The following is a 288358-nucleotide window of genomic DNA, read 5'->3' as shown; positions in this document are numbered from 1 at the left end:
AAATTGCAATTTTTATGATAAAATGGCAAATATAATGGTTCTATCGTATTATCAATTTAAAGAATTTGTTTCTTAGAGTGCACTGAAACCTAAAAACTTCTATGATAACCTTTTCGATAAAATTTCACAAAAATCATCAGGATCTCTTTTGTCTTCTGATACCTTTATTATATTTATTTTTTAAATTATATTTTCCATTGAATATGCTATGAACACAGCAACTAATGAAAACGTAGAATTTTATGATTGCCAAAAAATTTTGCTGTAGTGACCTGAGTCTTTTTTATTGCTCCCTTCATATACACTCCACGATAAATGCGAGCGTTGTGGGGGGCCCCAAAAGCTCGAGGCCCTCGGCGATCGCCGACAAGCCGACCTTGCCAGACCGCCCCTGCTTAGACAGATTCTGCACGAGGACCTGACTGAAAACATTTTTCCAATTTCGATTTTCGAATGAGTGAAGAGAGATTGGGAATGAATTAACCAGAAAAATAATTTTGGAAAGAAGTCACAGTCATGGCTTAGTAAAATAGTGATAAAAGCGGTCTTACTTTCATGTAATTGTGAACTAATGAGTTCCCTTCAGTGAAATGGTATCTCAAGGAACTATTCTCATAGTTCCAGGGTCGCAGCTAAACATTAAGGCTAAGGGGGGTTTTAGGTGCAACTAATACTTGGGGATTTGGGGGTATTGCATACCTCGAGGGATATTTGATTAATCCTAACACTATTCCTTAAGTACATAATACTGATCCAATTAAGTCAAATGGATTAAACTTAAAAATTTCTCTGAGATCATGACGCATGAATATGTCGTGAAAGTTTCAAGTAACATGTTAAGAAATGAAGTGAAAACTCTCATAGAAGATAAATCCAAAAATGTAAAATACGTGGGCAAAAGAGGGCAAAGTTTGGGCTACTTCAGTGGAAAAACTTGACGTGATAATAGAAAACTAACTACCGGTTTGAAATAAGATTACCCATTTTAAAACTGCGAGGCCATCAATTGAATACATGGGTCCAGTATTTATTTTCTTAATGCCGGAGAAGTGGAAATCGATTATAGATTTTTCATTAATCAGCGTTTAATGTAAAGAAGACTATTTTTCGCAAAATGTAACACTGGGGAACCGCCCTTTTGCTGTCTTAGGTCTGTGACTTGTTTTTAACTAATTTTTGGTCTATGGATAAGAAAATTACCTCATTTTTTATGTATAACGTGAACTTTTTAAGATACAGGATACCCTCTTTTTGTCTCATATGTGATAAAAATATGCAAATGAAAGAATTTAAAGGGAAATCATACCTTGTACACTGTCCATAAAAGGTACAGATGAGCGTGAATTGGCTAAAAATATCCATGTAGACACCCCGCGCAATACCAAAGTTCCCTTACGAAGCAAAGTTTGGGCTACTTCAGTGGAAAAACTTGACGTGATAATAGAAAACTAACTACCGGTTTGAAATAAGATTACCTATTTCACCCTAAACCAGCTGAAAAATTGAAGTCAACATAGAATAAGTTTAAAATTGATCCCCAGTACAATACTACTACATAATGGTGTTATTCATGCCACTGCTTACAAATGTATTCTCATTGTGTAAATGCTGACATAGAAACCGTATATCTCTAGTACTTCTATTTGTGACCTATGGAAGTTGTTGCAAAGGAACGTAAAAATGAATGTTTTTCGCAAAACAAAGTACACCTTTATAAAGGCATTATTCAAGCCACTGCTGAAAAATGTGTAAAAAATACGCGCATTTTGTAAATTCGGGAATAGAAATTGTAATTTTTCTTGGATAGTACACTATTACTTACACCACTGTGTTCTACATAACGCGACCCAGGTTTCGACTCATAACGGGAATCTTTTCCGGGTTATGATGATAACTCATGGAAATCCGGGTAGCGTTATGTAAAAAAGCAGTCGTATAAATTATAGTGTAATATCCAATAAAACTTATGATCGAATACCACAAAGTTAATAATGAGTTAGTGAATTTTGTCTGATAGAAATTGTATTCCTACAATACTTACTTCTATGGGTGATTCACAAAAGGTGTTGCAAAGGTATGTAAATATGAATGTTTTTCGTAATATGTAATTCATATTTATTGAGGCATAATTCCCCTCACTGCTGAGAAATGCATACAACACCCGCCCATTGTATAAATGCTGAAATAGAAATTGTATGTCACGAAAGGTGTTGCAAAGAAGTTTAAATCTGAGTGTTTTTCGTAATTAAATATATTGTGCGAAATATCCCAAGAGAAAAAAATCATTCATCTTGACCGGGATTCGAACCTGGAATGCGGTTTTAGGCAGTTAAGCTACCGGGGTATCATTTTCCGGTGTAGAAATTTGACGACTATATGCACAATTCTTTTCTGAAATACCTAAGTTATCTATAAAACAGCTTTATAAAGGAATAATTAACGCCACTGCTGAGATATGTATACTACATTCGCAAATTGTATAACTGCTGAAATGTCTCTAATACTTCTATGTTCGACCAATGAAAAGTGTTACAAAGGAATGTGAATACGAGCGGTTTTCGTAGTTTATATTACGCCATTATTCACACCACTGCTTAGGAATTTGTGAAGCATACGCACAATGTATAAATGCTGAAATTGAAATAGTACTACCACAACACACGCGAATTTTATAAATTCAGAAAAATAAATTGTATCCCCGCAATAATTCTACGGGTGACCTGTGAAAGGTGTTGCGAAGGGGATAGCGCAGGCCGTTGAAGTGCAGAAACGTGTACCGCCCTGGGAAGGACACTGTGTTGGCGAGAGGAGACGGATTTAAGGCCGTGGTAACAGGTGCGAGTCACGAAGAGAGTTCAGAGGAGGAGATCCAGCCCAGTGGTCCAGAGAAGGGGGGGGGGATGTTGACGATGCCCTGGCGCTGGATCTCAAGGACCCCTTCCATCCCGACCCCCCCTTCCCACAGAGAACGCCTTTTCCAGTCGCCCTAAAGGAAGATACCGACGGAGCCGGGAGAGTCTGGGGTAAAAGGCATGGAGTGGGTTGTTCGGAATGAGGTAGGGCTCGTAGGTATTCGCTGGGAGTTTTCCTTTGGTGCGTACCTACACGGAGTGTGGCCGGGGAAAAAGCGGGTCCTTCCTTCGTGGTGGGGAGAAGTTGGAGAGATGATGGAGCTGTTGATGTTTTTCAGCTTGAGGGGTGGACAAAAAGGTTTCTTATCCTTTTAAGTAGCTTGAGCGTTAATGTACGTACATCGTCGTCCTTCTAAGCTGTCCAGATTGTAGATGTAATGCATGATCGTCTGTAAATTCGTCCAGATCGAGCTGGAGCATGAGTACGCGTGTTCCTTGCGCTAGATCAGTGGCGCAGCGAGGGGGGTTTTTGGGGGATAAAACCCCCCCCAGAGCTCAGAGAAATTTATAAGTTTAATCCATTTTACTTATTTGGATCAGTATTATTTATAGAATAGGGATAGGATTTATCAAATATCCCTTAGAAAGCCGTAAAACTCGCAATTGTGAACCCATTTTCTTCAATTTTGTTTGTAGGAGGGCACCCGCAACTCCTGCTTACCCTGGTGGGTATGCAATACCCCCACACCCGTAAGTATTAGTTGCTCCTAACACCCCCCTAAGCCTTAATTCCTAGCTGCGCCCCCACGCTAGATAACTTGTTTTATTGTGACCATTCTATTTTTCACTGATTTTTCTGCTGGGTAATATGGCTAGTTCTTTACTTGAAATCATCGTATGTAACATGTTTGGCTAAAATTGTTGATTAAAAAATTTTGGAGAAGGTATCTTTCCTCTGAAGGAATTAAGATGTACTACGCGTTTCAGCGAATCACCTTCGCCATCATCAGGTACAAATATTGTGGACATACACAAAGTTTTTCATTTTTAATTAGGATGTAATCTGAACCATGGAGGGAATTACGTTAAATCATAAGCACATAGAGACCTAATCGAGATAATATTTTTGATTCTAGGGACGTCAGGAGTACCTATCAAAAACTCAGAGGCACTCTTAATAAAAAATAATCTTAGAAATAACGTAGAAGCCCTGCGGTTTCCGCAGCTATAATTTTAACTTTATCCATGCCGGAATCACTTATACTGCAAATGCCATCGCTGACGAATCCTCGGTGGATATAATAAAGTTATAATCGTGGAATTTATATTATTATCACGTTATTTCATCATGTTTTGGTTAGACAGAGTCAGTAATGGAAAATTTGGCTTCAATTAAAATCGGAAATTGAGTTTTAAATGCCTAAGATCGAGGAAATCGAGATTGAGGCTCGATCTTCGTGTTTCGATCAAATCTCGATTTTTAAACTTCAATGTTGACCATTTCGTTTGATCTCAGCAGCATCACTATCGGCCGATGAGGGCGCCATCCGTTCCGAGAGAGAGACGTTCATCAAAGGCCGGTAGAATTGGAAAGCACGCTTTCGATCAGTAAGAAAGCATCGTAGTCAGGTGATTTATCTAAGAAATTTTGTGAAGCCGAATTCTTCCAAGAGGCGATCCCAAAACGTTAAACTAACTCAAATGTGCGTGGGTTCGCATATTTTCACTACTAATAATTCACTCATTTATTCCAAGTAGATTTTATGAGATTTTTTCCTACATCCCAAATTAGTATTCTGCGCGTTTTTGGAATGTATAATAGACATGATTTTTAAACAAACTGTATTTAAAAAAAGAACTCTGGACGTTTTCGATTAATCGATCTTTGGGTACAAATTTCGATTTTTGTTGAAAATTCGAGCTTTTGATTTCGATTAAAAATTGATTGCTCGAAGAATCAATTTTTCCATCTCAAGATAGAGTTTTGCTGAAACATTAATAAAAAAATATATTAATCAGTGAGCATTACCAATTAGGTTTCCTAAGTTAATTTCTCAAATTGCGATTAAAATTGCGGGGTTGGTTTGTATAGGTGAAGGGAGAGCTTACCCCTAGACTAAGCCAAAGAAGTGTGAACATCCAGATTTTACGACAGGATGCAGTTCCTTACTCTGGACCACCTAAAGCTTCGAGGACTATGTTTGATGGAATTCGAAGGCTTTACTTGGAATTCCAACCCGGGGCTTTTCAATCATTAATTTATTTCTATAGACAATGCCCTACCACGCTACAGCTAAGGTTATCTACAGCCAAGGTTATACAGGCTGGAGAAAAATTACGTCACGAAATTTTAAACCCGATGCCAGTAGGAACTAAAATTACTAATGAGGTCGAAAACTTACCGTTCTTAAACTTCGGAAACTTTGGGCCAAGCGCTCCAATCGGCTGCGAGTTTGCTCTGTTGCCAGATGCCTCGGTTAAAAAAACCATTCATCATGCTCTTGTTCATTCTAAAATTTCTTATCGCAGAATCTGTTGGGGCACTGCATACATGAGCACACTTAAGTGTGCACTCGTTTTGCAAAAAAAGTGATTCGATTAATATTGTCTAAAAATTATTATGAGCACTCATTTCCTTTGTCTGTGGCCCTAAAATTGTTGCCACTTAGGCATTTGTATTTATTCAAAGTGCTTAATTTTTTTGCCAGAAGTGGAAATATGCCAAGTGGATATGATAAATATAAATATAATTTAAGGAGTGAGTCATTTGCAGTAATAAAAAGACCTAAGTTAACATTATATAATCACTGTTTTCTTTACATGGGGCCAAAGTCGTTTCATTTACTATCCGCTAGAATTAAAAAAAAAAATTCTTAAATTTAATGTTAAGACTTGCCAAAGACTGGCTTTTCTCGCAAGAAATTATTGCAAATTTATTTAATGTTATTTATTTAAAACACTCATGTATCATTTACTACATTATTATTATTTTTTTATTGGCATACATTTTGTTATTTGTAGAATCTGAGTTTTTCCCGGCGTATGCTCTGCAGGAATATTTCTCGGGTTTCCCACCGGGTGTCGTATCAGGTTGTAGTTCCCAACCGTCCGTCATCGTCATCAGGGGTTAATGTTGAGCCAAGTTTTTTCTCCGGTATTTATACTCATGAGGGCCGTTCAAGTGGGCCCTGATTGGTCCTTTCTGAATTGGGGTGATTTATAGTGATCGATCACTGACTTCCACGTATTACTTAACTGGAAGCCTTTGTCTCTGTTTAGGTTCTTTTGGTGTATGTTGATTTGTATGTTGTCAAAGAAGTGTGGGTTTGGCTTTTGGTGTATGTTGTCAAAGAAGCCATACAAATCAACATACACCAAAAGAACCTAAACAGAGACAAAGGCTTCCAATTTTGTTATTTGATGATGGCTCAATTCTGGTCCTATGACCTTGGAGACCACCTAAAGCTCCTTCTCTTAGTTGTTTTTGTAATCAGATGTAAAAACAAAATGTAGGAGTGAATACCCGCGATCTCCGACTGGCAAAGCATTTGAACTCACGAGTTGTCCTGGGAATCCGGCATTGGAGCAAATTCACAGCCAATCGGAGCACTTGACTCAAATCTTCTGTAGTTTCTGTAGTAAAAATGGTAAGTTTTCGGCCTAAACATCATTGGCAATTTTGGTTCACATTGGCATTAGATATCCAGGTTTAAAATGTCGTGGCATAGTTTTTCTCCTTCGTGCATAATTGGGTAGTTTCCTTCATCAAAGAAAACGAAATGCATTGATTGCGATTCGTTACCCACCATTAGTGTATTCATAATGTACAAATTATTTGGTTTTAGACATCCCAGTTTAGACGAATGTAAATGGTCAGTTTTAATCTCATTTGAAAAAGACCAGATAGGCGCCCATGCGATGCCACTCCACGTGACGTCACAGGGACCCAGATACCCGAGAAGATACGAGTTTTACAGCGTCTGAGATTACCAATGCACGCATGAGGCACAGAGCTCAGGGAAACATCTCTTAATGATCACCCATTAAAAATACTTAAGTTCGGAAAGTGTCCTTCGTTTTATAGGGGAATAATAATCCTTATTTAAGCCAAGCGCTACCTACTAGCAGAGTACTCAGCTACCTGCTAGCAGCCTGCGTCGTATCAGTGCTCACGCCTCGCCCCAAGGTCACCTCACACGCCGGCAGCTGGAACCAGAAATACGTCACACGGACTTTTCCCTTCATTCCTAGTTAGCCGTCGCGTTTTCGCGCGCTTGAAATTTTTCACTTTTCGTTTAATCGCAAAAAATAGATATCGTCATTCGAAAATCTAAGAGCGTGAAATGCGTACCCAAGGAGTTATAATCTTTCGATTTAAGCAATAAAAAATATTAGGAAAACACCCTATTTAGTATAATCGTTACTATTAATCATGCGAATCTCCTTTACTTTTATGCCGAGATGAGAATGATTGCGGAGAAGGCGATAAGGTGGATGGAAAAGGTGAAATTAAATCACGGAACGAAGTTGCGGATTTCATGGTCGGGAGCTGCGGAAACTGCTAGGGCTGCGATGGGGAAGGGGCGGGGGAGTTGAATTGGATCGTTCGGGTTGCTAGTTTCATGGGGGAGGGGGAGATATATAAAGAGCGTGGGAGTGTGGGAAGGGGGGGGGGTCGCTGGGAGGCAAAGAGGGGGAATTGGGCCTGGAACGTGGCGCTTTGAAGAAAAAAGAAATAACGCTCAGAGAAGATGGCCAGTCGCGAGTAGATGGGTGTAATGGTTGAGAGGATGTTAGAGGAGGCATTTGGGAGGTGTTGAGGATGTAAATGAGGAGATCTCGAGATGAGAGGGAGGATTTAAAGAGTTCTTCAGAGAAAAGGAGGAGGGGTTTAAATTCTGTCGTAATAGAAAATGAATGCACGCTTTGTGCAGCAGCGCCCCGGGAATATTTCGGGATGCAAACAGAATTTTACGACCATCCTACTGCCGTTCATTTAAAGTTTTATTTATAGCAATTAAAGTGCATTAAAAGGGTAGATTAGGACAATTAACGACGTGAAAATAATACGTATGTAATGTGTTTGAAGACATTACTGGGAGTGCATTCAAAAGATAAATTAGAACAATCATTGATGTGGAATTAACACGCATATACTATGTTTCTATACTTAAATCTCGTGAATCCATAAATTAAACTTTTTTAATATTTCATTTGAAATAGTTTCCATTCTGGTCCCGATAAGCCGAAATAGGGTGGCTTCCTATTATTTTTTATTGCCTAAATCGAATGATTATTACTCTTGGAGTACGCATTTCACGCTTTTAGATTTTTAAATGACTGTATCTATTTTTTGCTACTAAATGAAAAGTGAAAATTTTCAAGCGCGCGAAAACGCGACGGCTAAGTATGAATGCTGGGAAAAGCCGGTATGACGTCAGTATGGTTCCCACTGCTGCCGCGTATGGCGACCTTGAGGTGAGGATATATGCGCCGCTGCGATTCAGGCTGCTAGCAGGTAACGCTTGGCTTAAATAAGGATTATTAATACCTTATCAAACGAAGGAAACTTTCCGACCATAGCCAGTTTTAATAGGTGATTATTAAGACATGTTTCCCCGAGCTCTGTGCCTCATGCATGCATTTGTAATCTCAGACGATGTAAAATTCCTATCTACTCGTATAGAAACTAGGTCCCTGTGACGTCACGTGGAGTGGAATCGCATGGGCGCCAATCTGGCCTTTTTCAAATAAGGATAAAATTGACCATTGCCATTCGTCTAAACTGGGATTTCTAAAACCAAATAATTTGTATATTATGAATGGTGGGTAACGAATTGTAATCAATGCCTTTCGTTTTCTTTGATGAAGGAAGCTACCCATTGGCTCATCAGCAGCTGCCACATTAATCATTACATTTTGTAAGCATTATATTTTGTATCTCGACAAACAACCAATTTAAAAATTCCGTAAACGTACTTTATAACAAATAAGTTTACCCTTGCATAAAATACTTTTACACCTTATTATGCACAACCAGTAACTAACCATACCTTAATTTTTCTTTTAACTTCACTCAATGGTTTCAAATATTTCAATTTACTCTTAAGGTTGTTAAGCAGTTTAGGAACTATTGCTTACAGCCTGCTACCCTTATGTGTATAACATCGTGGAATCTCATATTTCCTTGAAACTCAAATTTTCTACAGCAATATTATTTCTCTCCTTTTTGTATTTTTTTATTGAAATAATTATCAATAGTTAATATATACTTACTGATACATCGTTAAAACTTTCGCGGGTGCTCGTCATGTTGAATTAAAACTTTTGGGCCATGTCGCCGCGTCAGATTTTGGGTGGCCCCAACGTTTCCCGACCGATGCTGGTCGCTTTCTCAAGGGAATCTGAAGAGGTGGGATTTAAAATTGATATACATATATAGGTATACGTGTCAGGTGGTGGGGGGACGGGAGTGAGAGGTTGGAGGAGTAGGTTGTCGATTATTTTTGCCGATTACCATCTCACCATCATCCAGCGCAAATAAATGGAGTGGTCAACACGTTAATTCACCGCTCCTACAAAATAAGCGACCAGAACAACTTTGCCGAAGAGAGGAAGAAGCTAGAGGCCATTCTACGGGCAAATGGATTCGACGACAGAGTTATCTCTCGAACATTTAATAAAGTTATCAGAAAGAACAACGAGATCAAAATCAACACCGCAGAAGCAGCGAACTCCTCTGTAAATGACCTCAGCGACCAGAAGAAAGCCTTCCTGCCATACATTAAGGGGACGACTGACAGAATACGAAATATCCTACGCAAATTCCAGATAAGGACAATATTTAATGTTTGGAAGGAAATTTCTTAGCTTTTCTACAAAAAACACACACTTTATTGCCGACTAGTTTCGGTTACACTGTACCATTTTCAAGACAAGGTTACACTGTACCATTTTCAAGACAAGGTTACACTGTACCATTTTCACTAGTCTTGAAAATGGTACAGTGTAACCGAAACTAGTCGGCAATAAAGTGTGTGTTTTTTGTAGGAAAGCTAAGAAATTTCCTTCCAAACATTAAGTATGGAATTCTACAAAGTAAAGGCCTCAACAATTCAGTGCATCAAGGACAATATTCTCGCCTCACGTACAGATAAAACATCTATTGAAAACCGTCAAGGATAGAACTCCACTACAATTCGAAGGGGTATACCGAATTCCTTGCCAGACCTGTGGGAAGAACTACATCGGCGAAACAGGCAGATCGGTTAAAACACGTCTAGAGGAGCACGAGAGAGCAATTCGACTGGGGCAGTCAACGAAGTCCGCGGTAGCCGAACACGCAGCGCTGGGCCACACAATCGACCTTAAGGAAGCAAAAATTGTTGCGAGAGTGAAAGGCTTTAAACAGAGACTCGTAAGAGAAGCAATAGAAATATCTAAAGAGGAGAAAAGCAACTTCAACAGAGACACTGGCCTTAAAATCAGCCGTACTTGGCAACCCGTAATCGGCAAAAATAATCGGCAACCTAATCCTCCAACCTCTCACTCCCCTCCCCCCACCACCTGACACGTATACCTATATATATCAATTTTAAATCCCACCTCTTCAGATTCCCTTGAGAAAGCGACCAGCATCGGTCGGGAAACGTTGGGGCCACCCAAAATCTGACGCGGCGACATAGCCCAAAAGTTTTAATTCAACATATACTGATACAGTTTATCAAGTGGTAGAATGCCAATGCCTTTAAAATACGCGTCATGTGAATGTCCACCATTTTCCTCACAGTTACTTTGATTAATCATTTGTAAGATCCTTTACTGAATGGACTTAACTTTTCATATTAGACACCCAAAATGTTCTCACACAGTAAGGACGTATTTAAGAAAGCTCTCAAAAAGACCATGATGCATCAACGTCGTGAATACCCTTTCCCCTGCACCCGAGTAAGTATAATTTATACAAATTGCGCACGAGGTTGAAGCTCGGACATCTGTAGTATTTGATCCATCTCAGTAGTTTTTCACGTAGTTTCTTAATATCGTTTAAATGTTTTCTTTGAAAAAATTATAGCTAAAAATGTTACAACATGAAGTAAAACATGTGGTTCTGATGGAGGGCTAAGATCAATCGGATACGTCGTGAATGAAATAATCTTTGTGTCACAACATTTTAGCTCGGCAGCTAGGAATAGCCGCGATGCTCAAAAAGTTTAATTTAATTCTCACGATCTTTAAACGCTTCCTGACCTTCTCTCATGCATGCGTCATTGAGCACAAATTCAAGTTATTTCTCTTTTTTTATATCATATTCTCAATCAAAACGGATCTTAATACGTGAAAATGAAATGAAACATTTTATTAAACATGACGATTTTCCATAAAAAATCGAATGACAGGAGGACACTTTTAACTCCGCTCTTACATAATTTTCGACACCATCGTGTGTCATTTTATCAGAATGTGCGTTTTAAATTCCATTTGCATATGGAAAATGATAACTGCGGAGAAATGAAGGGTGGAAAGGCCTTCGAAATGTGGTGATAAAGAAGAATGATGAGGGTCCAATGGATCGACCGAGTTAGCAATGAGGAAGTACCAAGAGGAGTAGGTGAGAAGAGAAGCTCCAGGAAAACCTTAATAAGAAGACGGAGGAACCTTATTTCGAGATATTATGGCCGCACAAACCGTGTTCCTATCTTAGAACTCAGGAACGTAGCTTCGCACTCAGGAACTTTACCGGGTATTCAGGAACCTGTCTCAGTAATCAGGACCTGCATGGGTATTCGAATAATCCGGTAAAAGACCGGCCGTCCACATGCCATAAGTGAACCATTGAAGGGCATCGGAGCTTGCACACTTACCAACCACGACCCCGTGCCGGTAAAAAGTTGGTTGATCACGACAACCACTCAAGTAAGCGCTTGCCCGATGAAAATCCAGCTTGGGTGCAAGCAGTGCTCCAGTGACAAAATATCGGCCGGTTTTTTTTATTACGGAGATGGAGTAGTTTTGAGAGTGAAATAATGAGAACTCAGATGGCATCCATGCGATCCCATTGTTATTTCAAGCAACGATGCCGTGTCGTCCTATGTGGACAGCGAAAAATCTTATCGCCTGAAAGCAGTCTTACTGCGGCTGTAAGAACCACGAATTTAATAACCTCCAACCAACAAAGTTAATTCTGACTTCTTAGCTCCAGTAACCTCGGAAATTTCCACTTTTAAGCGAATATTTAGGTTTAATGTTTGATAGTATGCGATTTTTTTACCAATGCCAATGCATGCGGAAAATTAGTTTCTGATATGCGAGATGATCAATCTTTGATGAATGCATGCTGGAAATTTGTTTGCGATCGGTGGCTGCGCTCTCATTACGTGAGAAAATGAGTTAATTACTGCGGAACTAATGTCTAACTGCTGTTTGGAGAGAAGCAGGAAAATACCCTTAATAAAACCCCGCTTCTGATGGACTTCTTCGGTGATTGTGCCGCATTATCACTGAATAAGGGCCTGCCAATCTCTCAGCGATCTTCGCTTCTTCTCATATTTTATAATTTCCACTCACGTTGAATAATTTCCGGGCAAATTTTTCCATCAAGCCATTTTTTCGTATTAGAGATGACTTATTCTTTTTATTCTTGATGAAAATATGCGCAAAAAGATGGCGAGTTTTATGCAAAAAATTTAGGTGATATACGTTATTAAGAGAGAAATGATTATTTACCATCAAAGTGAGTATAGTCGCTATTTTCTCTATAATTTTTGCTGCATCAAAACATATATAATATCATGAAAAATAATATAAATTTGCCTGGAATGTTCGGGATATTCAATAGTTTGATGACTGATTGGTTCCATATTTTGATGATTGGTTGAAAATGACGGGGAAAATTAAGGAATCTAGTTTTGTTTGAATTCCTCATCCTCGTTTGTGTTAACGCTTCAGCTGACTTTTTAAAATTTAGGTCATGCTATTAACCGGAGAGACTACTTTTTCTATGTATTCCATATCTATGCAATGAAATGGACATTGAAAACGATATTTGGCCGTACTACACAAGACTGCTGGCCAGGAACAGGCTCTTGAAGAAGGCACGTGAAGTGTGGAAAGTAAAAAAAAATTGAGAGGCTATAGAGAGACAGGTGGAGAAACGTACTATTTCACTTCGTTCTCGTGAAAAGAGAACGTATTATCTCCTGCGGGAGACGAGATTGGATTGTATTGAAAAGGTTTTCGAAGTCAATGGGCGAGTAGTGGAATATATTATCCCCGCACTATTCGTATATATGGTGTTTGCATCGATATACCAGCACCCCCCACACATAATTTCGACATCTTGACGAATAAATATACATATCAAATATCGGCCGTTATGTAATATACCGTGTGAAAAGTGGCATTCCTATTGATAGTACATCTTAGCATCCATATATTAATAGGTTTAGGGTGTAGGGTTTGGGATATTGATCAAGCAAATTGAAGTAATGTATGAAAAATGAAGGTATTGGAATACCTCATGTCGTTAAATAAGGATATATTCGAAATCTAAGCTTTTATCTGCAGTAAAAATTTTAGAATGAACTCTACCTAATCTGATTTTTACTATGCCAATCATTTTTTCTCATTAATTGTATATGACTTTAGTTTTTAAACATAATTTATTATATTTATAAAAGTTTTAACTTAATCATTTTGCTATGTGTCATTAAAGATAAGAAATTATGTCATCAACTTCATAAAATACAAATTTTATCACTGTGATGCGATGGGGAATAGGCAAAGTTCTTAACTGTAATTATTATATTTTAAGTATTATTTTTATTTTTACGGTGGTTAATGACGTAAAAAAAATAAGTGTAACTACGTGTGTAGTGCAGGTAGTGCTAGTTACTTTGAGGATTTTTTCAGCAAATTTTTGAAAAACATATAATATACATATATAAAAATGCTCTTTAGGATAATAGTTGTGCTTTTTAAAGATCCATCATTCGCAAATCCATGCAGCTTCCTTAAATTTCCAAATGCTATCGCTATCGATATGCGTCAAAACCAAGGGTGGTTAAATGCAGAAAATGGTGGATTCTTTTTAAAACATGCGTGTTGAAGAAACAGAATTCGAAACAGCGAGCATTTAAGAATGGAGAACGTTTCAAATATGCGTGCATACGGTGCGACATACATCGGTATATTTTTATTCGCAACGCATTCTCCGTCTCAGGGAAAACGGGAGATACATTTGAAGCAAAGAGTATAAATAAATTTTGTAAAGAAGGCCAAAGATTGGTTGTTATCCCATGATAATATAAATGTTCTTTTTCGATGTGTTTGTGAATACATACATATATTTATATATTATTATTTTATATATAATTTTTATATTTTTGTGAAAGGAGAAAAAAGAAATTCATTTTGTTCCGTCCATATATAATACTTCCTTCCTGTTTATTGTAAGTTATTGTCACATATGTTTCATAAGGATAATGTTTCAAAAAATTATATGTACTTTCTTTTGTTTTCTGGCCTGCCTTGAATTTAATTTTTAAGATAGTAGTTTCCAAGATGGTTTTTTTACTTTAACCAATGAAGCTATCTAAAGCTCCATTAATTTTGTGTTGCTAAAAGAGTGTACTTTCAAGGTTTGAGTAATAAATTCATTCAATTCAATTCAACCATCCAGTGTTCGATGTTGAAGGCGGTAACCGAGACTAGGCGAGCATTGAGGACACTCCGTGGAGAAGAAGCTAAAATTTGATTTCGCTGTTGGATGCCGAGGAAGATGGGAACACTTGCACATTTAGGGCATCTGCGTCTAGGAGGAAAACGCAATAGGGGCGAAGCATCGGGATCTTCGAAAAAGGAGATGCGGAAAAATCTGGAACGAACTAGTCGCACCTTTTTTTAAAGACCCATTTCACATTTCGCTGGGTCCACTTAATTTCGAGCACAGCCGACGGAAAAATTCACCTGAACACGTGGGAACATGATTTAAATTACTCGGTGCAGTACAGTATTCATTACTTCTCATCGCCGCGCCGCTACAAGGAATGGCCACTATTCCTATTTTCATCTCTGTGCAATATCCTTACCAATTCCGTACATTCTTAGGTGATTCATCCGCAAAATTTAACTCTAAAGAGTTACTTTAGAGTTTTCTAGGGGATCGGGTTGGTGTGGTGGCTAGAGTGCTGGCTTCCCATCCAATCGAACCGGGTTCAAATCCCGATCACGGCAGAGATTTTTCAGAGGTTATCCGATCCCTGCTTGAGTACCTCGTGGAGGGCACTCAAGCAAGCACAATTGTAGCACTTCGTCTGTCGGAAGGGACGCTAAGCCGTGGTCCCCTAGGTGCCTTTCGTTAAGAGTTGGCTGATGCCAACTCCGGATTTCTCTCCACCCTTCCCTCATGGCGCAAACGACCTTAGCCGTCGCGAGGGTGGCGTAATATCAGACAATTTTTCTTTCCAAAACATTTTTTATTTTTTTTCAATTACAATTTCTTTCCTCGTCTCCTTACTTCAAGATCTTGTTCTTAAACCATTATTACCCAATGTTGCTTCTAAGCAGCAACAAAAATGTAAAATTTTCATCGCAATTTAGGAAATATCTAAATTAAGCATTATTTTGGGTCTAAATTTTAATGAAGACATATTTATCTATCAGGATAAAAATGATTGAGCGAAAAATTTTCATGTTTTTAAAATGAAAAATCTTGAAATTTGATTTCTCTCGGAAACAGCTGTGGGTTAAACAGGATTGTTGGCTTCCCTCCCGACAATTCCCCTCTCATTCCACCATAAACTCTATGCAACATTCCTTCCCTCTTCATTTCACATAAACATCAAATTTAACATAAAACTAAAATCAATATCAGTATTAATTAAGGCATAAAAATAAATATCAAACGTTACACCAGCCATTTCAAAATACCCAGTCTTTTTATGAATATATATTTAAGTTACTATGTAGCAACTTTATCAAAAATAGTTGCCAAAAAAATTACTTTGTAATGAACTACAAATTGAAAACAATGTCAAGAATGATCGAGATATATATCTGGTACCCTAACTCGTAAAATTTTTAAGCTGCCAAGAGCTAAATTTTATTCTTGAGACGTAAGTTTTTCTTTCGTCTTGCATACTATATCCAAGTTATATCAACTAGAAGGTTGATTTCAATGAGTTAGGGTATTGTTCACCCCGATTTTTTTCTCCCTAACAATATAGGATTTTCTAGACGTTATTTTGTTTGAGTTTTTATTAGTAAACGACTGGTGTTCTAACAGCCCCTGCCTCACACCTATTGTGTAAGATTGCCGGCTAGTACGTAGATGCAGATGAAATTAAGTTACAGGCGAGTGAAAATCACAAACTCATGGCATAGGTGCCTATTTCTTGCTTCTTATCCTCATCCATTGAGTAAAGATGTTGAATAAAATTGAGCGTCACCAGTCAGATACTGTTTGAAATTGATTCCCCTGGGTTTCTCCTTTCTAGATGGATCCTGTCAGAGTATAATGATCGGGAAAGAATCAAGAAAAGCGAAGAGGAAAAGGAAAGCGCAGATAACCTTCGATTCGGCGATGTTTTGTAAGGTATAATGATGAGGGACTGCTGAACGATCGGGAAAGAGAAATATGAGATATTTCCAACGAAAGACGTAAAATAGATATTTGGGTGAGAATGTTATCCTTAAAAAGAAATGCTTAGGGCTCAAGTGATATGATGTGACTGTGTAGTCAAAAAAGTACGGGATGCCTTTCAAAATGAACAAAATTAATAATGGCTTTAATGTTTAGAACAGTAGTTTCTTCTAATAACTCTGCTGGCTAGTGTAACCTCAGAAAAGTTCTTCAAACCTGTGATACATCAAGAACCATATTTTTGTGGAGAATAAGGGTATTCATTTTAAGAATAATGGAGAAAGACGTAGTCATTACAAGGAGAAAGAAATCAGGTGAGTACAGTGATGAGGGTAATGTGCACAACTTATAGACTTCATGGAAATTGTGACGTAAAATATTATTAAAGATGAGTGATTTTTTCCTAGATGTAGGTCTTTGGCAAAGTCAAGTTTTTATCGTTTAAACTTTCTAAATGCTGTCGCAAATGTAATAATCTGATGGCGAACAGTTGGTATGTGGTGGAGATTGAAAATGAACATCTACGCTACACATATTGCACTAAAAATGCTTTGGAAGCATCAGCTATTTATGAATGATCGATATCTGTCTAGTTTGAAAATTAAAATCTCGACTTGTCTTAACCTAGTTTATTATTTTCAGTATCAATTAAAGCAAGAAAGACAGTCATTCAGTCGGGCTTTATGTAACCATCACCGATATAGCTATCAAATGTTGAGCAAATTTTGCATTTAATCAGTCACGCGTGTAGCCATTTTTTATTATCTACTTATTAATCGACCTGATATGCATATCAAAGTTATTTACTCATATTTATTTGCAGTCACAATTTTAATTGGCCGTTTGGTTAACCTAGCATGTATAACCAGTATGTTCTTATGCTTCTGAAAAACAGGATAAAATTCAATGTTTTAATTCGCCTAATAATTTATGTTGCCATATTATTTAATTAAAATTGTGTTTTTTGCGAATTTGCGATGTTTAATTTATTAATAGCCACAACTCGCGTTCCAGAGGCTTAGTTTGGATTTTAGTTATTTTAACTCAGAGAAACTCCCCTTTACGCGATGATAAATGTCAGTATACCTACATAAAAAATGCACACATTTTTCATACGCATAGATTATCTGATTAGTTAACATATTATCAAATTTTTGAGTCTTGAAGATTTGGCGGCGGAGCGGTCACCGGCGCGGGGCAGTTTCACACTGTTGGGTGCTGGAACGAAGGATAGGGATATTTTGATGAAACTGGTATGTATTTAATAATAATAATGAGATGTCTTTATTCGGGCGAGGTTGAGAATAAGAAGTCTCCTCTTCCACCTAACTCCTCGATAGCGTCAATGCAAAAATATTTAATAACGGTAGATAAACGTTTACAATACAAAAAGGTATATATATACAATATACACAGTATATAAATATATACAATATTTGTGAAATGTTAAATAAGATAAACAAGTATAAGTGAAATTTTTCTCTAAAAAAGATTTCTGTTTGTGGGGAAAAACATGAGGATAAGGATGTAATATCCTTCAGCGAAAAAACTCACTGCAGGAAAACGCCCGCACAAGAAGGGGGGCGAAAACCTACTGAGTGAAAGCTAATGTCATGTTACATGTAAAATATAACATAGTTACGTGTTACATGTAAAAAAGGGAATCATTTGATACCAGCTGGGGAAAGTGAATTGGGGCAAGGGGCGGAATTAAGCCCAAGCTACATAGGCGTCCACCACGAGTTGGCCTGGGCTGCATAAATTTAGGAATATTTGTAAATTTATAAAGTTATTTCAATTTTTAAGACCCGACCTTGTCAGTACAAATGACCGAAACCCCGCATCGCTTCCTTTCCGCTACTTTATTGCTTAAGCATTGCAACAGCATCATAACACATAATGTTCACGTTGTTAAGGTATATATTATAAGCATTTTGACTCAAAATAAAAAAATTGAAATAATTTATTAAAATATGTACTTACTTAGTTTCCCTGTAGTCAATTTATTGGAATTTTAATTATTAATTTTCTTTTCACTTTACCGACTGACTTTTCAAATGTATCAAAAAATCAGGATTTAAAGCTACTAAAATGAAAGGCAATCTCTGAATGATTTTTAGGATGTTATATGTGTCCTTAACCTAGAATGAGTAAGATGACGTATTTTTCATGCTAAGCTCTGAAGAGGGATGGGTACATCAAATACCCGATTATAATTAATTAATTTAATTTCACAGATAGATTAATAATTACAAAAACTCAGTATTGAGTGTTTTGAAAGTGAGTCTAATGTTATGCAGAAGATTTTTTCTGTAGTTTTTAGATCTATTTTATATCAAAAAAAGTTTATTTTTCGATTACCTTCCCATGAGCCCTCGTAGACCTTTTGGACCTGGTGGACTTTGTTCTGAGAAATTCCATACCCTCCCGTATCCAGAGTCTAGTGTAAAATTTATACAATGAAAATTTCTATCAGCTGTATGTTTCCGAAAATGTATAATTGCTTTTTGGGGTGACTGGTGGTCCCCAGCCCCTTGGGCCGTCGTTGACCTGGAAGGTCTTATCCTGCCTTATGGGTTGAGTCGAAGGATATAAAGATATCCTAAAGCCGGCCCTGGGCTGGGAAAAGAATGGGAGGAACGGAAGTGGTGCTAGTTGTACCCATGCGGAACCCCGAACCCCCAGGGTGGAATAACCCTAACCCTAAACTCTCCCATCTCAGTTTCCCTTTTCCAACTCTTGCCTAGGTGGTTGGAGCTCGGTTACGGAGGAGTCACTGGGGAAAAGAGATTTGCAATTAAGGTGGGAAGATGAAGCATCTGGAAGTCGCCACGTGCACGAACTAACTTCTATAGCCCGTTCACTCAACGGCTGCAACATGCAGCACGTGCATAAGCTCTTTGCGTTGCGTGATCGCGTATATCTGAACATGTGACTGCTGAAGGCCGTGAATGACAAATTACAGTATTAAGCGGTGCAATGTCACTCCAAAGAAATGAAGAAGTAATGATTTTGAGATATTTTGTACGAGAAGAAGGTGTAAAAGACGGAAACTGTATTGCTAGCATTAATTTTAACACGATAACAGTAAAGCTAACACGTAGGTACTGATATGATTTCATAACTTTACCCAATAGGGTAGTTTCCTCTTTTTTTAATTGCCTAATTCAAAATATTTTTAATCCTTGAGTACGAATTAGATTTTTAAATGGCAATATCAATATGCAAAAGCATTTTTCGCGATTTAAGGAAAAGCGAAGATTTTCAAGCGCGCGAAAACGCGACGGCTATGTATGAATGCTGGGAAAAGCCCGTGTGACGTCTGGCTTCTGCTGTGTGAGGCCACCTGGGTGCGAGGCTATGAGCGCTGCTACGATGCAGGCTACTTGCTGCCGAGCATGGCGGTAGCGTAGAGTACCCTGCTAGCAGGTAGCGTTTGGCTTAAATAAGGATTACGAGCGTGACGCGCCCGCTCCCAGCGGGCTTCCCCCGCTCTTTTCAATGCAGGTCCACAGAGGGATAGGCGCGTGTCTAATTTTAAAATGTAGAAAAAAAGGCAGGGTTTTATGTACAAATTTAATTGGAATGTTCATGTACAAATTGAGGTCAGAGGACCTCTTTAAACACAACATTGGAAGTAATTGCACTATCCTCTGTTCATACTTGTTTAGCGTTTTCCTTAATATTTACAAAAATATTTTGAAAAGATCTTACCCTAGAGAATGCTACATAAAGTTGGCCATGAAAGAATACAGGGTCAGGCAGGAATAAGCCAGCTCTTAGCTAAGTCTGACCCCGAGCCTTGTTAATAGTCATCGCATAGGAAACCCTAATGGGAAATTGTCTGCGAGTCAAATTAAAAGGCATGGTGGGATCCGACGGCGTTAACTGTGTTCTTGGGATGAGGACAATCTTGCCGGAATCGATTTTTTTTAATCGATAATTTTATTTTTATTTTTAAAAACCAATTTTAGGAAACAATAGCAATAATCAGGAAGTAAGATATGCCATCGCATGTTCTCTGATAAATTCTGTGCATTTTGGTACCTCATTTGTTGAGTTTGGTTGTGTATAAGTTGAGAAAAAGGTATCTATGCAGTAGAAATAATATAGAGCATTAATACCCTATCAAACGAAGGAAAATTTCCGACCAAATTCTATTTTAAAAGGTGATTATTAAGAACTGTTTCCCTGAGCTCTGTGCCTCATGCATGATTTGGTAATCTCAGACGATGTAAAACTCCTATCTACTCGTATAGCATCTACTATGTAGTAGGTCCCTGTGACATCACGTGGAGCGGCATCGCATGGCCTCCAATCTGGTCTTTTTCAAATTAGGTCAAAATTGACATTGACATTGACATTAACATTCGTTTAAACTGGGATTTTTAAAACCAAATAATTTGTATATTATGAATGGTGGGCAACGAATCGCAATCAATGCCTTTCGTTTTCTTTGTTGAAGGAAACAACCCTATTGAGTTTTTATTCATTAGCTTGTAACTTCTGAGGGATCTATTTGAGTTTAGTGTAGTATTTGTGCATTTATTTGGAGGCAGTTATTGTTTCAATTTGTGTATAGCTATCTCTGATGGTATCTCTTTGTTTTCTGCTTCGTTTTCTTTCAGGAGTCTTAGATCTACTGAGTTTGTATGACTCGCTGAAAGGGGAGATGGAAAAGAGGCGGAGGAAAGCAGAGGAAAGGCAAGGGTTCTTTTTATGTGAAGTGGATGACTAATTGCAAAATAAGAATGCGACGTCAAAGGGAGCGATGGTGTTTCTTCATCTCTGGGTAACCTTCTTTGCTCATGGGAGGGGAACCAGAGAGAAAAGGAGGCTTTCGAGTCTTTTAATGTGGTGAAGAAAGGGGAGCTAGTCTCCTGGAGAGTAAAGATCCTAAGCGGCAAAGTTTCGCTTTGTGGTCGTTTGGTGTCTGTGGGTGGAAGACTTTGGCCTGAGAAATGGAACAGGTGCAAATATTCAACCTGTACTGACGCGAGAGATCTCTTTCACAACGCCGAGAATATAGTTTCTTTTTGAACTAGCGACTTACAGAATGGCTGGAGTTATCGTATACGAGGTAATTGATGAGCTTATATTTTTAATTTTTGTTCTAGTTTTTGTCAAAAAGAATTTCAGAATTGGAGGTTTCTCGCAAATTCGTAAAATAATACCATGGTTACGGGTAACCTGAAATACAAACTATGGCCTGAGTATTAAAAGTATGACTTGCAACCGGCACACTCAACCTATACTTTTTTCCCATATTACTCTATAATTTTTCTTTGGACATTGGATGAAATTGGAAATTTGGTTTGTGAGTTTCAAATATGGATAGGATATAATAATGCAATATTGTCTGTATCAATTATTTAATAACGATATTATTTAGCTAAAAAGCCAAATTATGATTCATGAAATAAGGTAAATAATCAAATTAATTTATTCAGAAGTTCACGCCCCCTTCTTTTATTGGAGCCGATCGTAGCGTTATTTTTGGCTAACATATGTGGTTTTAATTTTTATTATCATTAAAATTATTTTAATCGCGGCATTCACATGCTAATAAATACAAAATTAGTCCTTAGATGAGGCTCTATTTGCCATGATTCTCAAGGTATACCGGTCGCAATATCTGTTTTGCCAAAACGACATATGTGCCTAGATGTCATCTTCAATTTTTAATAACTTATACAGTTGGCGTAAGAAAATATATGAAAATGTGGATTTCAAATTCAGCTTCCAGAAAATAACGCGATGCACTTACATTTCGTTACGTTGAGGTTTTATGAAGTGGATGGCTAATCAGTGCTGCAGTTGGAAAAAAAATTTAGGCGGTACTCACCAAAAATTCCAACAGCTGAACATGTATTATATACCCGGCCGCGATTGAAATGTCAATTCCTACTCTCATATTAGTTCCGAGTTATGCCATGAAAAAACTCTGAACAAGTCAATAATCTTTCCCGATTTTTCTTTCTGATATCCATTGGACAATTTACAGTAGGGTTCTTTTTAACAGATTTAAGAAGGTATTTTAACCGGTGCGCTTATAACGAGTTTGGATTTTAGGGGTACGCCGTACCGGCCCAACTACAGCACTGTGGCTAATTCCAAAATAAGAATACGACCTCAAAAGGAAAGATAGTGATACTTAATCTCAGGTAATCTTCTGTGGTCGGTGGATGGAAAGTAAAGATAGAGGAGGCTTTCGAGTCTTTTAATGTGATAAAGAAAGGGGAGCTGGTAGTACTAGTAGAATTTTTGGATCTTCTCCTTATGCAAGGCTGAGATAAATTAATAATCAGTCGGCAAATAAATTATCCGAACAATCAGGCGACCACTACTTCGTCTGTTTTTTTCTTTCACTGCAGCATACAATACCTTACTATTGGCTTCAAGGGAGTTGCAAATTCATTTTGTCCGACTTCTTCGCCTTATATTTTTACGTTGAAACGAAAAAACTTCATATTTAATCTCGACCAGTTTCATGGCTATCGAGTGTTGTATTTATGTGTAATATTCAAAGTTTATTCGATTCAATATGAATCTATTTCATGAAGTTAAGCTCAAACTATCCATTTTTATATTTCAACGCTTTTCCGATCCCGTCCCAGTTTATTTTCCGATCAAGGCTTTATCTTTCACGGCGCCGCATTTATTACGGTAGAGCATAGTTTGATACTTTAGCAAAAAATGATGTATACTTCATGTCTCGGACCAATCTCCTTATCCAAACCAAGAAACCAATTTCCTCCTAGAAAACTCTTTGTTTGCCATTGTGAAGATATTTCAGTACGTCGCTCCTATAATCGTCCTTTGTAATCCAATGAAATATTTTGTTGGTATATCAACTTGTTTCTTCCGAATAAGCCGTATAGCTACACTGATTGTGAGTGGTAATGGGTCTGAATCATATGTTTTTAAATGTATAGGAGCGATCGTGTTAGAAAGGATTAATATCCTGGGCAAGCATATTTTTAGATGAAGAAAAGTAAAAATAATGCATACAATGTAATTTTCTGTTTACTTTTATGATGCTTGCATGTAATTCACAAACACAAGGTGCCCAAATAATTGAATTTCCATTTCGGACTCGTCTCTTTTGCTCTGTGGGCTTATTTTGACCGGCCTCAAAAGTAAACTAATAAGTGTATTTATTTATTGCAGGCGTTGACAACATATTTGTGACAGTTCAATGGCTATAAGGAGAGCGAGTTTTCTTCAAGTGCCTCATATGCTTGTCATAATGGAACGGATTTTTTCCTCATTAGGATGTGCTTGAAGTTTTGATAATTTTTTGAGATTTGTTTGGTCAACTGTATTTCCACTCAGGCGCTTGGAACTCGTCAATAATTGTAGTATTCATCCTTTGCAGATATCCATGTGGCTACCGTGGGCGGAACTGGGTTAATAACTCACCTATAGACATATATATGTGGATCAGAAAATATTTAGCAGGAATATTCGCAGAAGATACCAGGAGGGAAGTGAAGATGGAGGAGAAGTTTGAAGAGGGAAGGAAGCGCATTTAAAGAATACCCTAGGGAAGTCATGGATGGGTGAACCGGATAACAAGGGCATTTGGCGTGACGGCTGTGATGTTTATGTGCCTCTCATGGGAAGCCCGAGGTCAGGGCCGGCTAAGAAACGGTCCAGCGGTCGAGGCCACTAAATAAGAAAACGACCCGACCTTCTCCTTCTCTTTTTTATTTTTACGTCATTTCTAACCCATTCCAATTTATTTTTTCTCAGTTAGGGTTCTTCTTTCTCCTCGCCACACCGAATACATCGCGCATTTGTAGTGTGCCATCCGAAGTTTCATAGTGTAACATATATCGAAGATATGCCGTAAACCACAAGCCCTTTTCCACATTAGGGTGTGCTTGAAGTTTTGAATATCTTGTATGATGTGTTTGGACGACATTGTTTCCACCCAGACGCTTGGAATTCGTCAAAAATTGTAGTAATAATCCTTTGCGAGAGTTATAATATTTGTTATTGAAATATTTACTTTACTGACCTTAAATTGGATTTACTTAACGAGAATTTTCGGTCGATCTGTTGGTCCTTATGAATGGAATAGGTGAATTAATTTTAACGTTTTTCTATGAAAAATAAATTGTCAAAGTAAACAAACGGCCGCGATCTTCTCGTATTTTTTATGTTCACGTTATTTCGATTTATTTATACCGGAAGAATTCGTCCTTCACCGTGTCGCACTGATTACATCACGCGAGTGGTGTGACACTCATATAAAAAGAAATGTACCACATGACGCGGAATCAGGAATGATATAATCAGGATAACGAGGAACACTGATACAAAGATCTACCTAAATGAAGTCCTGAGGAGCTGGTGTAGTATATTTGGTCGATTTGTTTCCCGCTTAAGCACTTTAAATCCGACAAAAATGGAACAATTCACCACTTTCGAGAATAGCAATAGCTGTTATGGAAGAAATGAAAAGGAAGCCTCATTCATGGTAAATTATATGATAGCGGTTTTTGTTCGAGTTTGTGGATCTGCTCCTTATGCGAGGATGAGATAAATTAATAATAACAATTATGAAATGGCAAAAAATTATCTAAACAAACAAGCGAGCAGCACGTCTGTTTTCGTCTTCACAGTAGTATGAAACTTCACAATAGTTCACTATTGGGTTTAAGGGTGCTACAAATTCATCTTGAGACATGATGGCCTGATGAAGACAATCGTCGAAGGACAGGTGGAAGGCAAGAATGGAAAAGGAAGACCTCGAACAAAATATATGGAACAAGTACAGAGAGATGTGAAAGAGAAGAAATACGTAGGAGTGAAAAGATTAGCTGATAGGAGAACTGAGTGGAGAGCTGCGTCAAACCAATCCTAGGATTGTTGACCAGTGATGATGATGATGATGACAAATTCATTTTGCGCGACTCCCTTTTTCCCTCTTTCATTTTTTCGGTTTTCCGATCCTATTCCGATTTATTTTTCCAAGTAAGGGTTTTTACTTCATGGCGCCTCTCTGATTTTATCGCTCGAGTGCTGTGGCATCCGCAGTTTCATGGAGAAAAAGCAGATATGTATTTCATTGGATCACTTCAGAAACAAGCACTACTAATCCTCATAAGAATGTGATTGAAGTTTTGAGGGTCGCTTATGATGTATGTATATTTGATACTTTTCGTTTGCTAAAGTGCTCCCTATAAAAAAATTAAAAATTTAATTAAATACCGTTGCCATAGTTCCCATTTATTTACTCCAAGAGAGGATACTTTTTCCTCCAACATATATTTGATAACAATTAACTACGCCCAATATCTGAAGATGCATAGTTTATTTCTATGCATCCGTGTTTTCAGGGCATCTGTTTTAATTGAAATTCGTATGTGAGAAAATTTTGTATCAGTATCGTAAGCATAACCATTAAAATAGTAAAGAATTATAGCTGCGAAGTTAGCCATTAAATGTGTTCAGAAATTTTCCAATCCAAGATAGGTTATTACGTGATAATTCGTGATATACCTTTGTATCAGTGTGTCATTTTTCCTCTTCCGAATCGAGAGATCAAGATAATCCAAATTGAATCAAAGGGAAATTTCGTCATCACTCTGGGGTTGAAGTCCTGGAAATGTGAGATGCATGAAGATTGTGAAAAGGATAGCAAATTATAATGATATTGATACAACATGGCGAGTCATCAAGAAAGTCGACGTGATTTTTAATGAAAATGGAAGGGGTTTGGAATATATCTCCACGAATAAAACACGATCTCGGGAAACTTTGTGGTATTCATTTAAGATTTAACACTTTCCCGGCGAACAACATGTATAAAATCTTCTCGGGATACCGCGCGGGTAAGCTTAATTGTAATAATTTGTGGTATTCTGTCGTAAACTTTATTACGTTAGGAAACTTATGTGGTTTACTAAAAGTTTCCTCATGTAATAAAGTTTATATATATGCCCACCATTCTTGAATGCACGAGGACGTAGTGGTTGATATAAACTGCAAGGCTTTTTAAAACATGGGTATCATAGGAGGTCATTCTAGAGCTAGAACGTGGACAGAGAATATTAAAAGAGGTAAATGTAGATATTAATGCGTTGCCAAGGACTTAAGGTGTGGCATTTCTTAAATTCAGGTCCGATGAAAGAATAGCATTTTAACGGGATTGAATCGTTGCCTACAGCAACTCAACAAAGAACGCCTATGGGAACAAAGCAATAAATGATTAAGTTACAAATAAATAAATTGAAGTGGAGATCTAAATTTCAGCTCTGGATACTTTTTGTATATATAATAAAAGGTATTCCAAGGCTAAGGCAGCTTTACATTGAGCATTTTGCGATTCTCTGTCCGCCATCTTCAAACTGAAATTCGCTCTTCAATCCTCAGGAAGTCCTATTCCCTTCCATTCTTTCTATAAATCCAATTCTCTTATTTTCTTTTCGTCATTATCTTGTATCTTTCCCTCTAACATGGATTGATTATCTCCTCAGTGTTTAGAACTAAATTCAACGAAACCCTTTGCCTCCTACGTGTCTCATCTAAAAGTTTCCTTTACTCACCCACCATGTGTACCACTTCGTCGTTACTCTTTCTCACTGTCCACTTCACCTTCTACATTCTCCTCCGCGTCCACTATTACCTTCACTCTTTTCTTGTCCTCCTTACACACCATAGAGCGCTATAAATTCTCCCCCAATTTTTTTTGTTAAAACCCTAAAAATAAATATGCATCGAAGTTTTTTAAATTTGATCCCAAGTTAAAATATATATTGAAATTAGCCATTGAAAAAAATTATTTCTTGAGCTATCGTCTCGAATAATGTGTTATTTAAGTTACTGAAACGGAGGAAAAACACAGCAAATTGTATTCCAATATATTTTTATACTTTAAAAATGAAATGTTATTGTATTAAAAGCTGTAACTATTGTAATGATATGGGAAAAATTATTTCTTACGCCATCGTTTCGCAAAATTTATTTCAGAAACGAGGAAAAAACAACATATTGTAATCCAACGTATCATTTAAGAATGGAATTTAATGTAATGTTATGCTGACACTATTGTTATGAGATGGGAACGTCAAAAAAATTGTGAAGGGTAAATTGAGGGAGAACAATGCCGAAAATGACCGTGCCTCGGTGAAGATGGAGGGGAACTTATCCTTCTATCCGCGGGGATAATTGTGAAGAGCTGTCTGTGTGAAGAGAGAAAGAAAGAGATATGCGGAACGAAAGCGGTTGGGAGGAGCCGGGTCGCTGGGAGATATCGAAAGGGCGATAATCTGGTAAGTTCTCTTATTTCGAGAACATAGGGGGAGCTGTGTAGGGGCAGGCAAATCTGTAGGGAGGGTTTGAGCGGTGGCGTGGGGTGGGTTTCTTCAATCCGGGGCAAACGCCAAGCAAGCACCCCAGCGACAAATATCATTTTTGTTCAAAGATACACTAATCTAAAAGCCGTTCTCACGGGACACACAATTGCAGTAAGTGTGTACGGTTGCGTAGTCAAAATTGCGTCGTGTAATACGATTTATTGCTGGAACGCACGCGAGATGGCAGAATAGCCCCTGCTATAATTCTAAGCTCGTATTCTCGCAATTACGCGCGAAAATGAGAAATTATTGTAGTTCCCCGCGTAAAGCAGCCTTTATACGAGAAAAGTGTAAGGCTTGATTTTTGTCTCAAAATTGACAAATTTTTAAATTGATTTCTTTATCATGATCTCAATAATATAATAATTATTAATGCCTTGGATTAAAGGTCTGGGAATGAAATTCAAAAATGTTTGCCAAGGTTTCGATGTATTTGTTAATGTAGAATTTTAGGTTTTCCCGGAGTATAGTTTGATGGAAAATTTCTCGGGTTTCCCACCGGTTGTGGTATTGGGTTAATTCTCCCAACGTTTCAACGGCTGAGTCTCAGATTCAGTGAGCCTGCCATCGTCTTCGGAGGTATACTCTCTAAGGTACTTATTTATTTATTATGTCCAAGAAGGGGAGGCGTTGGTTACTAGTGCTTCTGTAGGGTCTCGTGTTTTGGGTCGGTACGTGTATTTCTTATATCATCTTCAGGACAATGAATGATGATTACAACAAATTGAGGCATGACCTATTTTTGCAATGTTTTTACAATAATAAAACGATAAATATGAAAAGAATTCAATTTTACAGAAATGAAAAAGAAGAGACAATAATTTGGACATACCTTATTTGCACTTTGTTAACCGATTGAAACTAGGCTAGTAAAACATCGTATAAACAAAGTATAGCTACCATCTATTTTGATTTATTAAATAAAATAAAATTTGACTGCGATTGTCAATTTCTGATCTTTTATTGAATTTATTTTTGTTTTTAGAGATTAATTAAAAATCTAAGCAGTCTTTAAAGTTTAGCTGTGAATACGTTTCTATTATCATGTTTTACTTACGTATCTGAAAATTCGTATTGTACTTCCAGTAAGTTTTTATTAATCTAATAGCATAATTGCATTGAAATGATAGTAGCTTTATCCATATGTTTAAAATAACAACTAAGTAGAATCCCTGAGAAACCACAAAGTAGAAGAATTATTCATGTTTATTAATGCAAAATTTGTGATCGTTTCTAATTTATTTCATCTTCCTGCTCAAAAAGAAGCAGATAATAGCTTAACCCATCTTCCTCCCACCTCTACCTCCGGTCTCTCTTGACATGATTATTTTTTTTAATGGACACCCCGTGAAAGGTAACTCTAACCACAAATAATTTAGTTACGTAAATAATTGTCTTTCGCTCAAGTCCCTCTGATTTTTTGCACGACGTCATTCGGCTAGATATTATTCTTATTAACATATTTTTGGACGTAACACATTTTTTCATATATTCATCCGTAAAACAAAAATAATTATATAATAAATCAATATAAATCGATAAATGAACAAAGGAAGGGATTTTGAACTCATAAAGGGTAAGGAAAACTGTAAAATTGTGAAGTACTGTTTGAGATGTAGCCTGACCGAGACTTGAACCCAAAACTTCCCGAAGTTTGTTTTTCTAGGACATATATTTGCCCTCTGATGTTCTGCTTCTTACCATCTTCCACTTCACCGTTGTTTTTCTATTTTTGTTATGCGTTCCTATCCCTTTTATTAATCTTCCAGCTATATGAGAATATACTTACATTTTGTACTGGCAGATAAAATAATTTAAAAAAGATCGCAAACCATGCATTTGAATACTACATTGTTGATGCTTAAAGGAATTCGATTTGGTTGTTATTGTAAAAATATTGCAACCCATTAGCATTTCAGGGCAAAATGTTTTTAGATTAATGAAAGCTTTCTGGAAGTACAGTGGTGTTTTCAGTTACTTATTCAATATCGTACGAATAAAAAGGTTGGATTTTTAAGCATGCCAAAATTTTAACTTTAAACTCGTATTTGTGAGCTTATGGCATTGTGCGAATGAACGAATGATGGCCATATTTGCTTATTTCGCGTTAGCTTTGCGTACCTTAAACGTATACCCTATCCCCTTCAACCGGTGTAATTGTGTGTTCTTTTGTCTACCTTTTTGTGTCCTCATCCTACTCTGCAATTGGCGAGTGTTGAGCTGTTCTAGTGCCATAACTATTTAACTTCTAGGACTCACTCATCTAAATGTAGTTTTGTTGGACAAATCCCCGCCGAAACCGTAGTTGAGCTGTGTTCTGGTAGTGCAGCTGGTAGAGCATTGAACGGGAAATCCAAAGGTTTTAAGTAGAGTGCCACTCACGCCATAACTAATCTCTCCTGATTTTTGGCATGCACGATCTTTCATTTTACCGCCGTGTTTCCCATTTTTGTGTAACCTATCCTTTTCGTTCATCTTCCTTTATTTTATTAACTTAAAAATATATTGTAACGCTCCTTGAAATAAGAGTTTCCGAAATAGAAATGCCGCCTGGGTAGATGTACTAAACACTCAACGTAATTATTTCGAACGGTTTTTATTCCGAATGGTTGATTCCAATTAGTTATAAGTGTGAAAATTTTCTGTTTAAAAATTTTCACTCCGACGACTCACTACGAGACTTCATATCGTCTTTGGAATAATGATTTTCAAACGCAACAAATTCCGTTCGCGTTCGGAACTAATCGTTCGGAATGAAAACCGATGGGAATAATTCTGAAGAGTATCGAGCACATCCTCCATGGGCTGGCGGTCTCTTTGTTCGTCAGGCAAGAGTGTGAGGCTGGGATGCGTTGGAGGAGACCATTTCGAAAAAAGGAACGTCTCATTCCACAGACAGTCTCGCTGAGATTGACAGCGACTGCCGATATATCTGTCAAGAGACCTCTATTATCCCTTCCCTTTTGATACCTTTTTCCGACATACCGATGGGTCCTTTAGCCGAGCTTGTCTCATATTCAAATCCCTCGAATCGACGATCTAACGAAAATGGACGTTTCTACCCGGAAAAAAACGAGTGGTTTCACGACCATAGGTAATGGGCTCAGTGAAAATGTAACTTTTCTAATTGATTTATTTTGAGAATTACCCAGGAATGTTTTTGTACTTATGTTCATTTTTAGAATGCATTACTACTGGAATAAATCGTAGATAATGCATACTTGCATTTATCATGACCGCTGTTTGTTTGTCTACGCTAACTTGGCTAAACAGAAATTTTGGCCACCTTCAAGCAAAGGCTTCTTCCTCCTTTATCGGAGACTGAGCGATAATTAGATTCCGTATATTTAAAAATAATCTTCTAGTAAATAAATTTCCATAAATTCCTTTTCATGTTCATCATAATTAGCTTTCAAGGTTGATTATCCAAGTCTACTAGGTTTCAAATAAACAGGCTGTCACACTTTAACAGGCAGCTGGCATGGTCCTTGGCGTCAAAATAAATGGTTGCTGGCATTGAATGGCAAACAACTGTCTGAACTGACTGAAAAGGACATTAATACCCATGTTTGACTGAATTTTAGTGTCTACCTTATCTTTGAAACATAATACTTTAGAGCGCAAATATTGTCGATGCACCTTATGCCGTGAGGTGTTCATGATTTAGATATACGATGTAATCGCTGACGCTTTCATTGGTTCCGTAACCATTCTAATGGAGGTTTCTTGCGCCTTTTCCCTCCATTATTCCTCTTTTGCGTCTTATGGCATTTTATAACTCAAGACTTCTACTAAATATTTCGACCTTCAGTGCTAGTGGCGGAGGCTTCAATGACATTTTCGATCGAGAAGCCAAACTATTTTTTTCTTGGATCAGAATGAATTCTCGGGATTTAGGAAATCCTTAGCGATCGGTGATGACACCTCTAGTCCTTTCACTATCCAGTAGATATCCTAACCTATGAAGAGTGGAATTATTAGGAGAGGAAACCTTTCAGAGCATTGAAAAAATGATTGTACCATTTTAATGGTTTATTTTTGCTATCCTGATAAACAATGCACATTAGCTAACTTATTTACCCAATTTAATACGAATTTGGACGAAACCCTCCCCAGTGTGAAGCAGATTGATATAAAAAATATCCCTGTGGCAATGACGTAAAACACTCGTATCATCATCACCTCTGGCCAAGAATCCCATGATTGGTTAGACGCAGCTTTCCACTCAATGCTCCTGTAAGCTTATCTTTTCACACCTACGTATTTCTTCTCTTTCACATCCTTCTTTACCTGTTCCATATACTATTTGTTTGTGGTCTTTCTTTTCCGTTCTTGCCATCCACTTGTCCCTCGACGATTGCCATCATCAGACCATCGTTTACGTACACTTAAACCTACTCCATTTATATGAATAAATTTTGATAGAAGCGTCTAATCATTTGTGACGTAGCTATCGAAAAAATAAGCTTTTCTAATACGTCTCAAGGTTCCTCACTAAGTCGTTTTCAAGGGCTTATTGCATATCTTAAAAGATTTTTTTCTATATATTCCTAAAATTTATTCCAAGCTTTTTTTCGAAGCCACAAAAACCAACACAAATCCGAGACACATTTTGTGCTAGAGTGCGCGAGTATCTCCATTTTTTACCATAATATATTTTTCGTATTTTTTATGTTCCGTGGTTCTAATTCGAACTCAATCGTTATGCTGTAATTCGCCTCTTATTCAAACGTTATGGCTCTCAAAATGTATTCAATTCGCAAATCTGTTGTCCCTCTACTTCACATGCGGGGAAGCATTAATGAAGGTAATGGAAAAAGAGCTGATACAAATGAGGCCCACCTAATATTTGCTTACTTTTTTTACATTTTTTCTTTTACAATTACGCTTCAAAAATTTATTTCCTTGTCATTTTCAAGAATTAACTACAAATATAGAGAGTGACCATTGAGTGTCAGTTGATTTTTTTATTTTTCTGTGCCACTATAATTTCTCATCATCAAATTTAAAAGAAGAGCCCGTTTTAATGCCTGTTCTTAAATTAGTAATATTCTCTCATTTTATACCCTTATTTGTTAAAATAAATGGCACCATCCCCGCAAGTGCAAATTAATTTATTTTCAATTTGAAATATTTAACTAAAATCCGCTTAATAGCAACTGCTACCGTCTAAATTGACTTTAACTAATGACGTGAAGAAAATTTGATCAATGCCAAAATCATGAAGAAATTAATTACCTTCCCCGGTCGCTGTATATACGAAGCAGTCACTAAAATCTCAAAACTCGTGTAATTATTCGCATTTATTGCATGAATTTGCAGTTGGGACTTATTTGGTAGATTTTGACTATAAGTGAGTGTTTCAAGCACAATAAAAACCCTCTTGAGGATGTATAGCAGGTGAACGCGTCAATTTACTGTTCGTATGGGAACTGAAGCGCCTTATTAAGCGTGATGCATACGAGAGCGTGCCGAGGAGCCTCATTAGGTAGGTCAGCGATAGCGTTTCAATACTCCTTATAAAGTGCATCTCAAAGCCTTCTGAGGAGCGCCGCAACGCCTACGAAGCTAAGAAGTTGCTCCTTTTCCTTCGCGCTCACGTGCTTTAGACCTAAGGTTCTTTCAACGAACAAGAACTCAATTTAACGTGTTAGTAATGCATTAAGTCCGATTCAAAGCAACTTAACGTGACCTAACTTGATTCATCATGAACCATACTAATCAATAAGATATTCGGCTGCATTTTCCGGGTATCACCGCGTCGTCGTTATGATGGTGACAACAGTTTCTCCTGAATTCCAGCAGGCGTCTCCAGGTCGAAGTGCTTGATGCCATGTTTTGAACGCCATAATATTTTAATGACATATTCCTTCAATTTCAGTACAAGCCGTGCATAAATCATGGAATTTATTTGAGAGAGCTTTAAATTGTTTTTATATCTATCGGTTGACGAAACTACCATATTCACAACTGGTTAATCTTCTTCTTCTTCCTTCCAGGATTAGGCTACTAAGCCTGTTCTGGCTCCACATTATCATTTTTTCCTTGTTCTTCCTATACTTCTCTTGCCAAATGGTTGATATTCCATTGCTTGTTTTGGAATTCTTTCATTTGGCATTCGAAGTAAATGTTCATTCCATCTATGTTTGTAGTCTTGTAGTTTGTCAGTGACTGCTTGGACACCCAGTTCATCTCTTATTCGAGTGTTTCTTATTTTATCCAATCTTGTGCAGCCTTTTACTGATCTTAAAAATTTCATTTCCGATGATTCTATCTGCCTTAATTCATTCAACTGGTTTATTTTAACATAAATTGGCTATTTTCTTAATTAATGATTTTCCTACGGCAATTTCGCCTTTTAAATTTATGTTGACCCAACATACGCTCTTTTTGAGTTTTTGGCCTCATTTCTACTCCAACGTAAACTAAGCCAATTTGTCGTGAGCAAGGTATAAATACGCCTCACGAATGCTGCAATACGCGTTTAAACGCCTTGTTATCGGTCCTAAAGACTCCAGAGTGGAATTGCGTGATCGATGAGGAACTTTGAGGCGGGAGAAAGATCTCTTGGTGGGCGCTATCTTTTGTTCTTCGCGTAACTTTTTTTCAATGTGAGGAAAAAAACACTATGGAGAACAAAGTGAGGAAATAAATGGCATATTATACCTATGTGTATTCTCCTAAGTTACTCGTGAAAGTAAATGAAAAAACCGTGACGTAAATGGAGTGGTGGGTGGAAGGCGCGAAGTGAGGTGGAAATTTCAGATTATGAGTTTTTTGTTTGAGAAGCTACGAAGTGAATTCATCAAAGGTGGAAATAATTCCATTGGGAAGCAAAAAAGTTTTCTTTTAATAAAATTTTGTTTCCTGGGGGCTTTGGAACTGGGTTTAAAACGCAGTATTTCTTGTTTTGTTCCCATGGCTTTAACAGAGCTGTTATTAACTGTTGAAAAATTGTATTTTAAATGCAGCTTACGTGTAAAAAGCTATTTTCATGTTGGTGGCTGCATATTACCGGCGTAAAATTGCGTCAGTATTTGAATCTGATATCTGTTTTGTCCGCTGGCAAAATAGCTTCTTTAGGTCAAAGTGCCTATTCAAAAAACAATTAATTTCAACATTGAAGTTACCAAAATAATTCTCAGGTACCTAATTTTTATTGTGAGCTCTTACTTGATGGAATATATTTCAAGTAGTTATCTTGATTTATTCGTATGATACAAATAAATATTTAATGCCCTTAGGTCATTCATAAAAATACAGCATACATTTATTTGACTTAAGAGCGTTCCCGGACTGAATGTCTCATTAAAATGGGAATAGGTATCAAAATTTTGGAGTTTTATTTGAGCCACTTTGTTAGAGAAGAAAAATTGAGGGAATGAAAGTCTAGGTTTTGCTATTGATAGATAATGCAATAAAATGCGCCGATATATGTATTACTATGCCTCTTTAGAGATTTTAATTTGCCTGTTGTTCTCATTCATCCAAAATTGATGTCATGACTATCAGCATAGTCATCCATCTAAACAATCAGTTTAAATATTAAATAAATAAATCTATCCCTTTCACGAGACTATAAGTTTCGAAAATTTTCATATTTCGCCGATGAAACCCGTACGTCAATCACAATATAATATATTTGTATTTGCTACACCAGGCCTTACAAATTATGCCACAAATATAATACTGTCATATTTTTATGCTTTCTTGAAATAGATAAATAATTTAAATGTTAATTTTTGTGGCTCCTCAGATTTTCCACGCAGTGGATGAAGATTTTAGATACCTTGAGTTACACTGCGCCCGGCTTTGCTGTTGCCTTCGTCCTAAAGACGCCTGAAGCACCACAGGCGAAATTACGGTCAACAACAAAGCTGGACGTGGAGTAACCCGAGAAATAGAAAATCGTTTATTTATTTTTTACATTTATTCTAACGGTGAATGGAGAATTTTTCTAACTTAGGCAGAAAAAAAACTTTAATGATAGCGATCCAAGAAGAACTCCACGGCCAATTTGAGATTAATTTTTTTATTGAGAAAAAGTTTTAATATTCTTTTTGGAGCTGTATATTGCTAAGGAAATAGGATATGAAGTAACGTTACAAAAATCAGAGCCTGCAGTTGTTGTCTTTTATTATGTGTGTATGATACTTTAGTTTACCTCAAATGAAAATTATGCTAACATTTATTTCTTTATTTTTTTAGAGCAAATGTCTTTTGTCCCATCATATTTTCGCTACTATCTGGCATAATTTATTAAGAACCAGTTACTTAGACTGGAGAGATGAGAAGCCCAAACTTTCTGAAATGTTACTGATTTTCCATATTCTCACCCTGGCGAAATCATTTCGCCAATGTCTTCCCTTTTACTTCCTTCCCTATTCAGGCACCTTTCTCATTCATCGACTTCCATTCAAACTAATTGAAATTCTCATCGAATGGGGCACTCGAAATTCATGCTAAAATGTCTAGGCTCCCTTTCCTCGAAAGATCCGGAGAACTTCTTCTCGAAAATTAAAATCTCTCCGATCGTCCTGATAGCCCTTCGACCGGTGAACGCTCCGATGAACTCTTTAATTTTAACTGGGGAGATCTTTGGCACGAGACGCCAAAAACCAGCTACCTTGGGTCTATGCAAGAGTTCTAGTTAAGGATGGGGACTCAAAAGATTCTGAGCAGAGTAAAGGTAATGGAATTGGTCCTTAAGGTCTCGCGAAGACCGGGTGAAGGGTATATATTTTTCCTCCATCGCTTGATTTTTCTTTCTTCTGACAGCTGAGGTGATTAATTGGGGCTCACTGGGGGGTGAGACGGGTTCTGAAATAAGACACTGAATCTGCTGCGTGAAAGAGGAGATGGAGGGAGACGCCCTGAAACGAATGAGATAAACGATTATGTAATGTGCTCCTGAACATATGTACTTGATATCGCAGGCGAATGATAACTCTTCTGGGCCGGGATAGCTTCGTATATGTCCCGATGTTAAAGATGATACACCCTTCAACCGGATGCTTTAATAAGGGCTATTCATGAGAAGACCATTGAGAGGTAGATATTGATGCTATGTATCCGGTTATTTATTAGGAAAACCACATTATTTACCAGGATATGAAAGCAAAAGCCATAAATGTTAGGGATTTTTTTACTTGCTCGATAATTTTTATCTCCGATAAACTAACCTCTTGAATATGAGATGATGAAGGAAGCAGATAGTATTATAAGGAATTTCAGAGGGAATGATGCCTTTCATTATTTTTTTCTCCAAAAGGATATATAAAGATACTTATAAGGACAATCTTTTGCTTACCATATATCTTGTTAGATTATAAAACCCTTTTATATCTGAGATTTGCAAATAACTGAAGGCTCAGGCTACCCTTAGGTTACTTAGTTTCTCGGGGATTACCCGAGATTTCTATCCCCTAAAGGTGACATGTCCCAATAGCCTGTGCTCTTTAAAGCTAGCAATGTGTTTTGTTTGATCTTAACCAAGTTTTTTTTACCAAATTTAAGGGTACCTTGGATTGCTTTATCTATCAAGCAATTATTATGGATTTTTTCACCTGTACAAAATACCTTAACAAGATAAAAATCAATGGCACTAGCAAAAGTAATTTGACCTGGTAAAATTTTGTGTTTTTTTGTTCTATAAAGAGTGTACGGGGGATGGTACGAGAAGTAATGAAGCCATGATTTCTAAAACAGCAAATGCCCTCTATGTTAAATTTAAAAAAAAACCTTTTCCTGTACATTCGCTAATCGAGGGCTTCAAATTTTCCAATAAATAAATGCATAACTTTATGCAGTCCTTTTTTTTTTTTAAATTAGCCGACACAACAGCACTAGTTTGCGGAATGTATTAAAAAAACATTTTTTTCTTCTAATTCGTGATACCATGGCTTCTTTATTTCCGCTTACTTAAGTTTTTACCCATGATGAGGGTATCAAAATACCGGCCAGAGAATTTTTTTTTACATTTTTTGCATTATTTAAAGGTACAAACTATTATAATGTTGGATTTTAATGCAATGAAAAATTCTGCTGTATGAGATAAATTCCATTCAAGGCTTTCCAACGATATAAGAATACCTTAACCGATTGAGAAAATTCCATTTATTTTGATGTCGGTGTCTAAGGTAAGGTGTAAGGGCTTGGAAAATTCCCCCGTGTACCCTGCAACAATAAGCTCGATTCGCACTCCGCCTATGAATATTCAAAACCTCTCTGTCTTAAAAGAATTACATCTTTACATTTGCGGAAGCAGTTCCACTCTGATGCCAGCAATTTTCTTAATGCATACGGAAAATATACCTGCGGTGAAACTGAAGGAATTGATGACGCCATTAAGCTACAGAGACATGTTTGTGTGTAATTTAATTTTCGCAGATCTATTACTTATTCCGTTCATGGACTCAAAAAGATGTTCTCTTCCTCTCGGATCAATTGCTCAAGTCGCGTCGCCCAGGGAGACGTGTGGCTATTACTCAGCGCAGATGAAGGCTGCGGTCTCCGGTGAGGAACCCGCAGTGAAAACGAGGAAAGCAGAATACCTCGTGGGAATTGCCTCAAATGGTGAGTCGAAAGATAATTAAGATCTTGGTTTGTAATCCCCAGCTTCTATATGCCATTGAAAAATGGTTCTTTCCTTTCCACCAATGGCAATATTTCTGAAATAATTGACATTTTTCCTGCGGAGACATTTCATGAAATACCGCTTCAATCATGGCCGTAGCTAGCGAAGGGTTTCTAAGAGTTTACTTCGCTTTACTATTCTAAAATCCCATCCCAAAAATGGATATTCCGTGTCCATCGCATTTGCGGATGTCTCCGGGTATATCGCAGTGGAAAAAATGTTATGCATATCTAACTTAAATGAGAGGATAAAATCTTTTTTAAGGGCGTCGCGTGATTTCGTTGTGGGTCCACATCGATACATTTTTATTCGAATTCTTAGTCATGAAATAATTTTTCACAGCCATGAAATCAGAGAAAATGCATAAATTGAGACGGTCGATAATTAAATTCGATAAATCGGCCAAATTTTCAATTCGATTTACCTTCAGATTATTGGGTGCTCTCTTCATTCATTCCTTGCATCAACGGAGACGTTGGCTTGGTGTAACGAGGGTAGAGCTCACCTTAGCCCTAGCCATAGGTATGTGTAAATTTCTCTCATTCAGGATGGAGACGTTTGTTCCTCTCGCTTGGTCCAACCATTGACGAAAGGATGTTCATGTCACTCAGTCGATTTTTTGTGCTTCTTTCAATTTGTGCAAAGGATTAAGTTCAAACTGTAAGTGCATTGCAGACATATTTGAATTGCTAACCTAATGACACCCATTACCTGTCCAAGACACCTATTACCTCAGGCAATTTACTATTAATGTCTTTGGTGTGCATAATCTTTCAACGAAGAAATGTAAAACTTTTATCTATCATGGAGGAGATGGCGATAAGGGGCTTACCAGGTGTGTTCAATGTTGGACTGGTACATAAAAAACAAAATTGACCAATATAAAGCAACAAAATTTAAAAAAACACTTTTTCTACATCAGAATACAGAAAAATAACTTTTTCATCCGAGAAGCACCACGCGGAGCAGTGCAACAAGAACATCGCCGGCTTGGCAATGGATTATTTCAGACTAAGGAACGCAGAAGAGTCGTTCCGGGCTCCCACCTAAAAAGCATATTCAACGTCACTTGCAACTAACATAAAAAATGGTATACCTCAATTAAACAAAGGTAAACATACCAGAATAAAAATTGAACTTAAGGAATCTGATATTGTCATGGCGAATGACAACAGCGTCCAAAGTGTATGAAAACTGAAGTGATGTAGTCAAGCAGTTTTTTCTTTCATTCAAATAAAGTTTTACAAAAGAATTTGTTTTTATTCTGATTTTTCTCCATGAAATGTTCTAAAAAATTCCTCAATTCCTTGTTCATGGTAGAAAAGAAACATGTCCTTAGTGCAAAAAGTCACCAGCCAACTCTCTTAAAATATTTTACTTATTCCATTAGTATATACAAGTTATAAATGCCTTGTGATATGAACAAAAATATTAAAGAATTTAAGTATGAGGTATATGTGGGTTTACTTGGTTTTTTGTCCTTCCAAATTAGCCAAAGTTAGTTCGCCAAATTGGACATTATGCCATTCTGTAGTTAGCAGTTTATTTATATAAAAAATATATTTTGATTTTTCATTTTTTCGTTGTACTCGTTATCCATCGTTTACTGACCAATTTCAATATATCTTTCTTGATAAAATGCTTGAGAAAGCTTCAAAGAATCCAAAGAGACACATGGAAAAATAATATATTGGGACAATCCTGATTATCAGTTTGATTCTTCCCTTAATAATATCAGACTTTAGCGATAGTTTTATGGTTAACCATAAATATATAAGTATTCAGGTTTCAAAGTACTTGTATTTAAAGAGAATATTGGTTAAACCATAATATATGGTTTTTGTGCCGTATAATTTCAATATTTGGTCAAAATATTTCGAAAATAATCGGAGCGATAAAAATTTATGTTGTAAAAATATTCCAAAAAAATATATCTAAAACTATAAAAACTGGACATGTCATTGAAAAAAATTTTAACTATCACGTCAATATTTTGAAGGTTGTTTTTAAGTTTTCAGGTCTGAAACTTTTTGAAAGTCTCAGACCTGAAAACTTAAGTAACTATTTTTTTTATTTTTCAAAACGGCTACGGGCACTTTCCTCCCATTTAACCTACTAGACCATTTTTTTGCATTTCAGTATTTTACTTTGATGAAATGAGGTCAAAATCTTTTAGGTAACCGCTGGAGTGATTATCAATTATTATTATATGCAGTGATCTATCAATATTTCTACACATTCTATATCCGTTCTTCTGGGAAAAATAGTTCTCTTACTGAGTGCTCATGTATATCTCTTTGTAGCCTGGTTGCGTTACGCTCGATAGATGCCATGCACTGATCAATTTGTATGGAACATGATAGGATCAATGAATAAGAAAGCCACTACGAATTTGAATGCCTCGTATCCCAGCATCTCTGTATTAGAGCCTACCTGTTGCTCCCTTTAGACCCCTTCGGTCTTGCGCTTGTCGTGATTCACTTTTTTCCACGTTTTTTTTGCAGCCTTCAGGCGTAGTCTTTCTGTATGTCGCCCCACCCTTGTTGACGCCATTGTTCCCTTCCCTTAACCTCCTCATTGATTCATCAACCTCAGTTTCAAGTACGATGATTGGTAAGCAGTGCGTAAGAATGGAATGAATATTGAATTACACGTAATGGCATTAAGAGCAACTTATAATAAAACGTCAGAGTAAATGTGGTTCATTTGAAGCCTTCCTAATGATAATATAGGTATGGTATGGTATTTGAAGGAGGCGACCGACAGCTTAGGTCATTTGCGCCATGAAGGAAGGGTGGAGAAAAATCCAGCGTCGGCGTAAGCCTGCTCTTAACGACAGGCGCCAAGGGGACCACGGCTTAGCGCCCCATCCGACGAACGGAGTGTTGTCCTTGAAATGTCCTCCGTACAACATTCAAGCAGGGATCGGGGTGTCTCTGAAAATTCTCTATCACCGCCGGGATTTGAACCCAAGCCCACGGAGTGGGAAGCCAACACTCTAGACATCAAACCAACCCGATCCCTAATGAGGATATAATAAATCGGTATGCAGTATTCACCAGTGGCGCAGCGAGGGGGATTAACCGCCCCCCCCCAGGACTTAGAGATATTTTTAAGTTTAATCCATTTTACTTCATTGGATTAATATTACTTATAGAATAGTGTAATGATTAATAAAATATCCCTCAGGAAGCCGTAAAACTCACAATTTTGAACCACTTATCTTAAAGTTTTTTTCTGGGGGAGGGCCCCTGCACCTCCCGCTTACTCAGGTGGGTACCCCCCCCCCCCCCCACATCCTCAGTATTAGTTGCGCCTTAAACCCATAGCCTTGATTCCTAGCTGCGCTTCTGCTCTTCACCACTATGATACATTTTTGGAAATTGATTAAAATGCGCCCTAATTGTAAGTGGCAACAAATATCAAACTTTTCTCGAAAGAACTGTGGGCTCCGCTGTGTGGCCTTCGTGGAACACGGCTCTTCCAACTTTACTCTGAACACGGCGCATGACGTCACGGGGGGACAACTTTCCCGCCAATCCCAACCTCCTCCCCCGCACTCTCAATGCCGCTAACGAAGCGTTGTGTTCCCTTTCGCCAGCTATAATGAAACTTTAACAAAAAGAAACCCAAAAGCGTTGAGCCTCGAGATAGCAGAGGGTACAGGGGCCACGCCGGCTATATTCCTCTACCAAGGACTAAATCAAGGTACATGGATGTGTTTCATCCTCCGCCCTGATTTACCATTCTATTATAACGTCTTTATAAACTCGCTTTATTATTTGTCACCTTGCCCGACTCAATTCTTGCAACTCAACTTCAACCCACTTTTCGATTACCTAGCTATCAAGCAAAAATGTTCAGGACATCTCAGAACTAGATGACAATGCATTATTTTAGCACTTTAATTATGATTTTAACAGTATCTCGAATGTTATCCAGAATCTAAAAAAAATATGGGGATTAATAGTTGAAAAAATGGCCACCAAAATCCGATAGCAGCGCTGCGATCGTTTAAAGGAAATAAATGATAGAGAGCCATAGCAACAAATTTGTTTAAATCAAACTTCATTAGAAAAAAAGGTTTTTTAAAAATGTATTCTCTGAATACTATTCTATTGTCTTCTTTTTAGTTCGCGATAAATTTTTTTAATAAAAATTTATTTCTATTTTGTATCGTTATTACTTTTTTGACTCTTTTTTTTGTCATTTCTGTCCTAAATTGCGTTTACCGGACAAAATCCGGGTGTGTGCTGACAATGAGATGACTGTTCTTAAATAGGTTAATGGAAAAACGAAAGTTTTAATTTGCTCTTGGACAGCCATTTCACTATTTGATCAAATTCCATTAAAACGGCCTGCAAAATTATTTCGCATTATTTAATTTAGCCATTTTCATAAATTAATTCCATATACGGAGTAATAATTTGTTGAAATTATAGTACAGGTAGTTATTTAATAAAAAAATGACCTAGAAAATGCCGATATTTGCGTTCGATAGAGCCATGCCAATTCGATAGTGCAGCACTCAGCCGACATTTGATAAAATAACACCGAGTTAGGGAACATACCTCATGAAATGTCTGAATGGTTGATTTTCAAAAGCTGTGGGAAACTTGAATTCAGTGAATGGTTTCACGCGTTGATTGATAAATGAACTGATACAAGTCCGAAAAAAAATCATATCAATTATGACATCTTATTTCTGTTACTGCACTCAAAAATATTCTCGGGGCGAAAAATATTTGTATTTTTAGTTGTAAGGTATCTTTCTTAGTGGAATAAAAAGCTGCGTGAGTATTAAAAAATGCGTGACTAAGAAATTTGTTTTTCTCGACTTTATAAAATGGTCAATGTGTCGTAATAAAGGCACAGCACCAACTTTTCAAAGAATGTACCTACTTACTGGAATAATGTCCACTGCCAACATAGTATTAAGTTTCACTTTCTCTTGACCGTTCATATTTTTTCTCTTTTCAAGGTGCATCAATTGTTAAAATTTTACGTAATCATATTGAAATTTTTTGAGTACATAGAGTAGACCATTGTAACCTTTTACTTGTATCACAAACTTTTAAAATTTCACCCATAAGAAGATACCAAGATGAACTTTTCAATTCTAATACATAAGAACAAGTTTTTAAACTCCCGGGATACGTCTACGTATTTCTGGTAAATTAGATGTTAACAAACAACATTAGAGATATCTGTGAATCGTGCTTCTGTGTGATGCTATCATCTGTCAGGACGCTCTGAACGAATTACAATGACGACATTTCACTTAGCCAAGCGGTGAATATTGTCAAGTATTGTGTACAAAACGCCAGGACCGAGGAAGATAAAGGGTTATACACCCAGCTAATTCAAATATTTTTTCGTAAATTTTGAACAAGTTATGCGTCATTTAATATTACGGTCGATTTTTAATGAATAACTTAAACTTCGTTTTCCACAGAATTTTTTATTGAAAACACAACCATAGTTTCGACGGTTTCATCTTCTGGTGCAACAGGAAAAAAAGCATTCAAAAAAACCTACAAAATTCTGTGGAAAAACAAAGTAAAAGTTATCCATACAAAATGTTCAGCATATTCCTAAGTTTTCGCGGGAAACCACCAACTTTATTACGGTCGTGCTGGAGGGATGCTGTTGTAATGTGGAGCGCCCTCTTAAACGATGATAAGGGGATATTGCGATGGCTTGCAGCGATACTTCCGCAGAGGTCACAATGAGTCACGACGGAAAATACCTGAGTTTTCAAAAAATGCATGCTCTTATCAGTGGCGGCTCGTGAGTCAAATTCTGGGAGGGGCACACTCCACCGGGAGGGTCAAAATTTTTGAATATTTTGTATATTTTAGTGAGTTTTTAAGGCAATCTAGAGACCATTATGACTCAGTAATACAAAAAACAATCACTAACACTAAAACACTAACAATCACTAACTCGATTAGCTCAACTACAACCAGGCCTATTTAAATTAAAACAATTTACACATAATAAGTCAACTGGTCACCAAAAGAAGGTATTCTGCAGCACTGCCACACAGCGATGTCAACTCACTGGATACGTCGCTCTGCGCATGCTTGGGCGGCGTCCCAAGACTTCCATAAGGCACAAGCTTAAACGCGTCATAGCACCAGCAGCCCCCACCACTACCACTCTTCATATACGTGCATGGGGATGGATTCGGACGTTCTGGCCGGCGCCCCGCGGCTACAATACGAACTTCTCGCGCTATTTTTGCGTGTTTTTCGTACATTTTCGATGCATGCGATTGAAAAAACACTGGTTAATTAGATGTATAATTATAATTGAATGGGTATTTTTTACCTTTTTCAAATCTTTGGGAGGGGCGGCGTCCGAGAGTCCTTATGGGCAAGCCGCCACTAGCTCTTATTCGTGCGGTCGAGAGAAATAAATGGCTGATTAAACTTGTGAGATTATGAAAACCAGAACAAGAAGCAGCAGTGCTGGTAGGGGAGACGAATTTCGCGGAGCGAATCGATCAAAGACCTAGGCTGGTGAGACGTTTTGAAGTGATAGTGAGAGACGTGGAGAGCTGCAGGTTTGATAAGGGGACTTTGTGAGAAAAATTGTGATTCCTCTCTCCTCGTTTGAGTGGCGGAAAGGGAGGCGCGTCGAATATGAATCAGGGAAGAGAGATATGAGAGGGAAAATATCCAATGGAAAGGTGAGCCGAGGGCTTTAACGTACCGCCACCAGAGAATTCTGCGATTCCACCGACTTGATAAACGAATGGGATTCTCCTGCTGGAGTGGTTAAGGCTTTGAAAGGGATGGTAGAGGGAGATAGGGAGAAATGAAGTCAGCGTTAGGGTGGAGGTCAAGGGACTGTTGATCGGCAAGAGTATGGAAGGAAGGAATGAATGGCTTTATTATCTCTTCCTTCTCATCGGCAGATTGCTTTCATAAGTAGTTGGCAATTTTTGCCCTTTCAAATTTTTCAAATGTGTCTGTGCAAACTTGATGTCATTTCATCAAATGTCAGTGAACAATCCTGAGGTCCGTACTATCAATGTGAGTATGTATGTATGCAAAAAAGGATGCCTGTTTGTATGTCCGCTATGCGTTTCCATATGGCTCCACGGATTGCAACTTTAGCTTGTAAATAGGTGCACATCATGCTCCCAAACCCCGTAGTGCGAATTGCTCGCGTTCAACGCGTCATTTGCGTCGTTTTCTCATTACTGTTTGTTACTTCGCGTCATACAACTTCTGCGGTTGGACATCCTGCCGGGTAGGCACACCTCTTCGCACTAAAAGAGTCATGAAAATCCAATTTGATTATGATATCCAAGTTCCAAGTTTTCCACTTCTCTGGGTACTTTTTCATCCCGAGCAACGCCGAATGGCCTGCTAGTGAAGTATAATTTGTTGGTAGGCGTAACATTTTTATGGCCGGGTGGTTTGAATATGGGAAATCTTCTGGATGCTTGATATTCATCACCCCCTACAAAAAACCCTAGAGGTGACTCGCAGGGTATTATGTAGATATGATGTTAATTTTTGTTATCTCTAGTGCCATATTTCTGAGTTAATTTTTTTATTTTTTGTCAGTTTTAGGTTAAACAATTATCATGTTTCCGATGAAAGCCGAAATTAAGAATCATGAAATTATCGTGTTTTCATGAGCAGACAATAAACCTCCTAAGGACTAAGAATTAATGCTAGGTATATAAATTTCTCTGAGTAGCCACAATACTACAGTAGTCACAATTTGAAAAAAATTAAATTGCGACTTATTCCTGTATTGGAAGCGCTCATCGTTGCTCTTTATCAAGTGCCTCTTTTTACTTGATCTTTCTTTCCAGGGTTATGTCAAAAACAGATTCAAATATTTTTTAAGCTTGCATGTCACTTTATTCGACAGCGTATCACCGGAAAAGAAACTTTTTTCGGTTCTTTGCTGCCTCATGCTTCCTCTACATTGTGCACGAGGCTTTTCCATCAATAGTAAACGCAAAACTAATTCCAAACTTGTTCTTGATTCATGGCAAATAGAGTCAATAATTAAGCGGTATGTGATAATTCCTCTCTCGGATATTAGATACTGAAATTTTTTAACGCATTCCTGTGAATACGGATGGTTGGAGAGACGAAGTAGATGTCATTTCCATAGCAATTTCAAAATACGGTCTCTGCAATGTACTTTCATCTTCTGATGGTACAAAAAATAGGATATGCGAGATATATTTTTTGAAAATAGCATTTTAACCTAATTTGTTATGCAGGTTCTTTTAGACATTTTGGTCTAAGCATGAAAAAAATATTAATTAAGGACAGAAAATTCATGTCTCTTCGGAAAAACTGATAATATGTTCATGACAACTATGAAAACTTGATTTGGCCATTGAAATACGTTTTTCTCATTTTATACCATAAGCATTGAATTATTCACATTTCCCATGTTCTATTACTGCGTTTTTATTTTGCGTGATGAATGTCGTCTATAATGAACCACGCAGTCGTATACCTACTTATTTAATCCATTATATGCTATTTTTTTCATGATATATTCGTGACTGTCAATACGAAATACTTAGCAATCAACCCTAAATCTTACGATAGCTACGTCTGAATTTTGAAATGGGAGACTCTCTGCCATTGCCCTTGGTACCCGAACGTATCGCACAAGGGTCCTTTAATGACTGCCCGCTAATATTGGCCTCATATCTCTTAATGGTGAAAACGGCCTTGGCATTAGGACTGCTCCCACAGCGGCGCTGCCTCCAAATTGCGCCCGCGCGAAGGACGCCACATCATCTAATTTCCCAGATGTCATTATAAGAAGATACTTCTAACTTCTTAGCTACTGACCGACATAATGCCTTCCCGCTATATGGGCGATGATTCAGCTGCAGAATGAGCAATTCGATTTTATCTGAAATATTCGTTAGCTTACCACTCTTTCAAACGAAAACATTGAGAGGAATCATCATTCGCGCTCGGTCGGTCATTTTCCATTTGAAAACTCATTACTTGATTAAAAAATTTGCTATGACCTTGAAATCTTCACAGGGCATTAGAAATCTTAGCCAGAATCAATGGTGAACTTAGGGAAGGGGGGTACAGGGGTTATGACCCAAGCAGCAATCAATATCATAACAACATCCAGACAACATTCTGGGCGCTAACATATGACATCCGTGCAATATTCATATAAATCTAATTAACGTTGTATGGATATCAATCAAATATCCTAAGTATCCGACAAGCACCGTTGAAGCGACGTCCAACAGTAGATATGGTGGCCATTATTACAACGTCCCTTGGAAATATTCTCCATCTTCAAACAATTTTTACATCATGCAATGGGTGTGTTTATTATGGTTTTTGGTCATCCCCAGACATGCAAACAAACATTTGTACTATTCAATTCTTTACAGAACAAATACTACCAATGAATACCGCTTGGAATAACAATTTTTTTATATTACAGAACTCGGATATTTATGCAACGTTATTTTTAAAACTCGTTGATATGTAACATTGTCAAAATATCCATCGTGTAGCAACAGCGTACGTATTTAGGATATATCAACCTTCTTTAGACATCCGATGTATATCCAGACGTCTGATGCTTGGGGACCCTCCTACTCCCAAATTTTATCCAAAATTTTAAATTTTTATTAGTTTAATACATTTTGTATCTTTGTGAAGGAGAAAATTGAATGTATAAGGAAATTCATGGTTAAAAGTCCCAAAAGTGAGAGAAGTATCAGTTATATTTATGGTATATGCTAGAAACGTAAAAAAAACTACAGTAAAAAGCCCCTCTCTCTAGGGGGGTATGCCATACGCCCCGGACCAAGATGATGAATTAATTTTTACCCCCCTTAAATTTGATGCGCAATCTGCCCCCGGCCAGAATCCCCAGGAGAATTAAATAATACTGGAATTGATTAGAAGGATTTATTTATTCGGATTCTATGCAGGTTATATCTGTTGTCATGCATTATAACTTTTTGAATAGATAAAACAAATAGACAAGTAAAAAGGTAAACTTTGGCCATTGTCAAATTTTAACCTTTTTGTCGAATGATCTGAAATTTTCAAGATGGTACACGAGTTTGAAACGAGCGATTAGTCTAAGGAAAAAGGATAGTACACTGCCCGTTGAGAGGGAATGATGCTATGGATCACTGTATTCACCCAGAAAAAGCTGTCTGAGGTATTTTCGAACCTCTAATGAGATGCATATATTATTTTCATAAAGAGTCTTCTTAAAATTGAGTGATTTCGATTTCTCTGTGGAAAACCCTCGCCGTTCCAATTATTGGATAATATTTTCCGTCTTACAAGAATGATGTATTTGCCTATTTCTGAATAGAGTTTAATGAATAATATTCTTTATGACAACTTCGAAGTAGCATAATAAAGGTAATAATAGGTGAAATTTGGCATCCCTACCACAAATTGCTACTTAGAAAGCGGTTTTAGACTTCAGTATGGATTGATGATTAAAATAAAGGTCTGTGCTCATTATAAACAAGGGTACATATTTAATTTATAACCAGCTCATTCAAGAGAAAGCAGAAAAGTTATATTGCGTAATTACGGAGATAAACTTTGTAAAGAACCAGAAAAAATAACTTTATAATCATTCTCAGTATTTTTGATTCTACGAGGAAATCTGTCTGAGACTTCTCTGCGTTATCGACATATATTTTTCCTTCAAAATTTTAGGAATTCGGCGACGACTTTTTATTTGGCAAAAGCTTGATATGCTTGTGAGAAACGGACATTCCATTCAAGGCTTCGAATTATATGAGAAAGAGAACTATTGGATTCCCAAAAAAATGACTTGAAGGAGTGAGAATGCGATCTGGCTCTTGAGATGAGAGATCTTAGGACGATGGATGCAAAGCAAGGGTACGAAGAGGATACGAAAGTTAGCAGGAATTGTTTTGGAGAAGGAAGAACTATCTTTGGAATGTCGATGGAATAGACTGTTAGATGCAATGATATTCTGATAGCTGAAGAGAATCCAAAAATATGTAATTCAAAGTATGTGAAGATCAAACAATGAGCGGGCAAATTATAGGTTGCTGCAAAAGTCAACATAAATGTATTTGGCGAGATATATGAGCCTGGAAAAATGCTCTTAGGGAGGTTGGGAAAAAATGGTTTCTCGGAAATGGACCCATATTCAAAGTAATTTACCGTTAGAGTCTGTCATGAATGTATGAGATATAACTCACATTTGTTCGTATACTAATATCCTAAGATTGGTATACTGCAGCACCTCATTTTATTTATACATGCATTTATTTAATTGCAAATTCTCAGAGGCTGCATCAAGTTCTCGGAGACTCAGATTCTGTGCGTTAGGCTTATATTGCTTGAACAAATGAGAATAGGTATCTTTAATCGTCGCGTCACCGAGAACATCATCTAAGAGCCACACTACATTTCCAGGGGCCCTATGCTCGAACTTCAGTTCGTATACGGGAGGGGAGTTTCATACAAATGACGTAGTGATATTCCGTGCGGCGGCTGAATTTGGTATGCTCCGACAGAAGCGATAGGTCCGACAGAAGCGATAAATTGAAAGAGATATTTTGCGAACGTATACGTATGGGAATTCGTTTTTCCCCCGAACAATAAAGGACCTTAATAAATGCTAATCGTAATTTTGTTTCAGCATTTGCTTTTTCAATTTAAACATCTGGTTTCCTAACACTCCCTGCCCCTCGCCTTTTTACTTGGCTTGCGGGGTAGTATGTATATATGTACAATTCGATGAAAAAGAATGAAAGAAAAACTTTATCCAAAACTGTATAAAATGCCCTAAAACGTAAAATAATGAGCTTTTAATCTTTGGATATTAATATTGCGTGCCAATCCTTATTCTTTTATCAAACTCTTCTATACTCAGTTCTTATAAACCTAACCCGCTCCCACGCTTTATTTTCCGAGAGATGAAAGCTCATATTTTATCATTTAGTGTTATATTGTTTTTAGAAAAAGCGTAATTATTCTGCCCTTTTTTGGTTTTATTTATATTTTCTACTTCTTAGTGGTGAATCATGTAATCGATTAAACCAGGGATATTGGATAAATTTCTGCCAAAAAATTTATAAATCACATCATGCATTGAGAAAATATAAAACTATTTTGCATGAGGTAATGTACTTAATTAATATGATCAAAATGAAAAATATTCAAATCTCTGGTTATGGAATATCCGGTCGAGAGCTTTAGCCAGTTAAGGTATCGAGGCGTCATTCTCCTCTGTGGAAACTTGAGGAATAGTTCGGGCTTTCCCCTCCGGCTGTAGCGCAGTGCGCACGATTTGGATTGCATGTCGCATCATGTGCTCAGCAGTCCATACCACCTTGTCCGGTATACTCCACAAATTTCCACAGAGGAGAATGATGTCTAGGTACCTTAGTTGGCTAAAGTATTCGAACGTAAATCGGGGGATTCGGGTTCGGATCCTGGTCAAAGCGAATGATTTTTTCTCTGTGGATTTTTCGCACAAACGAAGTAAGTTAAGAAAAAGCTTGTGAAAAGCATCACTCTCATTCCCAACCTAGCTTCTTGAATTTCCTGATGCTCTTCTTCCTTGTTCCTCATTTATCTGCTCTAAGGGCTTATCTCTCGGCCCTTCATCCCTTTCCATTTTATCTCGAAGATATATCTCATGTTAATGCTGTGCCGTACGACATAGCCCTTCCACCGGGTCCTTTTCCGGCTCATATTGCTCCATAGTTCCCTCTCCTCGCCTGTTATTCATTGCGTCCCATCATTTATCAACCTATCTGGCGATGTATAAAAAAGTGAACTGACACCCGGAAGTTGGACGCTGACTCTTATATCCAATTGTAAATAGAGTGGTTTCCTTTAATTATTTTATTGCCTGAATCGAAAGATTATTGGCTCCGTGGAAGCGTGAAATACGTACTCTACGTATTTCACGCTTCCACGTACTCAGAGAGTACGTATTTCACGCTTTCAGATTTTTAAATGACGATATGTATTTTTAGCGATTAATTAGAAAGTGAAAATTTTCAAGCGCGAAAACGCGACGGCTAAGTATGAATGCTGGGAAAACCCCGTGTGAAGTCATTCTGGTTCCCGCTGTCGGCGTGTCAGGTGACCTTGGGGCGAGGCTTTGAGCGCTGATACGATGCAGGCTGCTAGCAGGTAGCAGAGTACCCTGCTGGCAGGTAGCGCTTGGCTTAAATAAGGATTATTAATACCTTCTCAAACGAAGGAAACTTTCCGACCAAAAGCAGTTTTAATAGGTGATTATTAAGACATGTTTCCCTGAGCTCTGTTCCTCGTGCATGCATTGGTAATCTCAGACGATGTAAAATTCCTATCTACTCGTATAGAAACTAGGTCCCTGTGACGTCACGTGGAGTGGAATCGCATGGGCGCCAATCTGGCTTTTTTCAAATGCGGTTAAAATTAACCATTGCCATTCGCCTGAACTGGGGGGATTTCTAAAACCAAATAATTTGTTTATTATGAATGGTGGGCAAAGAATCGCAATCAATGCCTTTCGTTTTCTTTGATGAGGGAAACTACCCTATTGCAGAATCGATAAGTGTGTACGGATGCGTAGCCAAAATTGCATCGTGTAATGCGATTAATTGCTGGAACGCATGTGAGAATGCATAGATGCGAGATGGCAGAATTGCCCCTGCTATAATTCTAAGCTCGTATTCTCGCAATTACACGCGATATTGAGAAAATATAGCAGTTATAACCGGCGCAATTACGTTCCCCGCGTAAAGCGGCCTTTATGCGAGGAAAGATGTTTAAGAGATGTTTCCCTGAGCTCTGTGCCTCATGCATGCATTGGTAATCTCAGACGATTCAAAACTCCTGACTACTCGTATAGCATGTAGGTCCCTGTGGCGTCACGTGGAGTGGCATCGCATGGGCGCCAATCTGACCTTTTTCAAATGAGGTTGAAATTAACATTCGTCTAAACTGGGATTTCTAAAACCAAATAATTTGTATACTATGAATACACTAATGGTGGTTAACGAATCGCAATCAATGCCTTTCGTTTTCTCTGATTAGGGAATCTACCCTATCCTCTCGGATTGCATCGCTGATTTGCATAGTACAGACTTAGAATGCAATTTTAAGTGCGTTTAGCATAAAATCTCATTATAGCATAACTTCTTCAGACCCATGAGTATCGGAGCTGTTTTACATATGTTTCAGGCTCTTTTCATAATCAGGATGGATGGAAAAAATATCAGAGTGAAATTTGAAAGAAATATTTGCTAACAAATATTTTACAGTATATACGTACGTAGTGATTTTACGACAGCATTTTTATGCACCAATATAATACAAAGAAATTACCCTCATCAAGAATACTTTATTATCATTAATTATTTTCTATTGTACATTATTTATTAGTTTTAAACAACTGAATACATAGCTTAATGGAAACACTTGGCGGCGTACACTCATCTTGCTTGTCGTTGTGTCATCCATCATGTTTTACGAATGCAAAACAAAACACTTGTGGCATGTTGTGGCAGAATCATGTACTGCAAGGTACAGTTGGATTCAAAAGTATTGCAACGAATGAAGCGGCGCCACTGTAGCCGCAGTTTGGGAATTGAGTTTCGGTATTTTCTATTCTGCCGGTGATAGGGAATTTCGAACAAAATTTTCACCTCCTGCAATAATTTTATTGCAATATCATTTAAGGGTAATGCGTCCGGAATATCTGCAATGCTTAATACCACATAAAAAAATACCATAAAATGCTTTCCCCGAGTTTCAAGAATCAGTATTAAAGTTAAATGTAGAGAATACTTGGAAAGCTTTTCTTTCGCTCGTAACTTCGGGAATAAATAGCTACATCCCTAGTAAAATAGTAAAAGAAGGCAGCGAACCGAGATGGTACGACGCGGAAGTGAGAAAATCATTGAGGCGACAGAGAGCGTGTCATGCTAAAATGAAAAAAGTCAGCACGGATTTATCCGCTAATGAACGCGAGCTAATAATTAAAAAATATAGGATGACTAAAGCCGCCACGAAGGAAGCGTTCAGGAATGCGTTCACGAATTTTAAAAGAAAACCACTAGTAGAGCAGTTACAGGATAACCCAAAAGCATTTTGGTCATATGTTAGGGAAGTTCAAGGTAAACGATCTACCGTATGTTCGCTGAGAAACGACAATGGAGATGTGTTGACAAGCAGTTACGATAAAGCCAATTTATTAAATTCCTACTTTAAGAGCGTGTTCACGGAGCCTTCCGAAAACTCACCCGAGACCGATGACAATCCCTGTCTACATAAGATGCCAGCTATTGACATTAGGACGCTCGGAATAGAAAATATATTGAAATCGCTTAGTCCAAATAAATCACCTGGTCCAGACGAAATCCCTTCTCGCGTATATAAAGAACTAGCCTCAGAACTTGCCCCCTACTTGCAGTTAATATTCAGTAAATCCATCAAGCAACACGAAGTACCTAATTACTGGAAAATCGCTAATGTAACGCCTATATTTAAAAGTGGAGACAAGGAACAGCCATCTAATTCCAGGCCGATATCTTTAACGTCCATCTCTTGCAAAGTCCTTGAACACATCGTAGTCAGCTCGGTAATGAAACACCTAGACGCGCAAAACTTATTAATGGGAAATCAACATGGATTCAGGAAAAGCAGATCGTGCGAAACTCAGTTAGCGCTTTTCGTCCACGATATTTTAGTCTCCGGGGAAGACAACATTCCAGTAGACGCGATTTTTCTTGATTTCAAAAAGGCATTTGATAAAGTACCCCACAGAAAGTTAATAATAAAACTGAAATCTTATGGTCTAGACGAAGATGTCATTTCCTGGATTAGAGAATTTTTGAGCGACCGCGTCCAAAGAGTAGTATTAGACGGTGCAGTCTCCAATGAGGTTAGAGTCACTTCTGGCGTTCCTCAGGGTAGTGTCATAGGCCCACTCCTATTCCTTCTTTATATAAACGACATTGGCGAAGTAGTACACAGTAAGTTACGATTATTTGCAGACGACGCTGTAGTTTACAGAGAAATTCGTTCCAGCAAAGATATAGATGAACTAACGAATGACCTTGCTGCTATCCAAGCTTGGTGCGATGCTTGGCAGTTAGAATTAAATTTGGAAAAATGCGTCGTAATGAATTTCTGGAAGAAGAATAACTCCCTACAGCGTAACTATGTCATTCGGGGCACGCAGTTAAAGGCAGTTGAATCTGTGAAATATCTAGGGGTTAGACTCAATAATGATCTATCGTGGAATAAACATATTCGAGAAATAACCGGTCAAGCTAATCGTAAAATGGGTTTTGTTAAAAGAATATTAGGAAAGTGCGACGACAAAGTGAGAGAAATTAGCTACTTTTCCCTCGTTAGACCACATTTGGAATACGCTGCCAGTGTTTGGGACCCTCATGAAAAAGGCTTAATAACAGAGTTAGAACGCGTGCAAAGAAGAGCTGCCAGGTATGTGAAAGGTCGTTACGATAGTCTTGTTAGTGTAACTGACCTCTTAGATAAACTCGGATGGGAATCTCTGTCGGACCGTAGATTGAAAAATAGACTGAACCTTTTAGATAAATTCAAGAGCAATGTCTTTTCTGACGAGGTTAACCATATCTAGCGGACGCCAACGTACTACGGAAGATCAGATCATATAAATAAAATAAGAGAGATAGATTGCAGAACAGACAGATTCCGAATGTCATTTTTTCCACGATCAATAAGAGATTATAACGGCAGCAATAGAACGCGTAAATAGATTGCATGACTTGTAGTGTAGCCTACTAACCTATGTAAAACTTACTGCATGTTTCTGAATTTCTATTCTATATTCTATTTCTAACAGCATATAGTAGTATAGTTTGTTATTATACGGGACGTTTCTTGGACGGTGTGGTGTGCATGTGGGAGTCCAAATGCATGCTGCATGCTGGTGATTGATCACCCCCTGCCAAACACCCTAGAGGTGGCTCGCAGGGTAATTTGTAGATGTAGATGTAGATGTAGATTTGTATAGCTCGTGCTAGATAATAAATCCACCTCCAGAACGTCAATTTACTTCCTCTCGTAAATTGGCCGATCCGACAAAGTATAAATGCTGAAGTTTTTCGATGAGAGATAGCGAGCATAACATAAATATAAAATATCCGCCGCAATATCCCAGCGAATAATGCCACTGCGTGTTAAAATTCAGTCTGATTCAGTTACACTAGAGAACTGGTTCGTTTCCTTGCATTACTCAGGAAAACTCGTAATGAAACACCATTGAATTCAATTAGTCAGTTGGCCTAGTGGTAAAGCAGCGGATTTTCTGGAAGGTAGCGTGACGAATTCGGTGGTTTGAATCTCTAGGTATATTCTTTCAGAGACATATTATAGCAGTAATATATTTCTCTTATCCACTTTAACGCATATTAGCAGCCACTAATGTCGTTGTAAAATTTTTAATGGCGAAAGTTCATTTTTTTTCTCCTCGGATATCGTTATTCGTTTTTATCGAAATCACAATGCAAGTATAATATGGAAAATATTTCAGTCAGGTATTCTGCTCCATCGAGTCCTTTTTCGTATTACCCGAATGTTCTATCGTTTTCAGTGAGATGTAGCCTGTCACGAGGTCCACTTCACTGATGGGGACGCGTCGGTGAAAACTTGGAAGGTAGCACATGAAGCAACCTGCAGCCTTTGCCTTCACGGCACCAAGAGCCGACGAGGATGGACGCAAACGCGACTGAGTTACCGTGACTGGAGTCAAACTCCAGGAGGAAAAGGCCTATCGAAAATAAAATCAGCGGATGGAATGCGCTAAGGTAATTCACGTCCCCGCCGACGTTGGGCAGTCAGAGTGTTTTCTTTCGGGCTCCACGACGAGGTTACTTTGGAATTTCTCCTTCTGGAATTGGACTTCCCGCGACTTTATCCGGATTAAGGGTCCCATATCCGAAGTTTCGTCTGTCGGCGTCAAAATGATGTCCCGCTGTACTTTGAAAATTTATGCGTGGGTTGTGTGCATACTTACGTAATGAATAATACGCCATTTCAAATAAAATTGCATTTTAAATTATTATTTGTTTTTGTTTTCCGATAAAGTCAAAAATCTATACACGTAATTGCAATATATAACTCCATAATCCGTCAAATTAGCCGTCAACTTCATGAGCTTTGTAACTCAACTTAGGGAAAACTACAAAGTTACAGCATTTTTCTTCCACAATGAGTCGCAAAAAGTAATGGAGATGTATAAAATGGCTTTGGCGTATTTTCAGAAAGCATATTTTGTTGATAATTAACGAAAATATTCAAACATTGTCTACTTTTAAAGTTTATCTCTTAATATAAACTTATAGAAGCACCTAAAAGTTACTCGTAATTTTTCTATGATCCATTATCGAAAAATATTTTTTTTATTTGTGAAGGTTACTTGTATGTAGAATGAACGATGTATAGCAGCGGAAAAGCACAAAGTGTATTGATTTCACCTCGTAGACTCTTCACAAAGTTAATTACCCGACGTTCATCTTCTCTTCCAATCAAGGAGGCTAAGGGAGGAAGTGAATGAGGGAATGAAGATTTTAGACTCGTCTGATAGACGATCGCTGAGAAGCCGCCGGGGGCACCTTTGTTGCAATAAACCTCGAAGAAGCGACGGTATTAAAGGAAACCGACGAAGTGTCCTGACTGCGAGAGCAAACAGCGAAATGAGTTCGAAGCTGCAGATGGTCTCATTTGATCAAGGCCGTAGCGAGAACAAATTCGGGAACTGGGGGAGTATACTAGGTGAATCGAAAACTTTAAGCTTTTGTTTCAAAATCCCTATTGTGTAGGAAAGTTGCGATTGGTGAATACCTTTAAAAATTCGAGAATATCCAAATTGGATGTCTTACGATCACGCAACGCGTTCGAAATTAGGAAAGTTTTTACGGCTTTTTCAAAATTTTCCCAGTTTTCGCTGACGTATTTTTTATCATTCTGTAGTTTACTTTGAACTTTGTACATTATTCTTATAAATAAGAAAAATAATACTTCAACCTTTAAATAATATCTCTGGTAGGCAGTGGGAGGTGTTGCGTTTTTGTATTTATCACTATGAAATTAGTCAGCTATTTTAAATTTTAAGTCACTAATTTTTTGTTCGAGTTACTTTCATAAGAACTTGTGGAAAACTTTTGACAGTATTTTTTTAAATATTGCAGATAGTAGAATAACTTTATAGATATTTACTCAGCAACACGCTCCATCCGGCTAACCGTGCAACACCAATTGCCGCTATTACCAACTAAGCTAATAGCTTCTTTGCTCCTTTATATTGCGTCATTAATTCAAGTTTTTAACTTATGCGACTTGGCTCTTTGGCGTGGAGAGCCACAAACGAAAATTTTCAACGTGGAACTTTAAAAAGGCGGAGGTTTTTGGTTGAAAATGTCTATAAATGCTCATAATTATTGTATTAAGTTAAAATATTCACATTTTATCTTAGTATCATGAGTTAGTTAATGTTTGAATCAAGTTAAGATAATTTTCGGGAGTACAATTATGAAAATATTTTGAACCTGTTACTTAATTACAGCACTTCATCGAACATTTCGTCTGTAAGCGTACTTTACCTATGGTCTCACCTTCACGCACCTGATTACTGATGTTTTTTTATTTAATTATTTATTTATTCATTCCCATGCCGCCGAAAATAGCTCATAACGCCCTTTTGCATTGGGGTTTTCAACAAGATAACATTTTCACGTGCATGAACAACCATGCCTTGGGTAGGGGCAACCTACCCAGGCGGGACTCGATCCCGCGACACCTTGTTTGGCATGCGAGGACTTTACCCCACCGCAATTTCTAAATCGACGGTGTAATCACATATGTACACCTACATATACATAATACTCCGCAAGCCGCCGAAAAAGGCGTGTGGCAGGTGGTTTTAGGACACCAGCCGTTCTTACGTAAAAAGGATGTGCTCTAAAGAAGTTACGACTAGCTTTCATTAAGGTCCATTATGGTTCGGGGGAAAAACGAATTCCCAGATTTATCCGTTCGGCAAAACTTCTCTCTTAATTTATCGCTTCTGTCGGACCTGGAAATATAGTGCGGCACTAACATTATGTGCTCTGTGTTGCTCTAAAAGATATCCATTCTCAATTGTTGAAGCAATCTAAACCTAGTGCACAGGATGATGTTGGTGATATGATGTTGTTAAAAGCAGCTATCCTACATTGGCACTACACCTCATGAACCGAGTTAATTTTGCTTAAACCCTTTGCTGGATGAAATAGGCACGTGATACAAAGTTTTGTTTCCTTGATTATTACTAATTGATTATGCCATCTATATTGATTTTTAATTTGTTGGGTGTCAATAAACCCATCCTTCTTTAACCTCTACAAGTCTCGGAACACGTGTTATGATATTTCTACCTCTTTATAAAACAGCATAAAAATAGCTTCTCTCAGCGTAAACTGGGTGGTATTGGAATATAATGATTAATATCTGCCCTCAATGACTTTATCTATGCACAGTGTTGACAGATCACGCTGACGGTAAGGCTCCTATCTATGTAGCAATCTTCCTTTAAGTCATCCCCGAAAAAAGTGTCTTTATATCGACAGGAAATTCATTTTGCTGTGAGCAAATTTAGTTTTTCCATCGGACTTATTTTCTCTGCGAACGGATTCCGGCGATTTGCAGCGTAAAAACGAATCCAGAAGTTTTTAATGAAACTGGGCACTCTTTTAGAACATAGCCGATACGAAAACTGTTTAGACCGTAATACACCAGGCACAAACATTTTTGAGAGAAATGCCTTGTTGCTGGCGACTTGTTTCTAAACAAGTGAAAGCCGTAAAAATTTAAAGGTTAAGTAGCCGCTCATCTTGGGATAGACGTCACGTGGGAGGAGTACAGATGGCGCGAAATTGCGATATCATCGACCGTTAAATCACAAGCAGTGAGAACGTGTGTAAACGTATGTGAAAAGAATATCCAAGCCTTCCGGCAGTAACGACTATTTTTGTATCAAAGCTATTTTTAACGCTCACCCTGATCTCATTATAGAGTCAATCTACTCCATTCAAACTCAATGATCTCCTTCTTTGTGGCGCGTACGTTGTCAATTACCGTTTATATTGTGGCTCGAGGTTTATTAGGAAAGGCAAAACATAATTAACTAGATCGTATTTATTTGTATATTAGATAAAGTTTTGGTCCAAACATCACAATGAAAGTTGCACAAGTTTCATTAGAAGCGGTGATTATGAGAAGTCTGCTCTGAATCATGTACGACAGACGTTTACATCTGCTTGATTTCATGCGAGCATAGGTAATAGCGTTGTAGGTATTATCACCTTCAAAATTTGATCTCACAGCCAACGCGACCGCAATCTACGATGCATTAATTAACCTATCATTTTGGAATTTCTCTGGCGTGTAAATAGGAAGCAGTTTCCTTTATTTAAATCATAAAACATGGTACCATCGTCATTTTATATTTGAATTCTAGGAAAATGTTGGAATAGTTCTATTCTAAACGCCATGAAATATTCAAGATGATCACGGTAAGTTACATACAAGTAATTCTTTTGCAAAAAGACAAAATGCGATCGTTCGAGAGGAAGTGATGCGTCCCTTTTCGTTCTCACCATATGTGTTTGCAAATTCAATGATTCACTTGAAGTGGATGTGGCGCAAGGACAGAGTTCTTGCGAAGGCGTCCACAGTGAGAAGTAGATTCTGTCATTGTTTCAAGGTCTCCACCCCGTTTTTTGATTAGGTAGTGCTTTAAGATGCCACTTTTCCGCGAACAAAAACGGAATAATAGTAATACCTGCGATACTTTACCTCTAGGATAGCTTGAAAGGACTAGGTTAAATAGGCCCTGCATGTATAGCTAATAACCTATTCAATTTGTAAATAATGCGTTAAATTATTGGAATATTTTAACTCATGCATGAATTACTTACTACGCTTACGTTTCGTTTTATTTCTTCTGCTAAGTATTAGTGTCATTTGCATCGCAGTATGTTCGTGTCATCAGCACTCTCCTAGCTTCTGATCTGACCGTGTGTCGCTGTCCTGTGTGCTTGGCCTATGTCCGGCAAGCGAGCGCGTTTCTGATTAAGGCTCTGATGAGTGTTGCATGCCTGGTGTGCGATCACCCCCTGCCACAAACCCTGGTGGTGGCTTGCACGGGGCCTCGTAGATGTAGATGACCGGCGACGATGGTGGAAGTGTCGTAACCAGGCATCAATCTCGTCGGAATAGCTTCAAGTGGCCATGAGCCGACGAGAACGAGCTTTTACGCAACAGCGTAAAAGTTCGTCCTAGGGACCCTAGCATGAATAGGTGCACCTCGAGTTTGCAATCGCAACAATGCGATGGGAGAATTATATCTCAGCTTATGTCACAGCCTTTGAGAAACCGACGCGACAGGCATAATTTTTTTCAAAGGCCTAATGATGTGAAAGCTTATGACTGTGCGATTTTCAATGCATAAACTGAAACAAATCCATTGTTTCAGAAGGCAAAATTTGGGAATTGTGAATTAAATGGAGCCCATTGTGAGAGAATCTATCGGAGGAAATAGAATAGAAATAGAATGATAGAATAGAAAATGATAGATAATAATCGAAGCAATTCTTGAATTTTTATTATAATATCGGTATGCCAAGGTTATTGTCAATTTATTTAAAAAGTACCAGATGATTAGCCTAGTCGAAAATCTTTGAAAAAGAAACCTTTTAGGTATTTGTTGTACATTTTAGAAGGGGGCCTAAAACTATAACATCCGGTAGCATATTTAATGCATGATTTAACGAATAGTTAACATTAATAGCCTTGAGAATGGGTAACGAGACGAAACCCGAAATATTGGCTGCCTTAATTTTTCTTCCCCGCGCGTATATCCGAAAATAATTTATCCAGCGTTTTTAATCATGAGGAGGAAGGATTAGGGTGATTTTTTCTATGAATAGGATATGTCAGATGATGAGTAGACCGGAAGACAAGTAGAAGTAAAACTCTTTATGCCCCAGAGTCAACATTGGCTGCGGTAGTATTAAGACTCCAAAATCACATTTTCCCGACCTCGCCCATAGTTCCTGATACTGGTGATATAGAACTTTGCCGAAGCAGCCCGATTCGTGATTTTCCGTTCCATTTTTCCTCTTGTTTTAGTTCCTCTGACAAAAAAATTATTTTTTCCGAAACTCGATATCTAAATAAAAAAAACTTAGGCAGGCTCTCCACCCTTCCGTGTCAGAAGTTCTAAATGAAGCGATGGTAACTACCCGATATCGAGCACGTGCGAGTGCGACATTAAAAAAAAAAACAAAATAGGGAAGGGAGGCGAACATTTACCGGTGACATCTGCGTACCCTTCCATCCTGAACCTTTTTCCAAAAACCAAATAAAAAAATTTGAGCACGTTCGGGAAATTCGTGTCATCCAACGTTATCGCTGAGCTCAGAAAAATTTAGCTCTCGAAATCCTACCAGTCGAACTGAAGTAAAAAGGCTGCGATCTAGTATTGATCACGAATTTGCGTAAATGAGAGGGTAGTTCATTTATATTTTTATAGATATTTGCTAACGGCTTCCGGGTGCAGCTGCGTGTTGCGCTTTGTCGTGCAAGCTTTCGCGACCGTTACAGGGCGCATAATCAGGCGATGAATGAAAATACGGAAAGGTTTTCAATTAATATACTCGTCCACCTTAATTGAAAACCTTTCCGTATTTTTATTCATCGCCTGATGATGCGCCCTGTAACGGTCGCGAAAGCTTGCACGACAAAGCGCAACACGCAGCTGCACCCGGAAGCCGTTAGTGACGATGCCTCTTGCTGCGAAAACTTATGTTCAATTTTATAGATAGTTCCCTAAAAAAACGGCTTTCTGAGTTAAACTTTCTAAGAGACTCTCTAGATCCTGCAGCAAGGGCTGGATACATTACGCAAAACCAAGGTTCTTAGACTGTAAGGTTGCCTCATTCGTAACTGCGCATGCGCCAGCAGAAGTCCCGTTACGTCTCTGTAGACCCTGCATCCCCGCTGATCCTAGCCATTTCATTGTTTGCACGCTAGAAATTGAGAGAGAATAAGTTCCTGAGACCTTGCGCCGCCTTGTGTTTAACGCGAATCTGAACACATTTCCTGCAATTTCACTGGATATCGTCTTGTAATCCACTACTCTTAAATTGAAAAATCTGTTTATTTTATACATCGAATCATTGACCGTGTCTCGCCCCCCACACATGTGAAAAAAGTGGTGAAAGTGAATCAGCCAGACAAACTAAGTGGATATGCTAAAGATTTCGTACTCAAGAACTTAGATGCCCCTATTGCATTGGAAAATCAGGAATTCTTCCATTTTAAGGCAAATTGAACTTAATAATTTGCGCACTCATTCATGCAAGTTTAAATTATACTGCGGAAGTAGCAAGGGGAACAGTGTTTTGAGAGTTACAGGAAGGAAATGTGGACACGGAATTAACTCGCACACCTTCCCATTTCATCTGTTCATCAGGATAATAGAAGCGTCTGAATACACAAATTTATCTTTTTTTAAATCTTAACATCATTATTTTCATTAATCGGCATTCAATTAAAAATTTGGCTAATACTGTTCGATAGAGGGTAACTTCAAGAACTCGCTGCGGTAAGCAGTTACGCCCGCGGAAAGGCTAGAATTTGAATTGGCGCTGGAAGTTGGGTCTACAATGACGTCAAGCCAATGGGAGCCCGAGTCGCGAATGAGGCAACCTTTACTCTAAGAACCTTGACGCAAAACATAACCACGTTTGAATTCATATAAGAATCTATCTAGCCGAAAATGTATGTAAAAATTTACAGCTTTACCGTTCCTCCTTTACGAATGTATGATCTAGATATTTAATCTATTCCAATTTAGTTCCCTAATTCGCACAATTTTCCTTTCATTTTTATTGTCCAGAAATATACATGAACATATAATAGATAATCTATCATAAAAACAGGTTTTAAAGAATTTTAATTGAATTTATATGCAATTGAGAGTTGAATTTATGTGCATTACATGCATTTCAGCTGTTACCATTCCTTCTTTTCATATATAGGGATGTATTGTGCCGTCATCAATGCAACTTATTTTTCAATTTATAGCTTATTAATCATTTCTTCCATTCCAGATTTTACGGGAAAGCAGTGAATAATTCCATTAAGCAACCGATTGAACGAAAATAGAGGCTTAAAAACAATCCCCCTACAACAAACAGGAAAAAATGTAAATATTTCTACACTGTTACCCAATGGTGGGAGCGAGTGCTCATCTGGCTATACAGTGATGTGTAAGTGTCCAGTTTCCAATGAAATATTAGTGTGTTGAATGTGAAGTGTCAGTGAATATGTGTATTTTGGGGAATAGCCAATGGACAGCTGAGCTCTGCCGCGGATGGGCATGTCATCAAATGAAAGTTAAGGAGCATTCTCCTCTTGCTCTCAATGTGAAGTTCAAACATTTTGATAGAAAATTATTTGAAACAAAATTAGATATTGCTCCACTTTTTCTGACGAGGATGTGAATTCTTTTACACGAGACGGCGCCTTTTTGAATATATGAAATTTTTTGTGATATTTGGCAGTGATGTTTGATTTTGTGCTATCCTGGGTTAGAATTGAACAAAATGCAATTATAAATATAATTTAAATGATATAAAATGCAATATTTGTCCTCTTACTTCTTTGTGAAAATGTAGTATAGTTTTAATAGGTTCTACTGTCGAATTACGGTGGGATGTTTACTTAACATAGAAACAGTAAGAGGTCAGCACCCTCACTCCTCTCTTCTTCCATACAAGCTGACATTTCATGGTCATTTTTAAGGGTAATAGATAAAAATTTCATATCGCCAGTATAATTTTTACACCTCTTCTTTGAGTTTATACTAAAATGATATCACTTATGTATCACTTAGATGATTAAAACTTGATAGCACGACAAATAATGAAAAGGTGATGTCAAAACAATAAACTCTGTGCATAAAATTTTGATTTTTCCACTAGCGATGAAAAAAAATCACACAAATGAAATATTTTTTTGCAAATCATTCGTAAATGGCCAAATTTTCCCCAGTTAATATTTTTCATGGCAGCGCATTAATGTGCAGTTTGACATAAGTTGATGAGAAAATGATTTCTTCTTTTTGGTATCTATAAAGCATGGAAGTTTTATCTAAAATAGGTATCAAAAATGAGTAAATCTATGTATGCATTCTAAAAATTATCTAATATCTATACGTTGAGTAAAATATCAGCATCTTTTGAAACTCGTTGAATACCAAAGTTTATTCAAACCTTTTAAAAGCTGGCGTCTTATTAATTCCTACCACGTGCCCATTGAGGCGGTTCGCGAGGTAATAGCGTGTAGATGTAGAATTAGTTATCACTTTTGGCACACCATTTGCTCACCGCCCAAGAGGGATTAGTTTGTTTATAATTTCTTGGAGATATGAGCGAAGGAGATTGGCGAGTTTTTTTTTTTTTTTTTTCATTTTTACCGCACAATCCCTTCGTCTTGCTACTCTCCAGAATTAGACTGGCCCTTGGGAAATTTTGCCGCTATCCGAAACTCAAACAGCGGACAAAAGGGTTCGAGCGGTATTGAAGCGCAGAGACTTTTTAATTAGATGGGCCCTCTCCGCGACCAAATAAGCTCCTCAATCCCGCGATAATGAAATGCAGTCAAAATGTTTGCCTCCGGAAAATGCGCGCCCCGCGTTTGGGTTCTTTCATTGAGCGTGACTGGCGGCGGGAGGGTCTGGCGAGCGAGTCTATCCGCGAGTGGCATTTACGTCAGCGGCAGTGACGTAAAAAAGAAACGCAACCATCAAAAATGAGTTTTTTTGTTTTGCGCGATGGCCATTAACAAGGGTACTGCATAGATTAGGCCCATTTCCATCCCCTTGTAGGTTGATTTCTGTTGCCACTTCAGTCGCATTGTTATCGGTTTTCAAATATGTCCGCGGCGCGTTCATGAGTGCAATGCGATCCACTTTTTCCAATATTTTGAAGCATAAGGTTTTTTTTTATTGCGAGGAATATCATTGAAAATCTATCACTCATTTTATAGATCGCCATGAATATAAATTTTCTGTTTACACCCCTAAATGTACCTTGTAACTCGGATTTTTGTCCATCAGCGACGCATGTGGCGACTTTCGTAAACACAGTTAATTGCTCGGTGAGTGACAACACATTTATAGAGGTCGAGTTGAGGATCCTCTTTAGTAACATTCGCAGTCAAAACCCCCGATGGATTCACTCATTTGAGTTGGCAGCACTCCTGATCAGTTCATCATTTTTCGTGACGTACCACTCGAGTAAAGAAACGCTTTCATTAGAAAATTTCAGAACATAATAAGTAGATATTATTAAAATAAGACATTGCAATATTTCCACTGAATTTTATTATTATACAACACGTTTCGTCGTTACAAACAACATTATGTTGTGTTGTATATGTTGCAACGACGAAACGCGTTGTGTAATAATAAAACTCAGTGGAAGTATTGCAATTTCTTATTTAAATAGCATTAAGAACTTCGAGCATATCGTGCCCAACATCATATATATGAAGTAGACTTTATTCAACATTTGGCTGTATCTCAAAGTCGATAAGTTTACCTCAGTATTTTCTCTGATGTAGCATCCTAAAATTTACTAATTTATTGAAACTTTTGAGGATAATTTTAATGCATAAATAAATTTCTTTTTCGTTTTATATTTTTTGGTTTTGGTTTCGTTTATTCATTTTCGTTTCTACGTTTTCATTTTTTCGTTTCCGTTTTGTAATTTATTTCCATAGTTTATAAATAATTTCGTTTTTAGGTGTTTTCCGCGTATTTTAATCGCATTCCGCTGATGTTTCTCCTCGCGTGCTGGAGAGAGCCGTTACATTCCAGGGAAAGGAAAAACATCAAAGGAAGTGATATAAAAATACGCGGAATATGCCTAAAATCTAACTTTATTCATAAGTTTAATATTTGAAATACATGTATTTGTTAACTAAGGATGCTGTATGAACCTTGAAAATGACAAATTACGACGTCATAAATTTTAAGAAAGTTATTCGTCACGAAGAAATACAATTTACTACCATAAAAGTTTCTCGGGTTTTCCACTGGTTGATGTTCTCCATGTCTCCCGACGTTTCGAGCAGCGACTTGCTTTTCATCCTCAGGGGATCCTCTGATCATTCATGCGTCATTTTTAAAGTGAGGTAGCACTCCACCTCGACCGGTCGCATTTTTTATAACTCCTGATGCATTTACTTCTTTAAAAATTAAACTATTATCTCAAAAGTTTCAGGTTATATGAAGTGCACTTTTTTCAACGATAAACTTTACATTTAATATAAAAAAAATTCCTCTCTACAGGTACCTATTTGAAATTTCCGTATTCGAGTTTCGGGGAATTCTTAACTTGGGTCCATCATAAACTCGGAATGTTGAAACTGATGGCGCAAACATAAATCGGGAAAATTTCAGTGAATCTATTCATAAAATTAGTTTGTACAAGATACGTGGCCGATCGAGAACCGATTACATATACACGTAATAGTGCGATTATTTTACATCAGCTCTTTGCCATATACCCATGTGAAATGTAGGAGCTGAAAATTACAACTGCGAAAGAGAAAAAAGATTTCTAACTATCCAAGCAGGAATAACTCCCTCCCTTGCGACTAGCAACCCTGAATCTGAAAAAGGAACTAAAATCTGCGATGAACACCTGGTATATAGATTTTGCAATCAATTTCAGGTTATCTGAAGTAGACTTTTTTCAATGACGATTATATCTCAATATCGAAAACTTTTCCTCTGCACAGGTATATGGGAACCCGGGGCGGAACGGGGTAAGCGATTTTTAAGTTCAAAAAATCGGAAATAGCTATAATTATTCCAGATTGGTGTTGCTTAACTTATAAGCAACACCAATCTGGACTAGATATAGTTATTTCCGCTTGCACAGCACCTTTTTTTGCACTTAAAAAATCCCTTACCCCATTCCGCCGGGTTCCCCTACATACCCATTGAAAACGTTCATGTTTGAGTCACAGATAATTCTTGACAAGGGTCCATCATATAGACCTCAAAATGTTCAAAGCGATGGCGCTAGCAGGAAAACGTCAGGAAATCAATTCATGAAACTCGCTTGTATAAGATGCATAGCCGATAGAGCAGCAATAATACGTCTCCGTATTCGTATGAACATTTCACATAACTTCCCTGCCATATGCCCATGTGAAATTTAAGAGTTGAAAATCAATGCTGCGGGGGAGTTAAATTATTTCTAACTCGCCAATCAGGGATACCTGCCCGCCTTGCGACTGACAAACCTGGATCTGGGAAAGGAACTAAAATCTGCGATAAACACCCGGAATATATAGGTTTTGCAGTCAATTTCCGAGATGGGATTTGTTTTCATTCATGCCAGGAGATGAAGAGAAGTTGGAGCGAGAGAAGGTGGGATTAAATTGAAGAAGGCTGCGTAAGGTGGTGAATGGAGAAAAGAGCATTATGGAGGCGTGGGGAGGCGGTTAAGATAAGCAGCGGTTGAGGCAGTACCTACGTGGTTACCAGGCCGAGAATGCTATTAGCGGAGGGAAGCCTAATCCGGGACACTTGCCTTCCTTCCATCTTCGGTCGCCATTCCTCTCCTGGGAAGATTGAGGGCAGAGCCGCCGTAAGGAGAAATAAAAATATAAAACACCTCCCTATGGTGAGAGGGAAATAATGAAAATAACAGCCCCCGCTAGAGAGTTTTAGGCCAGTGGCGGATAAATATATATGCCTTATTTCAGCGCCGATAATGGGATTTACTAGGCCAACGTGTATGTGCACCTGGTAAAGATTTTTTTTCGTCAATTTCTCCTCGTGATAACATTCCCACAATGCATGTAGCCTGAAATTTATTTGGCGTGGTAGAAGGAGCTAAGTCTAATGGAAGAGTAGGAACCATCTCCTTTAGGTGCCAAAAGTAAACAATACCCATTGGTGCATGGACTCTATTATTGAAAGATCTAAGTAGAATTAGGTTATAATATACAAACAGTTGTTGTAATTTTTTACACTATTTTATTCACTGAACCAGTTTCAAAGCTTACACGACATTATCAAGAGCTGTCTCTATCGAAATAAAATGAAGTGGAAAAATACTGCAGCTGTTTGTATCTTATCAAAATTTATTTCCACGAAGTAAACTCGCCAACAATCAGTCTGATACGCAAAATTACATAAATATACATTTAAAAACGAGTTTTCTTTTGCAAATGATCATACTTTAACATTGAGCTTAGTTGATAGCACGCAATATTCTTAGGAAAGCTGAAACTTATGGGGGGTGAACTATGCTTACGATGTTACAGTATTATGACTTCGGTAGTGGAAGTGAAAAGAGAAATTTTAAAAGTTGCCGAATCACTTATTTGGGACAAAGAACAACCGCAGTATGATTTCTCCAATTAATTCCTTAATTAAAAATGTGACTACCTAATCCCAATGACTGCCTAACTGACGCCACTAAGAAACTCGCCATTTTCCACCGGATACCCTGTTGGGTGCATCGTAGCGTGAATTACTACATGTTTTGTACGACTGTGCCAACGATAGTAATGGAAACAGGGTACCATCGAATCGTGTCAAGTTCCTCTTTTTATCTATAGAATTTTGTTCCCAGTATTTTCCTCTGATTACGTTTGGAAATTAACTTCCGATCTACGTACTTTGTAAAACGTCTTCTCGAGTTAAGCTACAGTGCTAGAAGACAGCTGTAGTGTGGGCAGGGCTGGGCATTATTTCAAATACAAAATGCGTATTTGAAATGCATCTGTAATTTGTGTTTGGTATTTCAAAAACAAGACCTTAATTTATCTTGTATTTTGCATTTCAAATATCGATTTTTGGTATTTTCTCATTCTAAAATAAAAAAATACAATTCTTAAATACTTTTGAGGTGGCTCTGTTAACAATTATGTAACATTATACTTCAGAGATTACTTCGTTTTGTTAGTATCGTTTACTTCTTGTTTGCAACATTACATAACGTGCCAACGCAGGTTATTTTTTTTCGAAGTAGCTCTGATGACACTTTTAAGTTTTATAAATTTATATTATACTTCAGAGATTACTTTGTTCTCGTTTGAATCGTTTTCTTCGTGTTTGCAACGATCCATAGCGTACCAAGGCAAATTATATTTTGTAAGATATCTTAGCTACCATACAAATTTATTTTATATTTCAAAAGGTGTATAAAATATAATTTAGCTGTTTTTTTCAAATACCCAAGTCAAAGGTAGTTTGCACTTTGCATTTCAAAAACATTTAGAGCGATATTTTGTATTTCATATACTCCTCGGCCTGAATGTTGCCCAGCCCTGAGTGTGGTTAGAAATACGACGTGTTGAGCAACGGTGGTAGAAGACAATTGTAGCGTGGGAAGATTGCGGAAAACAGGATGAAGAATTAAGAGGCATTGACGGCAATATGAAAACGTGGATCTCTGTTCTCGCCACTTACGTGAAGTAGGAGGTGGACAATTTTTCTGTTAAGGAAATCATCTCCATCCATCCATCTCTTATAGCCTTTCCTTGCGTCTTCTGGGAAGTAGGAAGACCTATCCGCGGATCATCTTGAATTGTCGCGAGGGGGGAGAAAGGCGAGAGACTGTTTGGCGGAGTTGGTGGGAATCCAGTGACTTAATTTCCCAAAGGTCAAGGGTGACAAGGTTAATGTATTCATGTGCGCCTGAATCTTCGCAATATTCTTCCCTCTAACCTATCAAGCACGTCTTTTATTCCTTTCCCAAAAGAGGCGGTATGGAAAACTTTGCCTGGAATTTCGTGCAGTTGCTCTTGAGAAATGGGTTTTAATGATCAATATAATTTCTTATCATTATTTGAGTCAACTTTTGATGATTATATCGATATCGATGATTGTAGCTTTTTGAGCTTAGCTATTAAACTTGGTATCCGTATTTTAATTTCCTATATTTCAGTACACCTTTGTGCATTGCGGGTGACTCCCGTAAAAGTTATCACCGTGGCTAGTCCCGGTATACTTTAAACTTGTTCCTCCCCATAGCCATGCTCAACCATCAGCTGTCGATAACAAGGTAGTAAGATAATTTTCGATATTGAGATAGGAACAAAACCTAGTATACATTGGTCAAGATTTTCGGCTTCGATTTATAATAACAAATTGGGCTAGTTAGGTATAAGTATAAGTTTTTTTCTGAATTTTTGCAGCGATTAAGTCTTTGATTGGTTAAGGCAGATTGTTCCATGCTTGTGAGCAAAATTCACTAACTCAGGTTTTTCGCGCAATCAGTACATTGCGGGTGACTCCGTAAAGATATCACCGTGGCTAGTACATGTATACTTAAATTAACGCATGTTTAACTACATATCATTTATTTTATTACCCAAAATTCTGTTCTAAGCAAATCTTAATCTGTGCAAAAATCTTGCTGAAATTTTATTCATGAAGGTATTTGCACCATTTTTTATGAGAAAAATAACCCTTTTTTTTTAATTTGCCCAATTATCAATTATTTCCATGTGCCGCTGAGAGCTTCAATGGTCTCGCGTGGTCTAAACGTTGATACGGTTTTGTTCGTGAGCCTTTACTTGGCCAATTTTACGAATCTTTAAAAACTCCTAGCTAGCATACGGGCGAAAAATTCTTTGATATCCGGGGAAGGGCGAAGGGACATTCGGCTGTCAGCTGGGGGAAAAGGCTGTGAGATAGGTTGGGATTGACGGGAGATAAGGAAGTGGAGGCTTTGCAGGAAATCAGCAATCTAAGGAGCGGCGCTTCTAAGCCTACGTCTCCTGCGTCTCATCGCTTGCAGTTCCCAACGAACTTCCCAAGACGATATATCTCTTGCTTGACCGAACCTTCCCCTCCATCTCCGCAAGTCTCGGAGGCTATGGGCGCGGTTTTGGACCTTTAAATACGTTGGCACAATGATTTTTTTTATAGGGCTGGGTTTATCGGCTTCCTATAGGCGCGATACTTATGGCTTATCTTGTTAAATACTTCGTTCCAATACGTACAGGAATATGTATTTATGTAGTCGTTATTGTAACCAGTAGTGGATCCAGGATAGGGACAAAGTATGGGGCTAAGTATGGGGTAAACTCCTAGAAGTATTGCGGGTCCGAACAAAAATTACCATTCCATGTAGTGTAAATTGGACGTCCAAGGGGGAAGCTCCAGCCCCCCCCCCCCCCCCATAGATCCGCGAGTGATTGTGACTATAATAGAAAGCTTTAGATCTTAACTCCATTATCAAAAATATTGTATACCTTTTACTTATGAACGAGTACGAACCATTTATTATTGGAATAACATCCCTTTTTCATTTGCCTAATTTTCTGGGTGCCGCTTCAATGCCCTCGCATTGTCAGTACTTTCAACTGATAAAATTGAAAGTAAATTGACTTGGCTAATGAAATATTTCGTTGTTTTTTCACTAGGAAAATAAAAGCATGCTAAAGTGAATATTTAATACAGAGTTATAAATATCCCATTGAGCAGTGGTCAGTAACCATCAAATCCAAACCAAGTGGAAGATATAATATCTTTCTCATATTTTATATATGTCCGATTATCTCTGTAATTTTAAATAATACTCATGATTTTTTTCTTTGGCTAGAATGATAGTTACTTCATTTTTCTGATGTATAAGGTTCCATTTTGTCTGATGATGATGATATAATTAGGAGTTTAAAATATTTAGATAGAATAAAATTCAAAATAGAAAATATTAAAATCTTTAATTTGACTCTTGGATTACCAACTATTAATATGGAAAAATTCTTAACTAAAAATTAATTTCGTTTGACCATTGGTATAGAGTTTCTTAGGCGGAGGGTTTCTGGATCTCAAGCTCGATGAATGTTGAAAAGGATTAGAATTAGGTTCAGGGAGGGAGGTGGTTTGGTTGCTGGAATTCTCTTTCGGAAATTATGCCGAGACCGCCCTTGGGTAGAAGATCCGGAGGATAATTTAAGCAGATTACGCCTTAATCGCAATTCTGCTGGCTGAAAAGTGGAAAAAAAGAAGATAAGAAAAAATTATGCAACCCCTGCAATCTCATTTCCAGTCTATGATTGAATGGAGGATTTCTCCCTGCCTTTACCTTTTCCTTCCTATTCCTCAAGACTAAAAATCCTTCCTCGCATTTTTCACTTGTTGGTCTTCTTCAAAACCTTATTAATTATGAGTGATTCTAGCCTAACGCGTGTACACAATTATTGTGTCCCTATTCCTTTCTGTACGAGTGGATAAAACGGAGATGTTCACTGAGCATCCGAAATATACCGAATCTGACCTCTTTTGCATGCAAGAAGTTCATTGGCAGGGTCTTTAGTAATCCAGAAAACTGGAAAGACCGAAAAATCTCGGGAATTTTAATTTTAACAGGAATTATCTGGGTAATACCAAATTGAATGTGGAATTTTTTTGAGTCAACTATGAGTAAAACACCAATAAAAGAAGGAAGGAATGTCCTACTTTATTGACTAGTTACCGAGTCATATTTCCCTTGTGTATAATTGCAATTCCTATTTCTAAATCACCTATAGTAGCAAGGGTTTTCCAGTCAAAGTATAGTGTGTTCGTATTGTTAATTGTAAAAATCATTATTAGATTATCAGATATTTCAGCAGGGAAATCCTATATTATTGGCCATGAAGCAATATATAATAGTTAGAATTGTACGTTTTGAAATGTTAATGAATATTGCTTTACTTGGTTTCTCGCAACAACCTACTTAAGCTTGCCGATAAGTTTGCTGATGGGCCCCCTTCAAACTCTGGCCTCCCTTGATCAACTGAAGGGGAACGGCCAATGGAGATTGAAGTAAGGAAGGCTGGAGGATTATGCGGAGCGAGGGGAGGTTGTGACGTCACTACTGAGAGAGGTTGGGAGGAGGGGTGAGATAAGGAGGGAGGGAGGGGGGGTAGGCGGGTGATAAATAAACCAATGACGGGCATAACCCCTTAACTCTCCCTTGTGTCGCGTGCCGAAATTGAAAATAAAAAATAATCATAGGACGAGGCGGAAAAAAATGATGTGGTGGCTAGGGGAGAAGGAGCCATAACTCATTCCTGAAAGGCTCTTTAAAAAAAAAGGAAAAGGGCGAAGGAAAAGAATTTCGCTGAAGCGCCAAGTGCCCTGGGAAAAATATCGGTGAAATTTTCTTCGTAATTATGGCTGAACGGCAATTATTGCCCTCCTCGTTGTGTAAATTGTTTTTTTTTCACCTTCACGACGGCTAGTTCCAGAAAACGCTTTTGCCTCGCGCCGCGTAAATCAATTGTTTAGATGCATGGAATCCGGGAATTATGTGCCTACTAAATGTGTTTGAATTACGTGGCTTCTTTATATCAAAATTTCAAGTTATACGAACAAAAACTACGGGAATGCCAAGCGCTCAAAGCTGGCCAACTTGATTTTACGCGCAAAAAACGGGTACTTTGTTCAGAAAAAATGAAGTACAGGAAATACTATTGAGCCGAAGATTTTTTAACGCAAATCATACGACGTAAACAAAAATTCTCTTTCGTATACTTTTTGTTGCATTGAAATTGATTGTTTCGTTTAGACGCTATAGCTCCTCAAACTCGGGTATCTTGCTTTTTTTACAGACAGTAGGTGGTTGCGCTGAACACAGATGAAATTGATAAAAATATTTTCATCGCTCCATACTTGTTAATTGATTATATTTTCCTCCAAATATAATACTTTTTTTCAATTCACTTGGCACAGAAGATTCGGGGAAAAAACAATGCATTTGGGCAAGAAAAAATATCAAATTGTATTTGAGTGATATTTAGATTAGAGGGTGCCTATGACGTGATATTTTGAAGAGGCGACCGGCAGCTTAGGTTATTTTTGCAATGAGAGAGTGAGGCAGCTGTGACGTCACAGTCACAAATGCTTATACCTGTTATTAATATCTGAAGAAATAAGTGGAAGTCATTATTTGAAGAAATTACTCAAAGAACCAGATGAATATCCAGGAACTCTACTACATTTATCCAATTTACTAGTCGACATAGGTTTTTAAATGAGCAATACACTTATCAAGGTTGAATATTGGAATATTCGAAAGTACCCCCATGAAGTACCCCCAATTGTAGAGTTATTTATATTAAGTGGCATTATAAAAAAATAAAAGTGCTCCGTCTACGGTGCCTTTAGTTAGCAGCGGAATAGATTTTGAGGAGGTAAATGGAATGAAAATGTCTGGGACTCAACTTGATAACTTAATGAGAAAACGAATCATGGGGTCAAGACAGGAAAAGAACATTGGTTACAGCTTTCACTCGAATCTGTGCAACCCAGCTATTTCATTCAAGTGCATCTGTTTTAATGTAAGGAGTTTTCATTATTTAATTCTTTGTCTTTAAAATTTGATTACACTGACAGTTACCCAGTGAATTGACCCGAAGGTTTGTTTAGATAAGTAAGGGTAACGCTCAATCCAGAATAAACCACAGGCCTGTTCCCTCTACAAATTGAACTTTCGTAATCATTTCGCAATATCTCCTATTCCCTTCGTCCTTTTTGTAAATCTATCAACACCCCTATCTCTTGCACTCCGATTCCCTTGTGAGTGTGATAGACAAAAGGTAGATGACTTGATTAGGCCATAAATGGTCCTAAAATATTGAGGTCCCATCGATTTCACTTATTTAAAAAAATTGTCGTCATGTATCCGACAGCCGTTATTAAGTAACTATTTAAATGCTTTTTTCTATCTAAATAGAGAAAGGGGTATCTAAGTTGGTAGTTTCCATTGATACTTTGTGGAGTAAGCTTAAAATTTTGAAAGAATAAGTTAAACTTCGTTTTTCCACTGAATATGTTTTGAGTGGAAACACAAATTTGAAATTATTCTTTTAAAAAAATAGCATCTAAGAGCTGCGAGTTGCCTTCTGCACATATAACCGCTCACTTACTTAGTGATGTTTCACCATACTTGTGAGGATTGTAGCACGGACCTCTGTGCCAATGCTATAAGGTACAGAAGCCGAATTGAAGGACAAACAGGAGCGAAGCAGCTTTCGAGGGGATGACTGGGAGGGTGGGATGGGAAATGGCCGTGAGTAGATTCTGGAGTGGAATGGGAGGTAATCTCGCCCGTGACGCGCCCTACTTTCCTCCTCCTTTGATTTGATTCCACTTGCTCCGCCGTAATTTCCAACACAGCCACAGCAACCCTCATTTGCCACCCCTATTTCCACAACACACCCCCTGTTAACCGTTCACCCCCCTCCCCCTTGCCGCCACAACCCATCCCTACCCTCTGTTGAGTCCTTTTTTTCGTAATACTCTCTTTAAAACCAGCCCCACTCCGTATAGGATTGCTCCCTCTCCGCTGTTGCAGGGGGTTTAATTAAAAAAGAATTGAATTCTGTTGTGCCGGAACGGAATGCACAGCCACTACCGCTGCTGTTTCTTCTCCTCATCCTCCCTTTTGCGCACGCTGTAGCTCGTACCGGCTCGCGCAATACAAGGAGAGAGTTTACATCTTTCGTATTGATCTAGGATGATCGGGAGATGATATCGATCAATGAGAATCAGCATGAAGGGGGATTACTCCACAGCGAAAGCTAAAGCCTCAGCAACCGCTCTTGGCCCACTGCTCCAGAAAAGATCTAGCGATTTGATCGATGGATTTTTCTTCCTCAAAGGAAAATCCTCTAAAATCGCTGGCACATTAATGGCTTTGCCTGGTTTCGCTAATTAGTAGGGCCCTCTTCGCTTCTATAGCGTTAGGGTGTTTTTTCCCTCGTCCCGTTCCTTCCGCACCTATCCTCTCCCAGAGGAGTCGAAGGGCTCCTATCGCGGTGGCGCCTCTTTTCCTTTTTCCCTCCTCTCCAGCCCCTCCCCGGGTGATCGGGCGTATAAACCACTGGCTTTTTTCCCGGCCCCGGTGTGTTGTATCCTCGAAGGATTCGCCCAGAACCCTCATGATCTCTGCTCCAGAAAAGGTCAAAACTGTCCCTAAAAACCAAAATTATTTTACATAACGCCATATTAAAACCGCTAGTTAGCTACGCCTCTCCAGTTTGACTGATGGCATCTAAAACCAATCTAGTGAAACTATTCCCGTCCGAAAAGTTGCGGCAGCGCCTTGGTTCATCAGAAATAAGGATATCAGTAAGGTGAGGTGGGGTAAATGCGACTGCGGGGTAAGTGCGACCTCCCTTGAGGAAGATCGTAGTTCTGTTCTCAAAGCAGGTGGCGGTAGTGCAACTTATTCCATACATTGTAATGGAACCAGAGCCAACAACTTTGTAATAATTATCCCTTAAGTTCTCGTTCCACGTGTTTAGGAAATATACTCATCCGTTCATCTCGTAGTCTAATGTAAGTTGGTTGTGATGAGAGGCTGCACCGCAGTTCCCTCAGAATCAACGCATCGGAGGTGTTAGGTAGGACCTATATCTTGTTTTCTCTTCTTCATGCATTGGTTTTCCTGTGCCGCGTAATGTGGAAATAATGATCTCTGCATTTCTTCAGGGTTTCCTTCTGCGTCAGTTTGTTTGTAGACAACAGTTTCGCTGGCTATCCTGCCAGCGTATTCAGGTCGAAGATGTCGGCTGTCGGTTTCTGCCTCGCTTATATCCCGTAGGCTGGATGGGAGCTGCACTGTGATAGGCAGTCTGACTGGGCGCTTCTCTCTGATTGGCTCTCTCTTTGATTACTCTTTTCCACGCGCTGTGAAGGAAGTATCCATCTTCTCTATTGAAAGTCAATGGTGATTTTTTGAATTTCTATTGCTTCCCTGATTTGTCTTGGGAAGTATCGGCGCTCCTTAACTAAAAGTTTCTTTTCCTCAAATTTGATGTCGTGGCCAGGTTCCGACCATGCATGTTCGGCGATGGCAGAGAGCTGAAATTGTTTGTTCTTGGTCGCCCTTTGATGTTCTTTGATCCTCACATGCATGGAGCGGCAAGTTTCCCCTATGTAGGATTTCCCGCAGGAGCAAGGCACCTTGTATACCCCCTCGTACAGTTCTTGAGGAATGATGTCCTTGGGCCCGGGGAAGAAGTCTCTTATCTTGGTCACACAGTTATATCTGGTGACCACGTCATGCTTTTTTAATACTCTGGCGATCCTTTCTGACGTTCTAGCAATGAAAGGGATGGTAACGTACAGCTTCCTTGACGATTCTGCCTCTCCATCGTCATCACTCTGGTTTTCTATGGTGGCCTTGCGTCGCTTTTCCTCTTCCTTTGTGGTCCTTTCAAGGACCAATTCTCTCCGATATCCATTTTTCTGAAGTGCCGTAGTGAGGTGCTTTATCTCCTTAACGGCTCGGCCTGGCGTAGTCCACAAACCACACATTCTGGCGAGGCGAGGGGGGATTACTTCTGCTGTTACCTCTTGGCAACGAATATTACCAATGAGGATCTTAAATCCTGCCTCGAAATGTTTTGGATCATGACGATTCACAATTAATTCTCTTCCACCGATTACTACGTGATAATTTCTCAGTTTATTCGTCAATTCTTTCATCAGCAAACCCCTGACTTCGATTACTGAAGGCTTCTATCATTTTTTTATCATATTTTTAATGATCCATTCTTTTGACAAAAGATGTTTCCATAGAGTGAAATAGAGATTACAAGTGCATTGTTTTCAATGCTCATGATCATGATGCAATTCTCTAAAATTGGCTCGCTGTTCATTTTACAAATACGCGGTCTCACGAGGAAAATGCAAAATTCCCTAATTTTTATATTAAGATTTAAATATAGGTTGAGTGACGTGATGAAACGAGAAATCACGTTATAAAACTGACTTTAAATCCGTAATGTAACATAAGCTGCATAATTATTCACGGTGTGATGTTTCCGGCTTAGTTCAGAGCTTTCTAGTCTAGGGTGGGAATAGCGTTGATATGACGAAAACCTTGTTTTTTGGAGTAGGATATCACAAGAATTCGTTTTTAGGCAAAACCACGAATATTTCACTAGAGGATCTTCAAGTCGGCCTCTAAATGTGTTGTAAACGACTGCGCATTTAAATGTGTTCACAAAAGTCACCACTAGTGTCGCAGACGGACTAAATGATCCTAGTTTCACGGGGAAATAAGGTATGACTAGGGGTATTAACCGAAATCTACGCACATGATGATTTTATCAATCAAATTAATTATTTTCCAAAGATATTTCTCGCAATGTCAAACATTATATTGCAAAATGCTGAAAAAAGTGGATCGCATTGCACTCATCACCGCGCCGCGGACATTTTTTTAAAATCCGATTGAAATTCGACCAAAGTGGCAACAGTAATCAGCCCTAAAGGTGATGGATTTGAGCCTCATCTACGCAGTATCCTTGCACTTGATAATGAAATAGGTGAAATGATAGGCGATGAAATAGGTGATCATGAACATATATCTGAAATGAACGGTTTGAAAGTCCACTTTCTGGGTTTATGACATGATAATTTCGAAAATAAACTTTGTTTTATTTCAATCAGTATTGATTTAGAAAAAAACTCAACCGGTTATCACGAGGTGAAAGATAATGATATGATCTGGAAAGGTCGGAACTGGCGGAGTTTTTAATTAATACTTTTTGGAATATAACTAAGTTTATTTTTTAATCAAGCATGTCACCATTCCTCGAAGTAAACTTGCGAACCATTGATTTGAGGGAAATTCATATTAGGGTAGCTACTCATATACACGAATGGATTTCCCTAGTATTTCCAGAGTGTGTTTTCATTTTTCCCCGAGTTTATTTCCATTTTTACATTGGCCATTTTGCGGCTAATTATTATGAATTCGGTAGGGAACGATCAATGATTTGCACAATTTTTTAAATTTCATTTAAATTTATTTATAATTTTATATTTCCTAACGACAAGTTTCACTACTTAACACCGTTTTCTACTTACAAATTATGTAAATTTTTAAAGTTCTTTCCGATTGGATCTAAAATGACCGCAACATTTGAAGAAACCTTATGCAATTGCAATTTTAAGACATGAAGTTAATATTCTCTGTGAATATCTATTCACTCTTTGATAGCAAGGCTTATTTGTAGCAGTTAAGTGACTTCAGAATGGAAGAATTTTTCACTGTAATCTGGCTTTAATTAATATGGCGAGTATACTTATGGCCTCTAGGATAATCGGGAGATGACATCGAATAGTGAGAATCATTAGGAAGAGATTCTTGTTACGGTAGCCACCCATCCACAGGATTGGAATTCCCTCGTTTTTTCATAGTGCATTTTCATTTCTCACCGCGTGCATTTTCATTTTTTACCTGAATACGGTAGTTTCCTTCATCAAAACGAAAGGCATTGATTGCGATTCGTTACCCACCATTAGTGTATTCATAATATACAATTTTTTTGGTTTTAAAAATACCGGTTTAGACGAATGGCAACGGTCAATTTTATCCTCATTCGAAAAAGGCCAGATTGGCGCCCATGCGATGCCACTCCACGTGACGTCACAGGAACCTAGTTTCTATACGAGTACATAGGAGATTTACATCGTCTGAGATTACCAATGCATGCATGAGGCACAGAGCTCAGGGTCGATCACTAAATAATCACCTATTAAAACTGCCTATGGTAGGAGAGTTTCCTTCGTTTGATAAGGTATTAATAATCCTTATTTAAGCCAAGCGCTACCAGCTAGCAGGGTACTCAGCTACCCGCTGACATCCTGCGTCGTATAAGCGCTCAGAGCCTTGCCCCAAGGTCACCTCACTTGCCAGAACGACCACACACGGGAGTTTTCCCGACATTCATACTTACCCGTCGCGTTTTCGCGCGCTTGAAAATTTTCACTTTTCATTTAATCACGAAAAATAATTATCGTCATTTAAAAAACTAAAAGCGTGAAAAACGTACTTCAACTAAGATTGTAAGATTTACGACCGCTACTGGTCCGTCAGAGGAAGTACAGGGAACAGAATTGAAAGATTTTGAGAGATTACGACCATTCTTTTGTTGATCCCCAAGTAGATGTTGCTCTCTCTACATCCCGCGATCGACTCTTAACCAACAACCAACGTCGTGTCTTCCTCCCACCGGCGCCGGCTTGCAGTTCCCACCGTTCTTCTCACCGGATGCAGGGAGGGGTGGGAGGCATTATGTATCTGCTTGCTCTACAGCTAACCATGGTTGGAATGCAAGTCAGCGTGACACTAACACCATTCCCCCCTCCAAAAGAAAAATTGAACACAGTGAAATTTTTCTAACTGTCAGCCGACCACTTGCATTCCCACACAACATAGAGATTTATACCACTTAACATTGACAAGAGAAAAAAAAGATGCATTCATCTTTAGAATTAAACAACAACAAAAATGGACTTATAGTTGACATTTAAAAAAATAAGACATTGGTCACCACCGATAGGAGAACAGGATAAAATGTTGAAACAACAGGACAACAATACCACACCACAATGAACCAAACACCCAATATAATGCTATTAAGCACATCACAATCCCACACTACATGATTATGGTAACCCCTTCAAAGTCAGCACAAGTCATTTAGGAAGAGATTTAAACAATATGCGTGCTTCGTAGTAAACCCAACAACTCCCCTTGAATCAACATAAACACTGTACTTTTCATAAAATCAGCTGTGCAATGATGATACCATTACCGACTCAAAATTCCGTAACATACTAAATCACTGTTCGTTTCATGAAAGGACATAATGCAATCACCAATTTTAAAGATGTTTCTCAACTAGTACTCCATTATCCAAATGGAAAACACTCTGTCCCGTCGCACTTACATAGATGCTACATACGTAGACTTACATACACTCATCGCCCCTCGGGCAAACACTCGGCCAACACCATAATGGCCTCATCACTCACTTTTTAACATGACCGTGGCCTCAAATTATATGGGCAAACGGATAGCGTCGTACTTTCACAATTACTCTCGCTGCTTTGCTCATCATATGCACCGGGACACACTTCGGGGGAATTTGCACTGAGGGATAGGAGGGCTTCAGGGGGCATGGTGGTCAAAGGAGTCTCCGCTGCCGTCTGCGTTATCTTCGCGCGGTCCGCGCTATCTTCAAAAGGGGGTGGGGACATGGTGGGAGGCAAGGTCGTAACGGGCAAGGTCGCCGCCGACGTGTCAACAATCTCCACGGGGTTTTCCTTATCTTTATCAGCAACTCGCCGCCTACTTCGCAACGGGTACGGCGAACGCTGAGGTAACGGCTGCTCTGCTCGGAGTGGGCGTGGTCGGTCGGCTTTCCATTCGTCTCCGCGCTCGTCCTCCGAATGATCGGCCGCCGACCGCCGACCAAGATGCCTCGCTCTCCAAATCGGAAACGGCATCAATTTTCGAAGAAGAGACCGGGGGGAAAACTGTCGCTATTTCTTTCTTCCTCGTTGTTGCATTTGGAGTGGAAGAAGGGGAGATGGAAACGATTTCCGGAGACGTTGATGCTTCCTCAACTCCTTTCCCACTCGCCATCAGTAATCTCGGACGCCCACGCCTTTTCTCGCCCCTGATTGCGTCTGCGAATTCATGTTCCTTATTTCTCACACCCCTATGTGCTTTAACGCGGTCTTTATGCACCACGATAGTCCTAAAACGTAGCTGCAAACGTAGATTAGAGTCATTGAGCACCTCGAGGATTTTATAAGGCCCCGAAAACGGTTTGTGGAACTTGCGGATTCTGCCATGGCTTTATACAGGGGTCGTTTAGGTAAACGTATTGACCCGACTGGTAGTTCACATCCCTGCTCCTCTTGTTGTATTGCCTTGCCTGCGATGCAAGGGCCCTCTTACTGTTCCCCAAACATTCTTTCCAAATCTGCTTGAGTTGATCACTTAGTTCGTCCACATATGAATCTCTCGTACCAGTCTCTACGGTCTCTAAGCAATGGAAGGGCGTCTTCATTTCGCGACCGAAAATCACCTTGAACGGAGTCACTCGCGTGCTACTATTATAGGATGAATTATATCCGGCCACCGAAAACGCTTACCACACATGCCAGCTATTGTCTCTTCCATTAACATAGTGGCTTAGCATTTGCGAGATGGTTCGATGCACTCTCTCACACCTTCCGTTACAGCTGGGGTGAAAGGGTGATGTACGTAATTTAGATACCCCTAGAAATTTACACAAATTCTGGAATAAAGCCGACTCAAAGTTGGGGCCCTGATCCGGCAGGAACACCGAATTTCAAAATCCACCGCCAAAGTACGTCGGCCACTACTTCCGCTGTCTGTGATGGAATGGTCTCCGCATTTGAATATTTAATAATATCCAACATTTACCTACAAGCTGTTACCTTGACGTAAATGGCTGATGCAATCAGTCAGTTGTATTTTTCATAGCTCCAACGGAGAAAGTCTACTTAAATGTTGACTCATGCAACATTTTTCCACGTATTCGTGCAACATCTTTGGGTATTCTTAAAATTTCCGGGTTATTGGAGGTATTATGCCTGGTGCAAGCAAAACGGCGGTTCCTAGATTTATTTCTGGGGGTAGGGTGCACAAGCGTCTGACAGGCAAACTGTCTCCTCATATTTGGAATTAAGAGCAACATACAACAATTATACGGAAAATCCACAGTGAAAAAAAACCATTCGCCCTGACCGGGACCGGGAACGATTTTTTTTTCTCTGTGGATTTTTCGCACAATTTGTGCATTGGGGGTGACTCCCGTAAAGTTATCACCGTGGCTAGTCCCGGTATACTTAAATACAACAATTATTGTATGAAATATTCTTTTTATTTTAATGTAAAAGTCATAAATATGAAGAAATTAATAAGTTAAATATATATAATAATAACGGTTTTCTTTTATGTTTCCTTTGGACAGCTTATATCTTTTTATTATTAACTCGTGATCAGTAGCAGATAAATCAGTACGGATTACTTTCATCTTTGCAATCTCTTAGTCACCTTAATAATCATACCTGACTTCCGCGTCATACCATACCATCTCGGCTCGCTACCTTCCTTTTTTATTCTACTTTTGAGGTATAACTTTTGATACCTGAATTAACGCGCGATAGAAAAGGTTTTCAGGTACCCTCTACATGTAACACTATTACTGATTTCAGAAAGCAAAACGAAGGTAATGATAGCAGGACCGTGTTAAAAATAATGTCTATTTTTAAGCGTCTGGGGGTGGGGCACGTGCCCCCCTGAATCCGTCCATGTGAAAGTGTATATTGGAGGAGAGGTGGGGTAATAGAGGGCAATAGGGATAGTATCGGGGAATGGATTTGACATTCAATGTCATTCAACAGTCATTTTGCTTTCTTCCTCCGCTCGGTGATTACCCACTGTTCAAGTGCACCTTAGCGTCACCCCTTTCGAATTGAAGGATCTTCGATTTGATACGCTATTGTTATTCTTCTAGCTGATGTTTGGTTTAATGAGATGCTATGCCGTTTTACACGGGGCACGGAATTTCGCAGGTTAGAGCTGCATTAATTTCTTAAATGGCGTGGAATTGCTCGAATGCATGAACGAAATTAGAAAACGGGGGCTATTTTGCCGTCTCGCATCCACGCGTTCTCGCATGCGTTCTAGCAATTCACCGCTTTACACGACGCAATTTTGATTGCGCCTTCGCACGTACGTCAGATTGCACAATTCCGTGTACCGTGTAAAACGGCCTTAATAGTTGTTATGGAAGAAACTTTTGTGTTGTTGCGCTATCGACGGAATAATGCCTCGCGGCATTATTCCGTCGATCGAAACTACGTAATTGTACGAGTTAGCAAGAAAGTGCACATACAGGACAGCGGTGGCGCAGCGAGGGGGGGTTTTGGGGGATAAACTCCCTCCCCCCCCCAGAGCTCAGAGAAATTTTTAAGCTAAATCTTACTCCCAGGTAAGGTAACCTCCCAGCAGTAGGTCTGAACAAAATTACCATTTTATCTAGCGTAAATTGGATACCTAATCAGAGGCGGATTAAGGGCTTAAAAAATTAGGGATTAAAAAAAATAAAATGTGAATGTGCTTAAAAATAGACAAAATGCTTAAAAAATAAATAGGTTTGAAAAAAATTACCATTTTATCTAGAGTAAACTGAATGCCCAAGGGAGGAGCTATAGCCCCCCCACCCTCCAACTCCCCTCTTGATCCACCACTGTACACAGGTACTAAATACCCGCATATTTAATTTAAAATCATTACCTTCCATAAAACCCTGACAAAAATAAACTCCACCATGGTGGGTACAGGAAGGGTACAGGAAGGGTGGCATCCTTCATGGTGGGTAGTTACCCTTGCACAACCCACGCCCTACCCACCATTAAGGGTAAGGGAAGGAGAGAAAAATCCTTCGTGTACCCTTCCTTGGAACTCCTTCCCTTACCATCCGTGTACCCTTCCTCAACCCACCATTAAGGGTAAGGGAAGGAGAGAAAAATCCTTCGTGTACCCTTCCTTGGAACTCCTTCCCTTACCATCCGTGTACCCTTCCTCTACCCACCATTAAGGGTAAGGGAAGGAGAGAAAAATCCTTCGTGTACCCTTCCTTGGAACTCCTTCCCTTACCATCCGTGTACCCTTCCTCTACCCACCATTAAGGGTAAGGGAAGGAGAGAAAAATCCTTCGTGTACCCTTCCTTGGAACTCCTTCCCTTATCATCCGTGTACCCTTCCTCTACCCACCATTAAGGGTAAGGGAAGGAGAGAAAAATCCTTCGTGTACCCTTCCTTGGAACTCCTTCCCTTACCATCCGTGTACCCTTCCTCTACCCACCATTAAGGGTAAGGGAAGGAGAGAAAAATCCTTCGTGTACCCTTCCTTGGAACTCCTTCCCTTACCATACGTGTACCCTTCCTCTACCCACCATTAAGGGTAAGGGAAGGAAAGAAAAATCCTTCGTGTACCCTTCCTTGGAACTCCTTCCCTTATCATCCGTGTACCCTTCCTCTACCCACCATTAAGGGTAAGGGAAGGAGAGAAAAATCCTTCGTGTACCCTTCCTTGGAACTCCTTCCCTTACCATCCGTGTACCCTTCCTCTACCCACCATTAAGGGTAAGGGAAGGAGAGAAAAATCCTTCGTTAACCCTTCCTTGGAACTCCTTCCCTTACCATCCGTGTACCCTTCCTCTACCCACCATTAAGGGTAAGGGAAGGAGAGAATAATCCTTCGTTTACCCTTCCTTGGGACTTAGCATTTATAACTGAAGAAAACATATCCTGAAAGAGTCTCCTTAGCTACTTTCACCTGCTATAGAGTATTGAGTTCCGTACAAGAACGTAAGCAGCAGTGGCGGCTCGTGAGTCAAATGCTAGGGGGGGCGCACTCCACCGGGGGGTCATAATTTTTAAAATTTCGTGTATTTTATTAAGTTTTTACGGCAATCTAGGAATTAAATTCTGTGATGCCATACGTTCCGTTTTTTTCAACAAAGATACCTAGTTTTCCTAATAAAGCTTGATTAATAAATACTAAATGCAGTAGACTCTCGGTCATACGGATCGGCTTAGTCCGGACTCTCGATGATACTGATCAATGATCTTGAAGAATAAAAATATATTTGCTGCGATATTTTGCAAATACAAACGAAAATACGTAACTTTAGGTTTTAGCGTCTACATTCTTCGTGCGGATATGCCCGCAATACACCTCTATTGTTCGTTTTGCAAACATAATGCGTTATTTGTCAAATCTATACAATATTTGCAATGATTTAGGTAGCAATGACACTTGTAACATCTGAGGGAGGAGAGTGCCACTGACTTCCACCAGGCAACAAACACTACTAGAATGCGCGCGCTTTGCTATTGCAGATGTAAACTTTGATGGCGGTGTTCGCGTTGCTTCTTGAATACAGTATGATTTAAAATCAACAATTAAACATTTCTCACACATTTTTAACAAAATATGAAATACTCACAGGCCTTTAGTTATATTGCAAAAGTCCATCCGTCTTTCATTTTGTCCAGCAAAGTGATCAATTACCCGTTCGTTGAAATCAGCGCTGGACAACAATTTCTTTCTGATTGAACACATGGCAAGGGCACTAGTCTATAAATAAACAAGGGACGACACAAAATAGGCCGACGAAAAATACGACCAAAAAGAACAAGGTGCCTGGACACAGAATTGGGGACAATTTTTCCCTATCTTTCCCTAAAACATAAACGAGCACTGTTGATTAATTCAAAATTGTCTTCTTGAATGTACACACAGCACTAAGAAACTTCTTAATCGGCAATTACGCACAATTAACTCCTCGAAAATGATGTCTGAACTCATTTCACTCCGTTCTTTCCGAGAGTCTTGCCGTTACTATAAGGACGACTCAAGGGAGATAGAAGTCGTGGTCCACTAATGCTGATTCAGCTGAGGGACGAATTTAAGGTCAGCAAAGGCATTCAAGCAAACGAAGGACGTCACGAACCATCTCCTTGGGTCTAAGATTCATATGTGGTAAACACACGAGACGCCAACGGGTCGCATTTGGAATAACCGTGTCTTCGAAATCATTGCCATGATATAATAGAAAATAAGTTCTAGATCGTAAAAGAAGACGACTCGACTGAGCCACAGATGGGAGCTGTAAGGATTTCCGCACTGATATGAACTCTTCGAGGCCACTTAAATCAGACCCAAGTGGGCATTTTCCGTCAGACAGCTACCGCTCTGCCACTGAGGAATTAGGTGAACATTAACTAATACAACAAGGACGGCTAGAAAAATGATGAACCTACACACAAAAGGTGCATTGTACGCGGCACTTCATGACATTAATTGAATGACTCTATTTAAAGTCGCGCTTAACGATTTAAATCATATTTAATCCTTCACCCTATCACGCACGCAACTATTTCTTAAATTATAAATCAGTGGGGAATGTTAACTGATTTTTCCTAATACTGCAGGTCTTTTGATAAATTTATCTGAAAAATAGGTACCGCATTTCTAATCATCGGGAAGATATGAATACATTGTTAAGGCCTAAATATTATAATATTAGTTTCCCCAAGGTTCTTGAAATTCGTAATCATAACAGAACTGTGTCAAATACTCGAGAATAGTTTTCCTTCGTCAATACGGCCTTTAACTGGTTGGATTCTATGTGTTCCGGAATTCAAACACCAAAAAACGCAAGCATAATGGGATAATTTATTTACTGTAGCAATACCTACCAGTAATTAAAAATTTAAATCGTATAACTACACCCAGTACAGTGACCATTCTGATTCCGTAGGTCCCTTTTCTGTGGCAGCACCAAGTAGACGCCAGATTATACGCCCGCCGGCTTGCGCAGCGATGTCAACTCACTCGTCGCTCTGCGCATTTTCGGACGACGTCCCAAGACATCCATAAGACGCAACGTTAGACGCGTCATAGCACCAGCGGCCCCCACCACTACCACTCTCCATATGACTGTATGGGGATGGATTGGGACGTTCTGGCAAGGGGACGACATACCCATAAGGATAATGCGTATAGGTTTTGATACATCAGTGCCATCTATGCCAGTGGTCCAATGCTGCCGCGAAGTTTGAATGCACATCTCGGCGCGTGTTTCAATTTTTTTTACGCGTCACGATAGAGCGTGCTATTCAGGCCTAATAATGATACTGCAATTGCGAGAAACTTAAAAGCAGTGAATGTAGGAAAATCTTCCTGAAGAACTTCCCTAGGTTACTAAAGCAGTAACCATAATACAAGATTAATGTACAAAGTCAACTGGCGATCTGGTGGTTGGTAAGAATAATGATCTCGGAAACTTACTTCAGTGGACATTAGTATTTATTGATACAATAACTGGCAAAAGAAATACAACAATAACAATTTCAATATGACATACTAGAGATGAAATCTGACGAAGTTAACCATTCTACATGCACATGAGATGCACAAGCAACAAATATCAATGACAACATGAGATGAGCAGCCTTTGCGTAATAGGAGAAAGATTCCATTACTTAAGTAAACACTCCACAGACAAAGAGGGTGACCCAATTTTCCTTGAGGTAGATGTATCTTGCAATAGCTCTGGTACAGGGAGAATAATGCTAATCCTGAAACCATAGACCATAACAATACTTCACTAGAAATAAGCATGCAAGTTTGGATATCATTTCATGGAAGATAATTATTTAATTATGAAAGGAGGACATTATTTCGTAGGAAGTTGTTCATGATGAGTACCCATTAAGATATACAACATATCTTGGCAGAGGAGTCTTAAAATGAAAGGTTCTTATAAGTTAATATCCATCACTTGTACGAAAGAAAGTATTCCAAAAGTAGAAAACGAGAAAAGTGAAGAATATTTTATACCAATGTAGTAGAAATTAAGTTCTTACTTCAAAATGAAAGAGATTAAAGTTTTAAGAAATGTAAACATCGTAGAACACTTAATGAATAATGCTCAATTAATGACAATTAAACAGTTGAAAGGACAGAGTTGAAAAAGCAAATTACATACATAACCAACAAAATGATTAGCATTAAACAAACGAAAGCATAGCACTAGCGATAAATGAATAGTTTGAACACTAGAAAAACTGCAAGTACAATGAAAAACATATTGAAATATAAGGAATACAAGACACCATAAAATTTTGAAAACATGAGAAAAGGTTAGCTAATCACAGGTTGAAATCAAAATGGAATAATGAAGGAAACAGAATTACTCACATTTTCATCACCAAATACATTTCATACCCACGCAATTTAGCAATAACCAAAATCATTGAAACTCGTATCCTTCATCGAGCACATTCCAAAATCGTAAGGGACACTGTAAGCAATAAAAAAAAGTCTGCAGTTAACACTAATGACTATCAATAAGCCTCAATATCACGTTTGTTTACATCGAGATTCAATATGGCAGCCCCCAGTTCATTACTGCTCAGAAAAACAGGCTACACCAGCGCCTCTATGTTGGGTAGGCCGTTGGACCACTGGGGCTCCGGAAAAATCGAATCGAAAGAGGTTTTCTATACGATATATCGCAGTTCTGTCGCCCCCTTGGTTCTGGCCAGCGCCCCACGGCTACAAATACGAACTTCTCGCGCTATTTCTTTTCGTGTTTTTCCAACACTTTCGATGTATGGGACTGAAAAAACGCTTTGATTAATCAGATGTATAATTATAAATTAATGGATATTTATTTTTTTTACTATTTCAAATATTTGGGAGGGGCGGCGTCCGAGAGTCCTTATGGGTAAACCGCCACTGGTAAGCAGTCTTTGAAAGCAAAGATAGACGGGCTACACAACTAATCTTTAAAATTTCCTTGAGGAAAACAATAATATACATATATACCCTGTATCCAGGGGTGGGGTCCGGAGGGTTTGGACCCTCCGCCCCCCCGAAGTATAAAAACACAATCATTTTCCTTCATAATAGAAATCAAAATATTGAAAAATAATGAATTTAAAAATATTTCTTTGACTATTGAAGGTTTTTCGATTATGAAAAGTGTTTGAATAAGTTGAATTCCAATACTTATTATCCTGTTTTTCAAAACTTTTCCCACCTGGTTTTGGACCCCCCCCAAACGAAATTCCTGACTACGCCACTGTACACAATAGTTTCTGTAATTGTGTGAAAAAAGCTCATTTAGAAGTTCTTCCATTCACGTTTTAGGATGTAACCTATTTGTGTGGCTGGCAATGAGACATCGCTAGAGTGATGTTCAGTATTAGAATGCCGATCTTATTTTCTGAAACGAAATAGGTGTGGTAGAAAAAAGTCACAGCTTTCTTCCACATAGGCCCGGGTGCGATTCTCATCTTAAGATTTTGTCGTATAAGTTCCGTTGAGAAAGTATTCCAAGCAAGTACCTCGATAGCCAAGGTTGTTAAATCTCAAATTCGTGATCATGTAAAATGTAGGTCCTGGGTTCAAGACCACGTGAAGGCTAATTTTTTTTATGCCCTATAACTTTAGAAATCACTGTTGCAACTCATCCCCATTCGTTTAATTTAGTTTATTAGTGATTTTTTTAAATTTTTATGTTAATTTATGGATTTTTAGTTTTTATTTTATCCTACCCTTCCTGTACCCTTCATTGAGGCTGGCCAAACCCTTCCCGTACCCTCCAGGAAGGAGAGGGCGTACCCACCAATGTTCTAAAATACCCTTGGTGTACCCTTGCTGAAGGGTACAGGAAGGGTACACCTATCCTTCCTGTACCCTTGCTGAAGGGTACAGAAAGGGTACACTTATCCTTCCTGTACCCTTCATCGAGGCTGGCCAAACCCTTCCCGTGCCCTCCAGGAAGGAGAGGGCGTACCCACCAATGTTCTAAAATACCCTTCGTGTACCCTTGCTGAAGGGTACAGGAAGGGTACACCTATCCTTCCTGTACCCTCAATGGAGGGTAAACCTCTCCTTAATGGAGGAGTTTATTTTTATCAGGGAATCTCTCCTCACGCCATTGATTTCATTCGTAATAAAGAATAAAGACATAAATAGATGTCTTTCTTTGGGCGAGGCTGAGACAAAAGTCCCCTCTTCTACCCAAGAAGAATGGAGAATGAATGAACAAGAATCCAAAACCTGAGGGACAGACATGAGAATATGGAATGAGATTTGTCTCAAAGCAGGCAAAGTGAGAGAAGTGTGAAGGAGGAACACATGTGAGGACATGGGAAATAACCTCGTGCAAGGTAAAGTGGAAGTGACTGTCAGAGATATCATAAGGGACAAGGATGGAAATGTATTTATTGAAAAATTATAATATGCTGGGGTTAGCTAACCTGATGACTAGTACAGGGTGTAATGCACAAATGCGTGGAATTTGACAGAGGGAAATCATTTGCCTTGACCAGGATTCGAACCCAGATCTCTCGATTTCCTGTCGAGAGCTTCAGCCAGTTAAGCTACCGAGAAAAAAAAATCTGAAAATGTACAGGAGGAAAGAATACGTGGAAGAGTTATGCTAAGGAAGAAAACTCAGCTAAAAATAATTGAAGAGGAAAGTAAGGGAGAATAAGATGACATAGGAGTCAGCATTATGAGACCAGAATTTAACTTTAGATCTGGTATAGATGATATTCCAGCAGAGCTAAATTGATAATGTTGGAAAGAAGACTTTAGCTTGGCTCTACAAAACCATATGCGAAATGTACTCAACAGGAGATATATCGAGTGAATTGGGGAAGGACATCATTCCTATTAACAATAAGAAGAGAGCTGAGAAGTGTGAATATTTTAAGACCATAAGCTTGATGAAACACACATTGAAGATACTATCAGCTATAGTAGAATAGAACTAAGAGCTGAAGAATTCCTGGATTAAAATCATTTTGGATTGAGGAAAAGTAGGGGCACAGATAAGCAATTTGGCTCTTAGTATTTCTTGTTACCACCCCAGCAGCAGATGATATCCATTGGATATCTAAATAAGGTTGATATGTATATCCAAAACATTTTTTTACTACGCAATGGATGTTTTGGCGACATTACATACATTGATATCATGTATGTAACATCCACTGCAGGCTGTAAAAATTGCATTACATTGACATGCAAGTTGTAATATCGGTGACATTAAAATGTAGTTATTCCAAATGGTATCCATAGGTATCATTTGTTCTGTATAGAATTAAAGAGCACAAATGTTTAGTTTGTAAGTCTGGGGATTATCAAAAACTATCATAAGCACACCCATTTTCTACTCACTAGTTGTGAGGATATGGAAAGATATTGTAATATGAACCTCCATGTCCATTGTTCGACATCCCTGCAATGTTGGTTGATGGGTCCTTTGGATATTTGAAAGAGATCCATATGCAGAGAATGTAACCACACAACACTTGAATACACTGTGTGCTTTATCGCATACTAAAATTGGGCCAGCCCCAAAAAATCGATCATGTTAGACTGTGTCACGAAAAGCTATCGCCGAAGTTGAAACGACCAAGTACAAAGCCGTCAGAATGCCATGGGAGGGGATGTGTAAATCATGGTAACATAAGGATAAGTTTGGACAGAGAGAGCAAATATTTTATCAAAATAATTTCAAAATGTCTTAACGATATATGCTATATTTTTTTTCGTAAGATTTTGCTGCTTGGGCATGCCCACTATTGGACATAGCTGCAAAGCTGTTTGACCCATTCTTGACAGATATCCAAAGCACAGCATTAATTGGATTAACATGGACATTACACAGATGTTTTAAGTTAATGCCAACAATGTTGCCTGGATGTTGTTGGGATATATTGATTGCTGCTTAGGAATTAAGCTCTACCTTCACCTGTCCAAACCTAACTTTCAACGAAGAAGCAATTGAACCATTGGGTGGGCAATATTTCATGCTACCAGTTGGGGGTTTGGAGTACCCCCTCCATTGTTTTTGATATTTTAAATTTCATCTCAAGGGAATAAGAGGGAGTATTTGTCTCCCTTGTCTCCCTGAATTTGCCATTCGCTTCACCATTGTGTTTTCTTTAACCCATTTATGGCGAAGGTTTGGAAAATGTTAATTTTAACCTGATTGTTACATATTGTAGATAAAAATAGGTATGAAAACAGCACGGAATTCAAGAAAATCCATTGGCTTCACATCGTTTATTTTATGCAATTGCCAAGCATTTTGTAAAGCCAGCTCAAAGCAGAATAACGGAAGGAGTATCATTTCTTTCCACGGATTGATGCTTGTAACTTGTCAATATTTTCATCAGCTCGGTCCACTCCTCCCATATACTGATTATAGACCTTGATTTAATTTGGCTGATTAACTTTTATCTTTTTTCTGCTTTTGAGAATGACGACTGATGACTGTTGCAAAGGTTTGACACCGGCACAACAAGAAGAAACAGTCACAACATTGTTACCCTTCCATCTACAAATAATATTGTCCTTTCCATCAATTCAGTAATCAAATGTGACCCTATCTTTTTTCTTTAGTGTAGCAACAGATAGTAAAGGCAGTTTGTCTATGTGATCTTTTCTCACTGTGCCTGTTGCTTGGCGTCCCATTGAATGAAGTTTATCAAGGAGTGCAATGCTTTTGAAAAAGTAGTTGAACACAAAATGGTATTTATCAGGATGCTGCATTGTGAGTGCCTCAGTAAATTGAAAAACAACTGAAGCACCTACACCATGTTATTGCTATTGAGTGTTCACGTTTTCTCATTGATAAGGCTGAAACCAACAAATGTGGCCTAGAGGCGTTGAACCACACCAGAATATACACCCAAACCAAATAGGCTTACCCCGAATGAACTGTTTGCACCCGTGACGACCAAAATAGGGAATCATGGCCTAATCAAAGCTGAAGTATATTTCATTTGGTACAAATTTCATACATCTGTCATTCAGTTGCTCAATGAGAGGTCGCAGCTTGGAAAACTTGTCCATGAGGTTCAAGCTAGAATTGTCAGCAACATGCAAATTTGAAAATATTGTTTCAAATCGATCACGTCTCATTGCACCGCTAACTAGAGAATTATGCGAATTTGGTCTTTACTCCCAAAACATATGCCGTCTCGGAACAGAGATTCCACCACACCAGAATTTATACCCACTCAGGAAAATTATTCCCAAAAATGACACTCACCGACAGTCAGTTCAAGGTTTACGCCCTTGCAGCATATAAATTGGAATATTTGACAATCATATCAATCACTTCAATACCCAGAAAGAGTTCTAAATATTCCTAAGGGGGTTTTCGTTTTCGTGATGTTTTCTTCTGAAACTCTACCTCCTACTGGCTGCGCAGTCAGATCGGCTTAAGAAATTTCTTCTATTTGCGCACCATAGGTGCAGCGAGAGCGAGATGGGGGATTGTGGGGGATAAAACTCCCCCAGAACTTAGAAAATTTTTTAAATTTAATCCATTTTACTTAATTGGATAAATATTATTTGTACAATAGTGCAAGGATTAATAAAATATCCCTCAAAAGCCGTAAAACTCACAATTTTGAACCATTTATCATAAAAATTTTCTCGGGGAGGGTACCCAAACCTCCCCTATTCCATACCCCCGAAAATTATTTGCACCAAACCCCCCCCCCTAACCTTTAATCCTAACTACATGCCTGTTGCGCACAACTTTGGTTACCTTTTTCTTTGAGCAAGAAGAGGCTGAGGCGAATCAGAAGCTGATACACCGTAATTTTCAGTAGTATCACCATCCGGTATCAGCTAAAGGTCAGCATGGCCAAAGTTCTCATCATAAGAACCATGAATGAGATGAACATAGGCGCGCAGCAATGAACCGGGAAGATTATTAATTGTTCCAAATCTAATTGCTTATTTCATTCAAAATTAAAGTGAATATTTCAGAACGCCTGAATGCAAGCATAATAGTAGTGGATTTGCCTAGTGTTCCAAAGACCTTTTTCCCTTCCACCTGTCCTTCTAAGATTGTTTTCATCATTTATTTATTTATTTCCAATTTCCCCATAAACAGCACATTGTGGACTTTATAATGGGTTTTCAACATTAACAAAGCACGACACAAACATCCATGCCCTAGTTTGGGATCACCTACCCAGGCGGGATTCGAACCCACGACCTACAGATTGGCAGGCGAGGACTTTACCCCACCGCCACGGAAGCCATCATGCCTCAAAATCTTGCGAACTAAGTTGTCCAGTCATCTGCTTAAGGCTTTTCTCCCACCCCTCTTAGCACTTCCTTATTGCTTACTTGGTTGATCCATTTTAGTTTCATCATTCATTGGTATCATCATATTTCGAATGCTTCTACTCTTGACTTCTCTGCTGCTGTGAACGTCCAAGCGATGGTTCCATAAAGAATCATCTGATGAATTGTTTCTTTACTTCTAAGATGAAAGAAGATTCTTCTTCTTCTAGAAAGCCCTCTTTGCCACCACTTTTCTGCAGACTATTTCTTTTATGCTTTTTCCATTGTTGAAAATTGGACTTCTCAGGTAAGAAAACTCTTTCACCTCTTCAAGGATATGCTTCCCTAGGTTAATGTTTGTCCTAGTCTCCTCTCTTTTGCTTCACATTAATATATTACTCATCTTTTTGTTGATTTCCAGATGATATCTTGCCATTTATCTTTCCTTAATTGTCAAAGTCTTCTTCAAATCCTTCTCTATCTCTACTATGACTGCCATGTCGTCAGCAAATCACAGCATATTAATTTTTTCTCAGTTTAATTGACTCCTGAAGTTTTCTACTTGATTTCATTGATGGCTTTCTCTATGTAAACATAAAAAATTAAGGGGGAAAGTGTCACCCTTTTCTTATTCTTGCCTCTGCACCGTTGGGTCCACATTTGGTCACAGTTACTAGGTTTTTATCAGGGGTGCCGACTTACAAAAAATATTGGGGGCGGCCCAAACCGGGGATCCTGTCCTGGGAAACTTTATAAGAGGTGAGTTTTAAGTTTTTTCAGCATTTTATATTGAGTCATATGATCAACATTAGAACCCTGATAACTCGAATCTTGTTATCTGGACACTGGGGAAAATTGACAAGCCTGACACATTTTTCCTCACACCCATAACAAATTTTTGAGGGGGCTCGGGCCCCCTTAGGCCCCATGGAGTCGGCGCTACTGGTTTTTATACAAACTATGAACAATTTTACGATTATTGTATAGTACTCCAATTTTTTTCATAATTCTAAGCATTGAATTCCATTCCACCTTATTAAATGCCTTCTCTAAATCGACAAATGCTATGAAAGTCAGTTTGTTTTTCTCCGTTCTCTTCTATATGAGCAGCCTAAGTGCCAAAATTGCCTCTCTTGTGTCCTTGCTTTTCCTAAATCTGCATTGGTCCTCATACAGGAATTCTTCTGCTCTTCGTTCTATTCTCCTGTAAATGATTCTTGTCATAATCTTTGATGCATGTGTCGTCAGGCTTATGGTCCTAAAGTCTTCGCACTTCTCTGCTCACTTCTTTTGGGTTTGGGAATGATGATGTTCTTCTCCAAGTCACTAGGCAAATCTTCTGTTAGGTACATATCGCAGGTAGTTTTATACAGTTGAGTTAAGACCTTTTCCCCTGCATTTTTTATTAGCTTTACTGGAATGTCATCTATTCCTGGGTCCTTATTCTTTCGCAGGTCTCTTATTGCAACATCAACTTCTGATCTTAAGATGTTCACTCCCAGGTCATCCTTTTCAACTTCACTTTCCTCTTCGATAATTCTTGAGCTAATTTTGCTTCCATTGTACAACTCCTCCAGGTATTCCTTCCATCTCTTGGCTTTGTCATTGTTTTTAATCAAAATATTTCTACACTTGTCCCTTATGCTATTATATCTTGCACTCTATTCCTTGATGGTTCCTCAAAATTCCTGGCTGCTTCCACTTTCCCCTGTCCATGGTTATTTTGCATGTCCTCGCACATGTTCATCATCCCTGCTTCTATAGCTTTCTAGCTTTCTTTGCTTTCTGACAAATCTCGTTCCTTATTTCCTTGTAGCAAGCCTGTCCTCCCGCAGTATTCACATTTTTATACCTTCTCTGTTCTTCAGTGAGTGACTTCGTATGTGAAATATGGCTTTATCTCAACAAATTTTCTTCTCCCTAGAACTTCTCTAGCTGTCTCCTATAAGTCCATTTTTAATAGTTGTCCAGAAATCCTCCACTGATTTCTCAGTCTGATCTAATCCTATCTTGCTCTCCACCATTTCTTGAAAGGCCTGTTGATTTTCTGGCTGCTTTTGTTTCTCTGATTGCCATACATTATTCACTGATTTCTTTAATTTCTTGAATTTCAAATGACATTTTGTCATCACTAGATTATGATCATTGTCAATATCTGCCACCAGCTAGCTTTTGAGCTTTTGTAATACTTTATCTGGTTCCTAAACCTCTGCTTTACTAAAATATAGTCTATTTGAAATCTTTTTTTGTCTCTTGGCATTCTCAATACGTATCTTCTTTGTGTATGATTCTTAAATAATGTGTTGAAAACCACAAATTTGTTTTCTGAGCAAAATTCCAAAAGCCTTCCTCCTCTTTCCTTTCGATTTCCTAATCCATATTTTCTGGTAATTCTTCCATTCTCACCTTTGCTGTAGACAGCATTTCAATCACCTAAAACAACATGGTTTTCTTCCCCTCTCACATGCTCGATTACTTTTGTGAAATTTTTATCGGTACTTATCCTCAACGTCTTCATCATTTTAGTCCATCCTAGGCATCAGGGGCGGATCCAGGATTTCTCTCTGGGAGGGGCACAAGCAAGACCGTATCCAGGATTTTGTTCAGGGGGGGGCACAAGGATACCTCGTCATACAAAACGAACAAAATAATAATGGGACCGTATTAAAAATCTAGCATATTTTCAAGGGTCTGGGGGGGGCACGTGCCCCCCTGGATCCGCCTATGCTAGGCATGTAATACACCTAGCATCAGTATTAGCCTGATCATAATTAAAGGTGCTAAAGGGACTGAAGCTTAATGTCCCATGTGATGGATGAAGGTTTGTCCTTAAATTGCCCATCACAAAGCCCTCAAGCAGGGATTTATGCATTCTCTGAAAAATCTCTGCCACCACCAGGATTTGAATCTAGATCCATGGGTTGGGAAACCAACATTCTAGTCATCACACCAACGCAAACCCCATATATAAGGAAGTCTTTAGAAACATTGGGGGAAGGTAAGACTTCTGAAAACACTAAGAGGAAAATGAGGCACCAAAATTGTCCATATCATGAAGCATGAAGGCCTAATGAATACAATTTTTGAAGTACAAAGGGATACGAAGTACGGCAAATGAATGCCCGTAATGAGTCAAACAGCTCAAGCTAGGAAGAATATAAAAGGGAAGAAATACCAAAACATGAAAAGTTCAGCTGATAAAATAGTGGGGTGAGATGAACTAACACTGAGCTGAGCAATATCTAGAAACCAGTGCTGAGAGTCATAAAGCAGAAGTGACACAAAACCAATCTCAGAGATTGGTACCTGTAGTGCTAATAAAAATCGTTTCTGTCATCATCAAATGAGTACACTAGTGGTGATAATATAAATGCCCTACATGCTTCTAAGATGACGTACATTGGCCATTAAGACTATGAGGCATCAAAATATTAGTAATCATGGACTAGGTAGGTACCATACCAAGAATAGATCTAAAGACGATCTTAGTGAAATCATGATGTGGGAGACTACAAGATCTTGCCTGAATCAAAGATTTGTTTTACTTCAAAAGTTTTAGGTGGGGAAGATGAGTCATCTGTTTATAGGATGTACAGTTCTGCCCAAGAAACAACCAATATCCCAACAAAATCCAGGAAACATTGTCGGCATTAACATGTGACATTCGTGCACTATCCATGTTAATCCAATTAATGTTGTATGGATCTCTTTCAAATATCCAAAGGACCCACCGAGCAATGTTGCAGCAATGTCCAACAGTGGACATGGTGGTCATTATTATAACTAGGGATGGACGGATCCAGGATTTTTTTCGCATCCGGATTCAGATCGGATCCTTGATTATCAGAGCCGGATCTTTCGGATTGGATATTTACGAATCCAAATGCATTTTCAAATTCCTGACACTGAGATTCCCCCGATGATTGTTCAATATCTTGGGAAGAGTCACACTATGTGCCAGTCGTATTTTGCCTTTTTTATTTTCCACGGCTGAAATTCTCCTACGTAACCTCTGCGAGAGCTTTCAAACAAAACAGTTCATGAGTAGGACAAGAATCGCATGCGACGGCACATTCCAAGATAGAATCGCAACTCTTTCCAGCCTTATGGGGCTTTGCATTCACTGAAGCTATTATTTAAAATCTGGGATCCAGATCCGATGTCTTCCGTGACTTTGGATCTCGGATCCAGATATCCGCGGATATTTGGATCTGAAGTATCCGATCCAACCATCCCTCATTACAACATCTCTCAGATATCTTCGCTACATCTTATGAGTAGATAATGGGTGAACTTATTATGGTTTTTGGTAATACCCAGATATACAAACAAAACATTTGTGCTCTTCGATTCTGTACAGAGCAAATGCTATCTATGGATACTTTTTGGAAAATAATTGTTTTAATATCACAGAATTTACAGCTTGGATATCTGTGTACCATAATTTTTACAACTCATCGTGGATGTTATCAAAAGTATCTATATAACGTTGTCAAAATATCAATTGCATGATAAAAATGTGTTTTGGATATATTGACCTTATTTAGATATCCAATGGTCTATATCCTATCTACTGCTTGGGGAGTCATCTGTTTGTAGCATGAAAAGTTCTGGCATCAGGTTTAATGTGGGTTGACTCGTCGAGCGTGTGGTGGTAAGATAAGATCTCTTACATGGGAGGGGGTGGGCACGCCTAAATCAAGTCCTATCTCATTATATCCTGGAGCAAATGCATCATCATACTTTCACCTAGATGCAGGCCAGGTCATTTTCATCATTGAAATAATTAATGAAGCAAATAGACTTTATCTGTCATAATAAAGGTGCAGAAAAAAGAAAACCTAGATAAATACTTACCTACGTGCATATTGCCATCATAGCAATGAATTGTAGCTATGTACCTACTTCAAAGAAAAATGTTAGAAAATTCAAAACTGTCAAACAGTTTGTTCTTATATTTTCACGTTTTGATGCACAAGGATGGACCATTTTCATGTGCACTCCGGCATTGAATGAACTCTAAATGCTGAATATTTCATTCTTCTTTGGATTTAAGGCAACAATGGTTGGCACCCACATAAAAACTGGTACACCTCATTCAGTGCGTGGATGATGTTCTCAGCTAGAAGAACAGAATGGAGAGCATTTAAATTCTTTCCATGCAGATTACCTAAAATCGGTTTATGCTCTCAAACAGTTATCAGAGACCATGCTATGAGTGCAGATACAGACCAAAAAAAGACTCAGCACAGCGTAGGTTAAGATGCCCATCAGTGGCAGATCCAGCATAGCAACAAGGGGGGGAGATGAGGAAAATTTAGGTTGAGGGACTGGGGGGTAACCTCCCAGCAGTAGTGGGGGTCCAAACAATATTACCATTTTATCTACTGTACTTTGGATATCCCAGGGGAAGCTATGTACAGCCCCCTGTAGCCCCTCTCTGGATCCCCCACTGATGTCAATGCATGCTACTATGATGCTACTCTTAAGAGTTAAATGGAAGATGTGGCTTACTAGTCCTAATTTCGTCCAATAAACTCAAATTATGTATTATTGTTTCTATCAGCAGTGAGCTCGTTGGTAAACCACCAAGGTCATGCAGCGGAAATGAGTAACCAGGGTGGGCTCACGGCATCTCACTCCTGATGGCTTGGTCATTAAGTTTGAGACGAAGCAAGAATTAGGAAAGGAGTGAGACTGTGCTGTCTTCTGTTATTTTCAATGCTTACATCGAGAAAGCAATAAATGAAATCAACGAAAAGGCCCTAGTGGTTAATATCCATGGAGAAAAAATTAGCTTCCTCAAATTTGCTGATGGCATAGATGAAATATCAATGACAGAGACAGACTTGAATAAGATTCTGGTTAGTGTGGATTGGGTATAATATCTGCTGAAAATAGGCACAAATAAAACTAAGATATTAGTATGCTGCAGAAGAGAAGTCAAGGCTCTCATAAAAATAGGAAAAAATAAACCAGGAGAGGTGAATTAATTCTGTTATTTAGATATCAGAATAACTGGCAATGGAAGGAGCAAGAAAAAATTATCAGCAGGATAGCCCAGGTGAAGAGAGCATTCCACCAAAAGAAAAATCTAATTACAGTGGTAAATTTAATTGTAGAAGTAAGGAAACAATTTATCACATTTTAAATTTGATGCATGCTTCTCTACAGAAGAGAAGAATGGACAATGACAGCATCAGAGAAATCAAGGGCAGAAGCCTTCGAAATGTTGTGATAAAGAAGTATGAAGAGGATCAAATGGATCAATCCAGTTCCTATAAGTAATATAGAAGTCCTAAGAAGAGAGGCCTCATGCAAGCCTTGAATAGAAGATGAAACAACCTTTTAGGCCACATTTTGAGACATGATGGCCTGATGATGACAGTCATCGAGGGACAGGTAGATGCCAAGAACGGAAAAGGAAGACCTTGAGAAAAATATATGGAACAGATAAAAAAGAATGCGAAAAAGAAGAAATATGTAGATGTGAAAAGATTAGCTGAGAGGAGAATAGAGTGGAGAGCTGCGTCAAACCAATCTCAGGATTATTGAACAGAGGTGAAGATGATGATGGAAAAAAAAGCAATTGACATTGTAAAATTAACGTTAAAACAAGTTCAAGGGATTCAAGTAGAATGAAAAACTAGCATACAAGGGTGTACCCAGGATCAAAACTAGAGGGGGGCAAGCCGCATTCGTTAAAGTTGTAACACAGATAATGTTAAGGAAACTAAAATTTCAAGAAAATTACAACAGTGCTTTACTAGCTTTCCAGATTCTTTGCTCGAAAAAAAAATTCATTTTAGTTAAATTTTTTATACTAATATCACTTTTCTTGGCTCTAGAGAAAATATGTTCAAAACTTTCCTTTTGAATTAAATTTAGAAGTGCTCCTATCCACTTTAATAGGTAGCTGCCCCCTGCTGGGTATGGCCATGCTTGTCCACATAATTCATTATGAAGTAACAATTTTATTTTTCTTCTTCCTTTAGCCACTTTCTTTCCTTTCACTGCTTTCTCATAGCAACGTTAACAATATTTTCTCACTTCCAAGGCTATCTCTTCTTTTTTCCAGGCAGGATCTACGTAAATTTTCCTCTACCATTGTACCTACCTCATCTTCTTTGATTCATCTTTAGTTGATATCAAATGATGAATTACATCTTTGCGGAACTCAACTAAAAATGCCCATTTTTTTCCTTTGCATTCTCTGTATAGAATATATAGGCATTTCCTATGGGTGCAGATCAACTCTACAGCCAACTTTTTGTGACACTGTATGGTTCTTTTAGCAGCAAAGAATAAGCTGCCATCTGATCCAGCTGGTCCTCTTATGACTTAGCCTTTTTGCAGTTGAATACACACTACTTTCGGTTTTGCAACCTAACTGCTATTTCTTTAACCTCAATAGTTTCATGAGAATGCATTGGGGAAAGCAATACATCACTATGCTTTTCCTTCCAGCGCAGTCTAGTGTGCCCTCTACCAATCTCTTCAGATACAATTTATATCATTTTCATGTGACATTTTTTGGGTAATGTCTCTAGTTTTTTCTCAAGTTTCCTATCAAATGAGTTTTTTGATCTAGCAATTTTTTGGTTAGATCAACATTAGTGCATTAGTTATTGGTGTATATGTATTTGTTTTTCCCTCAATCAAAATTGCCTCATTTGATTTCAGATGAGTGATTCGTCAATACACACTGCTCCAGTAGGATTATATGAACACTGGAAACACTCCACTAGTGTATTTTTAAAAGCATGGACTTTATGCATCCAGTCACCATCTGAGCATTCTTTGGTGTTTAAGGAGTGGACCATTCTCAATGAACATTCAAACCAATTCCGGGACTTGATACTGAGAGCAAAGTCGTTTCTGAATTAAGTGTTCCTTAACCAGTAATCTTTTATAAGTGGCATCTTCACCAGGCCTATATATATGCAATGACACTGAATAAATGCTTCATTTCAGTAACGAATGTTGATTCCCATTGATTAGCTGCAATGATTCTGAGACATTTGGCTCATACATTACTGGCTGTGTTGTGTAAAGGTTTATTTCATCAGCTATCATTTTGAAAATGGCAATGTCAACACTAGCTGCATTAAAATTGCCAGGCTTTCCCTCTGATAGCTTTAGCTGAATACACCACTAATTGTAAGTGAAAAGGATCGAAGAGTTTACTCAAACATATCCACTAAATTCTTCAAATTTTGGTTGCCACCCTTATGGAATATACCACCCGCATACCTGACTGGTATAGGGACACTTTATTCAGAAACGACTTTGCTTTCAGCATCATGTATTGGAATTGGTTTGAATGTTCATTGAGAATGGTCCACTCTACTAACAACGAAGAATGTTCAGATGGTGACTGGCTGCATAAAGTTGATGCTTTTATAAATACACTATATAGTGGAGTGTTTCCAGTGTCCATATGATCCCACTGGAATGGTGTGTATTGATGAATGACTCATCCCTTTTCAAGGATGACTTATAATGTGACAGGTAATGAAATAAAAGTTCTGTGACTATGGAAAAAAGCCGTCCAAGTTGTATTTTGTCCTTGGGTACACTGATGGAATGACATTTTATGCCGAGAAACATCTTGTGGTGAAAAAGACTGCACTGACAGATATGGTCATGAAATCAAATGAGACAATATTGAATGAAGGGAAAACGAATATGTCTATTGATATCACTTAACTATCTTAATCGTCAAAATACCTTTGTTAAACATGGATTTGTAAGTCACTATGATGATAAAGTTTGCATTTTAAACACTGCATTTATTTTTTCCACACATGCCATATATTTTAGACATACCTATGCAAGTCTCTATTAATGAGAAATATATATTCTGCTATCACTATAAATCAGGTCACTGTGGATAAATAAGGTTAAGTGAAAATCTTCTTCGGGAGATGAATAAATTAAATCAAGCAAATGGTATTTACTTGTGTATTAAAACAGTACTTCCATTACAATCACTACATTATATACACTGTACTATCACTCATTAGCACCACAGTAATAACATATCTGCAACCATGCATTCACAGCATACACAAAATATCAAAAGTGTAAATAAATAATACTTTAAAAATCTTCCAATTGAAGATAAAAAACAATGTGTTTACATTCACAACTTTAGGGACATAGATTTTGTACAAAATATTATCCTGATATTTTGAGATTCCAGATATTGTGAGATTCCAGGGTGAAAATTACTAATTAAGCACATTTTCTCAAGGACGATTCGAGTCATGTCGAATGCAAAGGGAAGTAGCAAACTGGATTGCGTTTGTACTGCATGACTCATGGGGGCTAAAAGGGAGAGTCATCATTTGTGGAAATCGTCTGGAGTCGTCGTGGAATTTCTCTGGTTCACTTTATGGTACGATCCTGGTGCCCATACCCTAGAGGCATGTTTTTTTCTACCTACTGAAAAACCTTTGGCAGGAGAAGCTTTAAAATTTCATTTCCCTAGCCCCATTTATTTTGAAAAATATCTCCTCTGATTTATCTGCTTTTACTATAAAATTAATCCCAAATTTTCAGGGAAGCCTGGGTATGGCTTAAGTCAAATAAGTTCAACTGATTTAGGCGTGATATAGTGGAAGTTCGACATGTTGAAATTAAAGGCAGTTGCAAAGTTGCAAAGGCAGTTCTGCAATAATTTAAGGCGTAAGATGCGTATCGGCTCACAGCGCCATCATATGGTACAAGACCCTTGATCCATCATCCGGTACAAGATCTTGTATCAGACGATATCTCTGTGGGCCAAAATGCGTCGTACACATTAAATTGTTGTGGAAAAGAGCAACTACCTTTAATTTTAATGTGGCTTAAGCCTCCAGTTCACGTGGCCAAGTACTGCTTCCCCTGAAATGGCAGGAATTTTGTATGATATTAGACCCAAAGCGAAGAGATCGTACTCCCCAAAGTCTTTAGCCTCCCCTGGTTTTTCAAATATGTAGGAAACTAAATAAGGTTTGAGTATTATCATCACTATGTCAACCTAACTAATTATGTTGTTGCGCTGTTACTTTCTTTGAATTATTCATGCAGTTTCAAAGAGGAAAGAATGTAATGAATGTAACTGCTAAAATGAGGAAAATGATGTCCCAGATGGACCTAAATGTGTGGTGAAAATATGACGCTATGTTTGAATGCGTGAAAAATATACCTGTACAATTATAATTCATTCTCCACAAGAGAAATCTAATAAACCTGTCATCAGTTTAAAATCAATGGGCCCCAGGATTTAGAATTCCCTGGCTCATAATTTTTCTACTCTGCAATTGATAAAATTACACCGTCTGTTCCTGCAAGTTCCCAACAAACATCTCCAGAATGTATAAACAGCACTGCCTATGATGCTATACATGAGTCATGGCCAAAATGAGTGCGCCAAAATATATTTTTTCCGCTTCAATGCCTTCAATTTTCTTCTTAGAATATATTATTTTTCGATGCTATAAGATTTAGCCCCTGAATTGGAGAGTTGTCAGCCTTGAATGTGCTAAAACGTAACCAGTGGCACTTTAATGGTTTGCAATGAGCCTATTTTTTATACAAATGAAATTTAAAATCGGACAAAATCTATATTTATGAAAAATTGGTTTCCTTGATGAAAATCGCAACATACAACTGTTGTGATTTCTTACACATATACAGACACCCCAATAAATAAATGCAGCCATTATATTGACATGACACATTTAGATGTTTTTAGCGAGCTCTTTATGACATTAGAGAGCTTGGGGTTATGACACATGGAACATGAAAAATTGCCATCAGCAATAGAGATCAGATGCCACAAAGAAATGCAAGGACACTTCACAAGGCATACTGATTAAACAAGCAGTCGTCATGGCTGCAGATTCATTTTGATGCAAGTCAGCCTGGTCGAGTTGACGTACATTCAAGCCTATAGTGCAGACTTATCTCCAAAGTGCAACTTAGCATCACACAACGGACTGTGGCCAGTCTTACAAACAATAACAAAATACAGTCATAACATTTTTTGAAGGAATATCCATTCATTTTTTTTAAACAGTCACAACATTTTTGCATTGCATATCTTGTATTTTAACTACTCTTTCGATTTCATGGAATCAATAATTATTTTGGGTTTTTTTTCTGAGTGACTGAGAAAAATATCAGCTTCTCTTCCAACACGAACTTGATGCATGACCACATGTATTTACATAAAAACACATTTATTTAAAACACTTTAAAAACACATTACCCAGTTTATATCCTTGTTCGAGGAGCTCTTTTCCTGGTACTCGCTTGCAGTCTTATCCATTCCTTTCTCCTAACTGGGTTTTTGTGTAAACCTAACCTTCTTCTCCTCTGAAATGTTTGGTGAAGTGTGCCTTCTACATCAAACACACCCATCGACACACAGTAACTTAAAAAGCTGATGGTGATGTGAAATTTGTAAAATCAGGTTTGATTCCCTCTTTGGTATCTTTCTCTCACTGGTAAGATCTTTGGCGGAACATGGAGGAAATCTCTTCCATGGTCTTATTCTTAGTTTCAGGAACCTTCTTATAAATAAACAGGACGAACAAAAGGAGAAAGATTGTAAAGATGATAAAGACGTATCCTCCCATGACTTCCTGAAAAACAGACAAAATTACATAATTAGACATTCCGCCGATTAAATAATAGGCTATGTTAAGAAGCATAATATCTACATGTGTGGATATTTCAAGATCATACCGTCAGTCGTTGACAAGTTTTTCATATATATTTACAAATTATTTGATAAATAGCGATTTTAAAAGCAGTCTTATCATAATTGGCCAATTTCAAATTAAGATCAACAGATTCAGGCTTCAATTGGTGGAAGTTAGACATATTCAAATAAATAAAAGATCGTATAGCACTTTTCCACAAATTTTTTTACTGCGTCCAACGCGTTTCGGCTCACTGAGCCATCATCTAGTACAAGACCTCTCTTTCTTTGGACAAGTAATTTCGGCTCAGTGAGCCGAAACGCGTTGTACGCAGTAAAACAATTTGTGGAAAAGTGCTACGATCTTTTATTTATTTAAATAATTTAAAATTAAATTTTCTTAATATTTCTAAAAATGAACAGATTATTGGGAAGATTAGTCTGATGTTTTTGTCCCACCAAATTCCACCCTTTCCAATAAAAAACAGCAGTGCATATATATATATATTTGAATGCAATGCAATTTAAATGCAGGCAAGACAGAATAGGCTATGGATGTTTTGAATTTTAACGTCATGGGTACAATTTCAAAAAAATAAAAGATGCTCGGAATATGTAGCTACTTTGTTTTGAAAACTGTATCCTTTAGCGAACTCTTGTGAGTAATAAAATCGGAAAACTTGTAAAATTATATAGTTGTAGCTGTAAATCGATTTTGAATGCAAATTACAAATCGACACTCATAAAATTTGAACTCAAGCCAAAAAAATAACTTTTCTGCATAATTTTATCCCTGACTACAGCAAGGAATGAAAATTGTCTCTTTCATTAATTACGAGTAGGTTATTTGGATTTCCCCCATGGAGTTATGCATACCATACTCGCTGGTTGTTTCGTTTCGACCAGGAGAAACGAAAATACGAGGCCTAAGTTTAGTTTCGTTCCCGCGCGAAATTAAAATCACTAAGGAGTTTTGTTTCGACCCGTGACGAAACTTTACTCCCAGGAGCGAAACTAAATTAATCGAAACTCCGCTGCTCATAGTTAAGTTTCGATCCCAGAAGTGGAGTGGAGAAGGATGATAGGGAATAGTTTCGACCCATTTAATGACAGAGTATAGAGGTTAAAACATCGAGCTTAAAAATCAAATGGCCAGTTTGTGTTCACCGTTCTCCTCATAGTGGTAAAATATGAGTGCCCCGTGCATCTAACGGCGGTAGGCCGAACCTCTACTTCATTCAACCATACTTCCTACTCGGTGTGAGCGTCGAAACTAAACTGTTCGAAGGTGAAGAGCGTGGTCCCTTCGGTGCGAAATATTATCTACGTTTCGTTTCGTCCCAGAGTTTTAGTTTAGTTTCGACCCGAAGTATTTTTGACTCCGATTTCGTTTTGACCCTGAGTTTAGCTCCCCGGGTTAAAATCGGTTTCGTTTCTACATTTTGCTCCTGGGAACGAAACTATTGAAATTTGACTGCTTTTGACTTTCGCTTAGTTTCTTTTGCCATCCCTGCTTAACGGTGAGATGAGATTGCGTGCTTTACCTTTCAACCGGTTTGTTTCGATTCGAACACTGAAGATTTATTTTTGCATCGATTTTTGGCCATGCCGACGCTGAAATTTTACTATTATTCCTCAAATTTTGTTTACTAGTCCAAATTATAGTCTCCGTTCCAAATAAGTATCTCTTCCTGGGTTGAAAGGGAACTCTTTTTTCACAGTGAACTATTTACACTTTCTCATAATTGTCAGCATACACGTTGGCCAGTAATTCACTGATACGCTACAATGGACGTTATAGAGTAAGATATTCTTAAAGACAAGTTACTTAAAAAAATTTACCCAGTTCGAACCCATTGGAACAACGAGCGCCATTTGAACCAAAAACCTTCGACTGGAAGTCTCGCTTCTTAACGCTTGCGCCACTGAAACATCGATGTTTGAATTGGTTCGAGAGTAAAATTCAACCTTTTCCTTTTACCTGACTCGTGCTTTGAAATCGCTTTCGATTCGACAACACCACCTCTTTCAGAACGTTTATAATAAACCGCACTGCGCTCTGATTGGCTAGTTTCAATCGCGATTTGCTCGGAAATGGTGCAATTGGGCAAAATTGTTTTTTGGCAATTTGTTGTTACGAATAACTTTCTATATAACCTTCACGGTAGCGTATCAGTGAATTTCCGAATACCCTGTATGTAGTTAACACTTCCCTGTACCTCAAATTTGAAAATCTAACCTTGCTATTTCTTCAGATGCATGAAGATGTTTAGAAGTATAAAATCTACAAATTTGGTTATTTCAAGTTCATACCGTAAGTCTATTGACAAGTTTTTCGTATATATTTACGTATTATTTCATAACTAGAAATTTTAAAGGCAGTCATGTCAAAATCGGCCAATTTCAAAATGAAATTTGCTAAATATTTCTAAAAATTAAGTTTTAGGAAAAATAATGGCAAAAAACAAAAATGGCTTTAAAAATATGGCTTGCAATTTTAAAAGACATTCGACGAGAATCTCCTTTCTTTTAAACTTAAGTTTGCTGAAAATATGATAAAATTTATAGATTTCAGGGAAAATAAGCAGCAGAAATGAAAATATCCCATAAAAAAATGAGTGGGTTATAATTTAAAAAGCAATCAGACTAGAATACGTTCTCCCCTTTTTCTCCGTCTATATCTCAGTGAGCTTTAAGCTATCATTTAAATGATTTTATTTTTCACATGAAAATTTCCTGAACCACGTCAATGAAATAAATATTTACTTGGTAGGCATATTCCCAAAAACCGTTTTGATGACCTAGGTATCGCTAGAATCACCAAAAGTGATTATTTTATTACCTGCAAAGGTAAGAAAGCCAGTCCAACGATGAAGTTAGCAGTCCAGTTTATGGCAACAGCAAAGCTAGTGGCAGCAGGCCTTGCAGATTGGTTGAAAAGTTCGGATACCATGAACCACGGTATTGATCCAGGACCAGTAGCGAACAGAACGACAAAAGAAATGACTAGGAGGATGCAAATATATGAAAGCCAGATGCCAGCTCCTTCCTGAAAAGAAAAAATGGGTGGATTGAAAAACCTAATCTGAGTGTCATCTCCAATCCTAACCCAGTGCGACTGAAATTTACCCAGCTTAGTACTCAGTAGTAATATTTAGTTTATCGTACATTGAAAAAGCAATACTAAATTTAAGTACAAATTTTCAAGTCCATATTCAACCACCAGGAATTATAGCCAGCGGCACATATGGCAGACCATCTAGACAGGCTAGACCATCCATCAAAAATGCAAATATAAAGCAAAAATAACATATTGATAAAGTTTTGTTGATAACTTCTTCGAAAACAATAAATAAAAGTAATCGTAACACATTTACTTGTTTTAAATTGCACAATTCTATAATACATAGAGTTATAGATTCAAACTCAGAGAGTAAAATATAACTACCAAAGTGTTAGAGGTTGAAAACTCAGTACTCTGAAATTGACGACTGTTCGAGGTAGTTGAAGAGAATAGGCGTAAGTAAAAAAATACTTTGTAAACTCACCACATAAGCGAGGGAAATGGCCAAGAAAAAGGTGACGACAGTCATCCCACTGAAGCCGACCAGCAAGAGAGTCTTACGTCCAGCACGCTCAACAAGAACCAGAGAGACAACGGTCATGACAACGTTCATGCTGCCCATTCCAAGCGTGGCATATTGGGCATGCTCTTCAGACAGTTGGGCCATCTTGAAAATCTTGGTTGAGAAGAACATGACCTGGAAATGGAGGAAAATCCTTGTTATTGCAAACCTCTGGAAAGCCAAAAATACAAGTGAGATTCATTTAATAATCCATAGGAACCATTCCATTGAACAAATTGAAAAGGAATAGAAAGCCAAGATTACTAAGGTCCTGTTTTCTTCGTTTATTTTATTATTTTATTAAATTTTTAATGACTGATTAATGCATATTTATTTTCTGATAGGAATATTTAAATGTTGGTAAGTGGAGCCAATTTTATATTAAAAAATTACAAGCATATTTTCCATAAACTGGTAAGTTCTTGTGGAAAATTGCTTGCTAGTTTTAACTTACAACTTACTATTATTCCACCAGATCAAGCCTAAAATCTACTCTAAAGGAATGTGGAGAGGATTTGATTTTAGCATGAAATATAGCGTGTGCATGGTCTGAGATTAGGAGGTTTCTCGGATAGTTCTATTTCACTTTGAATGAGGGAAAATCCAAAAGTTCTCCTTTCAAATAAAATTTTACACATTTTAAGATCATTCAACTCAAGGTTTGCAGCAAAATCAACTTTTTTAAAAATTGATTTTAGGTTGCTTATTCATCTTACTTTAGTTAAGTAGATTTTAGGTTGCTGATTCATCTTACTTTGGTGCTTCAATTCATGAACCTTAATTCCTAATGCCAAAACATGAACAATCAATAATAAAAAATGTTAGGTAGCTGTTTAATGCCGCCATGCACTGAATTTATAGAGTGAGCCTAAAGTCTTGCCCTGATCATAAAAAAATATTACAGAATAACCGATTGATGTAATAATTTAAATGGAAATATCTAATACAGAGTCTTCATCACATGAGTTGCTGACTTCGACGAACTGAAGGCTAGGATACAAGGTGTTGTGACAGAACACATGTTGGAAAATACCTGGCGGGAACTGGAATACAGATTCGAAATTCTCCGAGCTGTTAAGGAGGCACATGTTGAAGTTTGCCAACATATGTGGTCTTAAAAAAACTAGCGACACTGACCTATGTATCAGCAAAAAATTTAAATTTTTATGTGAAACAGTTATAAATTTTTACAATGGGAGCAAGAATTTATGTTCACCCTGTATTTCTGTGCACTCATCGGTGTGCCATAAATACTTACAGCATTGATACCAGACAACTGCTGGGCAATCATGAGCATACTGGAGATGATCAGAGGAATGCGAAGGGCTGGATTAAGGAACATTTCGCGAAGTGTCACTTTAGGGACCAGTCGGGCAGCCTCCACTTCACTCTTCATCTCGTCGATTTCATCGTGGACTTCAATGCTACCACGAAGCCAGGTCAGAGCTGAAAGGAGATATCGTGGTATTATTACAGTGAATTTCCAACAATTCTACATCTACAAACTACCCCGCGAGCCGCATAAAAAGGCGTGCGGCGGGGGGGTGTTAGGACACCAGCCGTTTACATATAAATGGCAAATGCTCAAACAAAATTGCGAATAGCAGTGGCGCCGGCTCCATGGGGCCTGAGGGGGCCCGAGCCCCCCCCCCAAAATTGGTTATGGGCGTGACGAAAAAATGTGCCAGGATTGTCGATTTTCCCCGGAGTATCCCGATATCAGGATTCGAGTTATCAGGGTTCTAATGCTGATCATATGACTCTTCTAAAATGCTTAAAAAACTAAAAACTCACTACTTCCTGGGGCAAGATCCCCGGTTTGGGCCCCCCAATATTTTTTGTAAGTCGGCACCCCTGGCGAATAGCACATATTAAAGTCGTTTATGGTTCGGGGAAAAAACGAATAGGGTGGTTTCCTATTATTTTTTTATTGCCTAAATCGAAAGATTATTACTCCTGCAGTACGTGATTCACGCATTTAGATTTTTAAATGACGATATCTATTTTTTGCGATTAAATGAAAAGTGAAAATTTTCAAGCGCGCGAAAACGCGACGGGTAAGTACGAATGCCGGGAAATCTCTCCGTGTGACGTATTTCTCGTTCCCGCTGCCGCCCTGTGAGGTGACATTGAGGCGAGTTGAGCGCTGATACGACGCAGGCTGCTAGCGGGTAGCTGCTGGCTGGCTGGCTGCTGGCTGACCCTGCTGGCTGGTAGCGCTTGGCTTAAATAAGGATTATTAATACCTTATCAAACGAAGAAAACTTTCCGACCTTAGCCAGTTTTAATAAGTGATTATTAAGACATGTATCCCTTAGCTCTGTGCCTCATGCATGCATTGGTAATCTCAGACGATGTATAACTCCTATCTACTCGTATAGAAACTAGGTCCCTGTGACGTCACGTGGAGTGGCATCGCATGGGCGCCAATCTGGCCGTTTTCAAATGAGGATAAAAATGGACCATTGCCGTTCGTCTAAACCGGTATTTCTAAAACGAAATAATTTGTACGTTATGAATACACTAATGGTGGGTAACGAATCGCAATCAATGCCTTTCGTTTTCTTTGATGAAGGAAACTACCCTATTCCCATATCTATCCATTTGGCTTAGGGGCACGGTTCATTTTTAGGGTTAATACTTAAGATCGAATCACCTGAGAATTTCAGGGAGTAGCCTTGAATCCCATAACTCGCTACGGCAAAGGAATAGTCAGCTTTTCTCAGGCTCTTGAATTCTGTAACCAGTTTCCTACGCTGATTTATAAGTTTTTAATTGCTAAGTAATACAATTCAAATAATAAAAGATTTTAACCATGATAAAGTCATGTACTAATTTGAAAAAAAGTCTGAACAGAGGAAATATTAATAGGATTTTCAAAATATTCTTATCAACTAATTTTTCGTTCATTTTTAATAGCAAGTATTACTACCCCATATCGATGGCTAAGTTCTTAAATCATGTATCTCAAAATTTGGCCGGTCTGAGCATGCTGCATGCTGGTGATTGATCACCCCCTGCCAAACACCCTAGAGGTGGCTCGCAGGGTATTATGTAGATGTAGATGAATACTGCTGATACTGTTGATAAAAAATAAAATTCAAGCAAAAAAAACAACTCTTAGTTTGCAAATGTATGCTTCTTTTTCAGTTTTATGTATTTTTTTAAATTTCATTTAAAATTATACACCTATAATTAAAAAAATAAATCGTTTTTTTGTTCTCATAAAAAGTTGTCATTTTTGAGTTACGTGTTGTTAGAACTTAGCCATTGATATGTTCAATTACATCTGCTCAAAAATTAATTAAGTTTACGCAGGTAATCAAAAACTAATTATCTTCTTTCATCAAACGATTCATGAGAGTAAATGGTTACAGTGATTTGAGGATCTCACCTCTTTGCGCTTCCAGCTCCTTTCCTTGATTGCTCATGATGTACTTGGGAGACTCAGGGCAAAGTGGCAAGGTGGCCAGCTGGAAGATGGCTGGAACTGCCGTGATCGCCAACAAAGCAGGCCAAGCTGTCTCCGTGCCAAGGACTGACTCGAGACCCAACACTTGAGATATCAGGATGGATATTGTGATAACCAACTGGTACACGGTGCCCACCTGTAAAAGGAAAAATAAAACGAATGTAATCAGATGTGTTGTTAGCCATTGTATTTTATACAATTGGCTGACGGAAGAAGAGGGGCAGTGGAAGGATACGATGATAATTGAGGTTAACTGAAGACTAGTATAAGAATAGTATCCATCCATACCAACGATAGACGAAGCAAGAAATAAATAGTCAGTAGAATAGCGCAGGCGAACAGGGCTTTCTACAGAAAGAAGAATATTCTTACACCTGATGAAACAAGCATAGCTGTAAGTGAGGAAACGATTCATCAGGTGCTACATATGAAGCATATTTCTGAATGGTAGCGATGCTTGGGCGTTGACAGCAGACGAAAAGTCAAGAGTGGAAGCATTCGAATTGTGGCACTACCGAAGAATGATGAAGATACAATGGATCCACCGTGTTGGTAATGAGGAAGTACTAAGAAGAGTGGGAAAAAAGAGAAGTCTTCTAAAAACATTAGGGAGGAGACGGGACAACTTAGTTGGCCACATTGTAAGACATGACGGCTTGATGATAACAATCGTAGAACGACAGGTGGAAGAAAAGAAGGGCCAGGGATATCCCCGAATGAGTGTACATAGGACAGGTTGTAAAGGATGTAAAAGAAAAGAAATATGTCCCTACGAAAAGACTAGCGTATAGGAGAAAGCAATGGAGATCTGCGTCAAACCATTCTTAGGATTTTTGGCTAATGAAGATGATGTTAGTAGAAGAAAGGGAACTGTGGAGCACGATGCACCACTGAAGGATCCAGTGGATATGCCATCTCATCATACACAGTCATTGGAAGGGAGATATAACAAAAAGGAAAATTGATGGAGAAGTCCCCCGATGGCAACCAAGGGAAAAGTACTTGAAGCAGATCCAGAAGGACACGAGGAAAAACATATCACGGAACCTAAGGGATTATCCAGAGAAGGAGAAATGGATGGTTAAAGAACATACACTAATCTTAAGATTTCTAAGCTATGAATGATAAAATGAGTGGAAGAACATAATGTATGTTTAGGTAATGTGTAGAGAGTTCTGAAACCGGAGCATTCCAATTTGCAAGATCATATAAAATAAATATAAAATAATAGAACTTCAGAATTGTAACTGATTTGCTGTAATAGATTAGAGAAAAATAATTCTCTAAAACAACGTCCCAGACGACACAGAATCCTCCGTATCTAATTCGTATGCAGATAGTATCCATTGACTATCCGCTCTTTCGCTTTTGTCAATGGATACTATCTGCATACGAATTAGATACGGAGGATTCTGTGCCGTCTGGGGTGAAATCAAAAATTATTCTATAATATTGTTGCATGACAAAATTAATAATCTTAAGCAAATTCAATGGAAAATTTTCCAGTGTAAAATGAGCCCAGAATGAGAAAAAGCTTATGGTTTAGTTCAGAGTGAGGCCTACCCACGCCTATCCAAATCAGCTTTCGGGTTGTATTATTGGATTATGAGTTACATGCCCTAATGGATTAAGAGTAGGTTCTTTTTCTAATTAATTTATGACATAATGGGACGCTTACCGCTCCTCTAAGGTGGACGGGCGATATCTCAGCTAGGTACATGGGAGCCAGTCCAGCATTCAGCCCCGAGTTGATACCGATGAGGAACCGACCGGCGATGATCATCTCGTACGAGGCAGCAGCTTTAGCGGCGCCCATGAGGATGGCTGCGGCGGCCACCAGCACGTTGTTGAGCAGAAGTCCTCCCTTGCGACCAAATCGCTCGGCCACGAAGCCCGTGATGCAGCCGCCCAACATGCCGCCGACGCAGAAGATGGCGACCGCGACGGCCCAGATCATGGTCACGTGCGACTGGTCCACCACCTCTCCAGTGCGATTGTGGGCAACCGTCCGAATCCATTCTTCTATCAGCTGTGGACAGAATGGGGGAAAAACAAGCGGAGATTAAGTTTAGTGAACAACTAGCAGGTTACCCGGCGTGAGTCGGGAAGGATAGTACCGGGAGATGTGGGAAACTTGGAATGTGGCATTCGTGGTCGCATGGCAGGATTTTAAGAAAAAGAAATAAAGCATGTATGATGATGTTATACAGCAAACAATGGAAATATTATTTCCGTATACGGCGCATGGGATCAGCTTATACTCCGCTCCACAACATTGACCGTTGTGTGTGTCCTTACGTACGTAGACCAAAATGCGTCATGTGAACGCATACCCCAGCGAAAAGGTTTGCACCAAGGGTATTAATAATTAAATGTAGAATCCTAAAAAATGAGCTGTGTTTTCACTTAGAGCGTATCAAAGGTGTGCTGACTCGGCAGGATGTCCAACCACAGAAGTTGCATGACTTGACGTAACAAACTCTTATGAAAAAAAACTACCCAAATGACTCACCGAACACCAACAGAAGTAGCACTATGGGCTTTGGAAGCATAAGATGCACCTAAGTACTAACTTTGGTTGCAAACCGTGGAGCCATATGGAAATGCTTAGCGGACATACAAATAGACATCCTATTTTATATACAGAATAAATATCTTTTTTTTAGCTGCATCGCTAAAGTACGGAGGATGGTCCAAGAAGCAAAGCATATGCCTACTTCATTTTCGCGAAAATACCAAAACAGCCCCCTCAGAGTGATTGACTGACGGCTAAAGAATAGTATTTTTGCGCTGTTTTATATGCAATTTACGTTTTACATGCACTTTTATCAACCTTTTCAACGTATAAAATGGAAACTGCTTCAGAAGTGAACAGGGCCAGAATTACAAGTGCGATTTTTATAATTTTGGAGATAAGTACAGATAGTGATTGGTGGGGTACACAATGTTGTTGTGATTTAATGTAATGATTTCCTGGAGAACAAAATCAGTGAATATTCCTTGGGTTTTGTACCGAATAAGGTCCTCCATATCTCCCTCCATCGTTTCGACAAGCAACTCCCTCATCGTCTTCAGGGATTCAAGAATACAATGCCGTTTCGTCCACGCCTCGGGGTATACGTACAGATGGTCGTGGTTGAGAGCGGTTTAACCTCTCAGAGTCTCCTGATTGACTGCTAGTCCCTTCGAATTTTATTGCTAATGTTGCATATGTTGATTTGGTTGTGCTGTCGAATCTGAATGGATTCTATTGGAATCGACACAGGAGCTTCCTTTCTTCCCAGTGAATGTTGTCGTGGCAAAGGGATACAAGTGGATCACTGAATCTACGTATACATCTATACTTATCAGTGATTCACTTGTAACCCTTTCCACAACAATATTGTGTCCCCCATCAACCAATATATGCACCTATGCCCGAATTTTAAAAATTGCACTTGTATCCCTTTGCCCCTGGGTCTTTGGTCCTCTTTTGATGTTCTAAAGCAAAGTTAGGGCGCATGCTTGAAATAAATTAGAGTGTAATTATATTTTTTCTTTGATAGCACATTTTGAATTATAGAGAAGGAATTCCTTGAAATTAAAAAAGGCATAATAACAAGGTGCTAATGCATTAGTTTTAGAATTAAATAACACCATACCGACTTTATATTAATTTGTTTAGCCAAAATTACTAAAAATTATAATTATACTCAACGAAACAGTAAGTATTGGGTGTCTCAAATTTTTGCCAAATATAAAACCAAATACCAAAAGTTATTGAGCAAAAATACCAATTCCTTTGAACATCATTACATAGAACGTAAATTGTGGGTTATTTTAAGTAACTCGATGAAATAATTTCAATTTTAGCCTTCGGTACAGATTGAAAATCATTTATTAAGAGTACAAATCACTCTCTCTACGCCAGGCGTATTTTACTTTTAGTGGCATTTTTCATTCTTGAAATTTATTTATCATCTTAAAATGTCCAAATTCAATGGCTTCATCAGCATCTTCCTGTATTCCAATAATTTAAAAAATCACATCTGAAAATTATGGGGCCAAATTTTTTTATTTTTTATTAAGGAAAATATTGAAAAGGGTCTGCGATAAACAACCCTAAAACTGTAGATAACAAAAATACCGATGGAGAGGGAGTGATACGTCCTCTTAAAGTACTATTTGCAAAGTTTAAACTCTTTAATGCAATATTGTTCTGATGACTTACCTTTTGAGGAGCATTCACCACACCGGTGTTATAACCGTGTTGGAAGGATGACCCAAGGGCTGCTGCAGTAATGGCGAAGGCTAACCTTCCATTGAAACCCTGAAAGAACAAAATAGAAACATCAATAAGTCACATTACAATTCAGGGGAATATTACCAAATTTTACCATCTAAATCAAATATTTTTCCATAGATATTCACCAGATATTGAAATTTTTAATGTCTCTCGAAGATATCCTTATTAAAGCCTTTCCTGAGATCATATAATTAACTAAACCTTTTTAAAACTTCTTGATGCTACAGCTCTTTCCTAGTTATGTAATTGGCCCACATAATCTTAAATTAAAATAAATGTTGAATTTTTCTTGACTACTTGTTTAATGATTCGGATTGAATCATTGAGTATTGACAAATGAAATATCCCTTCTTACCTTTAGGCTGATAGTTGGCTCTTTAATTTTAGAATCAGTCTCGGCTTAAAAATGTCAAAGGCATGGAAGCTTGGATGCGGCATTTCGAAACCGAAGCCCTGGTGATGCTTAAATTGCACATTGAAACGTTGGTTTAAAGTTCAAACGTTTCTTGTGACTTTCTGGGGCCACTCTGGGCCACTGGGGCCAGTGAATGAGTAGGCTTGGAAGAATTCATTTCGATGACAAACGTTCTCTTAATTGCGCTACGGATCTAATGTGGTAGAAAACAAGCAAATAACACGCTGGCCCGCAAACATAGAGCTCGGGGCGATGAATTTTTCCGCAAACCTGCCCTTCCTAACTCCACGTGCCGTTGAAAGAATTTTAATTTTGCCTCGGGGGATGGAAAACAAGTTTCTGGGCCTGAGATGAGTTCTGGAGCGTCCTGAGAGGGAGGGGATATAATTTAGGTAGGGTGGGGGGATAGGGAGGTTAAAAAGTGGTCCCATATTGGGTGAAATTGCGGAGAGAGATTAAGGGAATAGGTTGGACGGGTGGAATTGGAATGTTGTGCCGGTTGAAGGTGGAGGTGAGACGCCAGAAAAATTCTTCACTCCTACAAAGTGGAGGAAGGGCGGGGAAAACCATTGGTACATATTATATTATCAATACTCCTAAAATAAATACTACACGTATCGCTAAGTTATCGAATGTTGTTTTATAGATTTAAATTTGTTAGAAAGATATCACTGTTACCTTTTAATTCATACTGGAGAAAATTTCTCAATTCCATAACAAAATAGCGCATTTATTTTACATCCTAGATTTAAAAATCTGAGATCAATCTAATTAGTCACTATCTAGAGCAATAGCGCATCTTTATTAATAAAATAATGAAGTATGAGTAATGAGTTATGGTTGGAATGTTCTCACGCCTACTTTTAAATTTTTGAAAGATTGAAGTTTCTATATTTGTTCATTATTCATCCGTAATCAGGCAATTTTTATGCACATATCTAATTGATTGAGTAATAATTTATTTTAATTTAAAAGCTATTTTATTTTTCAATATGAAAACTTTATCAGTCAGGCGACTAATCAGTTAGCAGACTTACGAGTGTTAATGAATTCATTACAACAAAAATTTAATTCACGTATTTTGTCACTTGTATAACAGCGGCAACAGACAACGAGCACATATTTTCCCTCCAGCTGTGTGACTGGGCTTTTAAGAGCTCCAAAGCTTTTCTCCCATGTCAATCTTCATCTAAGGTCACTACACTCTCAACTAAATCTCAGAGCATCAATTGTCGCGGGCGAGAAGAGTCCTTCTATTTCAACTCTAAAATAACAATAGAATTTCTACTAACACCCTCAATGCGATCTCAGCTGGGTTATACTCGTCTCAGTCAAAATATTAGGGTATCGATGTATAAAAGTCGTGCATTGAGTCACACCGCACTCCATGCATGAGTGTAAAGAATAGGTTGTAGGAATATTTTCACCATTGTTAGATATAAGACATTCATAAATTACCATTCTCATTATAATTTGATGGGGGTATCACAAAATAGTCAATAAAATTCATCAGTTGTTAATCAAGTTTCAACGATGTCATACGGTTATGTCAATTAGTCAGCAATGGTGATTAGGCATTAAAACATTTCCAATGAAATGGCAATCGAAAACTCGCAGTAAATCAACTGCCGGTTGGGAATCCATATTCGAATTAATCATCGACAAGAGTACTCGTGTACTGACATCCAGAACTACCATTACACCATCATTTCACCTATTGACCATCGATTATAATCGAATCGACAATCAACAGAAGTAATCGAAGTTTGCCATTGACATACAGAACCACCATTGGATCATCGTAGAGGAATACTGTAGAAGGTGATTTCGATGGAATAAAACCAAGATACGATTGGTAAATTAGACTCACTTTTGACCCATGAGTTCTCCCGGCGTATCGATCCTTACATATACGTCACAAGCCCACGCGGTGGAGGTCATAGAGAGAGATATTACTCTTATTGCGTCCAACCCCTCGATGGGATAATGGCTCGCAGGAGGGCCATGCAATTGGGTCTCATCGGTAATGTGTGGATGGTATGGTGCGGTCGTCCGCTCCCGAGGACACGGCGGTCGTCCGCTCCCGAGGACACGGCTTGTGTCCTGTCACGGCGAGGGCCATGGGAAAGTGTGGGAGTGAGTGGCCTTGAGTGGATGCTGCAAAGGGCTGATTCGGGCTGGGCGGGCATACCAGCTTTAATGCGCGACAGATAGGGGGGGGAAGTTAATACATATATCCGCCCATCGACAAGCTGGTATGGTATGGTAGGGGGAGTAGACGACCGACAGACAGGGCTGGGCAAAATGCAGGCCGAGGAGTATTTGAAATACAAAAACCGCTTCAAATATATAATTGAAATACAAAGTACCGCTCTAAATGTAATTGAAATGCAATATAAAAAGTACCTTTGACTTGGATATTTGAAAAAGAAACTATAAAATAGTATTTTAAATACCTTTTAAAATACAAAATAAAAATGTATGGAAACTAAGGAATTAAAAAATATATAACCTACCTCGGCACGTTAAGGATAGTTGCAAACGTGAAGAAAACGATTCTTACGAAAGCGAAGTAATCTCCTAAGCATTATGTTCTTAAAAAGTATTATCAGAGCTACTTCAAAAGTTTTTCAAAAATGTATTTTTATTATAGAATGGGAAAATACTAAAAATCTGCATTTAAATACAAAATGCATTCAGGTCGTACATTTGAAATACCAAATACAAATTACAAATGTATTTCAAAAATTTATTTTAAAAGACTTTCATTTGAAATACTGCCCAACCCTGCCAACAGCTAAGGTCATTTGCGTCATTAAGCAGGGCAGAGAAGAAAAGATGGCGCGCCGGGTTTTTCTCAATTCTTCATAAGACATTTTATTTAAACAAAAAAAATAGGGTACTTAAGAGAGGGTTTTTTTCTCTCACTTTTCAAAGTCTAAAAAACTTCATTTCTCAAAGAAATCTTTTGTAAATTTATGATTGTTCAATATTTTGTTTTCTTTTAAGATTAAAAGAAATTGCGTTTTCATATTTCGGAAGGGGGGGAGGGGTTCCGTACCCCCCGGACTTCTTCCCTCGCTACGACACTGCTTGAAGATGATTTAGTGACATGAAACCTATATCGTAATAATTTTTATGATCGCGGAAAAATGCAAGTATTTTTTTCAATATGAAAAATTGCCTCTCCATCACTCTTGAATATCGGATTTTATTCATCTAGAAGTTTCCTGTCATTTCCCACCAAATGTAGCACGTCGTTTGTCGCTCCTTTTCCTCTCCGTCCACGCAAAAGGCAATAAGAGCCTGAAGATCCATGGACACATTGACTGATATGCTAGTTCCAAGCAGTTCAGTCAAAAACAAGCTGATTCCAAGCAAATTGATCTTATTTTGGATACACAAACACTAACAAAATTCACTAACTCTTGATTTACCTTGTGGTATTCCATTATAAGTTTTCCTGGAAAATTATAAGTTATTATTATAAGTTATCCAGGAAAACTTAACAAAAAACCTTACGCTAATGAGTGAGAGCTTTGGAAGATTGGAAAATCCGCACCAAAAACTCATTATTGTGGCTCTTTGCTTTCAAAATTTGCCTTAAATGGGCATTAAATGTTCATTCGTAATGCGTTGGTTACTTTACGACATGAGTTTCACTCTCTCACCACAATCTACTTGTTCTGTCTCCTCCTTCCACCATTTAAATTCCATATAATCGTATATTCATCGTGCAACAGGATTCCAACGCCTCCACCCCAATCATCGTATATTCACGGTCAACCGGTCCACGGGTTGAGATTACAAGAGGTAGGGGAGGGGTGGAAGAAGGCGAAGGAGGGTAGGAGAAGACTTAAATCAGAAGGAAAGGCGGTAAAAAATTCGCGACACGCGATTCCAAGGCTATAAGGAGACCTCTCCAGAGATATGTATTAGACGCCTGTTCGAGTATCCGGGACCACTTATTTAAAGAAAAATAAGGAAGTGGAAGACATGCAGGCTTGCAGCATAGGTAACCAGAAATGTGGCTTGATCAAGAGCGTCATAAATGTGTAGGAAAATCAATCACGACAAATACTTCTTGAATCGTATATCCATGGCATCCGTAGGCGGATTCCATCACCATGTCATCGATAATAGAGGAACAAGCTTTGTACGGTTCACTAATATATGTTTTTTAAATCACGACTAAGGTTTCATAAAATAGTTACATCTTCAGATGACCTAAAATTTTAATATCGCTATCAATAAATTCGTTTTGTTTTGTGTACCTATGTCATTCTTCGCGAATAAAGATAAATATAGGGGTAGTGACGTGTCATCTTAAATTCCTCTCGGTTAATTCTTATCTTTTTTGGGTAGTGTAGAGGAATGATTTTTATTCTTATTTTATTTGTAGCGAGCATGAATATCTAAAAGCTTACTTTTGACCGGAGATATTTCAAGGCCAGCGACTAAACTGAGCAAGTGACATTTTTCTAGAGAGAAGCTTCTTAAAGGTTGGGGAAAACTTTTTCCCTGACCTTCAAGCCCCAACAGACTCATTATTTTTCGACACACGGAATCAAGGCCATTGATTTAAAATAACGTGTACATAAATTTCCAGATTAAAAGAAGAAAAATTTAGAAAAGAATAATTTAAGACAAATTCACACACACCTTCATATCTGGTTTCATTAAATCTGGTACAACCATACTGATAGATACATTAATAAAAATTATATTTTTCACATCTTCATTGCAGTTTATTGTGTGGACATTTTATTTGGACACAATTAAGCGGGAAATTTATTTTTGTAATTTATTTCCTTCGAATGGAAAAGTCAATTTATTCCTCTTACATAATATTATTCATAATGTAACAGCGATCGATCATTGGAATCCATTTCCTCAACTTGCACTCATGCCCATGCGTAAATAAAATTGAAATGTTCGGAATAGGAGAAGAACACTTTACCCCGGCGACGAGTAAACTGGCTTTTCCTAGGATTCTTCAACCAAGGGTTTTCTTTACTTCACTCGCGACCAGTTGCGTTGGTGGGGAACAGTAAACGTCTCCCGTTTCTACTCGAGAAAGTGAAGCGGAAAATTTCCTTGAAGGCCGTGAGGTATTCTCGACCTGACTTTGCCAACTTCCACTCCATTCCCCTGCCACATCTCAGAGAAAACCGGGCGACAGTTCAAATGTTCCGCCCTCAGTGACGGCAGATGACCACTCCCTATATGCCTTACAGGATTTATATGATGTCGGTCACTTCGGAATCTATATTTATCGTTCCACACGAAGGGTGTGGTCTTCAAAAGCCGCTGCCGGGATCACCCTGTCGGCGGGATGAGGTACTAAAATAGACGTTATCTCTCATAACATTTCATTTCCCGAGGAGCCATGAACCCGGTCGAACCCCAAAGAGATGTCGAACTTATTCCTAACCTGTAACGGAGAAAAAAGGGGCTCCGTCAAGCCTCCCAAGGTCAGGAAACTACCTTGGCGAACGAGATATGGCCGCTGGTGTTTGGTCCGTACCTCCATCTCACCTGTCACGTATAAGGGATAGGAAACCGTTGCCAAGGGCCTCGCCCGCCTGCGAAGGCCGAAGCAAAGCGGTTCGGAAAGCGTTAGCATGGGTCGAAATGGGCGGAAAGTATTTTTTTCCGTGTGGTCGAGCCATCGTCCCTGGGCAGAGCAGACCAGGTCAGCGATCTTCGGTCCGGCTATAAATGCTTAAGATGTTCAACTTCTCTTCCTTTTACAGTCAGTCTCGCCAATCGACCGAGTCGTAACTTTCACTCCAGTCGCTTTTGAGTTTCCGACTCTAAAATTAGGTACCAAACGGAATTGATGTCTTTTTTGAGCTCGTAAATCCATAGCAGCATGCCATAGGTCTCCATCTAATCGCGAAGGGTGTTGCTAAAAGCGAAGAAAATTTGAGATGCTAAGACCGTTGAGTATGCTTATTTTATAAAAAGCATTTACATTATGCCTATTCTTAATGAAAATTTTTAAATTCTAAGGGCTCGAATATGTTAACTGGGTACATATTATTCTACGACAATGAGCTTCTTGGAAAGAGTACACTTTCATCAAAGCAGAGGGTGAATTTACTCGGTTGATGTAGATGGATTTCAACGATATTTTGGTACGAAATGTGAATAAACGATGAAAAAACTTAAGTATAGATGTGAATATAACTAACCTATTAACCTAATTAGTTCCCTTTTCTTCCGTCTCACAGAATTTAACTAGATTTTTTAACCTATAAAAGAATATAATATTAAGCATGTAAAAAGTGCCTACTAATTTTTCTTGTTCCAAAGTTCGAGCCTATATATTTATACTGAAAAATCAGTTAAACATAGGAAAGCTACAGGTTCTTAATTAGAAAACATCGAGGAAACTAGTTACATGCCATAAAAAATTCTAGTTCAGCTTTGAAAATTTCCTTTGTCTCAGATTTTCATTACAAAGGGAAGCTGGAATCTTATCAACGGTGTTCTAAAAGCGTTGAATAAATTACGTTCGCTGCAGCGTAGGGGCATACGTCATGATTTAGGAGAGTAAACAGTTAATTACTAATTTTTCATCGCATTCACAAGGATTGATTTCGCAAAAGAGCATGGCGAGTCCACACCTCCCATCGGCCAGAAACACGAAGTCCACTCCCAAAGGAGGATGATGGTCGGGCTTTTTCAAATGTCATGTCTTTAAGAAGCGTTAGTGTTTCGTAAATAAATAATTAGCGTGAGAATACCATGATTAAAATGACAGGTGTAAAATGAGATTTGTCGCTAAGCCTGGGATATATTCATGCATAAAGATTTTGGGAAGCAAACCGGTGATACCAAAATTTCACCGCTTTCTCTTTTTCTCATATTATATTTTTCCTATATTTATCATTTTTTCAGTATAGAGTAGTTGAAAAAATATTGAAGTGTTTTCGGCGACAAAATGTTACAAGAAAATGAGAAAATATCAAGATCTTCAGACTGAAAGTCGACATATAGAAATTTGCGAAGCAGAGACCTTCCTATTGCCAAAAAAGGATATATTCTCTAGAAATGCGATCAATAAGCTAATGGTAACAAAACTGCAAAACTAAGTATCTGCATGGACTCATACATCGGACTCAAGAAAGCATATTCCGATGACGCTAAAGAAATTGTTTACAATTGAATTTGATTAAACACAACTTCGCTGAAATACTTAATACCTCTTGGAAGAATGATTTATTTATTTTCAACAAGGTCATCAATCTAATCCGACAAGCTGTATCTAAACGTCTTTGAATTTCGAAATTGGAAATACTAGAGGCACGTGTATGCTGGCGTAACAAAAACCATTCATTACGACACAGCTACAAGAACCAGTTGGAAAATTTGTTTCCGAGAAAGCACAGATAAATAATATGAACCAGCGCAAATATCTAATCGATATCAGTCATGAATCCCATCAATTTTCAATTAATTTATGCACTAATTCCACAACTGTAATAATGTAATAAACGGCAATGCAAAATTAAACGGATATGTTCACTTTATCTGAACCATCTCTCCCATATAAGTTCGCAAAATGGAATATTTAAAAAAAACTAGCCCATTTTCTCGGAAATTACAAAGAAGATAATTTCTTCCGCGAAGGCTTTGCTTTAAGTTTTCTAAATTTTAAAAGGGAGCATAAAAATTAACATCAATTTTAGTTCGCTCATGGCCATGAATTGGGTTACTGAGTAAAAATTGGGAGGAAATTGGCTTTGAAGTTTATAGTATGGCCTCCTAAATCGCCACTGTATTCATTAAGAATCCCGCAAAATGCCATATCATAGGACGTTATTACTTTCAATAATATGCCTACGGTATTTTTACAAGTAAACACCTTAGAAAGTATGCTGTAGAAGCTACAGCTAAGTTAACGAGGAAGTCGGCAGATTGTGCGAAACTTGATAGTGAAAAATTGATATTTTGATATTTTGATAGTAAATTTTGAAATTATATAATTTTAATCATAATAAATTGGTAGTACCAGAGTTTTCTAAAATTAGGACAGACACTTGTCTCGAAGACGTCAACTAATTTAGAAGCAATGCTATTTGTAATGACCATGTGACATAGTAGCATTTTTCAAATATATCCTTTTGCTTCTTTGAATAAATTATTACATGGGCACCTAACTAAAGAACGCCTTTCAATGAATTGCGGAAGAAAAAGCAATGAAAACAGACGAGAAATTAAAACTCAGCGTTTGTATTAGCATCCACCACCTTGGAGTGCTAATTACTAAAACGGCTGGCACTACCTTCACTTACACGGAGGTTGCTAACGCTTCTCCTCGCTGTTAATGCGTCCCAACTAATTGACCAACTAGTCTTGAGAGTTGAACACGCTCGATCGGAAATATCTCAAGGTGATTTGCTTAACCTTTTGCGCTTGAGTGCTGGCAACCTCTCGGCCTAAAAAATCATTTCTCTTATTAAAGAATGTTTCTATGCCGATTGAATCACTGAGTAGTTGATAAGATTTTCCATCAAGAATTTTTATTCTTAACGATTCCAATGTCGATTTCTAAATCCACTAATATGTAATGTTAACATAATATGCGGAGCGGAAAATTGAATTTCATCAAACAGTAGATAATTATCGAAAGAAAGTAATTAAGAAACCTCCATGGAGGAACCCTAGGAAACATATAATCTTTCGCGCGTGACAATAATGAAGAAGCAGAAAGGAAAGTTTGATAGATAAGTCAAAATCCGAAATGGGTTTAAGAAGTCTATAAAAACATGTTAGAAACGATAAATGGGTAGCTTTCATATTAATGAAAGCCTAAATTAGAAATCTTCGATACGTTTCGTAACATTAAGGAAAAAAATCCGATGTTTTCCGACAAAACAACAGAGAAACTATAAAAAAAGCTGTTTACTTTAGCATACTAACTCTCTCAAAAAAAATATTATGATGCCATGGACGCTAAGCTGGGAAACTATTCCGAACAGGTGCGTGTTTCTCCGAGTAGTCACGGTCCGCGGTGCCACCATTACGTGCCGCTATTTTTCGTTGCATCATCAGCTTCCTCAATCGAGATAGCGAGTAGTCGCTTCGAGGCGCGACCAATGGCAAGCCACGCCGAGGGTCGAGCCCTCGTCGAAGTCGACACACCCCTGGTCTTGCACCCTTCTCCTCCACTCGCCCGTTTCGCCTGCGACGATGGGGTTGCGAAATCCACTTACCCAAACACCCACCCTCAACATTCCCCATGCGAAGGAATTTCACTCTCAACAGCATTGGCAGACCTCTGTCACGGGAAATTCCTCTAAACCAAGCCGTATACGCTCGTCACGTGCTAGGTCGACATCAAACATGCCTATCACATGAATTATGCCAAACATGCAATCCTAAAAACTCTGGAAAAATATCGTAGTAGATTTAGAGAAATCTTTTGGTTCCGATGCTTAAAAAATGTTATTTACCATACTGAAATATATTAAAGCTAATAAATTATTCAAAGTACCCTTTCACCGTTTATAATGATATTTTACCAGATACCTAGAGATCTTTCATGACTGCGTAACATTAATAATTACATTGCGCAAGAAAATATACAGCTAAATTTTTTCTATATCAAAATATCTGTATCAAAAAGATTTATTAGTATCCAGAGGCACAAACTACGAAATATCGATGCATGGGAGTATCTGTTAAAATCAATATATTAGATCACGAGCTGTAACGTTATTTCATTATATTTATGAATAAGAACCGGGATTCTTTCCAACCTCACTTTAAAAGGAACTCTATAGGAAATCCTTAGGTCTTTGGAGAGGGATAATATCACAAAAGGACGCCCACCGTGCTACTTAATGCATTATGGATGTAATTCCGAGATACTAAAGCTTGTTCTGTTAATCACCGGTGAGTGGTGAGCATCGGTCATTGATATCGAGAATCTGAGTCACATCAATCTACGTCTTTGAGGAGTTGGTAACCAGTGTTTCCAAGCGCCACTCTTGCCACTACTAAAAATTTGTCCAACGGCCATTCGATTTCCGACCATTTTTTAGCGATGAATTAGCATGCGTTGCCACGCAAGAGATCCTACCTCACGTGCGTGGTTAGACTCTGGGTGGAATAGTGCTGAGCACACACATTGGCCTGGTAAGAAAACGCCACGTAAGCCCATGTCCCGGTGCTCGTACAAACTCGCCGCAACCCAGACATACCCTCTTTGCCCACCCACCGTGCGTCTTGTGTTCATGACCGCCTCTCTACTTGACCGTCTCACGTCTTACCCACCACTCGCCAAGAATACCGAACTCGAATTTCTCTCGCCTGGAATTTCGACTTCCTCCTGGAGAGGTCCACGTTGGCGATTACAAGAACGAGGACCAAAAGGATAGGTGAAATAATCAGAAGCTTTGCTTGTCCAGTTGCACATTCGAGCTTGCAAAATTTCTTTACTTGCGAAATGATCAAACTTCTTTCTCAACCGAAGACCTCCACGATCAGCATTTCTATTTCCATCAACCGAAATGACGTAGGGACAATGTTTGCGATCTCGAGTTCAAGTACCTCGGACCACCTTTGCTTCGGAGTTTTCGACGAACTCCCGCTTTCGACATCCAAATTAAGAAATCTAATATTTAATGTCGCATAAAAAAGTTGCATCACCGCGGATGAGTTTCTCAGTAATAACGTCAGCGAAATTAAAATCCCATTATCTAGCATCTTGATACGGTAGAGGCGAATTATTTGATAAAAATAGATTCTCGGCACAAAGTTATCAGCTAATGTTGATCTTTTTATAGGCCAAGATTTTTCAAAGATTTTAAGTTTTTTTTAAATTCCCTTACCGGTAAAACTATTTCCGGCAATGGCTTTTACACAGATTTATGTCCAAAAATGATCTTGTTTTCAATAAAATTATCTTACCTTTAAGTTAAAAAATATACACTTACGATTCGTTTAAATTTTAGGCATCTTTCATTTCACGAGTATTTCATTCTTATTTCCTCTAAAAAAAAATGGGCATAGACATAAATAATTACTTACTTAAACTTCAAGAAATCTCACTGTTTATTTAAGACTTGAAAAAAAACCACCACCTGTTCTGTACAATAAGTATCATCCAAAATTACGTTGATATAGACCGCTTATCCAAAAGACTAGGTCTGAATTTTCAATTAAATTGAACGACATTTAACAACTTTATTTTATTTTATGGAACACTAGTTCTAAACTTCGTACCATCGTGCTTACATTCATTTTTATGCTCTGATTTTCAACCGACCATAAGTTAATGAAATAGGGTATGACCTGGTTTCAATATTGCCCTAATAAAACTGCATTATTATGTCGCCCATACCGCAGAGATCAATCTCATAGTCGTGAAAGCCACCTGTTCTGACATAGTTCTTCACAGTCGGAATCTCTAGCACACCTCAGCCGAACGTGGAAGGAGACGAGCTACGCGCGCGCGCAAAAATAGTCTGGGGAAAGCGGGGGAAATGCCGACCAACGCGGATTGCCCTCGTGGCAGTGCCTCGACCAATGGGAGGCCGGCACGGAGGAGGTGTGCTCGGAGGCTTGCCTCCACCACCTGTGAAACGCAGAAGGTAGGAAATTTACCCAAACGACGTCGCCTCACCGGGGTCGACTGCAATCGTTTGCATGCCTTATCGCGAAACGCAGCCACGCCTTCACAAAAGCTCTCCATATGGGCACAGCACGTGCCTTTTAATGTAACGAGTGGGAGGAAAAGGAACGCAAAGAAGGAAGTGACCTTAGTTCTTGAGATCCGCTGTGCTAAAAATTTGCATGCGAAAACTTTGCTCCTTTAATCACTGAAAACATAAGTATTCTTTTAATTGTATGGGTGGAAGGAAGGGTGCAGAGAAACCCGGCGTCGGCATTAGTCTGCTCCAAACGAAAGGCGCCCAGGGGACAACGGCTTTACGTCCCATCCGACGGACGGAGTGCTGCGCTTGGATTGTTCTCCACACAACATTCAAGTAGGGATCGGGCAGTCTCTGAAAATTCTCTGCCACCGCCGGGATTTGAACCCGAGCCCACGGTGTGGGAAGCCAACACTCTAGCCACCACACCAACCCGATCCCCTGTATACTTTCAAACTTGATGTAATGTTACATAATTTCTTCAAATGCAGATGGTATTCTTTTGGAAATAGATCGACACAGCAAGCCTAAAAAAGAAAAGTGAACTTACTAGTGAATTATATTGCATGGAAGGTCAACGTAGACACATGGATTTTACATTTTATTATTATAATATAAGTTACGCCACTTCTCTACTCCCGGACAAGTACGCTATTGCGCGAAACCAGATGCAACTTCAACTTAAAATAAATTAAACAAATTGTAAAATGTGCCAGATGAATGTACCTGAGATCACTCACTCCGATCAGATTCAAGCCAAAGAATGGTTTCGATACATGAGGATAGAGCTCACCCCGGAATAAAATTGCAGGTCGTTGAAAAAATTCATTTTTCCACCTGCGATTAAAGGTCCCAATAAAATGGCGACCGCTTTTACGGCATAGATCCGTTGTGTGAAGGGGAAAGAGATGCGATTTCAAAGTAAATAATTACACTTAAACAATTTTCAATTACCTTAGATATGAGAAATCACGTTAATAGTAGGAAGTCCTGAAATTCATTATCCTAACGAAATATGAAATGCGTCATTAAAAATCATCGCAACTTAAAACCTAATCACTTAAAGGTTACTTATATAAATCAAGTAGTGCATGGATACCTATATGTGTTCAGATTTTACATGTTCTTAGCTGTAGTATGAATGTAAGCCGTTGGTCTAACTACATCTTAAAGATATAAATGATAGCTATCAGGTGAGAGATAAATCCAGGTCTTGGCTGCGGCACATAGGATTACATGCACTGCGGTGAAATTCCTAATTTCTTTGGCGAAAGATGATAGAATTTCACCTATGAAGAAACAAAATTTCCAACTTTCTGATGTAATTTTTATGCAAATCATCTCTGATTACCTTTATTAACGTTTAAATTCATACATAATACTAACATTAAAAAAATCCCATTAAAGCTCGAGGAAATCTCCTGTTGGGAGTTTGTCATGCACTGAAGCAATTTTTAACAACAAAAAGGTATATGCGATGAAATTCATAGTTTCTCACCACGAAAATTAAATTTCTTTAAATCAAGTTTTCTCACGAGTGTATCAATAGGTTTGCTGCACGATTATAATGTGTTGTCAGTTAACGAGAGAAATCCTATCCCTGAAAAAGGCTTTTTAGGGAGGACTTTTCCATGGCATTGAAAAAATTTTCTTCTTTTCGCATAAAACTGATCTGATAAATATCGTTATGCCCATTATTTTCCTAAAATTAGCAAACAAATTCATTTTTGTTATTTTTGTAAAATTGGAGAAAATTTCTTCCTTTCCATTTGGTTATGTAACCACTGTATTTTTCATCATTCCCTTCCAGATTGCATCGAGCGAGTTCAAAAACACGAGGTCTATAAGACATATATAACTTTCCAACCGTCAATAAAGCATCAAGCCGTCCTTGGGACACGCAAGTTAGAGGAACTTAGGTTAAGGCAGCCCGCAGGATGGCGCCTAGACGGCGCCCAATGTAATTTGATCTGCCAATGCAGACGATGACAACAGTCACGGCACCTTAAGTCTTGATATAATACAGACACATTTTTAATGCAAAAATGCACAGCATATTTTTACTTAAAACTTGTATACGTGAGTGCGTACAAACCGCACTGTCACCCAGTGGCGTAGCCAGATATTTTGCTCGGGGGAGGGGTATAGGGGGGGGGGGATTTTTCAAAGACAAGATACTGAGCATAGGTTTTTTAAACTAATTTTAACAATTTTCGTAATCGAAAAAAACTTCATTTTTCAAAGAAATATTATGTAAGTTCATGATTTATCATTATTTGTTTTTTTTTGTAATGCAAAGCAAGTGTGCTTTTATATTTCTGGGGGGGGGGGGTAGTCCGGACCCCCCGGACACCCTTCCCCTCGCTACGCCACTGCTGTTACCGCAGAGAGGGTCTCCCGATTCAAGCGAAAGTTGTACCATTGAAAATAAATTTTGAGAACATTAAATATTTTGATGACTTTATAAAATACACACAATATACAGGTAAGGAAGAGAGTTGTTGCATTTGGAGGGTTTGAGCAATCATATTTGTGGAGAATGGCAAAAGCAGTGGGTATTTTTTGAACTTTCCTCATTGGTTTAACGATTACTAACGCTCGCGATGATATTTTTACAACGAAAATAGAAAAATGATCTCACAGAACGAAAGTTTTACGAATGATACGGCACGGATTACCCTGTTACTTAATGACAATTTAATCCTTCATAAACTTCAAGACAACCTATGCATTAGGATGGAGATATTTTAAATACAACATTGAAGTTATTCGAACACATTAAATTGACAACTTTTTTTCTGTTCACTCACAGTATTGTGGTTAGGCATACCGTCGCGTATTCACCAAACTGGCTCATGTTGTCTACCTCTATATTTACGCATTAGAGGTCTATATCGAGCGGTTGATTTTTGAGGCTTCCTGCCCGCAGGAACGACGATGCCAGCTAATAATGTAATTGGATGCCTCGCTGTGACGCAATATTCTCCTTGGCAAGTATCTCTCTTTAAAATTTGGCTGCACAAGTCTTACTGGGTAAAACACTGGGTAACGTGGGTATTGCTGTGTGGATGCACGAAAAAAGGACCAAAAATAACAATGAATGTTATTGTAATAATAATTTGGAAAGTGTGATCAATATGAATTTTGAGGTAAAACGAGAAGCAAATTCCCAAAAAAATGAACTGAAACAGTAATAATTATCATTTGTTGGCTTCTCCTTCTTGACTGGATTATGAGGAGAAAAGCTTTCAGAAAACTTCGCCACAATAGGCGAGTCAGCTGATATATTGGGGGAATTTAAGTTCGCATAACAATAAATATGGCTTCCGTGGAGAGAGAACATAAAACATATTAAGAAGAAAAAGGATATCCAGGAATTTTGGGGAAAATCTCTTAAAATCACTGAAAATATACGTATTCTTTCAAAATTGATTGAATGTTAAATAAATCCCTCAGATACGGATAGAATCCTTTTGGAACTACACCGTCATAGCAAGCCTAAAAAAGAAAAGTGAACTCGCTCGAGGATTGCATGATAAGTCTACGTGTACACTTGAGTGATACGAATTAATGTCAGGTATATCACATCCAGACAAATCGTAATTTGATCCCAAGGAAAGACATCATCGGCTCGCTTCAATATAATAAGAATCCTTCGCTTTGAGGAGTGATTATTAGATCCAGACATATCAGGAGCTTTAGAATTTCAAAGAGACGGCGCCACAACCGCGTGGTTTGGTGCGCCGGGGTGGCATAAGACTGAATCTGTGAGATGCATGACAGTTAAAATCTCTTCACTTTCTCTCAACCCTTTCATTGCAAAAAAATAAATGACCAATCCAAATTCAGAATCCATTCTTAGCAACGAAAATACAAGTTACTACGATAAACCGGCCTCTGTGCGGTGGGATTAAGTCCTCGCCTGCCAAAAAAAGGGGTCGCGGGTCCGATTCTAGTCCAAATTTCTCCTATCCAGGGCATCGTTGTTCGCGTACGTTTGATTTTTACAATTGTTGAATACCCCGATACAAACTGGCCAATGTGGACTGTTTTCGGTGGTTCGGGAATAAGATTTTTAAAAATCAAGAAAATGCATTTAATGAGATGAGAGATACTTGAAAATTAACTTCGCGAGGTATTTACCATAAACAGATTATTTCACCTATAGTGCGCCTACTATCCAATTGACTATTTCTAAGGCAGTGACTATTGCTATCCAATAGTTACTGCCTTAGAAAAACTCCTGGAGTGAGTATAATTCTTACTATGGCGCGCAGACGGCGCCACAATTGTGTGGTCTGGTGCGCCTTGGAGCCGTGAGACTGAATCTGTACCCAACGACGCGAGAAAACTTCATGCTGCGCTCCGCGATTTCCACGGTAGGAATATTCCTTTTGAAAAAAGTGTCCTCACGAGAAATCCTAGTGTTTTCTTTCTCCTTTGCCCTCCAAGAGCTCGTATTACCAAGGAAAATGTGTAGGAGACTTCAATTTATTGTTGGCGAGGACTTGGGAGCTCAGCAGGCACTCGCATCACCCAAGGATACACGCAGACCTCAAGGAAAAAGAGCAAAGATATTGTGGTCTCGCTATATCCACAAGATCAGCTTCGTCTCCTTTGCTCACTCCGCCAAATTGCTCTAATTGTGGTCCTTAGGGGTTTGGCGTGGGGGTGCACTCAATGGAGTTGCAATTGACGAACGCGTAGGAAGTCTTCCGCTTTAGCAGATGGCCCATGTTACGACTCAAATTATTGAATCAAGTTTGTCCTCTTCATGAGCCTCAAAAATGCGCGATATACTTAGTAGACGATACGGTTGCGTCAAATATAATTGTTACCTACACGGATTTAAACAGGTGAGTATCATCTGTTAGTGAGTGAGTGAGTAGTGGCTCAGTCCCTCAATGCCATATCAATAATGATTTGTTAAGAATAAAAATTCACTGAACAGGTTACGTAGGATTTGAAAGAGAAGAAATACGAAGGTGTGAAAATATTAGCTGATAGGAGAATTGAGTGGAGAGCTGCGCCAAACCAATCTTACGATTCTGGACCAGTGATTAGGAAAACAAAATTACCAGGCAAAGTCCAATAAAGATGGTTATCACAGCCGATGACTAAGTTTTCGAGGCATAGTGATATTCATATAAAACACCTACCAATTCAAACCAATCTTCGGATTAAATCAGTGAGTGAGTGAGTAAGTCAGTTTTAGGTAGGTAGGTACAAACGTCTTCATATTTATTCTCATTGCGTACAGATTCATATTTCTCCTCCCGTTCACAGTTTGCCTGACCAAACGCACCCACAAAATCTTTCGATGAGTCCTTACTCCCTCTGAAACTAGCTCTCGATCTCCCAGCTGTTTGGTCATTCATCTCTCGTCCCTTGTCTCAATGTTCTCAGCTGGCCAACGCACTTGCATGCGTGCTCCCTAGCCGAAGAAACGATTACCATTTTTTCATGACCCATCAATTGCTTGCCCCATCACTTGCGTTTTCTGACCACCATATATATCATTCAAGGGTTCTCTTGTTACAAATATCCATCTGCCATTAAAGCCAACAGACATGTTTCCAGGCACCATCATCATGAAATATCATTTTATTCGAATGTAAGCAGCCGTTTAATACGTAGGTTTTAATCAAACTAATCTCTCGATTGGGATTATTGAGTATACGCTTGTTAAACATATCGAAATATTATATCTTCATAAGGTACTCATCATACAAATGTAGATATTCGTTGATTCAAGGGAATAATTCTAGAAATTATGCATGTTTTATTCGTTCTACGATCTGATATGATTAAACAGGTTACGAGTATCATAACTGCAAGATTCTGCACGCAATAGATAGGTTGGAGACCATCTAATTTCATGAATGGAAATTATTAAATCAATTGATATATCTCGTGTAAGACATTTATTTATTAAACAAGTACATACGCTTTGTACCGCTATCGCCGCCACCATCGTGCTTACGTCATATACTTTCCCCTCTATTTAGAAACTTAGGTATGTCGTCGGCTTGAAATTTTCAGAATATGGATCCTGCCCAGCATTTAACTGTATCTCAATTAAAAACGTATAAGAATTCATGGAAAATACTGAGGTAAAATTTTCACGTTAGAGATAAAGTTGACTCTTAGTGGAAGAATCTACTGTATAGGCCACGATAATTCTAGATGAAAGGGTAAACTTCAACCAAGTAATAGCTCAAGAAAAATACCAATCGATCAGAAGTGATGCATTCTCTTAAGGATCTGCATACTTACGTTGCCGAGCCTAGCAAATAAACGTCGCTCTTGGCTGGCTTTGTTTGAAGGGGATATGCTTTTTTCCCATGGAAACGTCATGGAGAAGAAAAAAAGCTATGCAATTGGGAAACTCATCTACGAGTATCTCACTTGCGCAAAGATCTAAGAGTCACATTCGAAGTTGGAAGGGGTTAAAATTTCGCAAACGGTCGGGGTCTTTTAGCACGAGAAGAAGGAGCTTGCGGGGAAGAGGCAATTGGCAGGTCGCGGGAATGTGTGTCGGAGGAAGAGAATGGGAGATGGCGCTAACGAAGTGGAGCAGCTACAAGGACAGAGGGCGGGGTTCAATGCCGTGGAACTGTTCGTCCCGGAAGCGGAAAAATAACGAAAGAAATACACAGGAAGGGACTTCGACGACATAAACAGCAAATATATATTTCAACTCTTGAGAAATATTGTCAATTCAACGAGACTTAGTAGCAGGATGAACTAATTTTGTTCTTATTCCCCATTGGATTCCTGTATTGATGCAACTAAGCTAATACAGTTCACAGTGACGTATCAATTTTGAATTTTTAAATAATTTAGAAGCGTCAGGTTTTTGAGAAATCGTGGCGGCTTAGCTCGTTAACTGACAGATTAGTAGATGCATTTTTTCATTGCACTGGGACATTGTACCTTAAGTGCAACAAGGAACATAAAACCACATCATAATTTTATTAAATTATAAGATTCGGAGTGGCTAGAGCAAATTGTTGGTCCCAACAACAAAACTTTTCCATGAGAAGTTTTCCTCAGACCACTAGAGTTACACAGATGTTAAACGAATTAGGATAGATGCCATTATAGTCTCGGAGTCTGCGCGCTAGGCTTAGATTGTTTGAGCAATTGAGAATAGATATCTATCAGATCGACAAGGAGAACATCATATTAGAACCCCGCTGTAATGTCCAGGTATAACGGAAACGATAAATTAAGAGATATGTTTTGCCGAAAATATAGTTAAGGGATTTTTTTCCCAAACAATAAAGGGCTTGAATACATTATAGGCGTAATTTCGTTTGAGTATTTCCTTTTTATTTTTTGACGGCATATTTCCTAACACCCCTCGCCATTCGCCAATTGATGTGGCTTTTGGGGTACTATGTATATGTATATGCAGCGTTACAAGCCGTCCTGTACGTGCGCCATCCAAAGCAATTACCTGAATACCATGTAATGAATGAGCACCTCAGGTGGAAATATAAATAATGTGAGTTCCGGGCTGATGCTGGGACCATCTGTCTCACCGGTGTGGTAAATGAAGGAACGTATCAGTTTAAGTACATGATCGAAGGGAAGAGTACAGGAAAGCAATGGTTTTGATAAACCGAACCATGTATGGTAAAGACAGTGCGGTTTTCCATTCTCTTTCGAGTGGTGGTGGAAAATTTTCGTAAGCTGTCAGACGCGAGCGGCAATGATATCCGCATTCATAAATTATCATTACCATAGAAATGAAAACGGGGATTTCGCGGCCACATCTTAATTATTACATTATCCTTTTCTCGTAAGCAGAATTCATTAGTGATATCTAACCTGAGCCCAAAAACTGCCTGCTTTAGCGATAAGTAGCATACCCAGAAAAGGGTATCTATCTTTTTCCTTGAAGAAATTAATAAAAATAAGTAAATCCATGCCTATTGTTAAGGAAACTTACCCCGGATTAAATAATACTTCAGAATAAAATCCGAGGACTTAATTTTCTTCTTAACGACTTCCAGAAGATGATATAGTAACATCGACACCTAGGTCGTATTAAATTTTATCATCGTGCATAATTGCAAATATTTAGTTCAATAATACTTATGAGTTATTATCAGTGTCAATAACAAGAAGATACATGTTGAGTCGATAAAATTAAACATTACAAAGTAGACAAGTTACATCCACATCCCTAAAAAATGGAATACCACTGCCTTACACCTCACATTTTTTTCCAACACATTGGTATCACATAACCAAATGCTAAACGAGTTTGCGAAAAAAATAATTCGCATCTCCGTTGAATAAATCCTTTCAAAATGCTCAACAACGATCGCAGAGCCGACTATGTCCCTAATGGCGCACGCCCACTGTGTTCATTCACAATGGATGGGATATTTGATTGCAGTTAGAACCTGTGTGTTGGGCGTGGAATAGAGTCGTAGAATAAGTCGTCCCACGAACAAAGGAGAGCAGATTCTTTCGAAGCTTGTGGAAACGGAAGGATTACGCCACAGTGGGCGTCGGTATGAGGAAGGTAATTGGATTGCTTCTTCCTTTCGCTAGGAAAAAAAATATGAAGGCTAGTCTCTGGTGTGCCTCACTCGTTCCAACTTACGTAAGTTAAGTATAAATGGTGCGATCATGGCAAAATTACTTGCCATTCAGGAATGGCGCGCAAAACATGAAGTCTGTTGGGAAATTCCCTCAAGTTCACCGATTCGCCATGAATGAGAGAATGGTCTCTGAATTATGAAGTAAATAGTTGTTTCCTAGGGATGGCGCATTAAAAATTACGTGAATTCGATTAATTTACTAGCGTCACCATAGAATTTACCATCATTACAGAGGAAGTAAAGAGTTTAAAAACAGGGAATTAGGATTGGACGTTGGCAGAATGGATACATACAAGAATAGTTCAGTATATTTCTATTTATGGCAAATTCTATTCAAGATATTTTTATCACAGAGGAATCATTTGCTTAAGTATACCGGGACACGGAGATATCTTTATGGAGTCAACCGCAATGCACAAACTGTGCGAAAAATCCACAGAGAACAAATCATCAAATAATCTAAATTGACCGATGACATCTACGCCTATCCATTGAAATAAAGATGAAATTTGAACTGTTGCACTCAAAAGTGATAAAACAATGTCCACGTTTCTCCATAAAGTGACTTTTTTCCACTATTTTCCTTTCGGGTATAAATTATGAGTTCTTTTTCCGCTTTCATCATTTTTATCAGTGACCTTTTCAAAAAAATACTTGGGTACATATCCCAATGCGTGGGTATGCCCAAGTTAGTAGTGGAAAATTCCATTTCCACATTTTTTTATCATGTGTAAACAATTTCAATAAGGGATAAGGATATGTTTTGGATCTGAGGGAAAAGATAATCTTCTCAGAAATGAATCAATATCAAAGCGATACATAAAATTATTACGAAATTCAGTTTCTTCGCAAGACTTAATCCCAAAACCTTGGAGCAAAGTTCGAATAAAATTTTTCCCTGAAAACATATTTGACAGGTTAGAAATACCATGATGAGTCGTTAAAAAATCATTGCTAGTTTAATGACAACATGACATATGTCTAATAAGAATTTCCAAAAAATTTTGACCAGTTTGGACGACAAAGTGACAATACGGAAAAGATCTTCATACAAGACTAAATAAATTGATTTGGCGAATTTTTATGCATGGAAATTTTCAAAAAGATGTCGGCCCAAAATTGAAAAATCAATAATAGAATAACGAATGTTACCGCAAAAACATTATAAGCAAACAGAGACGGTACATATTTAGACGAAATTTACAAGGCATAAATATAACATCGAGTTTTGAAAAATACCATTTAGATTCGAGCCGAATATTTTTATTTGCCGAAATAATTGGTTTCTTTGGAAAGTAGGAAGCTTTGGAAGAATAATTTTTACCCGAGATATTGAGTCATCCTTATCAAAAGTTAAATCATTTTTGGCAAAATTTGCTAGTAAAACTGTTACCAACCTCTGTTGATTGGAGGAAAAAAACAACAAATTTAAATTTTTAATTCATGCTTAGCAGTTAAGCACAATTGACTGCGATAAAATAATTCGTAAATTGAAAGAAAAATGTCCATATGCAACCTTATGAGGTGAGAATAATTAAATTGATGAAACTTATCTAGGAACAGAATAGTAACTTATACTACCACTGATACATTGCTGAAGCAGACTATAAATGCACCGCGCATAAGCTTAATAATCATTCCCGTTCAGCTTGGTCCTCATATGCTGAACGCACTGTTAATTAAGAGCGGTTTTATCGAAACCCGTATTACCTTAACTGAATCAGTATCCGCGGCGGAACAGTATGCCGTTCACGTTTATCAAACAAAAAACTCACTTATTATCAAAAAATAATTGGTTACAACAAAGCTGCGAGATCTAACTCCATTATACTTCCTCATGGCACCGCAGGTTAATATCTGTGCCTCGACTTTTTGGCCCCCTCTTCCTCATGGTGAGAAAAAATGTGCAAAATTACAGGTAATTCCGCGGTTTTAAAACTACAAAATTACCATCAATAAAAGATCTTAGACAGTAAGAAGTCTACAATTAATTCTTTAAAAAAAATTAACGATAAAGTATGTCCTTTGCACAAAAGTACTTAACCAAGAGCCATGAATTTTTATAACTCAGATTCAACATCATGTCCTAAAACCGAATGACCGTGAGGGTCGTTACGCAGAGCATGAATAAAAACGCGATGAAACTTTAAAAGCCCGTTTCCGTATTCTCTGCTATTAAGTCTCACATTATTGTTCCGGACACGGAAAATATTTGAAATAATTCCCTAGCAATTGGTTACAAGGAAACGAGCTACTAAGTACATGTTTACAAATTGATATTCAATCAAATTAATATTTATCGTATTGAGTAATATCGAGATAAAGAAACGGATAAATTGTCCATTAATCGGGAGGTAATAAAGTGAAATGCAAGTATACAGATGAAAATCAACTCTTACTAGAAATAAATTCGACAAAGTAGACTCCTATTGAATTGTTGACATATTCAATCCACAAATCTACACGCCCCCATCTCTATCACAGAAATGTTATATCAGCACAACTGGCCAACCTCGGGGTATAAGCAGTGGATTCGGGGGTCCCAGGGCGGGCCCCGCAAGGGTTACGCTCTCGAGGTCTGGGAACCAAGTCCGAGACTTATACGCTCAGCCTCTCGAGAGGGGGAGGAGAGAGGAAGGAAAAAGGCATAAATGCGATGAGAGCCCGACGACGACTCCAGGGGAAGGACGGGGGAGGAAGGGAGAGGACGAGGAATCCTGCACCGTCACAAGGCGGGCAGGTCCTGAGAGGCTGAGCGTATAAGTCTCGGACTTGGTTCCCAGACCTCGAGAGCGTAACCCTTGCGGGGCCCGCCCTCGCCCCCGCCCGCGAAACCATGCATACGCAATTAATATTCTACCAATTCTAGTAGATTTTCCTACGAGGAAGAAAAATCTATCGATCGAATCGGTAGATCGGGGTATAAGCAGTTGAACTATCAAGATAACATGCAGAATGTAATGACGTCCGATCCCCTCTCACCTGTCTATATTCGCCACCGGCTTAAAAACAGCGCCGAAACATTTTTAGATGCACTTGGCGAAGAACACGTCCGATTTGATCAGAGGCCAAGTATTTTCATGGATAAACAGAGGCACATGATCGAACTTCACTCCTTCGATGACATTTACGGAACCAATCACCAAAACTCCAGACGCAAAAAATATCATCCGCCAAAAATTTCGTGGCCACAGAATACGGTACTCACCACTCTTTTGATGTACGGCATCTTTCAAGCCGAAAAGTCCTTCGGGAGGTAACACGAATGCCGGGGAAGATGAGAGCTGACACTCGCCGGAAACTTAGATGCTCGCAGCGGGCGAAGCCGAACCGACGTATCACTCGTAGACTGCGAACGACTTTGCACTCGATCAAAAATTTTCCAGAAATTTTTATTTAAAACACTCCTTTCCAACGCTTCGGTTGTGATGTAATGACTAGAAAATATTGTTTTCGGCTCCGCAATGACTTTAGAAGGGTTAATGCAGATGATTATAGCGCACTATCGCTAAATAAAACACGCCGCGAGACAATTTCACGTCGATGAAATCGTTGTGCGGGCGGACCGAAAACTTTGGAACCGGCGTGAATCTAACGCCAGGAGCGCGGGAAATGAAACCACGAGAGGTCTGCGGACTGGGTTTAATAAACGTGGAGCTCTGGAGGGGAAGAAAAAAAAAGACAGGATTTACGGAGAGGGGTATAAAAAAATGAGAGTGCCCTCAAGCCACTACTACTTGGGCTTGGGAACTACTGGAGGAAAGCAGAAAGCCAGTCGGCTCGAACGTGGTGTGCGCGTAATGAGACTTTGGTGTGGGTACCTCACCCTCCTTCCTGGATAGGAGGCCCGTTGAGGGGGTGTGTGTGGTATCGGCACGCCATTGGTGGATGCTAATCCGTGGGAAACGGGGGGGAAGGAGGGGAAGACGGGGAGGGTGAGGAGGAGGAAGGAGAGAAAGAAACCTCAGTTCAGTGTTGCCGCAGTCCAGTCCACGAGAGACCAGAGTGGAATGACTTCACGTCAAAAACGTTTGTCCGTTTATTCAAAGAACGTGCCCTATCGACCGATCTGTTTTAAAAATGTACGAAAAACTCAATATTTGAAAGTTATTGCTAAAAACTCATGCTTTTATCTTGAGACTTTTCTCGGTAAGTATATAGGTATGGATGGAGCTAGTACTTAGTGAGGGGAGGCATGTTGAAAACAGTGTTAGAAGCAGTAACGGGTACAGAAAAATTCAAGGGGGGCGCAAAAGATATTTAGAGGTACATTTTCCTTGGTCGTAATGAAAAATAATTATGAATTTACATGCAAAATTTAAGATAATTTTCTTTAAACTGATTATACGCATGTTTAAGACAATGCTATCTTATGGTATTAAAAAGTCACAATTGTTTTTCTGCCATGTTCGGCGATGCGGGCAGCCACGCAAGGCGGCGCCCTCTGCCCCCACATGTATCCGCCACTGGTTAGAACGTTGGGTAAACGAGGGAGAGGAAGGAAGAGGATAGGATTTTTAAATAGAATGAAAGATAGTAGGCCTTAATATGAATTGAAGAGGGAAATCCATAAAGGGAGAGGACACTGCCAAAAAATTTCTTTAGTACTCAATGGAAGCCTACTTTAATCGGAACAAATATTTAATTAAATCAAATTGAGTACAATCAAGTCAAAAGTTAGCGGTATCTAAATCATGAAAATTTTACGCTGGTATTTTCTAACTAAGAAAAAAGTTTTAATTTCAGACACAGGAAAATGGTGACAAGGGTTTACCTACTCTACGTACCCGGAAATTTTCACTTCGATTGCGTGATAATTTATTACGAGTTATATGCTGCGAAAAAATAACTCAAAGCAACCGATCGGGAGAGAGAGTGATATCTCCACTTCATTAATGCGGAAAATAGGGTTTCTGTGATGGCTATAGGGTTGGCTTCCCATTTCGTGGGTCCGGCTTCAAATCCCAGTGGTGGCTGAGTGTTTTTTAAGTCGCATAAGCCCTACTTGAGTGCTTTGTGAAGGGAACTTTAAGTTCAACACTTTTACATCGGATGGGACGTTGAGCCATGATCGACATTTACACACTGCACTGCAAGCCGCCTCGATAGGCGTGTGGCAGAAGGTGTTAGGACACCAGCCTTTTTCAAAAAAGGACAGTAAGCTTCTTATTGTAATTATTGAAACCCTTTATTGTGCGGGGGAAAAACGAATTATAACACCTATCCCTTCGGGAAAATGCCATTTTAAGTTTCCACCGACTCTAATCAGGCTAATGAGAGATCAAAATGACCAAGGGTATGATGTTCTTGTCGCCTTTCGTTATGTGCAGGCTAATGCCGACGCTGGGTTTCTATCCATCCAATCTTCCCTGCCCTTTCTTAAGGCGTTACCAACCTCAGCCTCCTTAATGGTAATCGTAGTGACAATGTGGAATTCCAACATGACAAAAGAACAACTCGGCTATAGTACACAACATTTAATTTTACCGGTCACAACGTCAACAAGAGCAAAATGGGCTGTTAGTTAGGTCCTCTGGGTATTTATGGAGACAGTAATTATTTTTCCAGCTAAATTGAAATTTTCACAAACCGTACCAAATCGAAATAGCTATCAGCAGTGGATACAGGGGTGGTGGTGGAGGAAATTACCCCCTCCTTCAAAACCAAGATAAACAATCGAGTTTTGAGGCAGACAATTATTCACTTTCATCGAAAAAGGGAAACCTATAATTTAAGCGCCAATTAACTCTTAAGGCAAGAGCCCTCAATTTAGAAATAAATACAAAATTCACAAAAAAATAAACCTGGAGTAACTAAAAAGCTTCGATAAGCATCTAAATTAAACCGATAAGTTCGAGATAAAAAGAATTTTTTAAAACTCAGTATTATTTAGTTACCTCAGCGGAGTCATAGCTATCTACAAATGTCATTTACGATGCCATTTTGGCAATAAACCACCGCCATGGTAATCCACGTGCGTAATGCGGCATTGAATGCTTTAGCATCATCTCGTGGGGTGGCATTGCAAAACTATAGTCTCTATCAGCGTTCGTTACACTGGCGGTCCGCTTCACAAAGGACTCTCCAATCCAAGGACTGTCCAATCTGGTGAGGGAGAGGCTGGACTGGTTCTTACTCGGGGAGATCTGGTTGCTGGAGCAGCTGTGTTGAATGGAGCGAGGGGATGGGGGGTACATGGCGTGAAGCGGAAGTTACGTAGCCTAGGTGGTCCGGCCGGAGTCTTCTTTGGTCTGGCCGTCTCCCAAGTCGGAGCCCGTGAATGTTTTTTCACGAAATTGCTGTTCGAAGACTCAACGACTGAAGAGCCCACTGTGCGCTGAGCAGTCGAAAAGGATGGCCAAGGATGCTGGCCATCTGTTCACGTTGGTGGGGACTCCAGCAGGTTACGTATAAAAGGCTAATGCTCAAACAAAATTAAGGCTAGCATTAATTATATTCCTTTATGGTTCGCGGAAAAAAACGGATTCCCATATCTATCCGTTCGGCAAAGCATCCCTCTTAATTTATCTCTTCTGTCGGATCTGGAAATATAGCGGGGCTCAAATATGATGTTCTTCGTGTCGCTCTTATAGATATCTATTCTCAATTGTTCAAGCAATCTAAGCCTAGCGCGAGCCTCCGAGTCACTAGCGGCTCCCAGCCTAATTCCCTTAACGTCTGGGTGACGCTGTGTGTACGCCCGTAGCAGTTTCTGACGAATCACGCGGCTTTCCTTTGTATGTCTCAAGGCGAGAATCTTTAATATGCACGTGGAATGGAATCTCTTACATTTTTATGGTCAATATCGATATGATAAAAAAATGAATAGACGCGTATTTTCCGCTCTTCGATGTGTTGCGGCTTCTCGAACTATATGCGGCGAAATATCGATGGCCCAAACTCTTTCTCCATGCACTCCATACGAGCGGGCCACCGCATCTGAGCTACTACTCGTCCATCGAGGTTTGTTGTTCTTTACACTCTTATGAGCGATCTTCCCTCACTAATCGGTTCATCATGTTGTACTACCTCGTAAGCCGTCTCAATATGCGTGTTGCTGGGATTTTAGGGCACCGATCGTTAACAGTAAAAAGAAATACGTGTACGAAGTTCCGCATAACATTTATACGAATAATAAATGCTAGGGTTTAATACTGTAAAAATATTTTATTTTACTCTGAGAGTGTTCGGTCTATAAATCGGATCCTTCACGCTAATATTATTGAGGACGAGAAGCTCCCATATCTGCAGGCCGAATCACCATTAGCACTCAACTACTATGACACAGAGAAATTGTTTTAAACATTAGTGATTTCCCGTCTACATTTTCATACTACCCCGCAAGCCGCATCAACAGGCGTGTGGCGGGGGGTGTTAAGATATCAGTCGTTCACAAAAAAAAAGGAAAAATGTACTAAGTCCCGCCTAGCATGCATTATTAGTCCTTTATTGTTCGGAGGAAAAACGAGTTCCTATACCTATTCGATCGGTAAAATATTATTTTTATTCATTATTTATTTTATTCCTTTTAATTGCTATTTTTGCTGGACCTGGAAATGTATAATTAAAATAAAACGAATTGACATTGATTGCGATTCGTTATCCACCATTAGTGTACTCATAATATACAAATTATTTGGTTTTAGAAATCCCAGTTTAGACGGATGTTAATGTTCAATTTTAACCTCATTTGAAAAAGGCCAGATTGGCGCCCATGCGATTCCACTCCACGCGATGTCACATGAACCTAGATGCTATACGAGTAGCCAGTTTTACATCGTCTGAGATTACCAATGCATGGCACAGAGTTCAAAGAAAAATCCCTTGACAAACACTTATTAAAATTGCATATGGTCGGAAAGTTTCCTTCGTTTGATAGGGTATTAATAATCCTTATTTAAACCAAGAGTACTCTGCTACCTGCTAGCAGCCTTCATCGCAGTGGCGCTCATAGCCTCGCACCAAGGTGGCCTCACACAGCGGCAGCCGGAACCAGAATGACGTCACACGGGCTTTTCCCAGCGTTCATACTTTTCCGTCGCGTTTTCTCACTTGAAATTTTTCACTTCTCATTTGAACGCGCAAAATAGATATCGTCATTTAAAAATCTAGAAGTGTGAAATATGTACTCTAGGCGTAATAATCTTTCGATTTAGGCAGTAAAAAAATAGGAAACCACCCTATTATTAAGCTCTATTGAGATGTTCTCCGAGTCTCTTTGAAAGATATCTATTCCCAAATGCTCAAACAATAGCCTAACACGAGACCTCCGAGACTCTAAAGCCCCCATCCTAATTCGCTTAAAACCTACGTACGCTTTCTGTGCGACCTTATCAGTTTTTGACTGTAAGAAGTAAGAAATTCTTTGAAAATATCTATTTGAAATAAATAAAAATTTAGCATCATAATTCTTCAATTCTGCTATTTATCGTTCAATAAAGACTTAGTGCAACCTATGGATTGGTTATCTTTTAAATTTTTATAACAGATCGGTCAAGACTACTTTAACCTTTATTTTTTTTACTCGTGCATCAATCCTACACAGCTTTTGATATTATGCCATCTAAGATGCATAATTTAGTTTTGTTCCCAGGATGAACGTATAACATCTTTTTGTTGTCAAAAATTGATTCTTACAATTTACTGACCCTTCTCCGTGTTGTCTTGTTTGTGTTGTCTTCTCCGTGTTTTCAAACAACAGGTGATATTTTTAAGTGCAGATAAATAGCATTCAATATTCAAGATAAAAGGATGATGTAAACGGCATGATGCAACTTCTTCATTTTAATGTATAATTTGCGTCGCCAACACTTTCTCGTGTCTGTTTATATCTATCAGATATCCCACGAATGAAAGCTTGTTAAAATTGAAGTCTCATTAATTTACATCGATTGTGTTCACCCATTTCATAAGAGGTCAGTGGCTAGCTTGATTACTCAGCAACACAATAGATTTCTTTGAACGGCGATGCAATATTTCACACTCAGGATGAATTCTTTCTTTTCGTTAAATGAGTTGTACTGACTTTAGCTGGTAAATTTGAGATTTTGTGAAATAATCATATGCAATATAACAAACGAATCTACATCATATTAGCGATAAAATAAGTGACATCATGGCAAAATTAGCCATGCCGGAACACACTTTACTTAACTTCTTTTAGAAGGGAAATATTACTCTGTGTGTTTTTTTATTATACGTTATAATTTACATTTTATTAAAAATGTTTTGTTTTGGTTACGAACCTATACATCAGAAATTTTGAGACAGCAAAATTTTAAAAAGTGTTATTGACTATTATGTCTTTTGTTAACCAGTGTCGGAACGGAGTTTCGGCGCGTTCCAGCACCATGACACCACCGGAATATACTGAAATAAAAGGTGAACTGTTAAAGAAACATTTTGTGTTGCATGTTTATTTGTCTCAGACTTTCGATATTTGCCTATTTTTGTTTTATTTAAAGCCTTTTTAACGCTTCGTGGGTTTAGAAATTTGTCACCTTCCTTACTTCATTCTTTCTTCTCTTACTTCGAAGTTGTATCCTGAGAATTTCTCATGTATTGATTACATACTGAAACCATGTACCGTGAAATATCATTAATTTAACCATAATTTCATATTTGGCCAATTTTCTTAATTGAATATGGAAAAAATCAATAAATGGCAAAGGGCAGAGAAGAAAATGTGCTTCATAGACGGGATGAAGGTAAATTTGATCGCCTTTTACTGCAACGAAACAAGTCATGTCAAAGTATATTAACCGGTAATTTACAATTCTTTTTTAAATTTACCTTAACCAGTCTACTTGCAACTGTGGGTAAAATAATCAGAAATGAAGATGGTAACACATAACAAAGACCACGCATGAGAAGTATCCCACGCTGCAGAATAACATTTAACAAAAAGCTAGCCAAGATTGAAGTAAAAAATTGACTTCATGGTACGAGATTGTTATCTTCCAAAAACAGTAATGATTAATGTCACACTCCCGAGTGGCTACAAAGTATTTTATTTAATAAAAATGAAATTTTGACTTCAGCTTGATCCTGTCTTTCTATAAGGTATGTATACAGACCTTTATTTTGTCTCCTACTTCTATTCAAATAAGCCATAGAAATATTTTTTTAATCTCACACCTAAAAATCACTCAATGTGTAGTCTTAAACAATCTTAGAGTTGTCTTAGTTGGAAGCACAAGATGCACTCGAAGGTACAAAAAACTGCCAGTTTAATGTATGTATTTCTTTTATTTTGTTACAATGTCACTGTTAAGGTTAACGATTAACGCGGTTGGCAAAGTTAACGTTTTTTACTAAAATATTTTTTAATCTAGAATAAACATTTGCATGTCATTATTGAAGCTAAATAATTTCTGTTGACACACTAATAACATTGGGACGTCAATTAAAATCTCAAAAAATAAATATCAAAGAAAATTTAACCCTCGAAAATAGCTGAATTACCGGCGATTTTCATGTAAGCCACTCAACTAAAAATATACCTACCTAATCGATATTATAGAGCAGGGGTCTTCAACCTTTTTTAATGCAAGGGCCAAAAATCGATTTCACGTCGTCTGGAGGGCCACAATGCTCTACGTCACTTTACCACCACATCAATAAAGCAAAAAAAATCAGATAATTTCAAAGTGCAATAATCTTTATGGGTTAAAAAGTTCAATCAATCAATGCGATTTTTGACGTTGTTTATTTTTGACGAGTGTGTCGATATTGATATCATTTTTTTAGTTGCAACCCGCAAGAAATTAGCCAGCGGTCCGGAGGCCGCGGGTTGAAAACCCTTTATCCAGAGAACTCAAAGTTTTACCCTTGAAAAACTCAGGGTAGTCCTTTGGCTGCGGTCACAGTCAATGCTTATATAGCATTTAAAACTTCTTTCTGCCACCCAGACGACCTGTCATGAATTTTCAACTCCTCGCCGTTAAGATAATGGATCTCCCGTAGCAGCAGACTGCTTCGACTAGCTAATTTCGGTCCCCCAGCTCAGGCGACGCTTTGCGGTTGTCCTAGGTCAGCGGGGGGTTCAATGACCCGATCACCTCTTAAATTACCCCTCCCCTTTGCTCCAGTGCTTTAGGATTGCGTCGAGTATGCAATGGAGTGGGGTGGTTGCTGCGTTGGGTAACGACATGTGGAGTCTGGTATGGTGAAGACACGACAGTGCTATCGCTGTCCTCCCCAATCCCCAAAAAGAAAGCAAAATACGCCGATTAAAAAGATAGCTTTACGGCTGATTCAATTTTTTTCCGCTCCATCCTCGCCAAAATCGTCGTCAAGTCTGGCAGGCTACGTGCTAGTCCTACTGGCTTGAGCAATTAAGAACAGACAGCTTTCACAGCAACAAGGTCATTCTTTTATTTTAAATCTACCTTAACCAGTCTACCTGCAATTATAGGTAAAATAATTAGAAATTAGGATGCTGAAATAAAAAATACTGCGATTGAGAAGTATCCCAATTTGAGGAATAACGTTTAACCAAACCAATAGTTATAAAAAAAATTACTTCGTGGCAGTTTTAGAAGATTATTATTTTTTTAAATGATTAATTTCACACCAACGAGCGGCTATTATAACGAATTTATTTTATATTCATTAAAAACGAACTTTTGACTCCCGAGTTTTTGTGAGACGCCTGGAGCGCGCTATGTTTCCTGGTACGACAGGGAAGATAAAGGCATATATTTTTCCGTTGGGATAGTTATTGGAATTGGTTATCCCACCGAGCAATAAATGAAGCAAGGAGGAACTCAGGCAGTCAAATATTTCACAACGAGCACTGAAATGGTCTTTTTATTTTCTCTTACGGGGTTAATTTACGCAGTCTTTGGTGCGATCCCTAATTCCTTTTTGAACTAAATAGTTTTGGCGCCAAATTATGTGTGGTTGCATAAGCTGTTAGGATGCCTGCCGGCGGAGCGGAAGCTTGGCAACACTGTTATCCATAAGGCCCTTACTGTCAACTAAATGTGGAACGCCCTAAAGTACGCGTGTCGATCGAAAAAATTTCTAATCGTTCAAAAACGTATTAAAGGGCCATATCTATTCTTTGATCCCTATATATGATTTTGATTTTTGATTTACGTGTATAATATTAATAAAAATAAATTACTTTACTTGCTCTGACACAAGTCTGTCCCTAAGAGCAGAAGAAGTGTACACAACTTATAAATGCATTGGTCACAGTTTCCGACTTAATGCATCTATATTACGTCATAAGGAATAAAAAATATATGAATTATAAGCCTTAGCATTGGCAAACCGATTCTGTTACAGAACCCATCAAATCACATAAAGTCATACAACAGTACAGAGTACTAGTACCAAGATGAACAAAATAGAATACAATTTTTAAAAGTAGTAGTATATACGATAGATAATTAACAAAAGAATATCAATTTGTAAAAGTTTCTATTACTATAGTATATGGTATTTATAAATAAGTATAGGTTACTAAAACAATGGCCAAGGTAGGAATATTGTTTTGATTTTACGACCTTTAGCTGAAAAAAACTTTAAAAAGCGAACTCTAGTTTTTTAACGCTTAATGAAGGCATTAACCATAAAAGGGCTTTAAGTGTACCATGAATTATCTAGAATATCCGCAGACCTTGATTATAAAAATAACTTAATTAATTAATCAATCAGGACTATTGGAATCCTCCGTTCATGGAAAACCTGAATTCCTTTTGCAATCCTTTCCATATTATAGAATTTATTCTATCGTGTTTTATTGATTGTTGATCCATAAAAGTTTTGGTTTTGGAATTTAAGAAATTATTTAAAAAATGGCATTCATGAGTGATATGTACTGCTCTCAAAACTTCCACTATAAACTACTACTACTACTTCCAAAGTGTACCTCGATGCCAAAAAAACCTTCTTTTATTATGATTACTGCTAATTTTACTAATGGACAGTTATTTTCGAATTTACGGAATTTGATGCTATTCATAAGTACCCAAATAGTTCAGATCACCGCAATTATGGACGAAACACCAGATTGCGTTCTTGAGTATGGGCCTTTGTCGGTAATCGACGACGACATAATCTGTATCATTTCAAGAATCAGAGGTTCTTGATTTGCTGTGGATCTCCTTGGGATTATTAAATATTTTGTAGAGCCATGAAGGAATTAAAGTACGAATTACCGGATTGGACTTGGATTACCGCAAATAAGAATAAATTCAATCATCTTTTCGAAAATCCGTGCATGAAGACCTTTTGTTTGGTTCGAACATTCCAGACACAATTGATAGCCACCTGCGCTCAGCCGGATAGCAAAAGGAAAATAACCATCCTGATAAATTCTTGCCAGGTAATGGTTTTTCGACGGTGGACTGAACTTGAAGGGTTTACGGGAGGTCATGGCCGTGTAGATAAGCAAGAAAAGCAGACCAGACGTAAGGGATAATACTTTAGAGGTTGAGAGGGTAATGGACAACGCAAAAGAGTATGATGATTCAGGAAATAGTTCAACGACCACAGCCTGCACAACTAGAAAGTTCTCGAGGTAGGACTCCGTGATTGTCTCAAGTTTCATCATTCCATGTTTGAATTGGTGACGCTGAATATCTGAGAATTTATAAAGAAGGGATAATACCCAATTCATGAGCGCAGGTAAATATCCTAGACTCAATAATGTCTTAGTCATAAAAACTGTATCGATAATTATAACCTACATCAGAGAGATACTGATAAATATGCAATTAGTACATTCATAACCTCTATATATTATTTTTAGAAAGGTTGTGTAGTTTACAGAATGGAGCAGATTACAATGGTTTGAGAGAATTTCAATAATTCATTTAGATTAGAATTATGTCTCGAAGAATATAAATGACTCATTAAATTTGAATTTAGTTAAACCAATGGACGTAATAGAATTTTCATATTATGTTTTCTAATAACAGAAGTCGGGATTTTTATATCAACGGACAACTGGCGATTCTGCTGGACAGAAAAAGACTACTTATATTGAGTCTAGACCGAGAAAATCATAATGAGTCTTATTCACCCGCATTGATTAATAAGGAGGCCAAATATGCCAACTTAAATGCCCAAGTCATCATCAGTAATTAAATAATCGTGCAAATAATGAGAGACAGAAATATTTGTCGGCAAAACATCATTATACTCAAAATAGAGATTTGAGTTGTCCTTGCCACTTCAAGAGTATAGGTCCCACGATCATCATGCTATATAGCTCTTCGTGACCGTGATTACCATAAAATTAAAAGTATGGCCTTCGAAATGTAAACATCCTTGGTCTTTTTTCCACTGCGGAAGAGAGCCAATGCTAATTCATTTTCCAGAAGGGAGTTGGAGTGAGTACAGAAAAGTTGAGTGTGAGCATATGACTGAGTGATTGAAATGGCTAAGTAGGACAAAAGACGGAATCTATATGTAAATGGCATATGTTTGAATCATCCATCAATAAGAACGCGCAGATTGATGTGATTCACTCAGAGACTGCCTAAGGAATTAAAAAATCCTAATGGCAAGACAATAAAAGTTGTTTAAAAAAGCATAAACAGATTGCAGATACCGTAAATTAATACATTTTCTCGTCATTTATCGTTTATCTATGTAAAAATTCTGATTTATCTCAGACAAAAAATTAGCAACTCTGAAGAGCAATTGAATCGAATAACCTGTTTCATGCGGGAAGAAAAGTTCATCGGAATAATTCCATATTTTTGATGACATATGTTAATTAGTGGAAAACATTAAGTTCCGTTTTTAAAAAACATTTGCAGTAAATGATCTCGCTATTTTCATAAATCTAAGTAAAAATGCTAATTTATCTCAGACAAAAAATTTGCAAAACACAGAGGAGAAACTGAGACGAACAACCGGTTTCTGTTGAAAAGTACGATATTCAAGAATAATCAAAACTTCATCGGAATAAAGTCATATGTTTAGTAGCATATGTTAACCAGTGGAAAACATAAAGTTCAGTTTTCAGCGGCGCATAAATGGGAAACTGATGACATTTAATGTTAATGTCGCTTCTTATGTTAGACTGGTTTTTCCTCCAATTGAATAATAAAGAACTCCTTGGCTACAAAATGTGAATATCGAAGCAAATACAACATTAAATGAAGGTAAAAAGGTGCTAAAAAATTAATTTTGATCACAGCTGTCAACAATTTATCTAGCTGCACCTTTGAAAAACTGACGGTGTAAAGAAGCGGTAATTTAATAACTTAGAAAGATACATTTGATGTGTGAAGCGAGCAATGGGTAGAACCTTGCCAGCATTTCCTTTTTCTCAACAGCTGCAACCTAAGTAGACATACCTTTCATCTTTCGTCATAGATATGACCTTCCTATGGATCTAGCATTGAAATCTAAGAAAGCGAAGGATAATGTTTGTGCCGGCATGGAGCAAGAATTCTCATTTCTCACTTTAAGAAATTAATCCATGGGTTCATTACAGATGAGGGAATTTACTTCCACATGTATTTGGTATAGATGAAATGTGGGACAATAAAAGGAGTTAAGCGCAGAGTGCTTATCTACACAGAGAGTGAGGGGGAAAATGTGGCGTCTTCATGTATATTTATGTATGTACTTGCTGCTTTCGCTGGTAACAATGGGTCAATTTGCTTCAAGAGGATTGATTGGTGATCATCGGCAATAGTGAAATATCTGAGAGTTACGATGCCTTTAAAGCTATTGTCGATAAATATGCATGAAATACTTATGTAAGATCCCATAAGAAGTTTAGATTAAGGAAGCGAGTGGCGGGAACGTCCTTGGTCGGATAAAAGTAAATGAGTGCGCTCTTTTCCAAATCATCAGGTAGAGGCAACACAAATTCATTGCAATGCAATGCAGGAAATATGTAGGGCAAAATATGATGCGATTTCACACAATGCGTGGCTATATTTGTAATGACGTTAAGACCATCCTCAATCAACTGTAGCCACCTCGGTGTCAGGTAGAATTCGTTAGCAGATTTTTTTGTCGTGCCTATATGCTACTAACAATAGTTCTTATACCACTCAATATGCGCATATAAAGCTTTAAACCTAAGACGGCTAAACATAAGGTTCCATCTAATACCCATATTTTTAAGACATGACCGGCTGCTGTCTCAAAGAAAATAAATTATATTTTAAAGGTAGTGAATTCAGTCAGTGGCGTAGCGAGGGGGGGGGGGGTACAGGGGGTGCCCCCCGAAAGATAACAACACAGTCACTTCGCTTCATAAAAGAAAAAATATTGAAAAATAATGAATTTACGACATATATATTTGACAAATGAAGTTGTTTCGATTATGGAAAGTGTTAAAATTAGTTTAAAACCCTCAGTGTCCCTGTTGTAAATCTGTTTTAATTTATGCTCACATTATAAAAGACTAATTTTTATTTCATCCTGAAAATCAACTTCTGTGAATTGCACTTAAGCAGCAAATAAATCAACAAATAGAAATTATTATTTGACTTTTTTGGAAGCATCGGTCCAAATACATTGAATTTTTTACTTCATATTTAAACACTAAAACCGCTTTAATTTTTGCTACAATCTAAATTCATTTATGTACGTATTTTTTCAAGGATCAGATTATTTTTTTTTCGAGAAAAGATACATTAGAGTTATAAATAATACCCAGAATAACACATTATTACAAAATTCCATAACGTTAGTTAGAAAACTAAGGTCCCTGACTTTGCCTCGTAAAATACATTCTTCACTTCATCTTCTATGACTAGAGATAGGTGTTCGAAGCTCCTTAAATGTGGGCATGACTAGAAATAAGATACGAAAGAGAAATAAATCAAATTGCGTGATATTTTTCGACAATGGATTTCCGAGGATGATGAATCATGTCCAAACCGATACAACTCCTGACCATGGTCCATCAACTGCAGATAATCTAGGCTTAAAGAGAATTGCCAGCTTATATTTCAATTCTTAATATCTTTCTACATCATACGCATACCATGAGCATGATTTCATAAGTCATGCATATGACAATACTGTCTTATTATTGAATAGCCGTTGCTTATTGGTAATTTTAGATGGTGCAAGGGTGAACAATTTAGACGAAAATATATTAAACACTTTTTAATATACCAGTATCACAGAATGAAATGACGTCGTTGTCGTATACTTTAATTTATTTTTATTTACATGCCTCTATGCAAAAATAGATGTAATTAAAAAGGCATAATTACGATATGCCTTTCTAATGCTTTCGACGATTATATTAAATCCCTAGAAATCAAATTACCTCTCATTTCTACAGAAGGTAGTCCAAAAGTCATTTTCACCAAACATGAAATTTAGTTCTCTGAATTAAAGAATTAATTAATTTCCGTTTCCAAAATTATTATGGCCCTAAGGCTTCTTTGCAACATCATTGGTCCTGGAGGGTAGTGCCTCTGTCTTTGTACTTAATATTGACTTTTATATCTAGAATAACCCATTTTTAGAGATCAAAAAAGCTTATCCCTTAATTATTAATTGCCATGAACGTCTGTGCCATTATCCCATGGATTAGGAACCACTTAATAATGATCTGCACCAATGGAACTGTGCTCGGTGTTTATCTCCGAGTTAGGAACCACATTCACTCAAAATGGTATCTGCTTCCATAAAACTTCCTCCAAAATCGTGTTATCTTATTTACATTGGGTGTGTTTTTTAAATCATTATTCCGGCTCTGATAGTGGAAAAACTTCTGTCCTTATCTGGGAGGTTTTATCAACGAGCAAGCACTATTTATTTTCTCATTCATTTTCCCCAGCGAGATTAAAGAAGAAAGAGAGAGTATTTTGTCGCTATCTCATCTAATAACATACACATTCTGATGATAAAAATTAAGCAAGCTTTAACAGGTTGGTCCAAGAAGAAAAATAAACATTATTTTCAAGATAATTTCGATATTTACTCTTCTAATTATGTATTCCATTGACTGGCGCACAAAAAAAGGATAGGAAGAATTATTTTTTGGGAATCGTTTCTAAAAAAATCACATTCGCATTTTTATGTTGGTTCTTTTGACGTTACTCGGTGAGATGCGCTGGAAAAATGTTTGCATGTGTAAGAATCTATTCCTCGTTTTTACAAAATGACTGATAATATATTATTTATACTTTAAGCATGATGAAAAGTGGTCACCGGACTACTTCTTGGGCTACAAGTAAATGAATGCTGTGCAATAACCATAAGCAAGGAACTGATTTTTGTTCTATTGAGCGATTTGGAATACCTCCCTGCTGCAGTGGCTGTACCGGAGATAATATATAACTTTTTAGGGAAATAGAGGAAACGGATACGATATGGTGATTGATAGTGAAAATAGTAAATACGCGGAGATATACTTCCAAGGCGGCAAAAAATAAGAGGGATCCGCCAATGTAAGACGTACAAGATTCTATACCTGATTTCAGTCCATACACGTTTTTAAAAGTATCTATATAAAAAAAACAATAGATTTTTTTATATGATACCTAACGTACGTACAGAGAAACTTGGAGAGACCCTGGGTCACAGTCAAAAGGCCCGCTCCTAAAATCCACGGCGACCAAAGTCCCGAGACAAAACGCCCGGTACAAAATCCCCGCGGTGACAAATCGCCCGATACAAATTCTCCCGCGGCGAAAAAACGCCCGAGACTAAATCCCCGCGGCGATTCTGTTGCAGATTTTGTGGCGATTTTATCGAGGGGATTTTGTCGCTGGGCCTTGTGTCTTCAGAAGGTTTTGTCACCGGGACGTATGTCTTCAAGGGTTTTTGTCACCGGGCCTATGTCCTCAGGGGGTTTTGTCGTCGGGTCTTATGTCGGCGGGGATATTGTCGCCGGGGATTCTGCGCCGGGCCTTATGTCGGTAACCCATATACCCTCCGAATATCCTGTAAAACACTGGAGTTAAATAACAAAAAAATGGACACCTTGGAAGAGGAGGACGAATTTTTTTCCCGTTCGCCGTCAGGGTTAAATCGCGAACCACAGCTTTTCCCACCGCAGCGGTTGTTCTCAACATCACCTTTACCTCAACATCCTTTTCCTCATGCGCTCTTCCGCTAGGATTTCCTCAGCTTCTTACGCAGTGCGAATGTGGTTCTTTTCCTGTGCAAATTTCCCAAAACTGTTCTCCGAGGTGGTTTCAGTTAAGCTTTCTTTTCAGCTGAAAGAGCCGCCATAGTTGATTAATACAGAAAAGGTCAAATAATACAAAGAAGAAAAATTTTAAGCAAAAGCTTGGCTTCAAACGTCGTACAATGTTTACTTCTGTATCCAACTCAAGTATCCAACAGTGCAGAGCATATTACACAAGGATAGATAATAGATTTGAAAATAATGAAACATATTGTGGAATTCCGTTATAGAATTTCAAAATTTGTGGAAGAGAACGATATTTTTTAAATTTAGCAATTACAGAAATTTAGCAATTCAATCGCCAGGAATAAGAAAAACGCATGGAAAAAATATCTTAGTCATACTGTCATTTCATGTTGCCAGATAATGAAGAAAGTACATTTTTCCTTTATTTCCTATAAAAGTGCGTGAGATCTCCCTAGGTGACTGACAAAGTTTTCATTTTCAAACATTGTGCCGGGTAGAGATAAAATCCAATTGCAAGTCATGGTAGAGAGTAGTATAATTATTGTGCATTTCTCTTCAAGTACATCAAGATACTAATATGTCATTTCTTTTCGGAAGGGAGTGCATTTAATAACTCAATTGATACATGGACGATTGAATTTAATCGACGAAGAAATACTTTCTCGTCTATGATTACCAATAAAAAATATTCTAACTACCTATTACAACTATTATAAAAATTATTATAATTACCGTTAAAAATATCTATTTTTACTGAAAGGCTTATAAATTTAGGTAATTTTTGTCTTGTTTGCCTCTTCGCCACTGACTAGTACCGTCATTTCTATACATTCGTTTTTTTATCATTGTGTCTGTGGCAATACCATCAGTCAATGAAAAACTAATTTGGTCCTTGAGTCAAGGTTTACAAAAAAATCGATGCTTAATGATACTGACGAATTTGGAAATCTTGAAAGAAGTATTTGTGACCAACCTAGTCTAAAAGGGACGATTTCCATAATTTTTCTTCTTACCTTTAGAAAAAACGGTGACTTATTTTATTTTGACCTTGAATTTTATTTTTAAAAGGCAAAAAACGCCATAGTAGTATAGTTGTATTAGTTTCAGTTATACTAAGAATTTAAGGGTAGAAGACGAAAGTTAGATTTAATATTGCATAGAATAATATTATTAATAAATCATAAGCAAAGGTATTACGATTTAACGTCCCACTTTATGAGCAAATTAAATCACTATTGCCGTATAATCTCTGAAATTACGGTTAATAGAGTTCGGATGAAAAAAACGGAACATAGAAAAAGCCTACCGGCAAATTTCTCAGATATTAGCATTGATTTTTCGATATTGTTTAAGTATACTATAATTTTAGATAGGATATTGATTCCAGTATTGCTTCCCACGTTAGTAGCGTAAAGAAAACTATTTTATTAAGGTATTTCATCGAATAACGCTTGTTTGTAAGGTAAAATGTTGGATAAGTTATTTTATATTCAAGCAGAAATAATTTATAATTTTTTCCATCATTTAAATTTATTTTATGATCAAATTGAAATGTAAAATGAACTCGAGTGGTGTAATATACAAAATTTTACAAATAAACAAGCGGTGCGGCTAGCTTTGCCGTTCATTTTTTGCCTCGATATGAAATATCTGTTTGTATTGACACTTACTGAATCAATATGATTTCCGAGTCGACAGTACCAGGGGGTTTTCTCGGATTTGACTCGATTTTATCTGCATGTCCCCATAGGTCACGTGTCCCGTCTCTTAACCGTCTGAAAGCCGACCTCCTGTTTGCGCAAACATTCTGGTATCGCATGCATCCTAAACCTTTTTCTTTCTCTTTCTCAAATATCTCGGCGACCATTTCCATATCACAGTCTTCGTCCAAGAAAGGGCCAATAGTCAAGATAAAGCCATCTCGGTTGAGGTCACGACCTGACTTGGATGTGGAGACATGGTTGGTGTGCGAGATGAAAGTATTCTGTCGGCTGCGCAACAGCGGCATACAAATCGGCTGATGAGCCCGTGGTCGAATGAACAGCTCGCGTGGGAAACCATATAAATATAAACTATATCGTCAGTCACGTTCCTAGGGAAAACCAATTTGAAAAAAATCATCCGATTTGAAAAAAAGGTCGTCTGACCATAAGAGTTCTTAGGATTTTCGAACTTGGCAGAGTCAACTCACGTTTCTGCAGCGATGCTGATTAAACTAGAGTGTACATTCTCTGATTACAGTTCCCTGTCAATTTATTTTCCTTGTTAAGAAATTAAATGATACTATTGAGTTTACATGATCATATTTTAGCCATTCTAATTGGTGATGTTGTAAAGGTTGACCTCAACAATCTTGATAGCATAGTAAGTTGTGATAAAAAATGAAAGTCTAATACAAATTTTAGCATATTTTTAGAAGATTTTCCAGAATTTTTCCTTTTCCTCATTGGGAAAAAGAGTAATTTATTTTATTGCAATCCTACATTTTATGTTTTTAATGCAAAGCATGCTAAGAATTTTCTGTAGTGAAGGTCTGAACTGAATGAGAGAAAATCAACGGAATAAATATGCATATGGTAGATACGTCAAAGGAATTTATATTTGAAAAGACGAATTTTCGCACAGATTACCCAGTGTTCAAGTCAGATGTTTTCACCATCCTGAATGGCTACCCGTCAGATGTAGAATGCCGATGTCATAAGACGACACAAGTTGGTACAGATGATGGAGATGCGACACAGGTTACAAATGCGGTTTTTACACGTAGGCATAACTGTCTTTTTAAAGGAAAACACCGCGCGCTCATGATAAGATTAGGCTAGGGCGTGGCTATGAAAGGATAGGCAATAAGAGATAAGCTCACCATAGAAGAAAGGCATTCTAGAAAGTCATCATGATAATCCGCGACTAAAGCCTCAGAACAATAAAACTGCTTTGGCAATAAATGATTATTTACAGACCTCTTTTTGAATTTAATAATTTCGGTGGTCGTCACAAGCCACCAAAAAAAGATTCTTGGATAATCAACAGCATAATTATTACTCCTACAATTACATATAGGGTAGATTTAATATTCAATGCAGGGTATACATCTTGGTAATTAATCAGAGTACCTTTGTGATATGCCAGCAAATCCTAAGAAATTCCGGGGGGGAAAATGCAAAATTTACTCCAATAAATGCTGTTAAATGAAAAAACTACAAATCCGTGCGATTTAGCGATGATCTAAAGGCAGAAACAAAAGATTAGAGAATAGCTTTTTAAACAATCATTTTCGGTCCGAAACGCAATTGCAGAGCGCACCATTCATAATGAGAGAGATATCATCTTAAGGCTAATTCTAATTCTATCCAAGTTCCTCCAACGTGTCATTTCTATACCGCGTGATGTATAATGCACTCATTCTCTCTTTGAAGGTGGAGGAAAAATGAATGCAAACGACAACTCAGCGGTATAATTTGGATTTCAGGTCAACAAACTCATCGCGGTCATAGGGATTTTGGGAAGAGATCCAAGTTGCACGAATAGTATGAATTACCACTGTGAAATTCAGCGAAATTATAAACAAAGGTAGAGTATAGGTAAAGTAAATTATAAAGGTGTGTCTACTACAGTTGCATGTGTTATTACTTCAAGATATTCCCAAATACCTCGAATGAATCTGTAAGATTTTGACTTATAATATTTATAAATCTCTAATTTACACCAAAGATGCAATTCAAGATCAAAACATTTGAATTACATAGTGAAGACGACAGTGCACACCGCCGTGACGGAGAATCGAACCCTGAGGTCTCCACAATGGGAGTTGACGATATCCAAATTACTGCCAACTTCGTGAGGGCCGCTATTTTTAAACTATGTAAAGCATGTTAAACTACCGAAAGAAAAATAATTGATTACACTCAAAATAAGGTTCATTCAATGGAACCACTACCGATTCCGAGATGCGTTCGGTATTCCGAATGCCATAAAAAATATATAGCAATGAAAAAGGCGTAGCAAGGTACGCCGCGCCTTCTCCCCTTGTTAGCCGAGACTCGAATATGGATCTGACAATCACATTAGAAGGAAATGGCTTGTTGGTGTAATTGTTAATAAAGTAATCGGACAAACCGGATTCGAAGCCTTACAAGGCCAAATGATCTTTTATGATGAATAAATACACCATGCGTAAATAAACTATTATGGTTGAAACCATGAAAAACCAAGGAATCTACATCACGTAACTTTAGAGCGTTCTCCAACCTCGGAGCTGATATTTTTACAGGAAGGAAGTAGGCCGGAAGTTCTTTCGCGCAAAAGAGATAATGTTGGGAGGAAGTTGATACCGCCTACTTTATCCTGGTCTGGGGTCAGGGCTCCTCGTTCCACAGCATAAAGCGAACTGAGTTCATTCAAAATGGTAAACTTATGCTATCAGGAAATTGGATCGGCAATGGAGAAATATGAGTTTTCCCGCCTTTAAGATGACGTATCATTCACATTCTACCGAAGCTTTCTCGAGGCGTATAATTTGTGCTATCGTCTAGAAATTTTCAGGGCGTACAGAATTGACTCTTGCTCATATTTTTTTAATCGATTTCTTCGATCTCTCAATTTGTGAAAATTTTATCTATTTTGCTATTTTTTTACATTTGAGATTCACGCAAATGTTGACTAAAATATGTTTCATGGACCAGCATATTATTAACGATTTATTACGTCTTTGGATGCAAATATTAGAAATGAAAATCAACCCATTAGTAGAAACCAAAAGCGGATACTTCGATCATAACATAAATCGTAATTTTCATTGTTTCCACAATTTTATAATTAACTGCTCCGAATATGATTTTTACACTTTTCACAATGATTCTGCAGTGTGTTTTTAAATATTTTAACTTTATATGAACGACGCTTTTTACACATCATTGTTTTATGAAAGAAAAGTAATTGAATATCTATGTTTATTTAAAATGTATTAGTAATTATTTTATTTATGTTGACTGCTGAACTATTACTGTATTTATATTATTTCGTGTAACAACTGTATGTTTTGTAAAAGCACCTCCACACAAGACTATGACTTTGGCGAACGAGGAGGTCCATTAATGGCGGCGTGCATTTACATTTTTTTAAACTGTCGAAATAAAGTACACTCCAACTTGTTATTCACGAAAATTAGGTGCCCGGTGTTACTGATCCCTTGGATATAATATCAATTTTTCTCTCATTGAAAGCCTGAAGATGTGATGAATGTGAAAAAAACTGCGGACTTGTACCAGCGCAATTTAAGAATTACTGTTTCCAAATAAATAGTTACAGAGATTCTAGTAAATTAGTCAGCTTATCATATGCATAATTCACTGTAGTAACACGCAAATCAGCGTTAAATGAAAGGTACTGGACACGCAGCTTTAACATTACCAGCCGTCAAACGTACTGAGATTGCAATGGGTCACTCGCATATAGACGGCGTTTTTGAGCTTTGCGTGACTGGTGGCTTGGCGTTTGGCCAAATCATCATATAGCATCCTTTTTTGTACAAGCTGGAGAACCCTGTAATTTGCCGCTCCGTGCGGTGGAACATGAAATTCACTGTCGGTGATGGTCAAGGCGTGACTAATAAAACAAGCACCCTTTGATGCGTGCTGCCAAGAGGGATTGAGTCAGACTGTGAACCTTACTGTGCACTCGCACATATTTATTTCATGAATGTCGCCAACAAGGCAAACGTATAAAATGCATTAAATTAAATCTGAGAGAAAATAACCTTTAATTTGTCTTTACAAAATCTGAAAAGTGCAAGAAAACGCTAAATTTTGGTACATTTGCACGTAAAAATAGGCTTTTAAAATTGAAGTGAAGTTCATCATAAGAAAGAAAGCATCATAAATCCCATTAACTTAGAGCTGAGACGATATTTGTAAAGTATATTCGCCCACCGTTGGTATTTTGAATGGGAAAGCACTATTGTCGGTCAAATCATTGGGCTTTATTTAAGTACATAAAAGAGTGAAGGAGAGTCAGAGCCACCACCTGATAAGATAAGAGATTAGGGATACGAAAAATAAACTATGTTTATCAAGGAAAGTTTTCAGCGATTAAGTGCGAAAAACATATCTAGATCTTCAGAAAGACTACAATATTTTTTAAAATGTAACAAAGAAAAGGAAAAATAAGCAGTTAAAGGTGCCAGAAGAATTGATTTAAACAGCCCACCGTTGGTATTTTGAATGGGAAAGTACTATTGTCGGTCAAATCATTGGGCTTTATTTAAGTACATAAAAGAGTGAAGGAGAGTCAGAGCCACCACCTGATAAGATAAGAGATTAGGGATACGAAAAATAAACTATGTTTATCAAGGAAAGTTTTCAGCGATTAAGTGTGAAAAACATATCTAGATCTTCAGAAAGACTACAATATTTTAAAAATGTAACAAAGAAAAGGAAAAATTAGCAGTTAAAGGTGCCAGAAGAATTGATTTACTAAGCAGCTTTTATTTTTCAAAATTCGTCAAAAAAACGTGTTGACGGTATCGACAGCGCTTTTAAATTCCCTACAAGTCTTAAAATGCCGAAGCTTTTGGTAATATTTTTTGCGGTAATGCAACATTTTATGCCTAGAAATGTGAATTTCATTCAGAAGAATTCAGAACCCGTTCATCTATTGTGTGCACTCACATATTCGTGCATGAAGAAATTCTTGAATACATAGTTTTTTAATATATGACCGGATAAAAATTTGCTGAGGCTACAATAAATTGCTAATGATATAGATAAAACGTATGGACAAATTTTGTTTGCCATTATGCTGATATCATTGTATCATAAACTTAAAAAGATCGAGTAATTTCCAGGATTCCCTCCTCTAAGTCGACTGCGCTGTCTTAACACGCCCCGTCGTTCTCCAAATTTTATCAACAGGAATGCCGACAAAAAGCTAGGAGGTATATGGAGGCAAGTTGAGCGATTAAGAGGGGATAAAAATTACGACTGATAAATAAGATGTCTAGCTGTGCGTGACCATAGCATTGACCGCGTTCTTCCCCAGACGGTATTCGGATGATTTGGACAGCAGCAGTTCCATCTGGCCACGTCCAACCAAGACATCCGCCAGCAACGTGAACATGCAAGGAGAGGCAATAACAAATGACTGTCCCGTTTGAATCGCCTCCTCTTTATTAAACGGAATTAACGTCTGACATAGTTGCTTTCCCGCCTGAAAATGACCGAAGCCTCCTAGGAATGAGTCGGGGGGAGGGGTGATGCAATGATAGGGGGCAAGAAAGAATCGGGCTTCGAGAAGAAAACACCACACTGCCGACATTTTTAACTCTCTATCAAACGCAAGCTCTTAATTGAGTATTTATGAAAACAGTTCAACTGCCGACGCCTATTTCATTGACCCTTTCTAGCCTTAATGAATTCGTCTCTACTTCTAGGCTGCATGTGAGTTATGTTGTGCCGAGAAAAACAGGAAGCATAGGTATCCTTTCGACAGTTCTGAAAGTATATTTATGGTCTTTATCCATTATAAAATGGCATGAATAAAACCTGATTCTTATTCTATCCAATCATAGAAATATACCCTCTTTTTTGTATTTTCATGCCTCGGTATTTTGTTTTTCCCGTAATTTGAGAACTACTGGAAAATAAATTATTCCCGTAACTTATTGTTATTTTCAAAAAAGAAACTAGATATATAGGACATTGTTTCTTGAGATAGAATCAAACAAAAAATAGATAATTTTCCTCAATAATACTTGAGTAGTTATCAATTTTGAGTTTGATTTTCAAATAGTTAGTTGAATGAAATTTTGTGAGGAACAAGTGATAATTAAAAAAAAGCACTCAATTCACTAGCCATTTACCCCGTTTTTCCTTCAATAAATAGAAAAAGCCCCAATCATCTTCGATAGCATAAATTTTTAAGTAGGTAATGTAAACGAAATATATGGATTTATTGCATATTCTGTTTGGGCAGCGGCTGTCGAAATCACCCTAATACGAAAGTATTAAGAAGAAATTGATTTTCAACATCGATATAACAATTGCAGAGCACATGTAAATTTAAAAATACAGCTAATAGCACTTCCTTGATGATATGATCGCTCCACAAACCTAAGTCCAAGATTGTGAACTTTGCATCAGGTGCGTTAAATAGCCTTTGAGTGACGCAGTTTCAATATGTGGGATAATAAAGCGTAATTCACTAGATATTATATAATCAAGCATTTTAAAATTCACTCCAGAAGAAAACATGAACATTTTTAATCATGACGCGCTAAAATACACTTTGCTCAGCAGCACTTGAAGAATTAACCCAAGATTAAATAAAAGATGATGATGAAAGCTCAATCGGGAGAAGAAAACTGCGGGAGGTGATTAATTAAATTTGAAAGTTAAAACTCAGGTTGGCAGTATATTTGGTTATGAGGGAAATCAGATATTTCTTCACGATGTGTTTAAATGTGACTGATTGAAGTGGTTGTGGAGCCTTACAATAATAATATTCTAACAATATCATTTACTTCTGACTAATTTACGTCACAATTTTTTTAAATGTTTTGATAAAAGAATTCACAGAAATCATGAGGATTACGAAATTACACATTCATCAAAACATAACTTTTACTTTAGGACAGATCTCAACGTTCGCTTTATTTCACATAATTATATCACATCAAATGTAGCTTGCCACCAAGTTATACCTGATATATCAATTAATACCTATGTAATGATATTTTAATTATTATTTAACTCTGACAGAGAAACGAGTTTTTCATTTTAGCGAGCTATTCAATCTTATTATGATGCTTTAAAAAATGTGATAAATTTGCTTTTTATTTATCCTAAAATTGAAGAAATACATTTCTAAATTAAATATGATATAATTAATTAATTAGTCAAATATATTATTTTTACTAATGTTAGTACATGTCCTTTTTCCACTATTTATAAACCAATGCATGGAAGAATATTATATAATGATGATAACTTAAACTCATGTCCAAATTCTAGGTTACCAAAAACTCCTTATTTTTGTATATTATGCCTTTGTTTTGTCATTAATATGGAGTAATAAACATTTTATTGTGTGAAGAGTACAGGTTCTCAACAAGGTAACTCTTTACTGTTCTATTTAGATGAGAAATTTTCTCGTGATAGGGCAAGTTGAAATTATTATGGCCCTTTTGCAGTTTTTTGCATGCATTTGGATGAAGGTTGAATTGTGAAACTATTTTGTATTTGTTTTGGGATGATACAGGTAGCAAAGACCCCTCAATTTTATAGATATCATTTCATACCATTAATGTATCATTTACATTATTAATGTTATTATTATAATATTATTATTCTGTTCACCATAAGAGAAAAATGGGCCCTGGAAATTATTGCATTCGAGAAAACATACATATTTGAAAGTCCTTGAATTCAAGCGCGACGCATTTCCTCGTACCACACCAATGATTTCTCACCTTTTCACGAGATAAAGGTCACTCAACGCGGATCAATCGATACATATTTTCGAAAGCCTAGACCGACCAAGGTCTCGTCATATTCCGACGGGAACGGGAAAAAATATCTATTTCCTCAAGAATACCGCCACGAATCGGTTGAAAGCGGGTCGGTCGCGGTTCCGGCGCCTTGTCAGCGGCCTTGACTCAGTTGTGTGCCAACACAGCTGCCCGAAGAATCCTTCACAGCGAGAACGCTTGTCGTCATAAAAAAAATTAAGAGAATCTTCGCATCAATTGTTCATGTATTGGAGGCGAAGGGGTAATTCACCCTCGGAGCCTGGGGCGGAAAAATCGCACATTGTGAGTCACTGGTGAAAGGAACGAGTCCAATTCCAAAAGACTTGCCTTATCCATTCCCTGTAATCACAGCAGGCCGACCGCAAATTTTAGACGCCACACCAGCGGTGATGCCAGAGCCATAAGCACCATATGATAGATGCTAAGTTATAGCTTATTTTAGAATTAGACGAGGGGTATCAAAACTACGGCCCAAGAGATCCAATCATTCGGCTCTGGGGACATTTTTTTCCATACATCTTTAGAAAGACCTCTCTAATGTCACTCCTAAGGACTTCCTCAACGCTTACTTGTTCGATCAAATTGATTTTCATCTTTGTTCTGTAGCTCCACATTTCGAATGCTTCCACCCTTAGTTTCTCCGCAGCTGTAATTGTCCATGCCTTACTACCAAATATCAATTCATAAATTATTTTCCTTACTTCTCCGTAAATGTTTCCCGCTGTAAATAGATCTTTCTTTTGACGGAATTCTGTCTTCACCTGGGCTATTCCACTGATTACTTCTTTCCCACTTCTTCCATCGCTAGTTATTGTTCATTCCACACGACAGAATTTATTTTTCTCTTCCAATTTCTGTGCCTCGATTGTACTTTTTGTCTTGACTTCTTCTCTTATTATGTGTACTAATATCTTAGTTTTCCTTGAGCTATTTTTTTATATCTACCAATTATCTAATTAATATATACTAGCATTCTCTTCAAGTTCTCCTCTGTTTCTGTGATGGCGGGCTATGCTAACGGAAATGAATTTTTTATTCGAAGCACTGTTGAGGAAAAGCAAATATTCGGCGCCAACTTCCGCAGCTACAAAAAGCTCTTCAAGCTAACGCTCAGGGGAGGGAAGATTTTTTTCTCAATTACTGAATCCATGTAAGTAAATTTTGAATTCTTGTCCCACTTTTAATTTAAATTAATACCTGTTCCACAGCCAGGTTAGTGTCTCTAGTTTTGTGGTGAGGCCGTTTTCGGTCCACTTTTCCTCGTTTTTTTCCGCAACTTAAGGCAATGTCGAGCTACGGCGCCGAGACCATGTGCGTGCTGCGAAAAATTCTGTGTGGAAAGCGCCGAACCCCATCCGTGTAACATTTAGTACGACTGAGATAGACCCTAAAGTGTGACTGCGCAAAATGCAGACTGACTGACACGCTACAAACTTAACGTATATAGAAGATATACCGGAAGCTCAAACTACGTGAAAGGTTGACGAATATTATACGCATATAGCCCTCAAATTTGGCGATCAAGGTTGGAAGGAGAGAAAGAGAGAAAGAGGAATTCCGCGCCAAAGCGCCCCCTCTGCAGCGGGTGGAGACTGAAGGTTGCCCGTGGGTGGGTCGTGAGATGACGTGTGGACCACGTCATCTCACGACGTGTAGAGCCCACATCTCATGTGACGTGTAGAGCTGATGCATGCCTACCTCCCCATACCTACCTCCCCATCCTCCCACTCCCCCCTTGGTTTTACGTAAAAAACTTTTACGACCAGGGGAAGAACCATCCCCTCCCCTCCCCTTCCGCCCTCCTAACCCCCCCCCCCAAGTCTACAGTCACCCCCCCACTCGCTCTGGCTATATGTAAGGTATTTAAGGATGTTGAACCACTGTACTTGTCGCTTGAGAATGACGCGGAGCGTCGAACCCATGGTCGTGTAATTATATATATATTCTGTGGAAAAACAAAGTTTAAATTTTTATTCATCATGAGTAAGTTCCACTCAGTAACGCCTCAAACCATCAAGTCTATTGTCAATCTTCGGTGGTTGGGGTGTAATTAAAAAATAAACTTTCTTATATTCACCACCGAGCCACTTATTCCACCGAGCGTTTGTTAAATTAAAAAAAAATATATTTTCATAGCTATCTTAATGGTATTCATTTAATTTTATGTTTATCTATTCTCATAGCTCCCCAACCACCCACTCACCACCTTATAGTCCCTCTTCTTCCGCATCCCCCCCCCCCGTAAATATTGTGAGATCCTGCACTAGTGTATGTATATACCGCCCAGTCTGTCTATCAATTTGTTCTCTTACCTCTTGATAATGGCCTGAAAAGGTCTAAACCGGTAGAGTTTTTAATAAATGCTGTGAAGAATGTAACAAAGCATTATTTTTAATCTAACATCTAATTGCAATTCAGTGCATTACGTCACTTTATTTACGTGGCATGGCTTAATTCCACGCATTCTGCATGAATGGTCCCTTAGCTGAGATTTTGTTTTCTCATTAACGAGCGCTCTACGGTTGAGAGTTTCCCGTAAACATGTATTATTTTAAAAATATTATGGGGCATACTGACTCGCTACGGGGCTATTCATCGGATGGCTTCGGGTTCAATTCCCGGATGAAGTCCTCGGACACCCAGAAACAAAAATCCTTGAAAAGCGAGGTGAGCAAGGGAATAGAACATGCCCCCCTTCTCCGTAATGTATGGAATCACAATCTGATGTATAGTCTAAGATGATCCCTACCCTTACATATTCAAACTAATTTGAATAACCGAGTGATAGTATGTAATTGCGCTTCATTAATAGTTATTGCAAAAATATCGTCGGGTTCTGAACTCAGAATTCTTCTGTAATCAAAAAAACTTCTTCGATATCTCTTATATGCTATTTTTTGTCAGGGGAAGAATTGTTGTAGATCATCTAATATGGATAAATATCATTACTCTTATAAAATTAAATTTTTTGAGAATTCTTTAAAGAGGTATTAGCCATGTTAGCAACATCGATTATGATTTGTGAATAAACATCTTCTTTTATGCTTTAAAATTTGTATGCTTTCCATAGGTATTAAAAAAATGTTTTTATAAGTACAGATTCCAAGGAGCGGCTCCGATCATTTAACGTGCACCTGTAATTTGTAATATTTGCTTTTGCCCCGTTCACACTATCACCATTCTCAACCAGCGTAAGATAAGAGGAGCGACGGCCTCAGTATCTCCCGGCGAAGACCTGGAACGTCACGGCAGACACCCAGCCATACTCTACGTATGCACCGCATTAAAAATCACATTTTTGTCAACGAATATTGCGGTACATATCCGTTACTGCTCTTATACCACTACTTGTGCATTCTATAAGCATTATAAAGAATTGGTCACTTTTAATCCTTATTAATGATTACAATTGAAAATATTTTAAGTTGAAGGCATTGGATATTGAGATCGTAGATCGATTTTGGTTGGGAAACGTTCAAACGAAAACCAAAGTGAACTAATAATGTTAATTATCGGTTGGTCTCTCCGCTATAGAGCGAAATATTTTCAGCCATTCTCTTATAAAAATAAAGCCACGAGGATCAATAATAGGTAGGAAAATCGGGAGCCTAGCGTGATTCACAGGATCATTCTTCATATAGATGTTCATTTCTGAAGGCTTTGGCCGTGTTCCAATTCATAGGGTGCACTCTACGCTCTTGCGCTCTAAACGGCTCTTTCGCTCTTTCCTGCTCTGATTGCCACCTGAGTGCCACCACTGTCAAGTGGCAGATTTCGAAACTGAAAAAAGTTGAGTAACAAATTTGGAGGGTAAGAAAATAGTGCAATGTTGTTGTTGTTATGAAAAGAGTGTTGCAATAATTTATTGCCTTATAAATATATGTACCTATATATATGCTTATATGTACTTATAAATGCAATTGCAGAAGTTATAACGAATAAAATACGGCATAGGCGACAGATTTATCAATTGTAGACTACTAATTTCGTACATTCAGACAAATTTATCCGTTAGTTAATACATTGAATACGTAAGTTAGCATTGAAATTATTCAAAGCAAGCCTGACGAGCTGCTTCAAACTCGTAACTTGATGTCGACGTCACCTGGCATTCTATTCTTCGTGTTTTTGAATCTTACTTGAGTACATAGATATTTACATACATTCAGATAGAGTACATATATTAGTATATTTCGGTTCTGTTGTCTCGTCTGACATTGCACGTTTCGTTGCGGCTGAAAAAATTCTTCTTAGCTATTGCACTTAAATCTACAACAAACACATTTTAACCAGAAAATGGGCGTTGGACTGGCAAAATTATCTGTGAAATGAATTTGATATAAAAGGTTCTACAGTTCCGGGTTGGATCAAAAATTCATGCATAATTCCTGACTTTCCTGGTCGCTGGACACCCTTACATTCACATCTATTCAATATTCATTCGGATTCGATATTCACTCGATTCCTTATAAACGATTTAAAGAACCGAATCATTGCTCCGAATCAAATACATTCCGATTCCACGAAAATTCCACCTCAACGGCGGTAGACGAAGGGCTGAAGAGCGAGTGAGGGTGAATCCTTGCATTATCTCGTGCTCTTCGACTATGCGCTCTTCAGAGCAGAACGTTGAGCGGATGGAATCGCACTACGTGACGTCACTTCCGAAATGTGACGATCGAAAAGTGCGGGAAAGAGCGCAAGAGTGCATTTACGGTGGATTGGAACACGCGTCTGCGTAGATTCCGCGAAGAGTATGCTTATTAAATTTTCAATTCTATTCCTGGGATAAGATCGTAGTGTCTATCACCTTGGTCAGAACCAGGGTGCGTTCTCACATACCATGGCATAGAGCTTCTGGAGAGGGCGTTAGCTGAAAAAAGTGAAGTCAGCAGAAACCTGTTTACCCGATGCTCTTTTGTTCGTCCGCCATATTCCTTAACCTCGCTCGCTCGTTTTCCCATAAAGATACGTGTTAATAAAATCACCTCATTTTCAGTAATCCGAGGCTGCTGAAGCATTCTGAAGGCATGCTGATATTCTAGAACTCATCTTAATACTGGTATATTTTTATCTCCGTTAAAAAGTGAGTATTTAACCTTGAAAACGACATGTTTATTCAACCTTCGCAGATGGTTTGCTGCGCGGCTTACGGGTGCAGTAATTGCCCCGATAAAAAGAAACCTGGACTCATATTCCAACGGTAACATGCAAAATAGCCAATTATTAGTGATATCTATATCATTTGCTTGAAGTGCATGGTCAACCTTGTTAATTGTCTGTGTATGTGCCATGTGCAGCAGGTGGAAGCTCTATGTACCATGGTTAGACATTGGCGACATCTGATGAATGGTAAAGTAAGTCTAAGTGAAAAATGAAATGAGAAGAGCAAATAACCTGTTGGAAGGAAACAGAGTATGTGCAGGAAAAGGTTTCTGTGTTAATTTCAATGATTTTAAACGTATACGCATATTATGAGCTGCTTAGGAATGAAATAATTGCATTCCAGCGTCGTCGAGCATTGTTCCTTGCTACGTAAAGTTAATTTGGTTAACTCAGATGTGTTCGTCCAATTTATCGTCTCATCGATAGCGTGGTTTGCATTTTTTCTACTGTTCTATTGATTCCGAATTAAAGTGACTATCAGTAATAATTTGGTTGGTGTCAACATCATATACTACCACTTGCCCTTGATTCGGATGTGTTGACACATCATTGATGCAGGTGATGAAAAGAGGACCTTAAGCCTCTATTGAGGCACACCTGTGGTGATTTAGGATTGAGATACACTTGTCGCTGCATTGCAGTCCTAGTAATTATTTTCTGATTTTGACAAAGGACATGATGCAATCTGATGATATACCATAAATTACAACTATTTTACTTCAATTCAATGGTGGAGGAATAACTAGCAGAAATGTGACTTGAATACTGTGGAAATTAAACTTATGAAATAAAAGAGAGAGCATAGTAATTTTTTGTGCTATTTAATATCACCTGACGTTTCTAACTTTATTTTATGTATTTAAAATCTAACTAGCAGTTAGCCTGATATTTTAATTGATACATGGGAGGAATTTTTTTTTTTTTTTTTTAGGATGAACATAAGTGATCTGTTTTAAACTGGGACAAAGAACTCCTACAAAAACATTAAAATAATTGAGACCATCGAATTTTTATTTAGGTAGTTTCACACATTTTACATTATTCTAGCAAAATATTTATAGAGATTATTCAATATGTCCGTAGCAATGCAATGCGAGCTAATGGCTAATTCACTACGGAATATAGTACCTACCTATATAACATAACTTAACATCATGTTTAAAATTTATTAATATAAAAAAAATACGGAATGAATCTATAGCACTTTCCTTCGAATTAATTCTGACTAATATAGTTCAATAAGGACGGCCTTCTCCTTTTCGAATGCTTTACTGTCTGTTTTCTTTGCTCCTATCCCACCTTGTTGCTGCTTCGCCTCCTTCTTTTTCCAACCTGCTTTTAACCAACTTGCATAGATATGAGGGATATTTACTTGAAGAAAGGTATGGTGAATGTCTGTTTCGAAACTGAATTAATAGCAACGGAATATCCTTGCTCCGCCTAAAATATAGACGAAATAAAGTCACTGGGTCGTCGTAGTCATCCCGATGGAAATCCATTGGGTTTCGAGCGTCACGAACATAATGAGCTACGCTCGTGCTTGAGAAATTCCACCCATGAATAACAATTGGATCGCCCAATTGACGCCATTTGAATCCATCACTGAGACTCAGGCGACATGTTTGGAGAGAGATGCTGTTTACCGAAAATGAACTTAGTCAGCCCAAGATAAAAAAAATGTTGTGGATGAAAATGCAATCACGCATAGAAAACTTAATATGAAAATTAGCTAAATAACACATTGCTATATTTCCACTGAATATAATTTCAAGCGACGTGTTTCATTGTTACAAAAACAACGAGATACGTCGTGGGAAAATAAATCAAGTGGAAATATTGCTATTTTTTATTTTACTAATTTTAATAACTTCCACCACATCATACCACATATCATTCAAGATATTTAATATAAATTACTGAAAAACAATTCCGGTCCAGCAATATTAATTAACTATATTAACTATAAATATAAAAAAATCGTATTGTCCTTGTTGGAGGGCTCTTATAAAAAGTGTATCAAACACAGAAAAAAAACAAAACACCCATATAAAAACGCTAACGAAATGTTTTGCTTGGAGCAAGGTAATTGCATTGCAAGAGAAAACCGATATATGTATCTACTGTCAGGCACGCAACCAGGAATTAGGTTTTAGAGCAACTAATACTAGGTGTATGGAATACGGGAGGTGCCCTCCTCCAGAAATTTTTTATGATAAATGGTTCAAAATGGTGAGTTTTTCTGCTTTCTGAGGGATATTTTATTGATCCTTACATTACTCTATGAGTAATATTTATCCAATTAAGTAAAATGGATTGAATTTTAAAATTTCTCTGAGTTCTGGGGGGGGGGGGGTTTATCTCCGAAAACCCCCCTTGCTGCACCACTGCGTACTGTCAGCATTTGCACGGGACAATGTTCAAAATTTCTACAACACTGTTTTCAATCACTATGTGGAAAGGGGGTGTAAGATATATTAACTGTGACCTATATATATAACCTATATTGACTGTGGTTGAATGTTGCTGTAACAACTAAACGCGTCGAATGAAAATAAATTGAGTGGAAATATTTCAATGTCTTATACGGGCTCTCAGTGGCGGCGCGTGCGTATACGCATGTTAGCAAGTGCACACCCAAAGATGAATAAATTATAAAAGAAAACTATTCCTTTGCAACGAGAAGGATAAAAGTACTGTCTGCATTTGCAAGAAACATGAGCCTCCGAACGCTACAGCTATCTCCTTTTCGAATTCACCGCTCTACAAGTGTGCGATCCCGTGGCATCATGCCGGGCACATTTTCGGTCTGTGCGATCGCTTGAGGGTGCTCTGGCGGGACGAGGTAAGCGGGGGGTATGTGCTGTTCAAAGGGGCGATGGGAGCAGACTCAAAAGGATGCGAGTGCGCACGCGCATATTTTTGGTGACTGACTAGCAGGTAGTGTAGTGGTGTAGCCGCCACCTACAGTACCTGCGCCCAGGATCCTATTCCGTCTACAGAGCCATCTGTATGGCCGTTTTCTACACTACTTCCTCATAGGGTGCAAGGAAAAGAGAATGAATTTCAACTAGCGTCACTTGTAAAGGTGTGTTGAGAATAATTATTTTCATGCATGCTAATATTATTTCTGTTCATGTAATTTTAAGGGTAGAATGTACCAGTGATATGTTTTGCTTGCTTTGTATTCTATTACGACGAAATATGATGCTCATGGATTAGGATTAACATAATATAATTAAATCATCCTATATATCTGCTCTAATGCACACCCTAGATAAATTACCACCAGCCGCCACTGAGGGCTCTTATAAAATTGTAACGAATTAAGAAAAAAGAGCTTAACCGCCCATATAAAAAGGCAAACAGATATTTTGCCTCGAATAAGGTGATGGAAGTGCATTGATTAGAAAACATATACATGTATATATTATCAGCACTCAAAAGCAGAACGAGGCCAAATCCATGGTTCAACTGTTTTCAATCATTATGTGGTTGTATGGTATCCGATATAGCCGTGGGGAAAAGGCTAGCTAAATTATAATGGTGAACTGAATGAAAAGTTGGAGCTCGCGAAAAATCCTGGACGAAATTCCAGAGCCCTAATTTATATCATCTTATATTCAATAATATTAAGATTTAATTAATTTGACTGTCAGTTTTTTTTTAGAGGTGGAAACGTCTTTTGTATTTCCATTGAAGTTCGAAGTTTTTTGATAACTCTTCCTTGAAAATGCAATTTTAAACTCAAACTTGAAGTGAAAATTCATACGAAGAAACAGCATAATAAAATACATATAACATAAAAAACAAATATAATAGTTGTGTTCACATTCTTGCGTCAAAAATCTAAACCCCGCAAGTTTAAAAGTGATCGCCACTACAGACAGACCTTCGGAAATTCCCTGTGACGAAACCGGAACTGTCGCCAAAGAAAGAAAACGGTGAAGATGCACCGAAATATGTTACTTGCAATTATAACTATTATTTCAGTTTAAGCTGCAGACACACCTAGCCATTAGGATCGTTTTTAAACCTTAAAATTTCAAAGAGTATTCATTTATGGGTTTAGCAATGAGATGAAGACATTACGAAATATTACTTATTGCATTCCACACTATGAAATTGCATTTCCGACCCAGGTTTAGATAGCAAAGTAATCAATCACTTTCAAGGAATTCGATCTCGAAAATGAGTTCTATATAGTAAAAACCTAGGTTGGTTTTAAAATAAAGTTAATATAACAATAAAATGTAAACATTTTAAGTATGTAATGTAGTGTTAATTTTTCCGGCATGTTTGTGACCAACATTCACAAACTTCACTCATTTAGTGATTTAGCCTTAAGGTTGAGTTGGTTTGGTGAGGTAGATCTCATTCTGGGCTAATCCAAAGGCATGTAAATATCACGAATTTAGGGTAATGTTAATTTTTCACCATGCCTGCGACCACAATTACCCAAACTTCACCCATTTTAGTGATTTAACCCTAAAGTTGGGTTGGATCGGTGACGGTTGAGCTTACCCCGACCTAAGTCAAAGACGTGTGAATGTGACACATTCAGGGAAGGAGGAACACCTCCTTTCCCTTGGCCACTTAGCACTTCGCAGATTTTATGTTAGGGTGATCGAAAGCTTCATTCGGGATTCGAACCCGGACCCTTCGATCAGCTGCCGAGTGCGCCACGCTAGGCTCCCACACGCCCCGTTAAAACTTAGCCATCATCTTATTAGAAGGATGAACTTTGAACTTGCCAAAGCAGCAATGCGCACGACATGCGGAGAGCACGCGATCCTGCTAATGATGATTAGGAAATGAGCCCTCATGCACGGAGCCATGTTTAAATGCTGAATTTGATAAACGCTATAACCGAAGAGAAAATTCCTCTCTGAATAAGTATTACGGTTCATAGAGTGCTTCACATTACGATTTAAATGCTCCTCCTCACTCGCTCACGTGATCACCATCCCGATAAGTTACGGCAGCTGGACCTTGATCGTCAGATGTTTCCTCCGGTCTGTGTTATAGGGGGAGTGTGATAGCGGTCATTTGGTCGAGGCTCTGGCGATTGACCACTAAGTGTCCCTTGATGATTGTCTTTTATTGGAGACATCCGGACGGCTACTAAGAGATCTGAGAGAAATTTCGTGGCTTGAAGCTCTCGACATTTTTAATGACTTTTATTCATCTGCAAAGAATTATAAAAACATTTCTCTGCTAGAGGCAGGGGCAGATTTTTGGGGAGGTCATAGAGGTCACGACTCCCCAAATTTTATCAGTTTTTATTCAAATTTTTATTAGCTTAATATTTTTTGTATCCTTGTAAAGGGAGTGTATATGCAAATGCATGGGTACAAGTCCCAAACGTGACAGAAGTTTGATTTACATTTATCGTAGAGCGTTGCACTCCCAAATGTAAATCGCCCTTCTCTCTTGGGGTATATTCCATATTCCCCGGAACCAGGTCATTACTTTTAATTATAATTAACTTTATTTACGTTTTCGATCTAAATATTTATGTTTGACTTTTTGGAAATTTTCTGCGAAGGATTAATTCTGGTGGAAAATAGAGTAGTTATTTATTCATTATTATAATCCATGCTTCGATTATAACTCATATATTTTAAGCAAATGGCAATCACTAAACCGAATATGCTTGTTATTGAAGCTATTTCTTGAAATCTTTGAGGAAAACCATGACCTCCCCACCCCCAAAATTGATGGAATCCGCTCTTTGATAGAGGAGTCTGGTAGGTTCTTGCATGGGCTCTCGGCTAGTAGAACAAGCGTCCGGTTACAAATACGAGATGCTTGCTTCTATCCATGCTTTAATTTAACTCATATATTTTAACCATATGGCAATAACTAAAACGAATATGCTTGTCTATGAAATTAGTCGGTGAAATCGTATGTGGAGAAACGGACTGTTTCTTCTGATTAGGCCATAGCGTGTAATAATGTTAGGTGATAGTGGTAGGTATATAAAGGAGGAAAATTTAAAAGAGAGTTTTTCCACTTAAGAGACCAATTCATTGAAATATCAGAAAAAGTTTATGTCTTTTAGACACGCAAACAAACAAACCGGATCGAACGCCAGGTGTAGTTGGATAAGCGACACCGATGGCATTGCAAACATGATTTTCTGAATGAGGAGGTCTTCAGCACTTATCTAGTACCTCCTTTGGCTCTACAATCTCTTCCTGTGTTCAATAAACACGAGTTGGAGAGTAGACAGCTGTGTTAACGCAGATTTCAAGGTACACTGTAGACTGTTGGTGATGTTACCAAGCAACCACACCATCTGCTGAATACGTGATAAGTCGTACCACGAAATTGTATTTTTTCCAAAGAAATATACAAACTATACTAACTAAAAGCATTACCTTAAGAAAATCAGGATATAAATAAAAGATATGCCGTGTTACGAGAAATACTATTATTAAATGTTAAAACGCGAGACACATATTCCTACTATAATACGAGAAAGTCTCCATAAAAATATAAAACACGAACTCCGAACGCTTTTTTGTTATATTCGAAATGTTTGTCAACTTTTAAATACAATTATACCTATTATGTTACAATAATCAATATTTTTTGGGAATTTTTCTTCCCAAAATAGCGTTTGAGGTACTTAAATAAAAATTATAAAATGGTTGAATTTTAGGCTTACAACTGAGACATGAGTCAAGATTGTGATAAACCACATGACCCAGGGAGAAACAAATCAACTGCATTTCGGAAAAATACGAGAAACATTCTAGCTAGCAATGAGAAGTATAGTATTTACATTCCGGTAGTTAAGGCCACCGGATATTGGGAATAGGAACAAATCTTCAAGAACAGTGCCCAAGTGAAGAATTAACCGAGTTTCCTCCTTTTACTTGGGTCAAAAGAAGTCTCCTGACGCAAAAGGAGTCAGGATATGCAATCGTTGAAAGACTAGAAACCGTGTAATGCATTCCCAATACAATTCCCACATTTGAGATCTTAAATTTTATTGTGCGAATCTATCTTCTTTTATCGCCGTCTTATCATTGTTCTTAAGTCATAAAATACACATTCAATAAAGTTTTCAGTGTGAAAACCCAAACCCTCTTCGAAGGTAGACCTGCCAGTAGGCTTTTGATATAGTATTTAATGTAAATTATTGGGTCCTAGATAAAAATTAATGTCCTGTCTTATATTTCAATGCCTATTTATGCAAACTTTAAGGATACTACGGTTAAATGGGGCAGCCGGTTAATTTGAGCGTTAAGTGCCCCGTTTAAATGTGTACCGATCAACGGGAATTATGCTCCTCTCCTCTTCTTCCCGTGGGAAATCAACGGGCCCTATGACTTGACGGCGAGCATTTCGCTCATGTGCTAACGGCGTGGGCCAACAGAACATCCCATCTCGTCTGAACGTGTCTCCCTTGAAACCGCGCTCCCGCAAGCTATTTCATTGGACCACGCCTCGCCGCCGCAGAGGGGTTCATGACCAGCCCACGTGACCCGCAGATATGAGTGAATATGACCTCCACAACTATTTATTTACTTTTTTCTTTCTCTGCAATCTTTCCATTTCGCTAGACGGTCACCCTGTTTAGTCTACATGGGTGCGGTGACATGGAGGCGAGACTTGGACTGATAAGCGTCGAAAGGAATTCCATTGGCCAAATTTCGTGAATAAGAAGTTTTAGGCATTATATTATCTAATCTAAAATGATATAGATAGATACAAGAGCAAATGACTGCATTAGAACATCCAACACACATTATATACCTTAATTTGGGCCAATTGGATCGGAATATAAAAGAAAGTTCTTATTTTAGCCTCTGATCAAAAAAGACTTGTGTGTCTCCGCATAAATTCATGAAATGGCTCAATTTTTAATTCGGTAAGCAATATTTTTTTTATTAGAAATAAGTAACACAATTATATTTTAAAATGTGACGCCAAGCAGCAAAAATATCAATACTCCACGACCAACGACCTTGAATAGTGGTCACATTCATAATTTAATCTCCAAGAGCCGAGGTAAAGAAATATTTAAATTTCACCTGGGGAGCTTCAATTGGCCGAGAAAATATATTTGCGGAGAAATTCAAGAGACGAATATTTTGTAAACTTACGCTAAGCAACCAGCCAGTGAATGGAATTCGTTGAAGTGTGGAACATTTTACTCACCTGAAAAGAGATGAAAATATATGTTAATTCATATTCCAAATTAAAAGTACTTAAAACAATTCAAACAATGCATAATGAACAAAACTACACAGAAACAAGCATTAACTCCTTTACATGAAAACAATTAACTATCATGCTTTAGGCATAGAATAAATGAGATAGAACAAAGGATTGTACATATTGTTTTTAAAAAAGCATAATTTTTAGCCATGAACTTAATGTCTGGAAATCAAGAAAAAAACTTTTTTACAAAGCCAGTGAAGCATAGTCTTTAAAAAATTAAAAGTGAAAGTATTCACGTGCATGCATGAGAGCATTACAGGATGTTCATAAGGGGTGGATGTCCATCACGCCATTACTAATGATTTCTTTTATTGAGAAAGGACGCTGATTTTTAAAGACCAGTAGATTTCAAGTGCAACTCCTTACTCCTTATGCCTGATATTTCTGATACCTTATTCATCTTTTCACTTTTATTTTACGCCCCTCCAAGCTGCAATTCCGTGACACTCCAAAAAAAATCTGAAATAATTTAATCTGCGCTACTAAATCCATTCCCTAGTCAAACTTCAGTCAATATGGAACGTAATAAGAAGGAGTACACAAATCCGAAAAACATTTTCATTTGATTAACTCGGATGTATTAGCCTGTCCACACAAGGGTATGAGTCGTGCATCGATAAGTAAAAATGTTAAGTTTTTTCACCCGTTGGCGAACCAAATAATATAATCTGTAACCTTTGCCGACGCCATATCCTGGGATTGCGTCAGATTTTATGGTATTTTGAAGGAGGCGACCTAATGCTGAGGTAGTTTGTTCCACGAGGGAAGGGTAGGTTAGGAACGGAGGAGAGAAACCTGGCGCCGGCATTAGCCTGCTCTTAACGAAAGACACAAAGGGGATCACGGTCTACGTCCCATCCGACGAACGGAGTGATGCGCTTGAAATTTCCTCCACACAACATTCAAGCAGGGATCGTGCAGTCTCGGAAAATTCTCTGCCACCGCTGGGATTTGAACACGAGCCTATGGGATGGGAGGCCAGCACTCAAGCCAACCACGGCAACCCGATCCCGCATCGGAATTTTCCCATAAAAATGTCATAGTTGCTCTGAAGAAAATGTTTGCATAAGTTCAGTTATTTTTAACCATAAATCACTTTGCGTGACCGACACATAAGAATTGCACTATTACGACGTGGATGTTTGTTTTTTCCTTTGAAAGTGCGAGAACAGAAAGCCGCCAAACTCCTGCGTCACTTGAGGTCGCCTCTCTTTCCGTTTCCTTGGCGGTGTTAACTACATCCCCGCTTCGGAACACTATTTTCGTGCTCGAAGCGCGCGCAGCTTTGTTTACGGACGTAAGGAATCTTTTCTTCTTTTAAGATCTCGGAAAAACAGGCAGGATAGTTGAAACAGCAGAGAAGCAAATATGTTACGACCCAATCCAATAGGTTTTTTCGGCCGATTCAGGCGGTTACATAGTGGACGTTCGACAAATTAAAATAAAAGGTATTTGCACTTTTCCACAATTATTTAATGGGTACAACGCGTTGCGGCTCACTGAGCCATTATCTGGTACAACAATCAGGTCTTAGATTATGCAAAGAGTTTTCTAAGTTTTCAGTATATCTAAAAACAGGCACAATTTTCACTACACGTCGCTTATATTCCTTGGATCCTGTGGTGGAGGACACCGTAACAACTAAACTATGAAAATATATAAAGAAATTTTCATCTGACTGAAAAAGGAGAATTTTTTAAAATATTACATGAATACTATTTATAAATCAATTTGAGTTTATTATTACGAAATCATATTATTGTCCTTCAAATAATGAAAGTTAGGCTGAAATTAGTTTCTGTGTCCTTTTTTATTATGTGGCATTTAGAACTCATTCAAAAATGAATCCACCTAATTTAAGCATCAACCGTAATATATCTTCTGAGCCTATGAAAAGTTGATCAATTTCCGGTTGATCACTAAATATTGCTTTACCACAGAACTAGCGTGGTTTTTGCCAAATAAAGAATATCTATTTTCACACCAGCGCTACAGTCAGGTGGGTGTAAAGTGTAATATATCTACCACTGCCAAAGTTTTTTCCAACCGAATATTGGTATTTTTACACAGTTCTATAAAATTTAACCAGCTAAACTTTTTTCTACGTATTTTTCAAAAATCGTAATCGAAGCCCTTAAAGGTTGCTCAAACTTGAGTAAAAGCTTTCATAAAGGGTAAGAAAACATTAACTCTAAAGAAACTCTTATTAACCTCTTTGAACCCCAACAGGATTTGTTGCTGCGCCACTGAATCACACCATCGTCAAACCCTTTGTATGCATGTTTTATAGGTCAGCATTCATGGCGTGATTTTTTTTCTACGCCGCTAAATTACCCCCATCTGGACACTTCCTCAGCGCGCCAAACCCCATTAAGGTAGCACAGAGAGACGGGATTCAAGCCCCTCCAAGTTCAGGGGTGCTCGGACTAGCTGCCTACGTGACGACACAGGCGTGTGCATCCAGGCAGACGGAGGAGGACGAATCCAGTCGGCCAATGCACCCCTTCACCCCCGTCTAACCGCGTCGGAAACCCCGCTGACATTACGCTGGCGAAAGCTCAGCGGTATCCCCTTCCTACTTTTCCTCACTCCCTCGATTCATTCACAGAGGGATCTCTCAGTCTTTAAGGATGTGGGAAGCGTGCCTAGTCGAATAGACCGAGAACTTTCCCTAACGTTTTGAATTCCCCTCATTTTTTCGCACGTTAATCATAGGAGCCGAGAGTCAAAAGATACACATTTTAATCCACTTTCCTGTGTAAATTACCGTCGGCTTATAAGTGCAAATATTTACGAAATCACCCGCAAGGGAATAAAACGTGAAAAATATGTTAGAAAAAAATGTAGAAAAAATAGACAAAGATACCATGGAAACCGCAAATCAAAGCGTCCACACAACTCACGTTTGCTATTACAAAAAACACATTAGCCATCACGGATATGTTATCAGCGTTCAATCAATTGATAGAAATATGTTATTCTGCAACGTTTTTATTAAGACAATTATTTGAGAACGAAGAAATTTATTTAATCATATACTAGTAAGGATACTTTTTAAAAATATATGGCAACTAATCTCTGATTGAAAGTAATCCTCTAGTGACGTATATTTTTGCATATTACCAGCGACGCACTTGACGCTTATATCTTTTCTTTTGGGAGGTCGTCTAGTTATCCTATTGCCTAATAGAGATTTTAAAAATTCAATGTGTCATCTGTTAGGCTCACTGCAACTGTAGCCATTGATAGTTCTTGTGAGATAGAAGAAGCATACCGATAACAATATTTAAAAATCCTGACACTTCCCATCAGATGATGAAGTAAAATTTCGGTGATTTCTTGCATATAACATTCTTTTACTCGTGATAAGTCGATCAAAACTTCCATTGAAGTTTTTCTTGAAGCTTCTTCGAAAGAAGTTGATCAACTCCAGTCGAAGAAACATCACCGCTGTGGAAGAAACAACCATTTTTATTGTATTTAATTGCTAAAAGACTCAATGCCACAGAAATTTTCACGTCCATGTTGATAAAATATGGTTCGTAGCAGCCCTACTAGTTCCGCTGACTGACTCGGTTACGCCCACCATTCCCCCAATCCCGTTCTCCGAATTACTACAGACTTTCTCCCCTCCCACTAAACGCAGCGCGACCCATTTGCCCACAGACGCAGCTACATGACTTTTCGCACGTGTGCATGGAGGGCGAGGGTGTGTGCAGCAGGGGTGTGCCAGCTACCTCATCATCGAACGGTCGGGGCTCTGAGTCATCGCGTCGCGTACTTTTACGACTCGGAAATCGTACTCCATTCCCCCACGAATCCATACCGTAATAATTGGGTTTCTTTACGTCATCCACAGTGGCGGATCTGGGACAGGTGCAAGGGGGGGATTAACAGAAGGGGCCTAGGTAGTAGCGTAACCAGGATTTATATCCAGGTCTGCTCATAATATCATGAATCTCCCGAAATATCCTGATCGGCGGCGGTGGGGTTCTCGTCTGCCAAACAGGAGGTCGCGGGTTCGAGTCCCGCCTAGGTAAGTACCCCTATCCAGGGCATGGATGTTTGTGTACGTTAAAATGTTAATAACCCCGATGTGAAAGGCCGTATGGAGCTGTTTTCGGTGGTATGGAAATAAATAAATAATATATACTCGAGATTTAATCATAATCATTCTCCTTGCACTTTCATTCTTATAAGACTTCTTGATTCTTGGAAGTCAATGTAACGCCGCAAAAATACGCCAGGAAGACGCCGACGCCGAATTGTTACTGTCGGCGCATACGCGCACAGTGGTCACTACATAGCCAAACATGCGAGGCACCAATATCGATATATGTCTTTTATGGTCGGTTTTATAATCTCTGCTTGACATGAACCGTAAAGTATATCATCCATAACTTTAAAATGGGATTACTGGAGAGTTTAGGTAAAGGAAATTAGCTCACAATATCAGTCACTTAAAGGTATGGTCACTTACTATGGTTTCAGTTATGTTCAATGTAATATCATATAAGATTATTTTTACATGTTTTATTTCCAAAGGAAAAGGTAAAAAATAGTAAAAATAAACCGCCTTTTATCCTGCAAAAATATTTCCCCTAAATTCTACCGATTCAGGCGTGATGTAATGACAGTTCGACATACATATTAGAATAAAATCTGCCTGCACTTTCCCACATGTTAGAAAGTGTTGTTAGCAGGGAATGGCTTATATAAACTTTTCTCGGGATTCCGCGGGGGTAAGATTTTGTAAGAGCGCCGCGCCGACGTTTCGGGTACCGACTCGTTGCCTATTCTCACGGCAATGGGTAACAGTCGGTACCCGAAAGGTCGGCGCTCTTACCAAATCTTTCCCGCGTGGAATCCCGATAAAAGTTTATATATTCCGTTCGCCGGGAAAGTGTAAAATCTTACATAGTGAATAGCTTATTTCCGCTTTTAATTATGATTTATTTTTCAATGTGCGCATGAGTCCACTGTAACCAATGAAGTGTTGATCGCATTGCCGTACCTTATATTTTATATACGTGCCCTGACACCATTCTGATGTTATTATAAACTAAACTATCGGAGATTTATCTGCAACTTCAATGTCATATCCCAAGTCACCCATTAAGCTTATTTATTTGTTCACCTTCATCGCGAATTGCTCTCCAGTGACGTCATGTGCAGAACGGGTCTCATTTGGGTAACGAGAACGACCTAACTTGTTAATAGTATTACTATGGTGTCCTGTAAATGCAATGCGATATCACATTCGATTATTTTTACACGTTTTTTTTCAAAAAGAAGGGGTAAAAAAAATGTAAAAATAAATCGCATAGTATCCCACAAAAATATTTCACCTAACGCGTAACGGTCTTGAGTTCTGGCATCATATTTACAGAATTAAAGAGATATTCCACCTAAATTCTATCGATTCAGGCGTGATGTAATGGCAGTTCCACATTTTAGAATAAAATCTAGTTGCACTTTTCCACAGTTATTTTAATGCATTAAAATAATTAATGAAAAGTGCAACTACCTTTTATTTCAATTCATTCTGTTGTTTAAACTGGCGTTAAATCGATCCCGTCACAACGGAATATAAGAAATGTAATATCATATCGAGTTGTCAAGACAGTGTGTATAAAACAAACAAGATTAATAGCATCAAAGTAATGGATCCTCGTTAATTCGTGGGTTCTCCTAAATTCTTACGCAAACACTCAATGGGAACGATAACGATAGAGATAATGCAGTGATTTAATGGGAAATGGATGTAATCGAACTCCAGCCAACGATAATAATCAAAGATTGGCAATATTTGTTCCCATGAGAAATCGTTTTATATTAGATTTCTCATTAAATTAATGTAAAATAGAATTTTTATCACATGAATGTGCCTGTTTTACTGGGAAAGGCTCAGAAAAAAACGGAAAATTTTTGGAATTATACTCGCCAAGCGCAAATAACAAAAACTGTTATTCAGTTAAACATTTTTGTTTTGCTCGCGCTACCTAAGACGCCAAAATGTATGGAATAGAGAAGTAAGAATCAAAGGGAATCGGTGCCTAGGTCTATGTCTTTCATGCTTTAATAACGAAAACACAGAAAAACCTGGCATACAGGTAAATTTCATGGAGCAAAGAAATAATTCTCTCTAAGTCGAAATTAGGTGCGGTATTAGCCGTAGGGAGGAAATACAAAAATTTATTCTTTTTACTCCACAATCTTACGGTAACACAACCGGTTTCTTTATGATGCCATAATTTTCAAGCGCCAAGGACGAAGTGTCATGGCAACTTCAAAATAAGGAATACGGTTGAACACGGTTTTGCCGCATTGAATATATTGTACGATGAGGAGATTCTTAAGCCAAACTTTTTTTTTATAATCTCTTTAAGTTCCTCTCCGTTCGTCGGAACCACGCCGTCCGACAAGAACGTTGTACTAGTTTAAGAAGTACCTAATGTTTCACTGCAATCTGATCCCCGTGGAATAGTACCACTAATTTTAGTGCCTACTGCCATAATTTTAGCTAACTTACCCTTCAGGGAATTCCTGTAAATAGCCCATTTAATATTCATGTTCGCACACTGCACATGTATAAAAATCAAATAATGAGTTTTCGAAATAGTTCCAATGAAGAATGTATAAGTATGAATAACAGTTTTTCAGTATTTATCGAGTCTCACATGGAGTGAACAGACGCAAAATATTACCTTCAGAGACGACGAAGAGGGAAAAAAAGTGAGTGAACGATATTTTTGAACGCTTATGAAGTAGTTGAAAAGGTAACATATGCTTCCTGGACTATAGCAATTTAACGCTTCTATATTTAATCATAGTTTCTATAGCGCAGTGTATTTTTTATTTGTTTTATGATATTCTTATATAAATAAAATACTACATTGTAGGCTTTGCACATTTATTTAGAAATATTAATGGTGTGGTACCCTTCAATGGACATTCATGCTAGCCTCGATGGCACGCACATTTAACCACAGCATTATATCCATCCTGTTTCCATCAACAAGTCGGAAGCTAGAGTACGTAAGATGCGCCTAGTGGTTTCCGCCACCCCTCAGGTTATATTCGTTGAGTAAACAACTTCTCAGATATGCTTACGTTGGAAGCAAAGGGATCACCGTCATCTTTTCCAACAAGATGCTCGAGGAAGATGACGGAATTTCTTCAGCCGGAAAATGTTTGGAAAACTCGAGATACTCGGTGGAGCCATTGAGATTTCAAGCTAGGCAAAAGGGATTGCTTAAAGGGTATCTAAAAATAGCTCTATGAAGTTAAATCACACACAAATTCCCGAGTGCTTTTTCTACCATCCGGAATAAGTGGATAGCAATTGATTTATAGTCAATACAGAAGCAAAGCTGTAGAGAGACAATTACAAAGCTAACAAAAACAATACCATTCGACCGTAGTTGTTTCCCTCGTATTTTACAAAAATTGACAACACTTCTTTTAGTCAGTAAGATTTGCGATTGTTACTTATAACATTTACAGAAAATGTGTCTCTAAAAATTGGAAAAAAAATTCTTTCAAAGCAATGACTTTTCATCAAGAAATGGTTTCCTTAATGTGGTAACTTCACTCGATCATCCTCAATACGGGCAATTTTTTGTTATGTATCTAATCTGGAGTACTACTATACATTTCTAATGGTATTAAAATACATTTCAAAAGCTACATGTTTTTTTTTCGTTTAGTGTAAACTATTCAGAATCTGAATACAAATGAAATGGTGTCAGTTATTCTCCACTATTATTTTTCGTTATTTAGTTCTTCCCATCCACACTTGAGGGCACATAAATTATATGTTGATAGTAGGTGGTGTAACTATCAAATCTCTCCCGAAATCGAGAGATGCGGGGTCGAATCCTTATAAAGCTAAATGATTTTTTCGTGGAGAATTTTATCAACGGTGTAAGCAACTGAATGAAACTTAATATTTCATTTGATTTAATGCACTTGATACTTAAATAAAACTCCATATTAAGAGTAGGACTTGGAATTTAAAGCATTCGTCCAACGCATTAATTCAAAATACCAACGTATCCAACTCCTATTCAATGACGCTGAGCATAGGTTTGTACGACCATGAGTCACTTTTAGGAATGATGTTCCAAACGAACAATTTTCGAGTACGTGCTCCGTATATTGAAGGAGGTGGGTGACCTTAGAGGCACTCATCTGAAGGAATGTTCGTATCTGCTTTTCCTCCTTGAATCGCTGGCACCGAAGTGCTCTTCCGCGAAAATTTTAAGCAACCATTTCCCTTCCATCTGGGGAGGGTGTAATTTGGGGACGAGGTTTGGCATTCCGATCATGATGTGGATGCTCAAGGACCTTATAGCCATTAAAATTTTAAAATGAAAACCAGAAAAAAAATAACTTGAATCAATTTTCATTCCTATGAACTTACTCAGTAATTCAAACCGAAGTTAGGTTAGATTATTTGAGGCTAGAGCTCACCCTAAGCAAGTCTTCAGGTGTATGAATCTCACGTTTTCAGGGTAGGATGCACTTCCTTACCCTCAGCTACATCGTACTTCGAGATTCCAAGGCTATCTGGCAGTTTTACCCCCGAATTTGAACCCAGAACCTTTCGATGAACGCTACACACGCTAGGCCATCATCCTTCCCGAACTTGCCATATGATAACCTAGAGATTATAGGAGAATATCTTCATTATAATTCAAAGAGAATATAACAACGAAAACCCATAGAAAATACTCTCAATAGCTGTTCAAAAACTTATTGGTTACCATGAAAAAGTTAATAAAACTAATATTTAATTCCTGAAGAAATTTCTTGAGAAACGTGCACAGGGATATACCGTAAGGCGAAATGGAATAAGTGAATAGAAAATTTATAAATGGAATAAAGTGAACTGAATAACTGAATGATAAAATACATTGGCCTTCACATCACCATTATTAGGAGCAACAGGATGGCACTTGTTTTTACCGCTCTAAGAGTAATCACTTCTTTCGAATAGAATGATCGCCTAAAACCACAAGCAGAATCAATTTAGCCTCTACACCAAAATATATCGGATACAATTAAATGCTCAGGTGAATGTTTGTACTAAGACCTCAACAGCAAGTCTCTCTTACTATGATTTGAGATCGCACTAAATAACGTATGAAACGCAGTAAAAATTCATCCTACATATAATTTGAACCCCAAAATACGATGCATCAGAATACAGAAACTCTTTTCAAGGCTTCCTTCCACTTTCACATCAACCCTTTATGCCTAGCATCTGTTACCCATTGTCCTAGAGCTTATATTACGTTCCATCTATGACTCCTACATTCGTATGAAATGACGGAGGCGAGCATGATCGAGCATTTTGCTATTTTTAGCCGTAGGTGGAAGAGAATCACTTCCGCGCATTATGCATCGGCTCCCTCTGACACTGCCTTATGCAAGGGAGTCAGCATATTTTAGGTCAACAACGGTGGTTCATTTGGCAACAGCGCAGGCCAAATATGCCGCGAAAAGCTTTTACCTCAGGAGGTGTCTGGCGACGAACAAAGGAGCAACCAATGGAACTCGACGCATTTCCTCGAAACAGCCTTTGACCCATGCTCGGGGAAAGCTTTCTGTCTCAAAAACCCCTCGGGACCTCCGAGTGAACATATGGGCTCTAGCATATGCGCTCAAGGTGGCCGCATAATTGCTTAAAGCCGAAGCCACCATTAAAACCAGGTTTAATTAATTCTTTCCGATATTTTTTTTCATTATCCTGGTCTTCCAATCCAAATTTCAGTATACATAAGCTCTATGCTTACAGTTGATGGTGTAACTAGTTTCGAATCTGACCCAAAATTGAGAGTAACGGGGTCGTAACCCGGCTAAACTAAACGAGAAATCCATCCACGGTGTAAATTACTGAATAAAACTTATTTTTTAATTCAATACATTTAATTTTTAGACGCAACTTAATATTGAGAGTAAGAATTGAAATTTGGAGGATTTTTTGGATTGGGTTTCCAAATTCCTTCGCATTCATTAAAAATACCTCTTCACCCACGTCTAGTTCAATGACGCTGACCATAAGTTTGTAAGACCATGAGTGACTTTTAGGGATGATGTTCCGATCGAATAATTTGCGAGCATAGCTTCATATTATAATGAACAGTAGAAAGTGAGTAAATAAAATACTCGCGAATATATTTTACAAAAATCCTTAAACTTCTTCGTGAACATTTAATTTGAAGGAAATACAATTTTCAATGGAAAGAAACGACAAGAAGATTCATACTATTGTCGTACGTCAGCCTATCAAACGCATCAAGTGATCTCAGTTTTTGCCATTTGGTCATATGCGCGGAAACCAAATATCGCAACTAATTAATTATTTGTTCCAAGCAAACGACGCCCAAAACCCAGTCACTCACCATCTGCTAGCGCTCGTATAATCAAGGTGACATAGAGCATATTCGCTCCGACGCGAAGGCGGCAATGAAATTTTATTGTTTTCAATGCGCTAACTGTTGGCTATATTCTTTCTATTGTTTAGCGAGTTAAGATATGAGATAATTACATAAATATAAATACTAAACACATACTAAATATATCCCATTGGATTCTTGGGCAGATATTACAAGTTTTACAAGTAAGCTTCATCTACATCTACATAATACCCTGCGAGCCACCTCTAGGGGGTTTGGCAGTGGGTGACAAATCACCAACATGCAGCATGCAAGAGGACCGCCACATGCACACCGCAGGGTCATAGAAATATTACACATACTAGCAAAATATACATGCTTATTCATAACTAAAACTTAAAGCTTTAATAGTAATTATCCTTCCAATCAAGGATTTTGGAGAGATCACGATTAAACTATATTAAACTTTCCTCATATCCGAGGAACGTCCTTAAGAATGCGAAGTAGAACCTGAGATTCCATTTATCAGTGGTCTCCTATACAGGAATAAATCAAAGAGTGAAGACCTCACCGGACGTCTACATCGCAGTTCATCTGATCACTTACTACGCTAACTTTTCTTTTTCCATTACTAGCTAGAAGTATTATTAACATGATAGCATCTTCGTTTCCATAGCATTCCCCTACTTTCAGGTCTAAGCAGTGGTTTCATGGTGCCGGAATTCGCCGGAACTGGTTAACAAGCTACATAATAGTGAAATAACACTTGTCATTTTTTTCCCTAAAAATTTCAATATGTGCATTCCAAAAAAAATATTATGCAATAATTTAAATCAAAATTTGTAATAAAATATATAGAGAGTAATATTTCACTTCTAAAAAAAGTTGAGGAAAGTGCGTTCCGGCACTGCTAATTTTGCCATGGCGTCACTGGGTCTAACCGCATCTCACTGTACTGTCTCTCACTTGGCCTGTACCCGGCGAGCGAGCACGTGTCTGATTTTGGCTGGGATAGCGCTGCATGCCTGGTGTGAAATCACCCCGTGCCACACACACCGGCGCGCCGTGCAAGCCACACACCGCCGCGGCGGTGGCTTGCACGGTACCTCATTGATATAGATGTAGATATGTGTAGACATAGACATTGGAAAATTGACTATTCTTCCATCACTCAGGGCTCCATGATTTTCGCCATCTCACTCCCGGAGTTGGTTGCATCAGCCGCTGAAGACGCCGCCAGTCTTTCGTCCGAAGGGATCGGAAAGGTATGAGGGAGGTCAAAGAAATGCAAGGGGGGCGGGAGTGGACGCAGACGAGAGAAATCTCCCATCCCACACCTCTGTCCTTGGTGGCGAGGTGAGGGGACACAGACAAATAAAAGCCGCCGTTGGGACAGGTGGACGTAAAAGCCCAAGTAAGGGGCTGCGGAACTCCAGTTTACATCAAAATTATGGGTCGAGCAACCACTAATAGAGGAACCTCGGAGTCTGTCTACTATTTACGGGAATATTCACATTTATTTAGTTTTATAAGAAAAGCCTGTTCGTTGGATAAATTCTCTGCGGAAAGAAGAGGGGAATTGGGGTTTATATGTTGGCCTCCCACCCCGTGAGCCCGGTTCAAATCCTGGCGTTGGTGAAGATTTAGCATTGACTAACCGACTTCTGTTTTAGCGATTTGTGGAGTGTGTTACACCTGCAGAGCTCCGTCCGTCGGATGGGACGTTGTGCCGGGATCCCCTAGGAGCCTTATGTTAAGATAGGCTGATGGCGACGCGGTGTTTCTTTCCTCCCTTCCCTCCCTACCACAGCCTATGACGCAAATGACCTAAGCTGTCGGTCGTCTCCTCCAAATATGTAAAGACCGAAGAATAGATTGCAGAGTTTATTCTCCACAGATATTGATAGTAAAAGAATATGGATAAGGGGTATGACAGACTCATGCCTACTCATGGAAAAAAGAATGAATGCAAAGTTTGCTTTTATCTAATACAACTAACGCGTCATTGAGTATTGGTGCGTCCGATATTTGATAAATGACCGATCCCAGGTTGATAATCCGTGAACTCTAAAAGTATACGCATTTATAGGTTCACCAGAGATTGAAAAAGCATTTAACTCTTTTTTTCCAAAATTTCATTTGTTTAATGTCACAGAAAATACTTCAAAATGAAGTCTTAACTCAATTACAATTTAGCTGTTTAATTATCAATTAAAATTAATGCTGAAGAATTTTGGGAGAAAACTAATAGCATTTCGGTCTCGTGTAAGTTGTTAAGATATTCATTCACATGCCAAACCTCATCGTAGATCAATCAGTTAAGAATAGTTTAAAAAACCATTTCTTAGGAGACAGTGAGATTGTACATACCAGCTCCGTATTCCAATGCAGAAATGGGTATTCGTAATGGCTCGTTCATAGACAAAAACCGAAGCGGTCGTTGATTTTAATCATTGAGGTAAAACTTTTTCCAAAACAGCCAATGCCAGGATTACCGATTTCACTAAATGACCTATATAAATATAATTATCCTAGAATGACCTTTGACAATGTAAAGACGAAACACCACTTCTACGAGAGGGTAATTCATTAATTAATTTTATCATAAAGAGCGTCAGAGGTTAGTACCTAATTAAAGTATTAAAATAAAAATTGAAGCCTACTAAGTCCACCTATCCCAATAAATAATAGCCTCAACTACAAAATTGATTCGTCAATATATATCTATAATCTAAAACTTTAGTCTACTCTTTCACTCAATTTTTTTTATCCTGTTACGCTCAATAAGGTTCAAAGATATTCTTGTCCTCTCTAACAGCTGTTTCGCCATTCAGTGCTAATTTTATTTCGCCCTCACTCTGATGAGGTGAAAGATAAGTTACAAAAAAGCTTTGGCGTCTTCTCTACTTTTATAACCATGACGTGGTCGCCTTGTAAAGGTAAAATAGCCTTGTTTTTCTCAACGCTTTGTTTCGAAGGGATGGTTGCAGAAAAGGGAGAATATGACTATTAAACAATCATGTACCCTGAAATGGAAAATACGTCCGGCAATAAGTGAGATTATTATAGTTTACTTTTATTGATATTTTTAATATGGCTCTCATAACAAAGTAAAGATAATTATGTAAGAAGTTGACCAAAAATATTTCGCTAACTATTGAACTTCACGCAGTATAACACCATGCATTTGCATATGAGTTGAGAAAAAGACAAGTGACAATCAAAACGGAAACGTGATTCTCCTATTCAGATACGGGAGTGATCTTTAGGTAGTGATAGACTGTAGCACTTCATAATTGTGACAAGTCTAGGTTCAAGTCATTAAAGTCAGGATTAAATCGCAGTTTCCACAGGGTAAATAACATACATACATACATCCATGCTCTGAATGCGATTCTTTTATTTGGGACTTGTGTGAAAAGAGTCTCGCAAAGTAAGAATTTGCTATGAAATATCTTAGGAATTTTAACGTATAGATTATACTTGAAATGTCTGCATTAAGTAACAAAATTCATTCCCGTAATATGATATGCACTTCGTATTAAAGTAATTACACTAGATCAAACCGTAATATTGAAGTATAACAAAAAAATCTTTTTTAATCTGGTCGCGTCATTCTGCCTTTTTCCCCCTGGATTTATTCAATTGATTGTGGGACTATAATGTTCTTATTTTTTGAAAATGATCGACATCTGGCCACTCTATAGTTGTCAATCACATTTTTAATGATTTTAATGTAACCTAAAACTTGAGAGTCTTACTAAAAAGATAAATAAATTCAAATTTAGATACCATTAGTAGTATTAAAAATGTATCACCCACCATATTTTAAGATACAAAAGCTGTAGTATAAAATAGATAACAATAACGAGAATGTTTTTCATGTTCGTAAGTCTTAATCAACAAGAAGTATATGTAATTGAATTTGATACAAGGTGCGGATCCGGAAAAAGCCAAGAATGCAATCGTGAACATTGAAAAATCAATTCAAGAATCGCGTAAAACTCAATTAAGAATATGATGACTTTAATTCTGATCCGAAACGTTTCGTAGCCGTTGGCAACAGCAGCTCATTTCCTCGCTATGACCGATAAAGCTGATTTATGCCGTTCCAAACTCCGTCTTGATATTTCATCGTTGCCATAAATCATGAGGACCGATATTTTTTAGGATACTAAACTCCAGGGAACGCCATCTAGCTCTTTGAAGGTCAAACTGAGTATTCCAAAACCAAATACAAAACAACTCAACCTTCTAGTGAGCTATCTCGGAAGCGAATAAAATTTTGACTGGAAAATCATACATTCTGTAGTACAATCGTAATAAGTCACCCAACGAGCGAAAAGAGGAAAAACTCTGATGAAAATGTTTTATATAAATCTTTAAAAAAAATGAAAATACAATAGAATTTTTTTCTATTTTCAAATATTGATTTTGTTTACCTTAAAAGAATAATATCCCAAAGTTTCCATAGGATGAAGTCATACGAAATTTTTTTTTAATCTTGACTTTTTTTTGACAGCTATGGTCCATTAAACTTGATTACGAGGTTTAGAAGATCAGAGGTCATTAACTGTCTGGAATAAAATCAGTAAGGATAAATCCTGATTTGAAACAGAATGTCTTCAATCGATGGAAACACTATACACTTCTTCCATTTTTCCTTTTAAAGACTTCAGGTTCAATTCCATAACGGCATGTGCATGATATATTCTGGATATCATTGATGCGTCATGATTTAACGCTTGTTGAACAAAAGTTTCAATTATTAAGGAAACCCGATACCTTTTTCTAAAATATGTTCTAAACCCCAAACTAGTGAACCAAGAAATACGATAATTAAAGCTACTCGTACGTTAACGGTCTCAGATATTGGAGTAATTCCTTTTAATCTCATTCAATAAACATTACAACCGTTTTTACGTTCTAAAGAAAAGTTATAAGGTATGGGAGTGAACCAAATTGTTTGACAGCATAGGTTTCAGCGGATTCAGGATTTTTTTCTGGGGGGGGGGGGGTACGAATCACCGTGCTAAAATCTCGTCTATTCATTAATCATCCTGGGGGGGCACGTGCCCCCGTGCACCTCCCCTAAATCCACAAATGTACCTCTAATTTAACGAAAGTTGAGTGACTGCGAAGTTGAGTGAGAGTAATTTAACGAAAGCATTTAGAGTGGATTGGATAAATAACATGTTTAAAATGCCGCAATGTGCGCTGTCGACCATATGCCCTTCCTTGAAAAAATCGTCCCGAAATACGTTTTTGCTTTATTTAAAACATACTTTCCCAGCTCATCTGAGACCGCTGCGTCACTCCATGCACTTCGATTCCGCGCGTCCACGAAGGCTCCCCACGTCACCTTGCCTCAACCTGTTCCCCAGCCCACCTCGCGAGACGCCTCTAGTCTCGTCTCCTCTCAAGTGAACACTCTTTGTTCAGTATGCACTGTCTCCTTGGCATGTGTCCCCTCCATCATCCTTAAGGCATGGGCGTGAATATTTCCTCAAGCGCCGTGTCCCGAACCGTGACTACACTTGACGACGCCCGCGGTCACGGAACGATCTTAGACCGCCCCACTCGGCAACATGTGCATGTCGAGCGAACTATAAGGCTGGCAACTATGTTCTCACCGTTTTTTAAAGTAATTTTTAGAAGTTAATTTTTCGAGAATTAATCAATATTTTTTTCTCCTATGTTGCTTACAAATTTCTCTCCAACGTTCAACAAGGTTTCTAATACCTCGTTGGTAGAAATCGCCTGTTGTAGACTAGCTCTTCATCGAACTGAACTGGAAAGCCAGAACAAGGTGCGTCTTTGAGGTCAAAATTTCCTTTTTTTGAACCTGCCATACTAATCACGATCAATTCCTGTAGCTACTGCACCCACTCCTTACACATTGCAAATGTTGCGAGATGCTTCTGCGACTGTAGAACCTTATTGAATGAAAATTAAACTTTGTTTTTCCACATAAATCTTTATTCGATCGCTACCGCGGTTTCGACGCACTGCGTCATCCTCCAAGAGGTTGCAGTGCGTCGAAATCCATCCATCATAGGAGGATGACGCAATGCGTCGAAACCGCGGTAGTGATCGAATAAAGATTTATGTGGAAAAACTAAGTTTAATTTTCATTCAATATAAACAAATTCCTCAAAGTAACGCTTAAAACCATCAACTTCATTGTAGAACCTTAATTAGAAGCAAAAAGATGGAGGTGCCGAACATGCTCATTTTTTTCTGAGCTTGGCATTCCATTTTAATGATGTGACAAGTAGCAGATATCCATGTTTAAAATAAAGTATTATCCGACAGAACAATATATTCTCCTTCCAATGACAAAATTATTTGCTGCCAAAAACATTCAATGACATTGGATATATTACTATTAAAAAAATCGGTGGGAACTTACTTGTCTACCTAATATTATCGCAATGGGCTTCGGCCACTCGCGTATTCACACCTATACCTCAGCAGCACAGCTTACGAAGTTATCTTTGTTTCACTCTTGCGTTTTTAATAAATCTGGTGAAAATTACAACATTTTCATGAGCTATGAAAGTGATTTTTTGTTTCGTATACGTCAATGAAAGCCTGGTTACACGATAAATCAACTCTTATGAGTTAATTTATATATGTATGAACGCGTAAATGAATGCAAAAATGCATCGTGTAACCACCCTAGATGTGCGAATGAATGTACAGAAAATAGAACCTGCTATAATTTTGTTCATACAACCGTACGTTTTTCGTGCCGGTCAAAATAGTTCATGTATCACGACATTAACACGTACAGTTACCGTGTAATCCGGCTGTGTGCGCCAACAGTAAAAATTCGATGTCGGCGGCGGCCGGACGTAGTTATACGGCGTACGGCGGCGTCCTAACCGATTATCTCAACTTCGCCAATCGGGTCTGTAACGATTAAAAGTTGAGTTCTAGCAATTATGAAGTTCACTAGTAATATATTGAGTATGTATTACATAGTATATTCCGGTAGATTCAAGATCGCATTTTCAGAAGACTCGGCGTCCCCTTACGGCATGGACCAATTTTCGGTGACGTTAACGCAAACTTTTAATCCGAACAATTATGGAATTTCTTAATGGAAACGAAAATTAGCTAAGGACAACCAGCAAGGTTATACATAAATGCAACTATGATCGACTCTTTGCTGTTAGCATGATATGCGAGTTCGTAGTTGTGATGGGAATGCAAGTAATGTAACCGTGGCTATTAATTTCATCGCTAATGATTACTCCCATTGGTGCAAGTACTCTATTTCTGTCTATCACACCCATTCTCTTGAAATTTATCTCGATCGTTGTATGGTTATTGTATAATTTTGCATTGTTAAAAATCACTAAAAATTATTTATGTTGAAAATTACAGTTGTTTTGTTGAGAAATGAAGAAAGAGATTACTGCATGTTGTTGGATATCTTTATAAACATGTTTGTTTACATATGTTTTGATGAAATTTCATGTATGAATTAACGTTTTATAGTAGTATAAATATGAATGGCTGATAACGTATAAATTAACATAAGAATTTCTTAGATTTGCTTTCCACATCATATCGAGTATTTTTATGATTTCTTTTTTTTTCATGCATTACTTTTTCAGTCTGAGTGTTTATGTATTTACTAATATAGGCTCCAAAGGATAAGCTCCTAGAGCCAATAGAATTTATTTATTTATTTATTTATTTATTCTCTTGGAAATCTTTAAATGAGAAAAATCTTTGGATGAGCCTCTCCAAAACTACGCTTCATTGTGACCTAGATATCATCTTTGCCCCCTAGCCTAGAAAATATCCTTCCTACAAGTGTTCACCTCGAAACAAGGGTTGACACTCAGTAATTAGAACCGAGGTCGCAATGAAACTCCAAGCCATTGAGGCCAGGGATCTCGTGTAATCACATTTAGAGCGCAGTGCCCTGCGTTCATACCAGCACAAGTGACAGCTGAACGATAAATAGGGAAATGTTGCTAGCTACTTTTAGGAGTCACATCGACTGCAGAAAATGTTAGTTTCAGCATTTCGCATCAGCATAAGCATCAGTTTGTTTCAGCATAAGTGAGATTAAAAACTATCTTTGATATAAAATAAGTGGGTAATAACTGATATGCTCGAAATCAAAAATGTTTCATGCGATATTTAACAATCAGAAGGCTCTTCATAGCTTGTACTCTTATCACTTATTCAGCGTACAAGGTAGGATATATCCAGGCAACGCCAAAATAACTGAAATTACCGACTCTAATTCCCTAAGTACCCTGAATGAAAACAAAATTGAGGGTTATAAACCTTTAACAGACCAAAGAGATGTGAAATTCCATTTTTTCTAAAACCACAATATAAAACCCAAGTTAATCCCTATTACCATTGATCCATATGCTGGTTATACTCATATAATGCTTTCTTATGGTTATCAATATGGGCCCAGGCGAAGTTGACGACGCAGGAAATCAATTTAATTTTAAAACTGCTACAAAGTATGTACAGAAAATATTAAAAATTAATTCCAACCTCTGTTATAAACATATCCTCTACAATTTGACATCTTTCTCATTTTCTCTGGCGAAGTTGACGACGCAGGAAATCAATTTAATTATAAAACTGCTACAAAGTATGTACAGAAAATATTAAAAATAATTCCAACCTCTGTTATAAACATATCCTCTGCAATTTGACATCTTTCTCATTTTCTCTGGCGAAGTTGACGACGCAGGAAATCACTTTAATTATAAAACTGCTACAAAGTATGTACAGAAAATATTAAAAATTAATTCCAACATCTGTTATAAACATATCCTCTGCAATTTGACATCTTTCTCATTTTCTCTGGTGAGATTAACACTGTAGATTCTCCAATTAAAAAATTTTGCGTTGCATAAAGGACACAGGAGGAGCCGAAATATATATACATACATACTTCCCTGCAATCCGACTCAATAGGCGTGACCTGGGAGGCGCTAGAAGACCATCCATTAAGCTGTACGAGAATATAAATTAATTTAGGCGCACAATGTGAAAAATTTAACAGTGTGGAGGTCTAAATAGCATTTAATGAATTCCAAGATCGATCGGAAATAAAACGAATTACATTGGGAAACAGGTTGGTGTGGTGGCTTAAGTGTTGGCTTTCCAGCTAGTGGACTGGGGTTCAAATCCCAGCAGCAACAGAGAATTTTCAAAAACTGCCCGATCCCTGCTTGAGATTTGTCCGGAGGATTAAAGCTCTACACCGCTTCCGTCGGATGGGACGTTAAGCCGTTATCCCTTGCAAGGGCGTACCCAGGATCAAAAATAGACGGTGGCAAGCAACGTTCATTAAAGGTGTAACATTTTACACGGATAGGGTACAATTGAAAGCAAAATTTTACAAAAATTACTACAGAATCAGTTTTTATAATCAATTGCTTGAAAAAAAATTTTTTTGTTTTAGTTACATATCCAACCAGGATTAAAAATACTGGGGGGACAAGCTATGATCGTTAAAGTTGTATCATTTTAGCATGCTAACATCATTTTTCGTGGTTTAGAGAAAATTTGTCCAAAACTTTCGTTTCTATACAGTCCTGATTTTCCTTAAGGCTCCCGGATACCTAGTCCAAAAACTACGCTGCAGACGTCTGGGCAGATTCGTCTGACGCCTCTGTTATTCTATGCACATAACATTTGAATGCATATTTACGAAGAAGAAAGATCGATATTTGAAAAGATCATCGTAATTTTTCATTTCTCGTTTTTCACGCTGCAATATTGACCACGGAAAAACACGAAATTCGGTAAAATTGGCTGCCTGCTACGGCGTGTATAATGACCGAACCCAAAATTTTTTACAGTCTTTATAAACTTTAATACTTTATCTTCATATTAATCCATACCATTTTAATGTAGTCCTCATAGAAGCGGTACTAAATCAATCTATGCGAACCTTTGCACGCTATTTTTGCGCTCTCCACGGCGCGCCGTGGGCTGAAATCGAAAAAAGCTGGACAAAAGTCCAAAATGACGTTTTTTGAGATAGAGACTTCAAACTTGGCGTAAATACTTATAAATGATTACCAACTATAGATGTATGTGCCATTTTACATCAATACGATCCGTTACTGAGATACAGTGGCCCAAACATGACCAACTTTTTAAAAACACGCGCGGTCTCGTTTTTCTTCAGAAACCTTTGAATTTAAGCAGGTGGTGTTGCGTTGGCATGATTTTTATGGAATAAAAAACGCAATATTCCTTTGACTTCATGCTTTGCCCATACTTTCCATGAATTTTGAAGATTTTGGTTCCCGTTTGACTGGTTTTACAACACAAAATGGCGGACCCGTTTTTCACGTGAAATTTGACATAAAGTAGACATTATCTTTCGTTTACGAAATATATAACTCAGGAAACTCACATCACGGTGTAAAGGAGAGATTTCTTAAGAATTCTAAGCAGAAATCTTGGAAAAAAGTCTGCGACGAAGGAAATGAGAGCGATTTTTCGATCGCGAGTCAAGGCTGAGGTCCACGCCGCGGGACCCTGACGCTCGGTAACCGAGGACGATGTTTCAAGTTTTTTGATACCTTATTCTAGAAATCGTCATTTTAAGCACAACCTAGTCATTAATGACCTAAAACACTATACTCATGACATTAGCAAGGATTATGGATCGACCGAATTGACCATTTAACGCGTTACTCGAGTGGAAATGCTTGGGATTAGATATTTGTCGGAACCATACCACGAATAAGAAATATGCTTCGGGTATTGAAGTAGGGTTAAAAGATTGACTTGGAGAGTGAGAAAAACAAACTGTTTTCGCGAATTGCAACTACCGTTAACATTTTCCATTTCCACCCTCGCCGAGGTGGGTCGCGTGGAAAAGGGCGTTTTATGACGACGTACAGCCTTTGAAGGTATTTAACAGATTCTTCTTCAAGGGTTTTTCCCTTTTCTCTACAATAATACGTTTCAACTTGCAGTATTATTTTGAAATCGGTGAAGAAGTGCCGTTCTAGTTCTCCTAGTTTCGTGTCGTTCAGTAGTGTGATTGTCAAGTTCGTTTTGACGGCGCATTGATTTACCAGCTTGAATTTCGTAAGGTGAGTTTTTTTATTCTTTTCATTTCAAAGATGCGTTTGTTTCAGTACAATTTCAATGAAATCTTTTAATTAATTATGAATTTTGACTATTTTTGCCTCTCAGTAACCATGGCAATTATGATACGTGTTCTCTAACATATATTTATAATTTTCGATTCACCTCGCAGGGTTTCGAGTGCTTTTTGACGTACAAATGTATTCAAACCATTATGAAACTCGTTTTGAGTTTCATAATGAATTATTAGAAACGAAGGGAATTGCATCAAGATAAAAAATACACTTGTTGGATTTTTTGTAGCTGAGATTAAATGTTGAGAGCTACGAGGCTGCTCTAGATGGTCTCCGTGAATTACTTAAGTTGAGATTCTGGTCTAATTACGAAAAAATGTGGAGACAATATTACTGGAGCAATAAAACATTTTAGTGCTACATATTCGGATCAACAACTATGGAGATGAATGATTTGAGGGCAATATAGAATCGACTTGTAGGTGTGACCAAATATGGTTTTGGATTATCAACCTCACATTGCTACATCCGATTTTTTGAATGTGTGCTACACGTATCGTACTGAATAGAATTTAAAAAAATGTAGGTAAGGAAGAATACAACAAAGCTGGAATCGAGTTCAATGGTGAAAATGCCTACTAATTACGGCTAACATTCTTTACAGGCCCGAGGATACCTGAAAACACTCCTTATAGAGAGAAAATTTAGATTTCAGAATGCTTTTAGAGGAAGGATGGGGTTTATTGTTGATGTTCCAAGGCCTGTATCAGGGAACTTGAATGATGGTAATACCGCAAGACGTCTCTTCGATTCCCCAGACTTGGCCGCTGATTTGACGGGCAATTGAGTAAATGTAGACTGCAATAGCGTTTGTAACCCATGCACTGTAAAGCAAGTGTAACATTCACGCATGTTTGCAAATGAAATGGTTAAATACTTCATCTAAATTATATGTTTTCACAGGAAAGTGTAATGTACCATCAGAAGAAAATTAATTTTTCATAAGTACAGGCATCAATGTTGACCTAATCAAACATTTTTCCATCATTCTGAGAGCAATATCAAGTGGAATAACTCTAAATTATACAGCTTTCTCGGACTACTGCCAGAGAACTGCGGAGTTATTCACTAAGATGTATCCCTGGTGTTAAATAACAACCACGGTACATAAGGAGCTTCAGCATAGAAGCGATTTTGAAAAAGAGTTGATTCTTCCAATGGGAAAATTTTCTGAAGAAGCATTACGAGCCCAGAATAAGGACACGCGTAAATTCCGCCTGAGATTCAACAGAAAGCAATCCAGATAGGGCACGAATGAAGACCTATTTGAACGACTGTTATTAAGGTCTGATACATTTCTTTTCACCATCCTGGTATCAAGTCCGTGGAGACCGAAGGAAATACCAAAAGATTAAAAAGAACTGCTGATTTTTTATGATAGTGTAGAAGAGGGATCAGACGCTAGTGACGGAATAAGTTCATCGGAGGATTGATGGTAGAAACTCTATAAATGAAAACAAATACAATTCAGTAACTTTAAGGAAGAACATTTATGTGTGACATACATCTTTTCTATTTATATCGCAATTAATGATTCCGGATTGATTTTATTTGTAAGTTTAGGGTAATACATGGATTTCCATTTATGGTATATTGTATTTTTATTTAAAAATCCCTTTACGGATAGAGCCAAACATTATCAAACATTTTTCCAATAAATATGTATGATTTGATTCTGAATTTTCATTTATTGGACATGCTCCCACGTATATTGTCTTTAAGATGGACGACCGAAAGTGAAATTTTACCTACCCAGGTTACCTCTTCATCTTATATTTTATAATAACATAATAATAATGAGTTTAAATTTAACGGTATTTCCATTTTCACTAAAACATTCCCCTATTGCATACATCTTGGTCAGATTAAAAAATTAAAAACCCTTGAGCGATCTGTTAAATACCTTCAAAGGCTGTGCGTCGTCATAAAACGCCCTTTTCCACGCGACCCACCTCGGCGAGGGTGGAAACGGAAAATGTTAACGGTAGTTACAATTCGCGAAAACAGCTTGTTTTTCTCTCTCTCCAAGTCAATCTTTTAACCCTACTTCAATACCCGAAGCATATTTCTTATTCGTGGTATGGTTCCGACAAATATCTAATCCCAAGCATTTCCACTCGAGTAACGCGTTAAATGGTCAATTCGGTCGATCCATAATCCTTGCTAATGTCATGAGTATAGTGTTTTAGGTCATTAATGACTAGGTTGTGCTTAAAATGACGATTTCTAGAATAAGGTATCAAAAAACTTGAAACATCGTCCTCGGTTACCGAGCGTCAGGGTCCCGCGGCGTGGACCTCAGCCTTGACTCGCGATCGAAAAATCGCTCTCATTTCCTTCGTCGCAGACTTTTTTCCAAGATTTCTGCTTAGAATTCTTAAGAAATCTCTCCTTTACACCGTGATGTGAGTTTCCTGAGTTATATATTTCGTAAACGAAAGATAATGTCTACTTTATGTCAAATTTCACGTGAAAAACGGGTCCGCCATTTTGTGTTGTAAAACCAGTCAAACGGGAACCAAAATCTTCAAAATTCATGGAAAGTATGGGCAAAGCATGAAGTCAAAGGAATATTGCGTTTTTTATTCCATAAAAATCATGCCAACGCAACACCACCTGCTTAAATTCAAAGGTTTCTGAAGAAAAACGAGACCGCGCGTGTTTTTAAAAAGTTGGTCATGTTTGGGCCACTGTATCTCAGTAACGGATCGTATTGATGTAAAATGGCACATACATCTATAGTTGGTAATCATTTATAAGTATTTACGCCAAGTTTGAAGTCTCTATCTCAAAAAACGTCATTTTGGACTTTTGTCCAGCTTTTTTCGATTTCAGCCCACTGTGCGGCGCCACAGTGGTCTGAAATCGGAAAAAGCTGGACAAAAGTCCAAAATTGCGTTTTTTGAGGTAGAGACTTGAAACTTGGCGTATATACTCATACACAGTTGGTGATCACGGTATAATAAGTTATTTCTCCTATATCTAATCCGTTACTGAGATACAGGGGATCAAACATGACCAAATTTCCAAAAACACGCCCGATCTCGTTTTTCTCCGAAAAACTTCGGAGTTAAACTGCTGGTAGAGTTTTTGAAGGATTTTAATGCAGTAAAAAACGTTATATTCCAAAAATATGGTAGTTTATCTACATTTTCCAATATTTTTTAACTTTTTGGTTAGTATTGATGCAGTATAATGTCGCAAAATGGCGGACCCTTTTTTCTGGCCAAATTTGACATAAAGTAGACAATATCTTTAGTTTAAGAAAAAACATATCTCCAATTTTTCCTCAGAGTATTTAATAGACATCATTTAAGAGAATGGAGCAAAAATCTTTGAAAAAAGTTTGCCCCTTCATTAATGAACGCAATTTTTCGATCGCGCTGCACGTCCCGGCTCCGCGACACGGGGGCCTAGAGACTCGGGGACACCGTTGGATATTTCACTTTGTTTGGAACTTAATTATTTAAAATCGTAATTTTAAGCACACTATACAGTCTCTATTGACCCAAAATACTTAACTGAAGACATTAATAGAATATTGGATCGATATACTTGGTTACTGAACGCCGTAACTCTGGTAAACATGCTTTGGTTTCGAAACCTAACTGAATCATTACACTTTTTCTTTCACTACGGAAGCACATTAGGAACACCCTTTGGGTAGGATTTAAGTTTTCTCGCGAAGCTTGCCATGCACAGTTACCAGGAAAGGCTGCAGCCCGGATTCTTTCACTAATTCTTTCCCTTTTCACCCACGCCGAGGAGGAGCGTGCGAAAAGGGACATTTTATGACACCGCGCGGCCGGTAAGGGAATTTCCGAAGGGGTTTTTCCAAAGGGTTTTTTCCGCTCTCTTTCCTTTTTAACCATGCAATATTACCACGAGGAAGTTTTAGTAATGATGGGATAATGAAATGGTTAAATAGATTTTTTTACCTTATTTTTTAATAAAATGGCGTATTAAATATAAAGATGGAAATTATGAAATAGCATTTTTATTCTTCCATTGCATGTTTAACTATTGAACATCCCATCCAATGTAAATTATCTAGAGAATATACCTCAATTAATACTAAATCAAAAGACAGACCAATAAAAATATTTTTCAAATTTGATGAAGAAAAAGCAGGATATACACTCCTGAAGGGAATAATTTGAAATCATAATAAACATGTGTACAATGAAATAAGCAAAACATGCTAACTATAAATCTTACGAATGAAATAAAATTAATTTTAAACACCTAGGAATAAGAAAATGTACAATTTTGATGTTGCCTAATACCACCCTGGGTGTTAGTAATTATGATTATTGTTTGAAACTTCAATCAATTCAATACTTCAGTCCTCCGAAAAATCTTGGTCATCACCACTATCTGACTCTTCTCCTTCACTTTCATCTAAATCTAGTAGTTCCCTCAATTCTTTAGGCATTTTCCTTGATATTTTCTGTTTTACTGTTAGGGTTGATGAAATAAATGGATCCGACGTAATCAACAGTCTTTGAATGAGATCCTGATTAGTGGCCACTCTTGAGTGCTTTCTAGTGAACCTTTGACGAAATTTTCGGGAGTCCTTATTTCTAGCTTCCAATGCCTCTTCGGATAGTTGCTCTAGTGGGAGAATTGCCTCCTTCGCAATTTCTCCTCCATGCATCAGCACTTTATGGACCGTGGTTGGCATATAATACCATGGGTACAGGTCCACGTACAGTTCCGCTGTTCTCCGGCAGTAATCCGAGAATACTGCATGATTGAGACTTATTCCACTAGATATTGCCCTCAGAATTATTGAAAAATTTTTTATAAGGTCAATATTAACTCCTGTAATGAAAATATAAATAAATTCGCATTAACCACAATAGAATATTCGAAAAACATAAGAAATTGATATTTTTATCACAGTTCGTGCGTATAAACAAACGTAACTTCTCCTATGCGTGGCTATTACTCTGAAGTGATGTTCACTTAATACAATTACCTGTTATATCAGCGGCCAGCTCTGGAGAATCGAAAAAACGTCTTGCCGTATTGCCATCGTTGGTGTTTCCTGAGCCAGGCCTTGGCACATCCACAATTAGCCCCATCCTTTCTCTAAACGCCTTCTGAATACTATTTTTTTGTTTTTTAGCTGTGTTTTAAGTTTTCCGCGGGCCTGGAAAAATATTTTTATTATTTATTTTAACACCCAAAGGGTGTTCCTAATGTGCTTCCGTAGTGAAAGAAAAAGTGTAGTGATTCAGTTAGGTTTCGAAACCAAAGCATGTTTACCAGAGTTACGGCGTTCAGTAACCAAGTATATCGATCCAATATTCTATTAATGTCTTCAGTTAAGTATTTTGGGTCAATAGAGACTGTATAGTGTGCTTAAAATTACGATTTTAAATAATTAAGTTCCAAACAAAGTGAAATATCCAACGGTGTCCCCGAGTCTCTAGGCCCCCGTGTCGCGGAGCCGGGACGTGCAGCGCGATCGAAAAATCGCGTTCATTAATGAAGGGGCAAACTTTTTTCAAAGATTTTTGCTCCATTCTCTTAAATGATGTCTATTAAATACTCTGAGGAAAAATTGGAGATATGTTTTTTCTTAAACTAAAGATATTGTCTACTTTATGTCAAATTTGGCCAGAAAAAAGGGTCCGCCATTTTGCGACATTATACTGCATCAATACTAACCAAAAAGTTAAAAAATAATGGAAAATGTAGATAAACTACCATATTTTTGGAATATAACGTTTTTTACTGCATTAAAATCCTTCAAAAACTCTACCAGCAGTTTAACTCCGAAGTTTTTCGGAGAAAAACGAGATCGGGCGTGTTTTTGGAAATTTGGTCATGTTTGATCCCCTGTATCTCAGTAACGGATTAGATATAAAAGAAATAACTTATTATACCGTGATCACCAACTGTGTATGAGTATATACGCCAAGTTTCAAGTCTCTACCTCAAAAAACGCAATTTTGGACTTTTGTCCAGCTTTTTCCGATTTCAGACCACTGTGGCGGCGGCGACATTCTCCCGTTCACATCGCCCTCAGCCACTGAGCGAGTCTCATCGTGGCAGTGGAAGGGGACAACGCTTGCATGGAGTCTCCTGCCTTCAGTTCGCCGGCAGCCGCCGAGCTGCCGGGTATGGCGGGAGAGAATGTTGTGTCATTTGTGTCATTGCTCTTTGCCGCGTGAGGGTCGCTCTTGTATGTGTGATGCGTGCTTCGGAGCCGAATTTTAATCTTGTCCAACAACACGTTCAAGGACATGAATTGTTTCACGGTAGGAGCGCAGAACGCCACGTACTATTTAACAGTACATGACCTTATTGCCAAAATACTGTCTTACCATGATGATTTTTCCCTGAATCATTTGTTCCGATGTAATTACAAAAAAACATATCAATACAGCCAAGATGCATTTACCACATTGCATGCGAGGAGATATACTTCGTACATTTGCTATCGGTAATGCCGGTTTATTCTCAGCGAGGAGGATTGCTACAAATGACCCTGGTCAGTTTATATCCGCTTCAGTACTGCATTTTACCCTGATACATCAGTTCATTTCGAGATTAAAAGTTTCCTCTCATCGGTGCAACCTTCCTTGCCATAATTTTATACGAAAAATAAGATCAATTATTACATTAATTCTGCTAAAAATGAAAGATTAGCTTTATATTTATGAGTCTCGAATGTTTATTTTTAAGAAATTCATTAGTTTAAATGCCTAAAATTATGTAACAAATATAATTCTTGATAGCTCGAGTCACGTCATAGATTACGCATCGTGTACCAGCGTGCAGATTTACATCCGTGTGTTCTATCACCGAAATTTTCAATTTTTTGTAATTGAAGTTTTTTATAACGTGCAAGTCAAGAACTCATGGACAACTTGTACTATGCATGATGCATGGAAACATGTGTGCTTAATTCATAAAAAACTTGCTAATTCTAAATTGGTAATTGTAATAAAAAATGCTAATTCTGCGGTGCATGCATTTGTCAATTGCCAGGAAAATATTTAAGACATCGGTCTCTTACAACCCACGCTTGCGCTCTACGGTCCCTAAAATAGAATTTTTCTTGGCTTCTTTTTTGTCTATTTGATCAATTGAGACGGAAACTTAGATGAGTAAGTTATAATGCAAAAGATATGGCAGCATTTTCGAGTTCGTAATTCCTACATACAGGGTAATGGTCTAATTTTTCTGTGGAATGAGTGTCGTTTTTTGGAAACTTAAAAATAGATAAAATATTTTAGGACTAGTTTTGTGTCTCTCATAGGACCTGGAAATACGATGCGATTCTATGATGGCGTAAGGAAAAACATTATGGTATCACTGATATGGAGAAGTGGAATCCCAGCATCCCTTCACTTTAATCTCTCTGCATCCTCCCCTCTCCGAGCAGAACCCAAGACTTTCCATGCCGTGCTTTCTCTCCTTCTCTTTCCTTCTCACTCTCTCTTGAGCACGAGGTCATTATCTCCCCATCCCTCCACAGCTCGAGACGACTATTCCTGGAGCCCCTTCCCCCCACAACCGGCTTGAGACGGGAGTACGGTATGGGGTGCCATGTGTGAAAGCCACGTTGCCAATATTAACCGAGGGATCTTAAGGTCGGGAGAGAAAAAAGTGCCTATGAATTAGTCAGTGCACTCATTTAAGGGGTGCGGAAATGTCTGACTTTTTTTAAGGCACCGCAGCGGAACTAGATGCCTTTTGTTCTAATTCTGAGTGCGACTGAACATCGGAGAATTTTCTGGGAACCCCCGATCCCTGTTTGAATGCTTCTTGGAGGGAACTTTGAAGTACAACATGTCATCCGTCGGATGGGACGTTCATCTGTGGTCTCCTTGTTGCCCTTAAGGAAGAGTAAGCTAATGCCGACTCCGGGTTTCTCGTCACCCTTCCTATCCTTACCTATAGCGCAAACGACTTGAACTGTGGTTTGTTTTCCGCAAATATATACTTAATTGCATAAGCCTATTAGTCGACTGACCTCAAAAGTTGTTGAAATAAGGGTTTGGGAGCCAATTTTTATTGCTGCATATATTGGTGGTGAAGTAGGACTCACGTTGCAGGCCATGGAGTATTATATAATGCCAAAACTTTAATTACAAGTATAACAAATTTTAACGCATTAGATCCCTAGGGATCGATTTCAAATAGAATTTTTAGTTGACCCGTAGGTTAAATGTTTGAATACATTATATTAGTGTGGTTTAGAGAGCTGTATAGATAAGTTCTAGATAAATATTTCCATTGTTTATTCCTCTCACGAACAGTTTCTCGGGTGGTTATTGAAGACACTAAAGAAATAATACGATGTATGATATCCTTTGATTTAATTATGTTTTTTTTCGTTGAAGTTAGTTTAGTAAGGTTTAGTTGAATTAGTTTCTATTTGCTCTGAAACCTTTACTCCGGCGAAATTACCATAGTTTAGAAAATAGTAACTACCTTTTTCCAAAATAAACTTGAGTAAATTTTTTTCCGAAATCTTTTGAAAATTTCTAGTACCTACCATTGTTTCCAAGGATTCGTAATAAAATTGTCATTTGACGCCTGCCATCCTATATTTCTCAATTTTTTAACCAAGTAAGGCTTTCGCCTATTTCTACAGAAACTCAAATTTTATCATAAGTTTCAGTGAAAAGTTACTGGATTTTCATATTCCCAACAGTATTTCCAATTTCCCTCAAGGCTTTTGTTCACTATGTGAAAAGGGATGTGGTGCGTTTTGATAGCTTAAATATTCCTCCTCAAAATTTAGGTAGAGCGCCAACCTATATCTCCATAAATAGTTCTCAAAAATTAAAATAATATTTCCACGACTCCACCCGTGTCTCATAGAATCGAACTGGTTTTCCGAAAAATCTACGAATATCATCAACTACCAGTTCCTCGATGAAAATATGACGCAATCTCAATGAATACATCGTATGGCTGTCTTTCGAAAGTCCGGTAGTCGATTACTAGAAAAAAATAAAAGAGGCACAATTCAGTTTTCACTCTTAGGTTTAATAATAGGTGCGAGACAATGGCTTGGAGAGGCTCTTGGCATGCGGAGGGCTTCGGATGCCTTAGGAAGGGATGCTTGAGGGTCGAGACCTCGAGAAGCGGCAACGCCGGACACACCCACGGGGATGGAAGCCCGCGATTGGCTGGCGGAGGAGACGAGCCTACGCGCACGCGAAGAACGGAACGCGAACGCGGGGATGGGGTGGGGAGAAATGAATGTGTTGGTGTGGGGAGTTGGAAGGGCGGCAGAGGACAGGCGGACGGCTGTTGCAGCCACAGGAAGTCTTGCGTATAGAGGTTACACTCTATATACATACGCCACTCTTCCATTGTCATCTTCACCCCTCGTGCCCTCACATCATAAAAACGACACGGGGCGTTGATAAACGTCACCATGGCGCCAAGAATAAATATACGCGAAAAAAAGAAGATGCGAAACTTCTCGCGCGCAATTTCGACTAAAAGAATGATGTAAGAAATCGCGTCTCCTCAGACACGAATATGGGAGCAGTTGCTTGGCAAAATGCTAATTTTACTAATTTCCACCAAAAATTGAAATACAAATTTGTACGAACGATTGTACTGTTGTAACCAGGTTCTGAATCCCTTATTGTTCTTAGCAGATAAGTCACTCCAGCAGCCCCCATTTTGCCTTTGCATTTACTTGCTGAACTACGAACATATTCATGCATGACCAGGAATATAGGACTTATCAGAGCAAGATACGCAAATATGATAACAAACATGAAAGAATGTGAAATAAGAGTATAGTTTGATTTTTGCTAAAAAAAAATAGAGCAATTATTTCTGACGCTTTAATGAGGACGAGTTAAATTGAAGCTTTTCGGTACTCTATTACTGTGAATCAGTGGCGTAAATATGGGGGGGGGGATGAGGGGATAGATCCCCCCCAAAGCCTCCGAGAAATAAAAAAGTTATTTAAAACTATATTCTAGTTCTGAACTTTAATAACTGCATCTTCTTAGAGTTAAATTTTTAGGGTCAAAATAATGAAAAATGTATATCCAGGCATGTCATTTTTTTTTTAATTTCTCCGAAATAGTAGCCTGGTGAGGGGGGGGGGGTCGCCACCGTAGGCCATCCCATCAGCATATTCCTAGTTATGCCACTGCTGTGAACGAAAAAATCGATTTACTTCTCTCCTTTTGTTCTTTCGTTATGACGCATTTACAGAGTGAATTCTGTATAGCATTATTATAATTTAATCGTAGTGGGTATTATTTCATTGAATAAATATTTAGACCACTTTCGCTCCACTCAAACTTCATTCTTGCTGTTCGAAATGGCATCGTAGATAGCAGATGGTAGACGGATCACATTTTTTTCCGAAGTTCTGCGCTTCACTGCTCTGTTCCGCCTTCTTTGACTGTGTCAGTTGCTGAGTTCATTAGTTTCAAAGTCCTATGCGCTCGAAGACGTCCTCAGGTCAAGAATTTAAGGAAGGGTTTTTTCTCGGCGTACAAAAACATGGCTGAAATGTTATTACGTTTTTATTGTTCAAAATGCCTATTTTAATAATTATTATATTAAACTATTATAAATAATGCCTATTTTCACAGCGATGGAAATAAACATATCTAAAAAAATAGTTTATTTCTTCCGGAAAATATAAATCCATTTTACGATTCCTGGAAAATAATAGAAAAACACAAAGCAACCCCTGTATCAGAAACTTAGATGTTGTTTGCAAATAAAACTAAGGCTTTCAAATATATTTCGATTATTTTGGTTCTTTTGTCACCAGCTTTATGATTAGCGACTAACTCTATGATTTATTTATATCCTCAAGAAGGTCTGTACCACCCTCAAAACTATACTTTTTCCTTCCAGATACCAAATTATACGCCGGAGATAAAACACATAATTTGACCTCTTATCTCATTCACTGAACCCCTGCCATATATGATAAGAAGTTTATGGAGTTGGTTCATCTTTAGACCACGGGTAATGAAAATCGCTTGAAAGAGCACTTTACGGAGAGGATCCCGTTGATTTTCAAATTCTGAAGTATTATAATTTCCTATCAGCCCTGATAAAAAAAAATAATTTTATAAATATTAACATGTATCCTATATTCACTGACCGACATTAAGTAGATATCTACAAGAGTAAATTACTGATATATGAACCAACGTACCTGTACTCCATTCATTACGGCACTTTCGTCTCTTCACGGTGGTAAAACTTAATCAATAGAGGGACAACTTATGTGATCATTAGCTTGCAAACATGCCCTTAGACGCAGGAAATAATTTAAACTCAGGGGAAAGGATTCTTTGAACTAAAATGAAACTATGGACCAGAGTCCATTATCTTAAGAGCATCCGCAGTTTTCCATAAATTTACTAACCTCTAGTGACACAAATGAGTAATATCTAATTGTTCGGTAAATTTGGTGCAATTCATGCCTTAGTTGGACTCTCACCAAATGCGAGCCAAATATTGGCTAATGTGTTACCGCGAATGTTTTACGTGAAACTTCCAAGGCCAAAACTTCACAAGAGTAGGCTTTTTTACTATAAGTAAGAATGTGCTTTGCCCTGTAATATTAATCTCATTAGTGGAATTTCTCATCACTAATTGGCAGAAAAATAGCAGGACTTTAATTGAATGAAAGTAGATAAGAAAAGGGAAAGATGGGAGTAAGCTTCTTACAACTGCAACTCCGAGTGACAGCTAGCTATCGCCATAAAAACGGAATGGACTTATGGCTCGGCCAAATTTCTTTTTGGAGTTTTGTTAGCGAGTGCCATCACGTCTTCTAAGCTGTTGCGTCAGGCTCAAGCTTTGACGAAGACCGGAGTAGGATTACCAACCAATGCGCACTCAAATTGAAACTACCTCTGTATTTTTTTGTGATAAAAAATGGAAGCTGAATTCCTTGCGTCGAAAATCAGAGTCACTCATAAGTATGACGGGGGTTGTTGACTTCTCCCTAATACGTGGGTACCATGTCGTTATCAAGTAATAACAGCTATTTAGGTTATTAAATAAGTTTTTCGACGACTGAACCCTAGTCAATGCAGCATAATTTAATGCACTGAGTACCTGGAATAATGAGTTCCAACCATTTTTTAAAATGGTACTGTTATTAATCTATCCAAAAGTCATCAATACAAGAGGTAAGAAAATTTAATGGCTTTTACGAAACATTACGCTCTCACTTTTTAAAAATCATGTACATGGGTTCATAAAAATATTGTTATGGGCAAAGAAAGATTTTGTTACTCGCATGTATGCAATCCCATTTGAATTAAAGAAAATGAATCCAAGATGAAGTAAAATATCCGTTAAGGTTGTTAACAGCCGTATAAATAAGAATTTTTCCTGATCCCGAATAAAATAATCATTGTAAGGTAATACGGGTAGTATTTTTAATGATTGCGTTGTTCTTAAGGTGATGTCTGAATACCTCCATGGAGAGACCAAATAAAAAGCAGCATTTTAATATTTCCTGCAATCGTGGCAATGAATAACAATTAGATTTTTTGCTCAGTGTTTTTGGGTGTATTAAACTAGTCCGCGATGACAATTCAATAAATTATAGCCAACGTTTTTAATTGAAAAAAAGTCATTTTATTAGAACAACACCGATGCATCCTCACAAGGCGTTGCTCCATGCTCATTTAAACAACATTTCTGCATCAATTAAAAGGCTAAAAAGCATAATAAAAATTTTAACGTTTTTAGTGCATACAGTAATCAGGGAAAATAAAATTAAAAGCTATTATTATTATTAGGTTGAACTAAGTAGGTTTTGAACGGAGACTATCTACCTGCTGGAGAAATACTACCTAGAGTGAAAATTTATGCCCAGCTGATGATAGCTGAATAGGATACTTCTCATATTTCGTTCAATCTAACATATCGCCAGATTTCGGCTGAATTCAACAATAAAAAACATCTAAAAGCCATCCCTGGCAATCGTTCAACATATTTTTAGCTATATTCTCAATACGTCACGATGTCATTATTTCATAAGCCAATCAGAGGCGGATACAGATGGAGGGCTTAAGGGCCGCGCAACCCCTTGCGAGCCCACCCGTATTGCCAAACACTGCAGAACCACAATATTAACTTCTTTATATCATAAGATGGCATTGTTAAGTATGTGTGTGCAATAAATTTAATTAAAATTTTCTTAAACTCTGCATGTGACTTGATTATTTTTTATCAGGATAAAAGTAAAGGTAACTCAAGATATCTTCTGCGCTCCACCTCGAGTTTTTTCTGTATCCGTTACTGGCTGCAATTGACAAATTTTAATGCGATTATTATAACTCATTTGTTAATTATTTGAGAGTACGGGAAAGTGGGTAGAATAGCTTAGAAAGAAATTATTAATCTATTTTTTTCCACGCCACGTGCGAGTGAGCGTGACCCGGGTGAACGAATGGCACTGTTTGGGAATCAAAGCAAATATTCTGAGGTGACCGTTCCCGCTATCCTTCCTGGCGGTGCGGGAAAACAAGTCACTCCACCGCTGTCCCCCTAAAGCACTCATTTTGTATTAGTCTTGACTCAACCCACACTTGCGGATCCGTCCTTGCTGTCAATCATTTCCATCTCCTCTCAAAACTCGATGGTAATGCCTGTTTGCCTTTCGATGCGTCAATAGTGTTTATCCAACAAAGTGACTGATGGTGCAAATTTGGGAAAGGCTTCGCGGAAAAAGATTGCTTGATATTACGGTATTATGGAGGAGAATTGGTGATGATAATGAAGTTCTATCACTTCGAAGCGATGATCGCCTCGAAGTAATAGAACTCCATTGCTATCTTGCTAGTAGTTGCTATCTTTTGGTCGGTAGTTCACCGCAGCCTTGGCGATTCATACCTATTATATTTATATTCATTACCGTTATTTTCATTGTACTCGAAATTTGAACCGTCAGTAGCACCATCTAAATTAAAATAACAATTTGGATTGCAGTTACGTCGTATATATTTCCTTATAACCTAGTACGATGGCATGCCCCTTCTAATTAATTTTCCTAACTTAATAATATCTTAACGTAAAACTACTAAATGCTCACAATAAATTCCAAGTGTATTTTATTTACTTAAACCCCAGTCATAGAAAATTTTGTAGATTACCTTAACTTGTCCTTGAAAAAATGAGTTTGAACTACCCACAAAGTTTTCTTATGGAAATGAAGCGGCGATAACTTCTTTCAAATGACTGACTGCCATCATTGCCCTATATCCGGCGGCCTTGAGAGGTCTATGAAAGTTTACAACTTCAGAGCGACCTTGATGCATGATTGAATTCGAAAAACAGCGTTCAGATTCCCACTTCCAAGGGACAAAGATCATTTTCTGAATAAAAAAAGCACAGGTTTCTTTTTCACACATGATTTTTTTTAAACCTAACAATGAAATGCGTTTTGATGAAATTAAAAATCAACTTTGTTTATCTTATCCCGACCGATGTAGATATAAGCTGGAAGCTGTTGTAAATTATGATTATAGATCAGAGAATGATATCCACATAGATACATGATAGTTTTCAAGTTCACAGCCATCATAAACTATTTATTATCATTTCCATAGTAGCAACGAGCCCAGAGCTCCTAGTAGCCGATCCACCAACTATGCTTGGGGATATGCATGTTACTACAAAAGCAGGTAGCAGTTTCCGAGTTCCTTAATTGAACGAAGCTTCACTGATGAGGTAGATTTTTGCCATAAAAAGCTTAGAACGATGAAATAAAGGAATTCACCAAGACTGGGGAGTCTTTCCTCTCGATTAAATAGAGTATGCAAAAGGCCTATTAATTATCGATTGATTTGTTTTAAAATACATTTCTATTTCACTTAGCAATTTTCGCAAATATGTTCACTGATTCAATTCTATAATTTTCCATCATCAATAAAATGATCTTTCCTGAAAATTTCATTTAGGATATGAGTTATCGAGTCACTTAAAAAAAAATTAACTTTAGATTCGGTGATATATAAATTTTCCTCGAGAAATTGAAGGGTTAAAGCGAGGTTCTGAGTAGTGACCAAAACAATTTCTCGTGTAGCTCATACGCTCCATACATGAGCAAAGCTCATGAATGAATGCCTGGCGAGTCTAAATAATGCAAGAAAAGTATCCGTCCGTTGCTTATTGAGTAACCATCTTCCCGAGGGATAGGGCCTGTTATGCATCGAGAACCTCACTTAAATATATACAACAGTAATATACTCGTGATCTTCTATAAGAACTGTCCCCGAACCCTAGCATGGGGCATAGCGACAAAAAGAAGATGATATGTGATCAAATTAGGGTTCTATGATCGTTTAAAGCTCTTTTGGTCCAACCGATTACCCTATGATCTCCACAATGGACCCAACCGAGTGACAGTGGCTGTAGCTATCTCAGCTTCTGCAATCAATATGTTAAAGTCTCCTTGCTATTGAATATAAGTTCACATTCACACCCACCGAAGAATAAGATGATGATATATGTATAGCGACCTCAGAGTTAAAGAATTGTAGATGCGTTTCGGTGGTTAAGGCTGAGAGCCGCTTTGGACGACCGATGCCAGCTGTTTTTACTCCATACCGCAGTACACATATTGCTCAGTTACGGAAAAACTAGAGGATATATGAGCTTGCGGTATTATTTCATGTATTTAGGAGGCATGCATTCATTGAATTAAAGGAAATGCCTCTGTAGATTGTCTCAGATGAACGAGAAAACGCAAATAGTCTTAGGGTAACTATAACATGCCTTCAAATAGCTTATCGTCATTCAACAACAAGAAATCACTAACTCTTTTACAATGCCAAATTTAAGAATTAACGAGGGCTATTCAATGTCAACTCGTCCAGGCGATGGCGCTGAAGGTAATGTTAACTGAATTTGTCACACCTCTTCTATTCAATAGTTAATGAAAGCCTTAAGCCGTTTTGTTATACATTCAATCTTTCCGGAGTTATTTTCAAATTGATAACAGCCATTTTTAAATGGCATAGAAAGGAAAAATAAAAAAATTTCATGTCATATCCTCATGAAGACAAAGCATAAAACTGGCGAAAATGTTCATGGCTTTGAATTAAGATAGCATATTGTCGATTTTTTAGATTTTTACAAATTTTTAAATTTTGTGAAAATTTAATATTTTCAGGTCGACTTTCATTATTTCCATCGTTTTTACGCATTGAAATTGACACATGTATATCATTTCTTGAGTTGTAATAGTCATATTAAGTACACGGAAACAGACTTATGAAAGAAGTCCTCTCGGGATTTCCACCGGTTGATTTGATCGGTGGAAATCCCGAGAGGACTTCACTCAATTAATACGCCGGGAAAGAATCTCATCATATTTTAGACTTATGAAAGGTTTCTACTGGAAAGTAGTTCTGTCTAGGCAGTTTATTTCGATATGTATTCAGAAATGTGTGAAGTTTTATGGTTCCTATTCTGAAATAGTAATTCGGTCGTAATGTTGATTTAGCTAGATGAGGGTAGAGTTCACCTCAGACTAAGATAGTGATACTAACAGGGTAGAGAGGCCACACTGTTTCCCAGGGTCACCTCGAATTTCGAGGTTGGGGATGTTCGAAAGCTAAAACCGGGGTTTGAATCCGGAAACCTTTCATCAGCAGCCCTACGCTTTTACCGGTTACACTCATACCACCAGGCCACCACAATCCTCTCTTAATTTTCAATTTATGGTAGTAATTTTTATCCAACATGACACTTAATAAAAAGGTATCTATGATGTATTAGTATTTATCTATTCACTGTAAACACTCATGCCCTCACCCACAAGTTCAGGAAAATATTTCATCAGTCATTACGGCAATTTTTTTGTTTGGAAGTAGTTGAAGCTCGTACTGACTTTTTCGCATTAATCAAAGCGAGTCTCGTATCAACGTTTGAGTCTGAGCAGCGTCAGAAAAAACATACTTTTGTCCTTAACCTTTGTATTTCCACTATCAATGAGAGCAAACCGATGCAATATTGGTCACTCCTTCTGCAACCCGAGGAAGGAAGAGGTGGAGGTGTAATATCGCTCCCTGGGGTGGTTCATTTCGTCGCAAAATGACTCACCAACCATTATTAATTTCCCTGAGGCATCCTTATCTTCTCAGCATATCACTTATGACGCTACCAAAAGCGAATTGCCGTCGAATAGTCATTTCAAACACGTGCCAACCGGCACGTAAGTTTGACCGTCATGATGTCACAGCCCTGATGGCAATTTTTTAGGCAATTTTTGTGTGATCTATTCGACTTTCCGATATATTTTAATAAATTTTATGTAAGCATAAATGTTATGCTTGAAAAAAATAATGTCTTTCATTAATTATGCCAACTCAGTACAATGGTTACAGGTACAGATCTATGTGAAGAAAGGCCGCATTTTAGATAGGCAGTGCATACATTTCGACAAATGATTTTAATACGTAAATAGAATAAAAATAATAGGTATAATATTAGGTTCCATTCATCTGAATAATTCCTTGATACATGTAATAGATTATTAAAACAGATAATATATTGGTTGCAATATGTGTGAACTGATATCGTGGATGCTCATGCGAGTGCATAACTTTGCTATACATGAAAGGCAAACAAAATATGCATCCCACAATGGACAGTGCAACATAACTTGAGCTCTACATATATGTATGGAAAATATGGTCTTATATTTCTCATGTGCGTACAATACAATCAGCATAAGTGGAGGAATATTGCTCATAACGTACAAAATTGTGTATATCTCCTCACATACTGAATGGAAAAATAGGTTCGTTATAAGATTAACTTAAAACTTTGTATAGAAGCCTACTAATTCATAGATAAGTAAGTAATATTTCAATTAGGGAGGTAGAAACATTCGTGCTTTCTTCATATACTCTATCACTCCCGCGACACGACGGGTCATTTCTTTCGGTCTCTGAATGCGATTTCCCTCGAATTGATGTATTCAGGAACCTTTGCCCATTCAATGGTTTTATATTTCCATCCCCGCCATTGGGATTGCGTAGTACGCAGACGGTGAGCTATAACTAATACATCATATTTAAGATCAATCGATGGACTTACTAAGGACTTCTCTTTGTACTTTGACTGCTGATTAATCCCTACTATTTGAATCTATCTCTGATGCAATCTGTAATAGCATTGCGGTGACAACTTACAGAAGCATAGAGCGGAAGGAGGAAGCAAGATATAGGGAATAATATACGTCATTAACTGAACTAAGAATGCCATGATGTGGAGGTTATTACATATTTAAAAAATGGCCTTTTCCATCAGTTCTTCCTATTCCTAGATATCTCCATCCGAATTAATCGGTTACAAAACGAAAGGCTATCATCAATGTCATCCACGAGAAAATTAAAAACGACCGGGCTAACAAATAAAGAGCAATAATTTCATCCCCTTATCTTTCCCACACCCCTACGAATGAATTGTCTTTTCAGATTTATTAATTTTTTACCATGAAATGTACACATTTATTTATGACGTGCTGCGAATAAGAAATCTAACGCACACTACTGAGTTTTATTCGCCCTAAGTCCCCCTCCTTGCTTCATTCACCGAAGAGTGCGATTTCATAGGATTACCCAGATGCTTACGGAAATAAAATATGGGGGAACTGTCGAAGAAGGCTATTCGGGCTTCAAGCCGGGTGGTCTTATTCCATTCTGAAGAATGGAGAAAGGCCACAGGTAGAATGGACAGAGACCATACGGCTGGAAGCCCGAATAGCCTTTTTTTCACTATATTCGTCGGGAAAGCATCAGATCTAACTCGGGTAACTGTGCCAGCTGAAAGTCTAAATGCTATCACAAGGTTAACGATGCATTTATTTTTACCCGTTCTGCTTATTTTTACGTTAAAGCATTCAAACATCTAATTACAATTCTAGATGCATTGCTAATAGAATCATAAAAGGAAATTTTTGGCATTATGTATGACAGCAAGACAGACTGTTCCCATAACCTTAACATATAATATTAATAAGTATAGGTTGAGTAATGGCGGTGAATGGATATGGATGCATTTGAGACGTTATTGCATGCATATATGAGACGTGCAGGAAAAACTGAAATAACTAAATCTTAGAAGCAAGAAGATGTGTGAGGAGTAATGACCTAGTGTATTGCGTGAACGTTATGACTAATGTGCGGTTTAGGATGCGTAATTTCCTTCCGATTCACGAACAGGCAGTCCTAATATATTTTTTTCGAGAAAAAAAACCGCATTGAATTGTCGCCCATGTCGAGGTGCACGCGTGCGACCGTCACTTCCTCGTCAAACGTATCCCTGCGTGAAATGCGTATGTCCTGTGTAAATACGACCGAATTCATGGTAATCGTGGGTGTATCAGCCTATTGTCCTCGCGAATTTCAGTCCCTTCAATCTTCGCAGCACCATAAATATGCGCGAATCATCACAATATGCTTTTAAAGGAGATTCGGTCTAAAAAAAAATACCTGTTGGCGACGGCACACCGCAACATTATTTGCTCGAGGCGCTCATAAGAAACCGGTGCTTTAAAAATATTCCTGTTAACTCGGGAGGAATAGCAATGTCATTGACTAGTGCAACTTTTAAAGGTTCTGTAACAATTGCCTGAAAGCTTCCCAACCTTATTGCTGGAAGTCTGGATGCTATTTTATTGTTAGCAATGCAGTTATTTTTATCCGATCTAATTTTTTTCACGAACAAACATTCAAACATCTAATTAGCATTCTTGATGCATTTATCATAAAATCATCAAAGGAAGAGTTAGTCCTACTGATCCTTTGGCCTTATCATATACGCTAATTAAATGTAAGTTGACTGATGGCGATGGATGGATATGAACGCATTTGAGAAGCATTGTATATATGACAGCCAATAAAATTAGAAATACATAAATCTTAGAAGCAAGTAGATATTAGACCGCAAATGAACAGAGGTCATTGCCAATTGTAACTGGCATTTTTGCTGCATGAGGGAAGAGCTTCAATTGTGTCCTCTTGTATTCTTTGAACCCGATCCGTGTTATAAATATATATTTATTATACCTACAGTATGCAATTGTAGACCCAGCCTTCAATACTAAAGAAGAGGTGGCGTAAAACACATTCAGGGAAGGAATGTCGCACACTTTTTCCTGGAGCCACCATCTCGCGCTAAGAAGGTTTATGTTTGCGGGTCCACAGTCTTCAGCCGGATTTTGAACCCAGGACCCTTCGGTCAGATGACAACTGGTCCATCCGCTTGGCTCCTACGCTCCCCTTATGCAGCGTAGATGACGGAAAATAAATCCCCACCCGTCTGGCGGTATTAGGATACACGTGCGCGACCACAGCGCCACTCTACCGATACTCGGCGGAGCATTGACCCAAAGCATTTGCGGAGCTTCCTACGTCGGCTCGCCACCCACCAATCCCATACAATCTTATCTAGGGTGCTCGGTTATTATTTAGATGGGGCGACCTAATTCTTAGGTCACTTGAGCTGTTTGTGGTTGATCGTTGAAATAGGCTGAGCTTCGTTCTTTCCCCCTCTAACAGAACTGAACATTATATCGCCAAACAACGTGTACGACTCCTACACATCTATACCGTAATATTTATTTCATAAATTGCAATCAGTGTGCATATTTTAATATACCAATGATTAAAGTGTATACAACCATATTCCAAGCAATTATCTACTTCTACGTATGTCTGGTGCGTTTGTTGTAACAGATGATCAAACAGTCCAACTTTGACTAAGAGGAATGTCATTAAAACATGAAAATGATACCACTAAGTCAAACTTTTTACGGTAAATGTTGTAAGAATGCATTTCATGCCTTTTTACTCCTTTATCTATCATCCATTAATAAAACTGTGGATGAATGAGATGGATAGAATCATGTGTATTGCACCAGACGAATGGATCTCAAGTTATTTCTGGGTTCTTCAAATAAGTGATTTCATAAAAAGCTAAGAACAATTCAAACTAAATAAAGCCAAATGCTACAACAAAGTCTTCTACAATTCGCGAGAAGCAAGAAGTTAATTCAAAATATAATATTTGATATACTGGATAAGGGATATTTCCTTATTTATAAAGCCTTAATAAGTCTGCGGCACAATATGTATGATTGTAAATCTTCAAGATAAACTTTTATGAAAGAGGTCTTTCACTGAATAGGGGACTTTGGCCCTTGATTCTCTTCAAGTACCCATGATGGAATTTCCTCGAGATAGAGAGATTGGTTTCGTAGTAAAGGAAGAAGATATTATCGCTGCCATATAATCCAAAGTGCCTTTTCCGTAAACTTGTCACACCCACTTCCACTCATTTTCGGATTAGAATCCCGCGTCATTGGGCTTTTTCCCGGTATATATTCGTTTCGCTGTTGTTTGTTCTGTTTCCCGCGCTCCGACAGCTCGGTGAGTATATGACGGAAGAATGACTTTTTCCACACCGCGGCACAAAGCGTCCGTTTTTTATTGACATTAGCGATAGGTTGACACTAGTTATTACATATTAATGATGGAGGCTAGGTACGCACCATATCGCTTGGGTAAATATTTGTACGCATTTTCCTTCCGCCAGGATAGATGTAAAAAATGACTAAATTTATCTATGATTTTACGATCTTCACATTCTTTAAATGCATCATAATGTACTGGAATGTAAAATCAATCATTGATATCATTATTAGATCACCACGGTGAATGACGAAAATAATCAAATGTTTAGAAATCTTGCTATAAAAAATGAGCGACCTGTACAATGTAAATATTGTTGCAATTATGGTAACACTTCTCATGCTTCTTATGACTAAAAAAGTTATATAGCACGTTTTTATTATAAAAATGAGTAATGCTATTTGAATTATAAGATGAGGCACCAGCTGACAAGCAAATTATCGAGACATAGCTGTAAGTAAGAAATTCATTTTTCTATACTTCTGTAGTATATTATTTTATTGCATTGCTAAAGTTTAAAGAACAATTTTTTAAACAAATTTCAAATTTCTTATGAGAAAAAGTAGATTATTTTAGGTTAAGAATATTAGCTCAAGGCAAAAGGAATGGATTTCTAATTTCAAAATGCGACAAACTTTAAATAATGTGTACACCAAACACCCTTAAATATTCAAATTAATAGCATATAAATAAAGCTTTCAGATCCATAAAAATGAAAAGAGAACGGTAGAAACAGAGAGATTACTTATATTTAACTCAAATTGCCATCAAAATAATATCTTAAAATCTAAAATATCATCCATAAAAGACACTCTTAGAAATCCCCATTCATAACCAGCTTTTGTTTTCCTCCATCCCTTATATTGATGGGATTGGTCTATCACTGATAATGATTTTACAAGTGGTAATACTATAGTGCTCATGAATTCGAACATTTATTCTGATTTATACGGAAATGGATTTTTAAATCACCATTTACTAGGACAGGAAACGCTTTCGCAATAACCACCTGATTTTCAGTTTTCGTTGACTCCCTGTGCATGAATTTGAGGATCGTGGCGGTGATATGAAAGGGTACATTGCCGGGATTCGTGCTCGCATTGAAAATTGACCATTTTCGATGGGACTAAGCTGTTGACTTGAGGAGGAGCGGACTTTGGAGTAGCCCTGGACAGGGATTTTTCGAAACGAGGCGAGGGTTCGCCATGCTTTCGATAGGAGCTACCGATCACTCATGATTGACGCGGGATTTTCGAAGCGTCCTTTTTTCTTACCATGTCATCTGTGAACCATATGATCCAATGGAAGCATTATTCCCCCTTGAACAGCAACATATGTGCTAAAACTAAGTCAATTGCCTAAAAAGAGCTATATACACTGAGATTGTTATTTGAATTAATTCTGTGCCATTCTAATCATCAAATTATCAACGAATCATTAAATGAGAGTTAACTAGTTACGAGTAAATTAAAAATGAAGATAGGGATGAGACAAGAAAGATATTAGAGTTAATTATTATTTTTTATATTTAACTTTATCATGAATGAAAAAAGAGAGATGCAACTAATTTTTATAAGTTTAAGTATACGATTTTTTCTATGTCTGTGTGGACTGAAAGGACTAAAAAATAATTGTAATGCAAATAAAAACTTAATATTTTTAAAATCAGGAAAACCAAAAAATGAGTCAAATTTTGTTTTAATACTGAATGCATAAATGTAAATTTTGGAAATATGCGTTTTTAAATTTATCCTTGCGTATAAATAACCATTTAATTTTATTATGCGTATGAAGACATGCGCATTAAAATTATTTCATGTGCACATTGAGTTCGCTCGATTTTCGTAAAACATCGATGCATAATAATTAATCAATACATAAGCGTGATGTTGGGACTCGGCGTAGGCAGTCATGATCGACCCACCGGTCCGAAAACCTCAGTATTTCCGTATCCTCCGATAACCTCCGATTCCTCCAATTACCTCCTTTCCCATGCCTCGCCTCCAATTGAGGCCCGACCTCCGCCGGTAGTACAGCAGGCCTTCGGAGAAAGCGTTGAAATGACATTCGACGATTCAATCACCAAAGATCTGCCTCCGGTTCGAAGCACTGTTTAAATACGGAGGCTCTACTGAGGTCGCACGACGCTGGTGTGTCCGCCAAGTGATTCCCAGATGCAAAGGGAATATTCACGATCACGGGTGTGCACATGAGCGTGAAAATAAAGGAAGGCCGTGAATCATGATCTTTACGCATTGGTGACTACCACTATCAAGCCCACATATAGATGAGCGCGTACTATATTGAGGAGAGTGGACGGTAAACTGTATAGGAAGAAGTAAGCATGCATTCTATATATCAGTAAGCATCAAAGTGTTAAATTTCTGTCAACCTGTAATAATTGTTCAAATTTAAATGTTTCACGTGCTGAATGGCATAAAAAATAAGTACACACATCAAAGAAAAAATATCAAATCCCATAATTTTTCACGGGTAAATTAAACACCAATAAAAATATTTACGTCATAATACTTGAAGTTTCAAAGACAAAATCTGATTTCTCAGATGTGATGCCGAACAAACGATGAAAACTTTATGCAAAGGGAGCCTGTTTCGGCGGTCATCGTTCAAAGTACACGCTCGTAAATAGAAACAGTTTCATTCAGCTGATGCTCTCATATTCTATACGAAGCAGTTTGCCGAAATTTTGGCGACGCTACGCAGTATTTTTATCTCATACAATATCCCGGCCTCATCAAGGCCGTAAATGTACAATAAAGCGTTATCTCATTCAACAGTTCCACCTCCTCCTCATAAGAAGTTTCACAAAGTCAAGCCGACTGTAAACCGGCAAGCCACTCCGCACCATACTTAAAATTCTCTCTCAATTATAAAAGAAACAGCCACGTCATTTTCCGATGGATTGATTGCATCACCGTCCAAAGTACGCCCTAGAGGACGCTTTCAAATACAAGCAAAAAGTGACGATCATGCCATATTCGTGGTCATTATCGATTCTGAAAATCATCCTTGACGAAGCAGAAGATAATTCCGGTGAAATCTTGTCAGATGGATTGCTACGGAGAAGACCGGCAGACAGGGTCTTCTTTTTCGTTGAGGAAGAAAGGAAAGAGAAATAACTCATAGCCTGTATTTATTTAAAATCTGCATCAATCTTATCATGATCGCATTTTGGACGTCATTTGTTAACGTCGCAATAGGGAGCGGAAAAGTTTAAAGCTATTCCGCTGGGCTTCAAAACGTTAGGAGGTATTTTTGTTTGACTTGAACATAGCTCATCATAGTAAGCATGAAAAACTTGAAAATATAAGCTCAGATAGGTAGTGGTTACTGAAAAATCTGTTCCGTACGCCAGGGAACGTTTATAGAAAAAAGGAAATACGTCAATTTCTAACCTAAATGTACCTACCAATAGCTTTAGTTTAACGTTCCTCGCAAGGGAGGTACCTGTTAAAGTGTATTTTCTGATAAATAACTGAAATATTTATCATCTGTTATAAACAAACAATGCCACTTTAGGTACCTATAGGTAAACCGATTAATGTTTTCCTTTTTTCGTATTTTTTCTTTCGGAATTTAAATTTTTCGGAAGTATAATATACATATGTAGGTATATTAAAAGTATTAATTACGTACCTAGTAAGAGACAAATGTTAGCAGTCGCCAGTCATTATACTTTAGGAGGATTTTGCGCTCTGCATGAAGATTGCAAAAGTTGTGCATCTCTAATTTATTGAATTCTATTAAGCATTGCCAAAATGGTAATATTAGAAGGTAGGGAGTAAGAAGTCTAATGGAGCAAAAAACCTCCGCCCACAGTGATTTCCTAAAAATATGTCCAGCATATCCTGAAAAGAAGGTTATTCCACGGCATTGGGAAGCTAATGTCTCAGTCGGTGCGATGATTAATGAGCGTTGCGTCCGTCAACGCTCCAACCAGTGTCCCATCCAGCGCGGCGTCTCACGGTCGCGTCCCGAAATAAAAGTAATTTTTTTGGAGGAGTCCCAAGCGCATCTTGGAGTCCAGTCAGTCCATTCTGCAACACTTAAGAGTCACATGAAAGGCCATAGCCAATTTTCATCATCCAAAACCTTATTCTCTCTTCACTCGTTTAGTTTGTATCATCTATGGTGTCACACACTGGATTTTTACGATCGTTGTCATTTTCTATTACATGCGATCATCTGTGTCATTGAGCAAGTAAATCCTTAAAGTTATTTAGCTTATTCCACATAATTTTATCGTTTATTTTTGTAGGCTGCGAGATAATTATCATTTAGCCCAATATTTGATTAATCGTACGAAATAGAATGGGGATGAAACAATTTCTACCCAAAGAAACGTTAGGCTCTCTTCTTCTTTGAGTGGCGGGGCTCTACGCTAATTTTTCGCTGAAGCAGAAATTCACTCTACAGAACCGATTCCAGTATCCATTTATCATTTATCGAGACGAAACTATTCCGACATCCAAATCAGAATTGATGGAGTTCTTAATCATAATATGCATTTTCTTCTCGGAAAAAAATGCTTGTTGTAGTTAAAATATCGAGCATTTTTTGAGGCAATGTTATAACACAAATGAATGGCTAAATATTGCGAACAATTCTCCAAGAGACATTAATTTATGCTAGGAATTTTCATTCGTTGCCATATGATAGATATAATGGCATATCATCAATATTGAATGCGACAGTTTCATTTAATTTCATAGTAATGATGAGGATGGCGTTGGCATTACTGGTTGATCATGGTTACGAGGATAAATTCGCACATTCATGACAATGCATGTCATCATATTGCCATTTTCTTCTCAAGACCATCCTTTCCTGAGAGTTGTTATTTCATTCTGGCTTCATCACTGTGTCAATCTTGCCCCTCTACCTTATGACTCGTGAAAATATTTCTCAAGAAAAGGATGTTCCTCCATGTCACGATTACTGATTAAGGAATGATTAAATTCATACAACACAACGAATTTTTCTAACCCACGTACAATATTTTTTATCTCCTGATATACATATAAATTGGGCTAAGAATCCTCTAAAATAAGAACGACAGAATGTTGCAAACGACTTAAAAGACTTCTCATTTTTTATGTATGCATTATATTCAAATAGATTTTCTTGTGTCGCATTTAACATTTCCACGCCCTTCTAATGATGTGCTCTTAATTGTAGATATTAACAATACCTCACTCCAAAATATATACACTCGTGCAAAAACCAAACAAATAATTGTAATCATAAAATGAATCATGGTTTAATAAAACCAAATTCGTAAAACTATACTATGGGTAACTATTTACGTTCTTATTCAGATTTTTATTTTATCACTAGGCGCTGGACTACCCGACAGCAATATTATGAGGCGTTTTAATAGATAAAGAAAAGTACAATAACTATATGAAATTCCAGCAAGGAAACCTAGAATCTGTCCGTTGAAACTTGTTCTATTCATTCGTAGGCATAGAGCAGAACTACTACTGTAGTAAAACACATAGAGGCTGAAAAAGCTTATTGAGATACATACGTAAATAATAGTAGTAAAATACGTAATATTAAAGTAGTGCTTTCCGTTTCAAGAGCATGAATGGTACTGAAGATAGTGATGTTGAAGCAAGGTAAACCATGGTGAATCACCTGATTATGGCTCTAGTTTAAGAATTATACGTTTGCGAATACCTATATGGTAGTTAAAAGTTTAAGGTAATTAAAAGGCGTTACAGGGTGAAATTGCTTCATATAACTTCGTAAAATAACTTCTCAAAGATGCCGCATGGTGACAAATCAGTCGTGTGAATTAAGTGCGTGAAATTAAGGAAGTTATTTTATATAAATTATAAAGGAAGCAAGTTCAATAACTATAGGAAATTCCACCAAGGAAACCTAGAATCGGTAAGTTGAAACTTGTTCTATTCATTCGTAGGCAGAGAGCAAAACAACTACTGCAGTGAAACACATTGAGACTGAAAAATCTTAATGAGATATATAATGTAAATAATTTAGTAGATTCCGTTTCGATAGCCTGAATGGTTCTGTAGATAGTAATGTTTGACCAAGGGAAACCATAGTGAATGCTGGAATTAACGAAGCCTTACCATTTTATGCCAGTAATTTTGTGAATATAGCCTGCAAACAAATTTCACGCCTCTAATTTATTTGAAACATTTATATATGAACGATAAGTGGCAGATAAAGCCCATGATTTTTTTCAATCATCTGTACCATAGTTTGACACATGAAAATGTGTACGAGTATTCGAGCACCACAAAATTTAGGGTGAAATATAAGAGGGAAGATATAATACATGCGAGGGAGATACACCACATAATATTAGCAATGTGACCTAAGAAATGAATTGAAATATATAGAGTTATGTACTTAAATGAGCACCATGAACACCACACATGAGCTAAAACATCTTCAATTATGGGATTGGAAAAAACGTGTAAAACCGAGTAACTTCTGGACTAGGAAGTGGTAGATCCGATGTCAAATTTTTGAATTGAAGTAAATTAGATTTTCAGCCGTGTGAGTCATTTGCAATCAATAGTACGATAGTTTAAAAAGAGTTTCCTTCGTAAAGAATTTGAACGCCACCGCGCTACTCACATTTTCCTCTCAGGAATGAAGGACGCAGTTGCGGCCGTGGGTTTACTACCGCCATCTACCAACCGCACTTTCAATCAAATGAAGCGCGCGTAATCTCTGAGCGCGACACTACGGAAAAAAATTATTCAAAAATGAAATGTAATTTCCCAGATGTAGCAATATTTTTCAGCAGTTTCTTCCGATGTCAGGGCGACATGGTCATTTAAAAATAGTGTCGGTTGTTAAGTACACCAGCTTTTGAATCCTCTCTGGAATATTATGCGAAGGAAACTATTCCTACGGATGAGTATTATCAGGTAACTAGACAGCTACAGTACACTACACTAGCTGTTTTGTTCTATGTATACGAATGAAATGATCGAGTCTCGATTTGCCTCCTTGATACTTGTTTTTCCTTGATGGATTTCATGTCATAATGTGGAAACACCAGAACTAGCTAAAAGTCTTCAATATTAAATAAAACGAAAGCGTGTGAAAAACGACAACTTCTGGTTTAGGATGTTAAAACTCTGATATCGTATTTTAAGGTGATTTTTAAAAAATTGGATTTTTAGTCGTGCGATTCATCTGTAACCAGTCATAGGAGTATTACCTATCAATACACATATCGATGTCTAAGTTCTAACAGCATGTATCTCAAAATTTGGCCGGTCTGAGTTAATACTGCTAATACTGTATATAAAAATAAAATTAAAGCTAAAATCAACTCTTTGTTTGTAAATGCATGCTTCTTTTACTGTTTTATGTATTTTTGGTTCTCAATTTCGATTAAAATTATATACAATTAAAAAAATAAATCGTTATTTTGCTCTCCTGAAAAGTTGCCATTTTTGAGATACGTGTTGTTAGAACTTAGCCATCGATATATAAGGGAAGTCTGCTTGTCTGTCTGCTATGCGTTTCCATAGGCCTGCACTGATTGCGACCTAAGTTGGTACAAAAGTGCATCTTACGCTATCAAACCCCGTAGTGCTACTTTTGGTTCCATCTGACGCGTGCTTTGCATCGTTTTCTTAATATCGTTTGTAAAGTGACGTCATAAAACTTCTGCGGTTGTACATCCTGCCGGGTAGGTACCCCACTGTACACTACATTTCACTTTGTACTCATCATCTCAGTGCAAACCTATCTGCTGGGGTATGCCTTCGCACGAAGATTTTGGTCTACGCATGGTCAAAATCCGTGTGCGTATACGAAAATTGTTTTTCCCATTGTTTGCTGTTCAATATCTTGCGCTCACGGTGTCCTATTTCAATTTTGAGTTAACTGTGGAATATATAAGGGGGGTCGGAGTTATCACACATACATACATGTCACCATGCTTTGTTCATTTGCCTATAAATCCTGCCTTTTGACTATGAATTCAAAGTTCTGAGTTACCTACTTCTCTAGGTACTATTCTTCCCCAGCAACGCCTGGTGGCCTGCTAGTGTATGATAACCACAGAGGATTATATTCAACAAGGCCGTAACAAGAAACATTTTTCGGGGGTGTTCAGCTGCGGAGGGAGTACCTACATCTCGGGGAGAGCACATTTGGAGGGTATACCTACGCTTAACCCATTAAACCCAGTGTTGCTTCTAAGTAACATCAAAAATGTATAATTTTCAGTTCTCTCCAGGAAAGATTTATCAATGTGTTCTTTTGTTCTGTAAAGTTTAACTGTGAAATATATAGCTGCCACAATAATTATGATTGATTGTGAGTAGAAAATTTTCATATTTTTAAAATGTGTAAATGTCTTAAAATTTTATTTCTGCCAGAAGCAGCTCTGGGTTAGAAATGGTTAAAAGAGTACCGGCATTTCGATTGGGATGGGGAAATCCAATGATAGAAAATTACATTTCTGACACATGGTGTAGAGATGTTTAACGTAATTGTGCATTGAATGTTTATTACGTATTACCATTTATTGTATCATTTGGCCCTCACTACTACCACAGAAGAGTACTACTCGCTACTACTGTACAAATTGACCAATTTGGAGTATATCGGGGGTTAACACAGAGGTTAACTCAAATGTAGACATAAAGATTTAAAATACCCAAATAAACCATCAAATTTCCTGCCCGTTAAGAATACTCTAAACGAAAAATGTTTCAAATATACACCACAGCAAATACTGAAAAATCTTTTCAGTTAAAAAGCGAAACACATTCAAAAACCTTTTCAAAAGGATGTACTCACCCAGTCGCCATCCGTAGGAGTTTGTTTTTCCAACTGATTATTGCAATAAAAATCAAATAATAAAGTGTTAGTAGTTGGAAAAAATATTTCCTTCGAATTCTGCAATCTTAATTGAGAGGTTTCTTGATACTCGATGGCTTTTTTTTCAACAAAATGCTTCGCAATGGGTTTTCGTTTAGCTTGGATAATCGTCAGAGACTATTTATTCAATTATGACGTAGCGGTCAAGTAATCTATTAATATTCTGCAATCGTTCGAACTGCCAAATATATATTATTGCGAGATAAACCAGAATTTTTCAATTACAAGAGTCAAAACATCATTGCCCCTTAAATTCTTCACGCAATTAATGAAGCTATCAGAAGAAATACCGTATTCCTTACAGCCTTTGCGGAAGTTTACTTATCGATTTCAAACGCGAAATCAAATTATTAACTCGCCTAACTACTTTCCGGCTCACCGCAGAAATAATGACCGAGAGTTTTTTTTTCTAAAAGTCAGATTGTAGGTACTTACTAACTGTCCGTAGGTTTTTGATCACTGAAAACATTTTCTCGTCGATAGAGAACATATCACAGAAATCCTCCAAATTAGGTATTGCTGATATATTTGAAGGAAATGCGGACAACATTAAAGTTCTGAATAGTCAAACTGTCAATACGTTTTCAATAATTTAGAGTTTTAAAACACCTTCCGTATCCTCTTGATTTAACCTTAAATGATGTTTAAATGAAAGAAATTGAACACCAAACGCATGGAAATATAGAGGGCAGAAATGGAAAAAAGATGCATGTCCAACACATAATATAAGATAAGGATTCATCCAGACTGCACAATTTGTGGTAGGATACATAAACAAGATGAGTGAGTAAGTTTTGCAGCAATGTATAGTGCACGGTGGAAAACAAAGGAATTACGTAAAAACCTAATTAAGACATGAGTGAGCATGAAATTAGGTCAGAATATTGATTCTTTGAATTGTTGAAAACCGTTTTAGTCGAAAAAACAAAAAATACTATATCTACGAATTTTCAACGAGCATTTACAAATGCAAGCTCTGGAAGTTGCGAGGGAAAACTACTAATTAAAAATGTCATAAAAAATAGTTATGTTAGGGTGTACGCAGTGCATGAAAGTGTTTCAGGGGTAGAATAAAAAACTTATGTGTTTTAAGCGCGAAACTGTGCAGAAAAATTGCAAACACCATCGCCATGGAAAAGCTTAAGCTTGAATGCTAGTAGCGTAATTTATCAAAGAAAACAAAATTACATTAGCCTAATCTAAGTCGCACGATAACTATTCACAATTTTTTAGACGAAATATTGCAAATCAAGGAATGTAGCCAGTAAGCTTATAAAAAGGGAGGCAATGCATTGGATAAAACATGTCTGTTATGCCTGATAAAATCCAGTTAGAATCATACACACTCCCCTATATTCAAACAAAAAGTAGTCAGAAGACACTTGTTTATTCCAATGGTAATTTTTCCACGTGGTGTAAAATAATACTGGAATATCAATTTGACTACCCAAAATTATTCCTTTTTGAATGTTTTTTGAACAGGCTAAAATACATCCAATAGAAATTTCCAAGTTCACTGTCATATTGGAAATATCTACATGCTATCGTTAGTGCTAATTTTCGAAGAAGCCAAAAATTCATACCGAGATTGCGTTTGCATTTTAAGTCGAAAATTGCTGAAGATAGACTTCGTAGCTATATATTTCATACCATTTTTCTTCCAAATTATTATAGTTAGAAGTGTTGCTATAAAAAAGATCACCTAATAATGGCGATTAATCGTCAGTCATATCACTATATGTGCTACAAGGAAATATTTACAGCGAAGAATGATGGCTGAAATCAAAACCAGGACGATTATCCAAGCAAGTGGTTCAAACTATGTGACTACTACCTGGCGAAGGGAAAGGGAATGATGGAATATGCCTTCGAATATCCAGAAAGTATATAAGCATCCACAAATGCTAAAGCTATTAGAAGTCATCAACTTTTAATAACTATATACAGAAGAAACGATACCAACCTTTGTTGTTGGTGGTGCTGTTGGGGTGGTGGGGTTTTCCTCAGTGGGTTGCTTGCGAAAGACAAAAAATTTTATGAATACCGAAAAATTGATTCAATCTCTCACGAGATATTAGCTGTTTGTTACTTGAAATATCAATACATTCATTTCTCTAAGAACATAAGTAACATATTTCTAATTAGAGATTAGTGTAATACGATGAATGCATAGAAATTTGAAATATTTGGAATTATCTAGAGAAAAAACCCTCAGTTTGCTTTAATCTATCAACTTGCTTTCTTTCTTTTCGTTACATTTATGTTTGATGAACCAAAATCGTGATATTTTTGCCCATTTCCAGTGTGAATTGCCGAATAAATTACTTTAAAAAACTATTTGCACATGCACCGAACCCGAAATAAATTTATTGAAATTTATGTGCATTTTCAATTCGCGTACAAAAATGTAATATGAGAGGTAGATACGTCAGGAGGGTAGGCAAAGATACGCAAACCTTTAAGAAGCTACGTGGATGACGTCAAGCCGAGAAGCGCATTTTGACAGGGAAATGAATCTGACATGAAATGGTTTTATTTTTTGAGCCCCGCCAAAACAATTCGATCCGTAAGATGACGTCATCCTACCCGGTCGCTGGCCCCTAAAGCCGAGAAATCGATATTTTAGTTCGACGCTCCGCCACTTGGCATCCCATCTGTTTTCCATGTTCGGTGGCAAAGCAGGATCCGCGAGGGTAATAACTAACACAGTACCCACCGGAGCAGACCCCCTTACAATTGAACAACCTTGTGAGGGAGAACGGAAGTGTTGCTCAAGTTCAAAATTTTTAAGTGTTACGCTATCAGTACATGCGATAAGTGCACTAGTGAAACAACGGTGAGTAGTTTATACCGTATTATCGCGAACAGGAAACTATCTATACATTTCAAAAAGCTATTTCAACATAATCCACGATTACGGTTGTACTCTTTAGCCTATCCTTGCGTTTATAGTGACCTGAATTCGAGAAATATTTGAATAAACGTGATTCTCTAATTACATATTGAGTGAGAAAGTGTTTAAAATACAGCTTTTACCAAGTGATTCAGCCTAAAGCTCATAACAGAGGGTATTTTTCTCCGAAATTCCCAAAGTATTTCTCTCATTCAAATTCCACAGTGAACCACAACGCGACTTCAAATAAATATTGATATATTTGTTTACCTGTGTGTCTGCCTTCTCCTCATTCTAAGGGTGCATGTGGCGCCGTGCACGGATGAAAGAGAAAGGAAATGATTACTATCGAAATATGGGAAGTGGAGGTTAGTGCATTGACAAGGATGTATTGACAAATGAAATGCATGCGTATTTTGTCCTCAGAACCTATGAGGCTAGATCGAAAATAGACAATATGGTGATGTACTTGATGGTGATTTTTGAGACGTTTTTCCGCATGAAAATTATAAGAAACAACCCTGCGTTTGCTTTATTAGGAAAATATATTAATTTCACGGCAAAAGATTTAAATAAAAAATTAAATACGATGGTTTTCATTTACCGCCATGGTGAGGATAGAAGCAAGCTGCATTTATTATAAATCTGACGTCAACATCTGATATATTTTTATATTACAAAAAAATGTCACGCCAAGTAGCAGTATGTGCATTTGATTGAGAATCTAGCGTTTATAGCTCCTGACGAGATAAAATTCAAAAATTTCAGCCGTTTTTAGATGTACTTTATAGAGTTATTGTAATGTTCGGTGTATAATGAAAATGGGTTATGATGGCGTCTGATGACAGACGTCAAGAGAGTTTAGTTTACTTCAGTGAAATATGTCGATAAGGAAATTTAAAAAAAAATACTGAGTAGGCGATTCCGAAAATTATGTAGTGTGTATAGCATAGTGTGTGCAGTATAAAAATTGCGTAACTTGAGGTGCATTGTGCTCGACAATCGTATAGCTGTGTATTTTGATGAACTAAAATTCTCACTTCAATGAATGATAAATTTATGCGTAATTCACTTAAAATATAATGAAGTTAAGTTAAAGTAGCTTACATATGCAGCTAAGGCTGTAAAAACTAATGCACTAATTAATGAAAATTGTCGCAAATATTTATAACCCAAAGCATTGGAAATGACTGCCTGTAATGCGATAGCTCAATAACACTGGAAGGCTAATGCCATTGGATCATAGAGGAAAAAATTTAGAACATTTATGAATGTTATTTTTAGTAGAAGTAATTGGAAACCCTCACCTTCTTGTTTTCATCCTCAGTTATTTTCTGCAAGCAGCATAAAAATAATGATATTCAGATTTTATTAGAGAAAAATTCATCATATTAAATAAACATGACGTTAAAATTTATAATTAAATTTTATTTACCGCGTATTTTCTCAAAAATAAATTCAAATTTAGCGTAGGCCATAAGTGTTTTCGATCGTTGACTTTAAGAGAGTGATAAGCTCTTAGGATAAGGGAATCATGCATTGGTGAACATTTAAAGGTTTATTTAAGTCCATGAAATACTGATATTTTCATCCACTTGACAAGTTGTAAACAAATACTAATTATGCCAACTAGCGAGAACTACGCTAAAAAATTCGCTCTTTGTAAATATGGAATTATATGTAAATGGTATGATGTTTCGGCATTGCGTAGACTTGCAAAATAGAAATACACATATACGAGTCACATGGGCAGGAAACACATTTCGTCACGCTGAAAGGTTCATATCCACCAATTAAGTGATTAGGGGTTGTTGGCATTGGGAAAATGACAAAATTTTCTCTATGGAGTTACAAAAAAAAGGCAGTGACCTCGCGTGACCGGACAGAGGTGAAAGGGCACTAAGGAACTAAAGAACGCTTCGTATCGTCATTGGACTTACCTCGCTCTCCATAACCTTGGACTATCCTTGGGCTGGTGTGCCAGCATTAATCAAGAGAAGGAAAGGGATGGTTCAGATCGTCATTGGACATACTCAACTCACACTCTTGAACACTCGAATCACACTCTTAGGAAATATTATCACATGCATGATTTTGTACACTTAACATTCTTGATTTCATTGATGCAGTGAAATACGTTAATAAGCGAATTGGAACTTTTCACATGAATTTTGTTGTTATCGCAATAAAAATATATTAGTATTGAAATGCAAGTTTATCGGTAACTATTGATTATCATACATTAATATTTTACGGTACCAATAGCAACCACCATCTCCTCCACACAAGGATAATAGCACGACTGACAATGAGTACTATGCTGAATATTGTATTGCAAAGCTATACTCATTAGTTCCAACCGAAGTATAGGTTTGTGTTTAAATTTATTATCTGTCATTTCTATTTTACTTTCATTCCCACGTTCCCACAAGTATAAGGACTGACATTTTTATCGTCCCTACACGTAGACTTTCGATAAAAATATTATTGTACAACTCTTATGCAATCCACTAAAATGTGCCTTAGTTTCAAGGTGTATGCTATATTTTATAGCTACTCTTATATCACAAAAACACAATCGCATTTTCCACTCTGAAAACTATAGTTTTCCCAACGTCAATCGATGATCAAATAGCTCGAAAAAATTGACTGTTAGGAAGTGAGAGATAAAACCAGCGTTGAATCAATACCCGAAAATCGTAGGATAATGAGTAAATGATACACTGTTGGATAAACAGGGAGATACAATGTATCAGTTAGGCCTCCTTTCACTTAAATTTGGCGCGAAATTTCACCGAAATCAATACGTTAACACGGTGAATCACAGGCAGGATGTTGGAGGCTTGTGGACACAGATGGCAGTCATCTGCATTGAAGATGAAAAAAAACACTGAAATAATAAAATAGAAAGCTGGTTCGGGGGAAATGACCTGAATTTTTTTTAAATAATCTAGAGTAGCGTGGCACCATCTACCGGTAAGATAAGAACAGGTGGCCAGGGGTGAATCATAACGCAGCGAAACCAGCATAAGGACCGTTTTAACATAGGTAAATCTGTATATTTTGAGTGCAATAACTTTGTTCAACTCAAGTTCCTTCCAAAAAGGGGAACAAACCTCACCTTTCCAAGCCTTTAGTATATACTTCTTATATTCGACGCACGAATCGAATGGTATATAACTCCTTCCTTTCAGATATCTCCTTATCGGGGTCACCGCACTCCTCAGCCAATCTATAAAATTCCACGGCACACTTTCCGAAAGGATTCTCCCACTTCCCTCAGGAGCAAGGAGGACGGAGAACACGAGTAGATAGAAGGAGATATCTTCCGCCGTGAGATGTTTGAGGTTCCGAAGGGGCGTGTGTCTATTCCCGTCTCAGTGACGTTGAACCGCGTGCGTCCTCGTTGACGGTTTTGGCAGGGTCTGCACCGCACGCACGAGGTTTTTCCTATAAGGGTACGGCTCCCTTCCCCCTTGTACCCCCCTTCGTCCTACGGGAAAAAGCCGGCTTGAGGTCGCGCAGAGGACGTAAGCGCTGAGCCTGGCGGTGTGCGCGCCAGCGGACCGGCCCCCCTCACGCCCACACGAGCCGGCCAATCAGCTCCTCCGGTTGCCCGCACCACGTGACCCGCCGCCTACGAGCCCCCCCTCTGGTGTTACCCCACCGAAAGCTTTTCCCTCCCGCTCCGCTTGCAGTTCGATTCTCCCCATCCTACCGACGTACCGCCCACGCTTGTTCGCCACGGGAGAAGGGGGTTTAATACATGACCGTACCGTATCCCTGGGTCCTATCTCTTGCGTTTATCTTGCCGTAGTCCTCCCCTAATATCCTAGGTTTCCACCCAAAAAACCTTCATCCGGAATGGTTAATATCCCTGTTAAGATGTTGTCTTTCCTGGAGTTGTGAGATTAGCAAGCGGGCATCCCTACATTTACAATACTGACCCCCGAGAAGGCGAGTTAGCGTACGGTAGGGGATGTTAGGACCAGTGATAGGGACAAGGGGGTCTTGATGGTGATCCTGGGGTGTAGCCTCCCACCAGTAGATGGAGTTCGAAAGGTTACAAACATTTTCAGACTTTCGAGACTCGTGGCAGCACTTAAAGGTTGTCTCATAATTAATTTTCCGAAGAAATAATTTTTTTAAACAATCATCTTAGTAGTAGTTTTTAGTAATTTTACCTAATGGTAAGTTTCTATAATGCATGACGTTTTTATATTCTACAACTGAATAAAAACACCATTTTATCTAGTGTAAATTGGATACCCAAGGAGGGCTACAGCCCTCCTAGCCCCTCTGGATCCGCCACTGGTTAGTACTAGTGGTGTTCGCCGCCAAAATGAAATCGATTCTTCAGGAATCCATGATGTCACAACTGGGTTCTTTTGCGTCATCATTGTAGTTTTATCCAAAACCTAATAAAAAAGAATTTCGCAATTTATGGAAACTTTATCGAGAGAAACACTAGAAAATTTCTTAATAGCTGAGCGCCAGATCTAATAGTGTTGAAAATATGATCGTGAATCTTCCAGAATATAATCAATGCTACGATACACACTCGACATTTAAACCTGAATTCCTGAAACTCAATTTCTAATCTTTTGTGAAAAATTCGCTTGCTAGAGATAAGGCCAAATTTCGGATGTATGATCTCAATATCACTTTGAATTGGAGTCTAGTGACGTCTGAAGATACTTGCTAGTATGCTAATGAATACTATCTATATTGATCGTATCTAGAATGATATTCTAGCTAGTTAAATCACTCGTTCAAATCAATTCACTAATAAATAATAATAAAATACTACTCCTTCATAGAATACTCTTGAAATGACTTGTGCAAAATCATTTGTCGCCTACCGAGTTACTATCACATTTAGAATAATATCCGAACTATGGTAGGAAAAAAATAATATCCTAACTATACGCGTTCTCCTGTCAATATTCTCTAACTTGAAAAGGCACGATGGTCGCATGATTCAAGTATAAAACAACGGTATAGTCTACGGATCAGTAGCAGTTTCTAACCTAATCCAGCTACAAGCGGTAAAGTACACACCTTGCGAGGCAGCTTTTTTAAGGAGGCACGATCGATGGCGCGAACGCTTTCAATTGTATATACGCCACGTTCATGAATCGGAAAGCTAGCTGGTCCTCGTGGGCGTCCTGGAAATTTAAAACAAAAGTCTCCCTCCGATGTAGACACCGTTTTTTTATCGATAGCCTTTCTTCTGACTCTCCCTCACTCTTCTCCCCTTTTGCCACCTTCCACGGCTTAATTAATTCCCCAGAAGAGATTTAGCGAGGTTAAGCTCGAAAACTTCGACCCAGTTCTCTATCTCCGACCTCCCTTACTCTATTCTGGGTAGGTTTTCATCTTTCCCTCTTCCTTCACTTCGCCTTACCAATAGATGAAAAAATTAGGCAGCTAGTTTCATTCAATTAAATCATAGGATAACCGAATGAGTTCATTTTTTATTACACCGATTCAATTTATTTTCTTGCACCTCAACGACAGATCATAAGAGAGTCTCCTACTTGTTTAAGTTTCTAAACATGTTCCTAAGCTATAAGAGGAAATATTTGGTTGACTGCCATAATAATATCATGAATGAACGTCATTTTAACTCAACGCAGCTAATCACACAATTAGAGACATGTTACCAAAACTCTTCAGGGAACATCCAAAGATTTTCTATTATTAATAGCAATCAAAATGATGTGACATATTTCTATCGAAGTAGACGTCTTTTCTGTCAAAGATCCGTTGAAGAGTAAATCAATTTTTACAGAAGGAGATACATTCTTGCATAAAGAGGTCGACATTGGAAGAAGAGGAATAGCAATTATTCTCCGTTGTTGAAAGGCAAAATTGTAAGGAAGCATTTTATCCAAGCCGGCCACGGTAATATATCAGTGAGAATGAAGGGAAAGAGAAAGTATCAATGGTTTATGCGGACCCTTTAGGCGTCTGAGTTCCGTCACGTAGCTGGAAGAGAGCAGCGAAGGTCGCCAGAAGATCAGACTGAAATTGGGAGAGGAACTCATGATGAATGGGAGAGTCATTATTATGACCAAGAGATTCGCAAAAAGATGCGGCTGGCAGAACAAATCGAATTACTGAGGTCCTGTGCCACGTAATATCCTTTTACGAGAAAGAGACAAACACTGCTACGAACTCGCGAGATATAATATTGTCTCTCACACAAAACTGAAAGTTTTTATCCATGATAAATACTTTTTATCCTTGGATAGAGGCATTTTAAAAAATTGATCCAAACTATTGAGTTAAAACACATTGTGACTTATACATGTAAAATTCAAGGATTTTTAAGTCTTTACGGTTTGTCATAGTTTATAAAATGCACGAGGAGGTGGATGTTTAAAATATAACCCTTAGGCTCAACAAAAATTCAACTGTCTATAAATAGTAAGCAGAAATTATTATTTTTGAATTTAGCTAAAACAGATGTCTCCGTCAATATTGGTGATCGATATCAATTCCACTATCTCACAACACTGAAAAACTCTTAAAAACGATTAAAGGGAACAAAACAGTTATTTACTCTTATCTCGTTTCAATTTAAAATTATCCAAGAAATTGGAAATTTTTTTCATACTCGGAGGAGATTAAATTGTGAATTTAGTCGTCTTTATCTTTGGAAGGGCAAACAAAGCTATGCAAAATTTATTAATCAGCCTTTAATTTTTGGCAAACCACTTTTTTCCAATTCAAAACGACAGAAAGAAATCCTAGGACCACTAATCATAGACATAGTTTGATAAATTCTATTTTAGACGCATACAGAGAAATATCAATCAATAATAGTAGCACTTTATTTTAAGAGCTTTATTACGTACCACATCTGCAGGTACTTGTACCCGGTGATGATAATAGTAAAGTGAGTACTAATAGAGTGATGTTTTATCACATAGAAAAAATCTATTAATCATTCTAATTAAATTCTATTAATAATTATCAGTTAGAAATTAAAATAATACAAGCAAGTAGTCAATTGATTTCTTTGGAAGTTGGGTCATAATCGATGCCATCTATGCAATTTCCGTTGAAAAGCGCATAATTAAAAAAGGATACGGAGGAAGTGACGGCGTCGCACCTTAAATTTTTTATTGTTGCTAATACCTTTTCAAGAAAGTCATTGAAACTGGTATGTTTGCTAAGGAAGAAGAAAAAAGAACGGGTAATCTTTCATTTGAAAAAGTAGCTTTTATGCAGTATCAAAACCCTGATACTCGTTTTTGATAGCGTCACATCTTCAGTTCACAATTCAGTCGTAAACCAAAAACTTATTGAAAAAAGCTATGTGAAATTAGTTAAAATATCGATATATTTGGATTCATTGTAGAGTTATTTGTAGTGTCTCATTGATTTGTTAAATAAGATGACGCAAGAGGCGCTACGAACATAACTCCATTGAAGATGACGCAATGGATACCTTATTTTCGTAACATGAATGATGGTTCGTTCAATTGTATAAGGCTCAACAATGTGGAAATTAATACACGAAAATGAAAAGGAGACTTCGTTGCTTTCCACAAATTTATTTCGTCCGTACGACATGTTTCGAACCATAGAGGTCATTATCAAGTTCGAAATGGTTCGAAACATGTCGTACGGACGAAATACATTTGTGGAAAGCAACGAAGTCTCCTTTTCATTTTCATGAATGATGGTGACTATGGAGCCTGAAAGTGATAGAATTGTGCTGTCTCAACAGCTTGTCCGTCAATTTTAGAATTCACGATCATTATTCTCGTAAGGGTTTAACGGAACAAAATATTCACCAGGGAACTTCATGAATAAGAGCGAGAATTGACAGGTGCCATGGGCACAAGCAAGGGTGGTAAACTAACCATGGGGCAGTCGCTGGGGAAGAACCGCATTTTGAGCTGCAGCACTGATTTACTAACGCAGGCAGTACCAATTCAGGGTAAAATTTGGTATTTCTCAATAATTTCGCCAATACTCTGTCTCAATCTTCGGAATGATTTGATGCAACTTTGTGAATGATATGAAATGATTGAGATTAAAAAAAAACACCCTAATAGTAAATTTACGAGTAAATCAGACGATTCTATTTCTGATTATTTTAAGTTTTCACAATTTCAGTACTAAAAATAGTGTGATAAAGATGATTATACACCAACTCGTTCACTTTGCACTCAATATTATTAACATTTAGAACCCGAAGATGTTGCTTATGGCGGAGATGTGTATGATGAACTTATTTTGCATTGAGAGATAATACAATATCTATTGTAAAAGTTACAGAGTTACATTGAAAACAATAGACGTTTTAACTCTTTCAAAATGCAGCTTAAGTAATAATAAGCCTCATTAAAACAAGCGGAAATTTTTCGCCTCCATTAGCATATCCGACCTTATCGAACTATCATCCCTAGACGATGTATCATCGGAAGTTCAAATATTTTTTTAAACTTAAAAATCTACTATAGTTCAAATGCATTGAGATTGAGATGAAAATACTACAGAACATGAAGTTGTTAAAACTCAAAACATTGGTGGGATTCCTTTTGTGATGAAACTTTAATCAAAAATAATAAAAAATTACTTTTTGAGTAAATAGCGAAAATAGAATAAGTTTATCGGTACGCTTAAATCATCATACAAATTCTCCTTGCTACAGTCCCCATGAGCACGAGGGAAAAAATATTTTTTCTCAAATTCATCTCATTTGCCGAGGCTCATCTCCACGTTTTCTTTGCGGTACACCCACCGTGTGATGCTCCTGCCAAAAATATCATGGGTGTGGAAATGACATCTGGTTTTTCTTCTCACTAAAAGGTTTTTCTGCTCCATCCCAACCTTGCTTCCCTTTCCGCAGTCCATCATATCGCCTTTCCATCAGATTTGAGAGCTAGTCTGCCGTAAAAGGCTTCCCGTAATTGTCATATCCACCACGAACACCACGTTGAGTTCATTTCTCCTGTTTTCACTGAAGCGGGCAAAATTCTCACCAAAACTCCAAGAAAGTACGTAGTGGTACATTAAAGTAAGTACATTTAGGAGGTAACGCAGAGGTAAGTTACGCATATGCTATGGAGTATGAATATTAAAATAATACGGACCTTTAAAGACATGTTAATTTTAGTAAAAGTATATGAATGATTGATGTAAATTGGATTAGTTTTATAAGTGTATGGACTTTATTTATGGATTTAGTTTGGCCTATTACGGAAGAGAACTCCTCATAAAAAGTACAAAATACGCTTATATACATTTCAAAAGGAAATATAAACCATAAATATTAATCCTTCCCACATATAGCCATCATCTCAAAAGGGAAAGAATAAAATAGTTAATTGTATAACTCAGTACGTACTGTATAACTTTTTACCTCATCTAGAACATTAACATTTCTTAAATTCATGCAAAGTTCTGGCAATAATTTTAGCTCTTACCATTCAGAGGACGTTCATGTGGCTCTATGGAGATTATTAGAGCACGCTTGCAAATGTCCTCACAATCTTAAATACCCTTTTACTGATTCACTGACAATGAGACTGTACACTATGCTGCCTTAAATTCATTCCCTCTCAAAACAAGAAAAGTTGGCCACAGAGTGGCTATGATAAAGCAAACCATTTGGGGCCTCTCATGCACTGTTTAAGGCGACCATTTGCTTTGAAAATATTCCACATAATCATGTATGAAGTCCTCTACGCTAAAATGACACGGGAGAGAATTTTAAAAACCAATTAATTACTTATTCTCTGTTACAAAGGTATTTTCCTCTGACTGGCTCTGATGAAGGTGAGCTTTCGCATCCTACTTTGTGTACTTTGAGCTTACTGAAGACAGCATATTTGGACAAACATTAGAGTGCTCAGAACATCCTGTCCTCATGTAAAAAATTAGGTAAGGAATTCAAATGATAACATATATTCATGCCATATTTTCCCTCTCGAACTTTTCTCATTGTATTATTTATTTTCATTTGCCTACACTCCAGTAACTATGCATTGATAATAACCTTTAAAAATCTCAAGCTTTGTAGCTTTAGGTGGTATATTTATATCGCTTCCATTTCCCTCAGACTAGCAATGAACTCTCCTTTTATCAAAACCTTCTGCACACCTAAAAATTTCCTGTAAAAAATTAATTTAAAGTATTAGAAAAAAAAAATAACTACATTGAAAACAAAATCACGGCGCAAGCGCAATGTAAAAGAACAATCAGGCGTTTCGGTACACAATTTCATAAAACATTCCTTTTTACGAAGTAAGTATATCACCTTCTTCTAAGATGTTTTTGCAACAAAGCCACGCGGGAGAAAATAAGAAAAATGCACGAGTAGATTCATATTCATTATATTCCTCTTCAATGAACCCTATATAGCGTTACACCCGATATCCTTGGAACTCGATTATTATCTCTATATTCATCTACATTAATGTTGTCGCTTTCGAAATAGTCCCCATCAAATATAATGCGCTCGCGTAAGCACTTCTTCTGATCCTCGACACACTTCTCAAAGGCGATCCTTCCAAAAAACATTAATTTTAACGAAGCATATCATATTTTTTAGACAATTCTATAACAAAACAACGCAAGAGAAAATTTAACGTTAGATTCATGTTCATTACATTTCTCCTCGATGTACCCTAAATGGCGTTATACCCGATATCAGTGGATCTCATTTTCTCTGCAGTCACTTTAGTTTCCGAGATAGGCCAAGCGATCGCGTCTTGCCCTGATATCCTCCTCCCTTGGGACCCCATCTGCGTCTCGCGTTCAACAGTGCGTATGGTAGATTGGGAAGGGAAAGGTCAAGGTCGGCTTACCCTACGTTGCACACTAGAGAAGGATCCCGCGGGGAGTAAAGCGATACAGCTGAACCCTTCACTCCAGAGAGGAGCGTGCATGAGTATCTCTCAGAACACTTCCATTCCCACAGCACGAAATCACATCCGCCTGAGCCACCAACCCAAATTCTGACCCTAGGGAGACGCACTCAAGGTCAAAGGAAGGGATTCATCCACTTCTCTTCCTAACGTAAATCAATATACAAACCCGAAAGCCGCTGCAAGAGGATGGTTTCCTATTATTTTTTCATTGCCTAAATCGAAATATTATTACTCCTGGAGTACGTATTTCTCGCTTTTAGATTTTTTGATGACGATATCTATTTTTCGCGATTAAACGAAAAGTAAAATTTTCAAGCGCGCGAAAACGCGACGGCTAAGTATGAATGCTGGGAAAACCCCGTGTGACGTCATTTTGGTTCCAGCTGTCGCCGGGTGAGGTGACCTTGGAGAGACTTTGAGCGCTGATACGATGCAGGGTGCTAGCAGGTAGCGCTTGGCTTAAATAAGGATTACTATTACCCTATCAAACGAAGAAAACTTTCCGACCTCAGGCAGTTTTAATAGGTGATTATTAATACATGTTTCCCAGAGTTCTGTGCCTTATGCATGCATTGATAATCTCAGACGATGTAAAACTCCTATCTACTGGCATAGAAACTAGGTCCCTGCGATGTCACGTGGAGTGGCATCGCATGGGCGCCAATCTGGCCTTTTTCAAATGCGGTTAAAATTGACCATTGCCATTCGTTTAAACTGGGATTTCTAAAACCAAATAGTTTGTTTATTATGAATACACTACTGGTGGGTAACGAATCGCAATCAACGCCTTTCGTTTTCTTTGATGAAGGAAACTACCCTATTGACGAGATGAGATAGGACACCAGCCATAAACCCATCTTAACCCATTATAACCCAATGTTGCTTCAAAGTAACGTCAAATATGTGTACATTTTATGCTCCATTCAGGAAAGATTTAAACTACGTGTTCTTTTGTGCTGCAAAGTTTAATGGCGAAATAATTAACTGCCACAGTAATTATGATAGAGTAAAATATTTTTGCATTTTTAAAATGAAAAGTCTTGAAATTTAATTTCTTCCACAAGCAGCTCTGGGTCGGAAAGGGTTTAGCCAAGCGTAGCTTCTGAGCTACGACATGAAGTAATGTCATTTAAAAATGTGTGCACCGTGAATTCTCATATTCATAAAAGATGTATGTGAACTACTGTTCATTTTACGATGTAAAATGAAAATCAAACGTAAAGCTTCTATGGTAATTGTAATTGACCTGAAAATGAACACATTTTCTTAATGAAAATCCTTCAATATTGATTTCGACGGAGATTTTGCTGGGTAAATGTGTTAAGCAGTTCCGTAAAATTTAGTTGCAAAGAAACACGGAAACTTTTACATGTACGCAGTGCATCTGACTGCATGAGTTCGATCATGCATTTCTGTAAGACCTTTATTGTTCGAAGGTAAAACAGGTACCTAAACTTTACCGTTTCGCGAGATGGCTCTTTTATTTTATGGTTTCTGTCGGGCCTGGTAACATACTAGGTTTTTGTGAACACTGTGGAGAAATTAACGGGAATTTTTGTTTTTTGAAATAAATATTTATTTATTTTTCCACATCAATGTTGCAGCGTTCACAATAGTCCCAATGAGATATAATTCACTTTTACCAGCGCTTCTTCTTACCCTCGAAACACTTCTCAGACATCATATTTGGGGTACCACTTTAGCTCCGTCAGCGATTTCTTCTAATGTCACCTATGCTTGTAAAACGATGACCTTTTAATAAGGTTCACTTTATTTTTAGAAATAGGAAAAAGTAAAACGGAGCCATTTCTGGTGAATATGGAGGCGGGGGCAACGTTACAATATTGTTTTCGGCCAATAATTTACGAACAAGCAATGAAGTATGAGCCAAAAATTGCCGAGCTCATAAAAACACGTTCAACCTCTGCGCCTGCCACAGACTAAGTAAACTATGGATACAGCTGAAAATTTTATGGTACTTCAGTGGCATGTGTACCAATATAACAAAAAGAATTGTCAATCGGACTATCCAAACTCGCGAGAATTTGAAGAGACTTGTTCCCGTTATTTCCTGAGCATAACTCGTAGTACAGTTCTAGTGGTTACTGTTCTTAATTACTCTATCAATCTAAGCGTATTACGTGGTCCTGATGTCTCTAACGACTCCCATCCTTATTTACATACGCTTAGTTCCTGTAAAAGCTGCATAACGCTCTCTATTCGATCGTAGCAGTTCTTGAGGAGTTACCCCACTTCCACGGTATTTTATTTGCCCATTGCAAAGATTTAAGGTCTGAGAAGGGTCATGGTCTGAAGCAATTTTTCCCCAAGCGTTTTTTTATCGAAGGCCCTGTCAGCGTATTGCATGCATAACTCCATAGCTAAAGGAAAAATAGAACTTAATACCCAATTAAAAAGGCTGATTTTTATTGCCGCCATATTTTATTAAAAGAGTGTGATAGGGGGCTAATTACTCGAGCAATAACTATGTCACGGGAAAAAATGTGGACGTAAAGTTGTTCGGTAACTCATTTGGATGGAAGCGCTAGACAGAGATTCGGAGAATATTCGTGTGAGTCAGTCTGGGGCAACGAGAATGGTTCTTTGATGGAGTGATAGATTTTTTTCTTCCTCGCCAGCAAATCATATTTCTAACAAAAATTATTCATGCAATTTATTAAATGAATATGTCGATGTCTTCAAAATATTAGATTATTGAGGAAAGCTTAGGTTAACTGTGAGAAAGTCTACTGAAGTTTCTTAAATCAGGGGACTGCATTGTAAGACGACTCCATTGTAACTCCTCTTTAGACTCCATTGAAAGACGGTCAGCTTTTTCCTCGTGGATTTATTAAACAGTCTCAAGGAGTAGAGTGCTAACAAAGCTTATATAAATAAAAGGTGATTACTTGAAAATCAAATAGACCTACTATCGTAATGATAAGAGCGTGACAATAGCAAAATATTCGTGTTTACCGAGTAAGGAATGAGTATTGAATGAAACAATACATAAAAAGGCGTGAGGCAAGGAGTGTAAGGACATCAGCCGTTAACACATAAAAAGGAAATGTTCTCAGTAAATTACGACTAGCATTTATTTAGGTCTTTTATGGTTCGAAGGAAAAAGGGATTACCCCTCTCTATCCGTTCGACTAAATATCTCTCTAGATTTATCGCTTCAGTCGGACCTGGAAATATTGTGGGGCTCTAATATTATGCTCTCCGAGTCGCTCTTAAAGATATTCATTCCCAATTTTTCAAACAATTTAAGCCTACTGCGCAGCCTCTGAGTCTCCTGTAGCTCCCAGCCTAATTCGCTTAACATTTGCGTAACGCTGTCTGTACGCCCATAGCATTTTTTGACAAATCGCGCAGCTTTCCTTTGTATTTTATCAAGCTCACGGATTCAGATCATTACAACCTTTAACATATGGGACATATGTCAACTGACACAGAAAGATCGCACGCAGAAATACTTTAGATACGTTAAGGACATGGGTGAAATCTTGAGGATTGACTCAAATCCGTAGTATCGTCATCTTTGCCGGGATCACGAGATCTGGGCCGGGTTGCTGATAGGCGTTCCTCAAGGCACCCGCGTTGGTCCCGCACGCTTCTCCGGAGCGCTCGCACGGTTACGCGAGTCGACGGATGGGTCCAAGAATCATGTTCCTCGAAGGGGTGCCGAGGGTCTCTCACCGCTCCGCTAAGGGTAAAGGGGGCGTGGGTGTTGTATCGATCGGCCGCTGGGGGAATGGTCTGGGAGTGGGTTACGTAGAGGTAGGGAATGGACGGAACTAGGGTATGGGGTAGGAATACTACACCCCCAGGGCGGAGAGGGAGGGACGCTATAGTGGCGTGAGGAAACATCCAGAGCATCGATTCGTATCGATGTTAGTTTTAGCTTTTCCCCAAGCCGAACGCCGGCATCATAACTCTGCATTGGGCTCAGAAAAACGTCGCTAGAATGGGAACGTGGTGACTTAGAGCAGGGGACAGTGGTGTAGCCAGGATTTTAAATTGGTGGGGGTTTACCGGAAATCACGCGGCCCATCCGGGGTGTATGAAAAACATTCCAGGGCAAAGGGGGGTCCGGAAAGTTTTGGAATTTTTGATGTGTTGAAAGCGTGATATTTAGGACTCAAAAACGGCAATTTTATACCAGTAATTATTAAATTTAAGTATATTAAGTTATTTGGCGCCTCTTTAAAGGCGCAAGGGGGGTTGTAACCCTTGCATAAATTGTGCCACTGACAAGGGTCTGCAACCTTTTTTAATGCAAGGGCCAAAAATTGATTTCACATCGTCTGGAGGAACTCTATGCTCCACGTCACTTAACCACCACATCAATAAAATTAAAAAAACATGATTTCAAAAAGCAATAATCTTTATTGGTTAAAAATTTCAATCAATCGATGCTATTTTTTGACATTTTTTTAATTCTTGTCGAGTGTGCCGATATATATTTTATATTGTGTGGAGCAATACAATATTTTCTTTAGCCTCTAGAGGCCGCAAGAAATTAGCTGGCGGGCCGCATGTGGCCCGCGGGCCGCGGTTTGAATACCCTTGACTTAGAGGGCAACCCCTGAGTTTTCCCGTATCTCTTTAGCTGTTTGTTTTCTCATTGTCTTCCCACTGTACGCCCGTATCCTACGTCTTCCTCAAACTTGTCAAATTTTCCCCGACCCCTTTCTCAAAGGTATAAATGTGATGTTCTCAAGTACTACAATTTCCTGCACTAGATTATGACTCTGAGAGCCGAAATGCTTAAGCCTTTAAACGTTAAAAAAAACATTCCTCGAAATGAGAGGTGGCATGAATTAAAAGAACGTGTGAATTTCATACGCTTGTGGATTCATACGGGCTTAGCTCAGACTTCGCCAATGAAGTAGATGATATGGGCCCGATAAATACTCAGTGCGTATTCTAGAATGTTTATTTGCCCAATTTTAGGTTTTTGTAAGACATTTAATGAGTGTATTACTGATCCAAGCAACTCTCCACTTCGGCATATATTTCAGTAACTGTGATAAAAATGCCGTAGATAATTATCTTCAAAGTTTATTTCACTGTTTTGAAAACTTTTCATACAGAATTTAAATGCCTGCAATATCTGTAAATATTCTACGTAAGACTCATCTTTGAGAGTCTCACGTAGAATACTACGTAGTATTTTTTTTTAAATTTTTGATAGAAATCTGCATAAATCGTGTTGAATTGTATTATGTATATCCGTAAGTTCTAGATACAAATTCTATAATTTTTACTGACCATATTCGCGTATTTTTTCGCCGATGATAAAAGATTTAAAGGAATAGCTAGGTAGTACAAACTTCAGCTGCGATTGCAGTGAGTATACATATGTATGTACATAAACGGCGTAACAGCATCAGAACGACGGAGTGAGGAAGGTCATGGGAAGGTTAAGCGGATTGGATGATGGACATGACGATCAACCCAATACAGACAGACGGCACCACACGCAAGGCAGTATATTTTTTCCAGCGTGCCGAAACGTCGAGGGGTGAGGTTACATCTAATCGAACACAAAGGAATTATAATAATCGATTTCAAAACAAAACGATTTACCCATTGAAATCATATCTATTATTTTTATGAAATTAGGCGCATGACTCATTTCATCACTGCCGTGTGTAATTCCTTTAGTATTTTCTATCATATGGGAAGGGATAATATGTAATATTAATTCTTAAGAGTTTGTGCAGGCGAGTAAGTGGCAATATTCCAAGATACATATATGTTACCTAAGTTTACTAAACTAAGTCTAGAATTCAGCTTGCAGGTATAGTGGTGACATCAGTAGCATACCTGACCGGAAGTCGGGATATAAAAGGGTAAGGCAAAATATTTATTCACGATGTATTTCGTTCTTGACTTAAATATCACGGCATGTGGCTGTGCCTTTTGGAACAGAGAAAGGAGCGAGAGACAACCGTGGAAGGGAATTTTATTATGGAAGTGGGGCAGAGACAAGATGAGATGAATCTGTCGGACGGCAAAAGACCAAAGGGAGATATTAAGTTTGGGCCGTGGCGTAGGTGGAAGAGAGGCAGGGGCGGAAGAGAAGATGAAGAACCTTTTGGAAGGCGACGCTAGGAAGAAAGTGCAGAAGAAGATGGGAAAGACAGAAAGAAAATAGGCACACTATATCAAGGAGAAGAGGGTGGAGCGACGGAGCAAGGTTCAATGCATCTCCAGGCTAATTTGAGTATACTGGGACTAGCCAAGGTGAAAACTTTACGAATTCACCCACAATGGGCAAATGGTGCGTAAATTCCACAAAGAAAAAATCGTTCGATTTAACCTGGATTCGAACCCGAATCTGCTGATTTCCTGTCAAGTACTTAAGCCAGTTAAGCTACCAAGGCGACTTTCCCCTCTATGGAAACTTGAGGACCATACCGGACAAGATGGTGTGGACTGCTGAACATATTATGTGTGTGTGAGTGTATATAGTGCTGAATGTATGATGTGTGTGTGAGTGTATTATGGGTATGTGATAAGCAGTCAAAGTCGTGCGCACTGCGCCACAGCTGGAGGGTAAAGCCCGAATTTTGAACGCTAAGTGGTGTTTGCTCTTGACTAATTTAAGTATACCGATTATAATGTACCGATTTAAGTATACCGGGACTAGCCACGATGAAAACTTAACGGAGCCATCCGCAATGCACAGATTGTGCAAACTTTCCCTAGCATCAGACTTATTCACTAAAGCTATGATGCTCAATGCGACAAAATAGTCGTTCACTATTGGAGCGGCTAAGATCCGTGCCCTTTATTCGTTCTTAATAAAATTATGTGTGACTCACATTTAGACTACCGTGTTTTATTACTACGCATTTTTTCTCGTTAGAGTCAGGCGTGAGAAAGCATGGGGAATCAAAAGTGCTGCAAATAGCATTTAACTGTGCGAATTAATGCACACGATACACATTCATATACGCACTCAGCAATATTTCCGTCTCTTACATCCCCCTAGAGCTGAAGGACCTGGAGCAAGGGTGCATTTGGGCTTCCCGAGCGTTTTCTGCATCAGGGATCAACCGCGCCCACTAAAGCACCACCAATCCCCGTCAACCGTTTTTTTCTCCCTCCATCTTTACCCTCTCCTTTGCACCCTTCCCTCTTCCCTCACTTTTCTTCCTCTTCCCACTCGAGAAAGATGGGCTGCATCCCATCAAAAATTCGAAGTAACAATTTCCCGTAAGTTCCCTGCTTTTACTTTTCGTTCATTTTTTCTGTAAAACTAAGTGTTTCTGTGTGCCCACGCTTGGGCAAGAAGATGTTTAATTTACTTATAATCTTCTAGGTATTCTTGATTGCCAGTACGTGCAAGTTGGTGCCTTTAAGCCTTTCCCCTCCTATATTTACAGATTAACTTGGCATTCAAACTCTTGCTTTTCGTTTTTTTTTATGAAATTAGGTGCATTTGATTCATTTCTTGTTCGTGCGAGTAAGTGGCAATAGTCCAAGTAACAGAAGAACACGCATTCGCGTCACTAAAAGACTTCATTTTTTACGGAAGAAAATTTATCCGTTTTCAGTATAACACACTAAAATCTATGGTTTGAATCGATTAATTATTGAATTGAATCGATTAGGGAGAGCATTTAGCGCGAGTAAAATCGAGTAAAAAAACAAAAACTTTATGTCAAGTGTAGCCCCTTGTGGTCTGATATTTAATGGCATTCCAACAGTAAATAGTAAAATAGTAAAAAAAATTTAAAAATTAAAATGTATAAAATTAAATTTAAAAAAATAAATGGTAACATTTTATGGCTTTCAAATGGCATTGATTTGAAATTAATAAAAAATGAAGTCAATGAAAGTTCACAAGATCCATAGGTGTGAAGAATAATCTTTTGGCGCGTAATGGAACACAGTCTCAGGGGACGCAATATCTCCTTTAAATGCTCAAATATTGAAAGTAGGCTCATTGTTTTTTTTCGGTGATAATATATATATGGGCTGACCATTAATCGTGCAGTATTAGGAGAAAGCATATAGCAGCTGAGATGAAAATGCTTTTGAGCATATTTTTTAATAGCGGGTTTTCCCAAATAACATCAAATTCTATTGCCATAATATTCGGCAAAAGACGAGCCTATTAATTTTTTAATCAAGCTATGCAATTTCTTATTGTTTTGTTTGCGGACATCTGCTGGTGTTTACTTTATAGTTTATCATAAAGTCAGGGCGAATGACGTTTCGAATGAGAAAATCGATAGCCGTATCATTCTCACCTCAGAGGCACACCCAAGCGAGGCGAAAAAAGGTTTCCGAAAGGGATCAGAAATTCCCATCGTTTCCGCAACTCCTCGACAAGCTTCCAAACTTTGATTTTTCTCCTCGTCACCACTTCGATGGGGTTGCGACCAGGGCCAAAAGTCGCCTAGTCACTTTCACCATTTCCATTCCATGTGATTTTCCACCCATCCCTTGTCAGACAGACGACACAAGAGTGGGAGAGAGCCATCCCAGAATGCTCTGCAGTCATAGCGAAAGCTTATGGCTTTGCGTAGCAGATTATTTTGAAACTGGAAGAGTTTATTATATAAAGGCCTGTTGCTGCCAGTGGATGGGAAGCACTGATGGTAATCGGTACTTGGTTTTCACCGTAAACTTTGATTTTGGTGTGTCTTCTCATTCTCCTGGAGGTTGGTTGGTAATTTTTGATGAATACATAAATAGCTATCATTTTTTATTCCGAAAAAAGAGTTTTGTCACAACCATTATCAGGGCTTCAGACTCCTTTCCCTTTCATCCTATATATCTCTGGATATCTCTGAATATCTCTGGATTAACTTCTCTTACATTATTCTCTTACTTATGGTGATAAATGCTAACTGTGAATATAATGAAATTAATATCATTATGGTGGAAGATGGGCTAATCTGGCGATTTAATCAATGGTAGGAAACAAAGCTCTGATGATTGTAGTAATAACAAGAGAAAGTTTGGCTAAAGAAATGATAGTTAATGATTAATTAAGTTAAAAAATTTGTGACTACCCTTTGAGAAAAGTAGAAGATGCAACAAATGGAATTGGTTGTGATAAAACTAATCTCCGCAGTATTTTGGACGGGTTTATCCTTCTTGAAGGGGCTGACGCAATGAAGTGTATGGAAGGGAGAAAGCGTTGGCAGCATTAGGAGTGGGTCGAATGTTCTCGACTGATTTACCCTGAGAAAGTCTGCATATCAGTTTTGCATAATTTAAACTGTTCTGCGGGTGAACTCTAGAACTAACTCTATTACGAAACATCATGGATAAATAAGTTTGAACAACTTGACTAAATATTCCTAATCTGAGAATGAGAGCTTGACCAAGACCTGGGATAACCAAGGAAATCTATTTTTTCAGGAAATCATTAGCCCAGCTTGAATGTGACTGTGTGGCATTAAGAAGCGGTTATTACTTTTCTCACACGAAATATTGAGGGAATGTGATTGAGAAGGGGTTTTGAACTCCCATGAATTCCTAACCACCTTGTATGACTAACAATAGCATTACTTGTAGTGCAGAGGCATCATTAGGATGTCTTTAAAAACACATTTGAGGGATTGTTATTATCTTCACGAAGTTAGAATAATAAATGAGAGCAATCATTTAAATTTAAGTTGCTGTTCGCAAAAATTATTTCATTGATGTCAATGAATAATTCTCAAACATGAGTTAAGACAAACGCTTAGGAAATTGTTTTATAACTTCATTTTATCCCATCGTCATGGAAGTCCGTCATACGATGCATAGTCTTTGATAAACTTCGAGTGCGTACATCTCTCAGGTCCCTTGAATAACGCCCAATGCGTCCATTTTGGAGCAGAGAGGAAACTTTCCTCCAAAATGAATGAAACATGAAAAACCCATGAGAATCAATAGAAATCAATGGACACAATCCATAGGGAATTTTCTCGGGTCGGTAGATGACGAATTCCCTCGTGGTAGGTGAATAGCCTTTCGTGACGAAGGCCAAACTTACTTCTGAAGGCACTAAGCTCCCTCCAGCTCTCCCATCCCCTTTCACTTTCCTGCATTCTCCGAACAGTTAATCAATATAGCACCATAAACATTTTCAGCAACCATTATCGAGCATAGATAAACCATAACACTGTTATTTTTCTCTGATAAAGCCACTCGAATTCTCATCGATGCATCATATAATCACTGTAATTTGGCGTGACTGTTGAATAAATTCAGGGAAAATGGTATTTACGTCATCCTTAAGCAGACAATAAGAAATCCAAAGAGTAAAATTTAAAAAAATAAGAAAAGAGGAAGTGGCGAAGGGAGGGGTATTTTTATCGTCAAAGAGAATTCAATTTATTAAAATTTATCATTAAATATAGGAATGGTAAATTACGATTTTGGTGATTGCATCACTCTTACGTACACTTGAAATGGAACTTTTAAATGATTTTTAAATTATTATCATCATAAACTCCGTCCTGAAAATAGAAAGAAAAGCCCTCCGATGAAAAAGACTGTCTTTCTATAAATATAATGAAGGAAGGGATTAAAAATACCATTTCACTGATTAAAACGTTGGTATTCGGGTAAAAATTAAGCGATTATAGCAATAGCTTTGGTATGTTACTACTGTTTACTATGCGTCCAATCGTCCCAAAATACAGAACGAGGATGAAAGTGGGGCAGCAGGAATAATTCGGCGTATAAAAACGTGGCGGTATGGGGGAAGCGACTGCGGAGCGGGTAGATGACGTAATCGCCGGGACGGGTGACGTCAAGGCAGCCAAATGCTTCGGCCGTCTCTCTCCCTCCATCTTTACGATTTCAACCTTTCTTCCTTCATCCCTACCCCGTCTGCAGCTACTATAAAATACCTTGTCGTCACTCCTCTTTCTATCTTTGTGTAGGCTTTCGCGGTGTGGTGAATATCCTCTTCAGTCCCAGAGCATCATACATGGTACATATGTGTTTTTTTACATTTCCTTATCTAAGAGTACCTCCAAGTGCTGAACGCCGAAATTCTATACATTCTGCGCTTGAACATGCTCAGCTGTTTTCTATCTCTCTTTCAATTCACAGGCGTGATTAATGACGAAAGACTCCAGTTTTGGTGTTATTCTACAATGAGTGGCATTAAAGAAGAGTAGCATTGGTTGATACTATTTTCCCTGATTTTAATACTAATGATCATACTATGAATGTATGTTTATGTGTACGCATTTTTTTCTAATTGCATAAAACCCTTTTCTCGTAATTGTTGCATTATTTTTACGAATCATAGGTGATACAAGGGGTCGCTATCCCTTTATTAACAATATTTTCAGAGGATTATTATTTTTCAGTTCTATTTCCACAGAAAAATGAGGCAAACGCAAATTATCTGCGCAAAATACACTTACAGGTCTGAAGAAGATATTCAGCGGAGAGGTTTACGGGATATGTACCACGTGTGTCCACCTTCGTAGACGAAATTTTTGCCGTTATTGCAGCAGGCTTCGTCAGGTCGATGAAGCGCAGAAATGTGGTTGCATCATCATATCTCCGCCCTCCATCAGCCTGAGGAAGTCTGCTGCAATGCCGGAGAAACTTTCGTCAAGGAAGATGGACACACGCGGTGCATATAATGATAAAAATTTTAATGCCTCAGAATACAAGACACATGAAATAAAAGTAAACAAAGACTTGTAATTCGTCACCCTTTGAGATTTTTCCCCTCGCTTTAGGGTTGTCGACTCACCCATTTTTAAATAAGTCCAAGTTTTAATTGCTGCATTCATATGTAAAAGGCTCTTTTATACACTTTCACCCAACTGCTGGAGTGAAAAAACAAAACAAATATACAAAACAGATACATAAAACATGTATAGAAAGTATGCGTCGTTAAAACTTTTGCGGGTACTCGTCATTTTAAAGAATAACTTTTGGCCTATATCTTTAGGCTGCGCTTTTCTGATCAAGTTCTATTGTAAAAGCGAACATAATCGGTCGGAAAACGTTGGGGCCACCCAAAAATTGACGCAGCGATTAGTCCAAAAGTTTGTATTTAACACTAAGAAAATATAGTTCCCAAAATAGGATTTTAAGTTTGCAAAGAAAATAAAAAATATTCCGTAAAGATCTCCGATGAAACTCCTCTTTCTATGCTACCATCCTTGAAACATGAAGAGTCTTAACTCGTCCCCTTAAAACAGCAATTTTTAACGAAGTTATCGACTAAATGCCTCTTTAGCTCGGTTTTCCATTTCATTTGAACTCCGATCACCTCCATCCTTTTCTTATGGCTAGAGATTAATAGGACTTTCACGAGTGAAAGTGCGATCGAACAATAACAATGAAACACTCCGTCGAGATACTCCTAACTTCTCATTTTCATATCCTTTATTTATGGCTTAATATGAACGCAATAAAATTTTGAAACTATTCCACGTCTAATTTATTCATTTATAACATATCTGAGAATTAAAATTCTTATTTGGAAAGAGAATAAATGCGTAAAATTTAATCAAGATACCACCATAAACATTTTCAGCAACCATTGTCAAACAAGGATGAACCATAAAACTGTGGATTTTTGTCTGATGAGATCCCTCAAATTCTCATCTATTCATCATACAATGACTGCAATGATGGCAAAGGCTATGTACAATGATCGCGATGATTACGATATGCATAAATTATTTGAAATAAATCCCCCATCTTCAACTTCGTATTCGCTTTTTTATTGAGGTCAATAGTAAAAGTAAGTTTAGAAAAAAAATATCACTTTCGCCGCAGGCAGAAAGCTAACTATTCTTTAATATAAGATCCTAAAAATTTTCAATGCAATTCTCGTTTACTTAGTCATCTGAATATTTTTGTCGCCAACAATTCCACGACGAATTTCCTACAAGTTTTCATATTGGATTTATCCTATTCTGACGCAACAAGCCGTACTACATTAAAACCTGGTTGCATAAGCTATAGGGTAATAAATCTCCCTTGTTCTGGCTTGCACCACATGTTTAGGATATAATAGCTACGGTACGCTTGGTCAGTCATAGAAACTTATAATAATTTTATCCGAATTTATACCACTCTAAATATCAGCATCTAATTTAGTCTTCAATTTGGTAAAAGAGAGAAAACACTTATGATTTCAAATATGAAAGATTGATGCGATCAAGATTTCATCATTGAAAGAGATAATGAGTTTAGTTACAGAAATATTTTTGCACAATTTATGCTAACTCTTACTCCACAATTTCTTCCATTAGCTTTCCCTTGTAAATCTTATGCATTTTAGACTTAATAAACTCGTACACAAAACAATAAATTCAATAAAATTATTAGTTATTATAGCTAACCATCGACCAATTTCCACTGAATTTTTAATCTAATTATATCTTTTAATCCAAGACAAGTAATTTATGTAAACTCCAGCCTAATGAAAGATTTAATAAAACTCCTTTGGCTAATTTAGTAGTCGGCGCTAATGCGAGGGTCTATTGAAAAATTTCTAGTTATCATTGAGACTTTAAATAATAACTTCCCAAATTAATGTCTAATCATTTTCTAAAAGAAGGTCAAGTTTTGAAAGAGAGTGGTGAGTATATTTTGGGTACGAGTTTTCCCCTAATGCTTACTATTTCCTCATCATTAGATTTTACTACGAGGTTGTCGCAGAGATAAAGTTCTGAATTCAGGAAAAGGGAAAATTGAGCCGAGGAATAGTCTTAGTCACAATTTATTGTCAGAAATAATGAGCATCCAAGAAAAACTTAATTGGTCCGGCATGAGGGAAATGTGTTTACGGTAGTGATTTGTCCATGGAGACTAATGATGCTACGATAAGCTATCAAATGACGGTGAGACAAGGGAAAAGCTTTCAGCAAAGCGGGTCACGGAGGAACGGAAGCTGAGGTCTCTTCGGAATATGGATCTGTCCGTAAAAAGAAGGAAGACGAGAAAATGAGACCAGGTCCCTTGAGTTTTCAGAGTCAGTTCTGCCAACCTTCTTTTATTTTGGCTCGCTCGAAAGATGATTTCCCCCCTGCATTTTCCCCAATATTATCCAACGTTTTTAATTGACATCCCTAAGACACTTGACTTGCTGAGCTTAGTACTCATGACCACATTCTGAGGAAATTAAAATTTGAATTTAAATTATAAAAAGTAGTTCTTCACACTTTCTATAGATATAGCGAGATAGTAGTTTCGATTGTGCGGTGAGAAAAAAATTCTCGGAAAATCTCTCATTTTGTTAAAAACGGGGTACGCTTCTAATAATGCTGAAATTTATATAATTTATTTTCTAACCTTCATAATTATTCTCTTGCCCCATTAAAAAGCAATCATCAAAACCAATTTCCACGTCAACTAATTAATCTTGTCAACGGCTATTACACGTATTATTCTGAATAATAATATAACTCTTGGCTTTAAACTACGGAAGTTATTTAATGACATTAAGCACAAATTTTGCCTATCACTACACAAAATGTGGACTGCATGTTTATTTTGTATGAAAGAAGGTTTTACTGAATATTTTCATTCAATATTTTCTCATATTTATTTTAACCTACACAACTATTCAAAATTCCACGTAAAAAAACTATCATCACCGAATTTTGACGCATTGACGCAAAAAAGGTACGTTTCTCTGAAAAGGTTGAAAATGCTCATCGTTGCTCATGATTATTTGTTATGAACACGCAATGGGCATTTTAATAGTAGTTAACAAATGTGGAGTAATTCTTTATTGTGGTGATAAACGGAAGATCACAGAAATTTTTAAACGATGGCATAATGCTCTACCCTTGATGATTAAAGTGGCTATTCATTTGAAGAGATACAATTTTCAATCATTACAATTCGTTTTACAAAGGTTAAGTCCTCCGCAGCCCCGACGTCTCAATGAATGACTGCCATCGCCATAGGGCAGAAGAGTAGCAAACTGCTAGAAAATAAACACCGACATTTTGACAACCTTACATAGTGCCTAAATCCATAGTTCTCATCCATTGAACTAACAACTGTTTAAAGACTAAGCTTATATTTTTATTGCCTCTTAAGACTGCCAATTAGGGCGTAATTAAGTCTGTCTAAGATGAATGAGAGAAACATTAACCTTTTAATTTAATGCTATAGCGGCATGAGTTTCAACGATGACCCGTCCAAGGTAACATGATTAACTGATTAACACGATAATAACATGACAATCTTAAGGAAAGAAAATTAGCATTTAAATTATGTTTAACGTTCTTGGTTACATGATAAGGTAAGGCACATGAAACTCATCTATAATCGAAAAATTAATTAAAGAAGTCTGCAGAAGAGTATCGTAATAAATAAATATATATTAATTATAATCGTAATAAATAAATATAGGTATATAATGTTTTGGAAACATGCACGTAGCACGTAATATAAATAGTTCAAGTCAATATCAACAAACATAAAAACACAAAAATAGAAACACTCACACGGGAAAATAAACTTGGGAGCTTTCGAAGTAGTGACTTCTTCATCAACCTGAGTAAGAATGGAATTACGATATTATTACGAAATTATGGTAATTACTTTGAAATGTGAGATGGGACAATTTTCCGCTTAAGTATTCCAAGTTCGTCCCCGCTTCTACGGTCTGAAAGGTCTCGGGACAGCTTTGGTCTGCTGCCTGGTTCCTCGTCAATCCACACCGTCGCACACTGTCTGGGTGGGTGGAATAGTCGACGACATTGCTGAAGAGTGCAGACGCTCCCAAAAGAAGGAAAGTGGAAACACATTTCGAACTCTTTATTTGGGTCAAGTCGAAGGTCATAGGGCGGGGCAATATGAAGCACGAAACCAGCAAAGGTGAAGGTGACTGCACACTTATGTAGTGGGGAAGTTAGTCGGCCTTGACGAAACGGGTTGGTCCCTTTCCATTAGCTTTCACTGATAATTAGAGTGAGGTCTCAGTTTACGTCGAAAACTCAGAGATGAACCCCTATGAATTTACACCAATTCCGAGCTCAAAGCAACCAGTTATGAGCAGAAATGAACCTTTTTCAGTAGTTTCAGAGAAACATACCCTTTTTTCCACAAAATTCACCCCACAATCTAATATACTTCCAGCTAAGAAAATGAATGAATATATATTAATGAATCATTTTCGACGCGAAATAATTTTTTAACCGGGCCCTTGTGTTTAATGTGATAACCCCTCTCGGAATATATTTAGTGTATGCAGTGATAATCATAATAATTAAAAGCACTTTAGTCGTCCAAAACTAGGTCATATGACTTTCAATCCGTTAACTGAAAAGCAATGAATATCATAAAATATTATTTTATCTTTTCTAATTTCCGCATAAATCAAAAAAAAAACTTATTATAAAGTTACTTGGTGATAAGTATAAGACTCACTCCACAAATCATAGCATTATTGTGATTTAAACCATAATTTTCATATGCAACTTATCGGTATTGCGGATGAGCTGCTCTTCATGATAGTCCTCAAGTAATTTCAGCCATAATAGGGTTGCAGAAAACCCATTCCTCCCATTTCTATTTTGGCTATTACCGACAAAAGTAATCCTATATGCTCATGACATGTTTTCATACCATTTCATCTGTAATTATTCTTTCCTTCATTATGACCTTTGACTTACATTTTTTATTCTAGCCCCTTACAAGAGTGCCTTCAAACTAATTTGAAAATTTCATCTAATTTTTACGTGAATATCATTTATTCCTTGAAGGAATTACCATTTCACCTTTCCTTTAATGAAATTGATAATAATCGTATCCGCCAAAGAGCTACTCCCGAATGACCATAGCCAGTGCTTAGTAAAATTTTCCAGGATATAGTTTTCTTAATAAAATCTTATTATAATCAGATAAGAGGGAATAACATTTCAGGTTTTTACTTTTTTGGAAGCTCAAAAAAAAGCTAAATGCATGAAGACATTGGCAATAGGTTACCCGAGGAAAACTTTCTTCGTATCGATTTTTCTGTTCAAGTGTTCTTCAAAAGGAGAAAGCTATTCTTCTGCGTCAAATATCAATCCTGAAAAATGGATTAGAAAATATGGAGATTTAAATATTGAGAGGGTAACGGATAAAATTTTAACTTAAATAATTAAGTCTTCACGTTACTTTTCTTTGTATGAGTCTAATAAAAGCGATTAAGAGGAGAGAGGGTTTCAGAAGTTTATCCTGTTTATAAAGATCGACAACGAACACCACCATTACCAGGGTCGGGCGGCAGAACACTTTTTTTAATATTCTGAAGTGATAGGAATCAATAGCTACTAACTGTGAAAAAGTAGGTTAGAACAAATTCCTTTATCAACGCACTCTACATTTTCTGAAAAGTTGGCTTACTCTCGTTATCACTATAAAATTACACTGTTTTTTAAGTATAAAATCCTCCTACGCAATTAAGCTTGTTTTCTATTTATTCTTCTGTTACACCTCATCTTACGCAGATCTTTCGCAAAGAAGGCGATAAAATACGAAAACCCTCGCTCACACTAGCAAATATTATGTCGAAGACAATACGTCCAACAATATGACGACGTTTACTTAATTTTTCCGGCTGTCTGTTGCGCGGCAGCGCTCAATCCAGTTAATAATGTACATCGATGGATATATCCTACCCACCAGTCTCCTCTCCCCCTACCCTCACTTCCCAAGGCGAAAGTAGTCGCCTGGAGCCGTGCCAGATCACGCGGGCGACCAAAAGCTCCCCCCTCATCCCCAATCTCAAAACGCTCACGCGTGCCTTCGCAACACCCCTCTCCTACGACTGCGATCATGGGACCGGGGGAGGGGCAGGAACACCGCGTGGTGCCTGACGCGCCGGAGGGCAGGCGCGAAATAAAAGTGATGTGGGATAAATGCATATTTTAGCACCTATATAACGAAAATATATATATATTTTAGCATATAGTGAGTTTAATGATTCTGCCACCGCGTAACAAATATTTTTAAAATACTCTTATACTTCACGTAACCCATTTAAGACGCGTCTAGAGCAGAGGTGGGCAAATTGTAGCCCGCGGACCACATGTGACCCACCTCAGAGTTTATAATGACCGGACACAGAATTAAAAAAAAAATAAAGTGACAGGGTACACTAGTCTCATTAAATTGATTTTATGATTAAATGTGCTAGCAGCTAAAAATATAACTAATATAAAATGTATCAAATAAATAAGTAGAATAGAACTATCACTATTGTTTAATTTTTATTATGCAACTTACATTTTTCCTGATATCAAATATAATGCTAACTTATGAATACAATCATTGTAAACGGCACGGCCTTCCGATAACCTCCGCTCATACGAAGTGGCCCTCGAGCCCAAACAATTGCCCACCCCTGGTCTAGAGCTCTGGCATTGAGTTTCATTGGAAAATATCATTCTTGAAAATAAAAATCGGCAATATAACATTCGAAGAAAATATTGACAGTATAATTCGAAGTCAAATGATGAGTAGAATGAGGTAGAATATATTTTAGCACCTTCATTGATACAATTTTTGGTCAGCATTCGGTGTAGAGAAATCATTCCTTAAACGAAAAATTAAAGGGGTGAAAAGAAAAATCGTTTGCTAATTTTCTCCAGACCAGCTAAGTTTCTTCAAAATCTATTTTTTTTGTAGAATAATTGTGATGCTCACCATCACCTCATTCTGTTACCATCACCTCATCGCATTTTTTAAGAAAAACGGTTGTGTCTGGAAAAAAAACTTCTCAATTATCTAAGGTAAAAATATTGTTATTGTGAAAAAATAATATCGTATTTAAATACTAAAATAGCAGGATCAGCTGAATTTCGTCAATAAGTAATAAAACTCAGTGGTGGGGGATTCATATTACTGAAATGAAAGAACCAATTTGTAATTAATGGCCAAAATATTTTTTCAATTTAGAATTATCGAAAGATAATAAAAACCTGTGCTAAATATAACACCGATTATCTGATGAATGGAAGAAAACTCGGAAAATCTTTTTCAATTGGGAGTGGATTCAGGCCTACTCTGGAGAAAATCTAGCATATTATAAATGAAAACTTACTAACAATTTTCCACAAAAAAATTTATGCACTCGACCGGTTTCAATGTATTTCGTATTGTCGAGAATATGAAATGTATTGCAAGCAAGGTCGTGTGAATATTTTTTGTGGATAAATGTTTCGTAATTAATTGCGGAAACATTGTATCCATCAAAAGAACTCCAAAACCTATGCTAAAATGATATCAATAATCTAATTAATTAAACAGGACTCGATTAAATAGCTTCATTTAGAAATATTGAAACAATCCATAGCAGTGATTCAATACTTCAAACACTATCCGAGATTCAATTTTTTTGTCTTGATCAAATGCTGATGAGTTCAAATTGCACTACGAAATTCGAATAATTCTGACGATAAATAAAGTACATTTTAATTTATAATATCTTCCGTAGATCTTTTTGAGCCACTATCATAGCAGGCAACTTCGAACTGCATACACATTTAACAGAATTTTAGAATCGATGTTTGTATCGATATACCGATACACGACACATGTCCCAAGAGGAGAATGAGATTGTGAAGGGAGGTGCGGGAGAAAGGAAAGAGTGAGAATGAGGAGTGGATTTGGTTGACGGCACGTGCAAACTTTGGCAGGGCGAGTGGAGTTCGTTTCGCGCCCAAGGGGTTCCGCCAGGCGCCGCGCCACCTCCTAACCTCTTAACGGCGCTCATTATGGGAACACTGGCGACACGCGTAAGAGCGAAGAAATTGAGACAGCAATATTTTACCTTTGGGCTTAAATTTATTCTTTTCTCAAGAATTGCCGCTAAATATAATATATATTACCTTTCACGATTCTCTCACCACTTTCCTCGTAAGGTTTCAACTAAAATGCGTCATTATCAATGTTTATATAGCGAATTCGTACAGCCGCGGCTCGTAGGGTTCCAGAGAACTATTCGATGATGAAGGAAAAGGACGAATTTCAAAATTCCCCGGTAGAGAGTTTATTTTCTATCTTTTGGAAAAATTCAAGGATTAAATGACTCACCATTTTTTTAATGATAGTAATTACTTAGCATTTTTCTCCAATTATTTATTTCGTAGTTGCAATATTTCGCTCAAAAGTCAATATGATGAGAGAGAGGTATAAGAAATTTTTATTTTTCCGTTTCGCTTATTGAAAATCGCTAAGGTATGTAAGAGAAAATCTCATTATTTTTTGTAAACAAACCATTGCGAAGTCATATTTGCTTTTTCAAAATATTACGAGTCCTAAAATAATCTTGCATGAGATGCAATTTTGTGCGGCTGTACGAAGATATATTGTAAGATATTATAAGATAGAGATGATAAGGCATGCCATTTGTAAAATTATCTGAAAAACCTGAGGAGCATATAGGATAAAGCAAATACGGGAGGGAACAAATATAAATTCAAGGATTTTTTCAAGAAATTTTTTATAGATTGATTTTTTAATCGTCAGTGTAAAATAAATACTAGGCTGTGATTTAGAAAGCTGTTTAATTATAAAAGTGACCAATATGCATGCGATATTTTTATAAGGATCTCCAGAGGTAAAAATTCCGAGGCATACGCTTCTCATGATGCCTTTTTTTTGCCTCAATTATTCCGATAGTCAATAGTGTATCACCGGTCGCAATCAAAGGTGCAAGGAAAAATGTTCCATATAATTAAGGCACGAACTGCATTTCCAGGATAACTGAAAAAAAGCATTTCCAGGATATAGGGCGATATCTCGTCGGTGGAAATGCTGTGACTTTTCCTGGTTTTAATTCCGTATTTCAATGATGAAATTTTTCCGACAAACCTGTTCACTAAAAAGGTCAAATTAACCATGCTATATGATATTAATTTACGAGAGTAATTCACACTCGGATGGAAAATTCATAAATTTGAGTGATACTTTCGAGCAAATTATGAGGAAAGGAATTTCATATTAGTCTATAATACACTTATGATCCAGTTATGCTAGAAAAATGGTTTCAATACCGTATTCAGTAAATGATACTTGCTTTTATCCAAATTTAATGACAAGCTTGCATAAAAAAGGTTTTAACAATTTTAACATTACGTTAATAGTTATTTTTTTATTTTCCACATTAATAACTAATTACATATTAATTTATTATTTTTTTTAAACCACAGTCGACCCTATCAAAAGCAACATGAATCGAAAATGTACTATGTTCTGAGGCATGGAAGTCAAATAATTTTGATTCGTATGATACGTATTCGTGAATCTAGAAATTAGTATGATGGATATTTCTTTTAATTTTAATTACAAACCTTAATTTATTAAAGATTTTTTTTCTACATTAGCACCAATTATTGTTTTTTTCATGTGAGTGTGTCCTTCGTTTAAATCTTTTATATCAATCCATGTCAGCTTTCATATCTATATATACTATAATTTATTGCTATTATTTTTTTCAGATCAAAACCATGATCGCCGCCACTCTCCCAGTAAATTCGACAGGAACAGAGAGAGAGGAGAGGTCTGCTACGCTCAGAGGGATGGAAGTCAAACAAATTCGACTCGTAGACATACGCGAATCCAGATGGAGGACATAAAAATTGACCAGACGTCCGGAAAGACGTTATCTCATCGGCAGGATCGACGAATTTCGTTCCCCCAGTGTCTCCTATCGAGCGTCAAGTCTGCCTCCAGCGAGGTTAGGATCGCTTAAAAGGATCGAGGGAGGCGCCGAATCCGGGAAGGTCGAATAGAGGTCAAAGCGGAAACCCACCAAGGTCGGCGGGAGGGTGGACGACGGACGAAATCTGCGGGCCAAGAAGGAGGGGAAGGGGGGATTGGGAGGGAGAGGGATGGGGAGGAAAAAGAAGAAGAAGAGGAGATGACGGTAAAGGAGAACGGACGAGGAGTGGATAATGAAAGCTGGAAGGCAGAAGAAAGAAAGGAAAAAAATTGGTCACACATGAAAAGAGATCAGCCTCGGAGGCAAAAAAAAAGGTACCTCATCAAATCTACGTGTTCTGATCAAAGCGATGAAGAATCTTGGGAAGTGAAACTTGGGTTGATAAATAAAGTATTTGGAGCAATACAACAGATCGTAATTTTTTATTAAAAAGTAATTAATTAATTACTATTGATTCAAATGAGAAAAGCACCTCATTCATGATTTATTAGCATGGAATAGTATTTGGAGAAAGAAATTAATAACGGGAAGATATGTTTTTAATTTTCGAAGTTGACTAGAGTTGAGAACTGTTCCTGTTATAAAGAGATGAGTTATAATGGAAGCTGAAAGGCAGAAAAGAGAAAGGAAAAAAAAGGTCACACATAAAAAGAGATCATTTATGGATCCAAAAAAGGTACCTTATCAAATCTAGGTGTTCTGATCAAAGCAATGAAGAAGAATCTTGAGCAGTGAAAATTGGGCTGATAAACAAATTTTTATGGGCCATGCAACAGATTGGAATTTTTTCTTAAAAAAGGTTCAATTGCGATCGATTTAAATGAAATAGGTATAAAGATCAATAATGAGTAATGAAGAATCTTGGATAGTAAACTTGGGCTGATAAACAAATGTTTAGGAGCAACACAACAAATTGGAATTGTTTCTTTTAAAATGTTCAATTACGATAGATTTAAATGATAAAGGTACCTCATTTATGATTTATTAGTGTGGAATAGTAGTTGGAGAAAGAAATTATTAACGAGAAGATATCCGTTTATAATTTTCGAAGTTGACTAGAGTCGAGAAATGTTCCTGTTATCAAGAGATGACGGTAAAGGAGGACAGACGAGGAGAAGAATTACAGCTAGAAGGCAGAAGAAAGAAAGGAAAAAAATAGGTCACACATAAAAAGAGATCAGCAATGGAGCCAAAAAAGGTACCTCATCAATTCTAGGTGTCCTCATCAAAGCAATGAAGAACCTTGGATAGTGAGACTTGGCCTGTCAAACAAATTATTAGGAGCAACACAATAAATTGGAGTTTTTTCTTTAAAAAGGTGCAATTACTATTTATTTAAATAAGAAAGGTGCCTCATTTATGATTTATTAGCATGAAATAGTATTTGGAGAAAGAAATTAATGACGTGAAGGTATTTGCTTTTAATTTTCTAAGTTGACTAGAGTTGAGAACTGTCCCTGTTATTAAGAGATGACGGTTGAAGAAAACAGACGAGGAGTGTATAATGAATGCTGGAAGGCAGAAGAGAGAAAGAAATAATAGAGGTCACACATAAAAAGAGATCAGCAATGGATCCAAAAATGGTACCGAATCAAATCTAGGTGTTAAAATCAAAGAAATGGAAAACGTTGTACAATGAAATATGGAGTGATAAACAAATGTTTAGGATTATTACAACATATTGGAAATTCTTCTTAAAAATATGGTTTAATCATAACCAATTTCGATGCGCAAAGCATCTCATGTTCAGGGCTTCTTAGTATAGAAATAGTATTTAGCGAAATAATAACTAATATGAAGATAATTTTGTTTAATTTTCGTAATTGCTCTCATTGAGGACTGTGGGAAATCATGCCATGACAGGCACTAGTGCAAGAATAGGATAGCGTGCGTGCTCGAACGATGTATGTAGTTATAAATCGGCATTACACTATATGAAAATCCAAAAATACAGTAAAACCACTCCTGGTCCTTCAACTCAAAAAATATTATTTTCAGGATTACAAGTAATAGTGATGAGATATGAACATTCCATAGATTCTTATTGATTCCATGGCTTAGAAAATCGAAGGAATTCGTAAAATCTATTGCAATTTCTGCCTCGTCTATGCAGTACCTTAGCGGGGGTAGATATTATTTCAATATGGTGCCTAATCAGAATTTCCTGGATTTAATTAGAGAATATGCGACGAATTATACTATAAATTTAAAATGTACAGACGTACAGAATATTATGCTGGAATGCATTAATTAGGAGGATGAGGAATTTGATTCATATGAGGATATGGATTTCCATATCAGATTCCACGAGATCAAATTTCAGATTAGTGAATTAATAAATGTTAAATTTTCAATATTTTGCATGACAATGTTAAAAAAATCCAAGCACCACCTGAAAAAGACGGAGGATTTTCAGTGTAATTTTTCTCCATCTACTGGACAACGGATAGATTACCGGCCCTAAAATTCTTGAGAGGACAATATTTCCACGCTCCTGCTGCTGAAAGGAGCATTTTGCGAGGTGGCACCACTCGTCTACCTGCGAACTACGCAGCACGATGCTCCGGACCAGCATATCGGGGAACACCGTGCCAACGGAAATTGACATCTTTAATACCACTGCTACGCAGCTCAAGAGACTGGAAATGTAACCCCGATATGCTGAAGAAGAATGGTGCAGAAAAAAAAAACAAGAGAATACGAATAATATCGCTGCTACTACATTTAGTAATGAACAAATACATTGCAGATAACCAAAGGACCATGAATAATTTAACATGATATGAAAATTTTGTCTTTAATTTTCCTTTCTTAACTAAACTAGTTGGAAGCAAAAACATTGTAACCTATTTTTATTTGATAGATTATAGTTCGCTCATGTATTATTGTTTTAAAATGGTTTCCCGTCAATAGAGAATGAGAATCCAAAGCTGGAAATATCGAAGTCCAATAGATTAATATAATAATAATCGCGTGAATAAATATTCATTCAATGCCAATAATAATAAAAATTGTTGCACTACCAACAGGAGAGGACACTACAAATTGCACGAAAACCTTGTATTTCCTCCGTAAACCTCGTTTAAAGTCCCCGAACATGAAAGGATTCAAGTACAATATGCTACGAGTCGACTACCTTAAAGCCAAATTATCTACGATGCAAAAATTATAATACATTCTCCAAATAAAGTGGTTTTTCATATTATGACATACATCAGAAGAGATTTATATGGAAAACTGAAACTTGATCACTCTAATGCCATAGGCTAAGAAGTCTTAAATGACTTAAAAACAGAGAAAACCGATAAATACAAAAGCACCGAGAGCGTTAAAGCTCCAATAGAAACAAATATATAGTAATTATATTTGAACTATTAACCAATAAGTTTATACTATAGAAAATAACAGTGACATAGGGAATAAATTTAAAATGTAAGGAAAAAATCAGTAGTTTCAGATTTAAATTGCCAGAAAGCAGTACAGTTTTTAAAAATGTTTATCGATGGATTTTTGCCTCCTTCAATTTCCCGTAAAATTACACGAGTTTTCTTTTGCGGCATGGGCCATGCAACATTTTGAAATTGCATTCCTTAAGTGTTGAAGGTCTCTTGCGTCAGAAAAATTAACGGCTAGAAACGGAGACGCAATACGGCCATTTAAAGGATAAAAACTTACTCTAAATATGAATCGCATTTAACTATGTGCAAATAATAAGTTGAAAAATCAGCTTGTTTAAGAGAGAAAAATCAGACCTCTAAATCAATGTGTTAACCGTTGCTTTGGCCTAAGTATTCGCGCAGGTATTCATTATGAATAAAATGATGTCGAGAGAAATATGAAATAATGAATGATGGAGTATGCAATGATTTGGAATAAATGAATGAAGAAATATTAAATAATGTGTACCTTCAAATATATCGCAAGGATTTAACGTAAATGATAGTACTGATAAAGATGATTTTTCCAATAAAATTGTGTTTATAATTTGAGTAACTTTTACATGACTCAATACCACCGTGGTGACAAGGAAAATTTAAAAATCGAGGCTTCTAATTTGTATCTGGAATTTCACGAAGTAGAAATTAGACTTTCTAGAAATCCCGACCAAGAATGGAGTGAGGGAGAAGGATCAAATACTTACATCCATCTTTTTTTTATCAAATACGCGCTATTATTCCAACACTATTATTTCTAATATGTAATGCACTATCTCACATTATTAGGTGGAGTATCATCATGTTGAATGAGAAATAACTTATGATATTTCTAAAATATAAGTATATATTTTTTCCTCTAAGTATTAAGTGAAGTGAAGAAGTCTATTTCACAAGTGAAAGAAGGGTGGATTGAAATCGGCTCGTAGGGTTGCAGCAGAATTCTCATAAGGCGATGGAGGAGGAGAAATCTGTGAACTCCGCTTCGAACTTGAACGCTCCCATTTTTTTATTTTGGAATGCCTTTCTTTCGTCCCCGAATAGACACAAGGTTATGGGGGAAGGGTGTTTGAATAGGCTCAAAGGAGAGGAGGCAGGAAGGCGGGGAAGGTGGAAAAGGGCAAAAGAAGAACAATGTACTAGAATTTTATGACCGGGCAATAAAAATTCCACGTAAAAGATATCAGGAAAAACTCTCTAAAGGGGATTTTGTAAGATTTAATTGATGGTAGTTGGTTTAAAGAAACTCAATTTAACACATAAGTGAGGAGATAACAAAATACAAATATGAAATTAACGTTTTTGGCATTGCAATTTATATCCATCTACAAAAATTTATATCCCGTTATTTATCTTTTGCATTGAGTCGATTTGTGTATGTGTTTGCCTAAAAATATTCAGTTTTTAAGAAAAGTACACGAGCTAGAGCTCCCCTAAATAAAGGGTAGCCACATGAAACCTAACTTCACTCTTTGGGTTAGTATTACGCGTGTGTTGAAAAATCATACTTATTTATAAAAAGGGCGTTTTCAGCCTCAATGCGGGAGAGGACAAAACTGTCAATATTAAATACGGGAAATTATCCACAAATAACCTCTTTAAGTCTTCCATATTAAAATCCATACTTATTTGATTGCTTTTGCGGAAGGTATTTAATTTAAAGTAATGCGCACTATTATCATCGAAAAATAAATAACCTATAATAAAATCGAAAAATATCTTTCTTCCTCTCAGTAGATATTGAAGAATAAATATTTCATTGAAAGACTTGAGCTTTATTAGAATTATTTCCAAGAGGGAATTCCACGGCCAAATTCATACCTTAAGATAGAGGGGAGCAACTTCAGCTGTTAACAGTGTTCAGAATGTGATTGCCTAGCAACTTACATGGTCCACATTTTTGATGCTAAAATTTTCACCAATGTCAGTCTTCCATGTTAGGAAACGCAATCCTAAAATGCAACGTGATAGATAAGCAATTAGGTTGGTACTGCCAAATTCTATTGAATGAAATTAAAATCCTTTTAAAAAGTAGTACTCGTAACTGAGGATGTAAATGAGGACAAAAAACGCATTACTTTTTCTACACTTTACACTCTCTTATGAGCAAATAATTACAAATCAAAGAATTTTTCAAACTCGTCTTCAATTTCCTCAGAACGTTATTCGGAAACTACCAGTTTCTCTTGCGCTGTTTGGATAAAGTAGCAAGTAGCGGTGGTAGCGCACTAGTATGGTGAAGCTAAGTCATTACGCAGCACTACTTTGTTCACGTCAGACGATCCAGTTCTGGCGTGAGTCATTTCGGTGACTAATTTAGAGAAGCATGGCACAAAATGCCGCCGGCGTCAATTAACCGAGACGGTTATAAATAAACTTCTCGCGCGAGGTGCTTAAGAAATGCACACTGGAGGTCAACGCCGCACTAGGCTACCCTGTTTTTTCTGAGTAGAGAAAAAAGACGACCCAAAAATGATGAGCAAAGAGAATATGTATTTTTTAATTCATCGAGCATTGTTCTCAAATTTTTTTTTCACTAACATAAATTTTAAAATTCTTCGGAGAGTTTAAGTTTAGTTGCCAGCCGTAGGTTAATCAAAAAACTCACTAAAAAGCCTATTTTTTCCCTCACATCTACAGTGTTGAAGTGAAGAGACCATCAGCACCTCATATCTTTTGAAAATGATTGATTTTAGGAGAAACATAGCCCATTCCATTTTTTAATCTGTAGCCTCCTACCTGTGCATTACGTCATGGATTAAATGCGTCAATTCCCGATCTAAAATCAGTAATCACCTTAATTATGAGCGAAGCGCGATTGTCCGCGAGGCAAGCACCGAAAATTGAATGAAGATATGTGCACGCTCAAGAACAGTAGTGAACAAACCAATCTTATGAGTGCAATTTTTAGATTCGGTCAATAAATTACACGCCTTTATTAAATTGAAACTTATATAGCCCCTATGCTTAACATTTGTCAGAAAATACATCGGAAAGTACAGAGTTTCAAACGAGTACCAAGGGAAAAATCACCCACGGCCCCACGCTCAACTGGAGTAAAACTGCAATCATCTTTTTTAAATCTAAATTCATGGTGGATGTCTTGGTAGATCAAATCATAGCGAAACTTGGTTCGGATTCAGAATATCCTGTGTGTATTCCATGTCACGGAAAATACTTTATTCATAATATACTTCCTATTTGAAGGTGAATATTTTTTTATAAGTATTCCTCAGACAGTTACACCAGATGAATATCTCCTTAGTAAAAGTAACATATCGATGGCTAAGTTCTAACAACACGTATCTCAAAATTTGGCTGACCTGACACAGGTATCTTAAACTAAATGTAATAATATTAAAAAATTTCAAGCAAAAAACAACTCTATGTTGGCCAGTTTATGCTTATTTTTCAGTTTTATGAATTTTTGGTTTATAATTTTACCGAAGGTACAATTAGAAAAAATTAATCTTTTCTTTTCTCTCGTGAAAAGTTGCTATTTTTGAGATACGTGACAATTAAACATGAGGACAGGTAGACCAAAGTGAAAGTATTTTTGGCAATGTCCACTGCTCGGATGAAAGTGAAAACCTACTCTCTTTTATAGCTCCATCTTCTCACCATTGGTTCGCAAAGTGTTTCTCTCTGTCTGCTCTGTCATTACAACCAAACAATAATTAAATCACGATAGTGAAAAACAGCGAACGTTAGAGTGCTTAAAACACTTTTAAAAAAGGGACTTCGGAAGGTTTTATTCGCTCGCGGTCACAACCATACAAATAGACAAAGTTCCAAGCCGGAATAAAGGTCAATCGATGACCACACCTCTGATATTCGAAGGAAACTCGTAACCTAACGCGTTTGCGATTCTTGTAAATTAAAAAAATTAATAAATAAAACTTCTATTCGAGGGAGAGTATCGGAATCAAAATACTTCTAGCGAATAAGCTGTACTGCATGTGAAATATGAGAAGGAGAAAAATTCGATTCATAAGTGCGAAATTCTGCAAGACAGAATTTTTTCACATTCAACATAGTCGTAGCTAAGATGCATGGCAAGGAAATCTCACTCAATATTTGTTAAGGTCTGTGAGAAAAACATAATTATTAACCACAGGGGTTCTAATTCAATTGACTGTGATAAATACTTAAACATTCCACCGGCGATTTATGAAATTGGAATTCTTCAGCACAAAACGTCGATGAGATGAAAGCCGAAGTCGGTCATTTTTTTGTGTTTAATTGGGGGCAGAGCATTTGGGGTTAATCAACTCAACGAAAGAGTGCCATTTGGAGAGATTACTATGGGGAGGAATATTTTTGGTAGGTTTACTTTATACGTTATTCCCCCAAAATTCACATTTAAGTCATAGAAGTTCAAGTCCAAGTAGGTAGCAACTTGCTCGCAACTTAACTTGCTTGTTGGGACCCAAATGGAGAGAAATTAATCAAGAAATGTCCATTCTCTCATTGAGTAAATGATCTCCATAAGGAGCTTCTACCTTTCTTCCCCTTAAATTCCAAAAAACCTTAGTGCAATTTGTAAACGATACTGGCAACGTAATTGGGCTGTATACGATAGTACGTTTGAATTTCACCGTTACTTCATCAGCTCTGTTAATAATGATTCAAATTTCAGATAAACATAATTCTCTGTTTTTTATTTAAAAATAACTAAAATTCTAAAATGATCTCCAAGGTAAGTTTCCACTTATAAACTTTAGGACAAAATTGTGAAATCATTGCAGCCGAAACAACACATTGTATTTTGCATATAACGCTCAACGTTAAAGATATGATATTCGTGAAAATCTACAAAAATAGCGTATTGAAACAATTTTCCCGAGCAAAAAATACTCTAACCTTAAAATAGTTATCCTAAATTTCCAGATTCTGGAAATGAAGCCACTTTTTACAGGGCCACTCGCAATGCTCAAAGGTCAATAAGAAGGTGCTAGCAGTACCCAGATTTCTAAATACCTAGATACCTATTAGTATCGGCCCTGCTTCGTTACCCGTTTCTCTCTTCGCTTCGCCTCGAAAATTTCGGGCCCCATCCTTCATTTCCGGTCATTCCTAGACATTCTGGCATCGGCCATCCGTAGAAAGGAACTGTTAGGATATGATACATGCGTCTAAAATTAGGCAGGCTTTCCATACCGTCCACGTACCCGCATTCAACAAGCTCTGCATCGAACTTCCCTGCTCAGCCGTACGGCAAGTGTTCAAATCACTAAATGGATTAATTTCAACATAATGGAAAAACTCTTACTCGATTGTAAAGTATAAATCCTTTGCATTGAGTTAACATACGAGAAATTCATCAGCTTCAAAAAGTTTATTCGTGCAGAGAAAAATGTCGCCAAACTACAGCATGAATGAAGTCTATCTCAAAATTAAAATATGCCTGAAAGGAAGGAGACATGTAAGAATATTTTTCAAAGCATGATAGCAGTGAGAAAATAAATCGTGATGTAATTCCAGTGGCGCCGACTGCATGTGGCCTGAGGGTGCCCGAGCCCCCTCAAAAATTCGTCATGGGTGTGAGGGAAAAATGTGTCAGGCTTGTCGATTTTCCCCCTAGTGTCCAGATGTCGAGATTTGAGTTATCAGGGTTCTAATGTTGATCATATGACTCTTCTAAAATGCTTAAAAAACTTTAAACTCACTACTTATAAAATTTCCCGGGGCAGGGACCCCGGTTTGGGCCCCCCCAATATTTTTTGTAAGTCGGCATCCCTGTGTAATTCAGAACATAAATGGAGATAATATACATATTTCAGTGCCCTATAGATTAGTTTTCGTGAGTAAAATACAGCTTTTACATGGATATTCAAAAATATTTTATTGCATCTCACTCAAGAAATATTTTCCGATGCAAATTTTATTGCTTTGCATTTAAATTAACCTCAACCGAAGTTTCACATTATATTTAACATGGGTTGAATACCCATCCTCTTTTGACATTCACATCCTCTTCTAAAAAACGGGACACTATTTTATTTGTTAAAAATAAATTTGTAAATTTACAAGGGGTATAATTACCATACACATTTACTTTCGCCAAAAATAATCTAGCTTAAAGTAAGTTGGATTGTACATACATGAGTATAATATATACTAAAACAGACACTGATAAGACTATGGATATAATAGAAGGGCCAATCGTTTGTTGAAATGAGGCTCTACTATCGATAGCTTACCTATAATAAAACGCAGATGAAATCTTCTAAAAGGTTTTACTTCTTTTAAATATTTTTTTCAGGTTCATCGACATTACCGGCTCAATTACACCTAAAAGAATATTAGAAGAATGAAAATGCTTTTTATGGCTTTTAAACACCACTGAAAGATCAAAGTTTTTTTGCCTCTGAAATAATTTCCAATCCAATAGTCTCACCTTTCCTCTCATCTACTCACAGTTATTCTCACCAATCCCACCGCCTTTTCTACGACTTATTTTGACTTTTTTATGTCCCTTAAACTTCTTTCGCGTCCACCCAACGCCCCTTTCACCCCGACGCACTCGTCTCACTCCTGTGTCTTAATATGTATTGGCTCAATGGCCACCCCCAGATCATCAACCGTCCAAACTATTATTAGTTCGCATACCCGCCACTCGTCGACGCCTCCTTCTCCTTCATTTTCCCTGTCTGTTCTTCACTTTACATTCTTCCATTTCAAAATTTCTGTTTGATATGAGACGAAAAACTCGGTATTGAGAGCATCTTTGGTTTTTCATCTAGTTCAGCATTCCTTATGAAGGGATTTAGGCCAAAATATTGATGATACAGTTCGGTAATGCATATGAAATGGTATAATTAACTATAATACACGCCACATTTCAGATAAGAACCAATAAATCAATGCTTTTACATTCAAATAACAATTTGATTGCAAGGGTATTATTTTAGTGATACTTATCTGAAATTTAGGGTATAGTATGGTTAAATATTGTTAAGTAAGGTTTGGCCTCGGTGGTGGCGGGCTACAATCCTCGCCTCACAAACCGATGCGACGGTCGCAGTTTGTAGTCCCGCCTGGGTAGCTAGATACTATCTAGGACATACTTATTTGTGACAGCCCATTGTTATTTGTTATAGCCCCCTAATGTAAAGATCAAATAGCGTTTTCAACGGGGCGATGAATGTAAATAAAAATAAAACTATGATACTGATAATTTTACTCGTGGTTACGGTCGTCAAAATTTTATTAACAATTATATTATGAATTATCACTGGGTCGTAAATTAATTTATTATATTGAAAGCAGGCAATGTGAATATTAGTAACAAAAAATCAATGGAGAGGGAGTTATCAAGATTCCAAAAATTGATAAGGAAACTCAATGAATGCCTAGTCTACTGAACGTTTGTGCACTTACATACACAGGTTATAAGAATACAGTTTAATTTTCTCCACTAGTTTTACTAATTTTTCACATTTATTTGATTTTCATGAATTATTAATGCTGGTAACAGTTAATGAGTAGGCACTAATTCAAGGTAGATATTTTATATTGATAAGCATGCGTCGAAAAGTTTTAGAAACGTATGTTACAAATTAATTCTCGGTTATTACTCCTCTCCAGGTTCTTTGGAATTCCATAATAATAGGAATGTAATATAACGAATATCCAAACTTATATTTATTATGTACTTCCGTGGCGGTGCTTTAAGGCCCTCACTGTAAACGCTCGTCGAGTAGAAAGTGAAAGGTAATAGCTCTCATTCACACGCAGCCATTCCCTTTAACCTCCGTGCTATTTTCGGAAGCCTTTTTCGATAAATTTAATCGAAATCGATGGTTTCGAACACCAATTATGACACATTGGCTTCCACTATTTATGACAGGCACTAAAAACTCTATTTTTGATTATGGATGACTTTCGATCAGCGATGATCGGTCGATTGTCGATCGAGTTCGATGACTACCAATATAATTGACAAGCATAAAGAAATTGCATAATATCTGTATCGATTTAGTATTCGATTTTTGATACCTCTAATTGACCTTGAAATATATCGAAATCGTTAAAGCCTGGTGTACGTACAGATTCACACGTCGGAGTTGACTCATATTTCTTTATTTATTTCTTTACCTCTGGAAGCAGCAACATTGGTCATTTACCTCGAGGTTTTTGACTTAACAATCAAAAGCTCACAAATATTCATGCCCTTGATAGGGGCAACCTACCCAGGTAGGATTCAAACCCACGACCTCTTGTATGGCACGCAAGGACTTTATCCCGCCGCCACCGAGACCGACGAGATACTGGCGAGCCAGGTCCTTTCTACTTTCAAAGCAGTAAAAACACAATATAACGAGAATCCCACTGACTCAGTTTCATTATATGTATGCCCCTCTTAATTCCGTGATGGTTCATTCAGGGAAGCTCCAATAAACACCCGTCAGAAAGTAAACGGTAATAACTCTCGTTCATAAGAAGTATCAAAAACTAGCAGGCCATCCGGCGTTGCTAGGGATGGATAGTACCCAGAGAAGTGGGAAACTTTGGAACATGGAATTCATGGTCACAAGGAAGGATTTTCAGGCAAAGCTGCAAACCAGGTATGATGATGGCAAACATAAGAAACAGCAAACAATGGAATAAATGATTTCCGTATACCGCACACTGAACACATAGCTTATACCCCGCCAGTGATCGCATGCCCTTGCGAAAAGGTTTGCACCGAGGGGATTAACAGTGAAGTGTAGAAAGTAAGCCTTTAAGTTATGTTTTACGTTTGAGAGTGTACCTATCCGGCAGGATATCCTATCACAAAAGTTGCATAACGTGACGTAACAGACGGTAATGAGAAAACGACGCAACTGACACATTTTACACAACCACAAGTAGCACTACGGGATTTGGGAGCATAATATGCACCTACGTACGAGCTTTGGTTGCAATGCGTGAAGCCGTATGGAAATGCATAGCGGACAAACAAACAGACATTCTCTTTACAAATAAATTCATAGAGAAGGAAAGAAAGGGATAGGAACATATATGTAATGGTAAAATAACGAAGGCAAAGCTCCCGGTTGCCGGCCGGATGCTCTAGTACGTATAGATAAACCATCGAGTGCTCCGCTAATCCAAGAAAGGTTTGATGACTCCCTTCCCATCTTTACACTTTCCCTTTGCGCGAGTCAAGCACCCACTACTCGGTCTGCTGATTCCGAGGCGTCGGGCCTGTGGCGTCGCGTCGTGGGCGGATTCTCCCTTGGCTGAATTTCCGCTGGCAAATTACCCAGTAATATAGGAGGAGAATGCTATGCGGTCGAACTTATTTCGTAATGATATGAACCAAAAAAAACACACAATGGGCGAGTGTCCATGATTCCGAGGCTACTGGAGGAGAAACTCTTAGCTCACCATCATATTCTAAGTTTCTAGAATATTTTTATCAAATATACGATGGGTAATACAGGCCAATTATATTCATACTTTCACTTACAGCGGTTTTAGAAAACATAATCTGCCGATAATTTAATATGGTATCCATAATAAGGTGTTTCCAGTGATGCGCAGCTAAATACCAATTGAGTAGGGCATTTATAAATGGTTTAACTATGGTTTAGGAAAACACCCAAAAGGATATTAGTCAATTGCTGTTAACGACTAGTACATATGAATAGATATTTTTTAGTTTTGGATGGTACCTTAATCACAAAAGGTTTATAATAAACGAAATATTGTCTTCAAAAATAAATTTCCTCCTTTTTAAAAAGGAAATGCCATTACTATATGCCACCCGAAAGAAATCCCAACATACACATCTCAGAAAATGTTTGAGAAAAAAGAGATAGAAGCCACATATTCGAAGATAAACAGATTTCACTTTTATTTGAGATAGAAATTTAAAAATTTATTCTACCGTATTTCCACTTTAATAATAAAATTATTTTACTCATAAATGTAAAACGCTATAGAATATTATCAAAAAAATCTTCGCATCAAATTATATCCTCTTCTTTCCCATCATTTTTGATGTTCTTTTTAATCCTATGCAAGAGGTAAACGATTGTAAAAATCCTCAAGTGGTTTCTGTGATATAAATACCTTAGATGGCTTGAGTACATAGAAAACCTACAAATCATGGCAAATAGGTATCTAATCGTGATTAATAGGACAATAAATGGCTTTAAAATGCGTCCACTTCATGAAATTCTTTACCAATAACTTACTTACATCTGAATAGAGCAGATTATCTTTATTTTCCAAAAAATATTAAGTTGATTTCAATTTTTTACACGTCACCTAATTTTTAGTCCTTACCGAAAGATGAGGGGTAAAACATCGAGGTTTAGGTTGTAAAAAAGGATATATTTTAAATTTCCCGCGTACAAAATTGCTCTTATCTCCAGACTCACGAAAAAATAAATATTTAACGTATATTTTCCGTGAAAATTTCATTGGCAAATACCAAATTCTCGTGCAGAAAGGTAATAAAGCCGTTACTTCTTTAGGCCACTCTTACCTTAGAAAGTCATATGGATTATAATTGAAAAACAAATAATCGTTAGACGAAAGATTTATATGGCTCATTTTGCTGATTAGTAATCACCCCTACCTTTCCCTCTTCCCTCATTGAGTAACTCTCTTCAATACCGCCTAACGCTTGTTTTCCTTCATCTAACCCATCAGATATGCAATTTTATATATGAGGATATCGTGAAAAATACGTGCTATCAAATCTAAATCAGGACCAAACTATTTCGCTGATACTGGGAGAAATTCCGGATTTACAATAATGGGAGAATTTACCGGACTTTTATATTAATGTTGATTCATATATACTTTTACGACTTAAACAATAACCAACTCTCATTGCATCCCAATAAAAAATTGATAGAAAGCATTCTCCACTGATTTACCTCATTCATTGTTAAAAGTTGACCTTGGTTCAAAAGGAAGGGGATGATGATTTCTTATGTTTACAAAAAAAAAGGTGCAGTGAGCCACCTGTTGACTAAGACAGAATAGGGCTTCGCCGTAACCAAACTACTTGTTGCGCGAGAAAAGCTGCTAAAAGGTCTCTGCTGTAAGATATGAGCATGCAACGAATGAGATGAATATCCATTCTCCTTACTTTCAGCCGACCCTAATCGGTTATTGCATGAAAGTGCTGAACCGAAATAAATGCCCATCGTGAAATGCCAAATCAATGATAAATTTATTGCCAGAAATTTTAAACATACCAAGTATGAGGAAAAATAAAATGTGTTCTTTTGTAATAAGTTTACATAGCGGAAAGCGAATATAAAAAGTCAATAACTCGTTGAAATCCCCATTGAAATGTCTGAAATTGTAAACACTACGCCAAACTGATGGCGAAAAAAAAAGGCCATAATGTATTCAGTATTCAGCTGATTTTCGTTTGGTTTGCTTGGAAATTCAATTTGGAAAAAATATGCCTACAGCTACATTTCATCGTCATGTTCCTTTTATATGCGTTTATTCGCGCAATAAAATATAACATGTTTGCTAGTTAAAAGCGAACTATGATGTGATAATACTATGCTATATTATATGCTATTGATCGAAGTAAACAGCAATTTCATGATGTAACCCGTCTAAGTTACTATAAAGAATCTCCAGACACTACATAGAGGCACTGAGTGGCACTTAAGACCGGATCAATTCAATCCTCGATTACCCATGGCCGGCCGTTGGACATCTTTGTCTCCTCCGAATGAGAGCAATATGCCACGACGTCGCAATAACTTTGGCGCCAATCCCGTGACTATCCGTCTTCGGCGCAAAGGAATTGGCAGAGGACACGCAGTGAGTCAATTAATAGCATTCACCATTCACCTGAGGCCGTTTCTGCTCGCTAATAAAGTTCACGGCGCTGCGGAGTTCACTCATAACTGAGTCAGTCCTACGATTCCAGTTTAGGAGAGGCAAAACAGCAACAAAGGTAAACTATGAAAATTTCCCTGACGAAACCGAAAAGTTATGTGTAAATATTTTTTACTCTAATAATTAGGTAAATATTAAGAGTAAAGTATGGGTAAAATGTAGTCAAAATACATGATACTGTTGATAAGAAGCTGTTCATGGATTAAAATACTTCCTAATGCTAATCACATACCGCGAGCAGAGAATTCTTTCATAAATGAGTTGTAATATTTATGTTTTCAAAGTGATATACCCGTAAATGCGATGGTGGATGGCGTAACATGGTGAAACTCCTTCATGATGCACAAAGGTTAAGAAAAGACTTCGCTGTTTCACAAAATAAAATATATTTGCGACCGGTTTCGATACAGCGTATCATCATCTGGCCAGCGTATCATCATCTGGAAATCTGCATCACGCTGTATCGAAACCGGTCGCAAATATATTTTATTTTGTGAAACAGCGAAGTCTTTTCTTAACCTTTGTGCATCATGATATACCGGCGTTGAATTTAAAGTAGGTCTAATGTCTTCGTGAGAAATAATAACGCCGTGCACATATGAAGCATGTGTTTTTATTCAAATACATTCTTCCCGAAAACCGAAATACTCTTCCCTCCAGCTTCGCATATTTTTTAAACTGATTTATAAGCTAATCGGATTTGAGAATAACAAAAAATCTTGGATATTTAAGGAATGTCCGCGCATAACAAATAACACGTAGCACATAAATAGAACTAATTCAACGATGTCCTCATGCGCGAAAAAAAGTGTTTGAAACTAGGCATACATACTAAAACACTCATTTTATCCGCCAAAACAAACACCACCTCATCCATCTAACTGTTTTCCGGTGCCTTCCTTAAGTGTCTGAAACAATGGTGAAATTTAGTTTTTTTCCCAGGATCGGCACAAAGGAATTGGCATAGGACACGAAGTGAGTCAATTAAGTTATTTGTTAATATTTTTTACTCTATTAATTAAGTAAATATTAGTTTTATTCTCTACTTTAATATGCATATCTTAACCCTATTTTCATCCATTTGAATAGCTTAGGTACTCCAAAATAATGCTATAGGAATCAATTCATCCATACTACAAACGCACCTGTCGTATTCTGGGCAGATGAATGAAGATGTATAAATATCGAATTTCTGATTTCACTCACGTGCCTTTCCACTTCTCTCAAGAGCGAAATAATTATATATGACACGGCGGATTTGGTCATGAGGTACCTGAATGCTTTTGGGCGCAAAAAGAAATCAAGGTCTTGAGTTTTATCCGCGAATAGTGCCACGTGCTCTTTGGAGAATTCCTCATTAATGGCTAACCTGAAGATAATCGATTAAGCTTATGGCGTCACAAATACGTTCGTATTACTTGACCCTAGTCATCCAAATTAACATGTGATCCAGGTTACGCTTAAATCTGCTCATTAGACTAACTTATAATTTCCCTTAGTGTCAATTATTGTGAATAAGTATTTTCCTTTGCTGTCTGTTCCTACCTTAAAAAGCACATATATGTACTTAAATATTTCAATGTCACTGTATTAGTTCCCGCATTTATTCATTATTACCTACATTAGAAACATTTAAAACCGAACTCAGATTAAATAAATTTAAGCTCAGAAATTCATCGATTTTTACTCAATACTATATTGAAATCCAATCCAAGTTTGAAATGAGGTGGAAACCGAGAATTTTACGAAAGAGAACTTGTGTTTCTTTAGTATCCTGCGAACAAAATATCTACAAAGACGATCATTAGTCATATTTGCAACAAACTTCAGCACCTTAGTGTATTAATCCTGATAAATGTACCTATGTGGTTCCCAAATTTATCCACGCAAGTGCTTTACTTCTTAGCATTTTCCGTAACAAATTCTTCTGTTGCTAGAAGGATGTATTATTTAGGTAGTCTAATTAAGTGATAGCAGGTCTTCGATCTTCGATCCTTCCTGTCTATAACTAGTGTATAGTAGTCATATGTTTCTCCAAGAGTAGTTAGTACCCTGTGCGTCAGCTGAAAATTATCAAGGCGTGTCATTTTAGTTCGCTGACGCTAATTGAAGAATAAACCTTTGATCAAAGCGATTGAAAATTTTGGGTCTTTTTCTGCGTTGGTGCTGAGCCGATGCTAATGCTACTAGCTTCTTGGTTTAGCGAGGAGGACCAAAATATTATACTTCAATATACGACACGGAGGAAAACCCAACACGTTTTATCGCTATGTTGCATATAACCTTGAAAGTTTTAACCGCGAATACATGATAGAGATTATGTATTTTAATCGCACCCACCTAGGCAGACATTCAGAGGTGGAACCTCTGACACTCGAGTACATGCACTTCTGTGTTTCCAAGTATAATTTGGGAAACCGGTATCTTAATTTTTATCGTACGGACGTAGATAGTCATTTTCTTTCCCTGAAACCCAATGAAACGGAGACCCTTAATGTTGAGTTTTCACCAAATTCATTTGACCGGAGAAGTTATTTTAGCCGGCCTCAATGGCGGCGGGGTAAAGTCCTCGCCTGCCAAACCGAAGGTCGCGGGTTCGAGTCCCGCCTGGGTAAGTTACCCTTATCCAGGGCGTGGGCGTGTGTGAATGTCCTTCATTGTTAATCGTTAATTCCCCATTGTAAAGGCCGTAAATGCGCTGTTTATGGGGTAGTGGAAATAAATAAAAATAAAAAAGTAGGTGGTTCTTAGCTGTATGATCTGTTGCTAGAGGCCTTCGTCCAAAGGAAAGAAATGAGAATATTCCGCGCATACTAGCTACCCTCTCCGAATCCTCAGTGGAAGTGTAACAGTGGACTCCACCCAGACCTGTGCGCCGCTTTGCCGCTTAAACCGACAACTGGTCCACGGCGACGCCAAGTCCGCGCGAAAAATATCGTGAAATCTTCCTAAAAATTCACTCATTTGAGTATCTTACCCACTATTCAGTATTTAAATTGGACTTCGTGACGATTGGAACTAAATTTTTATTCGCCAGTGACCAATTCGCGCCTTAGAGACCATGCCGAAGCCGGCAATGCACAAAGATTTCCTCCGTATACCTCCGCCATCGTATTCTACAGTCATCAGATACATAATTCTCAGGATATGAGGCGATAAGAATCTGTTCATGAATTGATATACATCCTAATGCCAATCACAAACTGCGCGCAGGGTGTTCTTTGGGAAATCCTGTGAAGTATTTGTAATTTCAAAGTGATATACCTAAGTTGAATTTAAAATACCTCTAATGGCTTCTTAAGAAAGAAAAAACCTTAAGCATGCGTTCACCTACCATTCAGTATTTACGTTGCACTTCATAACGATTGGAATAAAATTTTTATTCGCCGTTGACCAATTCGCGTTGTAGAGACCATCAGCGCGGAAGCCTGCAGGCCGCAAAAATTACCTCCGCCGTTGAATACTACAGTCAACGAATAGGACTAATTCTTCATAACGGCCTGGTTACTCGGTACATTAACATGCACGAGTTAATGCCTGTTTGCATGAATGATTTTTGTGGACCGGAACGGAACGTATACGAATGCATGAACCAAATTATAACAGGTTTCATTTTCTGTACATGCATTAGCACAAGTTGGGTGGTTACACGGTGCATTTTCGTGTTGATTCACGCGTTCATATATTTACGAATCCACATAAATTAACTCGCACGGAGACTCGAACTTATCCACCTACCAACACTTAATATGATTACCTACATAAGCAATTCTTGTGATTGCCTAAAGATGAGATTTTCAACATCCGCGTCCATTTTTCGGTATTATCTTTCTCATCCTCATCCCCAATGTCAATTTTTTATCCTCACCGCTTCCACAGGAGCATAAATATTTCTCAAACTTATCAAATCAGATCTAAAGGTCTGGTTACACGATAAACTTTAAATCGTACGAGTTACTGTATCGTGTAACTAGGCTTTTAACCTGATTTTTACCAAAAATTCTAGTCGGACGAACTGATGTTTCGTATAGCCGGGCCTTCAGACCTGATTGCTGACCGCACTGGTCTCGCCTTAAAAGTTCAAGTACTCACGTGCTGCCTGCCAGCCGTCTGACTCGCGTAGATGGGGGCGTTCAGATCGGTGACCGAAGAGGAGATAGAATCCCTGTTGATGCCCTTTCCTCCCGGAATCTGCAGGAGGGTCATCTGGGCATCGCTGGACCCCAGCGGATGGTCGTCCTGGATGTAACCCACGCCGTAGTCCTCGTCGGGCGAGCCTTCGCGATCCATCTCCGCGCGAACTCCTCTCCTTTGCCTGTAGAGGTCAACACGCGTCACCCACTGACCCTCCGGTCAAGAGATTTTCGTCGGCGTTCTTCTGGTCCGTCAACCGTTGGGGAGTTGTCTCAAGGGCACCGCGGCCGGCTCAGAACAGATCCGCGAGAATACTGAAGCCTCCCTCTTTCGTTCCCACACCCCAGTTCAAAACATCTTTCACGGCTTCCCTCCCTACACTTGGTCGTTTGCCACATCCACGGCTCCCGAGCGCGTTCACCACGTCTACGCATCTGTCCCGCTCCCCCTCCTCACACCACCTACTCGGTCCACACCCTCCTGCACCCAGGATCCGCTCCCTACACTCTCCGTTTTTATCCTTTCATTCTACTCGCTTTCTTCAGGGATTTTTTTTTGCCACGACCGAACGCTACAAAACAAATACTCTTTTCCATGGCATCGTAACGATAAATTACGATGACATCGTAATGATCGTATTATCTAACCACTGG

At 37.8% G+C, this 288358-nt stretch overlaps 1 protein-coding gene across 5 annotated transcripts; it reads right to left on the bottom strand.

Moving 5' to 3' along the window:
• Window positions 1–104046: 104046 nt before the first annotated feature.
• On the bottom strand, window positions 104047–288039 carry LOC124164511 (solute carrier family 2, facilitated glucose transporter member 1-like). Of its 5 annotated transcripts, XM_046541853.1 has the most exons (13): window positions 238838–239135; window positions 237657–237688; window positions 237024–237050; window positions 235987–236010; window positions 234787–234837; window positions 232743–232775; window positions 118097–118195; window positions 115565–115915; window positions 113809–114022; window positions 111673–111860; window positions 110337–110549; window positions 109631–109837; window positions 104047–106729 (listed from the first exon to the last, which is right to left on the bottom strand). In XM_046541853.1, exons 2-13 carry the CDS (start codon window positions 237666–237668, stop codon window positions 106586–106588), a joined length of 1563 nt encoding a protein of 520 aa, XP_046397809.1. In that variant the 5' UTR covers window positions 237669–237688; window positions 238838–239135; the 3' UTR covers window positions 104047–106585. The 5 variants fall into 5 exon arrangements, with proteins under 5 accessions (XP_046397809.1, XP_046397811.1, XP_046397810.1 ...); XM_046541855.1 differs by lacking the exon at window positions 232743–232775 and having other exon boundaries at window positions 238838–239134; XM_046541854.1 differs by lacking the exon at window positions 237024–237050 and having other exon boundaries at window positions 238838–239134.
• Between the last annotated feature and the right edge of the window lie 319 nt (window positions 288040–288358).

This window comes from Ischnura elegans, chromosome 8, assembly GCF_921293095.1.
Source record: "Ischnura elegans chromosome 8, ioIscEleg1.1, whole genome shotgun sequence".
NCBI classification, from domain to species: Eukaryota; Metazoa; Arthropoda; class Insecta; order Odonata; family Coenagrionidae; genus Ischnura; species Ischnura elegans.
Note: the sequence above shows the minus strand (reverse complement) of the source record. Positions and strands in the feature narration are given on the sequence as shown.

What these genes read in the sequence shown, in the direction of transcription:
- LOC124164511 (XM_046541852.1), bottom strand. Translation starts at nt 287,861, where the DNA reads ATGGATCGCGAAGGCTCGCCCGACGAGGACTACGGCGTGGGTTACATC. An exon ending in AGACGGCTGGCAGGCAGCAC is followed by an intron (nt 118,196 to 287,663) that starts GTGAGTACTTGA and finishes TTGTTCTTTCAG; the next exon opens with GGTTTCAATGGAAGGTTAGC. An exon ending in TGGTGAATGCTCCTCAAAAG is followed by an intron (nt 115,916 to 118,096) that starts GTAAGTCATCAG and finishes TTCTGTCCACAG; the next exon opens with CTGATAGAAGAATGGATTCG.